The sequence below is a fragment of the Sturnira hondurensis genome, unplaced genomic scaffold (genome assembly GCF_014824575.4).
Source record: "Sturnira hondurensis isolate 20B ecotype Veracruz unplaced genomic scaffold, ASM1482457v3 Scaffold0004136, whole genome shotgun sequence".
In the NCBI taxonomy this organism is placed as follows: domain Eukaryota; kingdom Metazoa; phylum Chordata; class Mammalia; order Chiroptera; family Phyllostomidae; genus Sturnira; species Sturnira hondurensis.
Window position 1 is genome coordinate 49,278,730 of NW_028076767.1, and position 274,088 is coordinate 49,552,817.

At 37.9% G+C, this 274,088-nt stretch overlaps 1 protein-coding gene, 1 long non-coding RNA gene and 1 pseudogene across 6 annotated transcripts; 1 reads left to right on the top strand and 2 right to left on the bottom strand.

The window, feature by feature from the left end:
* Positions 1-29,663: 29,663 nt before the first annotated feature.
* LOC118985768 (uncharacterized) lies at positions 29,664-62,656 on the bottom strand. Its single transcript, XR_005066193.1, has 3 exons — positions 61,910-62,656; positions 31,739-31,872; positions 29,664-30,185 (listed from the first exon to the last, which is right to left on the bottom strand). It is a non-coding gene; the product is annotated as an uncharacterized LOC118985768 (long non-coding RNA).
* COBLL1 (cordon-bleu WH2 repeat protein like 1) lies at positions 60,562-220,437 on the top strand. 5 transcript variants are annotated; one of them, XM_037044569.1, is made up of 16 exons: positions 60,562-60,796; positions 61,472-61,589; positions 155,179-155,367; positions 170,348-170,549; positions 172,461-172,689; positions 173,668-173,706; positions 179,500-179,597; positions 179,708-179,944; positions 199,329-199,482; positions 199,897-199,962; positions 201,352-201,471; positions 204,818-205,052; positions 206,728-206,822; positions 209,239-210,809; positions 213,234-213,410; positions 219,166-220,437. In XM_037044569.1, the coding sequence occupies exons 1-16, from the start codon at positions 60,787-60,789 to the stop codon at positions 219,250-219,252; spliced, it is 3,627 nt and encodes a 1,208-aa protein (XP_036900464.1). In that variant the 5' UTR covers positions 60,562-60,786; the 3' UTR covers positions 219,253-220,437. The 5 variants fall into 5 exon arrangements, with proteins under 5 accessions (XP_036900464.1, XP_036900465.1, XP_036900462.1 ...); XM_037044567.1 differs by having other exon boundaries at positions 60,707-60,796; positions 209,242-210,809; XM_037044568.1 differs by lacking the exon at positions 60,562-60,796 and adding an exon at positions 60,938-61,048.
* Positions 220,438-225,306: 4,869 nt separating this feature from the next.
* Positions 225,307-225,693, bottom strand: LOC118985951 (barrier-to-autointegration factor-like; annotated as a pseudogene).
* Positions 225,694-274,088: the final 48,395 nt, after the last annotated feature.

The following is a 274,088-nucleotide window of genomic DNA, read 5'->3' on the forward strand; positions in this document are numbered from 1 at the left end:
ACATGCAGATAGTAATAGAAGAAAATACCTCAGGCAACACATCAGTTTGCAGTTTAAAATTTGAAAGGTTTTGGGAATTCTTATTTCCAAGGCACAGTATGTGCTATGTACTCATCACTTTTAAGTTTGTCTTCCTGGAGGATAACAGGCCAGTTCCAGAATAATGAATCCAGTCCAAGCTCTTTATAGTCAGGTCCCATAGTGTAACAACATGGGTCCTGAATTCTTTAGGTTCTGACAGAAAAAAATAGTAAATCATCCTCTAAGAAAAAAAAGAAAAATTATTTTATCTCCAAATGGCAGCCTTTGGGATAAAGGCTCACTTTTCTTAACCAGATTTGCATTTGGGTCCTAAGTCCTAAGTTATTTTTCTAAGTTGCACCTTTAAACTATTGTTCCTCTGTCTGTGAGATATAAACAGATAGGAAAGTAAGTACTATGACCTTGGGTTTTATGCATTCTAAGTCTCAAAACACTTCAAAATGAATTTCAATTTGTTTAAAAAGCTGTAAGAATCGACAAGGGCAGGTAATTAAAAATTTAGAAAGATAGGGCTTAGAAAACACTCAGGTTTAGTAGAAGGGGCAATTCTATTGCACAAACGTCATGGGAGGCACTTCCTATTCCAGAAAACAATCTAACCTTTCAAAGTAGACATTTTAAACAAGAAAATAGAAAATTAAAACTGTGAGCTTCATATTTTTATGCATCCATATGTTCATTGCAGTATTGTTCGTAGTGGCCAAGATGTGGAGACAACCGAAGTGTCCTTTGATATTGAACTGGGTAAACGAATCGTAGTACACATATGCTATGTCATACTATTCAGCCATAAGAAAAAATGAAACACAGCCATTTGAGAATTTTATGCTAAGTGAAATAAGTCAGATAGAAAATGTCCAAGAGCCATGTGATTGCACTCGTATGTGGGATATAAAACTGAAACTCATAGTCACAAACAGTATGATGGTTACCAGAGGGAAGGGGGTGGGGAATAGTAAAGAATAAAGGGAGCCAAATATCCGGTGACAAAGATGATTTAACTTTGTGTGGTAGGCATATTGTGGGAANAGCCATAAGAAAAAATGAAACACAGCCATTTGAGAATTTTATGCTAAGTGAAATAAGTCAGATAGAAAATGTCCAAGAGCCATGTGATTGCACTCGTATGTGGGATATAAAACTGAAACTCATAGTCACAAACAGTATGATGGTTACCAGAGGGAAGGGGGTGGGGGATAGTAAAGAATAAAGGGAGCCAAATATCTGGTGACAAAGATGATTTAACTTTGTGTGGTAGGCATATTGTGGGAAAACTTGGTCCTCCTCGCTGACGCAGTAAAGAATTAAGGACCAGCAAGTCTAGTCGTTGGCAAGCAGGGTTTATTAGTAGTATGTTCTCAGGAAGAGAAGGGGGGCCTTGCTGAGGTGCGTGTGAAAGCCACAGGCATAGGTGACGGCAAGGCGTCAGGTGCTTTGTCCTGAGGACTTACATAGTTTACAGGGTGGGGCGAGGGTGTTACGTATTGATCAGCAGGTATAGGTGGTGCTCGCTTTTCCCCAGGAAGATGTGACCACCTAAACATAGGCATGTGTGGGGGTCTGTTTTCCAGAGTTCTTATCTTTTCCCAGACTATGTTTGGTCCTATGTTGTAAAACAGATATGTGACCAGGGGTCAGTTAATCAAAGTTAGGACAGTTAACCAAAGTTATTTATGGGTTTTTTCTGCAGGCACCGTGGCCCACCTCCTCCTCCTAAACTTTTTAACTTCTATCTAACAGACACACAATGCAATATACAGATCATGTATCATACAAATGGACACTTGAAACCTGTATGATCCTATTAACCAATGTCACACCAGTCAATTAAACTGGATTAAAAATATATATGAGCTTCAAGTGGAAAGTTTCCTTGGAACAAATGATTCTATATATGTAACCTAAGTGCCAGCTGAGGGATTTCATCCCCTTGTGATCTGGTTAAACTTGATCATAAACCCCATTCCCATCAGGTGGTTACTCCATACTGCTGGCACATTCTCCTGGCTTACTTTCTCGTGCTTCTCCGGGCCGTCATAAACTAGTGTTCTTTGGCTCTGTACGGTAAAAGTCCATGATACTCCTGATGTACGCCGAATCCCTTCATCAGTTTCCATAAAAATCCACTCACATCATGCACTGTGTAAACTTTTTGTTGCATCTTTTGAAGATTTAGAGCAGTTACAAGGGAGGGTCAAATCCTACAACACAGTCTTCAACCAATCTTCAGGTTTCACCATCTAAGCTTCTCCTTTACTTCTCTCATTTTCCATCTTCGCCAGATTAACAAGCAGATATTCACCTCTGACTTCCTCGGGGAAGTCCCACCACCTCTAGGCTTTTAGAAGACCTCTCTCCCACTTTAACCCACACCCCGTCATTTTATTTTTCCAACACAAATGCCATTCTTTCCCTGAGAAGATTTCAGATGAGTGCTGTCAATACATTCACAATTTCTGCATTTGATTACATATACGTATTCTCTTATTTATATTCCGAATTGCATTTCTGATAAATTTGCTTTCCATAAAAAGAAAAGCCCAGAAGACTCCTGCCATGCATAAAATTAAAACTTGGGTTCACTTCTTCAAATAGGAGCTGTTCTACCCAAAAGGGGAACAGAAGGTTGGGCAGCTTCTACTGTGGTTTCTCAACACAGCGAACCCACAGAGCTTAGATCTGAGCTCCCACAAGTCCCTATTGCATGTCATTAGGCATTGTCAGGTTTCACCTCAACACCTGTCCTATTCTTCAAACAACAGCTGTGTAACTGCCTACTTCCTTTGCACTCTGGATAAATCTGGCCTTTCAGAATTAGATTAGATCAGACCCAGCTGTAGTGGGTGGATAATCATCTGCTTTATAAGTGAGTCTCCCTACTTATTTTTTTAGATATCCTCCATGGAATGATACCATGCCACCCGACACTGTTGACTGTTTTTTAGTATTTAAAACAGAGATACCCCTAACACTGGGGAATAAATTAGAGGATCCAGCTTAAAAAATAACAAGTATATCACTTAAGACAGGGGTCCCCAACCTCAGGGCCACAGACCATTACCCATCCAGGCCTGTTAGGAACCAGGTTGCACAGCAAGAGGCGAGCTTGTATGTAATGCTTTTGAATCATTCCCAAACCATCCCCCAACCCCAGGTCTGGGGAAAAATTGTCTCCTGTGAAAATGGGCCCTGGTGCCAGAAAAGATGGAGACCACTGACTTAAGAGGATGAGAATGCTACCCTCCCGACTCTTCTCAACTTTTCTAAATCCCAGCAGAACTTAAGATTTTGCTCAAATGCCTCTTCTTTTGTAAGGAGGCCTTCTCCGGTTGACCATAACTTTTCCTTTTCTGCAAGACTGTGGGTCCGACAATTAATAGAAGGAACAAACCAAATGTAAATAACAGCTTTCTAACAATTAGAGCTGACCAGTGTTGGGATGGGCTACTCTGGGACTCAGTGAGCCTTCTGTCCTTAAAACAACTTAGAGGCTGGGCCAACAAATACCCACAGTGAGGTAGGAAAAGTTCATATGCTGCATAAAAATTTAACTTGGTGATCTTTAAGATTTCCCTTAATGCTGAGCTTCTAGATACTGCCTTGGAAATATCTAAGGAAATAAAATACAGAGCAGTATGAAACACCTTCATTATTTATTTTTGCATATTTTTAAATTTTTTTCTAAATAAATATTCAACAGTGTAAGAGCAGTGATCATTTATCTCTTTTCAATGCTTAGACCACCTTGCACAAAATAAGTGTTCAAAAAAATGTATGGATTGAACCATGACAGCATGCTTTGAAGGGAAGTTAAGAGAGGGAAGGGAGGACTACTAGAGACTACAAAGCAGATACAGAGCAGCACCACTACGCATCTGATTTCTAAGGATTAGGTCACAGAGTAGGATGAGAGCTCACAGGGAATCAGGGATCCGCTAACAACTGCCTGCATTCTCCCGTGAAACATAATATAAACAGAGCCACTTCAACATGGAGTCAGAGCTGTCATCCCAGAAGAACTGCCTACAAATCTTACTCCTCAAACCTTTGGAATGTTTAAACTGGGAAAAATAACCTTTGGACTGGGTCAACATTGTATTCCAAACCTCTGTTTGCAAAGCCAACAGGAAAGCAGACGTTCTGACTAACAGACTGAAAATTAAAGACATTCTTTAGGGTTAGCACCACCATGGACAGCTGGAGAATAACTTAGCTTATTTGAACCTATAGAAATTCCTCTCTTCATTTAACATCAACAGAAATTCCTTCCTCCTATTCATGTGATTTCCTCCCTTCCCTTTCTCATAGAAACTCCTTACCTTTGCACCCCTAATATGAACACTATTTGGGTTTCTGCCTGAATCAGTGCTTTTCAAACAGCTCTTCTTTCGTTATCTCAAACAAAGGCTTTTTGCCTTTCACTTCAGCCTTCTATTTTTAGTTAACACTACCTTTGGGTGTGTGCAAGAATTATTGCTTGCACTGCTGACAAAAGGCAAGACCAGTTCCCATTCTCTTCCTTCTTGTTCCTTTTAATTGGAGAAAATTCCCTGAAAGCAGCACAGAATCCAATTACAGACAAGATGAAAACAAATGCATCAGACTCATATTTGAGTTCACAGACATGCAGCATCTATTGGTGATAATCTGGGAATTGGTTACATTGCCTTGACCCCCAAAGTATGATCTGTGGACCATCAGCAGTGGTGTCAGCTGGGAGCTTTTCAGAAATACAGAATCTCAGACCTCACCCCAAACCTACTGACCCAGAATCTGCATTATAACAGGAGCCCCAGGTTGTTTTGTTCAAGTTTGAGATGCACTATTGAATAAGGGGCCTTGTCTTTTGGGAGGAAGGCTTATCAGAATCAGCTAGGAAACTTTTAAATAAGAAACCACTTCCTGGAGAGTCTATTTGCCTGCACCAGGGCTTCTGTTACCAATGAGAACGTGTGATAACACATTTCTGGGGATTTGGGAGGGAAAACTATTGTAAATCATTGATTCATGGCTGTAACACTTAAGCCCATTTCTGTTTGTTGTGGGGTTTTTTCCCCCCAGAATGATCATGCATTCAAAAAATGATTTTTTCCAACATTGTCTAAAATTGAGACACACTAGCACACTTAGCTACACCTTTTCTAGATCATAGTGGCTGTGATCTATTTAACTGTGGTAGAAACTGTGCTGCAAATGAAGAAACTTTTAAGACATCTTGCTGATTTCTTGTTTAAACATAGAAAGTCCTAATGTGTACGTTGGAAAGTTATTAGCATGAGAATGTGCTTCAAATTTTCTATCATATCTGTCATCAAACAAATTCGGGTGGAGGGTGAAGAGGAGTATCACAGCAATAAATGTTTAAAGTCTGAACATAGTATCTATATTTGAATGCATCAAGAAGAAGACTTAATAGATAAATGTATGAAAGTTATGAAAACTTTTCTTAATGTTGCTTCTATACTAAGTGGATGATTGAACAAAATATCCTCTAATATAAGGCATGTTCTTCAATTAGACTGAACAACAGCTTAAAATATGTTTTAGTTTAATAAAGAGGAACATGTAGTTATGTTGTTAAGATTAAAAGACTAATGAAAGAAGTATGCTCTACTGAGAACCAAACAATAAAGTTAATTATAGAGTTTAATTTAAATTTTGTGACGGTCTAGTATTCACCAAAGGAAGAATATTGTTCATTCAAACTTCAAGAACTCTTAACAAGAAGGTGAGCCAGAAAAAGTCCTGTCTAGGGGAAGGCTGCTCGAATTTTCTTAGTCATTAGTGTGATCGGGCACGAGTCCAAAGCTACAAGGGTGAATCTCAACTTCATCCTCATTTCTGTAAGCAAGTGATTTAACTCTTCTGATCTCATTTCCTTCAACTGTAAAATGAAAAAATCATTATATGCTTGGTTACTGTGAGTGTTTTTCCTATGTGGTTGATAATTTGAACTATTATGCACTGTATTACATTTACTTACTTTCCCCATTAGGGTTTTTGCTTTTTTTCTCAGTGAATTAATAATAAATATCACCCTTTTATAAATAATAATGTGTGAACTAACTTAAAAAATACATTTGGTACTTACCTTTTGACTTTGTTAATGATTATTTTGCCTAAGTGAAGTTTTTCATTTTACATAGCCAAATATATTGTTTTTAAGATTTTCCAATAACTCTTTTAAGGTTATATTCTCATTTAACCAACTTAACCAGGAACTCAAAATCTTATTAGAAGGAAGATGGCTTGTCAATTCAAGTGATAATAGTTTATACAGATTATCTTCTAGCTCTGAATTAACTACAACTCACTCATGTCTTTTAAAGTATTTTTATTATAAAATTACAGAGTATACATAGTAAATCAAAGTGGAATGATGTAGCATAAAGGGAAAATGACAATCACCACACTGATAACATTTTGGTTTATTACTTTCTAGTCAATTTTATTTAGGAAAAAATGCTATTGTATGACATAATAAATATATATTTGGTCTTTGCCTCCAGTTCCTGACCCAGAATTCCTAAAAGCCTTGGAATTTTCTAAGTGATAAGGATCCTAGGAGCATTACTTGTTCTAATATTTAGTCTTCAATGAAAATTCTTGACACGAAGAGCCTCTAAGACCCCTGGCGTCTCTGGAGTGATTAAGAATGCCTTTTTGTATGCTAATCAGATGACTGGTGGCTAGAGTCACCCAGATAGTTTTAAGTTGGGAGTTAGTCATCAGACAGACCAAGGCAGAATTTGAAGGTTGAGCTTTATTCTCATCTTCAACCTCTGGAGAGAGCGAGAGAGCTGGAGATTGAGTTAATCGTGAGTGGCCAGTGATTTCATCAATTGCTCCCAAGTAACAGGGCCTCCATAAACACTTTAAACAACAGGGTTTGGAGAGCTTCTTGGCTGGTGAGCACATTAGGTGTAGGAGGGTAGCATGCAAAGAGAAGGCATGGAGTTCTGTGCCCCACCGCATAGTACCTTCCTCTGGGCTTCTCTTCCATTGGACTGTTTCTGAGTTGTATTCTCCATAATAAACCAGTAATAGTGTGTGAGCTGTTTTCCTAAGTTCTGTGAGCTGACCTGAAGAAGGGATTGTGATAACCCCTGGTATTAGCTGGTTAGTCGTAAATTCAGGGGGCTTGGACTTATAATTGGCATTGAAAGTGGGGACAATCTTGAGGGACCGAGCCCTTAGTTTGTGGGATCTAATGCTAACTCCAGATAGTGTCAGAATTGAGTTTTAGGACACCCAGAGAATTTAGTCAGTATTGGAAAACGCACACACACTTGGAGACTTAAGAAATGTCATGATATCGGGGAAGCAAGTTTTCTTGTAGCTGTGTGTAAAGTTGTGGTTGTTTGCATCGACACCTGCCTGTGGGGCCGTCCACTGGAACACACCACCGCACGTGCATTAACACACACAACTCATTGAGGACTTTAGTGTCATAGACTAAAACATTTGAAAAGGCTCAGATTCTCTAACTCAGTATGAGAAAACTTCAGAATACAAATTATATGGCATTGAGGTAATTTGCAAGTACACAGTTTCACATTTCTCAATAAACTTGGCACAAGGTGAAAGCCTTAATCAGTCTGTTCTTGGATGGCTTCACTTTTATTACCTTGGAGGCAGCTGACCACTCCTTCGGTCTTGACCCAGGGTCACTGTCCTTTCTTGCTGGGCCTACCATATCTCAGGCGTCCTCTGAACTTCACTTCTACATGTTGCCTAACCCCTAGAGAGCCAGGATCCTTTCCAGCCTGGGGCCTGTCGCATTCACATGGAAACTATTCCAGTGTGAGCTGAGAATTTCTGACCAAACTTCCTCTGGAGGCCGTGCAATGGCACAACTGACCTGAGCTAAGGCATGTTCCCATAATGAATACTTTTTAGGTTTCTCCCCATTATTTTACTTTTCTTCTCTCTTCTTCCTGTGCTTCAACTGTTTGAAGAAATTGTATTACCCCCTTCTTTTCACTCCTAATCACATACACCAAAGGATTCCCCCACCACCCTCAACTCCAAATCCCATCACAGTTTCTACCAATATGCCCAAACTGAAAATGCATCCTTGGACTCAGATATACGAACCCTTTTCAAAGACACAAAACATGAAGAATTGCAATTCCCAACTTAAATGTGGATTTGCGGCAGTTTTGTGACTAACATCCCTAAGGATCACCCAGATTCCTTTGTATCCTCCTTTCAGAGGACTGACCTTGAATTTGGGGATCCCCTTTTGTCTTTATTCTTTATACAGAGAAACAGAAATGTGTGAGAGGCACTGCATTCCTGGGAAAACCCATCAGCCCAGTACTGACTTGTGTGGGAGTTTGGCCTCAAAGTGAAACAAATCTGAGATATAATTTGTGTTCCTAGGTACCTAGTAGAATCCGTCTGAGGCTGAGAAGTCACCTGAAATTTCTCTGTTTGCTTGTTTTTTGTCCCTTTTCAGTCCTGCTTCCTGTACTCCCTCACCTGCTTCTCCCAGGAGCACATCCTTAATAAACCTCAAGTGTTTGTTATGTGAATCCTCATCTCCAGATCACCTTCTGAGGAATTTAGCCAACGAGTTCTTACCATACAATGCCAACATTAAATGGCCATCAATCCCCTGAATTCTGCAAATCTGATCATTCCAGATTTACCAGAATTTAGAAGGAGAAATTTGTACCTCCATTCTAGCCCCCCAAATTCTAGAGAGAAAATTCTCCCTTGCTAATTTTTTAGATTGTATTATTTTCTTGGGTGATAACTTCTTTTAAAACTCATCTTCAATGACATATTTTTAAAAATTAAACTTACTTGTGTGAGTTTTATTTTTAGTATCGATTTTCAAGAAAAAAGAAAGATAAAATGTGTACATACATTAACCTGAATATAATCTTTTGACCTGAATCTTTGCTCTTAAATGCTCTGGATTGTTTTTCTTGATACCACAAGGTTCAAAAATGTGATCAGTTCCAAAAGCCATTTCAAACAAATGGCTTTGGTTTAAGTGAAACTCTAACAGCTAACATGCTTCCTAGTTTATTATGTAATATTTACATTTAACTATTTATATAACATTTCATATTTTAATTTTTCACTTAATATTATGTTTGTAAAGCTTTTTATGTTAAAACATATTTTCAAGTATATAAAAATCATGTATTAACTAACATTTTATGAATTTTATTAAATATCAAATTTTATAAAATTTATCAATGGACACACATTTTTATGGATTTTATTAAATTTTATTTTTCTGAACTATGAATATAAACATTAGAAACATTTTTAAATCTATGTATAAAAAATCTGGAAAGAAATACACCAAAACATTATATTTGGGTTAGAATGTTTTTTCTCCTTGTGTGTATATGTATATATATATTTTTTTTAAGATTTTATTTATTTATTTCTAGAGAGAGGGGAAGAGAGGGAGAAGGAGAGGGAGAGAAACATCAATCATCTGCCTCTTACACACGCCTCAACTGGGGCCAAACCTGCAACCTAGGTAGGTGTCCCGACTGGGAATCGAACCAGTGAATTTTCACTTTGTGGGATGACGCCCAGACAACTGAGCCACACTGGACAGGCTCTCCTTGTCTATATTTTTGAAATTATTATAAAAATATTTTACTTTCATAATGACAAATTTTAAACACAATATGGACAATGAAATCAAAGAAAATAAAAATGTTTAAAAAGCAAACCTTCCAGTTCACTGTTAGTAGGATTGCAGACTGGTTCAACCACTATGAAAAACAGTATGGAATTTTCTAAGAAAACTAAAAATGAAACGTGCCTTTTGACCCAGCAATTCCACTGCTAGGATTGTATCCTAAGAACCCTGAAACACCAATCCAAAAGAACCTATGCACCCCGATGTTCATAGCAGCACAATTTACAATAGCCAAGAGTTGGAAGCAACCTAGGTGCCCGTCGGTAAATGAATGGATCCAAAAACTATGGTACATTTACACAATGAAATTCTATGCAGCAGAAAGAAAGAAGGAGCTCCTACCTTTTGCAACAACATGGATGGAACTGGAAAGCATTATGCTGAGTGAAATAAGCCAGGTGTTGAAGGACAAATACCATACGATCTCACCTTTAACAGGAAGCTAAACAACAAAACAAACAAGCAAGCAAAATATAACCAAAGACACTGAAATAGAGAACAGGCTGACAGGGACCAGAGGGAAGAGGGGAGGGAATATCAGGGGAAATAGGGGAGGGATTTAGAGGAACATATATAAAGGATACATGGACAACAACTGAGAAGGGTGGAAATGGGAGGGAGGGGGGAGCACAGGGAGTAGAATGGGATGGGAGTAATAGAAAACTGTACTTGAAAAATAATTAAATAAATTTTAAAAAATAGAAAAAAAAATAGAACAAAAGCAAACTAAGAGAACAGCTAGGTCAGGAGGGGAACCATAGAAATGAAGAACACATGGAGGGTTAGCAACAGGGGAGTGGGAGGAGGAGAAGGGAGGAGAAGGTACAGAGAATAAGTAGCATAGATGGTAGGTAGAAAATAGATGGGGGGAGGGCAAGAATAGTGTGGGAAATACAGAATCTAAAGAACTTGTGACACATGAACATAAACTAAAGGAGGGGAACAGTGGGGAGGGGTGTGCAGGGTGGTGGGGAATGAAAGGGATGTGCAGGGTGGAGGGGAACGAAGGGGGGGAATAGAGGGGACAATTGTAATGGAATAATAAATAAAATATATTAAAGAGAAAAAAGAAATCTTCTACACCAGTCAATAAAAAAAATTCTAGGCTATGGTTGCTTATATTGAAAATCACAAGCTATGTTTTTTCCACTTAGTTGATTGATTAATACTAGAGCACTTTCACATATACTAAATAAATAATACTTTATAGTAAAAAATATATAGTTTATATTTAGCTTTGTGTTCATTAACTGATTAAGAAATATATTTTACAGAAAGCATTGCTGGGATATGGGGAAGGTTTTTTGGAACTTATATTACATACAGAAATTCAGAATTAATATTCACATGTAAAAACCCCAGTCAAAAAAGAACTACCTATTTACATAAGCAGAGTGAACATTAAACAGGAGGAAGATATAAGAATTTAATATTTGTCTTCCCTAAATGCAAACACTGATATAGTAATGATTTATGTTTGAGATTTATACTTGTCATAATTTGGCTATCATTTTACATATTTAGTCACTGCTTTTAATATCACAGTTCTAAGGAAAACTTTTAGCGTAGAAAGTGTTTTATATACTGCTGAGTACATTTGACTTTAATTCCGGACTTCTTGTTCTTCAAAAGCAAGCATGACTTAATCCATTGGAAAGACTATAGAGACTTATGGAGTTAATTTAGGAAATATAACACTTCTACCAAGAAAAGTGTTGTGTTCTCATATCAACACTAGATAAATAATGACTTAGTGTTGATGTAAGAATTTTAGTCAGTTGTAGGAAAGGTTCCACAATTATTCTTCCCTTAAACTTGTTTCAAAGAAATTAAACATGTTATATGTCTTTTTTGAAATGCAAAAAAAGCATGAAAACATCTTAAATAGCAAAATATTACCAAATCTCATCTCTCAGTTTTCACTCAGTAATCATTGTCATAGCATTTCTTTTGTCCAGCTGTTCTCTCATCCGAAAGCAAAAGCTAGCAAACATGAGCATCATCTTTAGTAACAAATTAGACATCAGCTACAGCTTCATAGAAAAACAACAACAGCAACAAAAGGATGACTTAACATGAGACTGGCTACCAGAGAAAGCTGTTCTGGGTAGCCCGTCTCAGGGGTCTGAACGATGGAATAACTGTCAGTGTGTTGTAGACTCTTCTGGATTCAAGCTGAACTGTGACTTTGCTTGAAGGTTCTTCCAATCACATGAGCCCGTGATCATTCATGGAGGCAAGTCCTTTGTATCATCTACAAAATCAGACCCCTACAACTTTAGCTTTATAGAAAAAGTGAGACAAATTTACTTTCCAGGAAATGATTTAAGAAGGAAAAATATTTATGAGATACTAGACAGTGATATCTTGCGATGCAAAGTACAATAAAACAAATGAGTTTTTCTTCATCTAAAAGGAATTTTTATTGATTAAAATAAAATATATATAAATAAACATGTACATTAATGAGATATTTGAAGGGAGAGTTCACATTTTAATAGCATGTAATTAATGATGTCTTGCAAGAAGTCAAAGCAAGAAAAATCAGTGCGAATGACCTTTGAATTGGAAAAAGGCAGGCTGAAATGTCACCAGTAATTATTTTGGCTGCATAAAGTCTGAAGCAATGAAAAAGGTTTCAAAGTTCTTCCACAGAACCCATAGGACTCAATATAATTTTTAAATCCTTACCTGCGGATATGTTTTTATTGCTTTAGGAGAGAGAGGAAGGGAGGGAGGAAGAGAGAGAGAAACATAGATGTGAGAGAAACATTAACGGGTTGTCTCCTGTATGTTACCTCACCAGGCCTCAAACCTGAAACCTAGGCCTGTGCCCTGACCAGGAATTGAATTCACTATGTTTCAGTGTATGGGACAATACTCCAACAAACTGAGCCACCCATCCATGGCTCAATATAATTTCTAAGCAATGAAGTCTTGGGAAGAATTATAGCAATAACATTATTCTAGTTGTAGTCAGCATGCACATTCCACCTTTGCCTAATTTGTGAAACAATTAAAAAAACTTTTTCTTGAGTTATTCTCGTAATTTTGATCAGCTATATCTAGTCTATAAAAACATAAATTTTTTCTAAGATATTTTTTCATGTCTATTTTTTAACCAGCCAGTAAATATTTCTTATACAAGAGGGAACTCAAAAAAAGAGGAATTATCTTCTGAAATGCAGGCTCTTTAATACAGACTTCCCCCAGTAGATGAGTGCTCTAGGAACCCATCTGTATCAGTGTACCAGATGGCGTTGTTGGGAGAAGCTGCATTTGGCTTCAGTGAATTTTTTTTGAAGACTCTTTCAATGCGTTTGCCCATTTCATGATGGGTGATTTATAAGTCCACCTGCCCACACCCTGTTGGGAACTGCCCTGCCTGGTTTCAGAAGCTGTAACTCCCCCATGGAGTCACTAGACCTGTAACTCCCCTATGGCTTAGTGGACCATAAGCCACAAAGGAGACAAAGCTTATCTCCCAGCAGGGGTGCCACCTCTGCTCCTTTTACTTCACCCTGCCTGGCCCCCAGTGCTTGATGGGTTTGCTAATGAGGGTAAGATTCCTCAAGGGAGGGATGATCTAAGACAGGCACGATTATGGGGGGCCCCAGGGAAGGACTGGGGAGCTATAGAAAAAGGAAGTGATGGACCCTCGACCCTGTGCTTTGACACAGCCTGAGCCCTCATTCTGTCTGCCACAAGTCTCCTAATCTCTTGGCTGCCTTACTTCCCCAGCCTGACTTAAGCCTGAAACAATGCTGGAGGTGGGTGCAGCCCTGTCCTAAAAGGGCAGGTTCTCTGGGGTGATCAAGCCTAAGAAAGAATGCATAAAATCCTATAAAACCTACTTTACTAATACCCTCAATTTAAATAATAAGGGTCCAAGCCTGAAATGAGTTTGTTTCCCCAAAATTGTACGGCCCTTTAGCTATTGGACCCTGACTGAAAATAGGCCCTCAAAGTTCTTTGAATGTTTTTTTTGTTTGTTTTTTGGGGGGGGTTTGCTCAGGAAGATATTTATTTACTTATCTATTTTTTAAATTTATTTAATTATTTTTCAAGTACAGCTTTCTGTCTATTACTCCCATCCCACCGCACCCCCTGGGCTCCCCCTCTCCCTCCATTTCCACCCTTCTTAGCTGTTGTCCATGTATTCTNACCCTGCCTGGCCCCCAGTGCTTGATGGGTTTGCTAATGAGGGTAAGATTCCTCAAGGGAGGGATGATCTAAGACAGGCACGATTATGGGGGGCCCCAGGGAAGGACTGGGGAGCTATAGAAAAAGGAAGTGATGGACCCTCGACCCTGTGCTTTGACACAGCCTGAGCCCTCATTCTGTCTGCCACAAGTCTCCTAATCTCTTGGCTGCCTTACTTCCCCAGCCTGACTTAAGCCTGAAACAATGCTGGAGGTGGGTGCAGCCCTGTCCTAAAAGGGCAGGTTCTCTGGGGTGATCAAGCCTAAGAAAGAATGCATAAAATCCTATAAAACCTACTTTACTAATACCCTCAATTTAAATAATAAGTGTCCAAGCCTGAAATGAGTTTGTTTCCCCAAAGTTGTACGGCCCTTTAGCTATGGGACCCTGACTGAAAATAGGCCCTCAAAGTTCTTTGAATGTTTTTTTTTGTTTTTGGGGGGAGGGGTTTGCTCAGGAAGATATTTATTTACTTATCTATTTTTTTAATTTATTTAATTATTTTTCAAGTACAGTTTTCCGTCTATTACTCCCATTCCACCCCACCCCCTGGGCTCCCCCCTCCCTCCATTTCCACCCTTCTTAGCTGTTGTCCATGTATCCTTTATATATGTTCCTCTAAATCCCTCCCCTATTTCCCCTGAAATTCCCTCCCCTTTGAATGTTATCTATTGTTTAATCTTTTCTGCCTGACCATGACTGATGAGCTTTATTGCTATGCAAATTGACCCAATAAAAGCCTGTCAAGGCAAGGGTGGGAAGCTCTCCTCTTGAGAGAGTGGCCACGCCATCCCTTTTCCTCCACAGGACTCAGTAGTCCATGTGAATTTGTCTCGTATCTCATGCATAATGCTGCTGACACTGTGGGCCAGTGTCCATGTCAACACCCCATTAAGTGTCCAGCAGTTTTTGACCCAAAACAGCATGATCCCCATGCCCTACCCTCTCTATTCACCCATCTCACCCTAAGCAACTTTTTTTTTTGTTTCCATGGATGAATAAAGTGCTCAAAGGGAAATGTTTGGCTGATGTGGAAGATGTGAAACAAAAGACAGCAGAAGTACTAAAAGGCACCAAAGTCGACGAGCTCAAAAACTGTTTTGAGCAGTGGACAAAATGTCTAAATAAGAACACTGCATCAAATGGAAAGTACTTTGAAGGTGACCGAAGTTTAAACATGTAAGAATAAATACACAGTTTTTATAAATAAATTCTGTTTTGGCGGTCCCCCCTAATATTCACACACTGCTTAATCTTTCTTACTTCTAGAAATATGAATGCAATTAGATGGGCCAAAGACAGTGCCCAGCTTTTAGCCTATCCCTTATTTATTAACCACACATATGAACCGTCTAAGATATTTCACTAGTTAAGAGCAGCACTTATGTTAAAATCCTGTCGTGGACCATTGCCACGGAGATGAAATGTAAAGCACCCTGTGGACCATGCATTTCTCTCAGCGTGTTAAGACCCATTGTAGCATTCTCTTAGCTTCTGTTCTTTGTTCAAATACAAGCACCAAAGTTCTGACTTTTAGCTCATAAATGTCCTTTGCCAATTTCCTTTGCCCTACACCTCCCTCTAACTTAGAGATTCACCTCAGATGCCTCACTCAACTTTCATTTGAGGAGGGCCCTTTGTTGCCCTGGCTGCCCACCAAATTTGCCCAGGAGAAGCCAAAACAAACAGCACCATTGACAGACATTACAAAATGGCTGTCACTTTGCCAGGAGCTTCAGCAGGGGGTCTCTAAGGGTAAGTTGAGTCTAACATACGAGACTTTGTGGAGATCTCCACGGGAGGATTAATGCTCATAAACAGGAAGTGAGAATAATTTCAGGATGCCTTTTCTGACTCACTTATGAGTTTGCCATGGCCTTGAGTATAAAAGAAGTAAAGACAATGTTCCTTAAAGAGGAGACTGTTAGGTAAATAAATGGCCACCCAGTTATAGCAGGAAAGCAACAGTACTCCAAACGCACTGGGTTCTGCCTGTCCACTGAAAACCCATAGGACAATATTTTTCAGAAATGAAAGACTTTACTAATGGTGGAAAACCACTGGAGGGCTTTGAGAATTGAAGCTGAGTCATTAAAAGGTTATCTGACAGCTCTGCAGAATGCAGACTCTGAATGGAAGGGAGGGAGAGGAGTCCAGAGTCCATTCTATCAGTACAGGTGAAAGAAGATGGCAGCTTGGTTTAAGGTGCTGGCATGTGGGTGACGGACCTAAGAAAACAGTGTTTCCTTTTAGAAGAGTTTATCTGAAGACCTCATTGTAGCAGAGCTAATTATGAAGGCCACTTCTAATACCCCAAAATACAACTGTGTCATCTGTATGTAACTGTACGTAGTCGCTCACCTCCCTGTGTTTCAGCTTTGTCTTCCATAAAATGGGCTAACAGTTGTACTTACCTCATGACATTGTTCTGAGAATCCAAAGCATCAATACATGTAAAACTCTTAGACTTTTGCACATAGAAAGTGTAAGTACAGGTATTATTATTAACTTTCTATTTTCTTTGCTAGAGTGACAAATGGGAGGTCATAAATCATCTTTCAGAATTTACATTAACCATTACATTTCACATTATAATTCAAGAAGAAGGCAAAAAGACCATTTTGCTTTATTCCATTGGCAAATATTAGCTGATCTCTGATGAGCCAGTTCTACTTATGGGCTCTGGTTTTGCAGCACTATGAAGGTTTACTAGGGAGTAAACAAAATTCAGTTTAGTTCATGGTTAATTCCTGCTCTCAGAGTCAAAAAACAGGAGTCTTTGAAAGACACAAGCAAGATATTGTTATCCTAAGAGAGTTTTCCCTGCAGGGGGAAGTTAGCATGTTTCTTCCCTTGTCTCCTTGCATCCTAGGGAGTCTCTGACAGTACCTGTCTCTCCTGCAGGGCTCCAGCTCTTGCTAGATAGCACTGCCCACACTGGTCCTTGCCTCCAGCAACCACTTGCCCACCTCTCAACTTGGAGTTAACTACAACCTGTGTCCAGCTTCTGTTTTCTGGTCCCCATATGTTCATCTGTTATCCTTCCAGTATGAGTAGCCTTCAACTGGTGGGAAAACTCAAGAATTGAAATTTTTTTTTGCTTTAATTGATACATAATAGGCTTGGTAATGAATATATGCAGACAACTATTGTTCCAGGAGCTGGAATTTATAACCAGACCTACCCTGACTTCAGGAGACCCACAAGTCTCCTGGGGAGGGGACCCTGGATGTGGACTTGGAGACTCCCTAGCAGCTGCCAAGTGGTTTAACTTGGGAACTCCCCTTCTCCCACTCTCAGCACTACCGGTCACCTTTGCTTTGAATTGAATCACTGTGCTTTCTCTTTAAGGATTACAGTCCCAGGTTACAATTTAGATTGCTTGTCAGGAATTAAGTTGCCTTCTGGTTTTGTTTGTGAGATGTTACAGAGCTCTGTCTGGTAGAATTGGGCAGAGGGGAGAGCCCTTTGGTATGAATTTTGGCTGACTGATCAACCTATGCTTATAAACCTATGATTAAAATTAAATTAATTTGTTATGGTAATACTGCTTGGCTTATGTATGATCTGGACTCAAGAGAGCACCGGTGGCTAAACAGGTCTTTAAAATATTCTATTATACTGCAATTAGAGTTATTTTGTCAAAGATCAAGGAAATAGGACAAAACACCTTATGTATAAGCTTTTATGACTTTACATAATAAAGATTCAAGAGTAAAAGGAAATGGGTTAGGCAACCAGAGAAAGGGACTTTTCCTGTGTCAGATAGCAGAATCCCAGAAGAGAGGGACTAGGAAAGTCTAGCTGTTTTGGCTGCTGTAAGCCTGGTTAGGGTTTCCAGGGCCCTTCCAGCCTTGGAGGATCTCCCTTCTCGTGCGGCCAATGGAGCCAAAGCAGGTGAGCCTGAACAGGTCTCTCCATACTGAACCCCTAAGGGAACACAGTTCTGTGGAGAACTAGTCCCTACTGGGGCAGAGCAGTACTTGAAGATTTCCGGTGGGAGTAGGGCCAGAGGGCTATCCCGCTGGATATTATTGGCCTCGTGTTCCATTTTCCACATCAGATCAAACTGGAAAATCTCAAATCCTTCTCAAAGGATGATCCTACTAAAATAACTGGCTTATTTACATCAATTTTTGCCACCTACTATCCCAACTGGGCAAACATACAAGCCTTACTAAGTAGCTTGCTTACAAATTGTTGGTATTAAATGAGGTTAATGAGAGGCTTGGAGACTGCACCCAAGAATCCAGATGGGGCTCCTGACCCTACGAAGGCAATGGCTTTAACTGAGCCCAAAGGGGACTCTAGTGAGAACAGTTTTTCTCCTTTAGAACATTATGAAAGATGCATCCTTGAGGGACTGAAGAAAGAAGTCGTAAGCAGAAAAGCCTGAATACGGTACAAACAGTACAACAAAAGCCTGCAGAGGACATCTCCGGCTTTCTTGAAAGAATCTACCAGGCCTATAGAAAATAAACTAATTTGGATCCGCTAGCCCTTGAAAATATTCGAATGGTGATATGACCTTTATCTCTCAAAGTGCACCTGACATGAGAAAGAAAGTTCAGAAGTTAGAGAAAAGAATAGGCATGAATCCTTCCCAATTAGCATACATTGCCTTCAAAGTTTATAATAACAGAGAACAACAACAAAAGACCCAAACAGCCATTATTTTCTGGAAACAGGCTTCAGGGCAGTTCCATTGGCAGGCAAGAGGCTTCCAACCCCTACCTAAAATGCTTGCCACTGATCAATGTACATATTTCAAAGGAAAGGGGCACCGGAAAAATGAATGCCCAAAGTAAGGGAAAAGGAGGTGTCATAGCCGAAGAACTTGAGAATTATGCTGGGAAAAGGAAATAGTTCCACTGATGAGTGACAGGGCCCAGAAATTCTATCATTACGACAACCTATTAAAGTCTCGCCCCCAGGAACTTGGGGGAAAGCTAACAGCAGGAGGACTCATTGTATACTACTTGATTGACACCAGAGTGACATGTTCTGACGTCAGTGCACCTCTGAGTCCTCGTGGCAGGCTGTGACTGTAGCTGGAATTTCTGAAGGCCCTGAAAGCCAATTTTTCTTGAAGCCATTAGAATGTGCTCTGGGAGATATGTTTTTAGCTCATAAATTTTTCTATATTGTTGAGTGTCCAATTCTTCTTCTGGAAAGGGACCTGCTGTCTAAACTTTGTGTTCAGATCACTTTCCCTTCGTGTCTCTCCATAGCATGCTTGGCAGTTCCATACGGAAAGAAACCATGGGAGAAGAGAAAAGGGGACCCTGCGCAGAAGAACCTGAGAAACTGGTAAACCCCATTGTTTGGGTTGCTAGAAGGCCAGGGAGGGCTAAGCAAGCATCCTTTGTTAAAGTTAACCTCGAATCAGGGGTGGGGACTCCCAATAAAAGGCAATAGCCCTTGCAGAAAGAGACCCTAGAAAGAATATCGCCCAAAATTTAGAAGTTTCAGGAATATGTACTTTATCAGCTCTGCCATTCCCCATACAATACCCCTATATTGCCTGTCAAGAAACCCCACTCAAATAAGTCTCAATTAGTATAGGATATAAGGGCCATAAATGACATTGTACAAGACATTCACCCCACTGTTCCAAATCCTTATACTTTGGTAAACAACATACCCAGAGATAGCCTCTGTTATTCAGTATTGAACTTAAAGGATGATTTCTTTTGCATTCTGGTTGATCAAGGCTCTCAGCTGCTTCTGAAATTGCTTGCTTTTGGCCCTGGCTGCTGTGGATCAGTGAATTGAGCACCAGCCTGCGAACCAAAGAGTTGCCGGTTTGATCTTCAGTCGGGGCACATACCTGGGTTGCAGGCCAGGTCCCCGTTTGGGGGTGTGCTAGAGGCAACCAATTTGTGTTTCTCTCCCTCTCTATCTCCCTCCTTTCCCTTCTCTCTAAAAATAAATAAGTAAGTAAAATATTTTTTAAAAAGAAATTGCTTGCTTTTGAACGGCAGGACCTAGAATCTTGCAAAGACTCAGTATGGCTGGACAGTTGTACCACAAAGGTTCAAGAACTCCCCCACAATTGGGGGGGAACCCCTTAGCCAGGACTTAAAGAACATGAAACTATAAGGAAGAACTCTGTTACAATATGTAGAAGACCTCTTGATTATAGGGACATCATCCAATAACGTTTAACTTACACTATAGCTATCTTGGACCATCTGACATCTTGTGGCTATGAAGCATCAGCACAGAAGGCCCAGATTTGCCAACAATCAGTTAGGTTTCTTGGGTTCCTGCTTGATTCTAGCAAAGGGAGTTTTACTGGAAACAGAAAAGAAACCATAATTAAAGTGACAGCTCCTGATACCAGGAAACAGTTAAGAGGATACCTGGAAATGGCTGGCTATTGCTGCATTTAGATTCCAAACTTTGGACTCATTACTAAACCATTGCACGAACATCTGAAAGGGCCAGAATAGAGCCCTTTAGAATGGACAAAGGAGTGCACTCAGGCTTTCGAGTCCCTGAACGTGCACCTGGCTTCTGCACCAGCTTTGGAACTTCCAACCTACTGATTCCTTTTAATTATATGTTCATGAAAGGCAGGGTGTTGCCCTAGGAGTCCTCACCCAAATGCTTAGTGACATTCTGCAACCCATCTTGTACTTGTGAAATTAACTAGATCGCACTGTCCAGCGGTGGCCAGCCTGCTTGAGAGCTGTGGTAGCCACCTGTGAGCTTTTACAGGAAGCTGAAAGTTTTCCTTTGGGACATCCTATCACCAGGTATGCACCCCACCAAGTGTTGAGCCTGCAGAAACAAAAAGGAAATTTGTGGCTCACTGATGGAGGAATGGGCAGGTGGCGAGCAATTCTTCTTGACACTCCCTACATCTCCCTCAACACTGTAAGTTAAATCCTGCTTCCTTTCTCCTGGAGCCTGACTCAGCCATGCTAATGCAAGACTAAAATAATTGATGACGCTTATTTTAGCAGAATTGATTTACAGGACCATCTTCTAGAAGAGGCAGACTAGACTCTATACGCAGGTGGAAACAGTTATATGGAACAGAAAGGCTGAGTATGCAGTTGTGACACTTGAAGGAATAGTAGAGGCCAAGGCATTATTGCCTGGAACCTCTGCTCAGAAAGCTGAACGGATTGCATGGACAAGGGCCCTGGAATTGTCACATGTAAAGAGAGTAAATGTGTATACTGACTTGAGGTTCACTTTCCTAATCTTGCATGCACATGCATCCATTTGGAAGAAAAGAGGATTGTTATCCTCCAATAAAAAGGAGGTTGGACATGCAGCAAAAATTTTAAAATTATTAGAAGCCGTTAAGGTACCTTTACAGATGGCAGTTATGCACTGCCTGGGGTACCACAAAGAGGACACTGAAGTGGCCAGAGGAAACAGTCTGGCTGACTGAGCAGCAAAAGAGGCTGCTAAAGGAACATTTATGGTGCCTTTAGTACCTGTTCTGAACTTGTTACAATTTGACCCAGAATACATGACTGCAAACCTGGAGAAAACTGAAAGCTGGGATTTTGATGAAGAAGATTCTGATAATAGATGGAGAAAGTATAAGAAGAGCGATACTGCCCCCTGAGCATTTACCAGAGCCAGAATGAAGCATTTGCATGAGGCTACTTACTCTGGAAGGGACTCATTAACCACCCATACTGAACTGTGGTTCGAAGGTCCTGGAATTTCTAAAGCCATATGAAAAATAATCACTAGATGTGTTGTGTGCCAGAAGAACAACCCCAAACCAAGATCCACGTCAAAAGAAAGAACGAAAAGAATACCAAGGAAAGTGCCTGTTTGAGGACTGGCAAAAAGACTTTACCCAGATGCCGAGGGTCTGAAATATTTGTTAGTCTTTGTTGACAACTTTTCAGGTTGGGTAGAAGCCTATCCCACCAAAATGGAGAAATCATTGGAGGTAGCGAGAGCCTTACTGAAAGAAATAATTCTTTGCTTTGGCCTCCCTGGCTGTGATAATGGACCTGTTTTGCACAGAGAAAGTTAGTACATTTTTAGGAATCAAGTGAACGCTACACACAGCACGGAGACCTCAGATTTCTGGGAAGGTAGAAAAGATGAACCACACCTTAAAGAAAAATATAGCCAAGTTGTGTCAGAAAACTCATCTTCATTGGGATCAAGTTCTACCTGCTCAGAATAAGGGTGGTTCCATAAAGTGGGATTCAACTGAGTCCTTATTAAATTGCACAATATTTAAGTCAGAACTTAGCTATAATTAACAACCTTGCTTGTATTAGAATCCTCTCCCCCACAGTCTACGACATTCCTTTGAGACTGGAGATAAGGTTCCACCAAAGACTTGGAAAACAGGATTCCCAGAGAGCCAGCCAGAAGAAAAGTGGACTGGACCTTGGGACGTGCTTCTCGCTACCTTATCCACAGTGAAATCAGCAGGAATAAAACCTTGGATTCATCACATGTGAAGAGTAAAGAAAGCAATGGAAGAATAATGGACCACCAAACCACAAGAGGACCTGAAAGTCATGTTTGGAAAACAATGACATATTTTTTCATTACTTTTTGTTTAACTCCATGTTATGGAGAACTTATTCCTTCAAATGGAATAAAATATTTAGGTATATTTAGCAAAATTTATTTTAAACGTTTCTGACTTGTCTTGCAGGAAGAACCTATGTTGAACAAACTCTTTCATTTCATATCTTATAGATGATTATACTCCCCTGGAAGGCCTTCAAAATTATACCTTGTTTCACCATATCAATAATACCATAATCTACTCCGATATTTATGACTGGGGACCTGTGGCAACCCTAAAGGACAGAGGAGTGTTTTCCTTAAAAGTCACTAACGTAGCCCCAGCTGAAGAGTGTGCTACTTTGTCAACTGTGCTAAAAACTGTCTCATGCGTTCAGCAGATGTGGAGATGAATTGCAACACCCCCACTAATGTATCTTATACCTTTGGCCACATCACATTGCCTGCAGCGTGGTTTCTAATACGTGGAAGGACTGTTTATTTCTACGTTCTGGCGCACAGTTCCGGGGGGAATATGCTGTTCAGGAAGACTGATGGTACTATGACTCAGAAGACTTACATCACTCGGACTCCTTGGTAACTGTCACTTGTACCCAATCATAACAGTGATTGTACCTTTCGAGCCCTGCTGATTTTGCATCTGTGACTATATTTATAGTGCCAGTCATGGTAACCTCTTTGCATATACAAATAAGTAGATTAGCCAGAACTATGGTAAAAGCTTTGAGTGCCATCTCTCAAGCCACTAATGCCATCAGTCAAGAAGTAGGACAAGTTAGAGAAGTGGCATTAGGAAATCACACAGCTATAGACTACTTCCTCTTAAGACATAATCATGGATATGAAGAATTTAAAGGACTCTGATGTTTGAACCTGACACAATTCACAGCTCATAGAGCATAAAGTAAAGTAAGTAAATGAAGTAGCGTCCAAAATAAAACAAAGAGAGGGAATCTTTGGTATGGATTTGGCCTGGCTGCCTAGTATTTCTGGTCTTCAGGACAGCATTTGGTTTCCTTCCTTTTATCTTTTTCAGTATCATGGCTTGTTGTTGTATACAATGTGCCCCCTTATGTGAATCTGCAATTAAGGAAACGTTGGCACTTTCTAATGCTAAGATACATGCTCAACACCAAAATGATTACTTCCATCTGAAACTAATCTCACAGAAATAAGATAGTTTATGCTAACAGTGGAGAATGATAGGGGAACTCAAGAGCTGAAAAGCTTTTAGCTTTAAGTTACAGATAATAGTCTGGGTATGGTAATTAATGCATATGGAAAACTGTTGTTCCAGGAACTGCAAGGTGAAACCTACTCTTTTTGCCTGAGGACTGCAAGTGATTAAGATGGTGTCTGAGCCCTTGTGCTCCGGGGCAGGAACATCTGCCACTGTGACTCAGATTTAAAAAAATTGCTAGTCAGAAGATGAAGCAATGCTAGGACAATCTCTGTACTGCAGCTTTTATCTGGTTTACCTTTCCCCCTGAATTCCAAACCCCTTACCTACACTTTTTTCTCTTTATAAAAAAGGACAGCTTCATAGGAGACGTAAGATGGTCTTTCTGTGTTTTTTTTTGAACAGAATATTTTATTTTGAATCCATTAGGCCAAGACGGTTTTTTAGGGTACATCGCCCACCATCTTCTCAGATCATCACCCATCTGAATAAAGAGCCCATTAAGGTTCAATCCTTGTCTCTGCTCATTGGTTCTGGCAGTGACAGGCAGCACGAATGCTTTTCTGGTTTCACAACCACCTTGTTTAGCTTCTTTGTTTTTCATCACCTGGGTGATCAACTTTCTGTATTAATTCACTCTATTTGAAAGATTGACGACAGTTTCTGTTTTCCTGCCTAGAAGCTGAATGATAAAATACTCGTGCAGCTGATAAAATAGAACACTTCACATTTGCAAAGATCAGAGCCCACTATTTACTAAACTACATAAACATTTGAAGGCAAGACATTTTATCTACCATGAGCTTTCAAAATAATTTTAAATAATGGTTCAACTTTAAATAATGTTATAAAGATAATAGCTGCTTACTTCAGAAAAATAAACAGAGACGTGTGAAAAATAAAATCCTCTTTTTTGGTTACTATTGCTGTACCTCTGCTAAATTTTCCTTGTACTTCGCAGTAATATTTTGGGTGGGGGACAGGATTTCAGCTATTTAATGTAGTATAGATACCAAGTTAACATTAATTATATTATAGCACAGCTTAAGAGAGACAAGAAGAAAAGGAATGAGCATCTATGAATCAAGATTCATTTGACCCCTCTCATGCTAAAAGTGAAGGACCAGCAGAAAGCAGTGACAGTTACTAAGGAGGAACAAACAAGCTTTGTAGTCCAGGGCTTTCTGCAAGCATGAACCAAGAAAGCACAGAGGGAGAGAGACAAGGCCGTTGCTTCCAGAGGCAGAATGGATATACTCCTTTCATAATACCCCGAGGCATCCCCCTTCATAGTCACCTTAATTCCCAAGTACTTTCTCTTCAAAGACTCATCTCCTGGGCCTTCTCTTTTTACCCATGAACACAGAACACAGGTTGTATACCACATTTCAGAATACCAGGATGTACTCACATAACTTTAATGAAATGTTACAAATCAATTATATTCTTCATGGAAATTGATACCTTCCAAAGACCTCAAAAATGTAAATTAAATATTTAAGAATCACTCTATATGAAACAACGTCCCTCTAAAAATATAAAATATTCCAGAATTTTAAAGAATATAAAGAGTTTGCTGTATCTATCATTTAGCCAGCCAAGAAAGTATTCGTGCAAACCAACATTATAAATTCATCTCTACAAATCACCATTAAAATGTATTATTCAATTTCTCTTTATTACTTGCTCTCTTGTTAGTCAGTGTCTAGTCTATCATCTTAAATTATCAGGAAGTCATCAAATATCAAATGGTGACCTTGTTCTCAAGGGAAGAACTACCTTAAGTTTCCCAGAGGCTATGGACAGCCCATCTTCTGTGGTGGAGGCCAGAGAAGAGTGAAGTAAACCCACTGTTGCTAGGGCAGAGTTGGCAGCTTTCTCTGAATGGCTGAATTACAAGGCCAAATAGCTGTGCAGTTTCGTACCGTGTCAGTCTTGTAGGGTACATTTGAAGTGTCCTATTTTTGAAATATTTAAAATAATTATATATTTTACAGGTTTCTACTACAGGAGTTTAAAATCAGAATGTTATCAAAGGTTATCTCAGTTTGACAATAAAGCATCATAAAGCATTACAAGGTTATAAACAAACAGGCCAATAGATTATTGAGAAAATGTAAATATGGCATTGAGTGTTGGCCACATTTAAAAGAAAGTCCCTGGTTTAATTGTATTGCTCTTGTGCCTGAAAAGATACTTGATTTTTGAATGTTTTTCGTTTTAATTCCTAAATAATTTATCTTTGGTGACTGATCTCTTGAACCTTCTCTTCCTGTTCATGAGCAGAGAACACTGTTTGTACACTCAGTATGAGAATACCAGGACACTATATACATGACTTTTACTAAATATTGACAAAAATCAATTTTAATAAGCAATATTTTCTACTGGAAAGATCTTTCTCTTTTCACTGTTTTCTTTTTCCCTTCTCTTTCTCCTCTCCTTTTCCATTCTCCCTTTCATCACACTTTTCTTCCTTTCCATCCTCCTCTTCCTTTTTCATGTTTATTTAGCATAAACTTGGTCCCTAATAGTCCCTCAGGTTCCATCTCTATTTCTCATACCCATTTTTTCCTTCTCTACAAAATACATCAACAATTCTCTATACTGATTGTTATCTACTTAAACTACCTGAAATCAAGACTCCATTACCACAATTTAAAACTTTAATTATTCGTGGAAATTAGTGACAATATCCCAGTGTTATTAGACACTGACAAAATTAATAATAACAATGTTAGAGTATTATTAAGAAAATTCAACAGCTATTGGAAACAAATTACAATGAACTACATCCCAAATGTAACGTATTCATTATACATTTACTATGATAATATTGGTATTCACATAACAAACTATCTGAAGATGATCAAAATAACTGAAATCAAATGAAATTTGTATTATTTTGTGATAGACTAGTCTAAGCCACAGGCTCACTATGGGTCAAGTTTGGGTGTCCCTTCAAGAAAATTCATAATTTTGCTGTCAATCATAAAAAATCAGGAAATGAAGCCTAGGGAAAGGAGGCTTTATGATGGGGTGAAGAAAAAAAGACTTGGTCTTTCTCTGAGACAATGGTCTGTTTGAACTCTTAGCCTTGGAAAGCAATGGAAATTTGGGAGTGGAGGAGGGTGAACTCTCCTTACCACGTGGAGGCCAGGAAAGCAAAAACTGAAAGCCAATGGGTCTGGGCCTGGAATAATTGTAAATGTTCTGTGTATTCCTTCCATTGCATCATTCTCTACTCTTTTGTTCTTTGTTTTAAAATTTTAACCTGGTCTCAGTTGTGCATGGGTAATTAGAAAAAGATTTGTGCCGCAGCTTAAATGAAGGGGTAGTGAGAGCAGCATTCTCTCCCCTAGGTCTGGAATGGGCAAAGAGGCAGCCTCAACAGCTTCACAGGCAGCAGCTCAGGGGAGAATGAGGAGATTGAATAGAAGAACCAACTGGAGGAGCTTACTTTTCAGCATAATGAAGCAATAACTGGGAATCTTTCTGAAAGGGCTATGGGAGCAGGTTTCAGGCAGACTCAATGGCAACTCAAACTAGTGTGGTTTGGGTTACATTTATGTCCATAATAAATTAAAAGAGATTAAAAATAATTCATAGACAACTCATATAATAGAAATTTATACAGTAAAATTAATAAATGTAATACACCACATAAAATAAAAGACAAAAATCACATGATCATATCAATGCATTTGACAAAATAGCACCCATTTATGATAAAAATACTCAGGAAAGTGTGAATAGAGGGGGCATACCTCAACATAATAAAGGCCATATATGAGAACTCTATGGCCAATATCATACTCAATGGGCAAAAACTAGAAACTTTCCCCTTAAGATCAGGAACAGGACAAGAATGTGTGCTTTCACCACTTTTATTCAATATAGTATTAGAAGTTCTAGCCACAGCAATCAGACAAGAAAAAGAAATAACAGGCATCTAAATTGGAAATTAGGAAGTCAAATTGTCATTATTTACAGATGACATGATAGTGTGTACATAGAAAACCCTATAGGCTCCACCAAAAAACTACTTGATCTAATAAGTGAATTTGGCAAAATAGAAGGATAAAAAGTCAATATTCAGAAATTAAAGGCATTTTTGTATTCCAACAATGAAATCTGGAAACAGAAACTGGGAAAAATATCCCATGTACTATAGCAATAAGGAAAATAAAGTACCTAATAATAAACTTAACCAATGAGGTAAAAGATCTGTACTCAGAAAACTACACAACACTGAGGAAAGAAAGTAAGGAAGATACAAACAAATGCAAGCATATGCCATGGTCATGGATTGGAATAATCAACATCATTAAAATGTCCATACAACCCAAAGCAATTTATAGATTCAATGCAATCCCTATTAAAATACCAATGGCATATTTTACAGATTTATAACAAATATTTCAAGAATTTATATGGAACCAAAAACAACCTCAAATAATCACAGCAATTTTGAGAAAGAACAAAGTAGGAGGGATCATCATACTTGATATCAAACTATATTACAAAGCCATGGTAATCAAAACAGTCTGGTATTGGCATAAGAACAAACATATAGATCAATGGAACAGAATAAAGAATCCAGAAATAAACCCAAGTCTCTAGAGCCAGTTAATATTCTACAAAGTGGGTAGAAGCATAAAATGGAGTAGAAATAGCCTCTTCAACAAATGGTACTGAGAAATCTGGAATGGTACACACACACACACACAAAAAAAGAAACTAGACCACCAACTTATACCATACACCAGAATAAACTCAAAATGAACAAAAGACTTAACATAAACCATGATGCCATAAAAGCCCTAGAGGCGAACATAGGCAGAAAAATTTCAGATATTCCATGCATCAATATTTTCACCAATATATCCTCTAGAGCAAGGGAAATAAAGAAAAAATAAAGAAATACGACTACATCAAATTTAAAAGTTTCTGCTTCTTTAATTGCAGAAACTTTTTAAGCTATCTTTAACAGCTGAAGATTATGTCAGTAAGATGAAAAGGGTATAAACTGTATGGAAAAACATATTTGCCAATGATACCTCAAACATGGGTTTGATCTCCAAAATATATAAAGAAATCATATGACTCAATGCCAGGATGACAAGCAATCCAATTTAAAAAATGGTGAAAAATCCTGAACCTGCACTTCTCCAGATAGGACATACAGAGGGCCCAGAGATAGATGAAAGGATGCTCAGCATCACTAGTTATCAGAGAGATGCAAATTAAAACCACAATGAAATACCACCAACAAATATCAAACAAATATCAACAAATAATAAGTGCTTGTGAAGATGTGGAGAAAAGGAACCCTAGTGCACTGTTGGTGGGAATGCAGACTGGTGCAGCCAGTGGAAAACAGTATGGAATTTCCTCAAAAAAACAAAAATGAAACTACCTTTTGACCCAGCGATTCCACTGCTGAGATTGGTCCTGAAACACCAATGTAAAAGAACTTATGCACCCCAATGTTCAAAGCAGAGCTGTTTACAATAGCAAAGTTCTAGGAACAGCCTAAGTGCCCATCAGGAAAAGAGTAGGTAAAAAAATGTGGTACATTTATGCAATGGAATACTACACAGCAGAAGGAAGGAACTCCTACCCTCTGGGACAGCTTGGACAGAACTGGAGAGTATTATGCTAAGTGAAATGAGCCAGGCGGCAAAGGACAAATACCATATGATCTCACCCATAAGTGGAACCTAATAAACAAAAAAAAAAAATCAAATGAGCAAAAAAGAACCAGCAGCATGGAAACAAGGAACAAACTGACAGGGACCAGAGGGGAGGAGGAAGGAAATAAGGGAAGAAAGATGAAGAAAGGCCTAGTTAAAGAACAAGTATGAATGACCCATGGACTTGGACAACAGGGTGATGACTGACTGTGGGAGCTGGTGGAGGGAGGAGAAGGAAGCATGGGCAGGACAGGGGAGAGCAATGGGGGAAAATTGGAACAATAATAATACAATAACAATAAAAATTAAAAATTAAACACACACAAAAGAAAATTATACAGTGGATTTAATGGATTTTAATTCAACAAAGTATATAGTCATTCAGTATTTTTATGTATAGGGAAATTAAAAATTTATAGACTGTGTTCTTGAGGAATTTACAACCTACAATAAAAACATAAATAGGAAATCATAAGGGCCCTAAAAGTATCCCAGAATTTTATGGGAGTGCAGAAGAAAAAAATTTTCTTGGGTGGTGATTCAGGAAAGTTTAGTTTGCCTCTGGAAGTAGGCAGCGATGACAGAGCCAAAAGAAGAAGATCCAGGTCTAAAACTCACTTCCATTATGCACCAGTTAGGATTCTCGTCCAGCTCTGAGCAACAGAAAGCCCAGTGTGTGAGTTAACAAAATCACACTTTAGTCTCTTTAGAGACTAAAAAAAATCTCTGGCTGGGTGACAGTGCAGCAGCTCCCAGTACCGTCAATACCCGGCTCTTCCTCTTTCTGTTCTGCCTTCCTTCGTGCTCATCTCTCAACTTGACAGTCCCAAGGTGGCTCCTGCTTCACCAGCGATCTCAGCTATGCTTCCTAAAGAATAAGGAGGAAGAAAGAGATGTGGGAGATGCACATTAACATGTTATTAATAAACCCAGCAGACTGTCGCTTAAGTCTTTTTGGCTAAAACTATGTCAAAAGGCTCACTCCTTGCTATAAGGGAGGTTGGGATATGAAGTTTTTCATTTTCTTTTTGTTTTAACTAGTCACAGCACTAAATCCATTTGCTCAACCTTGACTCCATAATAATGGTCTGTTAAAGGGGAAAAATGGCTGAAAGAATATTAGGTTGTTAAATACCAGAATGTGCTACACATCACTTATCAGCTGTGCAGTGTAGTGTACATATCACTGACATTCCAAAATGTCATTTTCTTCACCTGTGAGATAGTTATACTCATATCTTCCTAGTAGGTGTTTCAGTAGTGATTAGAGATTATGTGTTTCTATTTAGGATGTTCAGTATGGTCCTGACACGTTATGAGCACATGGTAAAGTGGAACTGCTGTTACTGTTTGTTTGGCTGGTTGGTTATTTGGTTGGTTAATTAGGAATTGAAGAAGGAGTCAGATTACAATAGGTAAATATTAGAAGAAGAAAAAATTAGATAAAGGAAGCAGGATTGCAAAAGACATGGAAATAGAAAATACATGTAAGAAAATTTATAGTATATTTAGGAAATTCTGTATAGTTTAGAAAGACTGGCATCCATGTGAAAAAGAAAAAGTGGGTGGTAAAGCTAAAAAAGTTAGGTTGAAATAAGTTAGGTTGGAGGTGGGTGGTAAGATGAGTGTTGGTGGTGGGGGTGCAGGGAGGTGTAAGACCTAGGTGGACGAGTGTGAATGCCCTGGCAGAGAGTGGAACCACTGAAGTTTTCAATGTGGAATTAAGTCTGAGCTGTGCTTTACAATAACCACTTTGGCAGCAGTGAGCAAAATATACATACTTAAAAGCTGGAGAGAAACCAAAGCAAGGGGAAGCATAGGGAGACTAATTTATATTTAAGCAAAAAATAATAAAAAATAGAAATAAGATAGTAGTAACAAGATAGGGAAAAAGGCGACAGATTCCGGAGTCATTTTTTGAAGTATTAATTACAGAAGTTGGCAACCAGTAGACTATCAAAGGTCAAGGGAAGACGGTGCCAAGGTAGTGAGCTAAACTTTGAGTTTTGCACAGAAAAGAGAAAGGAGAGAATAGAAAGGGCAGTTGAAGGTTGGGGAGAGCATGGAAAAATACTGAAACCAGAAATACTTATTCACGTAAAATAAGATGTATAAAGAATGGTTACATTCTATGGGGCTGTTTAATCCGTAAAAGGAATTTCGTCAGGCAAATTAACGAATCTAACAGCTGGCTGCCTAATCCTAGTCAGGTGTTACTCGGGCTAGGCTGGGGTGGGGGGTGGGGACACCCTTGCACACTAACTGTATTAGCATAGAAATAGTCCAAAAGTATGCAAATGAGTTTCTGAAGGAAATTCCCACTCCTTAGTTTTTCTCTCTCAGTAGGATGCAAAATTATTACTTTGGAAATATGTGGGCACAGTTCGCCCTTCCTAGAGGCAGAGGGATGAGTTAACTCACTCTCTTTGGTATCTTTTGCAATGTTAGGCCACGTGATTATGGGTTCTGGGCTCAGTTTCAGCAGTTAACGGTCACAAAGGAAACCCAATGCCAAAGCAGACAAGAATCGCTGCTGGAATCAAGGCACTTTGTCGCTTTGAGAAGAAAGAGTAAGGAATATAAGCAGTCTATTCACAGAATTGTTGCTTATCATTTTTATCAGCAGACATTTTAAACTGGCAGGAAACACCTTTGAAAGATGATAATACCAAGCAATTTAGAAGAGAGTGCTTTCATCTCCATTTCTGAGATTCTTTGTCATTTAGATGCTAGCATAGTATATGGCATCAAATTATCTAAATACATTTCTAAGGTGACACGAAGGAATCATTTGATTTTAGAAGCACATCTTGAAAGAATTGTTCTGAAAATGATTTTAGTGAAATCTTTTATACAGATACATTTTTTCAGTGATTATTAGTATTATTTCAAGTAAAATATTTCAATAGAATATTAGTTCATTTTAAGCTTCAGAACCCCTTTTTAAAAATGTCATATGTGCCCTGGCTGGAGTAGCTCAGTAGATTGAGCGTGGGCTGCAAACCAGAGGGTCGCCGATTTGATTCCCAGTCAGGGCACGTGCCTGGGTTGCAGGCCAGGTCCCCAGTGGGAACCACGTGAGAGGCAACCACACATTGATGTTTTTCTCCCTCCTTTCCTCTCTCTAGAGATAAATCAATAATTTTTTTAAAAAAAAGAAAATGTCATATATGTTTCCTTCCAGTATTTTGGTTTACCTTAGAGATAATCATTTCTCCCTTAATGAATTCACAGGAACTTACTATAGTATTTAATTTGGTACCTGCTCTGCCTCAAGCATTTAATTAGCACAGATGTAAAAAGCCACAATTTTATTATGCTAAATTATCTCACTTCATTAAAACTAAATGGTTTCAGGAGTCAAAGTGATTATAAATAAATTCACATTAGAGGGCTGAATCATTGGAAATTAAGTTTTTCTCACCTTTTTGAATTTTATTACATGTGAAGTTACAGACCTCTTACGGTACTTAACCTGGAAGTAGTACAAATGCTAGTCTGGGTGCATAATAATATTCATGAATCATCTTCTAATAGCAAAAGACTATTTGTGACACATTCTTGAGTTGGCAGCTGTCTGGAATAAAACTAACCAGTCCTCTTGACTCCTCGGTATGTGTGGAAGTACTCTATTAGTCTAAGAATCTCACTCTGAGGTTCCCAGATGCTAAAGTAACAATGTTTCAAATGTATATAGGACAGTTCTTATAGAGTTTCTTGACATAAATACCAGTAAGGAAATAGGAGATATCTGTTATAATGTTTTTCTACATTTTCATAACTACATATATTATAGACTTAAAAAATGAATGTTAAATCACGGTCATCCAGTTAGATATTAATTTTTTAACACAAAGTCTAGTGTTCCATTCACTAGATCATTTTCCTTATTACCTTAAAATTTTGCTCAGCATGTATCATAAGTTTACATTTTGTAAAACACAAGTTAGTGCTAGTCTCAGAATCTCAAACTATCATGCAGTACAAGAAGTTTGCTTAAGAAACCCACTTGCTCAGCACACAGCACCAAGTTAAAAGAATTCAGAGAACTCGGATTAGGTTGCTTTTAGTAATTCTCATTATGACCTACTAAATTAAATTAAAAATTAAAATGCAGCTGAAATAACTCTGTAACAGGTGCTTTTATGGCTAATAAAAATGTCTCAATCTCTGACATTCATCTCTGGAACATTTACTTACATTTACTCTATTTGTTAAACACTAATGAGACATTTGTAAGGCTAAAATTTTGTTTGAATACTTTTTAAGAAAAGCACGGCGTCAAGCTCAGAGCAATGTAGGACATAGATGGGATTCCAATTAGTGCAAGTCCAGTTAGCACCAATTACAGTTAATGTTGTTGATTCTCAGCTAGGTGCCAGAGCCTGAGCAAGGGCCCTTCATGGTCATTAAGACATTCAGTTCTCCGTCAAACACAGCGGGGAAGCCATGGCAATACCCACCCAACAAGTGGTGAGATTTCAGAATTCTGAGACCTCCTTTGGTGTTTCGTCCACAAACTGAAGCGTAGCAAAATAAGTTGATGTTGTCTGTGCCTTGCATTGAAGCCCGAGGTTAAGCTAGTATATGATGAATTTTAACATTGATAATAAATTGGCTAATACATTTATAAATCAGGCTGATATTATTTGCAAACACATTAACTTATATTTGAATAAAATAAAACCTCAGCTGGGTTGGGGCAATGGAACAGATTGTGGAATGCTCTTTCTATATTGTTTAAATATGTATTAGAATGAATATTATTTGTAAGTAAAAACAGTTAAAATATAAAAAAATGGTGGCAAATTTTGGTTTGATTTTTTTAAACTCTGGCAATGTCCACTTATTTTAATTTGACACTGGGTTTCCATAATATATGTGGTGGGAATCAATAATAGTAATAATAATAATGGCAGCAAACATGTATATCGTACTAACTACATGCCATCTATCCCTTCTGTATATATTAACTCATTTAGTCCTCATAACAACTTTTTGAGCTAGAGATTATAATTATGCCCATTTTAGAGATGAGCAAACTGCAGCATAAAAAGTTAAAGAACCTATCAAATTTACACAGCTAGCAATTAACACACCACCTAACCAGCAAGCCTTCTACATATAAGCCTTTAACCCCTACTCCCCATTGCTATACATATTTGAACTGTCCTGTGGTCTAGTTCAATGGCCTCTGGGGTAATATATTATTTCGATTGTTGCACTTTGGTATTGAAGTACCAAAGTCCTAATCCTTATCTAATTTAGTATTTGGAACAGCAAGTATATTCAATTCAGTTCAACACATATTAATGGAAAGTTTGTCATACCAAATACCTTGCTGGATGTTTAGGATATATTATCTACTTTTGCTACAGAACAAAAACTGTAGTTCAGCTGCCTGCTACCACAAAAAGCCAAACTTATGAGGCAGGTGTTGGTGCAAAAAAGAAAGAGGTTTATTCAGGTGATCCACAGGCTGGGAGAACGGCGGAGTCCTGTCTCAAAGACCATCTCAACCCTCCGGCTCAAGCCCACAATTGTTATAGATAGGGAGGGGAGGACCTTTTTCCTAATCCAATTATATTTCTAGCTTTTGGAACACTGGGAGCCCAATTCATTCGTCTTTCTAGCTTTTGGTGCACTCTCTGGCCTTATGCCTTTATCTTTTCAGTTTTCCTTGTGTGCTTAAGCCCTATCCATTCATTATCTCTAGTTTGGGGGTTGGGGAGAGCTCACTGTACAACCTCCCCCATGCCACCATCTTGGCCAATGGGCAGAGACTCCCCTGGCCTCCACTGACTTTTGGGCAGCTGAAGTAACAGAAAAAAGGAAATTATTCACCTGAATTCTCCATAGAGCAGAGCCTGCCTGTGACCAGGGCTTAATTAAGTATAAATTGTTAATTTAGGAATATGATCTCAGTGGATAGGAGTTAGGAACGGGGGAATGAAAGGAGAGTGGTGGAAGAATTAATTAATGGATGCAATAAGTTGGTCGCCGTCCTGGTGGACTAGGTATTCTATCCTGTGGGATATTTTCAAAAAGCATCCAGGAATATCTTTCTTTCCTGAGGGAAGAAAATGCTCCTCTCCCATTGGCCAAAGGTAGCCCTGACGGATTAACTCCTCCACTTTCTGGTTGCACTACGTTTGTGTCCAGCAGGTTCCCAAAGGCAATCTGCAATACCAGAGAAGTGCCAAGGCAGGAATTTAAGGTGTGGGTTTCTACGGGGCCCGCGCTGTCAGTTTGCAACCGAGTGAAGCTGGTCAAAGCTCTCAGGGAGCCGGTGACCGTTGACAGCGCTTGAATCACAGGTGAGGCCGGCAGCATTAAACGTTGCTCCCAAGATCTGATCAATGCAACAAAGAACAAACATAAGTAAGTCACATATTGAAGAAAATGATCATTGTGTTGGTAAAAAAAAAGAAAATAAAGCAGTTTAAGGTGGTTGCATGTGGGGAGGGTAGAAGAGTAGGCTGAAGTTTAACTACGTTGGGCGGGGTGGCCCTCATTAAGATGGAAATATTTGAGCAATGACTTAAAGAGGTGAAAGAACAAGCCATGCAGATAACTGAAACTTAAAAATAACCCGAATACTATCAATTATTAAAGACTATGGCATAATCTCCTTTTATAATATTTTCACTTCAACATCTGTGGTTGGGGGAATTTTAAGTGTTCATTAAGATCTATAAACTAGATTTTAGGGTTGGTTTTCAGGCATTCTATTAACTTACTTTGATTTATTCTGTTTTTGTTTATTCCCTGTCAAATAAGGCAGTCTTTGCTAGGCTTAGGTAAGACATGAAGACTATATGGCAATAATGCACTAACTGTATGTTTCCAACCTGGACCTCACCATTAGACTCCAAACCTGCAGATCTAATTGCTGGTTTAACATCTCCACTTGGGTGTCTAATAGCTTACCATGCCCTGATACCTCTCCTCCCTGAAACATGCTCACTTTAATTTTCAGTTCAGTACAGCTCCATCTTTCAAGCAGTCAGTACCAAAATCTTGGTGCCTTCTTTGATTTTTTTTCTCTCTCTTAGTTTGTTATCAAATAATGATGTCTAACTTCAAAATACCTCCAGAACTTAGCCCCTTTCTCACAGCCAGAGGCTGGGTTTAAGCCTCCATTATCTCTCATCTTTATTACTATAATACCTTCCAATGTTCTTATTCCCCCCTTTATCTCCTCCTACAGACTGTTAAAACCGACTTCAATTTATGTCATTCCTCTACTAAAAGCCTGCAATGGCTTTCTGACCCACCCAGAGTGAAAACCAAAGTCCACCTCACCTGTGAAGCCCTGCAGGTTCTGACACCTTATTACCTATCTGACTTCATCTCCTACACTTGCCTTTCCCGTTCTAAGCAGATCCACTTTCCTGGGTATAGGTTACCATGAAACCAGCCTCACACAAATACTGAGAGGAGAGTTTTATCAGCATTGGGGCAGTGGAGGGAAGTGGTTAAACTGGTGGTTATAACGAGGAAACCAAAGTACTCCTATAGCAAAGAATTTTGAGGCAGACACCCACACCAGGGAGCAAGTGGGCGATATACCCGGAACCAATGGGGAATCTGCAGTGCCCTCTAGGATCAACATAGGATATAGTTAAAGGAAAACCATTAGGTCCTAGCTTATTCAAGATAAACAAACCATAATTTCCTAGCTGTAGACTTCATCGATAAATACCAACCAGCAAGACACTCATGGACTGGACCAGACTGACCACAAGTTCGAGGTTAACAACTGTTGCAAATGTAAGAGCCAGACCAGCGCAAAGACCATCATGAGGTACTCCACCACCTCCAGGGAGGATCCTAAACATTCCCCTTTTTAAATGAGGCAGGCACAGGACAAATAACTCTGATGAATAGCTAATCTTTGAATTGACTAAATGTTTATCTAATCAAAATTTTTTTTAGATTTTATTTATTTATGTATCTTTTTAGAGGGGAAGGAGAGAGGGAGAGAAACATCAATGTATGGTTGCCTTTCGTGCATCCTCTGCTGGGAGTTGGCCTACAGGGAACCAGCCTGCAATCCAGGCATGTGCCCTGACTGGGAATCGAACCGGGATCCTCTGGTTCGCAGGCCTGTGCTCAATCTACTGAGCTACACCAGCCAGGGCCTCAAAATTTTTTTTTTAACTAGAAAGAAACTATACTAGAAGAGAAGATATACCTTGACTTGGCAAATTGAAGTTTTAATCTCTACTTCAAGTTCCCCCACTGAGTGAACTGAGTGCTCAGGAAAAATGTTATGTTATAAATAAACAAATAAGCCACACATTCTTTGCATATCTGTACAATGATAAATTTTCTACCTTATGACCATAACAGATACATCACCTTTTACCTCCCTAACAGTTCTGAATTAAAATACTATGATCCATCCAAAACCAACCTGTGACTAGACAGGCACGGGCTCAGAGCGGACTGCCTCAGGCTGGCCTGTAGTGTGTGGGCTCTTGACTTCGTGTAAGAAAAATTTCATAACACGAGTCCAGATGATTTGGAGGCTTATTAAGCCTGGAAGAGTAAAACAAAGGAAGGACTTAGGGTAGAAGAAGTAACAGGAGAGAGTTTAGGCAGTGCTCTGCTTCGGCTTCCTAGGAAAGAGTGAGCCAAGGTGGGGCTGCTTTTAGCTCACTGGGAAGTCGGAGAAAAGGTGATCCTGGAGACAAGATCAGGGGTAAACCAGTCTAGCTGCCACTGCCCACCGCTCCCCTGGCTGCAAATCTCCTGGGACCTTGAGAATTTAGGGGGAAATAAAAAGTTCATGCCCAACAAGGGGCATGGGCGTGACCACACTGAGTCTTTGTTCTGTGGGCTTTTTCTCTTTTTTTTCTGTGGGTAAGAATCTTTGAGGAGGGTTTCAGCAGAATATTCATCATTTTCCTGGCACACTTTTAATATGCTGATGTGGAAAATGAGCTCACAGGAGGGTTTTGGGAATATTCTTTGGTGTGCTATACTGCTTTATCTTGAGTCTGTCTGGCTTTTAATGGGGTGTGTGTTATTTGTTCCTGCCTTCATCTGTGTTTGGTTTTAGCTGACACAAATGACATTAATTAGGTTTCTATTCTCTAGCTCCCAGAGAAGGGAGATTTAAGCTATGTATTCTTTGGTTAGGGAGGAGAGGCATGAACCATTCTCTCTCAAGTGTCCTTGGTTAGGGGACAGAAGTTCTTGCAATTCACCAGCTGATTAAGTTGCTCAAACTGTTTGGCCTTGTTTAATTTTCTTGTCTTGGTTTCCCCATTCCAGTTGCCTAGTAATTTTTCTAATTTCTTTTTACCCTGTCTCACAACCCAACCTGCTTAATTCTTCATGTGTTAGTTCTCACTGATCATTTTAGGGACAGGATAAAATTTTAGCACTGTCCAGGGTATCAGAGTCTAGACTTCTGAGAGAAGATATATAGACAAAAAAAAATGTGCTTTTATAATGATGGAAATGTTGGCTCCAATAAAATCAGCAGTGTGTTAAGTATAAAATAATGTGTAAAGCCCTGGCTGGTGTAGCTCAGTGGATAGAGCACAGGCCTTTGAACCAGAGGATCGTAGTTTGATTCCCAGTCAGGGCACATGCCTGGGTTGCAGGCCAGTTCCCAGCAGGGGATGCACAAAAGGCAACCATACATTGATGTTTCTCTCCCTCTCTCCTTCCCCTCTAAAGATAAATAAATAAATAAAATCTTTAAAAAATAATGTGTAGAAAAAAGATATACACATAATTCAGTTCATTTTCTCCCATGGTTTCCTCGAAATTCAGCACATAAGCCCTGGTCAGTTAGCTCAGTTGGTGAGATCACTATCCCCATACACCAAGGTTGCAGGTTTGATCCCTGGTCAGGGCACATACAAGAACCAATGAATGCATAAATAAGTGTTCTATCTCTCCCTTCTTCTCCCACTCTAAGAAAAACAAAAGAAAAGAAAAAAATTCAGGACATACTTTCTTCTCTGTTAATTACGCAGTCAACCAATATCCAAAGCAGAAACTGACACGCTTAAGTGTTTTAAAAAAAACACCAACCAGATATATGGTTGTGTGCCTTCAGGTAAAAAGAATAAATCAAAATATCCCTTAAAAATGTAATGTTTCTAAGTGAAAATATTTTCTTTTAAAGTAATATAAAATATGCCGTTTTTATTCAATAGCAGTTTCTTCCATTACCTCAATGTTTATTTGGGCAAGACTAGTTCAATGTCATCTATAACTGGATCTCTGTTCTTGCATTGATCGTGTAATAAAGTATTTTAACCTGTCATTTTCTTAAGCTAATTGCTATTTTTAAAATAAAAATAAAGAGTTACATCCTGTTGTTGTTTTTGTTTGTTAGTAACTGATTGAGAATGGTTTCCTGGGTAAGCAATTAAGCTAATGCCATAGTAATTAGTTAAATTATAGATTGGTGCCTAAGACTCACTGGAGAAAATTGATGGTCCTGAAGACTTACTGACAAACCAAGAAGAACCATGAAGAACCATTTTCTCCAGCTACTAAAATCACAGATTAAGACAGGCAAGAAGAATTGAAATATAATTTGACAAAACAAAACTTGATCTAGGTATTTAAGTCATTTAAGGTACTGTAACCAGTTTTAATGCATACATCAAAATCAAAAAATTTAATAAGAAATCCAAAGGTAAAGTGATACACACACACACACACACATACATAATTGTTTCCCCCATATACTATTTACTAAAAAATAATTAGCTCATTTCCACATAGAAAAATGTTTTTTAAAAAGTTGTTTTCACTGCTAATAGTGCTATCTACTTATTGTTCCTATTGACATATTCTACACTTAATTATTGATAATTTTCTCACTCATCTCTAGTACCAGCCTTCACTTACCCAGTTATAGTTGCTCCTGAATAGTAGCATGTCATACTCAAAAAGCATACTCCCTTGGATTTCTTTAGTATAAAAATAATTAGAAGTGAATGCAGATATCAGAGTTAGCAATGAATTTACATATTGGAAAATGCCTTTGCAAATTTAGGACAAGTAAAGAAATAATAGATTACCAAGAAGTAAATTCGGTATTTTAATGTTCAAACTAACTAATAATCTAAATTAATGAGTAGATTTAAAGAAATATAATACATTATTATCATTTATCATTACCAAAGTTTCCAAGACCAAGAGCAAGGTAATTATCAAATTAGAATGCTTCTTTTAAGCTTTTAAAAGGTGGTGGTTTAGGAAGAAAAGTTAAACAATATATTGGAGTAAGATTCCAAAGTTAAAAATGATTAATTACAGCCCTGGTTGGTGTACCTCAATGGATTGAGCATGGGTCTGTGAAGCAAAGGGTTGCTGGTTTGGTTCCTAGTCGGGGCACATGCCTGGGTTGCAGGCCAGGTCCCAAGTAGGGGACACATGAGAGGCAACCACACATTTCTCTCTCACTCTTTCTCCTTCCCTTCCCCTCTCTCTAAAAAAAATTAATAAAATATTTTTTAAAATTATGAAAAGTTAGTGAAGCGTAAAGTTGATTTAATTATATTTTGATAATGTATCATTTTTAGAAGTTGAAAATATAACTGTAACACACACACACACACACATATATATATATATACATATATATATATATATAATAGACATGGGTCAATAATTTCTTTTGCTCATTACTTGAAGGAAACATGCACTGAATCTGATTCCAGAGTAGAAATACCAAAAATTGCTAATGTAGATCTGAAAAACATGTTCTTTTCCATGGGAATAAAATGTTTTCCAATTCACTTAAACTCACAAATATACAAACAATACCAAACAAATAAACTCAAAAATTATTATTGGAAACAAAGGAAGACTGAGTGTAGCATACACCATATTTCCCAGACCATAAGACACACCTGGGTTTTAGAGGAGGAAAATAGAAGGCAAAAACTTTTGAAGCAAAAAATGTGGTAAAATATTTAATAACATAAATAACTTAATATTTCACCCACATAAATGTAAACAGAACTCAACAGCAGCATTAACAACCATTATTCCTCCCAAATTTGTGCCCTCCCCTGCCCTGGCCCCAAATGCATCTGATAGTCCGAAAATTACAGTTTGTCAACAACCATCTAAGCCTCCTGCTGAGGTCAGCTAACCTAGAGCCAAATGGTACAGAACCAGGCCAGAAAATTAACTTTGTGAAAATTTTATAAAGAATCTCTGATTGCATTTTCAAGAGCCTCTATAATTTCAGATATATTTTTAATTGCTCTTATTGACTGTTTTATTCTGAGATTAAGAAACCCAACTCCCAAAATTCATCTCAACAAAGTTCACCTGTAAGATCTATAAATTTGAGCAAATTCTTCTCTCCTCGAGATACCTGAGATATAATGAGCTATTTGGCTTACCAAGGAGTGACATTATTTACAGCCTGTGAGCTCTAGAAGGCACGCACATCAGACCAATTTTCTGGGACTGTTTTGTTTTATGGGCCTTTGGTTTCACCTATGAAGTACAACCTTTGTACCTCACGATCAATTTATCCAATTTTGCCCTCATGAAAAGGAGGACCAATTATTATTGAACGGGTACAATTAATTAGATTGCCATAAGAAAGCTAAAAGGTTCAGGCACATATTCGTTCTTGAATTCTGAAGCTTCAGGGAGAATGAGTTACCATTTAAAGAATGATTCATTTCAATTGACAAAAGCATAGTATACTAAACGGAGGGCTAGGGAGAGCTCAGGAAAAGAGAAAAAAGGTTTTTTTCCACCCTCAATCAGAAAAGAGAACACTAAAAATACCGACAATTAGATTTCCCTTCTATTTCAATCTTAAATATCATCAGGTCAGCTGTCCCCAACAAAACTCAAACAGTATTGAAAATCCCGACTTGTTTCAGCACCATCTAACAGCTGTCCACATGGCGACACTGTAAGACCCATATCTTATACCTGTAAGTGTATATGTTGAAATGTCAATAATGAAGACTACATGGTTCAGCCTATATGTGTTTTCTATTGCTGCATAATAGTTTCAGCAGGGCAGTGAGCAGTAAATTATCACTCAGACTGTGCTGATGAAATTACATAAATCCACTTCCAGTCTTGCCCTCTTTATTTTTATGACAGCTGTCTCAGAATTTACTGTGATGTTAGAGATGATGAAACAGTGAACCACGCAAGGCAGGAACTGCAGCCTCACAAAAGGATAAGTAGCGCTGGACTTGTTCATTGTCTTTCCCCAGTAACGTAGATTCGAAATCATTGTAAAAATAAATAAGTAAATACATGCATACATATAGACATACACACATACCATTTTGCCAACAAGCTTTTTATCAGCTTTGTACAATATAAATGGTAAAAGAGAAAATTTGATATGGTATATTGACATGACATATTCACTGTATCGAGATTGGCAAACATTTCTGTAAAAACCAGAGAGTGAACATTTTAGGCTTCAGGAGTCATACCATTTCCACAGTAGCAGCTGCTCGATTCTGCTGTCTCATAAACACAGCCATAGACACTATGGAAATAAGTGAGTGTATTTGTTCCAAAACCTCTTTTAGTATTGGCTCTAAAACCTTAATTTCATATAACTTTCACATAATATTATTTTTCTTTTGCTATTTTTCAACCATTAGAAAGTGTAAAAACCTTTCTTAGCTTCCACCTTATCAACCTTCCACCATTCCATATGTTAGGCAAACTCTAAGAAGGCTTTCAAGCTTACATCTCAGAGCTGTGGGGGCGGGGGGTGGTCTCTTAAAACTCTGCAGCCACAGAACCCAGCCTATTTTTAGGGTTGATAAGAATAAGCAATAGAAAGTCTGTCATTTCCATTTCTTGAGTTCTTTTCTTATAAGAAAAAGTCAGTAATGTTAGTAACTGTCATTATATTTGTTTGTCCCTAATTTCCAAATGTTGTTAGCACTTCCTGTGGGCAAGTCACTATGATAGATATTTTGTACACCTGACATCAAGGTTTGTATATCAAAAAGGAATAAGGGAAATACAAACAGAGACAGGGAAAGACACACTAAACTGAGAGACTACGCAGCTAACAGGAAGGAAAGAGTGTGTCTGGGGAAAGGGAAGTGGATTTTAAGAAAGGCTACCGGAAAGGGTAAAATTTGACCTGGGCTTATAGGATGGGTACAATATCAACACTGAATATTGAAAAAGGATATTCTAGGTATAATTTAGCTACTGAATTTGCATAAAAACCTCTGCACACATGTCCAAGTCCTCTCTTAACCAATGATGCTTATGCACTAATAATCTGTGAAATCAAATAGTAGGAAGCACAAAGAGAAATACTTTAGGTACCCTAAAAGCCCTGAAAAGCCTTCACATATTCACAAAAATTACCAGTATTTACTAATTATTAAACTCAGAAAAATCCATCCACCTCCTATTTAATTCAATTCAGTGTCTAAAACAATGAATTTCATTTTGTGTCTCTTTGCATAAATATTTCCACTATGTTTTGATCTATACTGTGAATTTAGTACATAAATGGAACTAGCTAAATGGGAATGTTTGGACCAAACAATAACATTAAACTAGGTGGCATGTAAGTAGCTAAGTTTTTAATTTGTTTATTGTTTTATGAAAGAAGGAAAGAAAGACAAATAAACAAAGACAAGAAAGCAGTCGCTAGCTTTAGAAGAAGTTTAAAATAAAAGGGGAAAAGGAATGATTCATACACTTGTTGAAAAATGGTATTTTGGTTTTGTGGTTTGGTTTTTGGTAAGAAGCAGGCAGCTGCTGGAGTGTTTCTTAACAACAACAAAAATTCAACAGTCAAAGAGATCAAGAAAAGCCACCCTTGCTTTCTCAGCCAAAGTCCTCTCAGTTCATAGCCAGTCAGACCTTGTCAAGTTGAAAGGGGACAGTTTCAAAAAGGAGGGTTAGGCTCTGACTGGTGTGGCTTAGTTGGTTGGGCATTGCACTGCAGACCCAAATGTCACCGGTAGGATTCCCAATTAGGACACATGCCTGCGTTGTGGCCCCGGTCCTTGGTTGGGGCTCAGGTGGGCACGTGCAAGAGGCAACTGATTCATGTTTCTCTCCCTTTCTCTTTCCATTTCCCCCTCTCTAACAATATATAAATAAAGCCTTAAAAAAAGGAAGTGAGGATGGAAATAGAGCCACAGAATCAAAAGATTGAGTACTGACTTCCTTGTTCTGTTTTCTCTCTGCAGACTGAAGCAAGCAGTGGTTGCTCACCCCTTTCTCTGCCTTGTCCAGAACAAGCACATTCTGCTGGATGCCTCTGTTTGCTTAACGGAAGGATATCTGAATCATTCTAATCCTCAAGCGGTCTGGCCTGCGAATGACGTGGCAGGGGCTAGGGCTGGGGAGGTGGGGGTGAGAAGTAATCTTGTTGCTCCTTGTATCACTTTTAAATGACTCAGTCTTTTTTTTTTTAAAGTTCAGTGTTTTAGGTTTTTACCTCTACATTCTGGCCTCTGGGCATGTAGGGGCTTAGGTGAACTCAGGGAGGAAAGGGATAATCGTGCAGAGATGCACACAGTGCTGTTCATGGATCCTCTGGGCCAGGCTGATGATGCCTGTACTTGTCAGCACGGTGATGCTACAGGATGTCTATTGTATTTGAGGCATCCTCATACACTTGTGCTCTTTGCCCTGACTCTAGGCTGTCTATGTTAGCCCTTGGGTTCTCTCAATGCCTTCAAAGAGCTTCGGGCCAAGAAAGACTATAATAAGGAAGAAGCATTGTGTTGAGCTCACTTATCCCATCAATCCCTTACCCAAGGCAATGCCACTGCTCCTCATTGGTATATCACCAAGCTGGCTCCTCCCAGAGATCTCAGAATACAAGCCAGGAGCTTTAGGGTTCTCAGGCTATCTTAAACTTATCTGGGTGTTTCTAGTACACTTCCCTTTCTGGAATGTCCATCTTTGCAGAAGGGAGATGAGAACCCACAAATCTGATCATCTCCTTCTACCTCTATCAGTTACCAGGCTCCCTTAGGCCAGAAAAGCCAAGTTTTCTACTTCCTCTCTGGAAAGCCATCCAGTTTAGTAATAGCTTCTTTCTTCTAGGAACACTTGGTGTATTAGCTTAGCCTTGGAAGAAACCCTACAATCTGGGCCTACCAGGAATGTGCTTAAAACAGAAGCTGCTGCGTCACCAGGATCTGGAATGACTAAGCATGAAGATACAGTGGTGCATTGTGCCAAACGTAGTATTTCTATTATAGATGTCTAAATGTTTCCAGCATTTGGGGACACAGTTCTTTTTTAAAACAGGGAGAAAATATTTGTGAGGGACACCATATAATTGATTCTTTCTTTTCCTCTTAAAACATGAATGAAGTTATAGATTGTGTGCGAATAGGAACTATTTAGTAAATATGTATTGATATGCCACAAAGAGTCAAATTACATGTAACGGAAAATAATATTCAAAGTTAATCACTTACTCATCAAACACTGAATGCGTATGAATTCTAAGAAAATTTACATTTCTTTAATTTTCATGACATAAATAAAATCTCTGCCAAATATCTCCAGCCCACTTGGAGGGACACCCATCACCAACCAATCGTTGGGTTCCTCTTGTGCCATATCTCATTAGTTAGAGCAGAACACCCGGACTTAAGCAGCTCAAGAAATTAGGAAAGGGCCCGACCTTGGTTTGTTTTGGTCCATGGTGTTTCTGTAACTTCTTTCTGCTCAGCTCCTTCTGCTGCCGAAGACGGTAGTTCCCCAGGGTGAGCCAGGCGACAGACTCACAGGTTCTCTGCAGGCACTGCGTGAAGTGCTCTGGATAGAGGGGCGTTAAAAGCAATTAGAACGGCCTCTCTTCTGGAGCGTTCATGTGAGCCAGGAAGTGGTACATCGAAGAAGCACAGAAGTATAAAACAGAATAGTCTCAGAACTTTATTATCCTACTATGCCAAACATGCAGGGATAATTTCCAAGGCAACATTAATACATTCTCCATAGAGCACACAGTGATCCTTCCAGTGGAGTTAAGTTGCTATCAAAAAATCCTTGCTGACCTCCTGCCTTATTGGGAATGAAAATGCTAAAATGTGTTTCCTGACCACTGTAATAACTAAAATTTATTTCCTGACCCCAGGTGGAGAGGTGAGGAACATGTTTTCCTAATTCTTTGGTTTTGGTGAGGCATACCCTACTACTACAATAGTAAATGCTTGTTAAATATTAGCTTTAATTATTTGTTCACCTTGCATTACATACAAGGTGATGTGAACCAAATAGCAATAGACTTAAGGACTGAAAGCTTAAAGTGTTTCTGAGAATTGAAAGGAGTCAGCATAAGTTGATAAGAGATTGGAAGGAGAAATGAAGACATGGATTTCAAATGCTGGATATCTATGCTATTCAAAAGACAATGATTTATTGGTAATAGAAAAAATGTGAAAACAGTGATGAACTCAGATTTCAACTTGTGAACTGTCATAATTAAAATATCTAATATATCAAATAATTTAAATTATTATAGATGGAGGTATAAAATTGGTAAAACCATTAAAAACAGAAGCTAGTTGAATTCATGGAAGTAGATAAGTTTATTCAAAAGGCATGTAACAAAATCCAAAATATGGACCTAGTATTAAGATTGAGCCCATAGATGAGAAAAATAAACTTGGCAAAGATATTTTCACTCATTTAGCAGCAATGCTTTAACTGTCGGCCAAACAATGGTGAAAGTGCTTAAAATAAAATAGGATAAATATTAATAAAATTTATGTCTTTCGTCTTAAAAATGCTCATCAGCAGAACAGATACATTTATTTTCACCTTCTCTCTTATAAGAAATGTTCCTAGGTTCTTCATGATCTTACTGAGGTAGGTGGGGAGAAGATGCTGTTACTTTGTTCTGGAAGGCTATGCCTTTCAGATATTTAAATGGGGTTGTTCAATAAAGGGAAGGGCGTGTACACTGAGTTGAAGTAGATGAGTAGCCCACACCCGTAGCCCACACCCGTTGTTACCTAGACTGAGAAGAAGGGCTGGGATTTTTTTTTCAGGTGGCAGGAGCCTAGGAGTCACTCATGAATATGATGAAATAATACGTAAAGGTTTTCCGGAGGAAGCCCTTGGGAACTGATAGTGCATCAGACTTGCTAACAGTGGGAAGAACCTGTGGGCCTATCTCCTGGATCACACTGAGGAAACACTTCCCTCAGGACAAATCAAAGAAGCCTGAGCAGAAAGGAGTTACAGGAACATCACTGAGCAAGGGAAGCCAGGGATGGGCTCTTCTCTAACTTTCTTGGGTTGCTTAAATTCATACATTGTGCTTCAACCAATGGGTGGAGGCATGGGGGTAACCCAACATTTGGGTGGTAATGGATTTCCCTCCAGGTGGGCTGGGGTGGGTTGGCAGAGATTTAATTCAGTTCATAAAAAATATTTGAAATGTAAACATTACTTAGATTTATGTAGACTACACAAAGCAAATTAAGATATAATCTCAGTCTTCAGACAAGTATGGTGTCTGGAAAAGTATGATGTAATCAATGTCATGCACAGGCTACAAAAGGAGAAGAATGCCATTGCTTAAGAAAAACACAGTGAAAAATATCAAACAAAAATAGTGGCTGTTAACATTTTGATATATTTGAGTTTTAAAGAGGAGTCTTCTCTTTCTGGCCTACTCATCCTTGTCTTCTTGACCTCAGTAGTAGTGGGAGCCAAGAAGACATAAAATTGTATTTTAACTGTACTTGATCTTCATCATTTAGAAATATGTGGTACCTCAGAGTACAAACAGGAAGAGAACCCACCTGTTCCCAGTCAGGACATGTTATTTAAGGGGATAAAAAGTTCAGGTTTAAAGATAAGATTCTAGCTCTGCCTGGTGTGGCGCAGTGGACTGAGTGCTGGACTGTGAACTGAAAGGTGGCCAGTTCGATTCCCAGCCAGGGCACCTGCCTGAGCTGTGGGCCAGGTCCCCAGCTGTGGGCATGCGGGAGAAAACAAGATGTATCTTTTGCACACTGATGTTTCCCTCTCTTTCTTCCGCCCTTCCCCTCTCTCTAAAAACAAACAAACAAACAAACAAACAAATAAATTTATTAAAAAATAAAATAAAAATAAGACTCTGAAGTCTGACCAACATTTTATTTGTAACTTGCACACTGAAGATACATAAATCTTTTAGATTTCACTTATGAGTGCAAGCCCTAATTAAGGGAGAAATATAAGAGAAAAAGTCTGGGGGTGGGGGGAAAGAACTCAACAAAGATTCCTGTGTAGGCTCTGGCCAGGTATCTCAGTTAGAGTGTTGTTCCGATATGCCAAGGTTGAGGGTTCTATCCCTGATCAGGGTACATACAAGAATCAACCCATGAATTCATGAATGAGTAGATTAACAAACAGGTGTTTCTCTTTCTCCCTTCCTCCTACCCCAAATAATAAAATTTAAAACATAAAAAGACTCTTATGGAATGCCATGAAAAGAAAATATGCAAATGTTATCTTTGCATTGAGAAATTTCATAAGTTACACAGAACACATTTTGACTCCTTTCTAGTCTAAAGGGGATTAAATAGCCATCTCCCATAGCTGAAGGAAATTGGAATGCAACTGATAGAGGGACACTAACAAGAAGAAAGTTGAGAAGGAGTGGATTCTTAGGAATACAGAATCTCTACCTCTTTTGTGTCCTAGTACAGGAAGATTTCTACCCTGTCAAGGGCCAGGTCTGGGGTCATAGAGAACGGGCAGAGCACTCCAGGGGACATCATACTTATGCCAGAGTGATTAACTCCTATTGCTATCAGGCCTATTTTATATGTATTTTTACATAAATATGCAATATTTAACTTTAAAAAAAACCTGAGATGCATGATGAACTTTTAAGACATCTGATCTGAAAGACAGTTCCCCAGTACCACTGGCTATTTTTGTTTCGGTGAATTGTTGATGATTTCATCTTTCTATGCAACTGCACAATTACCGCCCACTAGTCTTAAGAGAGAAATTATTTAAACTGTAAGTCACCTCCTCATGCTGTTTGTTGTTCTTGTTGTTATAAGATAGAAAAAAAAATTGAGCTTAAACAAGGGTAAAGCATCTAAAAAGTTGTAGGTATGTTTATGTCATTTATATTCTCTGTGTAATTATATGTGGGTATAAGCTAGGTACCTGCTTTTGTCTAAATATAATTTCCAGTTCTATTTTTGCATGAAGTTAATAACTAAACATGGATAATTGTTACAGGGTAGTCTTTGGTTGTATGAGAGTCATTTATGGAGTAAGCATTTTTTTGTAACCAGTAGACAAACAAAAGGCTAGTTGTCTTGGTTACACATGACATATATCAGAATTGGCCTGTTTTACTTGTGTAGCTTTTCACATTCTGAATCACAATTACTCGTAATTATGTTAAGTACCAGTAGTCAGAAATGACAGGTACAAATAGCGGTTTAACTATGACTCATTTTCACATGTACCTTGCATAAGCAAGACACTTTAAAGAAACTTTATAGTTAAAAACACCTACTTGAATTTATGATTAACTTGACTTTATTTTTAATTTAATAATGAATTTTGGAGTTAGTTTTACATAGTTATTTACTACATGAATAAGTAACTTTAAAACAATATTTGCACAAATTTGTTTTCTCAAGTAAATACCTCATGTGCTGCAGTACTACACCAAGAAAACCTATCACAATCTCTCTCAAAAAAGGAAAGCTCTTGTCTCATTTCTTTTTTAAAAATATTTTATTTATTTATCTGCAGAGAGAGGGGAAGGGAAGGAGAGAGGGAGAGAAACATCAATGTGTGGTTGCCTCTTATGTGTCCCCCACTGGGAACTGGCCTACAACCCAGGCATGTGCTCAAACTGGGAATCGAACCGCAACCCTTTGCTTCACAGGCCCACGCTCAATCCACTGAGCTACACCAGCCAGAGCCTCATTTCTGTATAAAATACTTGTATAAGTGTAGTCACTTATGTACTTTTTGTTGAATGAATGTTACTTTTTTAATGAAAAGAATGATTACACATTTCCTCATTGAGAAAAATAAAAATTAGAAAGCAATATTTAAATATAGCTACAAAACAAAGTAACACAATTTCCTATATTTGGAAAGATCCAATATTGAGATTTGTGGATGGAATTTAGAATTCTTGAAAATAGAAACCAAGAAAACCTCTAAAAAAGTTTTACAAGATACTTGAAAAGAACTAGTCCTCTCTCCAATAAAGATCAGTGATTTTGGTAATAAATCAATACAAATAGAGACCTCTGTGAAATTGTTTTGAATAATCTTAAAACTTAACCCACAATAAAGGGGTGGGGCATATCCTGTTAAAAAAAAAAGATAACTATAGAACTCATCTGAGGTACTGAGCCCGGAATTACACAATAAAAATTCAATTACATGTTTCATAGGAAGTTGGAAAAGAATAAATCTCATTTGTTTCTATTTTGGCTGACCAAAGCTTCCTTTATTTAAATATTTTATATAAAAGCAATGATGGATATTTGATAAAAATATATTTGAACAGGAGTAAAACATAAATGAGAAAGAGAATGAAGGATCTGTCCTTTGTTCGTCAGTCATGGGCCTTGGCCTTCTTTCCTTCGATATGAAATATGAATCAATATTACTATGTATATAGAAAATCAACAGCATTTTCTTTTTTTTTTAAAAGATTTTATTTATTTATTTATTTATCTTTAGAGGGGAAGGAGAGAGGGAGAGAAACATCAATGTATGGTTGCCTTTCGTGCGTCCCCTGCTGGGAGTTGGCCTGCAGGGAACTGGCCTGCAACCCAGGCATGTGCCCTGACTGGGAATCGAACCACGATCCTCTGGTTCGCAGGCCCGCGTTCAATCCACTGAGCTACATCAGCCAGGGCGCATTTTCTAATAAGAGCCTATGATAGTGCTGTACTACCCACCTTACATTTGTGAAAGAGATACCACTGGCTAATTTTTATCACACTACAATATTCTGAAGTGCTTTTTACAGTGGAGATTATGAGTTTCCTAGTCATTCAAACAATGGTATTATCTTACAATATTAACCATACTCCTTTTTAAATATTAAATAATGTCTACAAAGTGCTTTATGTAGTGCCAAGAATGTAGTAAATCTAACTCACCGTATGTTATTTAATTGCTGTTGTGAAAATGAATAAAGGAAACCTCATTTAAAATGAAGTCAGGAATCTGTGAAGGAGGAGCTCTCATGTACTATACATACAGCACCTTGCAGACTCCAACAGATAAAAACTGTAGCAAGTGAAAGGAAGATTGTCTCCTTACCTAGCAACAGATCCAACCAATGAGAAGCCCCGACTCAGCCACAAGGAAGCCACTATACTCTGAATTCCCAGTTTCTTCCAAAAGACGCTTTGTTTATAACAGCCCATCCCAACTTGCCCGTTTTATGAATAAAAGAAAGCTCCTTTCTTTTGTTCTCTAGCCTTGCCTACAGTTTTGCTATAGCTTGCTTGTCTTAAATTACAATTCTCTTCTGTTACTGGATAAAGTCATTTTGCTAGTAAACACTGGTTATTTCATTTTTTAAGGGTGACGCTATTATTTTCTTGGCTTCTTTGCAGAAGATAGATGACTGGAAATTGTTTGAAGAAATTCAAAGGACTGCTTAAAAAGTGACTGCAAAAAAGCCAAGTTGGAAGATTCAAATAATTTTTTTTAGTCTTGTCCTCCCCAGCGTCGGATGACACTATCTACTACAATTCATTATGCATTGTATTCTTCATGGTTACATCAGAACTGTTTCTAGATGTAGCTCTTTGAAGCACCCCGTGTTTCTCCCCCCGCTGAGTTCTCTGAGTGTAGCCCTAATCTTCAAGCACAGAGCTGGCCAAGGAGGATGAGTCTGAGTTGTTTAAGAGAGTCACAGCTTGCGAAATTATTTGAACTTAAATGGAAATGTCATAACCAAAAATTCTCCATTATGTTTTCAGATTTTTCCAATATGATAAGGTGTTGTGAAAACGGGCTTGCTCTTTTTCCTAAATGTTTTCCCCATAGGAATCATAAATATATAAACTTGAGTCAGATACTGATACATACAGGCTACTGCTTGTATTAACCTCAAGTTCATTTCAATTTCAAAAGAGAAAACCTTTGCAGAGTCTACATGGCAAGTTTTTAATATCCCATGGTAAAGCATACATGACTTTGTGCCTTCTGAGGATCATTTAGTTTGCTTAGGCAGCAGTCAGCGGTGATCCAGAGATGAGAGGCAAATGGATGCTAGCATTGGAAGAGACATTGAGATGAAGAAAAACCCTGATTGTGAAATTCAAAAACATTGCAGAGCACATCAACTTTTATGTTAAGGCACTTTAAAGAATGCTTTTTTCCCCCATTTCAACAAAGTCATACATAGCCATAAAATGTCATTAGAAATGATATTATTCTGAACTTTATCATACCCCTTCTAACCATTAGTGCACACAGGTGTAAAAAAAAAAAACAACATTATTTCACTCTATCTCACTATNCAAAAACATTGCAGAGCACATCAACTTTTATGTTAAGGCACTTTAAAGAATGCTTTTTTCCCCCATTTCAACAAAGTCATACATAGCCATAAAATGTCATTAGAAATGATATTATTCTGAACTTTATCATACCCCTTCTAACCATTAGTGCACACAGGTGTAAAAAAAAAAAAAACATTATTTCACTCTATCTCACTATCTCCAAAAGCCTGCTTTGGGAAGCTAGCCATACCTCTTTGCCCTCTGTTGAGTATATGTGTAATTGTCGTGGCTGTCTTCTGAATATTCACTGTTACAGATTTTAAAAATTATCACTTATAAAATAAACTTGGCCTTTCATACGATATACACATCCCACCCTTGCCTTTAAAGTTCTCTCTCATTTTTGACATCATTTCATTCTTTGGTTATCTAACAACAAAAGCCTTCTAACAAGTGCCCAGTCCCTTTACATCGGGTCCATCTTGTCTCTCAAATTGAGAGCTCACTTCTATCTCTACGCATTAGGCTAAGCTGCTTCCACAGTTAGGGGTGCTTTTGGATCTGCCTTTATCTCAACTCAGAACTTCTAGAACTCTTGCTTTCTGAGCCACCGCTCACCTTTCCGGATATATCTGTGTCCTGCTGTAGTTTCATGTGTGTGTCTCACGGTGCCTAGGAAAGAAACAAAGTTGCTAGAAGGCAGGAACCTTGTTTTATCTTTTTTTTTTCACTTTGTCAATTCAATAACTGTCTAATGGGGCTTATGCATACTAAAATCTGTGTTAAGCAATGGGAATATTGACATCCTTAAGTAGGTGTATCTACAGTTAGGAATCTCACAGTTATTTGGTATAATCCCTCAATTACTATATCAGCAGAGACAAATGAGGGGTGATAAAAGATTTTTTTAAAAAATTATGGCTTATCTCTGAAGTTCTCATATTTTAAGTTGTACTTTATGGTTAGGCTGAAGGGGCAAAGTGGGAGATGATTGGAAGACTAAGAATCAATATTTTTAACATGAACACCAAGTGACTACGCTGCTGATTCAGCTATGAAATTCTCAGCCATTGATAAAGAGCAAATTCTGGAAATGTCACAGAATTATTAAATTCCATAACTGTGAGCCTGTCTAGATACTTCTTTAACCTCCGCTTTAAGCAAGATTTTATTAGCATAATTAGTGGCCAATCACAGATTAAACACTTTGGTTTATATTTAAATATTCTCTCTGCTGCTCTGTTCAGGAATGGCATCTTACTTCTCCGAGAGTCCAAATGGAGATTTGAACAGTGACCTTTCAGAGCTTTTGTCAAGATTGTGTTTGAATCTTGACAGAATTATCGGTCAAGGTGCTTTTCATTAAAGCAGGCATTCACTAAATACCAAATTGTATATTTTATTTAGGTCTGGATAATAATTTTATGAATGTATTTTATCAAGTGTCTAAATAGTCAATATAAATAAATAATACTTATACATAAATAGGAAATGTATAGTACTAAATATAAAAAGGCAGTATGATAATACTAAAACATATAAATACAATGAAATGCTAAATAAAACAAAATGTATAATACTAATGACATAAAAAGTTACCAGATCCTGTAAATGTCCTCATTCATCGTCCAGCTGCTAATGTTTTTGCAGCTTCTGCATCTACATTTAGTAACCGACCCTCCGCAAGAGCACTAGTCACTTAATGCCATCACCTATGAGCTTTTACACAGTAAAGATAGCTTTAGTCAATTTGAGTTAAAATAATTATAGAAAAATACTGTCCCTCTAAATGTGCCATTCAGTTCTGAAGACAAATATGACAAACGTAAGCAACATTTTGATACATTGGTAGTCTTTAAAACAACAATCTACCCGGTTATTCTTTCTTAAAGGATTTCAAAGTATATAGTTGGTTTTGAATCTATTTTAAGAATTAAGTGTTTAAGTTATTTGCATATTATACTTTTCCTATAAAATAGTACTTTTGGGTAATGCCATTCTGATATAATTGATTGAGAGAAATTTGAAAAATAGTTCAATACATTTTTACTCTGTTTTTATAGTCATTAACTATTAATTATAATAACCTTAATCCAATATTAAAATAGCTGAAAATAATGCTATATTCTTTAAGTAATTTAAAAATAATGCTTGATTGAGGTAAGCTAACATAGTGTGTTCTTTACTAAGAATGTGGAGACTGCCCTGACTGGTGTGGCTCAGTGGGTGATATGCAGGGAAGTGAAAAGTTTCTGGTTTGATTCTGGTCGGGGCACATGCCTCGGTGTCTTCTGGCAAGCCATAAAGAGAGAGTCTCTTACTGATGTTGTAGTAATAGCATGTTTGATATTCGTTATATATTTATTTTTAAGGGGGCAAAGAGCTCTACATATGTTTAAGATGTAATTAATTCTTGAAATAGGCTGGTAAGTCCAAGTGAAGGCATCATGATTCTTATTTTAAAGATAAATAAAGTGCAGCTCAAATTTATTATCAGATTACCCCAAGGACACACAAACTAGTGGAAGAATAGTGCTGAAGTCTCCACATTTATTTATTTACTTGTTTCTCTAGCCATTTATTTATTTATTTACTGGAGAAGGGAGGAAGAAAGAGAGGGAGAAAAACACCAACGTGAGAGAGAAACAACAAACAGTTGCCTCTCATAAACTCCCTGAGTGGGGGCGGAATCCATGACCTAGGCATTAGCCCTGACTGGGTTTTGAACTGGCAACGTTCTGCTTTGCAGGACACCGACCGCCCCGCCAACTGAATACAGTGGCCAGGGCTTATTGTAGCTTTCTTAGAGACTAGACAAATAAGATATTATTACCAACTTTATGTTGATAATTTTGAACGTTTACATAAAATAAATTAGAAATGGAGTAGCCTCAGAGCTTAGGTGACCTCACTAGGTAAGGCCAATCCAAGGGCCCTGCCTCAGTTTCCAGGAAGCCCCCTAAGGGACCCCCCATCTCCCACTCTGCAACTGAGATTGGTTAATATGCTAACACTTCAGTGTTAAAGTGTTGAATTTATTTAAGTAACAAAGAAAAATGAAGAAAGGTAGCTGTAGTGCTGAAAACATGAAGTTAGTGACAGCAGTCTGCAACATCAAGTTTAGATCAAGTTAAAGCTACAAGGTGATTCCAAAGGACTCTAATTCTTATTTTTTTTCTTAGCTAAGATTTAAAAATGACTTTAATTATTCATTGAAAATATTTGGAAAATATGCCTTGAGGAATAGCTGCTATTAAGTTCTGGCTAACACTGATGACCTACTCATGTTCCAGCAAAAATAAAAAAGAGAGAAGCTGATTTTTTAAGATTTTATTTATTTATTGTTAGAGAGAAGGGAAGGGAGTGAGAAAGGGAGGGAGAGAAACATCGATGTGTGGTTGCCTCTCGCACATCCCCTACTGGGGCCCTGACCTGCAACCCAGGCAAGTGCAGTGGTGGGAATCAAACTGGTGACCTTTTGGTTCACAGGCCAGCGCTCAGTCCTCTGAGCCACATCAGCCAGGGCAAGAAGCTAATTTTTAAATGTGGGTACTTTTCAAATACTGAGAGAATAAAGTAATTCAGAGATTGGTAACTAGAGTCAATAAATTCAAAGTTTTCATTTTACATGGTTAGACAGTTTTCAGTTTTTTATGAAATTATGATTATGAAACATGGCTATTTTGTTTTTCTAAAACACGCTACTATAGAACTTAATTTCTCATAGGAGTAATCTGTAAACTCTTAATTGTTCAGGTTCTATTTCTATACCAGCATATAGTTAGCAGCACGCCCTTTAAAAAGAATTGTGATACCTCCATGTGTGGGGTTGCCAGATAAAATACAGGATGCCCAGCTGAATTTGAATTTCATATAGACAACAAATAATATTTAGCACAATTAAATCTGCATGCACATAAGTCAAAGAAGTATTCATTGTTTATCTGAAATTCAAATTTGAGTGGGTATGCTGTATTTTTATTTATGAAACCTGACAATCCTATTCATACTTCTCAGTTTTCTAGTAAGGTAATGAATGGTTTCTGCAAACAACCTCCCACTGTTTTTCAGAATTAACATCATGTGATATGTATTTGTTACAGTAAGAATTTTTTATATATTGTACAATCAAGCCTTGCAACTTAGAATATCACACTAATTTCTCACTAGCTTACTGATGAAGAAACTAAAAATAAATTACAAAATCACAATTTTTTCCTCAACTTTTCCTTCAAATATGGGATTATGAATTCCCATAAATAAAACCATGGTAATTGTAAAATGGCTAACTTCATTGAATTGGCTTGACTTTGAAATTTAAAGACTTGTTAATGTTGAAATAACTAGGTAATTTATTGTTTCTTGCTAGATTCCCGTAACAAATTTCAGTTGAAACACAGAACCCACATATGGAAGAATTGGATTCCAAAACTACCATTAGAATGCTCCACCAACTTGTTAAATTCTTCAACTTCCTCTAACAATGTTTTTTTAAAAAGTGAGATATTTGAGGAAGAATTGGAAGGAAACTCTTGGGTGTTAAAATAGTGTTAGCAATAGATAAGCTTGTTCTATAGCATTGACAGATTGCAAATTTTATAACCTGCTTAAGAATCATGCCTGAAACTATGAGGAAATGCTTAATCCAAATCAAAATATGGAAAGAGGAAAATAGCCTTATGCTTGCAAAATGCAAAACCATGCTTCAGTAATATTACAAATAAAAGGTCACTGATTGTTGCAAACAGTTCCTACGCAGTCAGGGAATTCAGCAGTTAAAGCTGTTATGGTCACGCTAGAGTCCTCCTTATACACAGGGGATACATTCCATGACCTCGAGTGGATGCCTGAAACCAAAGATAGAACCAAACTATACACAGGGGTCTGTCCTGAAAGTATCCAGCCACAGATTATTTTAAAAAGGCATTTATTGAAGAAGATACAAGAAACATTGTTCATAGGACAATGATACCTCAGTCCCCTTCACAGTACGCATTTTGGCACCTCATGCAGTTCTCCTAATCACCATCAGCTACCACATCATATTTTCCTGAATTTCATTGATAGTATGAAATCTCTTCCCTCTCAAAGAGATTTTAGTTTTGGGAAAAGCCAGAAATTGCAGGGGGCCAAATCTGAGCTGTAGGGGTGCTGAATCACCTGGGTGATTTGATGTTTCACCAAAAAACTCTGCAAGAGATGTGATTCATGAGTCGGCAAATGTCATGACAAAGCTGCCAGTCATCAGTTGCCCACAGTTGTGGCCTGCTGAATCCTTTGAATGGTTTCCATGGAGGAATGTTCAAGCTGAACACAAAATTGAATGCAGATTCATTGCTTTACTTGCTCAGTCATTTCGAATGCCATGGCCACATAACACACATGCTCACTCAACAGTGTCTACCACCCCCACTGATCAATACAGTGAAGCTGTCATTGTTCATGCATGTGCATTCCAGTCCACTCTTCTTGGCTGCCAGGTGACATCAATGTCATGGAAACCATTCTCTTATATTAGCAATGGTGGGCTTTTTCTGGACAGACCTCATATAATGTTTTGTCCAATATGTACAAGCCTTCTCATTTAAAGAAAGCACTTAACGGCTTTCCTTTGGCATATCAGAATTTCCAGCATCATTGTTCTTTTATAGAACTTTTACTTGATATTTTACTTGCATGGTTTGTGGACACTATTAAATAAAATAAGGGTTACTTGAACACAAGCACTGCCACACTGTGACAATCTGATAACCCTTGATGGCTACTATGTGGCTAATGGGTGGGAAGTACATCCAGCCTGAAAATGCTGACAAAGGGATGATTCATGTCAGGGGTGGGTTGAAGCTGGATTCCCAAAATTTCATCATGCTACTCATAATGGTGTTTAATTTAAAACTTATGAATTGTTTATTTCAGAAATGTTTTCATTTAATATTTTCTGGCTGCAATTGGCCATGGGTAAGGAGACCTACAGAAGCAAAACCACAGAGAAGGATGGGGACTACTGTGCACCTAAGGTAGGTTAAGTTATGCTGAGCAACGAGCTACTCCAATATTTCAGTGGCTTAATCCAACACAAGTTTATTTCTTGCTTATGCAGATTCTGTTTTAGGGCAGCTGTGCAGGGTAATAACTTAGCATTCCGGGATTCTTCAGTCCTACACCACTTTCTTCTTAATAGGCATTTCCATGATTGTAACAGCAAAGGAAGAGAACATAGAGTCATGTACTGGGCCATTATAAGTAGTTCCACCAGGAAATGAAACATTTCATGTCTGTTCACATTTATCTACAAAAACAAGTTATGTCACTTTACCTAATTTCAGGGGAGTGGAGAAGGTAATCCTACCCTATGCCTAAAACCAGAAGAATAGGAAAATTGATGAGCACAGAAAAAGCCTTCGGTAGTATGAAATGTTATGAAAGTGTATTGTGCTTCGGATTATACTAATGGAGTCACTAATATTACTAGCATGTCATAAATTAAAGCTGAAACTAATTAAAGTTTGATGTTGATCTTGTGATTCAAAGTTACAGACTTTTAAGTAGTTTCATTGTTACTCAATATTTGCATTACTGTCTGTGCAAGCAACTAGTAATTGAGAGTCATAACTGGTTCATACAATTGTTTAACTTGTTTAAAGACGAAAAGCCAGACACATTTAAGTGAATTGATTTGATTAGTATTAGGTAAAATATTAAAACACAACTTTTTTCATATGGTTGTAATATCGTAATCCAAATAAGTCACATTTTTTCCTATGTAAAGATACACTGAAAGGAATATATTACACATGGGAAGAAATAATTACTAATGACTGCAATAATGGACAAATAGTATAGTGCTAGGTATTTAATATGATACTTAGTTTCAGCATTTTTGGGTTGCTATGATGTGAATAACTAAAGGAGCATTTTAAATTAAATATTAATTTTTACCACCTATCAAATGCTATCATATCAGTGGGATGAAGTGGTTAACACAGATTTTTCGATGCTAAAACCACATTACAGGTCTCCTACAGAATACTGTTTCACCTAACATGTTTACAACAACTTGTGGAGACTTTTTTATTTTTAAACTGAGGTTTAAAGTTAATTTCTCAATTAATTTCACGCTATTTTTAAAGCAAGCTTTTGTACCCATCAAAATTGGCTTGTACCTTACAACAATTGACACATGATAATAGAGATATGCAAATATACCTGTTTGTCAGGTGTGAACAATCATCTACAGAGCATGCACGTGGGAACTAAAACTTACAAACAAGCATGCAGCTGTGTTTATGTGATCCCTTATTCCTCACTTCCAAGAGGTAAATAGGATCTATCATTCGATTCTTAATTTATAGATTTTTCTTAGACAAATTGTACCTTCCTCATGTCACAGCTGTTACTAGCGAAAAGAAAGTGAGAAAGAAGCCTCTGACGAGAGGGCAAGCTTAAACCTGCCACCGATTACACAGATCACAGTGTCACAGGCACACTTTTTAACAGAATAGCAATCTTAGAGGTCAGGTTGGGGGAAAAAAAAAACAAAACCAAAAACTCCACCCTGGAAATGGAAGATCAGAACTTAGGGAGAGCAAGCTGTAGGTCCCATTTTGCGAGTTTGTCTCCGAATTGACGCAGCAGCCGGGTCCCCACGTAGGGTCTTCGCAGGGTCCTAGAAAGGCAGGTACCCTGACTTCCTCCCTACCTGTCCCGCTAGGGCATGCGGGGCAGTCCAAGGCGATGCCCTAGCGGTGGGAATAGGAACACTCTGGCTGAAAGCTTCCTTTCCGTTCGACTTCCTCAGCCGGACCCCAAAGACCCAAAGACCCAAAAGCCCAGGGAGAAGGAAATTCCAACTCCGTCCCGGTCCGCCTACCCCCCCGCCCCGTTTCTCTCTCCACCTCGCTGCCTCTGCCTCTCTCGCTCCGATGCCACCGAGCCTTGTTGCCACTTCTGGGTGGCCGTCCGGCGGAGGAGGTTGCGAGCTCCCGTGCTCTGGGCAGGGAAATGGGGCAGGGTGAGTGAGCCGGTTTGGGGAGAGGCCCCGCAGCGACCTGCGAGCGCCCGGCACCCCGCCCGCGGAGCTGGGGGTGGCGCTGCCTCGGCCCGGCCCGCTCTGGGCTGAGCCTCCGAGAGGCTGCGGCTTTCTCCTCCCTTCAAGTTCTGGCTTGAGAGCCGAACTGAGAGCTCTCGGCCCGGGGGCGGAAAGAGTGGGGCAGAAAGCCGCGGGAGAGAACAGGCGAGCCCCTGTCTCCTTCTGAAAAAGAAAGTAGGAGCCCTGGGTGGGAAAAGAGAAACCAACCCTCTGAACTTTTATTCAAGTTTTTCCTGGGCGTTTTGTTTGTGCGCCCGGGGGTGCGCTGCAGGCTGCAGGCGTGGCGGCCGAGCCTGTGCGCCTAGTCCCTAGCCCCGCTCCTCCTCCTTGCAGCCTGGGCAGCGCCTCTCCCTCCCGTAGAGGCGCCAAATGGCTACCTAGTGAACCCCACGGGGCGGAGGCTGCAGCGCCTGCGACTGCCGCAGCAGTTCCCGGCGCCCGCGGGCTGGGAGCGGGCCCGCAGGTGGAAGCGCACTCCGGAGGCGGGCCGCTCCGGGGTTTGGGTGGCTCGGGCGGTCTCCTGACGCGCGGCCAGCCCTGCTCAGACCGCGGGAAGGCGCGCGTCCCGCCCTGACCGCCTGGCCTCTCCCACTCCAGCAGTGACGCGCCGCCTGGGAGCTGGAGCCCGCGCAGCGATCCACAGGGTGATGGACGGCCGAGCTCCGAGCACGCAGGACACCCAGGCGATGCAGACACCGCCCGCCGCTCTAGCTGGGTAAGTCGAGAGTGCCGCGCTGCCGCTCATGGGGGAGGATCCTGGCAGCGGGGTCTCTGCGGGTTCACCTGGCCGGCAACTCGCTGCTCTGCCAGGGGCCTTAGCTGGCTAACCCACACGCGGCCAAGGAGGCTGCTTCCTCCGGCCTCCTTGGAGGCCGCCCAGGGTTGGGGATCTGGTAGTTTTTCATTGCTTTCCTACTGGGGCTGCTCTGAGTTGCCGACGAGCAGCTGAATGCCAGGAATTGGGTGAAGAGTGCGGGAGCAAAAAGTGTAACAAAGGGCCCCTTGTTGGGGCTCTGGGAGAGCGGCGGACAATACCTGTAAGTGAGCTCCTGGGAAGGGGGAAAGTTTCCTTGGACGCGAGCAGAGGCTCAGGCAGGTGAGCAATGTCAAGGTGACTCAGGAAGGGGCTTTCTTCGAGCGGTTGGAGGACGAAGGGAGGGTGTACCAGCTGTCAGCCCGCCTGACAGTTTCAGGACCGGGCGGGGTGCGAGCCTCTGATTGGGGGTGTGTGTGTGTCTGTGACCAATTGCTGGTGCCAAAGACTAGCGCGAAGTCAGACTGCAAACAACCATACTTTCCTTTGTATCCACGTGTTTGAGGAGAGATTGGAGGTGAAGGGGCTGTCACATGGTGAGTTAATATTAAATGAAGCATGTCTTCCTGCCAGATATGCTAATACCACCTTGCTAAGCGTTTGGATAAACAGTATTGAGAACAGGTAGTTCTGCAAGAGCTGGGGAGAACCTGAAAATATCCCTCCTCTTGGTAAACAGTGAAGGCTTAACAGGAGTGCTCGTTGAGTTTCTGAGTGGGAAACCCCTTTGATACAGTATAACTTTTTCCTACCTTGTTCCCCCGCCTTGGTTCTTTTCTGATGATCTGAGCTCAGAAATGCCCTAAGGGGAATAGAAACATTCCAGAAAAGAAGCCTTAAGGAAAAATAGACTTTGTAACCTATGAAGGAGAGTTGTACAATTTTCCTGATTGAGGAGTAGGGAAGTCATTTTTCCCTGGACCATGACAGGCCTTTACTTAGAAGCAAGTCACAGCATGTTTATTCATCAGAGACCATGCGAACATTGGCAGTTGTCTAGAGGAAACATGGAAAAGTCTCAAAGCAACATGACTAATAGAAAATATATTTAGAATAATACGTAGTATATGAATTAATTCTTTCATTTTGTTTCAAATAGCTTCTCCCCTTTGCAAGGAGCTGTGCTACTGTTGACTTCGATTCCTATTCTTTCCCCGGTTTTTTTTGTTGTTTAGGTATTATCATATATGCTTCCATGGAGCGTCATATTAGGATGCATAAGTAAAGAAATGCATGAGTAGAACAATGTTAATCACGATAGCACGAGCCGCTTAAGGGAGCTGCAGGGTGACGTAAATTGAAGATTAGAGAGTTTTCAGGAATACTGGGATATATTAAGGTATCACAAAATAAGATAGGATCAAATGGGTGGATTTGAAAATGGATTAGGTTAAAGTACTTTAAAAAAGAACCTAGCATATGCACATACATGAAATATACTTATGGGTATTTAGAAATCAGTTAATACTTTTTAGTAAAACATGTGAGATCAGAGGAAGGAATGGTAAGAGTTTGCTAGTGAGAAGGTGACTGTAGGTAAGATACTTCAGAATTTACTTTTGATAATTTAGAGGTTTAATAAGTTCTTTATTAAATGAACTTACAAAACTTTTATCTAATTTCTCAATTGTGAAGAAAATTCTTTTAAGGAACTTTGCCCTCCTCTCTCCAAATTTAAGGAGTGACATCTGGAATAATGCTTCAATATCATATCTAAGCATCCCACTGTATCATTTTACCGACATTATTTTATTTAGAGAAGTTATCAGTAGATGAAAGTGTAAACAAAAAATTACTTCTGGCCCAGGCTGGTGTAGCTCAGTGGATTGAGCGTGGGCCTGCAAACCACAGGATCATGATTCGATTCCCAGTCAGGGCACATGCCTGGGTTGCAGGCCAGTTCCTAGCAGGGGACTCACGAGAGGCAACCATACATTGATATTTCTCTCCTTCCCTTCCCTTCTAAAGATAAATAAATAAAATCTTAAAAAAAATTACTTCTGTACTTTATCTGTCTTCTTTCACTTATCTATTTTGTCTCTAGGCATATCCCAAGTGCCTATTACATAATATTTTTTGAATATTTGGTATTCAGTATTGCCTTTGTAATTTTTCTAAAAAAAACAAGACATTTAAAAGGTTTCAATTGTGAAAAATTTTATCCTAGGAGTAGGTATTTAGGAGGTGGCAGGGAGCAAACTCAGTCAATACGTTATAATAAATTGTTAGGTTTGGGAAGTAAATTCCTTATTATAAAACTACTTAAGTTATGACTCATTACTCTAATAGTTTATGAGGCCTAGTTTAACCCTTAATCTTGTATATTACTGTTCTATAGGACTTCTCTATAATTTTCCAGGTCTTGCATTGTTATAACAGGTCATTTTAAAGAAATTTAGTGCAACTCCATATTTTATAAACGACAGTCTGATGTTGAGAGAGACTGACTTTGCTGAAGTTCGATAGCAAATTAGTGGCAAAACCTGAAGGAAAATTTGGGACTAGTTGCATTAATTGTTTTTAATCTTTTTCTAACCACTATATGATACATTTAAATTTTAAATAACCATCTTGGTTACCTTAGCTTTAGAGCTACTTGTGCTTGTATTTATTACTAGCCCATACAGATATACTTTAAAAAAAAGACTCTTTGAAATTTAAATGTCAACAGTGTAGTTGACCTTGCTTTGAGGAACCTTAATGTTTTGAATCTGAAACAATTTTCAGGAATGGTGGTGGGGGGGGCGGGCAGGGAAGCCTACTACTTTAAACTTTCGTGACTTTGGACCTAGGACTTAATTGAAGATGGTGTAAAAATGGATAATTTAGCAGGGGCTTTCTTAAGCTTTTATGTGGATATATTATAGGTTCTGAAATTCACTGACTATATAAAACTGAGTTCCTGGTTACTAACATTTATTTACTACTTAGAATTTGAATGTGTTAGCTAAAGTTTCAACACGAGCATTACCTGGGGATCTTAATACTAGTCCCCATGCTCTCACAACATTACATAGCCTGATTTTACCTGGTCTTGGACAAGAGCATGGAGTTTTTGTTATTTTATATTTTATTTTTAATTATATTTTATTGATTTTGCTATTACAATTTATCTCAATCCGTCCCCTCCTTTTCTCCCTCCACTCCCCAATCCCCTCACCTAAGTCCATGTTCATGGTCACACATACACGTTCCTTGGCTACTCTATTCCTAATGCTGTACTTTATATCCCCATGAACATTGTGTCACTACCAGTTTGTACTTCTCAATCCTTGTACCCCTTTTCCCCATTCCCCAATCCCCCTCCCATCTGGCAACCTTCAAAGTGCTCTCTGTATCTATGATTCAGTTTCTGTTATTCTTCTTTGTTTTATTTTTTAGATTCAATTGTTTATAGATATGTATTTGTTGCCATTTGATTGCTCATATTTTAGATGTCCCTAAAGAAGACCCTTTAACATTTCGTAACACTGGTTTGATGGTGATGTACTCCTTTAGCTTGTTCTTTATTTGTCCTTTGATTCTAAATGATACCATTGTTGAGTAGAGCAATCTTGGGTGCAGGTCCTTGCTTCACATCACTTAGAATGTTTTTTTTGCCAATTGCTTCTAGCTCCAAAGTTTCTTTTGAGAAATCCGCTGACAGTTTCATGGGGGCTCCATGGTAGGTCACTAACTACTTTTTCCTTACTGCTTTTAAGATTCTTTGCCTTTAAACTTTGGCATTTTAGTTTTGACATGTCTTGGCATAAGCCTCTTTGGGTTCATCTTATTTGGGACTCTCTGTGCTTCCTGGACTTGCATGCCTATTTCCTTCACCAAATTAGGAAAGTTTTCTTTCATTATTTTTTCAGATAGATGTCCAATTTCTTGCTCTATTCTCCTTCTGGCACCCCTATGATGCCAATGTTGGTATGCTTGAAGTTGTCCCGGAGGCTCCTTACTCTGTCCTCATTTTTATGGATTCTTTTTTCTTCTTGCTGTTATGATTCATTGCTTTTGCTTCCTTATATTCCAAATCACTGATTTGATTATTGGCTTCATCCACTCTACAGTTGATTCCCTGGAAGTTGGTCTTTATTTCAATTAGTGAATCATTTGTTTCTGACTGGGTCTTTTTTTATGCTTTTGAGATCCTCACTAAGTTCCTTGAGCATACTTATAACCAGTGTCTTGAACCCTGCATCTGATAGATTGCCTGTCTCCATTTTGTTAGTTTTCGTTTTCTGGAGATTTGTGTTCTTTCATCTTTGTCTCCTCATTTTGGCAGACATATTAGGTAGAGCTGCTGTGCTTCCCAGGCTTGGTGGAGTGGCCTAATATAGTAGGTGCTCTGAAGGGTCCAGTGGCACAGCCTCCCCTATGACCCAAGCTGGTACTTGAGGTGTGCCCAATGTGTGGGCTCTGTACACCCTCCTCTTGTAGTTGGGCCTTGATTGCTGTTGGCACATCCAAGGTCAGCTACCACCTGTGTTCTGTCTAAGGTCCCACAGCATAAGCTACAAAGCATTCTGCAGATGGCTGCTACTTGTGCTGGGCTTGGAGGTGGCCAGGCAAAGCCAGACTGTGAAGCGAGGCTGGTTGGTGCTAGATCGTGCCAGGCCTGGGGCAACTTAGCAAGAAGTATGGGGCTTGCTGAAGCCAGATGCTGCTTGTTTGAGAGAATTTAGGAAAATCTGAAGCATGGGCCAAGACAACCCATTTGTATGGAGAATCCACCAGAAACAGCTTGGGTGGACCTGAAAGTTGAGTGGGTTGGGGCGCAGGGAGTCACCAGGGTGGAGCAAACAGTGTGAGCCAAGTTGATGGAGTCTCAGATATGGCACCTGTCTGCTCGCTCTGTGGGAGGAGAGCTCAGGAAGGGAACAGTGACAGCAATTCTATCCGGGAGAAAGCTGCCCCCCAAATCTTGCCCTGATGCCAGACAACTCAGTTCCTCCGAGTGTGTTTCTAGTGCCATTCAACCTGCTGGAGCTCAGAGGGAGTGAGTCTGAATGAGTGTGTGTGGGCTCTTTCAGAGGAACTCCCTGGGATTCCAGCAGTTTCTGTCTGCTACAGCCTCAATCCCTGCTAGTTTTTACAGCCAAAAGTTATGGCAACTTCACGTTCTGGCACTGGAACCCTGGGCTGGAGTGCCTGTTGTGGGGCTAGAAACCTTCACTCCTAATATATTCCTGCTGATTTTTATCTGCCACCCTTGCGTCTGGGACCAGACCATTTACATCTCCACCCCTCCCACCAGTCTTGATGTAGTTTCCTCTTTAATTCCGTAATTGTAGAACTTACACGTAGCTCAGTTTTTGATGGTTCTGAATGATGGTTGTTCTATGGTTTTGTTGTCATTTTGATGTGGTTGTGGGAGGCGAACTGTGTTTGCGGATGCTGTCATCTTGGGCATGGAGTTTTAAAATGCAGCTCAGGTGATTCTTATATGCAACCACATCTGAGGACCTTTGATTGAGTAGATCTCAACAGGTGAGATGGAGATGAAGCCATAAAGAGAATGGAGGGTGATGTTAATTATTTTACAGGAACTCAATACCCTAAACTTTCAGCTTTATTTTGCTTTTTTAAAGATCCATTTAGGTGCTTTACAGTATTAGTATTTTGTTAAAAAAACAAAACAAAACTATTAATCCTTTCTGAGGAAGTATATTAACTGTTACAACTGTGGAAACTGAGGCTCAAAGAGCTTAACACAGCAAGGCTACACAACTCTAAGGGATGAAAGATGCAAGAGTAAGGAAACAGCATCTGGTCCCCAAACCTGTGCTCCTCCTCACTAGGCCCATTGTCACCAGTACATTGCTGTCATAAGTTTTACTCAGTGGCTAAAGAATATTTTTGTTTAAAGTGGTTTTATAAATGCCTTCTCCTGATTTAAAAAAAATCATTTAAAAATTATTTTTTAAAAACTCCTACAAATTCGAATGCATAAGAAACTCAATGCTTAGCATTGAAAAGGAACTTAAATACGTAGCTTATGTTTTCAGAACCATGTTTAACATCTTCATGTTTTGAATGATATAATTTAACTCAGTAAACTGACAGTCTTTTGTCACATGACAATCTGTATTTATTTTTGCTATTAGGCATCTATTAAGGTTATTTACTAAATAAGAAAAGTGAAATTGTTTAAGATGATGCTAGACTTTTTCTTCAAAGTCTAATTTCCTTTGAATTTGTTAGAGGGTAATTGAATAACATTATGGCCTTACTGTATTATTGAAATGCCAAGTTTATTTATATAATAATAAATGCCAAGCTTCAGGTTACTGAAACAACTGCTTTCATTTAATTAATTAGTTATAACTTGTGAGCCCTTATTTTACATAAAACATGTTTTTCTAGGTACTGGGAGATTGACTTCTAATATTAACAGCTTTACTAAAATTATCTGTAACTATGCAGGAAAAAATAAAGGAACATGATGTTTGTGTAGAAGTGGTACTGTTTTTAAAAAATAAAAATGAAACTTTTAATTTACTACAAGAAACTGCATAGATCACAGTCTGGTCAGTGAGTGCAATCAATTCAAAGATTATTTACAACTAGCCTCTTCATAAAAAAATTTAAAAATCGTACAGTCTTATAATTTGTACATGAAAAAAGCAAATTCGACAGCAATCCTAAAAATTCACATGGCATTACTAACAGATTATAAAGCTAAAAGAAACTTTATCAAAGTGTCATTAATTATATATCATAAATTTCAATGGACATGACTGAAAAATTTTATTATTTTAAAATATATTTTATTGATTATGCTATTACAGTTGTCCCATTTTTCTCCCCTTTATTCCCTTCCACCCTGCACTCCCCTCCCACCAGTAATCCTCCCCCGCCACTTAGTTCATGTCCATGGGTCATACATATAAGTTCTTGGCTTTTACGTAGAAAAGGTACTTTTATGCTAACTTGAAAACATTATATTTAGAACTTAAAATGCAATAGCATAACTCACTGATCAGCAAACTATGGCTCAGCAAATTGTCTCGGAATGGGCCCTCTACATGCATTTGTTTTTCTTTTCTCCAGATTTTTTTATTTTGATAAGATGTACGTGATCTAAAATTTACCACTTAACCAGTTTAAGTTACAGTGGTGTTCCTTAACCCAAACTCCCGTTCCCCTCTCTTCCCAGCCCTGGCAGTCACCATTCCCCTTTCTTGGTCTGTGATTTGGACGACTCCAGATGCTTCCTATAGATGCAATCAAACATTCTTTGTCTTTTTGTGACTGGCTTATTTCACGCAGCATAATATGCTGAAGACTCATCCATATTGCATCATATCAACATCTCCTTCCTTTTTAAGGCTGAATAATAATATTCCACTGTATGCATATATAACATTGTTGCTTATCCATTCATCTGTCCTTGGGCACTGGGGTTGCTTCCATATTTTGGCGATTATAAATAATGCTGCTAGGAAAATGGGTGTATGAAGACCTCTTTGAAAACTTGCTTTTACTTTTGGGGAGTATAGAGCCAGAAATGGAGTTGCTGGATCCTGTGGTCATCCCATTTTTAGTTTTTTGAGGCCACCATACTGTTTTCCATAGTAGCTGAAACATTTTACAGCCCCGACAACAGTGCACAAGGTTTCTAATTTTTCTACATCCTCTCCAACCCTCATCATTTTCTGTCTTTTCATAGTGGCCGTTCTAATGAGTGTGGTATGTCAGTGAAGTTTTGATTTGCATTTCCCAAATGATAGTGACATTGAGCATCATGTCATGCTTTAGTCTATTCATAGATTTTGTGAGTAATGTTTGTTTAAGTCCTTTGCTTATTTTTTAATTGATTGTTTGGTTTTGGGTTTTTTTTGGTTGCTGATTTTAGGGTTTTTTAAAAAATATTTTATTTCTTTATTTTTAGAGAGAGGGGAAGGAAGGGAGAAAGAGAGGGAGAAAAACATCAGTGTGTGAGAGAGACATTGGTGGGTTGCTTTATCCACACCCCTAACCGGGGCCTAGCTGTCACAACCCAAGCGCGTGCCCTGACCAGGAATCAAACCTGCGACCTTTTACTTTGGGTGAGACTCAACCAACTGAGCCAGGCTGGTCAAGGTGAGTGTTAGAAGTTGTTACATATTCTGGATATTAATTTCTAATCCTCTACCTGTTTTTGCAGAGAGTTCTATTGGCTTTGAGACATATCTACTTATTTGCAATATTGTATACGACTGCTTTCATGTTATATTTGAGTAGTCCAGACACAGAATACATGGCCTGCAAAGCTAAAAAATTTGTATGCTGCCCATATACAGAAAAAAGTTTGTTGACACCCCAGCCTAACTAATAAAATTGGCAAATGAAATAGTGATTATTTAATTTAAAGTTTATTTCCTGGGGAGTCCTCTAAGTATTAGACTTAAAAATAAATTGGAACAAAATTATTTATATTCTGTTTGTATAAAACAATATATATCTTACAGCAAAAGGTTTTGCAGAATTGTGGTTGCTAATTGCTACTTTTTTTTTTCCTCAAGTGAAGCCTTAACCTTGGCCCCTTGGTAAGCATTGTGGAATTTTAACATTTATAAGATGTTGGAATATGTGTTATAGAGAAGATCTGAACTTCTGTGCTGGAGAAACTATCTCAAAAAATGACTGATAGGTAGCTAGGATATTTAGAAACAGATGTGCCTAGGAGATGGACTAGAGGTAGAAGGAGTTTCTATTTAGGTTTCTGAGTCTGTACTTATTTTATGAATTAAGTCAAGTGGTATTTATAATATTCAGCAGTCATTTTTATTGTTAAAGATACTTCATATCTCTAAGCTTTTAGTGTTCTAACATTAGTATGATAGTTGTTTTATGACTTTTTTAATGACTTTACTTTGCTAAATTTTTTCCCATCTGTTATAGTAAAAACAAACTAGGAGTATGGGAGAAAGAAGTTTCCCATGACTATTTATAAAGGGCCAAAGTGTCTTTAGCTTTGCATAGGAACTTCACAGCTGAGGAATGAATTCTTTGGAAAAGGCTCTCAAAGACTGACTAATTTTAGAAAATGCTAGACTAAACTTGGGTTATATTATTAATATAGTTTAAGTTCACAGTACTGTTCAAAGATTGAAGTAAGTTAAAACTATTTATTGACTTTAGATCTGGAATTGAATTGTGCAGTAGTTTGACAAATAAAGGATTTAATTGGGATGGTCATGGGTCACTATTAAGACAGGAAAGAATGTGAAGGCAAGAAAAATAATTTGAGTTCAACTCAAAAATCTGAAAACTTATTACTGTTTATAACTTTTACACTTGATCTTGGCCAAAAGTAATTACTATTTGTAACTTCTAACACATTTTAAATAGTTACAAATATTTACAACGATCAGAATTTCCAAGTTTCCTTGGCAGTAAATGAAGGTATTTGAGTTTCCAACATGTGTGATGGGTCATATCATGATTACATCTGTGTTTTTTCATGGTATGTAGCTCAGGGATATAACTCAGAGTCAGGCCTTCAGGAATTTAGTGGAAGAGTGTACCACACTGCAAAACTGGGTCACTTTCTTAACTGCCTATTCTCTAGAAAAAAAGATGTGGCCTTGTTAAGGCTTTGAGGTTTTTGGTTGTGAGATAAGAGTGGATGTGGTAGGTGAGCAGACAGAGTCCCTTAGTTGAATTTTCTCTAATTATTCTTGTTCCACTCAATGGGACCCCCTGTCCCATTGATATTAGAGCATTAGAAATAATACACATAATTGGTTTAAAAAAGTGGGAAGTTTGTGTTCATAGAACAGAAAATTTCTTTTATAAAAGCCTCATAGAAAATTACTTTGGGCAAAATTAAGAGCAAAAATGCCAAAATTTGTGGGATTTGATGTTTGAAAATGAAGTGATTTGGAGGCAAACCTCTGAAATGGAATTAAAAAGAACCTGAGTTTTGGTAGTTTGTGTCCAAAATGTGGTTGTGCCTATAAATTAATGATTCTGACTTCTTGTCTGGTATTTGTTAAAATTAAATATACCATTTCAATCTAACACCTATCCCTCTTAAACAATTCCAAAAAATGTAAGAAGAGGGTAGACTCCCAACCTGTTATGAGACCAGCATTATCCTAATTCCAAAACCAGATAAAGACACTATAAAGAAAGAAAATTATAAGCCAGTATCCCTGATGCATATAGATGCTAAAATCCCCAAGGAAATATTAGCAAAGCAGATCCAGCAACATATTAAAAAGCTCATACACCATGATCAAGTGGGATTTATTCTAGTGATGAAAGGCTGGTACAATATCTGCAAATGAATAAATATGATATAACATAAAACCACGTGATGCTATCAGTAGATGCAGAAAAAGCATTTAGTTAAATCTATCACCCATTTATGACGAAAACTCTGACGAAAGTGGGAACAGAGGGAACATACCTCAACATAATAAAAGCCATATATGACAAAACAACTGCCAGCATCGTACTCGATGGGTAAGAACTACCAGCATTCCCCTTCAGATTGGGAACAAGACAGGGATATCCTCTTTCACTTCTCTTATTCAACAGAGTACTGAAGTCCTAGCCACAGCAATCAGACAAGAAGAAGAAATAAAAGACAGTCAAATTGTAAAAGAAAGAGTAAAACTGTTGTCATTTGCAGATGCCTTTATATTGTATATAGAGAATCCTAAAAATTCCACACACACATAAAAAAAAAACTACTAGAAGTGATAAATGAGTTCAGTAAAGTAGCAGGATACAAAAGAAATATTCAGAAATCAGTGGCATTTGCTTAAACCAGTAATGAACTATCAGAAAGGGAAACTAAGAAAACACTCCCATTTAAAATTGCATAAAAAATTAAATAAAATACCTAGGACTAAGTTTAACCAAGATTGTAAAAAGCCTATACTCAGAAAATTTTAAGACACTGAAGAAAGAAATTAAAGAAGATACAAATAAGTAGAAGCATATATTATGTTCATGGGTAGGAAGAATCAATAGTGTTAAAATGTCTATACTACCCAAAGAAGGCTATAGACTCACCACAATTCCCATCAAGATACGAATAGTGTATTTCACAGAAATAGAACACATATTCCAAAAATCTATATGGGATCACAGAAGACCCTGAACGGCCACAGCAATCTTGAGATGGAAGAACAAAGTTGGAGGAATCATGCTACCTGACATCAAACTACACTGCAAGACCATAGAAATCAAAACAACATTGTGCTGGCATAAACACAGACATATAGATCAATAAAATGGGATTGAGAGACTAGAAATAACCTTATGCCTTTATAGTCAATTAATATTGACAAAGGAGGCAAGAACATACAATGGTTCAGATAGTCTACTCAAGAAATACTGTTGGAAAGCTGGACAGATATGTGCAAAAATGCTATTACTACACCACCAACAAGGATCAACTCAAAGTGGATTAAAGACTTAAATGGTAGACTCTAAACCATAACAATCCTAGGAGAAAGCATAGGCAGTAAAATCTTGCACATTTATTGTAGCAAAGGAAACAAAATAAAAAAAATAAACAAATGAGACTACATCAAACTAAAAAGTGTTTGCACAGAAAAGGAAACCTCGACAAAATGAAAAGACAATCCACTGAATGCAAGAACATATTCACCAATGATACATCTGATAAGGGGTTGATATCCAAAATTTATAAAGAACTTAACACCCCCAAAATCCAGTTTAAAATTGGGCAAAAGAATTGAATGGGCACTTCTCCAAAGAGACGTAAGATGGCCAACAGACTTGTGAAAAGATGCTCAACAAGACTAATCATCACAGTGAGGTATCATCTCACACCTGTCAGAATGGCTATCATCAATAAATCAACAAACAACAAATGCTGATGAGGATGTGGAGAAAAGGGAACCCTCATGCCTTGTTGGTGGGAATGCAGCCTCTGTGGAAAGCAGTATGGCATTACCTCAAAAAATTAAAAATGAACTGCCTTAAGACCCAGCGATTCCACTTCAGGGAATATATCTGAAGAAACCTGAAACAGTTGTTTGGAAGAATATATGCACCTCTAATTCATTGCAGCATTGTTTATAATAGCCAAGATTTATAATCAGCCCAAGTGCCCATCAGTAGATGAGTAGATAAAGAAGCTATATGACATTTACACAATGCAATACTACTTGGCCATTTAAAAGAAGGAAATCTGACCTTTTGCAACAGCATAGGTATACCTCGAGAGCATTAGGCTAAGTGAAGTAAGCCAATCAGAGAAAGCCAAGTACCATATGATTTCAATGATATGTGGAATCTAATGAACAAAATCATGTAAAAACAAAATAGAAGCAGACTCATAGAGAACAGACTGACAGCTATCAGAGGGAAGGTGGGTCGGGGACTGGGTGAAAAAGGTGAAGGGATTCAGCAAAAAAAACCACAAAAAAACCAAGCAAAACTCGTAGACACAGACAACAGATTGATGATTCACAGGGAAATGCAGGTGGAGAGAGGTAGCAAAGGGAATGGGGGCATACATGGTGATGGAAGGAGATGACTTGGGGTGGGGAACACAGAATATAGTACACAGATGATGTGTTATAGAACCGTACACCTGAGATATATATGGTTCTATTAACCTATGTCACCCTAATGATTTATTTTATTTTATTGTTGTTCAATTGCAGTTGTCTGCATTTTCTCCCCACCCCTGCCCCCCACCACAGCTAAACCCCCCTCCCCTGCTTCTGCCCTCTCCCCCTTGGTTTTGTCCATGTGTCCTTTACAGTAGTTCCTGAAAACCCTTCTCTCCACTGTCCTCTCCTCCCTCCCCTCTGGCTATTGTTAGATTGTTTTAATTTCAATGTCTCTGGTTATATTTTGTTTGCTTTTTTCTTTCATTGATTATGTTCCAGTTAGAGATGGGATCATATGGTATTTGCCCCTCACCGCCTGGCTTATTTCACTTAGCATAATGCTCTCCAGATCCATCCATGCTGTTGCAAAGGGTATAAGCTCTTCCTTTCTCTCTGCTGTGTAGAATTCCATTGTGTAAATATACCAGTTTTTTTGATCCACTCATTTGCTGGTGGGCACCTAGGCTGCTTCCAGCACTTGGCGATTATAAATTGTGCTGCTGTGCACAATAAATTTAATAAAAGTAAATAAATTTAAAAAATCAATATACCATTTCTCTTTCTTGCCTAACATTACAGCTTCTATATTATACCAAGATGTGTTTGTAAGGAAGGTAGAATTAAGGTAGTCAGACCTAGGCGGGTCATTTCTTGCTAGTCCTTGAGAAATTCATCTCTCTAACCTGCACACATGCTATTTACTTCTGGAGAATGGAAGTAAGGAAGTATTAGTCAATTCCAAGGGGAGTTGTGTCACAGGACCACAGTTTTAACAGCTGCTACAGTCATGCATCAGCTTAGATATGCTGGAAAAACAGGAAATCGAGTCGCTAAATCTGAAAGCGTCTACTACCCTGCCATTTGCAGGTCTGATGGATGTGCCCTAGTTTCTCATCCAATTAAGTCAATGGCAGTCAAAATAACTATAAGAGCCATCGAATATATTTTTCCCTTTGTGCTATAGTGGATGCAAGGTATGCACACAATGGGAGTGTCAGAGAGAGAAGAAAACCTTTGTTTCTCTTTTCTTTTATATCTGATAGGCAATTAGTATCACTTTAATAGAAAGAGGAAAGAGAGAGTTACTGTCTTAAAGGATGCATCTGTATTTTATGGTCTGAAACAGTGACCATCACTCTCAGGCATTTATGATTCCATTATTCGTTGGCAGTAAGACTCCTACACAGTGTCGAAGGGTCATTTAATTTTCACAGGAGTACTGTACCAGATGATGGGAGTGGATTCTTCCCATCTTTTGTTCCTAACTACTATACCTATTGAAAGAGAAGCTAGATGCTTCAACTTAAAAAGTTGGGTATGTAATACCCATTCACTCCCTTTTATTGAACCCTTAGTGGCCTGCTTATGTTTGTACTCTACTACTTCATGGAAAAATTTAATTTCATAAGTTGTGAAAGTGAGAATTTTCCTGGCATTTTTCTTTTTTTAGGTAGCCAAGTAGATGCATGCTGAGCTAAATGGAAACAGAGAGATAATTAAATTTTTACTTGCGGATGTGGATGAAGAAAGGAACAAGAAAATGGGCAAAATATATTCAGTGATGGAAAGTCAAAAACAGAGCAGTCTCTGATGGGGGCAAAGGCAGTGGTGCCAAGTGCTGGACTGGGCTGGCGTAAACCAGCAGTTTGAGCTTTGAAGGTTTTCGTCTCCTATGGTCATTGGGTGGCTCTGGCACCTTTAGTTTGTGAAACACTTCTGTGATCTTAGGTTATAAGAAACCATTTTCTGCCAAAGGCCACATATATATAACCTCTTCAAAAGTACCATATTGCTTTTTGGGGAAGAGATTTCATTCAAGATTAAATTGAAAATTAATGCTAAAGACAATCTTTACAGTGGGGTTTTTAGGTCACATCACTGACTCAGTGTTTTTAAACAGATGATACATTCAGGTGGCACAAGATTCAAAAGAGAAAAATGACAACATAGAGTTACACCCTCAGCCCCTCGGTTTCTGTCACCCCGGTTTTCTCCATAGTGGCGATCGGCATTACCAGTTCTAACGAATTCTAATAGGATACTTGATACCTGTGCTGTCCAACGGTGCAATAACATAACGTGAACCACAACTGCAATTTAAAATTTCGTAGGTCCCACATTAAAAAATTCAGTCTAAATGGTGCAATTGTTAACCTGATTCGAGTTCTACAAAACAAGTTGTCTTTAATAGAAAATATTTCACACTGAGTCGTATTTGAAATTTAAATCAATTACCTGAAATTTAAATTTAAATTGTTAGTCACACTAGCCATATCTCTGTGCTGAAGAACCCTTAGATGGCTGTTGACTACCCTATTGGACGGGGCATCTCTTTAAACTCAGGAGTAAATGACTACATGGGTATTGTTTCTTTCTCTTTTATATATACACAGTTATTGCTCCTTTGTGCTTTGCATCTTCACTTAATATAACGATAAATTATTCCGTTTCATTGCTTAAAGGGCTCTATGTTTCCCCAAACTGTGTATTATGTCTTTGTAGGGATGAACCATGATTTACATAAGCAGTGCCCAGTTGATGGATACTTGGATTTACTTTTCCCTCCTCCCCACATGCTATTACTAAGGGGTCATTTTAGCATCCTTTATGCAGTTTACAGTCTAATGTGCTAACAGTCTTTCCAGTGTGTTTGATTAAAGTAACTAGGTGGGGAAGCCCGAAAAAGCTGAGGCCATATTCTTGACTACTTTTGTGTATACTGTGGGTTTAATTTAATTTACTGCACATACTTTGACATGTACTGATCAGTTATTAGATAGATATTATTTGAATTTGTGTAAACTTGAGCTAGCAGTCAGTGTTGGGGATAGAGACCAGCAAAATACTTGTCCACTAGAGTGGTCGAAGCTCACTTATGCATAGTATCGAACTGAATATCATATGTTGCTGTGTATAATGCCCATTTTTCTGCCCAAAATTTTGAGGGAAAAGTACATGCATTACACGCGAGTATAATGATTACACACCATGGGCATAGTAATCCTGTGCACAATGCGCACAAAAACGTGGTATGCATTGTACACTGGAGCGCACGATATACAGCAAACCACGACGTTTAACATGTATTTTTGCAGCCATTACTCCATGAATTGTCACGTTATCATCAAATGCATCATTAAAAGAGTTGTGGTAGATTTCTCAGCACTCTATTTATAAAATTGTATTTTTGATTTGAGATTGTCTTTTAGAATTATTCCCTGCCGTGTTGTTTATAAAAGAAATATGCATTTCATTAGTAGTGTAAGTGTAAATTCTGTGTAGTGTCATTTCCATCTCAAACTTAATATTTCTCCATCATGGGCAGGGTTTTTAACAGGACAGAAGTGCTATCTATATTCTTTATTCCTGTTTTTTAGTAATGATAGCAGAGTAGCATATAATTTATAGACAAAGTTATAGGTTTTCAGAATTAAGCAATTATTTACTTGTGCATAAAAATTCTCATTTTTGTCAGCACCCTGAAGTCTAAATTTTTAAAGAGACTTGCATTTTGATTCCTCTGTTGGTATAAGAAATTAGCCTTTTGATGTGAACATAATGGCTGAAGAGTAAGACCAAATAATAAAGTGTATTTTCTTCCAGTTTGTGAAAGAAGAGACTGAGTATTTAGAGATAATGTTAACAGAAGAGATTAAATTGTCTTGTAGATACCTACGAAAGAATAATCAGCCTGCGTGCTTCTTCTCCCCAGTTTTTGTGGGAGTTACACTTCAAAATGGGGACAAAACTGAAAAGTAGAAAACAAGTTTGTCCATCTTTTTTTCTAAGAATGTTTTTTGGCAACACGTTGGGATTTTACGTTGTCCTAAAATAAGATGAAATTCTAAGCTAGAATTCATCAGGAACAAAGAAAGATTAATGTATGGGCAGATGATACGGCATTCCAGAAAGCGTTTTAAGTGAGTCCAGCGCCTTTCATTGAACTCGGCTGTCTACCTTAGGTGAACTGGTACACTTGGCTCTTGGGCATTTAGCTGCGTTGGTTTTGGTTTCAAATAAAACTGGTTTAGTCAGAGTCCGAATAGCACTCAACAGGCAGCTGAGTTCTATTGCAGAATGGCTTTGGAGACAAAAGATGGAACTGAATCTCCCCTTTATCATTCTCTGACTTAGTCACTCTCTTTCTCCTCATTGATCCCCAGTTTCCTCTGTGATTGGAGATGGGGATTATACTGAATGAAGGTGTAGAAGTAACACCAGCATGCACCAGGCATTCAGCTTATGTTTGTTAAATTTTAAATATTGTCTGCTTCGTTAGAAAACAGCCTTTTGTAAGGCTGGCATCATTATTATACTGATTGGAAAACAAAGGGTGAGGGGACACACCCTGTTCTCATTTCTTCCCTGGGAAGTGGAGGATGGGGTTGGTTTTCTTCATCAGTCCATTGTGGAGGTCCCGGGGCCAGATCCAGGGAAGCTGTTCTCGGAACACCGGATACAGAATGGGTACTAATCTGAATGGAAATCACACTTCTTTTAGAGGAGAAGAAATGCCCACTCTGAGATTAGGAATGTGATTGTAATGTTGATTGTTTCCTCACTTCACCATCGTGGGAATTGCCTTATCTTTTCATATTTCACTCTTCTTCTGTGTCTTATGAGAGTCACTCTCACTGTATTTTTTTTCTTTTGTTAGGATGGATATTTATTGATTGAACATGTTCAGTTGTAGCATCATACATAAGCACATCACTATTCAAAAGAGGCAGTGAAATTTGAGACATTTTTCATTATAGGCTATTGTATATTAAAGAGAACTACTTTTAAACATACAGGTTAAAATCAGATCTACCTCCTATAAATTAGATGTTGAGGCATTGTATGTTACCATGATGGCTGTAGAATTAAGTGGCAGTTTAGAACCTAATTTTGTTATTGATAAGAGGAAGAGGAATCTGGAGCTCCCAACTCCTTCAGCCTCAAGTACAGGGCAAGCGAGGGGCAGCGTTTGCCCCAGGTTGTGTAAGGCTGCATGTAACCTTTGTCTGGTGGCAGCGTGATGGACTAGTCTGAAAATTAACCCTACGCGCCGTTGGCTAAATGCCTTTATTAGAGCAAATATAGGTACATGGTTTTTAAAAAAATTATGTTTACTTGGATTCAATTTTTTTTTGTAATATAGGAATACTTTCCATATTTTTGCAGGTATGTTGTGATGTCACAATGGAAAAACGAATTCAAAATATTTTAACATAATTAACGTATACTTTTTCTTAATAGTATAATGAAACATTCCAAAAAGAACAAAACACCTGTGCACAGACACTGCACTTGGAAATTTTTTTTGAACATTAAGGTGTTCTTGGTAAATTTATCTTTAAATGATGTATTTTACAAGATAGTGTGTAAAATGATATGGAGTCTTAATTGCTTCATAGGTTGAATGAATATTTGTAAATTCATTAAAATATCCACTAATTAACAGGATCTAGGTCACAGTAATTGAAGAACAGTGGGTGGTCTCTTGTATGGCTGGTCGTACAAGCAGTGAGCATTCCTTGAACACTCGCTGTTCACCAGGTGCTGCAGTAAATGTGTGACAGGCACCACTGCGTGTACTAGTTAACAACCACTCTGCAATGTAGATGTGGTTGTTATCCAGATTGTTAAGAAAGGGAAGCTGAGGCTTAGCCTGTAACTTGAGCAGGGTCACATGCCCAGGTGGGGGACAGCTCTGAGAATGGGACCTGGATGTCCTTTGAAATCCCTTTGCTTTGACCACTTTGCATTCCGCTCACCTTTCCCCCACTCTCCCAGAACCGCCAGGTGTGGCAAAGCCGGTATAACAATAAATAGTCTGACTATGAGTGACATTAAATAGGACTGAACAAGTTTTTGCTGTTTTTATTTAATTTTTTCCTGGTTGCAAAATTGATGTGTTTATCACAAAATATTTGAAAGCCATAGGAATTATAAGGAGAAATAATCATTGTCTCCGTTACCTGGGATGACAACTGTTGTCCTGATTGGCAAAGTGTGCTCTGCTAGAGCACAACTGTAAAGATATCTCTGGCAAAGATACAGTTAACATGTTTTGTATAAAAACAGCTTCCATCATCACATAATTTAGGGCAACATCTGGGTTAAATAACTCCTCTTAATGTCTTGTCAGAGATTTTAATATGCTAATATGCATAATGGACTTCCAAAATGAACCTGGAAAGTAGTATTTTCCAAATTTATGTATCAGAACACTTATTTATGTCTAAAACCAATATTCTTTCAGACATAGTTTAGGTAATGCCATGGATAGAATGTATCCTTTTAGATGTTTACATAAGTAAGCATTTAGATTTTTAACTGCATGTACTATTTTTATATTCCTTGTCTTCAGGATTGCATTATAGATTATTTCAGTCATTTAGGGCTCATTTGAAAATGCTTTTTGAAATAGTTGTGTAATAAATCATATGTGTATTTGGTGTGTTTTTGTATTTTTTTTAACTTTTCCTTTGGTTATTGATCGTTTGGACTGTCTCCAATTAAATCTGTGATAGAGTATGAGTTTTAGGTTTGGGTGCAGGTGATTCCAGAACTGAGAGACTTGCAAAGTCTTCAGCAGTGAGGAAACCAGCCCAGGGTTTGTTACAGCTAGAAACCGTGGAAGCCATCACAGTTTCAGAGAGATCTGTGGGGGATAGCTCTGTGACATCGTCAGGAAGAAACAGCCCCAAAAGGACTTTCTTAGGGTCAGCTATTAGAATGAGCTGAGAACTTAGGTGTCCATGAGTGTAATTATCTACTGTTTGGAGGTACTTATTTCCTCAAATGCAGCCTGTGTGGTTCCCAGGCCGGGCTTGGTCTCCTCCCAGAAATACTGGGAAAGCCTGGGTCCAAGGGGAGTTCTGGTTATTAAGCTTTGCCGTGGTCAAGGCGAATAAGAGGGCTGAGAGCTTCAGGCTCTGTTGGTGGGTAGAGAAGCGGGGCTTGTGGGCAGGTATGGATTTGAGAAAGAGGAGTTTTAAACTTGGATTAATTGGAGAGGAGTAAATTTGAAGTTACTTAATTGATAACCCTTTGTAACACCAAAGAACAAGAAACCTTCCTGAAAGAATCAATGGTTCATTGATTTTTTTCTTTCTGCAGATACTTACTGAGAGCTAACTATTTGTCAGGTACTGGGCTGGACACTGGCAACTAATTGTATTGAAAATACTACTATACAGTACGTGGAAATTATATTCATGGAATAAAATCACTTTGACTGGAATGAAAACATGACTCAATCTTATTAAAAAAACATATCTTTGAACAAAGGCAGTGTAAACAATACTCTCTTTGTTTTAAAATAAGGACAGTGCAAATCTCTGAAATGCCAATTAATATGCAGTTTCAAATCCTCTCTTTTTGTCTTGGTTAGCATTGTCTGGTTTCTCAGGTGTCTCTATGAACCTTCTCAGAATGTTTATGTAAATATAGAACTTGTAAATGTGTATGTGCTCTCCCTAGCCCCATCAAACTTTTCCCTGAGATTTGTTCTCATTGGACTACGGGAAGTTGTTAGCATTGGCTCTTCTTAGCCAGAACCGAGTATCAAAACTGCCTTTCTCATCCTGGGGTTATTTATGGCAAGACTGGAGGACGCTGCCCTCAGTGGGGCAGTGGATTGCAAGGCCTGGTGAGTTGCCAAAGGGAAAATTCCTCAAGGGAATATCCAGCAGCCCCGGAGCCTTGAGGCTCAGAGCTGTGGCAGCAAGAGGTGGTTGGCGGGGGCCTCTTCCAGCGGTGCCTGCGGCTCCCAGGGCTCCCAGGGCTCCCAGGGCTCCCAGGGCTCCCAGGGCTCCCAGGATCCCCAGCTCGGCAGCCACAGAGGCAGAACTGCCAGTTTGACATCAGGCAACAGTGGTGGTTATTCTTCATCTCACCAGACTCCAGCAGTCACTTCTATTGCCTTAAACTTGTGACTGTCTATGGGAGCTGACAATCAAGAAGCACTGGAAATAGTCTAAGGGACATCGGCCTGTCATTTCAGGGAGACTTAGTGTTGAATTTTGGCTCAGCCATTAAACAGAAAATTTTAAATAAATTATTCAACCTCTTTGCATCTTTTTTTTCCCTTTCCTTCCCCCTTCCCCCCAACCCCCAAAATAAAGATACCTTTCTCATAGGCTTATGACTGGAATTAATTGGAAATATTTGTATCTAAACCATGATAAAGTAGTAAAGCTCACTGACTGTGACAAGATTGATTTAAGCTGCCTTCTGTTTGTATTTAGTATATTAGTAGTTGATATTTGGTTAAGGATCATTGTTTCCCAAATCTTAATAATGCTATTTTGTAGCTCATTAGTTCATAGAATGTGATTCATTGTGAACAGGTTTTTCTGGCCCTTTACAATCATTAGAAAAGGCTCTACCTGGTAAGATGTGGAGATAATGAGCACACAATGTGTATATTGTCAACCTTTATTCCTTTTTCCTCTAAGAAAGAAAATAACCAGCTAACCAAACACGTTCTTTCACTGACTTTATTGTTGGCAGTGTTTCTAATGAAAAGACCTTATCTTTGAGACTACAAGACAGTCCCCCCAATATATAAGAAAACTAGATTTTTATTTTGTGCCTTTCCTGTCCGTGGCTCTGGGTACGTCCCATTTTCAGGAAATCACAGTAGCAGAATGCAGATTGGGAACCTCTGTCTGTGTGGTCTCACACTTTCCACATCTGTCAACTTTAAATAACCCCTTTACATTAAGAGTGATGTGTAAGGTGAGAACCACTTACAAATCATTTGTTGGTAATACGTGTCTTGAAGTTCGGTTGAGTAGATTATGCCCGTCCTTTCTAAAGGCTGGATGGGGCTAGGTCTCTCGTGTAGGGAACATGAGGGGACATCGGCTTGAAGGTGTTCTTTCTTTCTTTTTTCTTTTGAAATGATCCATTCCTTTATTTTAGTGTTTTTTCTTTTTTTAAAATTTAATCCTTGTTCAAGTACAGTTTTCTGTCCTATACTCCCAGCCCTGCCCCCCACAGTGCTCCCCACCTCCCTACCACCTCCACCCCCCACCCTAGTTATTGTCCATGTGTCCTTTATACTTGTTCATGGGAGTCCTTCCCCTTTTCCCCTGTGACTCTCTCCCCTCTCCCCTCTGGCCCCTGGAAGGTGTTCTTTCTCATCGAGCATGTCGGTGCCACTGCTTGTTGTGCCAGCATCTAGCTGAAACTAGCTGCTACTTGAATGGTATGAACACATCACAAACTACGACTTTGTGATTTCAGAGAAGGAAGCAATTTTAAAGGATTGTCAAGCATCATTGAATTTCCTGACAGTCCTTGTATGTTTTATAAGAATGGCATCATCTTGCTCTTTGCATCAAACTGTTCTGAATATCAGTTTATGGATTTGAAAAACATAAAGGAGAAAACAAGCTTTTCCTCCCCCCTCCTCCAACCCCTTCTGAAATAACTGAACAAAAACCTTTGAAAATCTGCGATCTTTTAAAGACAAAGATGCACTTTAAATGACAGTCAGTGAAAACCTGGCCTCTGGATAACACACAGTAGAAAACATATAAAGTTTCTAAATTATTTCCTTCTCTAGTTGATATTCAGTTTGTGTTTGACACTTTGGAGCATTTCCTGGCATTGCTGAGCCTTCGTTGCATTTTTAGCTTTCAGTTTGATCAGAAAAATTGTCTACTTTGTCAAACCTGGATGGCTTTCGGTCAATAAGGGAAAATGATGATGATGATTTTAAATTTGTATCTTAGATCATTAATGGTGCTTGAGAAACTCTTAAAGTGATTAGTTTTCATTCTCTTTTCTCTTAAAAATTCACTTCATATGCTTATTCATCTTTCTCTTACTGATTTTGTAAAATACTCCTAATATGTACTTTGCCCTTAATATGGAAAACCTGTGTTTTTATGTCTTCTATTCTAAATACTTGCCCAGTTTTGTCATTTTTAGCATTTATTTTAATATTTTGGAGACAATTTCATGTGTTTTCTTTTGTGTTGCTTAGAAATGGGTGTTCATTTTAAATCTTTAAAATATCTTCTTATTTTAAATTTATGATAGATTAAGTATTTGCTAGAAACCAGCTGAAGTTTTTCTTTTATAGTATGAAAGAAGGTCTAAATTTAAAAACCATAATTGTCTCATGTTATCTGTTGAACAATTAATTTTTCCCACTGCTTTGGAATATCACCTTTAGTACAGAATACAATGATTTTTATTCATATGTTTGTTAGTGGACTTTCCATTCAGCTCCAGTGATTGTTCTGCTTTTCTATCAATCCAAAATTTTCACGTGCAGTGTCGCTGTCGTATGTTTTATCCACCTGTTGGAGTCATAATAGTCCGCANTTATGATAGATTAAGTATTTGCTAGAAACCAGCTGAAGTTTTTCTTTTATAGTATGAAAGAAGGTCTAAATTTAAAAACCATAATTGTCTCATGTTATCTGTTGAACAATTAATTCTTCCCACTGCTTTGGAATATCACCTTTAGTACAGAATACAATGATTTTTATTCATATGTTTGTTCGTGGACTTTCCATTCAGTTCCAGTGATTGTTCTGCTTTTCTATCAATCCAAAATTTTCACGTGCAGTGTCGCTGTCGTATGTTTTATCCACCTGTTGGAGTCATAATAGTCCGCATTTTATTGTTGTTTATTTGTTTGCTTTAAGAAAATCTCCCGGCTGTTTTAAGTCATTTGTGCATTGTTTTTCCACGTTGAATTTAGAATTGGGAGTGAGAATTGATTCCTTGGGTTCAGTGTCCACGTAAATATTTAGGGAGCTGGTATGGAGAATACGTTGAATTTTCTCATTCAGGAACTTGTCCCCAGTGCTATTCTCCTCCCCTGATGTCTCACGTCTCTGTCACAAAACAACCAGATCTTACCATCAGGAGAGTATGCCTTCATAGGTGTCAAGAGAAAATTATCTTGAGGGCTACTGCATTACCGGATGTCTTCAATGGAGTAACTTTCGCATTAGGGTATAATGCAGTGATTTTCAAAGTGTGGTCTTTTAGCAGCAGTGTCAGTGTCAACTGGGGTTTTGATAGAAATGCAGATTCTCAGACCCACTCCAGACCTGTGTAATCATAAAATCTGTTTTAATGAGCTCTCCAGGTGATTTTGATATGTGGGAAATGCTGAGAACCACGGGGGTAGTCGTTGGAGGCAGCTTCGGAGTCATACAGCGTAAGATCCCACTTTAGCCCTTTATTCCAGTGTAATTTTGATTGAGTTACTTATGTTAGTCCAGACATGCTTAGCTGTGGTGTGGGCTGTTGTGAGAATTATCTGTATCATCAGCAAAGGTGTAGATGCTGAGTAGCTGTTCTGTTTTGGATTGCTTTCTAATAAGCCAGGGCTGAAGCGGTAGTACACAGCGTGAGTGCTGGATACGTCAGGGCAGGGGGGTCAAACTCGTTTTCACCGGGGGCCACATCACCCTTACGGTTGCCTTCAAAGGGCCGAATGTAACTTTCAGACTGTGTGAATGGAACTGCTCCTTAACTAGGGCCAAGGAGCTCGGCGCTGCCACCGGATAGAAACAAGGTGCCGGGCCGACGGCACTTGTCTGTAGTGCTCACCTTGTATTTTATTTTCTGTTATTTAAAATGTTTTTCAATTACAGTTTATATTCAACATTATTGTGTATTAGTTTCAGATGTATAGCAGAGTGGTTAGAAACTCACATACTTACAGAGCATTTGCCCGGACATATCAGGTACCCACTTGACACCATATATAGTCATTACAGTATTATTGACTGTGTTCTCAGTGCTGTAATTTATACCTCTGTGACTACTGCTCTGTACTTCTTAATCTCTTCACCTTTTCACCCAGCTCCTGCCCTCTGGCAACGGTCTGTTCTCTGTACCTATGAGCCTGTTTTGACTTTGTTTGCTTATTTTGTTCTTTAGATTACATACATAAGTGAAATTATATGGTATTTTTCTTTCTCTATCTGACTTATTTCACTTAGCGTAATACCTTCTAGGTCAATCCATGCTGTCATAAAAGGTAAGATTTTGTTCCTTTTTATGGCTGTGTAGTAATCCATTGTGTGTGTGTGTATGTGTGTGTATATACACACACATACACACATACATACACCAAAGCTTTTTCATCCACTCATATATTGATGGGCACTTAGGTTGCTTCTGCCCTGAGTTCCATCTTAACGATGTGTGTAAGGATTCAGTTTGTACAGTTCCATTGTCATATTGAATGAAGTAAAAATTTCTGTCATATTTCTCTAGTTTAAAGAAATCTATCATAGCAAATTTCTAAGAAACTGAGAGAATAAAAACTGGAATATTCAAGTGAAGTAAGGATTAACATCTTCATTCTAATGGTAAGGGTTAATATGATATAAAACTAAATAAACACATAAAACCTTTTCAGTTACTGGAAAACTGGAAAACTGTTAACTCACTCAACATATTGACAAGTGACTTTGTGTGGGACCTGGGCTAAGTAATGGGCATAACATAATGACTAAGATGTAGATACGGCTCTGGAGCACTTCACAGTTGGGTGGTAGAAATAGTCAAGTGGTGTGACATCATCGATGGCAAGCCCAGGGATAAAGGCAGAAGTGGGTGGCTGGGAGGGCCCCAAGGCCTCCTGGAAGAGAGAACTTTGAGGTGATCTGCAAGGACAAGTGTCCTGCCCCAGGAATGGAATGTAGAAAATGCTATAAAAACTAGGTCAGTGATTAGTTCTGCTTTGAAGGCATCAGATATCTTAAGGTGAAGGGGACTTGAAGGATGAATGGCAGTTGCTAAACCAGAAAAGGAAGACAGACTGTAAACGGAGGCATAAACACGCCAGAGTGCCCTGAATACTGGAGAGCGTGGAGTGGTTCAGTGCGAGTGTAACATTTGGGCTGGGTAGGGGCAGGTGAAGCTACAGGTGAAGCTGGGCCCAACTGTGTGAGTTTTCCAAAAATTACGGTTGGCTGAAAGATTTTTAAAAATATATTTTGTCTTGATTTTGGATGGATATATTTTATGCCAGTTGGTGGCAGGTCTTTAGGTCTTTATCTCTATTATTTTTTTGTAGTGATGTCATTACACTAATATTAGATAAGGAGTTTAGGTTAGGAGTTCAGGAAAACATTCTTGTTATAAGTTTATGTTCAGATAACACAGTTTTAGTCTTGTTTAGCCTTTCTCAATATTTAAGACTTTCAACCTTTGGGTTCAAAAGTTGGTTAATCCCAACAGAGTCTCTTCCACCAGTGGGTGTGGCCTGGAATTATTCTGGATAATCTGGCTATTTGAAGCTCTCTTGTTAAGTGTCTCTCATTAAATACCCAGGTCTTCCCCACCCAGCCCATGGATTTTTCTTGTGCCTCACTGGAGTCCTGCCCTCAACTTTGGGTGATGTGGCTGGGCCCTGACCCCCTCCCTGGCTAGCTAGTCCTTCCCTCCTGAGGCCAGGATCTCTGTGGCCTCGGTAACCAGCTGTGAGCCTGCTATGGATCAGAGAGACCCACTGGGAACCCTGATCACATCCCCAACCTGAGGTCTTGGCAATTTTGTTTGATAATTTGATATCACTTGATGATATCCCTCTTATAGCATAGGTGCCCCTTCTAACCAATGTTAAATCTATACTTAGCAACTTTGGGGGTTATTTTGACTTGTCACACAGGCTGGTCAGCCAGTCTTGTAGCAGCCCCATTCAGTCCACTATTGACTTTTACCCTGAGAGGAATATTTGTATATTATAAGGATTGTAACTTGTTAAATCCCATGGGATCTGACAATATAATGTCTTTTAAAATTTTTCCATTTCTAGTTTAGGCCTAGGCTGTTTTAATAGCCCCTTCTTGACCCTGTGTTTCATTTTTTTAGTTTTAATACACTGCAGGGATATTTCCAAACCATGAGTCAATTCCTATCAAGCTCGCCTGCTGTCCCCCAAAAGTCTTTGCTGCCTATGTCATAAAGGGCAGACTCTAAACGGCACTGGGAATGCATGGATGCCTGTTCCCAACTTTCTTCTCTAGCCTCATCTCCCACCATCTCTTTCTACATACTTTTTTTTTCTCAGTCCTGGCAGACAGACTGTGGCATCTCCTGACTACTAGAGAATTTCAGCCTCCTTGCTTTTGACCAGTGTTTCTTCAGTGTGGAATTCTACTGACCCAACTCACTGCCCAGAGGAATCCACACATATTTCAAGGCTCAGTTCCAAATTCCACTTTCTCCTTGAACCTTTTCTAAATCCTTGAGCCAGATATATTTCTTTCTTTTTGCTCTCATGGTACTTTGCCTCTAACTCTGAGGAAGCATGCATTTACTGTTGGTCTTCTATTTTTGTTTTTGTTTTTAATAAGCTTGTTACCTCACTAAGTTGCTAGCTTCTTAAGAGCGAGATTTATTCATCACTCTATCCACAGGAGCCCTTGCTGACGTAATTTGTCCAACGGGTTTTCAATATTTACTTTGTCCATATTAGGATTTTGATGGTCTAAAAACTTTACTTTTTTCAGAGAGGTGCAGAGGAGGAATTTGTGTTTTCCAAATAGTTGCCTATATTCTTCTAGCTCTTTCTTTCTCTTTTTTTCTTCATGCACACGTGAGAGGCGTCTGGGTGAATCCTGGTGAAGGCTGAGGCTGTGTGGAAAGGAACGCTTTGGGAGTGGGAACACTCGCCACAGACCTATAACTACTTAGGCTGGTTAGTAAGGCTTTGTTTGAAAATTACTTGAAAATAGATCATAATTCTTATCATTTCTTTATATTATTAATGGCAAATCCTGTGACTGTCCATTCTCATATACTTTCTCACCTAATCCTCTCAAGAACCCCCTGGGGTCCATGTTTTACTCCTTTTTATACAGGAGGAAACAGTGAGGCTCATGCATTTTTTTTCTTTCTTCCTTTTTTTTAAAACTGAGATTAAGAGATAGAACCAAGTTTTCAGGTCAGGTCTGCCTGAGTCCAAAGCCCACATTCTTCTCCATGGTGTTTTCTGCTTTGCGTGAGCATGTGGAAAGTATGCAGTTTTGACCCCACCTTCCTGCCACAGAGAGGGAATCAAGTTCATCTTCAGAATCAGCTCACAACAGAGAAAGTGAAATCAGTATGTGCCCTTCTGCAAACTAGTGGTTGTCGGCTTGTAGACGCTGAAGATGTCAACAAGGTAAGTTCACCTGTCAAATTTTATTATAAATCAGAGGAAGAAGTAAAAATGTAAATACTGGTTTAAAGACATGTGTGGCATGTGTAGTCAGTCAGTGGATGGACACACAGTTAATTGATTCTGCCTCTTCCTCTCTGTTGTGTGGTTAGAGGGCCGGTTGGAGGGTAGTCGGAGATTTCAGGGACAGTGAGGGTTTAGACAGGGTTTGAGACGTGCAGGTGATTTACTGTCAAGTGAAGGAAAGCTGTGAACTGAGATAAATTTTGTGTGCCTGTCTGCCTAGGTTTTCTTTACATAATATATGGAAGTTCTAAGATTTTTTTTCTTCTTTCTCTTTAACCAAATAAGACTTCCTGTGAAGGATCTTTTGTGCTCTGAGAACTTTTGGTTTGAGGCATCTTTATGGGAAAAACAAAGATAGCAGAAGGGATACCTTCTTTTACATCAAGATAAATTATTAGATGTCATGTAATCTGTGAGCATTTGTGGAGCATTAACTATATTCCAGAATCTCTGTTAGTACAGAGGGTGAAACGGACCAGTGACCCCTTCAGAGACCTTTTAATATTACATATGACGACAGGGTAATAATACAAATCTGGCCAACATTTATTAAGATCTTATTAGACTCTAGGTTTTAAGCTAAGTGTGTTAAACATATTAGAGCATTTTGTCTTTATAACAACCTTGTGTGAGAATTACTTCTTGTCCTTATTTATCAGATAGAAAAAAAATAACCTCACAAAACCGGAGACAATGAAACAACTTCTCCAACATCATACCTTTCTACTGTGACCCATCCATTTAAAATATACATGACTTCAGCTCTGGCTGGTGTAAGTTCAGTGGATTGAGTGCGGGCCTGTGAACCAAACAACCGTGATTCTATTCCCAGTCAGGGCACATGCCTGGGTTGTGGGCCAGTTCCTAGCAGGGGAAGAGGTAACCATACATTGGTATTTCTCTCTCTCTCCTTTCCTTCCCCTCAAAAGATAAGTAAATAAAATCTTTAATAAATAAATAAATAAAATATATATGACTTCAGTATATATCATGTGAAAGACTTTCTTTAGAGATTAGTTTTCTAAAACTTTAAAAAATAACAATTTGTCTTCCTGTTCTGACTTTGCCACACAGACTTGGGTCTGAATCAAAATGCTCCAATTGTTTATTGGCTAACCTTGGACAAGTTACTTAACCTCTGGGAGTCTCTGTGTTCTTCCTCATAGAATGGGGATTAAGGCACATTTTGTATGGGTGTGTAAAGTGCACTCTAGTGGGACCTTATAATCTTAGTGCCCTTTCCTCTTCCTCTTTCACCTTTTCCATAAAATAGCTCACAACAATCACGTGATCATATAAAAAAGCCAGCACGGGATTTGTCAGTTCCACCACTGTCAGTTCTCTTGTAAAAAACATAAGGAGTTCCAGTAGCCCCCCCAAGTTCAGTTGTGACATTGCTGAGTAAACGTTGGCCTTGAAATTGGAAGTTCCTTTTTGTTTGCTACTTTATTGCCCACTTCTTATTTTAAGAGGGATGGAAATGCTTTTATTTAATAATTAGCTCATGATTTTTTACAACTCATTGATGCCTGAAAGGGCTGCCAGCTCTGTAGTCCGGCAGAGAGAAACAACACTGTGGATGTTCCATTTGGGTGATGAGAGTCAGTTACATAACAGGAACAATACTGTTCCACCTCGTTAGTGGAACTGAACAACCAAGATTGTACATAAGATATTTCCTCACTGATAAGCTCAAGTGCCCAGTTTGACTTTATAATTTCGTAACATTTGGTTACCTCCTTGAGGTCTTTTGAAGGTGCATGGTTGTTTGTCCAGTTTTTGAAGAAGTGCATGCCCACAGCATCTTTATTGTTAATCAGATGATGTTATATGACAGTGGAATTTTTTTAGGATAGGACTGCGTTTAGCTCTGCTGAAAACCTAAATTTATAGCAGCAACTGACTACAGTGAATGTGTAGTTAATGTTAAATGTTAATTTAAATGTTAAATTAACTGTATTAATTTAACATTTCCTTGTTCATCAGTCCATTTGATCATCATTATTAGAAGTATGGAATCATAATTAGGAGCATACATTACTTTCTAAAATGTAATTCTGTAAAAGTTGTCTAAAAGTCAATTTTTTTATTTGAAAATTAATTTTTGGTCTTAACATTTACTGAAAGAAGTTGCTAGCTAAAGGAATCAGTGGAGAAATCCGGTGAGGTGAATAATCAAGCTGTCATTTATTTGAGTTTACATAAATGAACTTTGTTTGGTACATTTGCCATATTTGCCATTATGCCATATTTATGGGGAAAACACAAAAAGACTGACTCTACCTTGGTATACAGTGCACCTGCATGATAATACTTTAGTAATGACTTTCTTTTTATAAGTTTCATTCTACATTAGAATAAATCAGGACCCTGCTTTTTAATGTAAAAATCAACTAACAATTATCAAGTGCTTAGTCTGAGCCCAGCATTGCACTGGGAGATTAACATGTATTTTAGTTTTGTAACAACTCAAGAGACGGGCACTGAGATACTTGTTTTAAGCCAGAGACATCCAGGCAGAGAGAGGGGTTTGGAAGGCTGGGCAGCAGCAGGGCGGACCTGTTCCCATTTTCTTGACCATTTGTCTACCATTGCCGCTACAGTACTATCGAAGGTTTGTTCACCTTTTCGTGAAGATTCTTTAGGTTTAGGTGAAACTTATATTTTATTCTAGAATATAAATATGTAATTAATAGACATAAACTAAGTAGTTTATAAAACTTGAGAAAGAGGGATGAAGTATACTTTACCATCTCTACGTAGATGACAAATGCTAGCACATAGTAGGCCAGTTAACTTTTTTTTTAAATGAAATTACTTAAGCCTTGGCTGGCATAGCTCAGTGGATTGAGCACTGGCCCATGAACCAAAGGGTCACCAGTTCTATTCCCAGTCAGGACACATGCCTGGGTTGTGGGCCAGGGACCCAGTAGGGGGTGCGTGAGAGGCAACCACACATTGATGTTTCCCTCTTTCTCTTTCTCCCTCCCTTCCTCTCTCTCCAAAGATAAGTAAATAAAATCTGTTTTTTTTTAAGGTGAGATTTTTAAAAAAATGGAATTAATTAAGGTGTGTTTTGGAAGAATAGGGATATGAAGAAAGTCATATATATAATGATTTAAATTTTGTCTGTAAAATATGCATTCACGATTAAAAGGCATTCAAGTGTTCTACACTTGACTAATTTAATTTCTTATGTAATGCAAGTGTCAAAAATTAAAATTTTTTATGCTATTTGTAATGCTGGATGTTGGTGAAAGTAAGCCCCAAAAGGTCCCTATCTAGTTGAGATGTCTGACAAAAATGCTACCATAGAAGGTGACAAATTTAAAGTGAATCCGGAGGTCAATTTGAAGAATATAAATGAAACTTTTTTTCCCCTGAACTTTTGCAGACTGTTGTTCGGGTTCTCAATTTATTCTTATTTTTGCCTTGTTGATAGAAACCTGGATGTACTTTTTGGGTGTGCTGTTTTTAAAACTTATCTTGCTGATTGTGTCCTAAATGTCATTCAGATAGGAATTTTTAAAATGTTACTTTGATTCTGGAAGTCAGAATACCTTTTTAAAATCAGTAGTCATAGAGCCAAGAACTGAGAGAAACTGGTACGTTTCTTGCAGTTGGTTATGGAAAGTCTAACCCAGTGTAGAACACTGGTCCCACATGGTGTATTGTGGCTTCTGACAGATTCCGTCTTTAGAGACATCGTATATCCTTGAATCTAAGATGCTATCAAATGTTAGATTCTCCATTATTTTATGAACCATTAAAAGAAAAGAAGCTGATAATTAAATTGGTACACTGTTCTTAACATTTTTCAAAAATTAAGACATAATTTATATATGGTTAAATTTACCTAGTTTAATATTTAGTTCTGCAAGTTTTGACAAACATACACAACCACCTTGGAAATTGAAATATAGAACAATTCCATACATAATGTTTTAACCCTTATATTACATTTAATGAAATTGAAAGAGACTTTAATTTGAAACATTTTCATCATTCTTGTGCAATCACAGAACGGAATATATAGAGAAAATAATTAAAAAATTTTTTACTATTCCAAGTTTCATTTTCCTTTCAAACTAGACGCTGTCAGAGATTGTTATTTCATTCAGTCTTGTCCTCTGAGATCAGGAGTGTGGGAAATGATACTGCATTTCTGGGAATATGCTCTACTATTGCTCCAGGGATTTTCTTCCAAGTTTTCTATGTTTATTACACAACTTTTAGCCTCCATGTTCTTATTTGGCTAACTCTGTGCTTTGTTTTTCCTCATTTGAGTAACATGCCACTAAAAGCTAAGCAGATTCTGTTAAAAGTAAGTAGACACTTTCTGACAAATTGGTGCTTGCAGCCTTAATGGTAGTCTCACTGGATACATGTAGCCATTGATCTTATTGGCTGTCTGTTGCTTTGAAATATCTTCATCTTCTTGTTACTGAAAGGGCGAGAGCCAAGCAAGCACCATTGCCCCCTCTCTGACCCTTCCCCCACATACAGTGCCACAACGCAGCGAAGTGGGTTGCCCTGCTCTGGCAAATCCCTGCGGCTCTGCCCCTTAAAATGCAACAGGCACACCAAGACAAAGAAATATGGCCCAAATGAAAAAATAGTTCAAACTCCAGAAAAAGAACTAAGTGATGAGGAGATAGCCAACCTATAAGGTGCAGAGTTCAAAACACTGGTAATTAGTATGCTCACAGAAATTACTGAGTACGGTTGCAAAAGAAAGGAAGAAGTGAAGACTATACAAAGTGAAATAAAGAAAAATATACAGGAAACCAAAAGTGAAGGGAAGGAAACCAGGACTCAAATCGACAATTTGGAACAGAAAGAAGAGATAAGAATTAAAAAGAGGAGAGGCTTAGGAACCTCTGGGACAACTTTAAATGTTCCAACATCTAAGTCATAAGGTTCCAGAAGGAGCAGAGGAAGAGCAACATACCCAGTTTAAACAAATAATGGAAACTTAATAATGGAAACCAAATAATTGGAAACTTATTTGAACAAATAATGTAGAAAAACTTCCCCAGTCTGGCAAAGGAACTAGACAGGCAAGTCAAGGAAGCTCAGAGAATCCCAAAGAAATTGGACCCAAGAAGACACACACCAAGGCACATCATAATGACATTACCCAAGATTAAAGAGAAGGAGAGAATCCTAAAAGAAGTAAGAGAAAAGGAGACAGTCACCTACAAAGGAGTTCCCATCAGACTGTCAGCTGATTTCTCAAAAGAGACCTTGCAGACAAGAAGGGGCTGGAAAGGAGTATTCAAAGTCATGAAAGGCAAGGACCTACATCCAAGATTACTGTGTCCAGCAAAGCTATCATTTAGAATGGAAGGACAGACAAAGTGCTTCCCAGATAAGATCAGGTTAAAGGAGTTCATCATCACCAAGCCCTTATTATATGAAATGTTAAAGGAACTTAGAAAAAGAGGATCAAAATTAGAGGTTTAGAGGATGAACACTAAAATGACAACCAACTCACAACTGTGAACAACTGAACCTAAACAAAAACAAACTAAGCAAACAACTAGAACGGGAACAGAATCACAGAAATGGAGATCACATGGAGGGTTATTAGGGGGAGTAAGAGTGGGGAGAATGGGGGAAAAGGTACAGGGAATGAAAAGCATAATTGGTAGGTAGAGGGGGAGGTTAAGAATAGTGTGGGAAATGGGGAGACCAAAGAACTTATACGACAACTCATGGACGTGAACTGAGGTGGGGGGAATTACAGGAGGGTGGGGGGTGCAGGGTGGGGGAGGATAAAGGGGAGAAAAAAATGGGAAAACTGTAATAGCATAATCATTAAAACCTACTTAGAAAAAAAAGAAATATCCTCATCTTCTCCATGAGATTTGGCTGTTTCTTCGCCTCCAGTGGTTTTGCTTGTTTGGCAGTAGTGGCGTGTGCAGCAGTNACGACAACTCATGGACGTGAACTGAGGTGGGGGGAATTACAGGAGGGTGGGGGGTGCAGGGTGGGGGAGGATAAAGGGGAGAAAAAAATGGGAAAACTGTAATAGCATAATCAATAAAACCTACTTAGAAAAAAAAGAAATATCCTCATCTTCTCCATGAGATTTGGCCGTTTCTTCGCCTCCAGTGGTTTTGCTTGTTTGGCAGTAGTGGCGTGTGCAGCAGTGCCGGAGTGCAGCATGGACACCTGGGACCACAGGTGGCCACGGTGACCTCATGACTGTCGCCTGGCTGGCAGCAACTGGAAGATGCTATTGAGAGTAGGACACACTGGTTTCACACTTGTAAAAAAGTGTGCATTAGAATTGGTAAAATATGGTATGATGTTCTCCACTGCACATTTTTTGAGCAAATAGATTGAAGTACATGTGATTAGTTTACGGACTTAAAAATCTTTGGGAGCAAAGCTAGGGCCAGACACTGGCTTTTTGTCTGTATATTTGAAGTTCTTTTTAAGTACTTTTTGAGAGATGTTTTGATTTAATAGGAGATTGGCGTGGTAGCAAAAGTATTGGCCTGGTGCTCAGACAAGTATAGATTCTGGTTCTGTGCTTACACACTTGTAACTCTGGACGTTACTTATATTCCCTGCACCTCATTTTTCTCACCTGAGAAATGGGATGATAATGATACCTATTTCAGAAAGTATGAAAGTACTTGAACTTTTATATGGCATATGCTTCATTGTATAATTAATATTAAATTATTTTCTAATAAATTGCAATTTAAAAAATAAAGCTTATTTTAAAAAGTAGGTTCTTGACAAATATTTCATTTTGATTTGTGACATATAGCACATACTTATAATTTTAGAACATACCTCTCACTCCTCCAATCTAATGTTCAAATCTCTTCCTAAGGAAAAAATCTTGAGTATATCTCAAATTCTAGAAGGAAAAATATTCTACAGGCAAGTGTCCTGAGATATGTTTCTTTTCATTAAAAGTATAGGTAATGAAAATCTTAAGATTGTAAAATGAACCCTGGCTGGTGTAGCTCAGTAGATTGAGCGTGGGCCATAGGGGTTGCTGGTTCGATTCCCAGTCAAGGCACACGCCTGGGTTGTGGGCCAGGTCCCCAGTTGGGGGTATGTGAGGGGAAACCGCACATTAAAATTTCTGTCTCTTTCTCCTTCCCTTTCCTTCTCTCTAAAAAAATAAATAAAATCTTTTTTAAAAGAGTATAAAATGGCAAAGAATCAGGTGAAGATCAATAAAAGTAAATAAATTATTTTTTCTTACCCAGCTATATTTTTCTTTTTCATACACACAAAATATATCTATAGCAATATGAATTTCATATTTTACTTTTTTAAACATCTAAAATTAAAATAAGATAGATTACTTAATGAGCTATTTGGTACTTATTTTACAGGTGACTTTTTTGTTAACATTGTTTACTAGAGAGTCTAATTTTATATAACTAGAATTGTATGAAGCTTTAAAAACAAAATTCTAGTTATATAATGTGAATGTTATGTATGTATATTTGTTGTCTGAAATTTTCAGTTGAAGTGTATATAAATGTACTTCCATTTAAAAGAGTATACATTGTGATCAGAGCAACTCACCACGAAAAACGCTTACTTTGGATGTAATGAAAATGACTGTAATTGGGTTTATTTTTTAGATACTTGACAAAATGATATTTGTGTATGATGGTGAAGTTCAGTTGTATAATAGTATAAGAATATGCTGTGTCCTCTTTTGTTACAGGTTCATTAATACATTTCTGTGTAAAATTGATAATAAATGACAAATCTCTAAGTGAAAGAATTTCAAGCTTGTTTTGTCACTAATTACGTTCTTGAGAGCTAAAAAATCTGAAATTTACTAATTGATAAAAAATTGTTCCTTAGAGATTAAATGTCATCTTGTCATTGTTGTCTTTGGGTTTTGTAATACTCTGAAACTTGACCATTAATTTTTGAAAGACCATTTCTTTAATTTTGAGCTTTTGCGCTTAGTGTAGGGAATTTATTCTGTAGAATTTTAGACCACAAAATGCTTTTTATATTCATTTTCCATTCCGATCTTACAGATGAAGAGTAGGGACTCCAGCATGACCTTCTCAGAAACAAGGATTTTGCTGGGTAGGAAAAGTCCATTATACAATGTAGAAATAACTCATCATCAGATTTGTTATTTAATAGTACATACTTATTTTCTTTGTACTTGGTTTTTATTCCCAAAATGGCTTGTATGAATGAAACTAAACATACTTACCAGAATATTAAAATGCATAAGATGCATATATCTTTCAGCTTTGTGACTTCTATAGAAATGTGGGAATGGATTGCTGAAGGCTAATTGTTTTCTTAAAATTCATCAAGTATAAATTTTATTTATATCCTATTGAAATGGTAGAATTTATCCTCCAAGTCAACAAAATACTGTTTTACAAGAATGGAAATAATTGAGCTCTTTAATGTACTGGTATTTTTAGAGGATGGCATAGTCTGATGATTATAGAATTATGAGTGTGGTCTAATGCTGTTTCCTAAATTACATTGAGACTATTTAATGAATGTTGTAGAAAGTACCACATTGTTTAGCTATAAAAAGAAACATTGTTCTTACTTTTTAAGACTGTGAGTGAGACAACAAACCAGTTATTTCTGGTTGAAACAATTTCACTGTACTTAGTGATGGTCTGTTTCAAATGCAGTGATATTGAAAACACTACGAAATACTGTGTATTTTGTGCTCTATATTTAACCCAAATTTTCAAATTTTAAAAAATCCCAGTGCTGTAGTATTTTTATTATAAAAGATTGTTAAAGTACTTAAGTATTTACTAATCTTTACTAGTTGAAGTTACACTGTATCTTAGAAAACTAAACTGAAGACCAGAAAGTTAAGTACATAACATAAAGTCAGAGAAGCTAAAGCAGATGTCACAAAGTCAGGCATTTTTCTCTGAAGGGCAGGAACATATTCCTTACTCTGACCATATCAGATTTCACTTACACTTAGTCATACCAGGCAATAGCGAAGTGGACAGTTACAGTCCTAATATAAGCTTTTTGTCAGCCATATTCTAAAAAAAACAGCTTTAATAAGAATTGACACCTAAAAAGTAGTTATCAGACTGTGAAATAAAGTATTACATTCACTTACTAATAATATATTATTAGTAAGTAGAACATAAAACATTTGTTTCATTTTGTCATACTTTTCAATTTCACTTGTAAAAAGTGAAGACCTGTGAATAGATGGTGCAGGAAGTTTTTTCTTTTTCACTGATAGAGAGTTCTGTGATCAAATAAGTTTGGAGATTGCTGATCTGTTTCACTCCACCTGGTTTTCCTGCCTCTGGTCTAGCTTTCCTCCCATCAACTCTCCCTATCAGCCAGGGAAAGCAACTCTTAAATGCAACTCCGATTCTGTCACTTTCTTGCTTAAAACACTTCCTTTCTATTTTTTTTTTCCTTTGATGCCAAGGGCTGACTTCCTCCCTGTAAGACAGCTGGGAGGGACCCTGCATCCTCTCCAGCTTTCATTCCTCCCATCCCTGACTCTGCTGTACCTGTGCCTGGAGGACTTCCATCTCTTTCTTCATAAGGCCATCTTTTCATTATATGGGTACGTTGCACTGTTATTTTTTCCAAAAGACCTTTCTATCTCTAACCCAGGTGGGGGTGTCCTTATGTAGTCTACCGTCCCGTCACTTGGCCTAGACTTCTGCTGTTTGCTTGTTTCTGTTGTGACAAACTTAAGCAAATGTCTCTAGGACTTACTGCTGTGACTGTCCGAGTGTGTGCACTGAAAACTAATGATTAGATAAATTGATTAAAACCGTGTTTTAGAAGGAAAATGATATGGGAAAAGGGCCCTATACAATGTTAATTGATAAAAGATATATAATTAGAAGTCTGTATATCCCAAAATATATTAGATGAAGGAATATAAATAGTGACAGTTTTGTTTGCCAAACTTTGTATTTAAATTTATGATTGCATTAGCGCTTTTTAGAGACAATAACATATATTGACTAATAAGTACTAATAATACATATATTGAAAGGCAGAGAAATGTGCAATATGCTAACTTACTTAATGTCAAGTAGTTCAAATAAATGTCACTTTCTAACTTCTTCCAAAAGAAGAAGTTAGCCCTGGCTGGTGTAGCTCAGTGGATTGAGCGCGGGCCTGCGAACCAGACGATCGCCGTTCGATTCCCAGTCAGGGCACATGCTTGGGTTGCAGGCCAGTTCCCGGCAGGGACCAGTTCCCAGCAGGGGATGCACCAAAAGCAACCATACATTGATAAAAAAAAAAAAGAAAAAAAAAGAAGTTAGTGACAAACTTGGTCATTATTCTATGACCAAGTTTATAATCTATGATAAGATCACTAAGGCATTAGATAGTAAAAAATATTTTTCATGTATTAAAGGAAATATTTGTCATAAAAATTGAATTAAAACTCTCTATTGTAACTTTTACCTCTTGGTTGAAGTGGCAAACTCTGTTCTTCAGTAAAGAAAGGACCATTTAGCACTGTTATATGCCTGATTATTTGATTGTGGACTTTAGTCATGTCTTCCCTCACTCATTCCTTTCTGCTTGCCTCCCTCTTTCCTTTCCCCTCCTTCTTCCCACTCCCACTTTAAGTTTGACTGTGATTTAAAAATGTTATTCCCAACTCATTGGTAGTAAATCTAATTGAATGTTTCTCAGATAATTGTTAAGCTTTTAAAAAGTTATGTATCAAATTGCTGGAATTTGAAAGAATAAAATCTGTTGGAATTAAAATAAACTTATCTCAGAATTCTACTTTAATTTGTTGCAAATTTCTTAGGGCCTGTATCCCTCAACATGATTCATGTTCTGACTTCCTCCATCACACCGTCCAATGAGCCTTACTGGGAAAGTAAGTCAACACCGTCTGGGGAATGATGCAATGGAAGCTGGGTACACAGCCTCCCCCTGACTGCAGTCACCCCCGGCCCTTGCTTTTTCCTGCTGTACTGGGCCAAGTGAACTCAGTTTTTCCACATTAGGAGCATCCTCTGCCACAAATTTCATTGCTGGCAGGTGCATGCATGTGTTTGCGTGTATGAATCATTATACCTGGCCTTTAATACAGAGGTGCATATTTGATCTGTGAGCCTTACGTTGGAGTATTCCTGTTTAACACTACTGTATGATACCTTATGTATTTATGATGAGTGCTTCCCAGGTGCCAGGTACTCTGCCAAATGCTGTGAAGTCTACAAGAATACAAGTCTTTTATGTTGTTTTGCAGATCTTTAGCTTTAATTTCCCCAGAAATACACTTTTTGTTTTGTTATTAGCATGTATTAATGAATGTTAATCTTCTGTGTAGACCATTGAGATTTGACTGTAAATGACAAATATGAAAGATGATAAATATTTTACATCTTTCTGTGTAGCAGATTTGTTATTTAGTTGCTAAACTATGTTTTTCTAGGTACTCAGCTAAAATAAACTTTCATATTTACTTCACATGTAGGTATAAGGAATCAGGAAAATACGTTATTACTTTCTTTTTTCTTTCTTTTGAATGCTTAAGAAACAAAACATATTACTCAGATGACTAGCTGTGTCTCTGGGACTTTGGACTGTAACCCCACCTCAGGTCAGCCTTTGGTGCTCATCATTCTGCGAGGAGGAGGTAGCGTGTTCGCAGAGAAGGGAAATACGTGTGTTGTGTAGTGTGCAGTTGTCTTCTGTCACGGATATTTTCACTTTAAAGCAGAATGGAGGCGGGAGCAAACGCACTGTCACTGTCTGGATACCAGTAAGGGCATTCTATTAAAAATGTTGATCAACGTATGTAAAATGGGCTTTTTGGGGTATGTAGTTCCAGCAGTTTTGCCCCCTGCACAGGTTATGCAAACTGTACCATAATCAGGATATAGAACAGTTACCTTCATCCCTCCAAAAAATTCCCTTTTGCTATTTCATGGTAGTTCCTTCCTCCCTCATCACCTCATCACCTCATCACCTCATCTTGTGACTACTGATCTATTTTCTGTCACTATAGTTTGGCTCTTTAAAAATGTCATGAAAATGGAATCATTCTCCTGAGACCGCCTTCTTTCACGTAGCATAATGCCCTTGAGATTCGGCCGACTTTGATACGTACTAGTAGTTCCTTTTTGTTGATTAGTGTGGTCCATGGTGTGGATGTACTATAGTTTGTTCACTCGTTGAATGCTATTTGGCTTGTTTCCTGTTTTGAGTGGTTATGAATAGAACATTCGCATACAGGTTTTTGTGTAAACATGAAGCTTTCATTTCTCTTGTGTGTAGGAAAGTGATTGGTGAATCATATAAGTATATGTTTAATGTTATACAAAGTTTTCAAATAATTTTCCAGAGTGGCTATACCATTTTCCATCCCACCAGTGCCTGGAAGTTTTATTTGCTCTTCCTTCTCACCTCCACTTAGTGTTGTCCATGTTTATTTTAGCCATTCTAATATGCATCTAGTGGTACCTCATTTTGTTTTTAATCTACATTTTTCTTGTGTTGCCAGACGTTAAGGAGCTTCTCATGTAATTTGCTGTGTGTAGGTCCTGTCTAGTGAACTGTCCAAGTCCTATGCTGATATTTAAATTGGGTTGTTTGTTTTCTTGTTGAATATTCATAGTTATTTATATATTCTGTATATAAGGGCTTTATCTAATGTAATTTGCTGGTATTTTCTCCCAGAATGTAGGTTATCCTTTTGTTCTCATAACTATGTTTTATAGAGGAGAAGTTTTTAATTTTAATAAGCTCTAAATTATAATTTTCTATGGATTATTCTTTGGTATCTTATCAAAGATGTTATTACCTAACCCTAGATCATGAAGATATTACCCTATGGGTTTAAAAAAAAGGTTTCAAGCTTTTCATCTGTATTTAGTTCTGTTATTAATTTTGAGATAATTTTTGTTAAAGGCATAAAGTTTAGGTCTAGGTTTCTCATTTTTTTCCAGCATACAGATGCTCAATTATTCCAGCATCGTTTGTTGAAAAGACTATCATTTCTCTGTTCATTTTGAAAACTTTGTTATTTGTTAAAAAATATGTTTTTTTTATGTCTGTGCAGCTATATTTCTGGACTCTCTGTGTTCCATTGATCTAAATATCTATCCATCGGTCAATGCCGCACTATCTTCATTACTGTCGCTTTATAGTAAGTCTTGAAATCAAAGAGCAGTTCTCCAGCTTGTTCTCGTTCAAAGTTGTTCTCATTCCTTTGCCTTATTATATATTTTAGAATCAGCTTGTCAATATCTACAAAATCCCACTGGGTTTTGACTGGAATTTTGTTAAGTGTATAGATCAATTTGAGAATTGACCTCTTTACTGTGTTAAGTCCTTTAATCCATGAACGTTGTGTAAGCCTCTCTGTTTAGTTCGATCTACTTTCATTTCTTTTCTCAGTGTCATGTAGGTTCCAGAATACAAATCCTACATACACTTTGTATTTTTAGTTCATTTTTGTGTTATTTTGAAACTGTTCATTACTATATATAACAATACTCTTGGTCTTTGCAAAAGGAAATATAAAAAAGCCTTTTCTTCTTTTTTCTGTGGACTTAGAGACTCCTTCCTGCTCCTTGACCCTGAGCTGTGGGGCTTCTCCTCCTTACGCTCTGCTCTCTCTTACACCCATTGTCTGCTTCCAAGTTTTGGGCTGCCTTTGGTTCTGGCTGTATCCTGGAGGGGAACATGGCATTTTGAATTCTGGTCTGCTCCAATCCACCTACTCCAATTTAATTTGAGTCCTCAAATTGTTGCTTCATGCATTCCGAGTTTTATAGCTGTTGTCTATTGGAGAGACAGAGTAGAGTGTGCTTGCTTCATCTTTCCTAAAACTGGACCCAATACCAGTGTGTTTGCAGTGACGACAGTTAACTCTTAAATCACATCTCAAGTTCTGTTTGCTATTAGCAGGCAAGCCACCTATGTGTTGAGATCTCATAGCATTTTTCCCTGGTCTGCTGCCAGGAAAATTATATTGAAACTCTTTTCCCAACTCTAAGTACCACGCTCTTATTTACAATCTTCAAGCATTTATTAGGGGAAAATGTAACATTTTGGACCTTGAATTATTGTAATTGAATATTTGATGTCTGAAAAACATATTTGTGACAGTTTTCCTTAAAGAAAAATTATGATTGTATCTGAAATTATGTTTGAATGAAGACTGCTTTTGCTGGCAGTCTTGACAAACTAGAGAGGCTTGAAGGATCCATGTTTTAAAAACAAATGTTTATGTAAAATAAATTGTGTGAAATTTAATGTTATGTACTTAAAAATTTTATATAAATGATGAGAGGTGGAGGCAGGTATTTAAAACAAATAATAAACTTTCTTAATTTGGATAGGAGTCTCAGATTTTATCTTTTATTCACTACTTTAAAAACTGCTGATTTATCCAGTCAGAAATCCTACAGTGAGCTTCTTCTTTTTTTCCCGCTGCGTAGAATTCCATTGTGTATATGTACCATAGTTTTTTTATCCAGTCATCTATGGATGGGTTCCTACCCTTTGCAACATCATGGATGGAACTGGAAAGCATTATGCTGAGTGAAATAAGCCAGGCAGTGAAAGACAAATACCATATGATATCACCTTTAACAGGAACCTAAAGAACAAAACAAATAAGCAAGCAAAATATAACCAAAGACACTGAAATTGAGAACAGGCTGACAGTGACCAGAGGGGAGAGGGGAGGGAATTTCAGGGGAAAAGAGGGAGGATTTATGGAACTAGTATAAAGGACACATGGACAACAACTAAGGGGGGTGGAAATGGGAGGGAGGTGGGGAGCATGGGGGTGGGCTAGGATGGGAGTAAAAGACAGAAAATTTTACTTAGACAATAATTAAATACATTTAAAAAAAAGAAAAGAAATCCTACAATGAGAGCATTAACATTTCTTTTTGTGTTGAAATTAGGGTAAATATAGTTTCTTTTAAATTTATTAGTTACTTTTGCATTTAAACTTTGTTTAAGGTGTGCCAAGCATAAGCCAGTAAGTTAGTTAGCATAACTAACCACAGATTTCTGACTTCATTTCCAGTAATAACTGTTCTTTTATGTATAAATTTTAATTAATTCTGCAATCCAGCATAATAAGATAGAGGTATAGTTATATAGTTTTTAGTTTTATTCTGTTTTCCCCTGAAACTGAATATATTTAGTAGCATTTATAACTGTTGTAACATGTTCTTGCATAAGGAAAAAGTAAACGAAGTAGTTCTGGGCTAGGGGGAAAAGTTCTCACCTGCTTCAAGAGTGTTCTAGGTTCCCTCTTGTTTTCCTTGGAAGGAAAATGTGCCATAGTCTGAAAAACATATGTAATCAGATCTTCTTGAAAAGACTAGTCGAGAAAACATCTCAGTTATGCCGCGTTTTGATGAAGGCTAGAAGTCTGAAGGGAGGAATGGGTTCATGGTCATGGTGGAAGCAAAGACTTCGGGATCTGCAAGATCTGGGTTTGAATCTACGTTTTGTCTCTAAAATGGTGAATATGTTGCTTACTGACTGCGTTTCTTCTCTTAGATATAAGTAATTTACCTACTTAATTTATAGACCTGTTAACTGAATTCTAAGAACATCTGTAAAGGAACCCCAAACTGTGCCTGCCATGTAGTTGTATACTCTACATGTGCCCGTATTGTACAATTGTTACAGCAGAACAGTACGTTTTTTAGGATTTCTGAGCTCTGTGAAAGATGACTTGCTAATGTTCAACTATGATAGACAGCAAGGACACGGATTAGCTAGCCTAACAGGGTACCCAGTGTTTGGCCGGAGCACCCTGGTTTGCGGTTCGCTTACATTCCTTGAGGCTGAGACAGACAGTAACAGGTTTAGAGAAAGGTTGGGGCGGGACAGTAGCCTTGCATCTGTAGGTTATCAGGCTGTTTGTTTATTACCATGTTTGTTTTTATTTCCAATTACATTTTACATTCCCTATTCTTTGGCATTAGTTTCAGGTGTACAGCATAGTGGTTAGATAATCATGTACTTCACCAAGTGTTCGAGCTTTTCTTCCTTTAACTGTTTTGTGAATAGAGAAATGCCATCGTACAAACACAGATGTCCTTGTGTCATCTGTAGCACATGATAGATTGATCACACACCTACGGAGGATTAAATTAGACATTTTGGTCTTTGAGGTGAGTTTTGAAGGTATCATACTGCATGTGCCTAAGAAAACTGACCATCTTATTTGGTATCTCTAGTTGTATGCAGGGTCCAGTGAGGGGATAGAAACCACACTGTTAATTAAATGGGAAATATAGTGTAAGAAATTATTAACTATGATAAAAGAGTAACTGTAATATATAAGGAAACAATAAATACATGGCTCTGTATTGCTGAGGGACAGTCACCAAGGAAGGGCAAGCTGACTAAGGGCTCAGACCTGCATGGAGAAGGTGTGGCTCAGCCCCTGAAGCAGGAAGCTTGCTGGTTTGGACAGACTGGAGCTGGTCCGGGGTTGCTGAGCAAAGAGTCCACCTTCTGCAGTGCAGGTGGGGAGCAGACGTGGATGTGCAGTAGGAGTCTGGATGCTGAAAAGTGGCAGGAGTTCTTCCAAATGAATGTGATGTCAGGGATGGGAAGGGTGGGATGGTAAATGGCTGGAGGGTCGCAGAAGCAGCCGCTGCTTGGAGTGTGACCTTCTGCGTCACAGGTGATTGTGTGTGGGCTGAGACAGGCCCTGCTGAGAGGGTATACACATCAGCATAGGCGAGAGGTCTTCAGAGCCTTCAGTCTGTGTGGGAACTCTGGTTTCTATGTTAAGAGGACTTTGGAAAGGTTATTTCTGGGAGGAGGCGGCAAGATCATAGGGGGATGGTGTTCTGTACGCATGTTTTCACCACCATCCACCCACGCCCCAGCGCAGGTCTGGCATTCCAGGAAGCCCCTTCATGGCAGTGTCCCTCTGGTTCCCTCTGTAGAAGAGCTTAACATCGTGTGTACTTTAAAGAGGAGCTGCACAAGGGAATCCCATTGTTTATTACAAGGCCAGCCTTGAAGGGTCCATTGGGAACTGAGATGCAGTACATTGATGATTCACACAGCACCTTTCATTTTTGAAAAGGGATGTTATGCCAGTTTATTAAATCTATAAACTATGCAGAATGGAAGCTTGATACTCATTTTGCCATGTGTACAACTTCCTGTCTTCTGAAAGAATGATTGATTTGTAAAACAAACAAGAACTTTAAATCATACCAGCGGTACACAGAAGACCCGTTGCACTTTGATCACAGCATCTTTCCTATCTGCTGGAGGCTCTTTAGGTTTGCAGCAGCGGATCTCAAGGTATTTTATGGTCATTTGGGGGCAGTGGGCGTTTGGAGTTGTTGTTTACAAGGGGAAGCTGCAGGTCCCCTCTTTCCCTCTCTATTACCCTTTATCACCACCGCGCCCCTTCCCATCTTCCTTGTTGCCTGGCAGATTTCAGCCTGCAGGGACCCAACATAGCTTAGTTTAGGAATGGCTGCACATGAAAGGGCTTTCAGTTATGGATTGACATTTTACTTGTATCTGGTATCAATAAGAGTCCTAAAAGTAAATGCCTTATTTTACTTCCAGCCTTGTGAGTAGCATTGACTGTTTGAAAGCTTTTATGTGAAATAATGTCAGTTAACTTTTTTCTATTAGTCGATTTTATTACTTTATCACTTCCCCTTCTTTTTGGAAGAAAGACCAGCAACTTCCATCTGTCATCAGACACCATAAATTTTTTAAAGAAACTTAAAAAAAAGATTTTATTTATTTATTTTTAGAGAGAGGGGAAGGGAGGGAGAAAGAGAGAGAGAAACCTCAATGTGTGGTTGTCTCTCATGCGGCCCCCACTGGAGACCTGGCCTGCAACCCAGGCGTGTGCCTTGACTGGGAATCAAATTGGCGAGCCTTTGGTTCTCAGCCTGCACTCAATCCACTGAGCCACACCAGTCAGGGCACCATGAAATTTTATAAGAAGTTGGTGGCCTGTACAGAAACCTAGCCTATATTTAAGTTTCTTATTAATCATAATTTTATATTAATATTACTTTGTCATACCCACTGTAAAATGTTGCAAGACATTAATGTTAAAAAATAGAGCAATATTTTCTTATCTAGACATTATCCTATTTATGCTTCAATGTGTAGAATTCTAGATTTGTTTATTTCCACATACATTTGTTTTTACCAAAATGAAATGCTCTTTTAGCCATATTGGTTTATTACCTGCTTTTTCTGCTGACACTCTTCACCCTTCCATGTCAATACATTTTTATTTTGTGTAATACCCAGTTCATTCTCTCATTGGCTCAATTGCCTCCAAAACACTTACAGGTATTAAACTAGTTTATCCTAATTACGATATAACCTGGGACTTTGCTGTACATCGGGTTATGACCTGTAAACTTCTTCCTCCAGTGACAATGACTTTTTGAAGAGACAGAGCCAACTGCCCTATAAAATAATAGACTTCCTAGAGGTTTTTATTGCTTGTTCTGGTGTTGTTCACTTGTTCTTAAAATTATTAGTAGTAATTCCATGGGGGAAAAGTGCCATTTAATTAATTTTTTAAACCTTGAGGAAATTATCTGTTTAAGGTATCGTGTTCCCATTGAAGTTTCTTTTCTATGTGTTTCCTTCGTGTGTGTGTGTGTGTGTGTGTGTGTGTGCTCATTATCATACTCATATAGGATAACACTCCTCTTCTGTTGAAGAATTTTCAGTTTCTTTTTAGCTGTGCGAGTGTTTCAAAATTCTGTATTGCTTTAAAATTTTTTAAAGGCCTTCTGTTTAGAATGTTATAAAGGAGTAACTTTGAAAGAAACATCTAGGGTACTTTCCCTTTCAAAATAAACATATTTGATTACTCGATATGTGGAAGCAACTTTTCCCTAGAGATGAAGATGAGAAGAGTCCTAGAAGGAAGTGGGGTGAGAGAAGACTGGTAACTGTGATAAGTATTTCTCACAATTCACTTTTGTTTGTGTTGGCTTTTGCAGTTGGCATTGATTTAGAAGGCTTAAAAATTCATATTCATTGCTTTTCTTAACAATACTAGGTCTTAAACACTAGGACTTGTTGGGTGGGGAGAAGATTTGTGAGTTTGACAATGTCTTTTGCTCCTTTTTTTTTTGATAGTTTGTGTTGACTTAAGAAAATACAGAGCAGCTTAGGGTAGGGGCTGGGGGTGTCTGTATCTTTCACCATCAGCCTTTGTGTGGGGGCTGAAATCGCCTCATGGTTCCTGAGAAGTTCAAGTGCTCATGCCTTATGCATACTAAGCCCCAGTTAGTCCTGTTCTTTCTCCTTCCTTCTGCTGTCACTGCATTTATTTTTAGAAGCGTGCACCTGACTGAACAGTGGAATTTGCTAAATGATATGAACTTTGCTGGGTCATTATTATACTTAGTAAAGAGTCATTGAAATGTCAGAACTTTAAATATGGCATTGTGTAATTATTCATAATATTTGGCATTTTCTCTCACTTGATTTTGTTCCCCCTATTTGCTCTCACCCCAACCCCTCCCCCGAATCACCTGAAATGAACTTTTATTTGTATACTTTGAAACTTCTTACCAGGACCACCCCCAGGTATAAGATGACTCTCGAATTCAAAGACATTCTTTTTACTCTTCCTAGGTAGCATTTAGACAAGTTCAGTGTTCTTTGATCTTACATCTGTGGAATGATTTACGGTATGCATAACTTAAGCCTTACAATAACCCTGTAAGAATGGGTAGTCCTATCACCAGGATACAGAGGAGAAGGCTGTGGCTCAGCTTCCACCCTTTCAGTTTTGAGGTTTGGGTTTTTCCTTCCGAAGAGATTGCCTAAAAGGCAGGCGATTTTTTTTCTTTTTCTTAACACAGAGGGCTCTGCTGTTTTTTCCCTCAGGTTCATTCTTCCTCTTGTAAGTATGAGTGCCCTTGTGCTTGTAAGACAGCCATACTATTTGTGGACAGGGGTCCTAATTATGTTTAATTAAGTAACTCACTCAAAGACTGTTTTAATCATCTGGCAAAACTTTTCACAATGTGAAAAGACACACGACACACACAAACACAAATCCTAAATCTATAATCGAAAATTGCTTTTCTAATGAATGTCCCCAGTGATTTTCATATTTCATGCTTGGTTTTGAATTGTTGAATGGTTCCTCATAAAAATATCTTTCTTACTCTTTTACATACTAGAATGATTTTTTTTTGTATTTTATTTCTGGTTTCGTGAAGACCCATTAATGTTGGAAAGGCATTTCACGTAGAACTTAATATGGAAACTATAAAAACAAAAGCCTCTCAAAGTATGTTTCCAAGTCACTGTGATTTTAGTCATAAGAATCTATGCAAGAACATACTATATTTTTCAGACTATAAGACGCCCCCCCCCCCAATTTGGGACAAATAATGGTTGTTAATGCTGCTGTTGAGTTCTGTTTACATTTACATTGGTATAATATTATGTTATTTATGTTATTAAATATTTTACCACAGTTTTTGCTTCAATTTTTTTTCTATTTTTCTCTTCTAAAACCTAGGTGCATCTTATGGTCTGAAAAATACTGTAGATACCTTCTACTATAATACCATCTCATCTCATTTATTTTTCCTTTAGTATTTTCCATAAAAATAAAATGTACATCAAAATTATATGTGAAAGTATTATACTTAAAATTAAATTTGTTAACTAAACTATAAAACATTTGTAAAAGGGTCAGTTGTGGTATTACTGGAAATCTCAGATGGTATGATGTCCCCTTTTTTAAATTTATTTTTTAAAGAAAAGACTGAAACTTTCTTTAAAAGTCTTTGTAACTCACTGTCATATAGCAGAGTATGGTCCAGCTGGAAAAAAAAAATGTTCCATGTATTTCTACAATGTAAATAGTGTGTAAATCACTGCAGAAGGAATAAATTGTGTTTCAGAGGTCTGAATCATACTGAGGGGGTGGGTTTGGCCCATAAGGGTAAATTTAAGAGTTTCTGCCTGTTTCAATGAAATTATTATTGCAGTATTGAATATTGGAAGTAAGAAGCAGAAGTTTTTCCCAGGCTAAGTAGTGACCCTGACTAGAAATTTAGTGGAGTTTCATAGTAAGAATGTTTATGTGTGGAAACTGTAGGGTGTATCCTGCAATGAAATGTCTGCTCCAACTAGAAATTCCAGGGTGTAGTAGGACTAGAAAGGAATTAACTCTGGGGTGAAGCAGCAGAGGTCACTTAGTCTGCCTACATTTTTTTTTTAAGATTTTATTTATTTATTTTTAGAAAAAGAGGAAGGGAGGGAGAAAGAGAGATACATTGATCAGTTGCCTCTCTCACAACCCCTACCAGGGACCTGGCTTGTAACCCAGGCATTGCCCTGACTGGGAATCGAACTGGCAACCTTTCGGTTCGCAGGCCAGTACTCAGTCCACCCAGCCACACGAGCCAGAGCCTAAATTTTTATTTTTAGGGCAGTATTTTCTGATGGGCAAGATCTCCACAGAATGTATATGCTCAGACAGGTTCTCTCTATATACAAAGCATTAGTAAAAAATTGATGTTTCAAAAATTTAAATATTTCTAGAAATATTATAGAGCCAAAAACTTTGAAGTGACTTGAGTGGGATTTTTTTTCACTATGATATCTAATGGTTATTAGGGCACTTTACTTACGTAATTTTAATAAAAACACTATGTGATTGATACTGCTCAATTTGAAAGTTGATGAAATTGAGGCTTACAGAGGTTAAATAATTTGCCTAAGGTCATATAGTGAGTAATGGAATTAGAATTTGACCGTAGGCCTTTTGAGCGTAGGTTAAATGTTTTTTAAATCTTGATCCTATTGTGAAAAGCTAACCATTTCCAAATCTGAGGTAACCAAGATCCTAATGCTATTCTTTCAGGAACCAATGGGAATTGGTTTTGGAAGTATATTTACTGCTTACTTAAAATATCATCTCTGAGTGTCTATCAAAGGAGTATTTGGATTAAGAATAATTGAGCACATATCTGAGCTTTTCTGATACTTTAATATAAATGCATATGCCCAGTTTTTAATTGCAGAACATAAAAGTAAAATTAGCTGTTTTGAACAGAAGAAAATCTAGTATAGGGAATGATGATTATGAAAGTGTTGGCAGTCTGGAGCGTCAGGGCCTTGGCCAGACCTTCAAGGGCACAGTGCCCCTTCTGTGGCCTACGTGACGCACAGCTGCCTCTGCTGTCATCAGGAAGGTGGGGCACAGCTGTGATCCAGGAATCACGAAGACATCTCCTCAGTTGGTGGCTCTGCTGCTACCCTGTGAATGTTGGATTCATTCTAAGAGAAAAATGATTGTCCCATGCTTTGTGAAAACCCGTGAAATCAGTGGCTGGACAATGGAGTGCTGCTGTAATAAAACCCAGTCATGACACTGCTTAGCTCACTTGTTCCTTCCTAATCTTAGGCCCGCTTATCTGCATAGCAGACCCCTAGTTGAAAGGAAATCTGCAATAAGAAGTATTTAGGGCTTGGCCTCTGCTATACAGGAAGGCGCACAACAAGGAAGTTGATATGGAGATCGAGCATCGGTCCACTGTATCCACTTTACCAGACTGAACTAACAGGCAAAACAGAGACAGACTCATAGATGGAGAGCAGATGACAGCTTAGTGGGAGAGGGTGGGAAGGGGGTGGGGTGGTAGTGGGTGGAGGGATTGAGCAAAAAGGAAAAAGGAATCATGGACGTGGATAATAGTGTGGTGATTGCTGGGGGGAGGGTAGTATAAGGGAACTAAATGGTAATGGGAAAAATATAATAAAGATTATATATTTTTTAAAAGAAGGAAAAAATCAGAGCAATGGATGAGACCTTACTTTGTTTCCATGGCCACATTTCCTGACCTTCCTCACCCCTAGCCCTCATTAAAATCCCACCTTTGGCCTTTCTGGTCGCATATCCTGTGGAAGATTCATTAGATTTTTTTTCCCCAGTGTTTTGACTAGGTAGATTTATGGGTGATAAGATTTTTTTAAATCTATGCTACTAGAGGCTTTCTCTGTGAATAAATACTTTACAAATACATACTTGAGTAATATATGTAGTTACACTTTTTAAATTTTGAAAAATTGGATATTAGAACAAGTAAGGCAAAGATACTAGAGCTAAACGCTAGTTCTTAATCCCAGAATACCAGAAAAAAGTACTTAGCAGATATAAGTCTAGGAGAGTGTCCCAAATCTATTGTATCTCTAGGAGTATATTCTGCAAAATATTTTTTAAAAGTATTTTAAAAGGGAATCAAGTATATGTGCACATACAAATTTTTACATATGTATTTATATGCTTTTTTTCTGAGTGGTAAATAATTAAGTTATGGATTTTACCGGATATATCTGATGGAAGTGGCTTTTAGATAGGACATTATAAGGCAATAGTTCAAGTTAGCAGAAGTGTGGAGAGGAAGTAATTTTTAAGGTAGAGTTTTGTGTTTTGGCGTTGTTTTGGGGTCAGTTGCCTAAAATTGTCGAAAGTGTGATTGGTTTCTAGGGAGAAGTAGAGTGTCCCTCAAAGCACGTTTCCTCACTGACAGGTCGACGCTGTGTCACGTCAACCATGTTTTGTTTTCTGAAGTTGATTGTGCAGGCTTCTCGGTTTCTTTCTTTGCTTATCTTCTTAAAAGCTTTTACATTTAGTGAGCAAATATAAGATACCAGTTTATAAGTTAAGGGAAAAAACTGAGTAAGCAGGCTCTTTGTTCATGTTTAATTACAGATCGTATTTTATGTTTTTGTCTTGACATTTATATTTTTGTCTCCTTAATCTGTATCTTCTCAATGCATTTACACATAAGGAGAAAAAAACAACTGGTAAGCTTAAAAAAAAAAAAGCAACTTGCTGTTTTGGAAGTATTCACTGTTACATTATCGGCCCTATGTGTAAAACATCCATCATCTCAAGGGCAGGAAAGTAAGTAGTAATCTTTGCTGAGAAATTATCCAGTTGCACTCAATTATTACTTCTTTTTGAAAATGTTCTATAAAAGGAGTAATTGCAGAGAGAATATCTGCAATTACAATCTAGATTTTAAGAAATAGGCTTGCTGATTATAGGTTTCCAGGTAGATACTTAAAGAGTAATTGAATCAATCTCGTAATTTCATCTATTTTGAAATCTGAATAGAAATAGTACAGTACTAAAAGAATCAATGAATTAGCTCTACATTCAGCTGAATCTCTGTGACAAACACAACTTCAACTTCACACCTCATTCTATTGCTTCTTCTTGTTATTTTTGTTCTTCAAGAATATCACATTTCCTCATTGTTACTCCTGACTACAGAAGTAACACTAATATTGGCTTTTCCCTATGCCCCATTTTGCTTCATCTTATTCTATATTTTTTGTGAGAGGATATGAACAATCAAGACCTTGGAGACTGATACCATCTGGCCAAATACTCACCCTGACCTCTACAGAGGCCTATTCCCTACCAGGTTTTTCTCAGTCCTCTCTAACCTGTCACCGTGATCTCTGCCCATTAAGATGAGGTATTTGACTCATCCAGTCTATCTTAATGTTTCAATTACTTGTTTAAAAAGAAACATACCAAAAAACCCTCTATTGTGCCCCTGTGAACTGTCTCTGTGTTACTGAAATTAGCACACCTCCAATGACACATGCAGAAATGCTATTCACTCTGCAAATCTTGCCTTTCTCCCTTTCCTATTAAACCTGTTTTGCTCTTTATAGCTCTTGAATATTTTTTAATTTTTCTAGTTATCTGGCTTCTCATGACTTCTCTGTTTTGTCAAACCTCAGGGTCAATCATTTTAACTCTTTTAATAGCTGGCTCAATTTTAAGCTTTCTCATGTCCATGTATAAACTTTTGCTCAACGTCTTCCTACCATAAAACAAAATCATCCTAAAGTATGGCATCTCCCATTTCAGTTCTCCAGCTGTTGGATGCTACTGGAGGGGAAAAGTGGGCCTAGATAACCTCCATGGCAGCTTTTAACATCACCTTTTTCTAGATTTAAAACAAAAAGAAAGTGCAGGGTTGTGTTTGAACCCAGGCTTTCTGATACATGACAGCAAAATGGATGCAGAAATTCTAAATGTCACATCTGCAAACCAATCTTTCTTGGGGAAGAAAGTCTCTCTCCCTTGATTGTCAAAGAGGCTCTTGGACTTCACTCTGGACCAGCTTTAGGCCAGTCTCCTCAGCAATTCCTATGGCCAAAGTAATGCCGGCCTCTGAGTGGTTTGAACTTGAGTTACTACCAATCACAGTAGTAATGTTGTGAGATTTTGCTGCTTGTTTTAGGTCATTTAGGGCCCACTCCTGTAGCTAGCTCATGGGAATTGATCCCATCTAGTCTCTAGGACTGCTAAACTGTACGAGAAGTATGAGATGAATGGTGGGAAGTAACTGACATGAGTCTGTTACAGTGGCTGATATTTTTATTCAATATAAAGGTCTCACATTTTCAAATTCTGATTATTTCAGGTTTGCTTACAAAAATTTAGAAAACTAAATCATGAAAGAATATAGTCCATAATTAATAATGGAATAATTTTGAAGGGTGTATTTTCTTTAGAAGCCTCATGTGGGAGTAGAAGAGGCATTATTATAGTCATTCCACGTTGGTTGTTTTATGAGCCATATAAGCTGGAAGATTAAGGATGAAAAGTAACAGATTGTAGGTGAAAGTATAGCTCAGGCGGTTCACCAAGTAGTCTGTGGTGGGCGGCGCATGAACGAGGCTAGGATATTTATGTGAGGAGTCGGCAGCACCGAGAGAGGGGGAATGTTACAATCAGAGGATGCGGTATTAAAGTTTTATCTTTCTGATGTGGTGATGTTTCAGGCAATGACAAGGTACTCTGGTGATGGAGGACAGCTTAAGAGACCATGAACTAAGTAGGATGAGCCACCAATACTGACATTGAAATTTGTAGCGATAAGGAAGAGTAAGTTTACTAATAGCCAGATGTCAAATTCTTCAGTGTTTATAGAAAGTGAATTGGGGCTCACCTAGATGGTGAGACCTGTGGAGGAAAGGACATGGTTGTTAATGAACTAGGGTAATAAGGTAGTTTGGATGCAGAAAGAATTCAGGAAGATGCTGACATTGCTCCCTTTCCTGATGTGCAGAGGCAAAGGGAGAATGAACAGACTCCAGTGGAGAAGTTTATGATGGAGATGGAGTAAGTGAGGAAAACACAATTACAGCGTTGGGCAGAGTAGGTTTACAGTTGTCAGTATGTGAAACACAGAGTTTATTTTTTTATTATTGTATTCTTTTCCATATGAACACCCGTAAACCTACCTTTCCCCCACCCTGTTCATTAGCTTCTTGGGAATTGGAGAAGAGTTCCACAAGCGAGTAGAAAAAATATGAGTAGGGGGTTGGTGAGAAAGAACGTGGGCAAGTGACACTGAAGCTACTCAGGGCAGTGCTTATGGTCTGTGGACCAGAGGGGGATGGAGCTGCAGAACACTGTTCATTCAGGCTCCTCTGGTGGAATCTGAGACTTCTTAAGAAGTTTTATCACTGGTTATTCCTCCTAAATGACTCATTAAACTAAACTGCTTGCTATTCTCCAAGCCCCGTATGTGCCTGCCTCTGCTTATACGTATGTACATCTAGTATATGCATCTAGTTTCCCAGAAACGCTTCCCTGAGCCCATCTCAACGTCTAATATCCATGTCCCATTAGACCATGTTGACCTTCACCTCCTCCAGGATGTTTTTCTTTATACTAGGACCAGGTACTTACTCTCTGTTTTATTTGGCATGAATTTTGGGATACTTTGTGCCCATGTTATTTCGTGTGTGTTTATAGGAGGACAGAATATTTTAGTAGGTTTCCTGTACTGTCTAGCACGGTGCTTTGTCCTCTGAATGTGTACAATACCGTGTTGAATGGGGCAGGCAGAGGTACTCCAAATGTACTGTAGGAAACGTTCCATGTGTTTCCATGTGCCTGGCTCCTTTAGTCATGCACAGGGTCAACTTTGTTAACTAGAATTATTTTTATACTCAGAAAAATTATGTATTGAACTTAAGACACTATATTCATCTAAAATTAGATTTGTTGTCATTTTTCAATGTCAGAGCTTTATTTCAGTCTCTTTATCACCTTCACCTGTCTATTTTATACCTGTCTGATATAAAAATTCCCACCCCCTTCTTTTTTTAGGAATCCAATGTCAAGGTTTTCTCTCTTTTAAAAAAATTTTTTTTAATCAAAGAAGGAGTCAGCTATGCCCATGTGTGAGATTCCTGTTTTCTTCCTGGAGTATAAGCTTTAGGTGTTATTTTTCCTTTCTTGGGCTCAAACACCATTTAAATCCCCCAGCAAATAGAAAGCATAGTTAAATATTGCCCGGGATTACATAAAAAGTTTATTTTTGCTGCCATACCAACTACCAGCAGTTACATTATCTCTCACTTTTGGAGCTTCTAGCTCATGTGAAAACGTTTGGTGTAACTTTCTGTATGAACCCATGCTTGAAGTGGTGGCCCTTTCTCTGTTTCCTCATGAAGAGCTTTGTCTGTTGTTTTATTTTTCTTAAAAATGAAACACAACAAACAAAAAAACTTCACTCTTTATATCGTTGACTACTTTAATTTATTTGTAGCATTTTCTAAAAGTATTTTTGTGAGTGTCCAAACACCCTTGTATATCTATTCTTTATAGTCATCCTTTTAAAAAAGTCATTTACTGACTCTTTTGGTACCAAGGGAATTGCAAAATGAAAATGACAAGTTTCTTGGCATAAAGAAGCCTACCATGTTGGGATGGAAATAGATAAATGCATAAAAGTATTATATAGAGAGCTTTTGCAGTCTGATCACCTGTGAGTGGCCCCTAAGTGTTTAGTAAACATAAGACAAGGGACTAGAATGTTCCAGTAGGAGGAATAGGGAGAAATTAGGGATGTCTTTTTTTGAGGAGTTAACATTAGAACTGGCCTTTGGACAAGCCGAGCTTTGGACTTGGATGTGCTCACATTACTGAGGAATTAACGGAACCTGCTGTGCAAAATAGTTTTGTATGTGGATTGAACACTTTTTTTTAAGGTTTTATTTATTTGTTTTTTAGACAGAGGGGAAGGGAAGGAGAAAGAGAGGGAGAGAAGCATCAGTGTGTGGTTGCCTTCTGCACACCCCCAACGGGGAAGCTGGCTCCCAAACCAGCCATGTGCCCTGCCTGGGAATCAAATTGGCGACCTTTCTCTTTGCAGGCTCGTTCTCAATCCACTGAGCCACGCCAGACAGGGCTGAATACCTTCTATACACATTAGCAGTGTGGGAGGAACTTGGGGGACTAAAAAAATATCCTTTAAAGGAAAGAACTTAAAATTTAGTTATAGATACAAAATGCAGGCACAAAAAAAATGAACAATAAGACAATCTAAGACCATAAGCATGTGTTTATCCAGTGATTTCTGCATGCTGTACCTATAATAGCTCTCCCTTCTTTGAGGATCTTAAAGTCTTTGAGAATATAAAGTGTGCATAAATGAAAACAGCATTTTAGTCAGTCCATAAAATTACTATGGATGAAGTTAGAAATAAGTGCTGTGAACACTATGAAATGAGAGAAATCACCACGAGTTGAGGAAAGAAAGGAAGGTAGAAAGTAATAGTGGTCTACTTGGATCTGCTTCCTTCTGAACTCCGGTCCTGCTGCCTCCTCCTCATATCTAGCTTAGCACTTGCATAGAAGGGTGACAGCATCTACTCCCATCAGTACTATGTGCTGGTTTTAACTTCATTCTTACCTCTGCTTAAAATATTAAGATGCCTCATGCCGTTAACTCTGACTCTCAGATGTGTTTGGAATGTCTGGAATGAAGGAGATTTTTAATGTTTGGTTTTGGCCATCCCAGCCCTATGTCCCTGACACTGCTGACTGACGGAATGGCCTCTGTAAGGGCTGCAGTCCCCGACCCGGGGTCCATGTATTCCCCCTTTCTGAAAGACCTTTGGGAGTTAGGTATTTACTGTTAGATTATTGCTGTGAAAGTCCAAAATACGCGGTCATCATAATCACATACTAAAGGTTTAACCTTCCTATTAAGGAAGAAATGTTAGAAAGTTAGACAATATACTGAACTATTAATGACATTTTAAACACAACCATTTTGTTTTAAATGTGTCTTTCTTTTGGAAAGTTAAAATTTCTTAGGTGATAAAACTGTACTTGCAATGGATTTTTTTTAATCCTCACCATAATGTTCCCAAAGCATTATTTTAACTAAAAATTAAATATGAGGCTAACATTTCTACAAATTGTTGATAATAATTTTATTTTTAGTGACATTTAAAAAAATTAATTCTCTCTCCATAAGTATTCATGTGCTTTTTTTTTACATTGACCATTATTGTGTTATCTCTGCCATATGGATATCAGGCTCCTAAAAAATAAAAGTCGTTTTGAATAAAATTGTCTAATGAATCAATACAAAGAATATAAATATTTTCTGTACATGGTATTCATTGTGATCTAAGTATATGGTGTTGAATCTTATTTTTGTGCCTTTAATTTTAAAGTGGTGAAAATCACTTCACTAATTAAAATGCAACATTGTGAAATTCAGAATATTACAGAGGGAACACTACTCACTGCTGGTGAGTTTCTGGATGGGCGTGTGTGTATTTAAAATTCCCGAGATGAAGGAAACGCCCCAGGGAAAATAAGCACATCACAAGCAAGGTATTCTTAAAGGGTGTGTGTTCTAGAGTTTGACTAAGTGGAAGAGCAAATTATTGGCTGAGAATTATATTTACTCCTCGCCCAGAGACCTCACAAGGCGGAAACATGTCTTCATGAAAACACAGCATCTTCACTGTGTCTGTTGCTTGCTTTGCCGTTTGGATTTCCACCGTGCCCAGCAGAGACACTGGCGGCACCACCCAGGGCAAACATCCTTTGGTTCTAAAAGGCACAAAGCCGAAAATGCACAAGCGTGGAGCACTTGCTAAAGACAAAGGAGTGTTGTGATTCCTGCCCATGCTTTGTGGTGATAATGTCTAAGTCTTTATACCGTGGAAGCCAACTAATATTTAGCTTTTCAATTAAGGTTTAAGTATTCATTATTTTTCTAAGAGGACGCCACACTAGAAAAAGACCTCATGAAAAATCTCAAAACTTTTCCATTGTGACTCGCTCAGAAGCCTGAGAAATATGTGTGTATTTTTAAATTTAAATTGACTAATAACTTTACCTTTTTAAACTGATTTATCTTTTTTTAAAAGGGAGATTACATAAAATTAATTCCACTTTCAAAATCCGTTACCACAAAGGCCTGCTTATGTTCTCCTTTAGGGCATTAGGACATCAAACCAGTTTCGCTCTTTGCTGGCAGCAGGCATTGTGCTGAGGACTTTTTTCTCTATTAACTTATTACATTTCACAGTAAACTCTCTCGTGTCTGTTATCACTACCTCGTTTTAGAGAGGCGGATCTGAGATGGAGCGAGGGTAAGGACCTTGCCCTAGGTCAGCCAGCCAGCCAGTCAATGCCTGAGAATCCGTCCAGGTAGTCGGCCTGTCTTTCGAGACTGCCTCACATTTAGCAAAAGTAATGCTTTGCTTGGACTGTGGGATAGGGGAGTAATGCTGTAATCATTTCTCTAAACTGCAGAGGTAGTCGTATCATATTTTGTCTTTTAAAATATAACGAGTGCATGAAGCAGACTTTATTCTTAGGCCTATGTGCAACATGAGAACATTCCCAGAAATGGAGGCCTAACCCGTTTCCTCCTTACAGTCTCCTCCACTCCCATCAATTTCATATCCACACTAGTGGAGCTCTGTCTAGCTCTCTGTCCTCCGACACTGAATTAGTGGTGGCTGGTGAGTGAACCCTAGCCTTCGTGGTCTCTGCCGTAGGGTCTGAAGGTCTTCGGGGGTGGAGGGCCTCACCGGGGACCCTCCTGCTGGGACAGACAGCCCTGCCTGGGCCTGAGTGCCTGTGGGAGGCTGGGAGGATCCTGCCACAGAGAGATTGGAGGTATCTCTTCTGAGAACTTGGATTCTGAGAAGGGGCAGGGTTTGGGGAGCCAGAAAAACAAAATAAATAAAAGAAAAATAACAGTGCTAAATGCTTTGAAGAGAATTAAAATGGGGTAATGTGATGATAACTCGCTTGATGCTTGAGACAGGATCCCTGAAAGTCTTTTTTTTTCATGTCTAATTTTTATTCTGAAATGTAAAGCTCTTCTCAATTAAACTACAGTTGACATAAAATATTTGTATTAGTTTTGGGTGTGGAACATGGTGAGATGCTTAATGCTTGTATACCTTATAAAGTGCTCACCACGAAAAGTCCACTATCCATCTGTCACTATGGGAAGTTATTGTGATATCACTCTTCTTTATGTTGTACTTTACATCCCTTTGCCTTATTTACAAGTTTCTACTTCCTAATCCCCTTAGCCTTTTTGCCCATACCCCCACCACCTAACCCTCTGGCAGTTATCAGTTTCTCTATATCTGTGGGTCAGTTTGTCCTGTTTGTTCTTTCAGTTTTTGAGATTTCACCCCTAAGTGAAATGATACAGTATACTGTCTTTCTCTGACTTAATTTCACTTAGCATAATACCCTCTAGGTCAATCCGTGTTGTTGCAAACGGCAAGATGCGTCTCTTTTCTGGCTGTGCAACACCCTGGTGCGTTGTGTGTGTGTGCATACACACATCCGCTTCTTTATCCATTCGTCTGGTGATGAATGCCAGGGTTGCTTCAATAACTTGGCTGCTGTAAATAATGCTGCAGTAAACAGAGAGGTACACAGAGCTTCTGAATTGTTCCAGTTTGGGGGGCTTATCTGAAGAAAACAATTGCTGGGTCCTTTTTTGTCTCTTGTTTATAGCCTTTGTTTTAGTCTTTTGATATAAGTATTTCTATCTCAGCTTCTCTGTTTTTTAAAATTTCCATTTACGTGAAATATCTTTTCCATTTATTTATTTCCAGTCTCTGTGTGACTTTCAATCGGGAGTCTCATGTAGGCAGCATATGTAGAAATCCCTGAAAGTCTATGAGAAGGTAACATTTAAACTGAGATCGAAGAATTCCAGGTGTGGGGATGAGCAAAGACAAAGTCCTTAAGACTGGGAGGGCTTACAGATAATAGGCCTACAAGAAGTCAGTGCTGCGATAGCACATTGGGCTAATGAAAGGGGGATGAGCCACAGGGCTGAGGTGCTCAGGTTTTATTCGCCAGGATGCTTTTGAAATTCATTCCTGGAGCCATAGGAAGCTTTCGGAGGATTTGAAAAGGGGAACGAGTTGGTAGAGTTAATATTTGAAAATAATCACCGTGGAAGTTTTTGGAAGAGATTGGGTTGCGGCTAGGGAGCCCAGGCAGGGAGATTGAACTGTGGTGTATGTGAGAGGGGATGGTGGGTTGGTCTGGGATGGGTGTAGTAGAGATGAAGTTTGTGGATTCAGTGTCTATTTTGGACTGAATGTGGGCAGTAAGGGAAAGAGAAATCCAGGCTAATTTTAAGATTTTTGGCTTTGGAGGGCTGTTTTTTGAGCTGGGGAAGACTAAGGGAGGAGAGGTAAAGATCTCACTTTTGGCATTGTCAAGTTTGAGATGCCTAATAGCCAAAAAGGAGATGAAAAAAAATGGACACTAATACTCCAGGTTGAGTGACCATGTATTGGGTTAGCCAAAAAGTTCATCTGGTTTTAAGTAAAAATAGAAGACGCATTTTTCACTTTTACCCATACCTTTATTGAACAACACATTCACTGTTTAGTTCCACAGTCTTCTGCCACCTCTCATTTCAGGCAACTTCATAATTTCGTCTTCCCAAAATGTTTTATCTTTTTGAGCAAAGAACTGTTCCAGGTGCATTTGTAGTCTTCCAGGGAATTAAATTTTTTTCTATGAAGAGAGTTTTGTAGAGACCGAAGTAAATGGAAATCTTAAGGTACAATGTCTTGTGATTATGGTAGATGAATCCGAACCTCCCAGCCAAGTTGTAACAGTTTTTGCCTGGTGATCAAAGACACCTGTGGTCTTGTATTATCCTGATAGAAGATTATGTGTTTTATGTTGACTAATTCTGGACACTTTTCACTGAATGCTGCTTTCAGTTGGTGTAATTGGGAGCAACAGTACTTGTTTAAATTAATCATTTGGTTTTCAGGAAGGAGCTCATAATAGAGGATTCCCTCCAATTCTACCAAATACACATCAACTTCTCTGGATGAAGACAGGCCTTTGGTGTACCTGGTGGTGCTTCATTTTGCTTGCCTCATGATCTCTTCCATTCTACATTATTATAAAGTATTCCCTTTTCATCGCCTGTCAAATTCGCTGTATTTTAAAAAAGATTTTATTTATTTATTTTTTTGGAGGGGAAATGAGGGAGAAAGAGAGAGAGAGAGAAACATTGATGTGCAAGAGATACATTGATTCGTTGCCTCTCCCACACCCCCAACTGGGGATCTGGCCTGCAACCCAGGCATGTGTCCTGACTGGGAATCAAACCAGTGACCTTTTTGTTCCCAGGCCAGCACTCAGTCCACTGAGCCACACCAGCCAGGGCACAATTTGCCTTAAAAATGGAACAGCCACACAAAAACTCACCAGTTTTGATTTTTCTTCTTAATGCATGCTGATATGACAGCTGTTACAGCACAATCTAAGAAAGTTGTTTCAAACAAAGTTAAAGACAACCAAACGCTGCTTGAGCCACCTTATGGTCGGGGGCAGGGGGGACCAAAAAACGAATGACCTTTTTGGCCAACCCAATAATTGATTATGCAACCTGGGACACCTTTGAGTGTAAAAAGAGAGTGTGCTAGGGTTTGGATTTTACATACTACAGCGGGGGAACAGAGGCAAATGGGGACTGTTGGCAAACTGGAATGTGTTGCATGTAGGAGTCTGTTTCCAAGAAAAGATTTCAAAATTGGCAATATCAGATGCCTAGAGTACTGCTAAGAAATGAAGTGAGAACCCAGGCTGGTGTGGCTTAGTGGATTGAGCGCCGGCCTGCCAACCAAAAGGTCACTGGTTCAATTCTTGGCCAAACCCCCAGGGCTCCCTGGGCCCCCTGATGGGGGTGTGAGAGAGGCAGCTAGTCAATGTATCTCTCACACATTGGTGTTCCTGTACCTCTCTTTCTCGCTCCCTTCCCTACTCTCTAAAAATAAATAAATAAAATAAAAAAATGATGTGAGATAACAAAAAGGTCTGTTTTTCAATATCCAAGGAACATGAGGGTCACTGATGATCACAAAAATATAGGACAGTCTCAGTAGGGTTAGGGGTTGGCACCCAGTTGGGAGTGGGCTTGTGCGCAGTTAAATGTAAGGAGCATGAGGTAAGGAAGTTCAGGTGGAAATTAGAGACACTTGTAAAGAGAAGTCTTGGAGCATTTGCAGGGAATCCGCCTGTTTCCTTTTGCTTTTCACAAAATTAAATGCCTGATCTTTCTTTCTGAATTTTATTTCCATAGAAATATACTTCGCTTTCTTCAAATTATCACCCTCAAATATTTTTAAGATTTTTTGTATTATAAAGATTTTTTAACAGTAACATCTAATGATGAAATCATCTAGTGATACATTGCTTAAATCTTTTAAAAATAATTTGCTTATGTTGAGAATCTACAAGCATTTATAACTTTATGAAGGAGATAAGAACACTGAATTCTCTAATATTTTAATTTCTTGATAAGGAACTACATTTCAAAATCATATTCTCTTCAGAAAAAGGACCAGTGAAAGTGTTACATGATCATTCCCGGAATGATTTTGTAAGACCGGGGAACTCCTTCTTTTACGTAGTTGCTAGAGGTAAGAAGTGCCTGGTACTTCCACACGTGGTGAGCAGTACGGTTAGTAACAGAACGGGACCGTTGGCTTAGCATCTCTAAGACTAAATAGCCAATGGAATGGTACCATTTTAGAGAGATTCTCTGCAGTAATTGTAAGTATAAATGATTTTACAAACTTAAATTTAACCTTTTCTAATTCTCTTTTTAAAGTAGTCTAATATTTTCTTATAAACTATTATTACTCTAAACATTTTAATACATTTGAGGACTCTTTCAGTCAGAATTTTTACAGAAAAAGCTGAGGAACATACCATTTTGTGAATTGATGTTTTGGTGAAAATTATATAATTTATTTTCCTTGACACATTAAATCTGTGTGCAATGATGTAATTTATGCTTGTGAGAGAAAAAATTTTAAATAATACTTAATCTATTAAACTCTATGCATATCTAAAATTAATTACTGCTGTTTATTCTGGTTTGATGTGCTTTAAGATGTGGAGAAGTTTCTTTTAGATAATCATGAGCATTTTAATAAAAAATCTAATCATTACACTTATTGAGGGCTTTCACTGTTACTAGGTATACTAATCCTTATCTTGTTTAATATAAGAGCCCTGTAGCCCTGGCTGGTGTAGCTCAGTGGATTGAGCGTGGGCCTGCGAACCAGAGGATCGCGGTTCGATTCCCAGTCAGGGCACATGCCTGGGTTGCAGGCTGGTTCCCTGCAGGCCAACTCCCAGCAGGGGACGCACGAAAGGCAACCATACATTGATGTTTCTCTCCTTCCCCTCTAAAGATAAATAAATAAATAAAATCTTTAAAAAATATATATAAGAGCCCTGTAAAGCAGACTTTGGATATTTTATTCACTCAATATCAGAAATAAGTAAACAGAGATTCAGAGGTGTTAAATTACTTGACAGAGAAATTCAAATTAGACTTAAGCATTTTTACCCCTAGGTTGGTGCTCTTTCCCCTGTGCCATTCTGGCACAGACCCCCTCTATGTTAACACCCCTTTAGGCTGTGAGTGAAAATAGCATTTAGCCAGATTTACCTGAACTTAAAAATCAGAACAACAGCAAAAACAGCTCTTAACACATTACTTTAGAGAAGACCCATGCTGTTGCATTGACCCTGTCAGCATGAATCATGGATAGAAGGTTGCCAGTGGAAACTCCGGTTTGGCTGGTACTTGATTACATACAACTTTGCTTACCTAACTAACCGGAGAACGTAACCTGACTCATCATTTTGCTTATAGTACTGTATGTCTTTTGAAAAATGTGTGTGCTGCAGTGTAGACCACACTAACCTTATCTGGTACCTAGAGGCCTGGTATTATGTAATCTTGAATGACATGTGAAAATGAGTCTGTTAGTGTATGCTAACATACAGTGGGGGTACATGGGGTAGAGTGTCTGTGGATAATCAAAATGTCCCCTTTAATTGAAACACATGAGAGGTTTGGGGACATAAATGATAAAGTGAAGAAAAAAATGTGAGCTCAATTGTCTTATGGTGGAAAGTATTTTTCTTTAGCTTTATTGATATGTCATTGACATATAACATTTTTTTAAGTTTAAGGTATAAAACATTTGATTTGCTACACTTCTTTATTACAAAATGACCACTACCATAGTTTTAGCTAACACATGTATCACATCACATAATTACCATTTTTTAATAGTGAACCCATTTAAGTATTTCCCTCTTTCCCAAGGCCAAATAATGTTCCATTGTGTGTGTGTGTGTGTATGTGTGTGTGTATGTACATATATGACCCATAGATATTCTATAGTCTTATACTAATATTAATTTGAATACTAATACAATACTAATAGGAATAGTATTCCGATATAACACATCTCTGTCATTCATTCATTATTCGTTGATTCATTGTTGGACACTTAGGTTCTTTCCATATCATGGAAACTGTGAATAATGCTGCAGTGAACATGTAGATATCTCTTTGATAGCCTCTTTTTATTTCCTTTGGATATATCATTGGAATTGGGATGCTAGATCCTATGGTAGTTCTATTTTTAATTTTTTGAGGAAACTCCATTCTGTTTTCCGTAGTTGATGTATATCAGTTTACCTTCCCACCAATAGTTCATGCAAATATTTCTTTATAACATTGTTGCTTAATATTTAAAGAAGTCTTTTTAGAAGTAATAAAATTATAAAAACCTTAGAGAGTGGAGAAGTAGTAACTGTACCTAGGAAAGATTCTAAATTTTCAAATTATAAATCAGCTTACTATTATAAAATATACCTAAAACTTGGAAAAGAATGAGTTCAATAAAATCAGAGTTGTTAACTTTTTTTTTTAAAGAAGGGCAATGTTTCTGAATGCCTTGCAGAGATCTGACTTGCATAATTTAAATTTCATTTTTCTAGAAAAATAAATCCGTGAGATGTGTTTCAAATTTCACTCACAAACAAACATTGTGACATTGAAGTTACACATAAATTATAACAGCAGAAAATGCAGTTTTACCATATTTTATTTTATTAATCAAAAAGATGTATCAGGTTATTATTTGTCTCTGGTTAATTGTTGCTAAGCACACAGTGAGGATTAAAAACTAAACAAATCCATTTATGCATGTAGGTCATGGGGTCAGGTGGTCGAGACTATAAATAGGCAGATTTAATGATGTCATTAATAAGAAAGAGGACGATGTACCTCTGGAGTGTTGTGTGTATTCTCACTAAGCACATGTTCTTCAGAAAGCAAATTACTGAACCAGATGGAATAAGGAAAAAATGACAGTGAGTAATAGAATTATTTAACACAAACTCATTATACACTCAAGAGTAGAATTATATTCCATTTTCATGTTTGGAATGATTATGCATTAATCTTTAGAATTAAACGTATGTGTACGAGTGTGTTTTTTACAGAATCTTGGAGTTGCATAGCTATGACTTTAAAAGGAGGGTTTGGAGGCCCTTCTATCGCTCTTTAACATTGTCACAGGAAACATAACTATTCATGCAAAGACAGATGTAGTGGTTAGGTCATAAACCATATATATGGAGATGTACAACTAGAAACTCATTCTAAACCCAACTGTCTCAACCTTCCCACATGCTGTGGCCAGTACTGTCTCGAACCCCTCCTCTTTTTTTTAAACTTCAGTCTCTTGTCCGTTATGTCAGAGAACTCTTAATTTGTGCGGAAAATCCACTGACGATTCTAATCAGTGATTGTTTGGGTAACTTGTTTGCTAAAGGTTTTTACCTTTTGTATAAATGTCCCTAAGTTGTTGCTTTTTTTTTTTCTAAAAAGAGAGTCTCTAGAAAATAATGAAAAACTTGTTTACACAACAAAAATAAATGGGTGCACTGTTAAATTGAAGACTGGTTACATTTGGGGTTTTTGAAAATTGCTCTGTATGGAAGGAATCACATAAAGGTGATTTTTGAATTTTCACAGTGACTTAGAAAAGGTTAGGTTGTTGGTCACAGTTGTCATTTCTTGAAATGAACTTGTATCTTATCAAATTTATGAAACTAAGCAATAGTCCATGAAAGAGAAATGGTTAAAATAAAGGAATAGTTTTTGCTTTTTTGAGAAAAAGTATAAATAACACTCTTTATCTTTGCTAGTTTTTATTTGTTTACCTTTTTAGTTTTCCTGAAGTAGTGGAAGGACATTAAGACATTAAAGTGAGAATAACGCGAGTGCTGTTTATGACAAAAGTAGAACGTGGGGACGAGCGGAGAATGTAACGATCTTTCTGAGAGACCATTACAGTAAATATGTCCGATTGGTTTTCATTTTAGGATCAGAAAGTGAATGTGCCTGTTATTATTTTAGCTCCTTTCTCTTGGCAGTCATAACAGGACCACACCTATTATACCAGAAGTCTTGTGCTAAAAAAGTTGTTTTAATGGCTTTGATATTCTAAGAGCTATTTTTGAAGAAAATCTTTGCTAAGACTTTGTGCTGTATTGACGGCAGGTACTTGGCATGTTGTGTGTGCCTTTGTTTCCAGGTCCACCTATTTCCTCAGGGAGAGTTTGCATAAGTGAGTCTACTGTAAATGTCTTTGTCATTTCCTTCTGGAGTTTCTTGGGAGGAAGAATTGCAAGGGCTTTTACAGTATTTGTATACTAAATTAGCTACCTTTCTATGGAACTGGAAAAAAAAGATAGTTGGGAGGGCTAGGAATAATACTTGAGGTTACCTAAACCAGGCAGCTGACACGTAATTTAGAATGTGGGTGATTTTCTTTGTTTGAAAAGACTAACAGTAGTTTAATAGATCATGAAAGCATGATCCTGATGAATTAGTCTTTAACAAACATGCCTAATGCTTTTCCTTTTTTGTGTGTGGTGAGTCCGTGTTTTATCTGTTGTTTCAGGGAAAATAATAGCGAATTGTATCAATCTGTTTCTCCAACTGAATTTTAAGATCTTGGTTTGTTGTTTCATCAGTGCTGGAAATTCACTGTGGGGAAAGGAAACGAACTTGGAAATGAACTACCCTGGGTTTAAAACCTAGATCTGTAGTTTACTCCCCGTGACTGAGGACAAGTTAATTATCCTCCCAGGAATATGTTCCCTACCCTGTGAAATACACCTAGCAGCAGCTCACAAGTTGTTTAAGAAATAACTGTAAGGCATACATAGCTTCCTGCCCATTGTAGCTTTTAATAAATTATGCTACTGTTGTTATGGGTGCTTTACCAGTGTTCATTGATTGATCAAACTAAACATACAGGAAGAACAGTATACATGTGGCACACTGTCTTTTATGTGTAGTCGAATGAAATCGTATGATAATAAGTATTAATTTCTTGAATGCAGAAACTGTTGTATTTGTTGCTCTACCCAAAGCCAGTGTAGATGTTTTAAGTGCTTGTTGTGTGGGAGTGTGTGGGGGGAAACTCCTGTTTCTTCCCCTCCTGCTGCAGTTCTCTCTCCCACATAGCATCACCTTGAACTCTACAGTCACTCTACTAAGTGAACTCATTTTATTTAATCAATCATTTGACCTTTTTCACAAACAGAAATATAAAATGTATTCTTATTTGCTGATCATTGGGGGAGAATATATGTAAAATATATTCTTTTGGGAGAGTTGTCAAACTAACAATGTGAGCAAATATTATTAAAAGATAAATGATCCAGCTACATTGAGGAGGAAGAGAAAACTGTTTTAATGGGCTATGGATGCTAGGAAACTTAATGGTTGGTTATTTTTTTATACATTGCTTGAAGACAACCAAATTTTTAAATGACTGAAAGATAATTTAGTACTTGTGCTGGCTCTTGTTTTCTGAGAATCAGCATCAAATGGTAAAAAGAAACTGTCATTTCACACCAAATTTATCTAATGCCCTATGCCAGAGTGCTTTTAAGAAATAGAAAGTATTTTTGTTTTTACTTGAGAAAACATCTCAGCACCTCTCTCTGAGAGAAAATCTGTTTATTAATGACACTTTATTAAGTATCATTTTGATGCCAAAAAATGTTCTAGATCCTTCAGGATACACACTGAACCAGAGTTAAAGTGCTTGGACTCAGTGAGCTTCCATTCACTAATCAAAACTAGTCACTAGTCTGAATTGTGAACATTTACTATAGGTCATTTGAACATTTTGTTGCTGTATAAAAATATATTGTGAATAAACAGGAATGTCTTTGCTCGTATGCCACCGTGTGTTTGCAGTAAATGAACCCCTGTAAATAGTTGAGGAAACAGGAAGGCCTACTCTTTCACAGGGATCTTTATCTCTTTGTTGATAAATATTATTTGGTTTTAAATTTTATTGTGATTTTTCAGTTCTGGTGGCACAAATAAGATTCTCTGATAGATTTTAAAAAGTTTTTATTAAATTATTTTATGTATACTATGAGAGTGATAATAGTCATAAAAGCATGTAATTACTAGAAATGGGACAGTGCCGGATTGCTTCTTCTCCAGATAAAAGGGATTATTTCTATAGAAAAAAAATGATTGATTTTGGAGAACTCTCCGTATGTATTTATATCTTAGTACTACTTAGATTATTATTCTACTGAGATAATTATTAGTGTCATTCTGACATGTGATCTGATTCACACTGTGGTTTAGTTATTGTTTTGCTATTAAAATAATGCTACAAGAATAATCTTGTCTATAAGTCATTAATAGTTTTAGCTGATGTTTTGGGTGTAGCTTTCTAGTGGTAGCATCACTACTAGGGTAAAAGCGTATTTTGTTAGTTATTGGCAAATTTTTCTGCATCGGGAAAATTCCTCCTTTACAGCCTCCCGCCAGCAATGCAGGAGGAGAGCACCTGTTTCCCCTTTCTCACCAGTAGAGAGTGTTGTCAAACTCTGATGGTTTTTTTCCAAACCTGGTAGGTAGAAAGTGCATTCCTTTGTAATACTGAGGTTTTAAAATTGTAATTACTTTGCCATCAGACGTGTGACCTTTTATGCCAGTGATGAGGAAGCTGTTCCTGTAAAGGGTATGATAGTAAATATTTTAGACTTTATGGGCCCTATAGTCTCACTTAGCTCTGCTGTTGCCTCATGAAAGTGTCCGTGGATAATATGTGAACAAGCGAGTGTGCCAGCATTCCAACCGAACTTCCGTTTTCAGATGAGTAACGGCTGAATTTGGCCTGCAGAGCACGGATAGCCGAGCCCTACATTAATCATTTCTGTAAATGTGGACAGTTTAAAGCAGTCATCTGCTTTTACCAACCTAGCTGGCTTGTTCTCATATAGTAAATAGATAGTGAATTTAGCGTATTAATTAAACATTGAGACTCTGTATGTGTCCGATTGAACAAAAGTCTGCTGTCTCCTAATGTGATACCCTTTCCCTAGTTCTCTACTGCCCCTTCTGGTTCGTTCAGGACACTGTATATTGGCTTGTGTTACATCCAGGATAGAGGAGATGGTACTACAGGCTAACCTTACATTGAAAGTACTTGTTCTTCTTCAAACATGAATGTTCATTGGGCTTTTATTTTGCCCCAAAACGCTCAATTTTTGCCAGCCTGGTAGGTGGCATTGTCGCCTGTGGCCCAGGAGCATGGCCGGGTTAGGTAGCCCTACAAGGAAAGGGTAAGCCTAGGACCAAGGAGTCCCTTGAAGCTATCTTAAACAGCTGAGCTATTTGGGCACCATCAGAAGATGGCTAAGGTTTCACCCCAAAGAACAGAACTGAGAGCAAGTGATGTAGCATTTAGAGCTTGTAGCAATTGTTTAAGATGGATTGGCAACCTTTCAGAAATGGTGTTCTGAGATTTGATTTATTCTGCTGCATTCCTACATTTCTTGTAGTGGAAAGATGGATGGGAGACAGTGGGAACTGTGAGTCATTCCTCTCTCTCTGAGGGGAGGTGAAAAAGGCATCGTAGGCACTGTGGCAGAGACACCCAGTGCAGATTTGAAAGCCGTGGGTCTGGGGTTTACAGTGTGCTGCTCTACCCTTTCCTGTAAACAGCCTCTCAGGGGGAATAATTGAAGGAAGTCTTGGTAGACCTCTTGGGCTTTTTAGCTCTTATTGTGTTGTGTATGGAGTCATGTCTAGATTGATCTTTTAAATGTTTTTCTTTTCCTAACAAAGCAATCTTTAAATCAAAAGCCTCCATGAAAGTGTGTGTGTGTGATTTGCTAACACTAATTATTTTGCATTGTAGCACAGAAAAAGACCTTTCATATACATTTTAAAATGTGACCCTTATTTCTCATTGAGAATATGTTTTCCCTCTAAGCCTTCGTTTTAATAGTATAAGATTTTTCTTACATCGGTATTTTTACTGCTGTGTTAATATATTATTTATGTTACGAATAATAGTATTTGCATGTTTAAAGAATTCAAAAATTGATTTTATTTGCATATCTTTCACTGTGTCTATAAATCAGAGCCTCTTTATTCAGTTATGTGGTCTGGGAATGAGGTTTTGTGTAAGTAGGACTTCTTTAGTAATTAGCCATTAAATAGAACAATGCATATTAATGGAAATCATCATGATTTCTTTCTAATACCTTTGCCTTTATTTTAGTCTAGTAGTTCTCAAATTGTCATGTGATCACCAATATATAACATCTGGACCCCACGGGAAGATTGTATTTAAATAGGTCCAATACAGGGGCACCTAGGCAAATCTGCATCAGAAACAAGTTCCATAGGGAATTCTAATACCCATCAGACCAGTCAGAGAAAGACAAATACCATGTTATCTCACTTATTGGTGAGAAACAGAGGCATGGAACATGGCACAGACTGACCGTTGTCGGAGGGGAGGGAGTTAGGGGGACTAAATGTCATTAGTTTTGACCTTTTCAGACATTATCAGGTTTTACATGCATTCTTTATTATTGTTACTATTTATCTATTTAGATTTAGACTTCCATGAAAGTTTACTACGTGTGCAGAGTTGTGTGACAGCACCATGGTCAGAATAGAAAACAGTTGCATCACCACAAAGGAACTCCCTGTGTTACCCCCTACTAGTCACACCCGCCTTCGACCCTGGCAACCAGTGATCTGTTTTCCTCGACTGCAAGTTTGTCACTTTGGGTTTCTTACGTAAATAGAACCATATAGTGTGTAATCCTTTCGGACTGGCTTTGTCTTCCCTCAGCATAATGCCCTGCAGATCATCCAAGCTGATGAGTGTATTGAGACTTCATCGCTTTTTATTTCTGAGTAATACTGCACTGTGGGGATGCCCCGCAGCTTGTTCATTCTTCCACTGGAGCACATTTGGGTTGTTTCACGTGGGGTCTTTATGAAGAGTACACGTATGCATCAGTTTTGTGTGAACTACACATTTCTCTCACGTAACTACCCATGAATAGATTGCTGGGTCATATGGTATGTGAATGTTTAACTTTATGATCCACTGCCAAACTGTTTCCCACAGTGGCTGTACCATTTTCCATTCTCATTACACCGTCCACACATGCTACCCAGTTTCTCCACATGCTTGTTTGCATTTCATATTATCAGTAGTTTTTGATGTGGGTATGTAGTGGCTTCTCATCATAGCCTTAATTTGCATTTCCCTAATGGGTGATGATTCTGAACATTGTTTCATGTGCCTATTCTCCATTCTTGTATCCCCTTCAGTAAAGATTCAAATCTTTTACCCATTTAATAACTGGTTTCTTTTTTTTTTTTCCTTGCAGCTTAGAGGGCTCTCTGTATATTCTGGATTTAAGTATTTGTTGGATATGTGACTTGAAAATAATTTCTCCCAGTTTGTGGCTTGTCTTTTCATCCTCTTAGCAAGGTCTTTTCACTGAGCAAAAGTTTTAAGTTTTTGATAAAGTCCAGTGTTTCAATATTTTAAAAAAATCTTTTATAGATTATGTCTCTGGGATCATATCTAAGAATCTATTGCCTGATAAATCTTGGCCTCAAAGATTTCCACCTGTTTTGATCTAAACATTTCATAAATTTATGTTTTACATTTAGGTCAACTTTAGGCTTTAATATTTCCAAACTCGAAGACACTCTTTCCAAGTAGTTCTTTTAGGCCAATATTTGACAGGATCTATAGCTAGGAAAATTAGTTTAGAAAGTTAATTTCAAGGACTTTATCAGTATGCAGTGAATGTTATGCTTAAATATCATGTACTCCAACATACACCACTTCCCAACATAGATTTAAAATTTTAACAGGGTCTAGTGACTAAATGCTGTTTAATATTTTCCGAAGTACATATTTGAGAGTAGATCATTAAGATTATGGCTTAAAAGCAACTTTTACCTTCATTTTATGGTGTGCTTTCTTTGCTGCATATATTTCAATAATTATAATACATTTAATGATTTTTAGTTTTTAACTTAGTATGCTTTTTAAATTTTTTAAGATTAAAAAAAGATTTTATTTATTTATTTATTTTTAGAGAGATGGGGAAAAAAGAGGGAGAGAAACAATGTGCAAGAAAAACTTTGATTGGTTGCCTCTCACACATCCCCAATAGGGAATCTAGCCTGCAGCCCAGGCATGTGCCCTGACTGGGAATCCAACCAACAACCTTTCAGTTCGCAGACCAGTGCTCAGTCCACTAAGTCACACCAGCCCACTAAGCCACACCAGCCAGGGCATTTAACCTAGTATGCTTTTTTTTTTTTTTTAAAGATTTTATTTATTTGTCTTTTAGAGAGGGAAGGAGAGAAGGAGAGAAATATCAATGTATGGTTGCCTCTCGTGAGTCCCCTGCCGGGAACTGGCCTGCAACCCAGGCATGTGGCCTGACTGGGAATCGAACCGCAATTGTGTGGTTTGCAGGCCCACACTCAATCCACTGAGCTATACCAGCCAGGCCCTAGTATGCTTTTTTAAAAAAGGAAGAAGCCCTGGCTGCTGTAGCTCGGTGGATTGAGCGCAGGCCTGGGAAGCAAACAACCACCGCAGTTAGGGCACATGCCTGGGTTGCAGGCCAGTTCCCAGGAGGGGACGCACGAGAGGCAACTATACATTGTTATTTCTCTCCCTCTCTCCTTCTTTTCCCCCTCTAACGATAAATAAATAAAATCTTTTTAAAAAATTAAAAAATAAATAAAGGAAGAACATTTTAATTAAGAACATTTTTTAAAGACTTGATTTTTAATAGCAATTTCAGGTTCACAGCAAAATTAAGCAGAAGGTTCAGAGATTTGCCATTAATACCGAGTCCCCACGCATGCACAGCCTCCACCGTTACCAATATCCCCCCCCCCCCCCCCCCAGAGTGGTACATTTGTCACAACTGACGAACCTGCACTGGCACATCATAGTCACCAAAAGTTTATAGTTTGTAGTACGGATCACTCATTTTGTTGTATATTCTATAGATTTGGGTAAGTGTGTAAGGACATGTATTGATCATTATAGAACCAGATGGAGTATTTTCACTGCTCTAAAAGTCCTCTGTGCCCCACCTGTTCTTCCCTCCCCCCACCACCTCAAGTTCTGGCAACCGCCGACTTTTGATGGTCTCTGAAGTTTTGCCCTTTTCCAGGACATTACATATTTGGACTAATACAGGGTTGGGCAAAAGTAGGTTTACAGATATGCAAACAGGAACTAATTAAATAATAAATAAGAATATACGAATAAACTCTGTTTTATGTACTCATAACTCTAAACCTACTTTTGCCCCACCCTGTATAATATATGGCCTTTTCAAACTGGTTTTTCGAACTTGGTAACATGCATTTAAGTTTTCTCTTTTTGTTTTTTATGGCTTGATAGCTCACTTCTTTTTAGCACTGGAAAGTGTTTCATTGTCTGCATGTACACCTTGGTTACAACTAAGATCTTTAAAATTATATTTAGGTGTGAAATTTTCTTTCTTTACATCCATTATTTTATTGTTTTAGAGAACGTAACAAGATTAAATAATCCATGTAGAATTTTTGTCTTAAATTTAATTTAATTAGCAACCCTTTCCTTTGAATTTTTATAAGCATTTAACCTCTTGAAAAAGTGGAGATATACGTTTATAGTCAGGCTTATACTTAATTTTTATGTCTCAAAGGAAGAAGCAGCTCAGGAAGTTTTGCAACTTTTTTTCTCCGTGTTTTTGTTAATCATTTTTCAAATTTTAAATTGTAGTGTCTTTCAATTTTCATTACCTTTCCAGACTAACTTTCATAAACTGCCCTGACTGTCCCACGTACATTGCCTGCAAGGCAACAAATACGAAGTGAGAGGGAGTGTTCAGCAGATGGTACTGAGCCCAGTTGCCCCTGACATTTAGTGCTTCCTGGGGGAAGGCTGTGCACAGAGTGAATGGAGCAAGTGAGCACGGGGGTATGGTTTTCAAGTTTCAGTTTGTTTTTGAGAGAATTTGGTAATTTCTTTAAATGTATGAATTTATTAAGGTACTAAAGTGTCCCCACGAGAATAATAATAGTTAGATGATGACCTGTGTCAAATACGTTCACGGCTCTTGATGGGTAGAGGAGCATTCCATTAATTTAGATATTTTTGTAGTGTCCTTTTTGGGTGTCTTTGAAATCGTTTGGTTGGACTCACCTCATTTTGAAGTTACTGGTATCTGAGAACCTGTTACAGCAGATATTTCTTTAATCATCTACCCAGTTTCTTTCTGTAGCGCTGAGCACACAGTGGGTGCCCAATAATGTTGTTGACTGTCTTGTGACTCACTGTTTATTTTGCTTTCAAGTCTGTTTTCTCAACTTTGTCACTTGTTTTGTTTTTTAAGTCTCTTCCTTTGATATTCCCATTTTTTACTGGAAGCTTTCTTTATCTTTCCTTTTGTTGATATTTGACTTTCTTAACTGTGCATAAAATAAACATTGCCTATAAGACAAGCTAAAATTATAGTGACATTTATGGGGCAGATATGAGAAATTTAGTACTGAATTTAAAATTTGCAGATATATTTTTCTACTCTGTATTTAAAAATTTTTTTAAACTATATAACCTTTATTATATTTTTCCCATTACCATTTAGTCCCCATTAAACCCTCCTCCCCCTGTAATCACCACTAATTGTACACTAAAGTATACATTTAAAAATAAATTCACATTTATGTCTTTCTATGTATAAAATATAACTCAGTGAAAACATCAAGGAAAATTTATGTTTTTCTTGCCTTCATAAGGGATTTTCTTCTTTGATAAGAGGAAGCTAAAAATATAATGGGAGTTTGGATTGGGAAATATTATACTGAACTTTTGGACTACTTCTAAGATTTGACTTAACTAGCAACCTCCAGGCAGTGTTTCAGAGTTTACAAAGTTCTAATGAAGGTGTATCATTAACTTGAATTTAATACCTAATATGCAACTGGTACTATGCTAGCCCAGTGGTTTTCAGATTTGTCTGCACTTCAGAATCACTTGGGGAAGATTTAAAATAGCCCCACAAGCCAATTAAATCAGAATTTTAGGGGGTTGGACCCAGGCCTCAGCATTTCCTAAAACTCCTCAGGTGAGTTCACTGTGTAGCCAGGTTTGAGAACCACTGGGCCAGACAATGAACGTACTTTACCCATTTTACCTTCTCAGTAACCACGTGAGACAGCATATATTATCTCATTGTGCAATGGAAGAAATCTTTCCTGAGATTAACAAATAAATGCAGACTCAGATGCAAACTAAGATCTCTGGCTTCTTCCCAATCTTGAACTCTATGAGTAACCTTAGTGATTAACATGTGTGTAGATATTTTCCATTTTGATTGCAAATACATACTTTTTTTTGTCACCTTGTGCCTTTCTGGAATAACTTAATGTTGTCATTGGAAGATAATGCTCTCTGTATCTAATCATTTAGAAATTTTTGTTTTCTCCCTGCCACCTTCCACAGTTATCCACAAGAAAAAGGTCAAAGCCAAATTATGCACTTATTATCTAAGGCACTCTGTGTGCATGTGTGCATTTAAGTAAGATTTTGGCTTAGAAATGCTTGGATGGAAATAGCTTGAATACAAACTAGTAGCCTATCAACTTTCATAAAATGTTATACATTGTGTTGTTGTATCTTCTATTGGAATAGATATTTGGTTAAAAGACATAAGGTAGCACATTATTACTTTCTGGGTATTTGACAACTAAATCACAGCAAAAGCTTCATTTACTCACGCTAACCTACCCTGGAATATCTAGTTTTTCAAAAAAATTCTGTTATGCCCTGGACCTCACTCTACATAATGTTAAGTTCCTAAAAGTAGTATAAAGGAAAGATTTGAGAGTGATACAAAAAAAATGAATAAGCTTAATGAAAACTGTAGTTGAATTCATTCTTTAAGAAATAATTGAACATATTGTGAAAAAGGTAATGTATTAAACAAAAGTACAAAAAGTTATACACATGCTATCTGCCTTAAAAAAACTGTTCTGCCAGCTAAGGGGATATACATTGGAAACTATGCCATAAGACACAAGGAAGCCTGGGGCACTTTATTTCTTGCATTGCATTAGTTACTTAGCTACTTCTTTATTCTTTCTACCAAAGTATAAGTGCTAGAGGGAAAAGTCTGTGTCTTGTCTTTGCATTTACCCCAAAATACATACTATTTTGAGTGGGATAGATCCTCATAGTTATTTACCGAACAAAAGGAACTGTACAAGTGTCCTACTCATTATAAATGTGAACAAGACACTGAACAGTTTTAAAGTGGAAGGACTTCTATGCATCAAACAAGAAATGTTCTTGAAAGAAAAGACATCCAAACAGAGGACCTTCCCTGGGCTGTTGTAAGAGGATATCTCCTATGTGCGTGTAACGGCGTGTGCAGAAGGAGTTTCAGAGCAGAGCTCCAGTGTCAGTTACCTGGAGCTGAAACGGAGGCACAGGGTTTATGTAGAACCCAGCTTCTCTCGCTGGCTGGTTAAGAGGCTGCAATCAAGATGTCGGCTGGGCCTCATGTCTCTAGTGGGGTGGGATCTGTGTCCAAGCGCACTCTTACGACTATTGGCACCCTTAAGTCTTCGATGGTTATTGGCTAGCCATAGGGCAGTCCATAGAGTGGCAGCTGGCTTCCCTTAGAGTAAGTGAGTGGCATCCAAAACTGCTGCCACAGTCTTTTTATAAACCAGCCTCAGAACTGACATCCCATTATCTTTGTCGTATTTTGTGCACCGAACATCAGTCACTAACTCCAGGTCACACTCAGAGGGAGGGGATGCACAAGAAGTGAGGGGCACTGGGGGCTATCTTAGAGGCTGCCTATCACAGAAATATATTTTATTTAACCCAACATATTAAAACATTATTTAAAATGTAATTAATGTCTAAAAATTGCTTCATATACATTTAATATTTTCTACAAAATCTATAAAAATGGAAGGTATGTTTTATACTTACAGTACATCTCAATTCAGATGCTGTATTTTCATTAGAAATACTTGATCTATATTTCGATGCCATAAAATTCATAGTTGAAAAACAAATCCACATACCCGAGTTGTTACAAGTATGTGTGGTTTACATGCCCTCGAGTTGGCTCTGACCCTTGGTGAACCTGAGAATGAGTCCTGTCCATGCTGTCCTGTCTCAACAGCCCTGCTTGGTTCCTGTGGTCTCGTGCATATGGCTTCTTTTATGGAAGCCAAGCTACAACTATAGTTACATGTTTTTTAATAAACGAATTGACTATCAGTTTAAAATATAAAGTACTTTTTCCTTCGTGGAGCCTGTAGAGGCCTGCTGGGAACAGGCCTTCTATAACGACAAATAGGTCCAGAAGGCTGTGGTTCAAGGCGATTTTGCTGGTTTTAAGCGGGGTTTCCAGAACCAGAGGAAGCACACGGCTGAAATAGAAGGTGTTTATGCTTGAGGTGAAACAGAATTCTATGTAGGCAAGCAATGTGCTTGTATGTACAAAGGAAAGAACAACACAGGACTCCTGGTGGCACTCTGAGCAAAACCAGAGTAACCTGTGCTCCTGGAAACAGTGACACGGTTCCTGCTAAATTCCGAAGCAACCTTCCTGCTAAGGACACAGAATCCGTGTAATGCCGTAGCCATCAAAGATTTAAACTTACTGAAATGTAAGTAAATAAAATGGATTTTTTTCTCTTGAAAAAAATATAAAGTAAAATAAAAAATATATAGTTCCTCAATTACATTAATCATGTTGCAAGTGCTCTGTAGCCACATGGCTACCATACTGGACAGCAAAGTTCTAGAAGTTTGCCTGCAAAAGGAAGGAGTGAAATAAAACAGTACTTGGAAGGAGCATAGAGTGGAAATTAAGATCATAGAAATCTGTGCATTTCGTGTGTCTATCCTGGAGAGAAGGGAATAAATCTAAGATGTTGGAAACACAGGGCAAAATTAATGTGGCTTTGGATTATTGGTCACATTTGAGTGGAGGTACAGTTGGGACAAAAACCTGGAGTGATGAATGAGTTGTGGTGGAGACCTTCTGTTCCAGGTGTTCAAATGCAAACACACGGAGTGTGGGAGAATGAAACCAGAAGCTTTTAAAAATTTTCTTTTGGGTTGCCACTCTATTCATCACTTTTTCCTAGCATGTATGCCAAGAGAGAGCACGGCCGTTGGAAATGGAGCCCTTTCCCGTGCCCCTCAGAGGAGACCCTTTCCTGACCAGACTGTTCTCAGCACAGGAAGAGCTCCCTGTGAATGGAAGTGCTCTCCACGCCATTCTTTCAACCAAACGTCATTTGTAAACTAGCTCAGCCCCTGGGCCCCTCTCCAGTCCTAAAGTGTTTTATCTGAGGCCTCCATTTTCAGTCTCTACATGAAATTCTTATGCAGAGTCTCTGTATGTCAGAGGTGGAAGGGGCCTGGGATCATCTAGTCCAATGCGGGTATTTTGCAAAGGAGGAGACAGAGGACCAGAGAAATTAAGGGATTCATTTACAAGGCAACACTAGTGGCCACTGAGGACACCGTTATGCTTTTTTTCATTTTCAATATAGTGTGTCCCAGACTCCACCGGGGGAAGTAGCAGCTTCTGTCAGTGCGAGTGGGGCATTTGCACATTTGGCGCCTGCATTCCTATTTTAAATCCGATGAGGAATTATTTAGATGGCTCTTGTTAAGGTTCTGGGAAAGGTTTGGTACCATGTTCTGTGTGCTTTGGGAAAAATTTCTTAACCCTTGTAAGCCCCAGTTAAGTGGCAATGATGGCTGCCTCATGAGATTCAATGTGGGGAAAAAGCACCTGTGCGGTGCTTAGCAGATGTTCAGTAACTGCTCGTTTTTTTCTCCTCTATTGTCAGTTGGCTTGGCACATTCATTTTTTGTTGTTGTTAGTTAATTTTGTATGGATGTTTCAGCTCCCAAAGGGATGACACGGTGTAGTAGTGAAGAGGCTTTAGCATCGACGGTTTAGATTTAGGTCTGCACTCCATCACTTATAGCTGATTTCCTTAACCTCTCTGCGCATTGGTGTCTTCATGTGGAAAACGGAGACGGTGGCACTTGCTTGACACCATGCTGTAAGGATGAGGTAGTACGTGTTAAGTGCTTAGGACAGTTACCAACACATTGTCAGCATTCAGGGTGTTAGCTGTTGTTTGCTGATAATGTCATAGTAAAATAGGATAAAAGCTCATTTGTGTGCATGTGTGTCCTCATTGGAACTCACTTTGGAGACACAAAGGCACTAGCATATAATAAGTGATAACTTTGATGTGAAGAGTACCTACTGTCTCTTTATTGGGTACGTTATGTCAAATGTACCTGAAAGACGAGTTCTGCTTTTGAAAGTGAAAATGTAACACAGAATTAGGTTATTTGTTCCTCCTATGAATCATGATCCTCGGGGGCATGGGGAGCGACGGCCAGGATATCTGACTTCTGACCACAGATTGGTTACATGGCCTCGAGGAAGTTGCTGAACATCTGGGCAAAATGAAGGAGGTTCCTTTCCGCTCTACAGGTCAGCCTGTCCCAATTTAATCTCTAGTCCCATTCCCCCCCCGCAAATAGGGAGAAGATTTAGAATATTTCTAAGGAATGAGTATTTTACTTATGTGGGTCTCTTTGGACTTCACATTCTTCTGAGTGGTCACAAAATAGTTTATTTTACAAAAGTGTTTGATATTCATAGAGCCCGCCAAGCTCTATGAATGCATGGAACTGATATGACCCTCCCTTTCTTCCTCCCTCAGTTAAATCAACTAGCACTTACAGAGCACCCTAACGTGCCTGTTAAATCCTAGGTACTAGCAGAGAATGAGGCAGGCCAGGTCCCCCTTTTATGGAATCTTCATTCCAGACAGAACAGGGTTATCTGAAGGGTGTGCCGAGATGGTTGGCACTTCTTTTGAGTGGTTAGAGGGTACCTCTATGAGGAGGGAATATTTGATCTGAACTCTAAATGAGCTCAAAGAACAGACAATGTGGAGATCTGTTGTTAAACGCATTCTGGGCAAAGGGAACAGCTGTGCACGGTCCTCAGCTGTGAAGAGACCAGGTCTATTTGAAGAAAGAATGTCAGTGTGAATTATGCGAGGAGTTGGGATAATAATAAGAGGGGAGGTGCAGAGGTCGGCAGATGCTAGCGGTCCCTCAGACTTTAGCGTGCGTCAGAACCACATGGGGGGCTATGAAATGTCGGTCGTAGGGTTCTCCCCCGGGGTTTTAATTGTGTAGGGCCCTAGAAGTTGCATGTTTAACAGTTTCCAAGCTGCTGCTCTGAAATCACAATTTGAGAACATCAGGCTAACTTATTTGTAAGTCAAGAAAAGTAATTTGGGTTTTCTTTTCATTTTTTCTGTCAATTTTTATTATATTTTCCCATGACCATTTATCCCCTTTATACCTCTGTCCTCAATAGTTGCCACCCTGTTGTCCACGTCCGTGAGTCCTTTCTCCTTTTTGCTCGATCCCTTCACCCTCTAACCCCTCCCCTTAGCTATCTTGCTCTCTATCTATGAGTCTGTCTCTATTTTGCTTGTTACGTATTTTGCCGAGTATAATGTGCTCCTCCATTTTGTGCTCATTATACATGGGATTATAATACCCGTTATTATACCCATTGTATGTAATCATTATACCCATGTATTTATGCACATCCTTATTTTCCCTCAAACATTTGGGCACAAAGTGCACATTACACATGGCAAAATATGGGTATAGTTTGTTCATTAGATTCCATGTATGAGTGAAATCATATGGTATTTGTCTTTCTCTGACTGGCTTATTTCACTTAGCATATTATTCTCCAGGTCCATCCATACGGTTGTAAAGGGTAAAATTTTCTTCTTTTTTGTGGCCAAGTAGTATTCCACTATGTAAATATCCCATAGTTGTTTTATCCACTCACTACTGATGGACACTTGGGCTGCTTCCATATCTTGACCTTTCTAAATAATGCTGCAATGAACCTAGGGTGCTTATGTTTTTTCACAAGTGTTTTGTGTTTCTTCATCTGTACTCCCAGAAGTGGGATCACTGGGTCAAAAGGCAGTTCCATTTTTAATTTTTTGAGAAATCTCCATACTCCTTTACACAGTGGCTAGCCCAGTCTGCATTCCCACCAGCAGTGCAGAAGTATTCGCCTTTCTCCACATCCTCACCAGCACTTGTTGTTTGTTGATTTATTGATGATAGCCATTCTGACTGGTGTGATATCTCATTGTGGTTTTAATTTGCATTTCTCTGATGATTAGTGATGTTGAGCATCTTTTCATTTCTATTGGAAAAGCGTCTATTCAGGTCCTTTGCCCATTTTTTAATTGTATTGTTCGTTTTTTTGGTGTTGAGTTTTATAAGTTCTTTATACATTCTTTATTGGATGTATCGGCAAATATGGTCTTCTATTCAGTGTGTTGTCTTTTTATTTTGTTGATGATTTCCTTTGCTGTGGAAAAACTTTTTTGTGTGATATAGTCCCATTTGTTTATTTTGTCTTTTGTTTCTTTTGCCTGAGAAAATATATCAGGTAAAATATTGCTATGAGCATTATCCGAGATTTTACCGCTTATATTTTCTTCCAGGATTTTTATGGTTTTGGATCTAATATATGTCTTTAATCCATTTTGAATTTATTGCTGCATGTGGTGTAAGAAGGTGGTCTAGTTTCATCTCTTTTCATGTGTCTGTTCCATTTTTCCAAGACCATTTATTGAATAAGCTGTCTTTAGCACATTGTATGTGCTTGCTTCCTCTGTCAAATATTTATTGACTATAAAGGAATGGGTTTATTTCTGGGCTTTCTCTTCTGTCCCATTGACCTATGTTTCTGTATCTATGCCAGTACCATGCTGTTGTGATTAATGTGGTCTTATAGTTTAATGTTAGGTAGCATGATTCCCCCAACTTCATTCTTCTTTCTCAGGATCGCTATTGTTCTGTGGGGCCTTTTGTGGCTCCATATAAATGTTTAAAATATTTGTTCTAGTTCTGTGAAATATATCATTTGAATCTGGATAGGAATTGCATTGAACCTATAGATTGCTTTGGGTAGCGTGAACATTTAAATGATGTTAATTCTTCCTGTCAATGAACACGGTATAAGCTTCCACTTATTTGTATCTTCTTCAGTTTCTTTCTTCAGTGTCTTAAAATTTCCTGAGTGCAGGCAGGCCTTTTATATCCTTAGATTTATTCCTAGGTATTTTGTCCTTTTTGAAACAATTGTGAATGGGATTGTTTTCTTAATTTCCCTTTCTGTTAGTTCATTATAGGCACATAAAAATAGAACTGATTTCCGGATGTAAATTTTGTGTTCTGCTACTTTATTGAATAGATTTATTAGTTCTAATAGTTTCTTGGTAGAATCATGAAGGTTCTCTGTGTACAGTATCAGCAAATAAAGACAGTTTCACTTCTTCCTTTCCAATTTGGATGCCTTTTATTTCTAGTTCCTGTCTGATCGCTGTGGCTAGGATGTCCAGTACTCTGTTAAATAAGAGTGGTGAACATGGACATCCCTGTATTGGTCACTGTCTTAAGGGAAACACTTGTAGTTTTTGCCTGTTGAGTATAATGCTGACAGTGAAATTGTCATACATGGCCTTTATTATGTTTAGGTATGTTCCCTCTATTCCCACTTTGCTGAGAGTTTTGATTATAAACAAGCATTGAATTTCATTAAATGCTTTTTCTGCATCTATTGATAGGATTGCATGGTTTCTATCCTTTGTTTTGTTTATGGTGTATCACATTTATTGAGTTGTGAATGTAGTACTAACCTTGCATTCTCAGAATAAATCCCACTTTGTCATGGTGTATAATCTTTTTGATGTACCATTGTATTCGGTCTGCTAACATTTTGTTGAGAACTTTAGCATCTATGTTCATTGGGGATATTAACCTATAATTTTCTTTCTTTGCAATGTCTTTATCTAGTTTTAGAATTAGGATAATGCTGGCCTTGTCAAATGAGTTTGAGAGTCTTCCCTCCTCTTGAATTTTTTGAAATAGTTTGAGAAGAGGTATTAGTTTTTCCCAGAATGTTTGGTAAAATTTACCTGATAAAGCCATCTGGTTTAGGGCTTTTGTTTCTTGGGAGTTTTTTGATTCCTGTTTCAATCTCACAAGGGGTAATCTGTCCATTCAGATTCTCTGATTCCTCCTGATTTAGTTTTGGAAGATTGTATGTCTCTAGCACTTTATCCATTTCCAGGTTGTCCAATTTGTTGGCATGTAGTTCATAATATTTTCTTACATCCTTTTGTATTTCTTTGGTGGCAATTTTTATTTCTCCTCTTTCATTTCGGATTTTATTTATTTGGGCCCTCTCTCCTTTTCTCCTGTTGAGTCTGGTTAAAGGTTTGTCAATCTCGATCTTTTCAAAGAACCAGCTTGTGGATTCATTGATTTTTTTTTTGTATCATTTTTTAGGCTCTATTTCATTTTTTTCCGCTTTGAACTTTATTATTTCCTGCCTTCTACTCATTTGGGGGTTTGTTTGTTGTTCTGTTTCAAGTTCCTTTAAGTGTAAAGCTAGGTTACTTATTTGAGCTTTTTCTTGTTTCTTGAGATAGGCCTGTAATGCTGATTTTCCCTCCTAGGACCACTTTTCCAGTGTCCCACAGGTTTTGGATTGTTGTCTTTTCATGGTCATTTGTTTCAAGGTATCTCTTGATTTCTTTCTTAATCTCATTGTTGACTCAACCATTGTTTAACAACATGTTATTTAGCTTCCATGTCTTTGTGTATTTGTTTTTCAATTTTCTTCTTGTGATTCATTTCTAGTTTCATAGCATTTTAGTCAGAGAAGGTGGGTGATATTATTTCAGTGTTCTTAAATTTGTTGAGACTTGTTTTGTGTCCTAACATGTGGTCAATCCTAGAAAATATTCCATGTGAACTTGAAAAGTATGTATTTTCTGCTGCTTTGGGGTGAAATGCTCCAAAGACCTCTATTAAATTCATTTGACCTAGAGTGTTATTTGGTTACCTGTCTCCTTGTTGATTTTCTGTCTGGAAGATCTATCCACTGAAGTCAATGGGGCCTCAAATTCCTTTACTATGCCTGGATAGTCAGACCTCAGTACTTGTCAGCTTCAGAACTTATCAGGCCTTGTACTCATCATATTTTGATGAGAAAAAAATATTTAAGCACTTGGCACTTGCTTGGGACTCACACTTGCTAGAATTTGTATGAGTCGCAGCACTACTCACAAGAGAAAATCCTTCATCACTCATCGCTTGCTTGCTACACATTGGTTTTAGCACATGTCACAGGTTCTGGAATGAATTAACAAAGAGTACTGAGGTACCACTGTATTTCTGCTGATCTCTCCCTTTATGTCCATCTGATTTGCTTTACATACTTAGGTGCTCCTATTTGGGTGCATAAATATTTTCTAGGGTTATTGTTCCCTTTATCATTATGTAGTGTCCTTGTTTGTCTCTTACTATACCCTTTATTTTATTTTTAAAATCATTTTTAAAGATGTTATTTATTAATTTTTAGAGAGAGGGGAAGGGAGGGAAAAAGAGAGAGAAACATTGATGTGTGAGAGAAACATCAATTGGCTGCCTCCTGCCCAACCCCTGCTAGGGATGAAGATAGCAACCCAGGCATGTGCCCTGAAGCCAATGACCCTTTGATTTGCAGGCTGGTGCTCAATCCACAAAGCCATATTAGCCAGGACTCTATAGCCTTGATGTTAAAGTTACTTTGTTGGATATAATGTTGGTATCCCAGCTTTTTCCCCCATTTTGTTTGCATGAAATATCTTTTTCCATCTCTACCTTTATTCTGGGTGTATCTTTTGATCTGTGGTGGATCTTTTGGAGGCAGCATGTATATAGGTCTTATTTCTTACACATTCAGCTACCCTATGTCCTTTGGTTGGTGCATTTAAGCCATTTACATGTAAGATGATTCTTGGTAAATATATATTTAATGCCATTTCATTTTTTAATGATTTTCTGCTGTCTCTCCTCTTCCTCCCCCTCCTCCTCCTCCTTTTCCTTCTCTCTCTTCTTCTTCTTCAAGCCAGCCCTTTAACATTTGTTGCAGTGCTGGTTTGGTGTTTACAAACTCACTTAGCTTTTTCTTGTCTGGAAAACTCTATTTCTCTTTCAATTTTAAGTGATAGCCTTGCTGGGTAATGTCATCATGGTTGTAGATTCTTCTTTTTCATCACCTTGAATATTTCCTGCCACTCCCTTCTGGCCTGAAATGTTTCTTTTGAGAAATCAGATAACAGTCTACTTAGAGCTCCCTTGTAGGTAACTGCTGTTCTCTTGTAGCTTTTAGGATTCTGTCTTTGCCTTTAGGCTTTGCCATTTTAATTATGGTGTGTCTTGGTAGGTCTTGATAGGCCTCTTTGGGTCTATCTTGTTTGGGACTCTCTGTGCTTCCTGGACTTGTGTGTCTTTTTCCTTCACCAGATTAGGAAAGTTTTGGGTCATTATTTCTTCAAATAGGTTCCCTATCCCTTGCTTAATCTTTTCTGCTTATGGTATTCCTATAACATGAATGTTGTTACATTTTATGTTGTCTCAAAGGTTTCTTAAGCCCTTTTCTTTTTTCTTTTAAATTCCTTTTTTGTTGTTGTTGTTGCTCTGCTTAGATGTTTTTTGTACTTTGTCTTCTAAATTGCTGATTTGATCCTCTGATTCATCTAACCAACTGTTCATTCCTTCCAGGGTATTATTTTTTTCATATGTTGCACTCTTTATTTCTGACTGGTCCTTTTTTATGGTTTATATGTCTTTTTTCATGGTGTTGAGTATACTTGTAATCATTACTCTAAACTTTATGTCTGATAAATTACTGGCTTCCATTTCATTTAGTTCTTCTGGACTATTCTCTTGCTCTTTCATTTGGGGCCTGTGTCTTTGTCATCCATTTTGGCTGCTTCTTTGTACTTGTTTCTGTGTATTAGGTAGATGTGCAAAGATTCTGGTGCGGACATATGTCGGACGCTGCGTGACTGCCCCTGAGCAACCTACTTGTGTCTTTCAGCTATGCAGCTTGTGGCTCCCTCTCGTGGGCCTGGGTTTGTGCAGAAAGAACCAGGCTATGCACTAAGTCCAGGTTTTACCAGCTCTGGGCCCAGGAGAGGGTCAGCTAACACCTCAGAGTTCCCAGAGCACCCAGAGATCTGCCTTTGCTATTAGACTTCATCACTGAGATAGCCTCCTGCTGTATTCTTCAGCAGCCCAGTTTTAGCTCCACAGGTTGGGGACAGGGATTTGTGTGGGTAGCTTATTGCTTTATCTCAGGCTCATGCCACTTGGAGGGTAGTGCTGTGCCCCAGAAAGATGGCTTCTGCAGTGTAGAGAATGACTCAGCATAGGGATCCTGGTTGTTATTCCTTCAGCTCACTTCCCAGAGCCACCAACCCCAGACTCTTCTTAAGCATCTCTGTTCCACTCTGCCCTCCATTTGTGGGAGCCCAGGGTAAGTGGCTGCAAATGAAATTTTGTGCTTGGCCCTTTAAGAGGCTCTCTGTGTCTCAAGCCATCTCTCCCTGGCTGACAGAACCCCTGCTGCTTTTCACAGGGGGTGTTATTTGGGTTCCTTTCCTGGTTCTAGTGCTCTAGGCTGGGGAGCCCAGCTTGGGGTTTAGACCTCACAGTCCTCAGGGGAAACCTCCCACCCGACTGCTGAAATATCCCTCTGGAACTTCCACTGCCGCCTGTGGGAGCCCAGCCAGTCTTCTCATGTTTCCACACTTCCTACCAGTCTCATGGTGATGTGGCTCTTTCTGTAAGTCTTGGGTTATAAGGCTTCTCTCCAGGTAGTCTTCAGTTGGTTATTCAGGATGGGTTTTCTTTAATTGAGTTGTAATTCCAGATTGGTCCTTAAGAGGATGTTAGTGCTTCCACTTACTCCTTCACCATCTTGGGTCTGTGGGGTTTATTTTGAATGCACTGGGAGCCCAGCGAAGGATCAGAGATGTGATGTGATCTGGTTTGCATGTTTGAAAGATCACTCTGACTGCTACAAGGAGGACCAGTCAGGAAGCTGTTGGAACAGTCTAAGCTGGGGATGATGTCTTAATTGCCAGGACGATAGCAGAGGAGCTGGTGAAATGTACACTGAATGGAAATATGTATTAGAGTTAAGAGTTCACAGGGCTTTTTGTGACCAAGATTAGACAGATAATTGTCAATTAGATTTGAACACACATAGGTGATTGGATACCTGGATAAGAGAAATATTTTTCAAGAGTCATATAAGGGGGGCAGGGGGGAATGAGGACACATCTGTAAGAATGTTAATAAGAAAAACAAACAAATAAACCAAACAGAAAGAGTCATATAGTGACTTGGGTCTCTCCTCTTCATTATTGCTTTTCTTTTAAAGTCACTGGATATGTTCACCCTAGTTTAACTTTTAGGCTCATCAAAAAATGACACCTTCTCTGGGTCTTAATTGTGTTGCCTCAGGCAACATAAAACAATGTTATGTCCACCATTAGAGTACATTTTTGTTTAATAAATTTTGTTCTTGTTTTATTAAACTCAGAGAGAGAGAGAGAAACCCTAAGAAATTATTTTGAGAAATTGGTCTTTGCAGTTGAAATGCACAGGTTAGGGGCCATCAGAACATGGCCGGTTATTTTGCAGAACTGCCTTATCAGCAGTTATCACAAGGCGTCTTCTATTGGACAGTCCTCTGTCTAGACTGAGAAAAGGTGGCTGTTAAATTTCTTTTGGTCATTAAAATGTAATGCTTAAAATACCCATTGTTTTAAGATATATAATTCCATCCTTATACTTTGTCTTTAATATTGAAGCTGTAATTTTGTGTAGTACTTCTCTGAGTGAATTTCCAAGAATACTGTCTAAATATAGCAAATATATGCAGTCCCATTGCACTATAGTAGCTTATTAAAGATGGAAGTTTACCTCATATACAATTTGAAGCTTTATTTCAAACTAAGTAGAGATAATTGGAGTATATTTCTGTTACTTTATTCCCCCTTTTTCTGTATTTTAAGAGGCTAATATTGACAGGGATGGAGTAATGATTAACATGGACAAGTAATTTTGAAGTGCTTTGTAAACCAAATGATAAAAAAAAAACAATCAGTAGTAGCAGCAGGATGCCAATTGAATTCTGCATTAAAATTAGGTTTTGATATTTTAAATGTATTATTGTGTAATGTGAAATTATCTTAATTTTCATTATGAAAATGCAATGTGATGTTGAGATCATTTTAATGGATAAAGCATTGATTTACTGACGTTATAATGTGCTGTGGCTGGTTATTTTTAAGGCTTGATTAATGAATTTTCGTTCTGACGTAGAGAAGTTTTCAGTTTCAAATATCTTTCAGTACAACCTCCTCTGCACCCACCCTTGTGTGAAATTTGCTGTTGTTTACTGTTAAAGGCAGCTGCCCCTAAGGAGTAGCAGCTGAGAGTCGGACTAGGCCACTGGCCACGAAGAGTTTATGTGAAAACCCCTTGGGTGAGGGAACTGGCTTTTGTTTAAAGGGGTGCAGGGACTTCGATGGCCGTTTCTGAGATTTTAAAATATTAATGAAAACTAGTAAACCATAGCTGTTATTGCATGTTGATGTATTACTTTTTTTTTTTTTTTTTGGCCGAACCAGGATTTCTGGCACATTAGGTTGCTTATCACCTCTTATAAAATATCTTATAGTGAAAGATATATTTTCACTATGTCTTTGAATTTGGGTGACATTTAGTTTAATTTTGTTATTGTTCCAAAGAATCTCAACCAAAAAAATTAAGGAGATTGGGAGAGATATGCGTAGTAAGAACTTTGGGAGAAATGTGAGTAGGTCAAAGGTATGTTTAAATCTTTGCTGGTAAATAAAATGTCAAATTAATATAGTCTTAAAGCTATTTTGGATTCAGGTCAAATCCAGGCCTCTACCTGTTTTTTTTTTCACTAGTCTATACTATGTAGTCAGCAAACTTTAACTAGAGAGACACGTTCCTAACTTTCATACAAATTGATCACAACTGAGAACCAGCATATAATGGATCCTACAGAGTTCTACTTGTCTAAATTCTACTTTTCCTTCAACAACTGAGTCACATTTCATCTCTTTGAAGTGCACACCGATACCTGCGTCCACACCCCACAGAGCTCGTTTCCGCTTGTTCTCATTGCTCTGAATGTTCAAGATTGCCCATTCTTTGCTCTGTATTCATTATTTAATTACCTACACATTACATCTTCCCTGTGGGCTTTCTAGTTCATTGTGGAAGAATCTCAGCCCAGTTCACATATGCTTTCCAGCTTTCAGGACCGAAAGTAACAAATACTTTATTATTTAAAGCAATACTAGGGAACATTAAGATGTTCTTAATAGAAGTTCTATGTAAATAATATTTCAACGAGTGCTTTGTTCTTTTTTTTTTTTTAAGTAGGCTTATCTTTAGTAATTGGAGATGGGTTTTCATCACAGACTCAAAGAACCTTAGGAAATAAGATAGTCCCACAGACTGAGAACATTAAAATGGTGAGACAGAGGAGCTCACTGCAGTATGCAGTAGACAGGAAGGACATCCAAGAAATTGTGACTCGATCTCTTGAAGATGAGGAGGGCATTCAAACAGAGACCAGGATGAGCAGCACTGGGAGATGGGAAGGCGCCCTGAATGGTGGAGGCAGGCTGTAGGAAGGTCATGGTGGGAGCAGGAGGTACCTGTCAGGGCGTCCTTCACTGCCACTCCTTCGAAAGCCAAGTGCACTGTGGCAAAGTTGTTCCTGATGCTTTACTTCCCTGCCTGTGGCAGTTGGGCTTCTACTCTTGCCTTATGAACTCTTTTGAAGCAAAAATGTAGTGATCCATTTCTAATAAATCTGGTGTAAATTTTTTATTGCCTGTCTTTAAAAAATAAAATACTGTCAATCAATTTTAAAAATTCAACATGGGTAATCCTGAAATAAAAATTCATTTTCTTCCTTGGTGATAAGCACTAAATTCCTTCTCACTTATATACCTAAGTACATCATCTTTTGTGGGAAATATTCACTGAATTCTTTCACTCAGTAAACGTGAGTGCCTGCAATGTAGCAGGCCTCATTACAGAGATTCTATACATTTGTAAATGTGTCACATGATAGTGGAGATAAGTCCCTATTCTCATGGAATTAATTACTCTAATGGAAGGAGCTATGATAAATGAGGGTGTTAGTTGCTGATAAGCCCTAGGGCAAAAAGTAAAGCAGATAAATAGAGGTGTTACCTTAAGGTCAGAAGGAGACCCTATAGACAGTCCTGAATCAGGAATGCTGTAGGTGTTTCCAAGGAACAAGAGAGTCCTAAGTAAGGTTGGAGTGTCAGGAGCCTAGGGAGACAGTGGGAGAGAGAAGACTGGAGAGGCCAGAGTCAAGGACATATTGGACTCTGGATGTTATTTCTGGTGAGGTTTGAAGACCTTGGAGGGTGGTAGAAGAAAAGCAGTGATCTGACTTAAACTTAAAAAGGATCAGGCCAGTTGCTAGGCTGAGACATTGAAGATAATATTATGTGACAACTCGGGGAGCAGGGAGACCAGTTAGCAGCTTGAACAGAGGTGTTTGGTGAACAAGGCCGATGGTGGACTCTGGATGTCTTTATGACACAGTTCAGAGCTGTCAGAATTTATGATGGATTGCATTGTATGTGTAAGAAAGAGGCGATTTTTGGCCCAAGCAACTGAAAGAATTGTGATTTACTGAGATGGGAAGACTTGGAGAGGAAAAGATTTGGTCTGGAGAAGCTGGGGAGAGGAACTGGAAGTTAAATTGAGTTAGTCATCCAAGTCCAGCTGTCAGGTCACTGTTGGATTTACAAGTCTGAAGTCGAAGAGAAAGATCGAAGCTGAATAGTTGGTGTTTCAGATTTTCTTCATGTAGATTTTGTAAAATGCTTGTTGTATTTATTGCAACAACTTAAAACATTTCATTTTGTTGCTATTGTAAAAGAAGCTAGTTTTGTTTTTATTATACTTTGACTTGCTTTTGCTTGTGTTTACATAGGTTATTGACTTTAGCATGTTAACTTTGTACCAAGCCTCCTTACTGAATTCTCTTATTTATAAAATCATTTTAGTTGATTCAATGATACCGCCTCTCCTTTGACTTCTCTAGACTTTTACCAAACTGTTCAGTTCTAAGAAGTACCACTTTTTCTCGTGGCTCCATTTGCTTTCTGCTTTCCTCTGCCTGAAATATCAATTATTTCTTATCTTTTCCTGTGAGTTTCTATTCATTCCCCCAAACCCAACTCATGATCACATCTGTAAAACATTTCTGGATTGCTGAGAAAGTTTCTCTTCATATGAGCTTTAGCTGTACTATCTGCATACGTGTATTAGAGCAATCATTAAACTTTTTGGATAGTTGTGTATATATCTATCAGTCCTTTGGGGGCACAGACCCTTTAGGGGTGGGGTCTGGGTCAGATTGTCTTTACATTCCCAGGGCTTAGCTGCATCTGCCACATGATCTTCTGTTGCAGGATGAATGTTTATTGAATACAATGAGCAGTCAATTTCTGCAGATTAAAAATGTTTTGAGCCCTGGCTGGTGTAGCTCAGTGGATTGAGCGTGAGCCTGCGAACCAGACGATCGCCATGGGGCACATGCCTGGGTTGTGGGCCAGTTCCCGGCGGGGAACTCACGAGAGGCAACTATACATTGATATTTCTCTCCTTCTCTCCTTCCTTTCATCTCTAAAGATAAATAAACAAAATAAAATAAATGTTTTGAAATTGGTTAAAGTTTTTTCATATAGGTTTTATGAACTTGTTTTATTTATTGTAACACTTTTAAATATTTATCTTTGTCGCTATTGTAAGAGAAACCTTTTCTAAATTTAAATATGCAGGGCCCGGTACTAATAACACCCCCTTTTTATTACAAAATCGTAAGCATGTAATTCTGTGACGTAACAACATCACATTTTAGCACACCATAGGACATTTTAGGCAAAATGTTCAAATTCAAACTATAAAGTATTTCCCTCCATACCATTACCATGTCAGCCACACTCAAGCAGGTGTTCCTTCTGTCACACTCTGTGTCTCTACCATTATCCTCCCCAAAATTAAAGGCCTGTTATTTTAGAAAATTAATATAAAAATAGGAACATTGCTATTGTTTTTTTCATGATGCCGAGTGCATAAAGGTGATTGGATTTGTGAGACCTTAAATTTCAAAACTACTGATAAGCCGGATGTTAAATATTTAATTATAAAGAAGCCATTTTACTAATTTGATTTTTATTTTTGCCTAGAAAATGGGGAGAGGGAGGAATTAAATTTTATATTTTTCTGACTTGAAAGCATTAGTGTGTGTTCTTGCAAAAGCAGTCAGCCTTTATAAAGGTAACATTTTCAAAACCTCTAACTTGTAGTACTAATATGTCATCACTTGTAGTTCTTTTATATTTCTTTTTATATTGCATTTTTTCAACCCATCAAATCAATGAAGTGGCCCATGTGCATTTTTCCATGATGTCCGCTACCTATTTCTGTTATAAATATATTGAGGGGTTGTTGTCCTAGTAAGTGACACTGAAATGTATTTGCTTGAAAAATTATTTGTAACATTTTTCATTGAAACGGAAATGTATCAAATAACCAATTATAGTTTATTGTTCATTGCTAAGTGCAGTGGGAAATATAATATTCTTCTTTCTTGTAAGGAGTTATAAATGTAGGCAGAAAGATGAAACTTTTACCCCCTCCAAAAAAATGTTACGTTTATGGAATCTGTTGTATGTTTTATATACAAAGAAACTGTGTAAGGGGTGGCAGGGAGAGGGGTACTTTCACCTGGACTTTGAAGGGTAGGTCGGGTTGACATGGATAGAGAGGAAGAAGACGCTAGAATGGAAACAAATAGAATGAAAGGCACAGAGGTGAGAGCTGTTATGAATTATGGAAATGAATACTTTTCTCCATAACTTATCTCATCAAAGAACATATTATACTTTTGCTTGGCTATAGTGATCACACATTAATTGAACTCAGTGGAGGCAAATATCAGATCTCTTTGCTATCATATTTCTTTTATTACCAAGTAATGAGGGCATATTGTTGAAAACAAACAAAAACTGTGCTGATAAAAAAAGGCAAAAAGAATCCGTTGATTTCATTGTTCATTTTTTGTCTTTTGTTTTTATTTTAGAAGAAAACTGAAAGCCAAGGCACCGCTTCCTCCAGCTGAGACCAAACACCTTGATGCCTCTTCAGTGGATGGTCCTGTAGAATCCTCTGCTGTCATCATGGAGCAGAAAGAAAGCATGATAGATAAAGACATCGAGCTCTCAGTGGTTCTACCTGGGGATATTATCAAATCCACAACTGTTCATGGAAGGTATGGTGGAGCGAATGAAGTACCATGACTTTCTTTCTGCCGTCAAAGAAACCCTCTGTTGTATATTTTCCCATTTATTTTCTTCAACAGAATACTTTATTCAGCACTCAGTTTGGTTATCAATTAAAAAATAAATGTTAAAAGTTATTAAAAGTTTTCTAACAATGTTTGAATATCAATACTATGGATTCCACAATCCCAGACAAATAACTTTTAAAATTTAGAACTATTTTATATCTGTTAGTTATTTAATAAGTTTTTAACAAACAATCTTTCCCAGAGGGACAGTCATCACTTATGCTGATATTGTAAGTCAAACTCAGAAAAGTAGGCCTATAAGAAAACCCCTTCCCTTCCTCCCCAAATCACTCTTTTTCTTTTAAGCTATTTCCCTGAATTTGTGTACTGACTGCTCTTAAAATGTAATGCACTCTTATTTATCAAAACAGATAAATTTATCTGTGAAACAAGCAGGACTTTTTACACCACTAAATGATTTAATTAATTTACTAAAAATGTGGATAAGTTTACTAGACATATAAAATTAAACTTTAAGCCAGCAAAAAGTGAAGTTGTGATTTAGGAGACTGATATTTTTAATACCAATGTAAAAATGGGAAACATGGAATAAAACCAAATGTAATTTTCCACTTCATTTTCAAGTGGAAACTTACATGAGTTTTGTGCTTGGTTTCCTTCCACGTTTTCACCTTCAACTACTCGTTTGTTATCAGAAATCCTGCTTTAGAAACTTAAGCTGTTTTGACCTTTGTATAGTGTGTGTGTGTGTGTGTGTGTGTGTATAAGCCAAAGAATAAATAACATGTTGGGTTATGCATTCTTACAATGTGGTTTTATCTAGGAGAACTTATTAAATATAAACTTAATCTTAAAATTTATAAAAATTATGTGTAACTTTACAAATTATTGATAGTACATGAATAGAAAAGTTCAGCATTTAGCAAACAGTACTTAGTGTTGTGTATTAACTTCTCATTAAATGTACATTGCATTTTGCCATTTATTTTTTTATTAAAAATAGTTTTGGAAATCACACATTGAACCATGTTTAGGAGGCTGAGAAAGCTGTGACTGTCCTGGGTGAGTTTTTACCTCAGATACAGGCAATCACCTGGGTGGTGTCTCTTCTGGGTGAGGAAGGAATCTTGTAAGTTAGAGACAAAGGCCATTATCCTGAATCCTTGAAATAATACCATTACCCTGGTTTTAAGATAATGACAATGGATATGGCTGGGTGTTGTAGAGGCACTTCCTCCTTTTTTTCCCTCCAGTTCAAAGTACATTTAAAACAATTGTCCACATGTTTCTTAATTCTTCACTGATGCTGACAGGTAGCAATAGTTTCATTATCAGTACTCCAAAATTTCTTCCTGGATGCACCATTCATGAGTTGATATCGCCCTCTTCTCTGCCAACAGCCTCCTGCATTCTCTAGATGTTTTTTTTTTTAACTTCAGCGACCTCAGTATTAGAATCATGGTTTTCTTCTCTATCCTCTCTACCATCGTAATGATTGCAGAGTTTTTCGTGTTACCCCAAGCTAACTTCTCTTCTGTTTCTTGAACTCTGGGAACCTACATCAGTGTTCTACTTCTCCTGTCCCATTACTGGGATTCAGGTGTCCCTCTTTGAATACAACATATCTAGCTTATCCACTTTGTCCTTCTTAGTTGGATTTGTTCTTCCTTCTCCTTATTAGGTCTAATTTATGACTGCTTTCAGGTTGCTGCATTTTCCCCTTCTTTAACTTGGACTCTGCATTAATCATTCCCAGAGCGTTTGTACTTACAAGGACCCTAGATTTTCCTCACCCTCTTCACCTTCCAGCATGTTTGCCTCCCGGGGCCCTAAACCTGAATAACCCCCATCAATCAGCTCTTTGTTTCTGGGCTGCCAGATCTTGTTGAATTGCCTCAGTTTTCTTATCTAAAAATGTTTTATAACCGAATTGTTGTTAGGATTAAATGAAATACTATCAGTGCCTGGCACACGCCAGCATCTTTCACTTTCTATTGAGAACTTCTTTCTTTAACCCTGAGTTCTCTGTATTTACACTCCACCCTCAGGTTAAGCTAAAACACCACTCTGTTGGTGGCACTATCTTTGATTATAAAAACAAAAAACAAACAAAAACAACAAACAAACAAACAACAACAAAAAAACCCCCACAGAGATAGCAATTCAGTACTGAATTAAGAAAGTCCAACTACCAAGCCTGGATCCTGGGACACCTTGTTTTCTCCTCCAAAATTAAGTAGGCTTTTCTCTTTTAATATCTTGAACTTCAGCCTCATGACTTTTTTGTTCTACCAATACCCTACTTTTTCCACCTCCACATTTATGAAACTTTTCCATGTGGAATACCCTACCACCCACATTTCTCCAGTTAGTTTATATAGCTCAACTGGCACTTTTATATAAAGGCTTCCTGATCTCCCTGGAATGAACTGTTGCCTATGACTTCCACACCTTTTTTGACACTTTACAGTATTGATGGTTATCATATATTGCTCTACCCTATAATTTATATGTATGTCCTGTCTTCTTGAATAAACTGTGAGACCCATGTGGCATCATTACCTTTCTGCACAGCGCATAGCACATATTTGTGCAATGCAATCGCCATTTAATAAATTCACTCTAAATGAATATTGTTTCCCTAATCCTTTATACGGAGGCAGAGGTAGCCACTTAAATGACGTGCTTTGAAGAAATATTTAGATGGGTTCTAGTTGCTTTCTGAGGGTATTCTAAACAAAGATATTTTCTCCGGGTAGAGAGCAAGGCAAAGATGACCCCCGATGGGAATGCCCCCAAATTCTGATTGGTTTTTAAACTTTGTTTAGGGTTAAAATTTTCTTCTGAGAGTAGAATTTGTTTCATATCAGTGTTTTATAAAAATATTCTTAGTTTTGAATTACAGTTGATGTACAATGTTCTGTTTCTTTCAGGCGCGCAGCCTGGTACTTAGACATTCATGTGCCATCCTGGTGCAGGGGCTGTGCTGCGAAGCAAGCACCACATCAGCGCTTTTATGAAGCGGTTTGATTTAGGGACTTTGCTCCCAGTGGTTCCATAATTCAGGAACGACTCAACGTGCAAACATGATGGCTAATTTTTTAATGTTTATGATTAAAAATGGTTGTGTAGTTTCGAATATCTTAGAAGTTTTATTCTGGATTTCTTAGGAGTGATTCTAGATATTTTAGAGTGCAGTTTGGGATATCTTAAGATTGTGATTTGGTGTATCTTTCATGTTGCAACTACTCCTGGCCCATTAAAAAAAAAAACCCTCAGTGATCCTGGCTGGTGTAGCTCAGTGGATTGAGCACAGGCCTGCGAACCAAATCGTGGTTCAATTCCCAGTCTGGGCGCATGCCTGGGTTGCAGGTCAGTTCCCAGCAGGGGACGCACGAGAAGCAACCATACCTTGATAGTTCTCTCCTTCTCTCTTTTCCTTCCCCTCTAAAGATAAACAAATAAATCTTTTTTTTAAAGTTTTTAAAAAACCCTTTCATTAAACAACCACCAAATGTTCAAGTAGATAAATATATCCTATTTCTAAAAAAATGTTAGCTATCAAATATGCAGCCCCATGGCATAGATTGTAATTTAAATTTCTGCATGGCTTTTTTATGATAAACAGAAGATTTAATAGTATGATATGAGAGTCATGAGGGAAGGGGACTAGGGAAGAGTGATTTTATTTTATTTATTTTTTATGTTTATTTTTAGAGAAAGAGGAAGGGAGGGAGAAAGAGAGGAAGAGAACCATTGATAAGAGACAGAAACATCAATCAGCTACCTCTCACAGCCCCCAACCATATTCGGACCTGGCCCACAGGAGAGCATGTGCCCTGACTGGGAATTGAACTGGCCACCTTTCGGTTGCAGAACAACACTCAACCCACTGAGCACACCAGTCAGGGTGGGAAGAGTGATTTTCAATAAGAATTCCCTATGTCACTGTGAAGGGTCTCGAATATAATTTTTGAAACCATCCTTTCTAAATTTAAATACTCCTTGTATGTTATATTTATTTTGATACTACTATTTCTATGCATTTCCTTTGAAGAATTACATCAATATTAGACTAAAATAAATATTTAGATTTATATTATTTATTTAATATTTTAAAAAATTTTTCAAAATGTATTCCTGGGGAAAATTTTTAGAACGTTCCCATGTCATCTTGTGTAACTCATGCAGAGGTATGCTCAGAATGTTCCATTTGTGAGAATGTGAATGCCCAGCATTATCTTCAGAAGAATGCTCTTATTTGTACATTGATTTTTTTTTTTAGCCAAAGAACTTATGCAGATTAGGGAACACAGTAAGGTTGGAAGTGGTGACAGACTTTATGCTCAGGGGAAAACTAAAATCTTGTGATCTTGAATGAGGTTGGTAGTCTTCTGCTGGCTCTCTAATCTTTCAGTATCAGGGCTCAGCGATGCTGCCGCTTTAATGACCAAAGCCACCCCAGGCCTGCAGTGTTGCCTCTGCGACCCTGTGAGGGTCGCTGCAGCACCCGCCTAAAAACTCTGGCGCATTTCTGTATGTCTGGAGCTCAGGGAAGATTGAATTGAAGGAAGGAGGAATTAAAATATTTTATTTATGCAAACAGCATACTGTAGTATAGGTATGCAGTGCCTATGTATACGTGTGTGTGTATTTATAGATAGATATAGATATATGCACATCTGTGTGTGTGTGTTTGTGTGTGTGTGTGTGTGTGTTGCTGGTAGAAGGCCTTTTCCACCAGATGGAACAGCTCTGGGCATTACTGACTGTGAACCTGAAAGGGTACGTTGTTAGGGACAAGCTGTCCAGGGGCTTCCCCCCATTTCCACCTCAGAAAATGCTGCTATGCAATAGCATAGGGGCTGGTGTCTACCAGTACTTGGGAAAAGTGAATTGTTAATGAGAAATTTTATAAGCTACACAGTTATAAACACTACAGAGTGAAGGAATATGTGGGTGCATTTTTATATCACTTTGGATCCTTATAGTCAGGTGTCTGCTCAGTGTGTGATTATTCCTCATTGAATAATTATGTGTTCCTTTTCCTCTTTTTTCCCCCTCCGGGACAATTTTAAATAAGTTTTAATTTGGGAAACTTGGTAGAAGATTGACATTAACCTCCTCTGCTGACCTGTAGGAGAGCACTCGTGGCCACCGTAGCACTCTCTCTCCTACAAGAGGGAGGAGCAGAATCCACACCATGTACTGCAGGAGGAGGTTTCCGTCTTTTGCTCTCATACAAGAGGAATTTGTTTTACTCTGGGCAAATCCGAGGTGCTGCGGATGAAAACACAAATAAAGAAAGCAGAGAAATGGAAGTTAGAAATTCCAGGCCCTGTGGTTGACTCCATATTTTGCTCTGTGACTTCAAGCAAGACTCCTTAACTCTCTGGCCTTTGCCTGTAAAATCACCCAGAGACATGTTTCACATGATTTGTGGCCTGATTAGCCTGTCCAGTGGCACCAATTTACAGCAGAGTTGAGCCAAATAATTCCAAGATTTTGACCTGCTCTTGTGGGGCAGATAAAGAGCTCAGGCACGTTTTACACGGAGTATAGTGCCACCTATTGGAGAAAAGTAGGCTATGAAAAATGGCAAGAGAAGACTAGAACAATGTGGGTCATGTTTGTTTAACAGCTCGTGAACTCATTACTAACAAAATGGATAAACATCAGTAACAATAGAGAACATTCAAAAAGTCCCAATACTATCATTGGTAAGTCTAATTAGGTTGTCAGTAGGCATTTATAAGGGACAAATAGAATCAATTGAACTCAACTGTTTTGAGAATTTATTGCAAGAGTGTAAAATATTTTATTAGATACAGGGGCAGATTTAAAGATTTATGATAAGGAATAATCTTATCTATAGACTTCAATCCCTTATCAGATGCTCGAAATCCACATATTCATGACAAATACATATCATCATACTTCCTCTTTTTCCTATGACAGCCCTATTTGTGCCTATTATCCCAGAGTAATTATTAATAGCGCCTCCTTTCACTCTCAGGTGTCCCACGTTGAATGATTAATTACATAGCCACCCTATTGGCAAGTGACTTTGTTGGAACACCTTCAGGGTTTAGGAATTCACTGAGGCAGATGTTTGCACATCTTGCTAATCTGCAAGTTCTTTGGGGAACCATGACCTGCATTTTTGATACCCAACGGGATCTTTACAACACAGAAGTGGAAGTCTTGTCTTAAGTAGCAGGTACCAAAACTAGGAGGAGATTACCCCTCACGTGAGTTACAAATGCAGAAAGCATCACCAGTAGATTTGGGGGCTGATTTAGTGATGTCATCAATCTATGAAGTAAAATTGTGGCAGATAGCAGATAGCCTTTTGCAAACCATCTACCTGTCCCTTCCTACATCCTGACTTGTGGTACCGTAAGGCTAAATTGTAGCTGGAGGAGTGTAGTTTTAGGAATCAGGACATTCTAATTTTGACTGCTCCCTAATTCTGTGCATGCTTTCATCATCTGGTCATGCAACATCCCTAACCTCAATTTTTTTCATTCATAAAGTGAAAGTAGCTTTTGTGGTGGTTGTGGACTCAAAGAGATAATAGACATGAAATTAATACAAGCACTTGTTATTTATTTCTAAAAGGAAGTGGAGAATCTCAGGGATTTCTCCATTTCAAAGAAGATTTTTTAAAGAGTCTTTAAAAAAATCTATCTCCCAGAAATTATTACTTAGAAAATGTAAATAATATTAATGCAAAGAAGACTTTGTAAAATAATACAATAAATCAAAATTCAAAGTGATATGATGGTATAGAGAAGAGCCTGTCTCTTAGCTGAATGAGGAAGTAAGTGATGGCCAAGTTCAGCCAGTCCTTTTCAACTTTAAGTATTTTGGCTCATGTCTCAGGTGGATTGCTGGCATGTGCCTCCACCTTAGCAAACAGAAAACAAGTATCCTTCCTGTGGTGATCCCATGATCAAATCTGTTAGCCAGCTTTTGCTAGGTTCCTCAGCTCCAGATAATTATTCACAAATCAAAATTATTGGTTTTCGTATAAGTAATGGCAGTAAATACCATATTTTGCCACTTATAATGCACACTTTTTTGCCCAAATTTTTTAGGGAAAAATAAGGGTGCACATTATACATGGTAATACTAATTCCAGATCTATATAAATGCTTTTAATTCTTTTACTTATGCTTATGCATTAAAAGTATAATTCTAGAAAGCAATAATGATATCTATATGTAAGAAATACCCTGGAATATAATTGGTTTTATATATAAATAAAACATTGAATTAAAAAATTAAAATGCACGATTTTTTTTCTGGAAAGTTTGGGCCCAAAACATGTATGTGCAGTATACACAGGAGCGGGTTATACATGGCAAAATAAGGTGATTCCCACTCCAAATCACGGAGGTCAGGGTCATCTCTTCTGTGCTTTTAGTGCCAAATGCTGAAAGTTTCAGTTAAATACTTTAAGTATTCAAACTGGTCTCAGGCTGTTTTGAAAAGGATCTTAGCCCAACTTAATGCTTGCATTGCACCTCTGTAAAGATGTCAGGGCTTGCCCCACCTGGGTGGCTCAATGAATTAGAGCGTTGTCCTGTTCAGCCAAGATTGAGGGTTTCGTCCCCAGTCAGGGCACAGGTGAGAAGCAGCTGATGAATGCATTGGTGAGTGGAACAATGGACTGGTGCTTCTCTCCATTCTTTCCTCTCTAAAGTCAATAAATGAAAAAAAAAGAAAAGATGTCGTGGCTTTAGACAAAAGGCTACTATTCAAGTGCATTAACTTAAATGAACACAGATTTCACAACTGGATGGTTTTTTTTTAAGTATGTGAACTTCCTTTTAACAACTTTGCCTTTTTGTGTGCCGAATACTGTGTGTACAGAGGTCTCAGTTATACATCGTCTGCTGTGTGTTTAAACTCTTGCATAGTTAAGCAGAGTGACCTAGAAGTAACCACTGGTTCCTCTAAATTCCTCATTCAGTGACATTGACCTCACTGTATTTTAGGCCCTGGGAATAAAGATTGCTAAAAGGTGGTCTTCCTAGAGAGAAAGGTATAAATGGAACCCATATAACATCTGAGGTCACTCTGCTCTTTAAGATCGAGATAAAAATGTGCCTGAATCCCTATCCTACTTTGTGTGGAATGTTCAGTCCCCTTTATAATATTATTGTAAATTCCCAAGGGTTCCCCTGGCTCCAACTTTATATACTCTTTTTGGATTCTTATTTTTAGTCTTTAAGTTTTGAGATTCTCTTTCTTTTCTTGACGTAGTGTCTCCTCCTAAAGCTACCACGACTTTGGTGGTGGGTTGTGGGTCACCAGGTTAGTAAGCATATCAAATGGCCAGTAACTTAAATGAATCATTTCAGTCTTGGCTGTGTCCTTTCAGCAACCTGCGGCTTTGTAGTCCCCGCCTCCTCCCACTGGCTAGTGCCTCCTTCTGTCCCTTGCTGGGTTGTGCTCTTTCCTTCCTGTGTTGGCTTTACTCTTATCAGCTCCTTACAAAATATATCTGGAATCTGAGTAGGTTTAAGTCGCCACCATTTCCTACCTAAATTTTTGCAACAGTTTTGCAGCGTTTCCCTCCAGCTGTTCTGACTACAATGATCTGAATAGAATCCCTTTCAAATGTGAATTAGATCACTCCTCAGACCTCTGCAGTAGTTTTCTGTCTGAAATTCCAAGTCTTCACTGCAGCTGAGGGGTTTCCGTTTTTCCTTAAACTTAGAGAGCACACTCCTTCCTCAGGGCCTTTGCCTTTGTCAGCTCTGCCTGGAATGCTTCCCCAGATACCTCATCCCATCAGGTCTGCATTCTAATGTTATTTTACTATTTAGGATGTTTTCTACTCTTCCTTATTTTACTTTTCATCAGAGCAGTTATCATTATTTGATATGATATATATTTGTCTTGTTCCTTTATCCTTTTCTGTCTAGATCATCATTTAAAAAAACTATGGTGTGTATCAGACATGCAGGAGACCTTGTCAAAGCAGATATTGCTACGATGCCCTCCCAGATTTCCTGACTCGGTGACTAGGCTTGGACTTGACAGTTTGCATGTGTGACAAGGTTCCCAGTGACACTGATGCCACTGGTCCACGAATCACACTTTGAGAACCAGTGCACTAGAACTACTAGGTCCAATACAAGGGCCAATACATGTGGCTATTCGAATTGAAATTAAATAAAAGTGAAATGAAATGAAAATTTAGTTTGTTAGTCCACTAGCTCAATGTATTTCAACTGCTCAATGGTATCCATGCAAGCCTGTCCAAACCCACAGAGAATTTGATGAGAGTTTATTTGAGCCAAACCGAGGACATGCTTTGAAGCAAGATCTCAAAAATTCTCTAGAAAATGGCAGTTTGGCAGCCCTTTTTATGCATTTGGGATCAAGGGAGGGAAAGTAGGAAAGGTGACATGAGATCCATTGCTGGCAGATTGAGGAGGGGCCAATCTCTCACGGAATGAAAAGGAAAACTGAGGGAACATTTACAGTAAACAGGAATGGTATTCCAGCAACAAGATCACGGGCTCCCTGGAGGGTGGTCAGAGGGGTCTGGAAAGGAGGATTATTCTGATACTGCAGAGATTTGTTAATGGAGATGCACAAGGACAATGGACAGGACTTGCTTAAGGTAAAGATAAAACTTTTATGAAGGAAGTTATAGACCTGGCGTGTGACTGCCTCCCTAGACCCGCCCAGCTAGTAATTCAAGGTCAGATCACACTGTGAGGTTACTTTCAGTCGCTGAGCATGTCAGATTTACTTTATAGCTCCTTTCTCATTCATAATAGCCCCATGTGGTGAGAGGCCACTGTGTTGAACAGCACACGTATAGAAAGTTTTCGTCACTGCGGAAAGTTCCATTGGGCAGCAGTGCTCTGGGACATACACTACATGAGGATGGATTTCTTTTCTCTCCCACCTTCAACCCCCTGGAGTTGAATGCTCATGTTTATATATCTGGTCTACTTGGAGCTGCTTTAGTGTAAGGAATAAAGTAGATAATACATCACTTTTTTTTTAGCATTTAAAATATATGTTAATGAGAATACTTTCTCACCATCTTTAAATAAAAAGGATTTGCACTTTTTCATCTGAACCTGCTCTGTCATTAGGTTTTAACTGCTTCCTGGCCTTTGAGGCGTGGATGTACCACTAACTCCCCCATATCTTGAGGTACCTGTGAGCCTTGTCCTTCTCTGTTGGAAGTCCTGGTGGCGACCTCAGGGGCCTGATTCTTACCAAATGTTTAACCACTTCCAGTTTTGCATTCACCTGTGAACTTGAGGAGTATGCTCTCTTTCTAACCCAAGCATCTTTACTACATTTTTGCATAATATGAGCATCTTTTTGTACTTTTTATTCTGGTAAGCAGTCTTTGAGGATGCTGTGGATCCCTACCCCATTTTTTCAAGATATGCAGGTGAAGGCTGAAACACTGTATCTAGAACTCTTGACTTGGTGAATTTGTACAGATTCTGTACAAATGTGACTCCGCACCTTTTGTCACAGATTGTAGTCTGCCTGGGGACTCTGAGCAACTGAGCTCAAATTCCTGGCCTGGAGTGTGGGGATTGTTCCCCATAGGGCTGGACAGGGAGCGGAGCAAAGGAAAGACCAATACCTAACTTTTTTCCATCAGATGGCTAGTTAGTTTTTCCAATACCAGTTGTTGAAAATTTAATTCTTCTCCCAGAAATTTGAAATACCATTATTGTATGTAGTATTAAATTCCCTTCTGTATTTGTGTCTGTTACCAAACTTTCTGATCTATTGCATTTATCTTTCTGGGTTGAAGAATATTTTCAAGGCAAAACTGACTTCTGGAATTACTGCGTAGAGATTTGAATTTAGAATTGTAGAATGAGAGAATAAAGTCAAAGAAGTTCTGTGACTATTAGTTGACTTTTGAAGAAATATTTTTATTAGAAAATATCTAGGTAGTGGTGAGTTCAAAGGCCATGATATAGCTATAGTAAGTATGAAATCTTTTTTGCCATGAAATCTGGTATAGTGTGAGATGATTTGTTGATGTAAGACGTATCCAAACCTGTGGAGGATTTTTATAGAAGTTTATTTAAGCCCAAACTGGTGATAGCTGCTGGAAGCAAGATTTCAAATGCTTTGGAGAACTGACAGTTTTACAGTTTCCTTTATGTGTATGAAATTAAGGAGGGAACCAAAGGAATATTACAGGAAGGTTGGAGAAAGTGAGTCGGGGTTAAGTTACAGGATAATTAGGATTATGTGCTCCCCTGAGGGTAGTTAGGCTTATTTCAAAGGTGTGTTAACCTAGATGCATAGAAGCAATGGACAGGACTTGCTTAAAGCAAAGATAAACCCTTTACTGAAAAGTGATATGCCCCGGGCATGACTACGAACCAGGACCTGCCCATAGGAATCTGTCAGATCCCCCTGTGAGGTCACGTTTCCTGGTTCACCTTTTTTATCCACAGATTATAGATGATCAGATCAACGGAGGGAATAGGCCACTTTTATAATATTCTTGGCCCATTATCCACCCCATCTATTAAATTAGAAAATTAATGTATCACATAGAAAAGACAGTTTCTCAAAGCATATCAGAAGGGTTAAATAAAAGTATATAAAGAGTGCTAAATTGCTTTTCCCTTAAAAATGGAAAATATATTTTTTCTTTAAATGTTTACATGTTTGTACATCAAAGGATTAAAATGATGGCACAAAAATAGGGATTAACAGAACAGAAACAAAACAGAACTTCACACCAATAACTACTTTTGCTAACTTTTATTGTGTATTTCTAAAGAACTGAACGTTTGAGTTTTTAGATTCTAAGGAACTCTACATTTAAGAAAAGTGTTTGAAATGGAAGCTTTAGTATTTTTATTTGTATTACTTGGCATTTATGTATATACAGAGAAATATAATCTGAATATACCACCATTTACTCATGGACAATAGTGGACAGAGCTCCATTTGGCTGGCAGTGAAAGTTTTCTCTTCTTCCAGCGTAGCTATATTTATAACTGCATTTACCTAGATGTTGCCTAATCCTTCTTAACCTTATTTAGTCTCAGAAAAAGAAGGTACCATTTCCAAGTGTAGAATTGTTGTGTAACATCAAAGTGCTTGCATACGGTACCATGTTGCCAAAATACTGACTTCAATGATGCCATTATGGTTGTCTCCTTTTAGGTGAGATTTAGTATGTACTATCCAAAACCCAAGTGTGGGCAATTATAAACAAATTTCTGTTTGAGCATAATAGGTCAAGAGGACATAAAACTTCCACATATTTTTGTGAAATCATCTAATAAGACATAGGAAATGTATTTTGAGGACTGAAAATTTACTCCAGAAGGCTTTTTTTTTTTTTTTACTGAGGAACATTGAGTCTTTTATTTATTTTCCTTGATGTGTGCATAATGGGGTGCCACTTGTACGTGGGGGAGGAGAAGCGAGGTGAGTATTCCCTTTTGAAGCATTCTTCTTGATCCTGTGGACACTGAAGTGGCCTAAGAGTGGCCAGCCACAACCACAAAAGGTGAGGTAGGGAGCTGACATGGGCGATGGTGTGAGTCTTTCTGATGTACGTGGTTTTGATTTCAGCACTACCCAGCGTCAGGCCACGACCCTTCCTCAGCAGGAGACCGCCTCTCTGGAGACCTAGGGACTCCATTTAGGAGAATAGGGATTAGGCACACGGGAAAACAGAGGGACTGAATTAAAATCAACACACTGAATGGTGAAATTCCTAGGCTCATTTCCCTGTCTGAAAGACAGTAGCCAGGTATATATCTCTAGCCAAGAGATTGGGAATTTTTTTTAACCTACATTTGTATTTCTTAGTGGAATCATTAGTGGCCACTTATTTATCCTCAAGTGAAACTCATCAACCTATACTCAATCCATGAAAATAGGGTGTGTGTGTGTGGGGAACTCCACCCACAGGGTCCCCTGGCTACCACTGATGAGAATAAATCTACCAAGACATGATCTGCTTGGGGAGGAAAAGTGGCAGATCTCTCAGAGGAGAAGGGCCAAGAGCCTTTTCCTCAATGGGCTTTTATTAGGTTTGTTTTGCACAGGGATATAGGTAAAGCGCATTAATCATTCTGAGGCAATAAGGATCAAACAATAGATAACAAAGAACTCCGAGGGTCAGGGTCAGATAGCTAAAAAGGCATAAAACTTTGGGGAACAAACTCACTTTTTGCTTGGACCCTTATTTAATTGAGAGCATTCTAAACAAAGGTTTCATAAGATTTTACTTATTCTTTCTTAGGTCTGATCGCCCTAGGGAGCCCGCCCTTTCCAGCACAGGGCGGTACCCACCTCCAGCGTTGTTTTAGGCTTAAGGCATTGTCTCAGGCTTAAGTCAGGCAGGGGTAGTAAGGAAGCCATGAGATTAGGAGACTTCTTGCAGACAGAATGGGGACTCGGGCTATGTCAAAACTGAGGGGCGAGGGTCTGTCACCCCCTTTCTCCATAGCCCCCCAAGTCCTTCCCGGGAACCTCCACATGATCATGCCTGTCCTAAGTTGTTCCCCCCTTGGGGAATCTTACCCACCATTGGCTAATTGATCAAGCACTGGAGGCCCATTATGGAAAAAGAAGCAGAGGCGTGCCCCTGCCAGGGAGATAAGCTTTGTCTCCTTAGTGTCTTATGGTCCAAAGGTCACTCAGCCTTAGCATTGGGGGGGTTACAGCTTCTGAAACCAGGCAGAGTGGTTCCCAACAATAGGGCTTTTACACTGTGTTTTAGTGCCTCAGTCTTAAATCCAAACTACCAGCTCAGGATCATCCATCATTTTAGGAAAGCACATCACACAAAAGATTTTTTAGAAGATTTCCTTAAGGGCTGGCAATTAAGAAAGACTCAGAGACCACATTGTTCTGTTGCTAGTGTGAGTGAAAATACAAGTCTGGGCGAATAATTGATTTTGTGGAAAGGGGAGCAAACAATTGAGAATGTTTCTGTATATCAACTTGAGTGTGCAATTTCCCGTAGAAATAGATTCTGTATTACCATTAGCATTTAAAATTTAATCATTTTTGAAATTATCTCATACATTTTCTTGATTACTTTTTTATGGTTTAGCACCAGAGCTCATCAGCTTTTTGTCAAGGGCCAGGTAGTAAATATAATTAGGCTTTCTGGGCCACAGTCTCAGTCATGTCCTATTCAAATCCCATTGTGACACAGCCCTAATAGCAGCCTTAGCTATTATGTAAACAAATGAGCATGACTATATTCTAATAAAACTTTATTTAAAAAAAAAACAGGCAGTGGGTCTACTTTGACCTGCAGATTATAGTTTGCTCACACTCGGTCTAGTGCATCTAGTAGAGAATTAGATCTGTGAGGGCAGGCATGCCACATACTTGTGCTGTGCCTAAAGCCTTGAAAATATTAAATGTGTTTGAATGAATTAAAAAATTTGAACCACACTTTTCTTTAGGATTCATGTGCTTACCCATGTAGATATTTACTATGCTTTTCAAAGCAGAAATGGTAGGCGCTCTTCTTAATGCTTTATTCTTATGGGAACTTTGGAATATAATCAATTTGTAACTAAAGACTGCTAGTATTCCAAATACTATTGTGAAGGAGCATCGGCTAAACTACGTGACTGCTCCTGGATAAGTCATGGACTTGTCCCTCTCCTGAGATTTATAACATGAAGACAATTGGGCAGATAAAATATAGCTGATTATCACACCAGCACTAGGGTCCAAGTTCTTTTGAACACTACTGAGGACATGTGAAGAAGTATAATTTTGTCGGCTAAAATATAAGTAGTTCAATTTTAAGCTGCTTTCACACATACTAATTTGTTGCCCTGTTTTATTATATATACTGAAAACAAGAGGCCCCAAGAAAAATGCTTGAAACAATGACTTTGACAGTTGATGAAACTGTGCAATCAGCCTTGCTCTTGTGTTACAGTAAACCTATGATGGACTTGTTGATATTCCTCTGTGCCCGGTATCACTTGAACCCGTCAAGTCACACAATCGATCTGCTGTCAGCCGAAAAGAACCCCATTAAATTTAAGCCAAACACACCAATAGGAATGTTGGAGGTGGAGAAAGTAATTTTAAAGCCAAAAATGTTGGATAAGAAAAAACCTACACCTATAATACCAGAGGTAAGAATTTCATTGTTAGAATTTGATATCTTATAGCTAAAATACTGAGTTGATTTTTCAGTCATTGTTTGTAGCTCTTTATAAATAAAATATAAACTGCCTTTCCTGGTCAAATTTGAGGTGAATGTGGCTGTCGTGTTTCCCTAGACCACTTTGTTTAGGGTTCCATTGGTTATTGATCCCTGGGCTAAGTAGTGTTTGGGGAATACTTTAGATTTTTGCTTCTCTGAAGTGATCCATGGTATATGACAGTATTAGAATCTGACGATTATGAATGATCTGTAATTTAAGCTATTCTTTTAGAAAATATTTGGTACATAAAGGGAGGTTTTTGAAACTTTTATTAAAAATTCATTTGGGTCTCTCTCTCCCTCTCCCTCCATCTCCCCCACTCTCTCCGTCCCCCTTCCCCTCCCTCTCCCCTTCCTTCTTCCCCCTCCCCCTTCCCTCCCTCTCTCCCTCCCTCTTCCCCCTCTCTCCCCCCTCTTTTCCTCTCCCCCCTCCCTCTCCCCTCCCTCCGACACCACTTTCATTTAGGCATGTCTCTGCGCTTTCTTTCTCCTAAGCTCCAAGGGCCCTTCTTTTGCCTCTATAACTTGTTTCCTGAGTCCACGTGAGTCCACGCATCCCAGCTGCCTCAATTCTTCTACGGCTCACTATTTCTACCTCTGTGACTTTATAAGTAAAGTTAAAAAAATTATTTAAGAATTTATTAAAATAGTTTTTTAGCTTTATTTACTTGGTAAGTGGTGGTTGTAACTTACTGACATCTACATTATTGTTCATTTGAGCTACATGATGGCTCACTTTTCTGAAATGTATGTATTTTAAGCAAAAAATTTTAACAATATTCTAATATCATCAATTCTCTATATAATTGGTTTCATTTTATAAGCAATAGAGGTACAAGCAATAGAGGTTTCAAGAAATACTCTTCCACTAGGAGCAACATCAACCATTTTTAACTTCAGAAAATATATAGAGGTTTATATATTAATAGTCCATTGACAAATGACTTGTACATATATTCTCACATTTTCTTCATATTCTTAAAAAGCTGTTAATAAAGAAGTTAATATTTTTGTAACTCTAAAACATATTTGCTTTCTTAAAAATGTGATTGAGTATTAAATATTAATTCGGGTAGTGGGCTATATACCTAGATATGTGGGCTGTTTAGATGCAGTATTTATGCTATAGTGTGGGCTCACGCGTGGTGTTTGTTTTGTGAGTTCATGTTAAGCTTTCAGGAGCTGCAATCTGTAGACTTAGCATGGTCACATGTTTCAAAGTTCTGATTATATCCAGCACTTAATTCAGTTATATTAAATGATCAGATGCTTAAAAATCTCAATAATATTGAATCCATAGCATTAAGTATGTAAATAAGGAACATTTTAATATTTTTACTATTATGTTAAAATTAGTTAAAATAGTAATAATATAGTGACAACAATAGGTAGTCATAATAGCTCATTTTTTAATCATTAACTATGTGCCAGCCGCTATGATAAGCTCTTAATATGTACTATCTCATTTAATTTATTTCAAATGAAGAGAAGTTGAAAGCTTTTAGTGTTTTAGCCAAAATTCCCCTTTTTATTGAGACAACTAAAAACTATTAAAAGATAAATATCCCTCAAATAAAGGATGGAATAAAACATGCATAATTCTATATTATGAATATTAGTTAATTTTAAAGTAAATATTTTCAGGAACAAAACAACAATATCCATGATTCTTTTTGGATTTAAACTTACTTAATACTTGAAGGGTTGTGAAATTAATCTAGATTATTCAATAAGCAAACTGTAAGAATCTAATTTGGATTTAGGAAGTAACATTATTCAAAAAGAATTAAGGTGATTTCGGCAGATTACAGTATAACTACTGCATTAACCTGTGTTTCAGAAAACCGTGAGAGTAGTGATCAATTTTAAGAAAACGCAGAAGACAATAGTGAGAGTTAACCCACATGCATCGCTTCAAGAACTTGCCCCCATTATATGCAGCAAATGTGAGTTCGATCCAGTACATACACGGTTGTTGAAGGATTATCAGTCCCAGGAGCCCCTCGACTTGACCAAATCTCTTAATGACCTGGGACTTAGAGAATTGTATGCCATGGATGTCAGCAAAGGTAAGACTTGTTGTTTTCTTCATTTGACAGGATGTGTGTATACAAGGTAGGCAAAAGTAGGTTCACAGTTGTGGGTACATGAAACACAGTTTATTCTTGTATTATTGTTCATTAATTATTGCATTATTTTTCATGCAGGCAACTAACTATAAACCTACTTTTGCTATACTCTGTATGGATATATGTGTGTGTGTGTGTGTATTATGTTTATGTGTAGTTTTTCTCAAGTTCATAATGGTAATTAAATGGATCCTAAGTGGATCCTATAAATAGAAGTCAATACATGGTATTAGAAATAAGAAGAGAACACAAAATATAATTTTATTTCAGTTATTGAAATTGAAATCAAAACTTGTCTTTTTAAGCTGCATCACATTTTACAAATTTCCATCTACCTATGAATATATTTTTGGTGGAATTTAACTTAATTCTTTGAGAATTAAGTGGCTTCGAGATTTAAGCAGAAAATAAAAAATCTACATGTAAATGTATTATTGTTCTAATCAAGTGTGAATTACTGTAGACTCACTATGATTTTGTCTGAGTCCTAACTAGCATTCAAGTTTGGAAGTTTCTTGCTAAATTTTTTTCTAAGGTCAGCACCCAAAACCAACAGGCTTATAAAATGAATCAGTTTAATTTCAAAAGTTTTCTAAATAGAAATACTTTTCAGTATTAATCTATATAAAACTTTAGTATATTAAAATTGGGAGATCTTAGATAATGTTGGTTTGCATGATGTGTAACAGAGAGAGAAATGCAAGCCCATTTTTTTATATGAATCTGTTTTATTAGGAGAAATAAAAAGTTTAGTAAAGGAGACAATGACATCTTCTATGAATAGAACACTGCAAACTTTATCCTGAGATTGAGGCTTTGTGTAAACCCATAGTCAACTATTTCAACTCAGCAATGTTATATACTTGAACAGACATCACCTTTAAGTCAATTTACCCTCTTTTACCCCCTCCTCTGTAGCCACTTCTGTTACTGCCTTCAGTAAATCATCTGTACAAGGTAAGACATACGAATCAGCAGAAACAAATTATAACATAGAATCTCTATTTCTATTGGGGAAATTAAAAATAAGCTTTTAATTTTGCCTTCTTAATATTACTAATGTATATAAAATTTTAACTTAGATAATCTTTGTGTTTTATTTCCTGAAAAATCATTTATAAGGCCCTCCATGATTTCTGAATTTCAATACAATAATTACATTTCAATAATTGTTTTAAAATTAATACTAACCTAAGATGTGAAAAATATATTCTTGAAAAAATGATTTTGCTAGGATCTTTCTTGGGTACAAATACTAATAGTTTGATGGTATCATGGAAAGATCTTAGATTATTTTCATTGAATTATTATTTATCATAATCAGGGTATTTATATCATAGGAAATTTTTACAACCATTATGTTGGTTGTGAATATTTTTTGATAACTTGGAAAATAGCTTATACTAAAATGAGCTTTTAACGCATCTAAATGTGTTTAATACAGTTGTAAAAAACTTTTATGTAAAATTTCTAAAAGTAAATACATAAAACACTTTTATAGTGGTTATCTTTGGGTATCAGGGCATTGGGTTACTTTCTATCCTTTTTTATGTTGCAGGATTTTATAACAGGAATATTACTTTCATAGTAAAAACTTTATTAAACATAGCCAATAATAATAAAGTCTGAAAGCCTTCTCTCATTTAAAAGGGTTAGGGTGAGAGGGTTGATTACTTTAATAATTACCACCCTACTGAAAAAACACCATAAACTGGTCACATTGTTTGTTATTGGAGTCTTCTCTCTTTCCCACTTTCAATTTTTCCAGAGTACAGTGGGCCTCCCAGTTCCAAGAATTAACCCACGTAGGTAATAGCATGATTAGTTCTTATTAGGGCCTATCATGAATATGAGCCTAACCGAAGGAGCTGAAATTTCTTACTTAAAGTATATACTGATTAATCAGAAGGCAGGCATTTTAATTAACAGGGCATGAGATATCAAGCTAAGTTAGCAAATAGGTAGGGCCAATAGCTTTATCTCTCTGGATCTAAACTTCTACTTCCATCATAATAAAGAGATTAGAAAAAGTTATCTTTGTTGGTTTTTCCAGCTACAATATTCTGTTTTGTACTTGACTTTTGCTCCTAACTTTGCCATTCTTCACATGCATAACCCGAAGTGACTTCTCTATTTTTGTTGACCTCATTTTGAAGGTGTCGAATGCATTGATTTCTAACACCTCTTCCAGCCAAAAATATATGTGGTTTATTCACAGGATTAAATACTATGAACATAACCATAAGACCATAAGATAGAAAAATTAAGAAAACTCTTATTATAGTATCAGAATCTACAAGGTCAGTCTATTTGCTCTCTCCTAATTTTATTTGGTGTTATCAGGGGACTTAGAACTTTGCATGCCAATACTTAAATAGCCTCTCTACTGGAAAAAAAGGAAATTGTGGTATTTGAGTTGCTTTCTAAGTAAGCCGAAGCCCTTGTTTGTCTTAGTGTTTAACTCAAATATTCAGTGATCTCTGACATAAAGCAGGTGAAGACTTAGGGGTTAACTGGTGTAGGGGGTGAATGGGCACCTGGAAATTACTTTACCAAAAGTCACTATGTGAAATAATCTGGTTATAATTATTGGACTGTGCCAGCATGTGAATTTTCCATCCACTATTCCAACTAAATTTAATTCTATGTCTCTTTATGATTAGTGGAGGATTCTCTTTTAAAATGAAATAGTAGCATTTGTTTTTTAAAAAGTAAGAACTATAAATCATCCTTAAATGGATACCAGTCTCAGTTATACCATTACATGTCCATATATCTTGGTGGAAGTTATTCTAACCCTCCAGTCACCAAGGTCCTCAGATATATAATGGGACGATACAACACACTTCCATTTCTTTACATGCTCAAACCTAGAAAAAGGACTCAGAATGATAATATATGATATCTCCCTAACAGATTAGGCATGTAAAAAATTGTTAACCCTAATATGTTATTCACATTGATGATTATTAGTGGCTTATTGTACCAAGTGCATACTACTTATTTAAGCTTTGAAGCATCAGATTTAAAGTTTTATTTTGTGAAATATCATTCTTCTTTAATATTTTATTAAGGCATATTGCATTATTAAGGCATATTAAGGCATATTTAGTTATTGGCATTAATTAGCTTTGCTTTCTGTGATAGCCCTACTTTGTCATAATTTTATTTTTTACACATTCTTTTTAAGCAAAAATACTGTACATTTACCCCTTAGGTAATAAGTATGAATTTAAGATATAAATTTATTTCAGACTATCCATGTACCTCTAACTGCTGCTTTAGCTATATCCCACCAGTTTTTATTTGTAGTACTTTGTTTCTTATGTCACAGAAATTATGTGATTTACCATAAAACCCATATGTTTCTTAGTAGAGATGTTTTTAAAAATTTACAGGTCTCTACGCCCTATTTCTCTATTTTTAAAAATTATTGATTTATTGAGTAAACTAGGTCATTTTTCATGTAGTGTTTCCCACATTCAGAGCGTTGCAGATTGCATCCTGCGATGCCTCTTAGCATGTTTCTCTACCATGTTCCTATAAATTGATTGTTAAATCTAGAATCTTGATCAGATTTGGTGAGATGTTTTTGGCAAGAATATTTTACAGGTGGTATTGTGTACTTCTATTAGCAGACATGTAATGATAAGTAATCTTTTTTGGTGTTACTCATCAATAATTATTGCCTGTATTTTAGTCAGTTAGGAGTTGAAAAGTGGTCACCAGTCTATTGCGAACGTTCCTTAATTAGTTGAGATTTTTCTAAAGAAATCAAATTTCCCCATGTCTGCTCTTTGTCTATCCGGGTGGAATTCATTCAGAAAAGGCAGGAAAGTGTGTTTCTTCCCCTTTATTAGTTTTTAAAATAATGATTCCTTAGCATCACACAAAGATGAGCAGTAAGGATCACCACTTTTTTAGTATTTCAATGAATGCATGGAATTAAACATATAATGTGTTTTACTTTATTGAGTTTTTCTTAAGATACCCAAATTGTCTGGACTTTTGCCAGTAGAAACCATGTGAAATTGGTTCTTGTAAAACCAGTGCAGTAGATTTTGCTTGCTTTCTCTCTGGGAAGACTAGCTGTTTCAGGTTTAACCTATACATTCTTTGATAGTGATAAAAAACAGCCATTTAAAAAAAAAATTTTGTTCCAGAAAATATATATTTTTTATTTTTTCAACCAACCATTAAAATGTAAAAACAATTCTTAGCTCATGGGTTGTACCAAAAAAGTAGTAGGCTGGACTAGGTCCATGGGCCACAATCAGCTGAATCCTGGTCTAATGTAAATAAATTCCACATTATGTAAATGATAACATTTACCCACTTAAAGTGTACAGTGGTTTCTACTATGTTCACAGAGTTGTGCAAACATCACCGCGATCTTATTAAACACCCTAAAAAGAAATCCTGTTCAGTCACTACCTATTCCTTTCCACCCTATACCTCAGCCCTAGGCAACAACTTATCTGCTTGCTATCCTTATAACGTTGCCTGTTCTGCACATTTTATATGAGCAGAATCGTACCAGATATGCCCTTTGTGTCTGGCTTCTTTCATTGAGCATAATGTTTCAAGGTTCATCCATGTTACATATATCAGTATTTCATTCCTGGTGGCTGACAAATAATATTCTGTTGTTGGGTATACATTTTATTCCTCAGCTGACGAATATATGGTTGTTTCCACTTTTGGCTATTATGAATAATGCTGCTATAAAAATTCATCTGCAAGTTTTTGTATGGACATGGTTTTTATTTCTCTTGGATATACACATAGGAGTGGAACTGTTAGGTCATATGGTAACTCTATGTTTAACTATCTAAGGAACTGTTTTCCCAAGAGGCTGTACAAATTTACATTCCTATTAGCAGTGTTAGGAGGGTTCCAGTTTCTCCACATCCTTGCCAACACCTCTTATTGCCTGCCGTTTTGCTGAGAGGCATCCTAGAGGCTATAAAGAAGATAACTTAGAGGTTATCTTATTGTAGTTTTGACGTTGAGCATCTTTTCATGTGCTTATTACCCATTTGTGTATCTTCTCTGGAGAAATGTCTATTCAAATCTTTGCTCACTTTTAAATTCAATTGCCTTTTTGTTGTTTATTCTTAAGTAAGTAGTATAAGTAATTTTAGTAAATAATTTAGTGAGTGATATAGAGTAATAAATAATTACTTTAGTTAGCAGTACATAAAGAAATATAGGAATTCTTTATGTATTCTGGATAAGGGTCCCTTAACAGATATGTGATTTGCAAATATATGGTTCCATTCTGGGCATTGCCATTTCACTTGATGGTGTCCTTGGAAGCACAAAAGTTTTTAATTTTGATGAAATCCAGTTTATCTTTTTGTTTGTTTGTTTGTTTGTTTTTCGGTTGCTTGTGATTTTGGTGTTGTACTGGAGAAAGCGTTGCTTAAGTCAAGGTTCAATGATCTTTTTAAAACTTCAATGTCATCAGTTTACTTCTTTCTTCAAACATCTCCAAAAGCCACTTATGACATTTAGAATAAATTCTTTAAGCAGTTTATGTATGTATGTATGTATGCATTTATTTATTTATTTTAGCAGCCCCAGCCATCCCCACCTCCCACCCTCGATCCTACCCCACTTTGGCTTTGTCCGTGTGTCCTTTATACAGGTTCCTTGATGACCCTCCCCCCTTCTCCCCTCATTATCTCTTCCCATCTACCCTTTGGTTACTGTCAGTTTATTCTTAATTTCAGTGTCTCTGGTAATCTTTTGCGTACCTTTTTGTTTTGTTGATTAGGTTCCTCTTATAGGTGAGATCATATAGCATTTGTCTTTCACCACCTGGCTGAGAATCAGCCATTCTTAAGCAAACATAGTTCCTTTCATTAAGAAATGGTTAGAAAGATAATCTGGGCCAGGGTGACTCAGCAGTGCTGGGTTTGTCACTGTTTGGAAGCCTCTTAGGTTGACATTAGGAGATACTTTTGGAAAATGAAGTATTACATATGCAACCTTGCCATTCTGATTAAAGTGCAATTTCTCAATTTTGGGAATAATGATATTTGGGGTCAGGTAATTCTTGTTGTTGAGGGGCTGTCCTGGACCTTGTAGTATGTTTAGCAGTAACACTGGCCTCTGCCCAGCAGATACCAAGATCACATTCTTCCCATTCCACTCCCGGGTATGACAACCAAAATTGTCCCTAACATTGTCCGATGTCCTCTGGGGTGTGGGTGAGGGGAGATCATCCCCAGTGGAGACCCACTGTATTATTCAATGATATTTATGAATTATATAGTAGAGTACTAAGTAACTACAATGAATCATTTGGGGGAGAGAAAATATTTTTTGATGGTTTACCTCTGACACAAAAATATATTCAAAATAAACAAAGGGACAAACTGAATGTAGCAATTTGGTATCTCATTTAATTTGAAGATTTTTACTTTCAATATTATTGGTAATTATGGGACACAGACTTCAAGTCACAAAGAACTGAGTTGGTCATAACTCTATAATTTCTTGATTATTGGCCCCACTTAAGTATCTTAATTTCTCTAGGCTTCAATTTTCTTTATTGTGAAATAGGAGCAATACTACTAAATTTACTTGTTGCTTTGAAAAGTAAATAAGATATAAGCTGTGTAGCAGAGTGCGTGGTTCATAGTAGATCATAATTAGTAGCTTTTGTAACTGGATAAAATTTTCCAAAGGAAAGAAATTGAGAGAAACTTGGAGCTGAGTGGGTGCTTTTTTTTTCTCTCTTAGAGTCCTACCAAATATCACAAAGTTTAGACATTATGAAGGAGAAAGAAAACAAAGGGTTTTTTGGCTTTTTTCAGCGCAGTAAAAAAAGGCGAGATCAAGTAAGTATGTCTTTATTTATCATTTTATAAGAGCGTTGCAATCTGGTTTTAATCGCACGTGCTGTTTATCTTGAATTTACATATAGATTTTGCCTTTTCGTCTTTATTAGACAGCCAGTGCCCCAGCAACCCCTCTGGTGGGTGCTAACCGCCCGACTTTTACAAGGTCCAACACCATTTCCAAAACATACATTTCCAACACCCTGCCGTCGGATGCGCCGAAGAAGAGGCGGGCTCCATTGCCTCCGATGCCAGCCTCTCAGAGTGTCCCTCAGAACCTCACTCACTTCCAGGAGAGGCCCGCTTCTTGTGTAGTGAAATCCGTGAGTGTGGATGAAACAGATAAGGTGCGTAATTTAATTTTGTTTTGTTGTAGCATAGGGTATGGGACCTTATCTAACTCGTCTTTTTCCACGTAGGCTACTTAATAAGGTTAGTAACAGTTACTAAGACATAGAAAGGTGAATACATAGTTAACTTATAAGATTGATACTGGGAGGAGACTTGCTATGTCTGTGCAGTTCTCTGATGCAGTGAAGAATAAATACATCCATTTTAAGGAGCTTTGACATTCAAGCAAATAAATCATCCATAAACCTTAAAGCCTCTGGTTGGGTCTGTGAAGGCCCAACCAGAGGCTCTTGTTTGTGTATATTAGGGATGGAAATACTTCGTTTTGAGTAACAGGCTTTTTGTTTTATTTTTAACAGCAGCAAAGTCCTTGTATCCCCTTAATGTGTTTCTAACTAGATATACTTGTGTATTTTTTACTTTGCTTGGAGAGTCCCAGCAGGGGGGCATTGTTCCAAACACTGTTCTAGGTGTACCTTTTCCTCAAACTTTCTTATTATTGCTCCTCTTTAATCCCAAATTTCCTGGATTATGCTGTTATGTGGAAATCCATTTCCAAAACTACTTATCATGCCCATTAAATCTCTACTTTCCTCACTTTACTCATGTAAACTATAAATGAACTTTTAAGTAAATGTGATTGAACACAAGGCCATATACTTTGTTGCTTTTAACTAGATAAATTATTTAAGTAACTTTAAGAGTGTATTTTATTTTGTGGAATTTGAAATGCTGAGATGTTTTCTAATAAGTAGGTGAGGGGTTTGATTTCTCCCTCAGGAGCTTAGTAATCTCAATGCTCAGGTAATTTTACTTTTCCTAACAAACTAATGAATATGTCTGTGCTTCCTTAAGTTAAAAAAATGATAACTGTAGATGTTAATTTTAATTTATCATATGTATCTTTAGAATATAAATAGCTACTATGATAGTAACAAACAAAAGATGCTTAAACTCAGTAGTTACTTGGAAAATCATCTAGTAACTTACTTTATTTCTATTAAGATTCTTTGACCTAATGGTTGTGATATAAAATCTCATCTTACAAATCAGGATAATTATTTTTTCCAATGATAAAACCAAATGAAAACTTGCTAACAAGTTTCCCAGGGTGACTGCTTGGTGGTTGGCTGAAATGTTCATAGAGATGATTCAGTCTTAAAATATGTGTGGGAGTGGGTTTGTCAGTCAAGAAAAACCCCATTCAAAGACGTAAGATGTGGTATGCCTGAGGATGAGCAAGAGATAGATTGAAACTGAGTGAGATAAGCAGAGGACAACTCAGGGTCGCCAAAGACTTCATTTTGTGGCTTCAGAGTAAGTCATTTAAAATGTTGCATTTTCAGGATGGTTTTCCATTTTTAATCACCAGAAAACTATAATCATAGGAGTATAATTTGTAATATTCTTGAGTAACTACCAAAGTCTGTCTTCTTCTTCATAGAGAAATAACTCTTAGCCACTAGTCACTAATCTTTATTCCAGCTGTGCTCATCCAGTCTATTTCAGTAAACTTTCTTCATGGTTGTATCCCAAAGAGGTCTCCGCTGTCTTCCTAACAGTCTGCTTGCTAAAATTCTAGGTCACGCCACCAGTGACCTCACCAAAAGCTGTTTCTTTGATTCACACTCTTTGCTCTGTGGCCAGCTGATGCCCCCATGTTAAGCAATCCTTATTTTTGTTTTTAGTATATTGCCTTTGGCAAACTAGACATCTTTATACAATTTTCTAATTAATTTTTTCTTTTGATGTGGCCATCTGGATAGTTCTTTGATGTGTTGTTTAGCAGGACCCAGGATTATTTGTTTTTCTTTAGAGAGGCTGAAGGACCATTTTTTATTTATTCGTTGTAAAAGTTCTTAACGATTAAGCTGCCGTTCTGTTTGTGAGTGTGTCCGCATGCACGGGTATGTATGCTCATGTGAATTCACGACTTCCTGGGCATCTCAGCACTTGTTTCTTTAACTTCTTGGCTGTTGTATTAGATGTAATAGATGAGCCCTTCGTCTTGATTTTTCTTTCTTCTTTGGTTCTGATTCTGTTTTGATAGCTCAGAGCATGCTCTTTCTCTCTCTCCCTTCTCCCCCCCCCCCTTTCTCTTTCTCTTTCTCCTTGAAATTACTACCTTTACTAATTTTCTAAATTTGGAGTACCTGAATCCATGATGTTAGCCTATATTTACTCTTTTTTTTTTAAGATTTTATTTATTTATTTAAATTCAGAGGGGAAGGAGAGAGGGAGAGAAACATCAATGTATGGTTGCCTTTCGGGGTGTCCCCTGCTGGGAGTTGGCCTGCAGGGAACTGGCCTGCAACCCAGGCATGTGCCCTGGCTGGGAATCGAACCGTGATCCTCTGGTTCGCAGGCTTGTGCTCAATCCACTGAGCTACACCAGCCAGGGCTATATTTACTCTTTTAGAGAAAACATCTGTTGAGTTATTAACTGAAATGGTTTGAAAGGTTTCCTCCCTACCCCAATAAAAAAGGTATGTCCTAGTCCTAACTCCCAGGACCCTGTGAGTGTGACCTTACTTAGAAATAGTTTTTGCAGATGTAATGAAGTATCTAGAGATGAGGTCATCCTGGATTTAGGTTGGGCCTGAATCTAATGACGAGTGTCCTAATAAGAAGAAGGGACACAGGCACAGAGACAGCAAGGAGGTGATGTGACAATGGAGGCAGAGACTGGCATTTTGCTGTCTCAAACCGAGGAAAACAGGAGCCAGCAGAAGCTGCGAGAGGCATGGAAGGATCCTCCCCTAATGCTTTCAGAGGGTCATGGCCCTGCCAACACCTTGATTTCAGACTTGTGGCTTCCAGGTCTTTGAAGGAATACACTTTTGTTGCTTTAAGCAACCTAGTTACAGTACTTTGTTACGGCAGCCCTAAGAAACTAATACCTTAAATTTGTAATTTCAATCCCAGTATACTTCTAGTTGTAGTTTAAACTCATGGTTGCTTATTGACTCATCACTACCTCAAAATCAACATATTTGAAATCAAATTCAGTGTTTTTCTCCTGTATTGGAAAGCTCAAGATCATTTTTGTTTATTTCTTTTTCTTTTCACATCCAGTTAGCGAGAAGTCCTTCAATCTCCCTTCATGTCTCCTTGCCCCTTTCATTCTCTCTCCTGAAGTCATATTGGCTCCCCGTATCTTGCCTTCATAATAAAGAGAATGTGGCAAGCTGGTACATTTGTATTCTATAGTTAGCACTTCCCAGTTCAGAGACTTTGGATAGCTGACTGTTTACCTGTTACTTTCTGGGCATTCAGAGTACTCTGCAGTCTGATTGTAATTTTGAGGGGAGGGACCTTCCTTCCTTCCTTCCTTCCTTCCTTCCTTCCTTCCTTCCTTCCTTGTCAGCTTTATTGAGGTATAATTGACAAATAAAACGAAGATATTTAAAATGTACATCATGATGATTTGAAATATGTATACATTTTAAAGGAATTTCCAGAAACTAGTTAATTAACACATCCATTACCTCACCTCTCTCTCTCCCTCCCTCCCTCCTTCTCTCTCTCCCTCCTCTCTCTCTTTCTCTCTCTTTCTCTCTCTTTCTCTCTCTCTTCTCTCTCTCTCCTCTCTTTCTCTCTCTCCTCTCTCTTCTCTCTCTCTCTCTCTCTCTTCTCTCTCTCTCTCTCTCCTCTCTTTCTCTCTTCTCTCTCTCTTTCTCCCTCACACGCCCAACTTCTGAAGTTCTATTCTTTTGGCAAATTTCGGTTGTGTAGCAGTGTTATCAGCTATAGTCACCATGTTTTACATCCTCAGACCTTATTCATCTTACAGCTGAGTTTGTCCCATTTTACCACCCTTTCCCTATTTCCTTCATCCCACTGGCAAGCTTCACTATTTCTGTTTCTTCACCAAACTCTGTTATGGTTTGACTTTTTTAGATTCCATGTATAAGTGGTACCATGCAGCATTTGTCTCTCTCTTGCCTGGCTTATTTCATTTTGTATTGTCCTCAAGCTCTATCCATGTTGTCATAAATGGTAGGATTTTCTTCTTTCTCATGGCTAAATAATATTCCATTGTGTATGTATTTATATACACACACATTCACCTACATGCACGTGTGTGTGTGTGATCACACCTTCTTTGTGCATTCATACATGGACACTTAGGTTGCTTTCCATGTATTAGTGATCGTCGGTAATGCTGTAGTAACCATGGAAGTGCAGGTATCTCTTCAATACCCCTTTTTCTTTTTTTTTGGACACATACCCAGAGTGAGATTGCTGGATCATATTGTAGTTCTGTTTTTAATTATTTGAGTAAACTCCATACTGTTTCCTACAGTGGCTGCACTGATTTATGTTTCCCCAACACTCACAAGGGTTTCCTTTGTTTACTCACATCCTTACTGGCACTTGTCTCTTCTTTAAAAACAAAATCATTTAAATTTTTTTCAGTTACAGTTGACATACAGTATTCTATTAGCTTCAAGTGTACAACATAGTGATTGGACATTTATATAACTTATGAAATGATCACCCCAGTAAGTCGGGTACGTGCCCGGCACATACATGGTTATGACTGTAGTATTGACCAGACTCCCTGTACTGTACCTTAGTTGACGTGACTTAACCGGTTCCTTGTGATTTTGATTTACATTTCCCTAGTGATTCATGGTGTTGAACATCTTTTCATGTATCTGGTGGCTGTTTTGTATATCTTCTTTGGAAAAATTTCAGCTCCATTCTTCTGCCCACTTTTAATCCCATTGTGTGTTTGTTTTGCTGTTGAATTATATGAGCACTTCCTGTATTTTGGGTATTAACCCTTTATCAAACATGTGGTTCGCAAACATATTCTCCCTTTCTGTAGGTTGCCTCTTCATTTTGTTGATGGTTTCTGTTGCTGTGCAGAAGCACAGTTTTATTTTTAAACTTTAATTTCTCATCATTTTCAGTGTGCTTTTAACTCTAACTGGAGGATTTGACTTGTCAGTCATGCAAAATCCTGCTTCCTATCCTTTCTGAATAGAGTAACCCCAAGCTGTATCTCCTTATTCCTAAATTATACCTGTTCTTTTACCTACTTCATGGAGAATTTTCTGAAGATTCCATCACAGAGTGGTATTACTTTCTCTGAATGTCTCTCTTCTGCCTTTTCAGGGTATTAATATATGAATGTATGGAGTTATCATATTTATGTGATATGTATTTCTAGAGATAAAAGTGAAAATTCTTCTTTCCTACCTTGCCCCTAACCAAATTCCTCTGCATAAAGGCAGCCATCACTAACAGTGCCTCATGTATCTTTCCAGACGTGAGTTACGTACATTCAAGCCAGTAGTCACTCTGCATGATTTTTAGGTGGTTGGTGGTCCTGTGTATGCCACATGAACTCTTACAACTCACATTTTGGTACCAAATGGAGTGTTTTAGATACTTATCAGTACATGAAGGGCTTCCCCTTTTCAAGGCTGCATAACATTTCATTGATGTGTTATATATACTAACATAATATGGGGTGAGTACCCTAACAAAAACGTTAGGCTTTTGTTATTGTTTAAAGTTTTTTAGCTTTGTTAATTTTCTTTCTTTCCTCTCCCCACTAGAAGGCAGGAATTGTGCCTGTCTGAAAATTTTGTGACAAAGAGAATTTGTACAGAAACTTCCGCCACAGCTTTCACACAGCTGGGTATAGTATATACTTGTGAGAACATCTGCACTCACGGTCTCACTAAATTTCAGTATTGCACATGTACACATGGTAATTTTTCAGAAGTACTTGCATAACCTAAAAATTGCTTATATTTTCTTTATAGTAATTGGCCCAGGTAATTCTTGTCAATGTTTTTCATAAACTTTAATAGGAAAGCCACAATTTTGGTAAGATTGTATTGAAAGAATGAAGACCAATAACTAAAGTATGAGGAGGACCCCAAAACCCAGGATTTATTTATAAAAATTTGTGTATTTATTTTTCCATGTTTAAACGTCAGTCACCTTCAAAGTACTCTCCATTGGATGCAATACACCTATTGGGGTGTTTTTTCCACTGCTCAGAACAGTTTGTGACCTTGTCAATATTAGTGCCTTTTCATGCTTCTGCCATTGTTTGTTTCACCTCTTCTACACTGGCAAAACATTTCCCTTGGAGGACTTTTTTTCATTTGGGGAAACAAAAAAGAGTCTCTCAAGGTGAGATCAGATGAATAAGTAGGGTGGGGCATGGGGATCATGCTGCTTTTGGCCAAAACTGCTGAACACTCAGTGTGGTGTGGGCAGGTGCACTTGTAAATCACCCATCAAGAAATGGGCAAATGTGTTGAGTCTTCAAAAAAATTTCACTGGAGCTAAACACACCTCTCCCAACAAGGCCAGCACTGATACACATGGGTTCCTAGAAAACTCATCGAGCAGGGGAAGCCTGTACTACAAGGGGCCCACCCTCTAGAAGATAACTCCATTTTTTTTGTTTCTTCCCACCCTGTATATTACATAATGTATATAAATAAAATCAACCCTTGAATTGAAGTTTTTTTTATATAGCCAAATTCAAATGTTCAGGAAATTTAGGAAAACTCTAAGTTTATGGCTGAGTTTTGCTTATTTTACTACTTGCTCGTTTTAAATTTAAAATCAAAGGTAATCATTATCACTATAGACGTTTATATCTACAGGGTCCGGCACAAATAACACCCCTTTTTTATTACCTAAAAATCTTTTATTACATAATCATAAGCATGCAGTTCTGTAACATGCAATATCACACTCAAGCACACCATGCGACATTTCAGGGGAAATGTTCAAATGGCTGTCCGTGTGAGACATTCACCAATCCTACCAGCCACATTCGAGCAAGCACTACTGCTGCCAGACCCTGTTTTTTAACAACTTAGTTTTGTTTTGTTTTTTCCAGAAAGTTATCTTTAATGTCTATGCTAAATAAATAACATGTACACACAAGACAAAACCACCATTGGCTTTTAGAAAAATCCAAAGTACAAGAATCCAAGGAAAATGTGGAGGTGGATCAACTCTGTCAAAGTCTAGAATCGAGCATCTGCATATAAGAAACCACCTTGATTAATTTTTTTCAAGCTTAGCTATTCCTCATTTTTAAATTTTACATGGGACAAAAGAGATACAAATGTATTTGTGCAAATTAACTTTAAAAAATACTGTATGTTTAACAACTTCATTGTTAATTTTCAATTTTAAAAAGACTATTTTTAATGATTGGATATTTTAGCAGGCTAGGAAAACATAACTGGAAAAAAATGACAAAATCATTTCCAAGTCCATAGAGAATATTGGCCACATGCTTATGCTGCAATTTTTATTGTTTAGGAGGTAAACCACAAGGGTGCGCTGTTTAACAGAACTACAGCATTTTGCTTTTTCTAGTATTTTTTCCCCTAAGCATCCTTTAATAAAAAAAGAAAATATTGAAAATAGTTACAGTGTATTAGAAATAGAAAATGCTTCTCTTTTGTGAGTGAAGTGCCCCAAAATAGAGCTAGAGAGATAAATAACTAATGCATGACAAAGTGACTGTTAACTAACATGGTTTGTTCATTTTGAGATCTATTTCATGTTAGTGTTCTTTAAGCAGTCATTGGTATTATATCTGCCGTAGACAGGCGTATGAGTAAGTCAGTTTGCCTTAGGCTTAGAAAAGATCCTGTCAACATCTGTCTTATACTTTTAGATGTATGTATTTAATAATTTGCTTCATTCTTCTAAGGTATCTCTCAATACTGGCAAATTAAGGTATTTGGATAGTGATTTTCAGCTCAAAATGAAAATAAATAAACTGAAACGATTCCCATGAAAGGCTGCTGATTTCCTGAGCTAAATGTGGCACCTGATTGCATAGTTTCCAAAGAAGGTTCAATGAAGCTCCAAGTTAGTAAAATAATTTATCCTAACCCTTGTTTTGAAGAATTACTGCATCTAAAATTATTTTAATCACCTAAAGAATATATTTTAATGACTACATGGTTCACTCTCATTGCTGCAGTGTCTTTTTCCTGCCCCTAAATTTCTCTGTATTCTCTTTCACATGATTTCGAGCCTCAGGTCATTTTCCTTACAAAGGTGAATGTACTGACCTCTGTGGAAGTGTGCATTTGGAGAAGAGAACTATCCAGTCAGAAATTTCCTGGCAGTTTTTCTTCACACTTTTTGGGCATTACATGAATATAATTCTCCCTGAAGATTTGAAATGCCGTTTGTGCAATAACATATGTGCTAGTTGGCTCATGCTATTTTCTACATGAATCATATCATATGCATTATTATTGTATGTATATTATCATTGCATATAGTTATTTTTTATTAGATTGTATGTATATAGTTATTTATATCAGACTGTCATTTATTTCACACATGACAGAGGTCAGATACAAGGACATGGACTAGAATTGAAAATGACTTCGAATTCTGGCATTGAAACTAAGTTCAGAAATCCAGTTTCTGCACTGTGTCTGCTAACCAAGTGTCTGTGAAAAGCACATTTAATACAATCAGTGTCCAAAGCATGTCCTGGTATTATTGACAAATTAGCCTTTTAACACTATTTTACATTTGAAGAACAGGAAGAAAGTTAGACAGAAGTTGTGTGAATCATGACTCATAGAAATCACAGAACCTTTGAGCAGATTCTTCGTTTTGCACATTTAATATGGCTTCGCTGCTTGGAGTTGTGTGTGTATATAACAGAGCAGCTTCTCTTAGGCTCCCGGCATGGGGCCTGGTTTTCTTAGGGTATTTGCTTCTGGCTGGAAACACAGTCAGGAATTATCTAGACTCAGCTTTTCATTTGGTCTCCTTTTGCATTCTACAGCAGACAAATGCATATTGAGAAATTGAAATACTTTGCCATCCAGTATTATGCAAGTGAAATTTAATACTTGCAGTGTTACTTTTTTGACAGCTGATCTAATTGTTCTTAAAATATTTGACATTATTCACCTTTCACTCAATTTTTTTTCCAGTTTTAGAACATTATTTTTATTTATTTTTTATTGTTGTTCAGGTATAGTTGTCTCCATTTTTCCCCCACCTCTCCCCACTACCCCAGCCATCCCCACCTCCCACCCTTGGTCCTTCCCCTCTTTGGCTTTGTCCATGTGTCCTTTATACATGTTCCTTAACCACCCTATTTTATCTTTTAATATTTACTATGATTTATAAGAAGATGGTAGATGGTCATATGTTTATGAAATGTGCTAGTTTATATTTGATCTTAGTTTCATTTAATGAATTTTAATCCTAGTTTTACACAGTCATTAAAGTGGTCGTAATAGAGCGTGTATTCTTAATCTTTAAGAAATACACCTCTTTTTAGTTTTTCTCCACATAACATTTGATTTCCCCTCCACTTTCCACTTATGTTTATTGTATAGAAAGTGTACCACATATATAATTCTACAATTGCCTAGGAACAGCGGTTGCCATGACATTTTCAGTTTGATGTACGGGATGCAGCCGTCTGTACTTCCAAAAATATGACTTGTTTCATTCACTAGAGAAACCCACCAACACTATACAGTGTATGATCTGCTTTCTCTTCTGAGACTTTCTCAGATATAGGATCAGCTTTGTCATGTAGCTTTCATTGGATTTTCAAAGGTTCCTAATCACAACAGTGAACATAACGATTAGTGCCTATGTAGCACTGACTAATGTTTCACAGAAGGTTCTAAACACATTACTCATTTAATGCTCACAAAAATCCTCCCAAGCCATTACTTTTTGGGTTTCTGTCAGCTTTTTCTTTAACCTGCATGTAAGGGACTATGTTCATTATAAAGCTGTCGAATTTTAAAGAACAGTACTATTAAAGGGACAATAGGTTAACTTTGAAATTAGTGTGGGTTTCTCATCCTTGTACTTTTGTATACATAATTTGTGCCCCTCTGCTGTGCATACTGACAGAATAGCATTGCAAATAATCAGCATTAGGGTCTTTCTTTACAAGTTCTCGTAGTATTATCTTAATTTCATCTTTCTACCACTGTGACATTTGGAATCTCATGGGGGAGACATGCCTTTCTCTTTCTCTTTCCTGCCTTTCAACATATATTCACAGAGGCCAAAGCAGAGAGAAAACAGACCTGATTTGGGGGCCACAGTGATAAAAACTGTGGGGTCATTAGGATAATACCTGCTATGCAGACTTGACTTCCTTTCTGGGATGAGCCAAGGTGGTCCTAGGTTGTTCCTGTGATCGCTCCTTTACTGTAGTAGAAGCCCTAAGCTCGGTTAACCTGTAGATGTTTAGCATCTTCCTCCCTGCCCCTGGGCACCTCTCTGTCTCATCTCTGTGACCACAGAAAACCATGCTTACTTACCCCCATCCTCTGTCCTTGTAACTTGATCCTGACCCTGCTTTCTCCTGACTTATCTTGTCTTTATGGAGTTAGGCTCTCATCTTTGGGCATTTAAAAAATGGTGTAAGTAAGGGATTACCACTGATCTGACTAGGTCATACGCTATTTCAAAGTATTGTAGGGTTGGTGAAAGGAAAGCACAGATTGCTTTAGGAAAAGAAATGTAAAAATCTTTCAAGGGTATAACAGGCTAGACAGATTTGTTTGTTTGTTCATCTTTGGTTTGGTTTTGCTGTTTCGTGATGTGAATAGAGAAAGCTGGAAAGGAAGTCTGTTGTGGCAGGAGAATCTTAGATTCTCCTAATAGGTCTGTTAAATTCTTTCTTAAATCATCACCCAAGGATATGTTTATTGATTTCAGAGGAGGGGGTGAGGGGAGAGAGAGAGAGAGAGAGACATTAATGTAAGAGGGAAACATCTATTTGTTGCCTCTCACATGCATCCCAACCGGGGGTCAAACCCGCAGCCTAGGTATGTGCCCTGACCAGGGATTGAACACTGAACCTTTTGGTTTACAGGATAATGCTCCACCCAACTGAGCTACCCAGCCAGGTAGTCTATTAAATTCTTGTTTGTCATAGTCACTTTTTACTTTGCCCTCTTCATCTTCTACCTGGAACTATTTTATAGCTTGGGTTTCTCCTGTAGAGTAAGGTTTTGTAACTAGATTTTCAAAAGTCTCTTTCAACTCCAGTATTATAAAATTATTTTATTCTTCTGTTATCTTTTAAAATTGACCTTTAAGAAACGAAAGTACTTTGTCTCACAGACTTTTGGTGTTGACCAGGTAGTCCTGGTATTACTCTTCTGAAGAGTAGTTTTTAAACCCTAAATTACAATAGCAAAGTGAAACATTGGCCGTCTTCTGTCTGCTACAACTCATGCCTGTAACACAGAAGTCAGCACAAGTGCTTAGGCCCTCACTAAAAAGAGGGAGAAGACACAAAGTTTGAGAAAGATATACTCAGGTGAATGAGTTTGTTAATCAGAGGATAAAGATGTTACCGTTGGCTGATGATGAGTGTAAAACTAGATGATTTTGAGAGAATCCTAGCAGCAAGCGCAGTCACTCAGAATCCCCCGAAGCAATTTAATTTCAGTTAGTAACCCCAAAAGGCACAAATCACAAGTGGTGGTGGTGGTTAGGCACCCACAAGTGAATTCAGCTCTAATCTCCTTACTGCCTTTCATAGGCTTTCTTTTGGCAGATTGGTAGGAACAATGGCATAAAAATGGCATAACACATGAATGCTTACATTGTGTGTATTTAGAATGCTGGGCCCTGGCCTCCTTTGTGTAATTATAGTCACATGATACCTGAAAGGTCACCCCTGTTTGCCCACTCACTTTCATATGATATGATTTTTTTAAATCTAAGTTGACATGTGCAGGCTGAGACTTTCAGTGCCACCCATAAAATCTCTTAAAATAGAGGATAAGAAAAGAGAATACATAAATTCTAGTTTGGGGTGGAGCTGGAAGGAAGTACTACACAAAGGGGAAAAGGGTATAGAATGAGGAGATTCAGGGTAGCAAAATAAATTGCCTGGCCCCACCAAAAGACAGCATTTTATTTTAAAAAATAATTATAAAAAAAGGAAATCAGCATGCATACTTTTATCCAATACAAGGCAAAATACCCATGTGTGCATGTGTGTATAAATAGGTATAAAACATATGGAAAAGGGTGGACACCAAAATGCCTATGAGGTCACCTGTATTTGTTATTTATAGTGATTTTTTTCTTTTTCCTCATCAGCATGTGCATTGTTTGTCTCTCATATAATATTGTGCTAATTTTACAATCAAATGAGTAATAAAAATGATTTTATTGTGACAAAAAGCTTGCTTTCACAGTTGTACCTATTTTGTAAATTTAAAACAATACCTCAGACTTCTGTACTACATATATTATAATAATTGCATGTTTTGAAGTATAAGAACATTGATTTGTTGCCTAAGTTGTAATATTGTTAGAAAGAATTCTCCCATCGAGGGAGCTCAGCTTGACCTTGCGTTCTGCAGCATTCAGTCTCAGGCAGAGGCCACAGTGAACTAGGGTGTAGCTGGTATTAATTTTAAGGTATTTAGTACTATTTCATAGTGTGTATTGAAAATGGCCAAGTTGGAGAAGGATAATATGAGTCTGCCCCTTCAGAAGAACAAGATATATATGAATTTTAAGATAATTTTAAGGGATTGTTTTGGTTATTTCCTTTAACTCCACACATTCCCACATGTGCAAATCATATTGTAAACAGAAATAAAAAAACAAAAGCTTCTAATAGAAACATTCAACAATGTTATTAAAGTTGGGACACTGTATGATTATTATTTTATTCAGTTCTTTCGTATTTTTCTCCTTGTATTCTTTCATCTAACTCATGTCCAGAATATATTGACCCATATCTTACAATTCAACAGGGATTAATAAGTGATATAATAACTACAGATGTAGTACTCAGTAAATCTGTTGAATGCCAATCAATTCTATTTTTTTCAGCTAAATTTACTCCCGTTTTGAAACCCTGAATTCTAATCTGGGTGTGCATTCTTAGGGAATAGCTATGTAGCATGGTTTTCATGACCATGTTACTTTTTACCTCACCACTTTTGCTAGTGTATTCTTTTTCTCTGTGCAGTTATTTTTCTTTTTACAGACCATAAAATTCACTGGTATGCATTCCTGTTCGAGATGCAGTTTTTGCTAGTGGCAAGCAGATTCAGTGACTTTAACCAAAGTACATAATTGAATATCTTTAATTATTAACCCAAGTGTTTTCCACCTAGTCAGCAGACACCTCTTTGTTTTCTTGGTTTGTAAACCCTTTGGCTTAAAAATAATTTAATCACAACTCTTTTTAAAAATTTCAGTCATAATCTGACCAAAGAAAATGTCTCTTGGTGGGAAAAGCTAAAGACAGTTCCAAGCAGTTCTTTCATTTTAGTTGTACACATTAAATTTATGAAATATTTCAAATTATATACTATAATACGCATCCATGTGCTCATCACTAAAATTTAACCAACTGGTGGTAAATATTTAGGTTTTATCAAATTTCTTTTAAAGTATTACCTTGGCTGGTGTGGCTCAGTGGTTGAGTGCTGGCCTGTGAACCAAAGGGTTGCCTGTTCAATTCCCAGTCAGGGCACATGCCTGGGTTGCAGGCCAAGTCCCCAGTAGGGGGCGTGCAAGGGACAACCACGCACTGATGTGTCTCTCCCTCTCTTTCTCCCTCCCTTCACCTCTCTCTAAACATAAATGTAAAATCTTTTTTAAAAACGTAAGTTGTGACAAAGCTGCCTGAGGTGACTTAAAGGTGGAAGTTGTACACGTGAATTACACAAAATGCTTATGTAGTGAACTAATCCCAAGTTCCTGACTGTTGGATGCTGTGAGATCTTAAGGTTTATTGTAACTGAGACTGACTCTAACAGGACCCCCGCCTTCGTTGTCAAGGAAGAAAAAAGTACAGTTTTAGAATGAACACCTCCTTTACCCATACTTTTTGCTCTATATTTTATCTACAGATCACTTCCACATACTTCAAAATAGGCAAAGTATGTGCAATAATATTAGCTAGTATTTATGGGTCATGTACTGTATACTGGGCACTGTGCTAAGTTTTGACACATTTCACCGAAAACTCCCTGCCCTTGTTGAGGTAGGCACTCTTACATTTTTCTGAACGTTTCAGAGACAATGAATGCCGTGGCCCCTGCTTTGAGCTCTGACATTGTCTCCAAAACTCATCCCGTAATCATGACACTGGGCTGCCTTCTAACTTGCAAATCCTCTGGAAGCCTCTTGCCAGGTAGACAAACTCACACTCAAATTTACTGGGCAGCTCGATCCTGACTAATACAAAAGTAGAACTGTTGGGAGACTCTTGGGAGCATATCCTGGAGCATACAAACACACACACAAATAGGGTGTAAGAATGCTGCTCTTCAGGCACTGGTGGCCTTTTTGGCTTGCTCTTTCTCTCTTTCCCTTTCTCTTAACAGTTTGTACAGGAAATCATGATGTGTCTATGGAAATGACTGTGATAGTTTAGCCAGCAGTAGTTCTTCTTGTGTTGGGAGCCTCTCCAGTATTGTGTGTATGTATTCTACTCATCATATCCCTCAGTACACACAAGTTTTCTTGGCTACAGTATATTTAGAAACTTTTAGATCTTCTAATTTAGATTCCCTTTCTTTTTTCTGCAGGCTTTTACCCAAGAAAGGGATGTTTGCAGTAGATAGAGAACATTTCTTGGTCAAGGTGCAGGGATTCCTCCATTTTGGTCTTAATAGTGCTGTTTTAAGTTACCACAAAATAACTCCCAAGTTTATTTTTATTACCTTAACTTTCCTTGGCTGCTGCTTAGCTGATTGAAATTATTTTCTAATAGTCTCTTCAAACAAACAAACAAAAAATGCTTGCCTCTCTGTCTTAAGGCACAGTAAAAACTATATATTAAGCTCTTTCCTTGAATGCTAATACTAATATCACTTCCACCTGAGGACAAAACTGACATTCCTCTCATTAATTAACCTGTTGCTCATTATCTTAAATCACCATCCTTATTCCTAGAAAACTGCCTTTAGCCCATCTTATATCAATTGTTAAATTTATGTTTTTGTCATAAGCTTAATTCATTTTTGTAAAAAATATTTTGTTCTGTTTCGGTTATCCCCATTTTCCCCCCTTTCACCCTCCTTCGCCCAACTCCCCCGCTCCCACTGCCAGCCCAGCCCTGTTGTCCATGTCCGTGGGTCATTCATGCATGTTTCTTGACTTGTCCCTTCCCCTTCTTTCCACTCTTAGCCCCTCCCCCCTCCTCTCTGGGCACTGTCGGTCTGTTCCTTGTTTCCATGCCTCTGGTTCTATTTGCTCATTTGTTTTGTTCATTGGGTATTTGCCTCTCACTGTTAGCTTACCAAGTTTTAACCATTAAATAGCTTGGAATCTAGTTACAACAGGTCACATAGTCTCCCTGGCATCCCTCCAATGATCGTGTTCTCTTCCCCTAATGTCTTTGTTCATAGTCTCCTCGATTCATTTGCAGCTCTAGAAATACACACCCATTTACTTTCCTGATACACACACAACACAGTAAGGGGGATAAACCATACAGAATACAGTTATAAAACATGTGCTCCACCAAAATGTTCAGAGCTTTACCCTTCTATAAATACATTATCTTGTCAACTGTCTTCATAGATGCTATTGCAGTTTTTTTGAGTTTGTGAACCGGAAATCTGTTTTTTTTAATGTTAAATTCTTTACCCAAAGATATATAAATATCCTGTACAAAAAGTTAGCTTGTCCTAAAACCTCTAGGGTGATAAATGAAATGTATGAGTCTATTTTTCTTCTGTCTTTTAGTTGTGGATAGGTTCATATACATTCGTGAATCTTTGTATGCAAATGTATTTTTTATTTCTAGGCTGTCTGCTTTATTACGTTATAACCAAAATTTAAGACCTCTAATTCCCAAACAGGCACTATAGTCTGAAAAATTCATGTTGTCACTGTTTTTATCAAGTAATAAAAAGACCAATAATGACAGTGATTGGGAATCTGACCTAAAGGGGGCAACAGGTTTTTTATCATAGACCTTAAAAGCAATCAGTCAAAACATGGAAAAGAAGTTTCCAAGGTAGAGCTGGGAGGAAAATCAGATTCTGCCATTGTTCATGCATCCATCGTGTGCTTACCGATCACTTGCTGTGCTCTTACCAATAAACTCCTGTGATAGGAACGTGGCATGATAGTAAGTACATTCATCAGAGAGAAAATGACACCTACTGTTTTTGATGTTTAGCTGATATTTTAAAAAGCAAAGTGCCACATTGTCTTAGGAGTATTTTTGGCCTTTTTTCTAATAACTGCTAAATTTGTTACTTTTATAAATAGCAAGTGAAAGTTTCAGAACACAAGGACATTTTAGTGAGAAGGCTTTTCTTTAAACTTTTTATTCTACTCAAAATGATAGTTAAATACTTTCCATTCGTCACTACATTTCTTCCTCAGCAAATGGATTGCCAAGGGTTCTTCTCCTAATTATTTTAAAACTCCAGCCCTGTCTGGTGTGGCTCAGTGTATTGAGCGCCGGCCTGCAAACCAAAGGATCAGTGGTTTGATTCCCAGGTAGTGCACGTGCCTGGGTTGTGGACCAGGTCCTCAATAGGGGGTGCTCCAGAGGCAACCGCACATTGACATTTCTCTCCCTCCCTACTCCATGCTAAAAATAAATAAATAATAAATAAATGATACTCCAAGAAGCAATTGAGGGTCTACCTGATGCCAGTGCAGGTGGAGATAACGCTCAGATTTAATCGGAATTAGCTTTAGTGACTGAATCAAAATTTGGGTTTGGGTGGCTGGCTTTAACTCCTCTTGCTTTATTATGGAAAGGTCAGAGGAGTTCTGGAGGAAGGACCAGAGTAAGAAGGAGAGAGGAGGTTGCTGGTAACAGCTATTTACGAACTGGTGTAAAAGGAGTTTAATGGTTAGACTTCAAGTAAGGTTGGTCCGCAGCCCCCTTGTGATACCTCCTTTGTTAAGAGAGTTAACCTTACTAAAAGTTACGTTCCATCAGTTGCCTGCCACTGGAACTAACTCTGCTTCTCTTCCTGTGAGATGACCTAACACAGTTGGCAATAACAACTAACTCACATTTTTCTCTTTGGGGTCAAGCTTCCTTTTTCCTCTGGCAGAAACATTACAAAATTACACAATAGAAAAATTTGCTACATTTTTCTTGGTGTGTAGCAAGGCACAAAGGCGGAAAGAATCCTATGAACTAATTTGCTTCCCTTAGGTATACTTGCATTGCCTCATAAATACTGGAATGACCCAAGCTTTAGATATTCTTCTAGTCCAAGTTTATCAAGTCCTTTTATTTACAAATGAAAAAAACAGTATTTAATTCATTATGTCATTCATTTAACAAGTATTTATTGACAAACTTCTATGAGCTAGAATTGCTTTAGAGATAATGGCAGTGAGCAAAATAGGGAAAAAAATACCAGCCCTTATAGTCAGTCCTGGTGGAAGTAAACAATAAACAAGGTAAATATGTCAAGTTAATGGAATATTAGAGAACTATTAAATGCTGATCATAAAGATCAGACTGGGAAGAGGAGGAAGCATTGGGGGTCAAGGAGGAACTCATTGAAAAGGTGGAACTGAGCAATGGTCTGAAGAAAATGAGTAAGAAGACATTACGTTATTAGGAGAGCATTCCAGGCACAGACAAGAGCAAATGCAACCATCCTGAGGCAGGAACTCTCCTGGCACTTGTGAGGAGCGACATGAATGAGGCTGGAGTCGAGGGAGACACTCCATGCTAGGAGAAGGTGGTCAGAGAAAGGGGCCAGGCTGTCATCGCCTTGGAAGTCATTATGAGGACTTTGTTCTCTGCCAATTGGAAAACTATTAGCAGGTTTTGAACAAAGTGACCTGATCTGATTTACGTTTTAAGAGGATCCTTTTGCTGCCATGTTCGGAAAGAATTCTAAGGAAGCAATGTGGAAGCAGAGTCCGATTTATAACTTCTTGATGGCAATTTGGACTGCCTAGTAGCCGTCAGTAAAGATGAGCCAATAGGATGTTCTTAATGTGAAGTTTGAGAGAGAGGAAATGAGGGTCACTCCAGAGTCATTGTCCTGAACAAATGGAAGAACGCTCTTTATTAAAACAGAAAACTATGAGGACAGGATCAGTTTGGACAGAAGAGGGGAGAGAAGGGGTTATCAGGATCTCAGTTTGAAACCTGCCACGTTTGAAATAGTCTTAGATGTCAAGTGGAGCTCCGAGAGAGGCTGAGGCCGGGGGCCTAAGTTAGGAATTCCTCAGCATGTGTAAACCAAGGGAACAGAGTTTTCCGAGAGAGTGAGCATCGATACTAAAGAGAATATGCATGTCCAAGAACTGAGATGAAAAGCAACTGATGAAAACAAAGTTCAGATCTGTAAGAATAAGGAATGTGGTAACTTGGAAATACAAGAAAGAGGATTCTAGGAGAGTAGTCAACCCCGTTTGATGCCGCTACTAGATCAGATAAATTAGGTCTAAGAAGTAACCGCCGATTTAGTTCTAGTGGAGGCCACTGGTGACTTTGATAGTAATAGTTGTAATGAATCAAAGGTTGGGGTAATCTGATCAGAAGGGGTCAAGCAGGAGCTGAAAAATTGAAGACAAAAACAGTGAATAACTATTTGAAGCAGGTTTGTTGTAAAGAGAAAGAGCGAGGCGACACGTGTGTGGGCCAGCCAGTTGAGGCAGAATTGTCATAGCGTCTGCTGACCGTCACATGCTATGAGCGTGAGCATTAGCTCTGCATAGGCTCAGGAACCTTAAATTACCTTGCCTGGGATAGACATATTGATTTATGAAATGTTTGTCATTGATACATCCGTGCCAAAGAGAGAAACATTAATCAAACCACCTTTTCTTTCTTTCTTTTTTAATTTTTACAGAAGAGAAAGGAGGGAGAGAGGGAAAAAACATCGGTGTGTGAGAGATACATCAGTTGATTGCTCTCGCACGCCCCCAACTGGGGACCTGGCCTGCAACCCAGGCATGTGCTCTGACTGGGAATCAAAGCAGCAACCTTTCAGTTCACAGGCCACCTCTCAATCCATTCAGCTACACCAGCCAGGGCAGACCAGTTTTCTTAACGTACAAGTATTCTCTTTTTTGCCTCTTATGTCCAATATTTTCTCCAGATTTTCTTTGAAAGTTAGTTTTTAATTGGCTTAAGACTCCTCTACATTACAATTATTTGTTTGCCTGTCAGACTCCCATCCTGACCTAAGTTTCTTCAGAAGGACCACACTTTATTTCTCTTTACATACCCATCTAATACCTCGGCCCCTGGCACAGGGCAGACACTCCACAAATGCTTTTTTAAATGAATAACTTATATGTTCCATATTACCATATGATGCATTGGAGGTAAAGTCAGTATCTTCCTAGAGTTTGCTATTAGTTTCTAAACAGATTTTTGTTTGGTCATTTTGTTTTCCCTAGAATTCCTGCGGATCAGACGTAGTGAGAACGGGCTCTCTGAAGTTCGGTAGCACAGCCGTTGGGAATTCATCCTTGAAAAGGACAAAGCGCAAGGCACCTTCTCCACCCTGCAAAGTACCTCTACATCAAAGTGATGAAAATAGTCATGTGACTGGTAATGCTGTTTTTCTCACTGACATTACATTTTGGTTTCATGTAGACAGTAGAAATGATAGAGGTTATAAATTCTGTCTTTTTATTAACAATGATACTTAGACTTTTAGTGAATTAGTTTTGATAACACTTAGTCGCTAGTTATTTTACTTAAGTACCTTTTAAAGATCTGCAACATGACAAAATAAAATGAAAAAATTGTACGGCTCCATTATCCCAATGAGTATGTGTGGTAATTTGTACATCTATTAAGAAAGATCCAGCCATTCCAGGATTGACAACACGTAGGAATGCAAATCTAAGTGGATTAGTAAAATGGCCATCTCCTTCTGAGTTGTAATAAGTGAAGCTACTGAGGAATTGCTTCCTTTACGAATGTGGCTTGTTTCTCAGCTGTGTTGCTGCTGTGTTCTAGCCCTGCAGGCCATCCATGCAGACAGCATTTCAGAGGCAAGCTCTCCGGAGGGGCTGTCCAGCCCAGGTATGTGCGATACCTTTCCTCTGTACCATGCCCTTAGGAAGAAGGTCTGTCTTGAAAGCTGAGGAGCAACACTAGTTAAAATGCTGCATGTGAAAGAGATTTGAGTGCTTTGCCTCCATGTCCCAGATTTTGCATTATTCAATGACGACATTTCCCCTGGGCTTAGAGTATGAAATGGGCGCAACTCAAAATTTTAGTTCCGGTACCTTCAGTCTTTTCCCTAGTAGGTCTCCAGTGTTTTTCCTGTGCAATGTCGGGTTATCAGTTGTTAATCTCCTTCCCGAGAGTAGTGACACATTTTGGTATGTTCAGAAGGAAACTTGTATGAAGGTGTAAAGCACCATTCTTCATGCAACTGTCCTAGGTATGAATTTAACATACAAAGTGTTCTAATGTAATGGTGAACATTTGTTATTGTGAAATATTTTCTATTATATGTTCTCATTTTGGATTTTTTCTCAATAAGTGAAATTCCAATAAAAATAAAATAATTCAATTGAATACTTTTTCCTAATATTTTTTTTAAATTTATTTATTTATTTATCTTTAGAGGGGAAGGAGAGAGGGAGAGAGACATCAATGTATGGTTGCCTTTCGCACATCCCCTGCTGGGAGTTGGCCTGCAGGGAACTGGCCTGCAACCCAGGAATGTGCCCTGACTGGGAATCAAACCGCGATCCTCTGGTTCGCAGGCCTGTGCTCAATCCACTGAGCTACACCAGCCAGGGCCTTTTTCCTAATATTTTCAATAATAGCTACTTATTGAGAATGAGTATGATAAAATTTCATAATCGTTACACTTAAAGTTAGATATAAGTGAATATAACAGACTAATAATGTCTAATCCAAAATAGAATATTGTTAGACCAAGTACTTTAGAATGATGATAATTTGAAAGGTATAAAAATTGCTTAATATAACCTTACCTAATTTTTACAATTCATATTCAAAAATATAGGAAGAACTCAGAAACACCCGAATGCTCCTGAATGTTTTATATTTAAGTACTATTTAGGAATTCGGATTTTTGGCACATCTTACACAGAAATTCTCCTTTCCTCTGTAATTAAAAATGTTATAATTAAGTAACTAGTAATGATTTTTCTTAACTCCTACCGAAAATGATAGGATGCCATATATTTCAAAAAGAAAATTTATGAAATCACATCAAACTATATAAGTGAAATGAGAAAGTTCTGGAGTATTAGAAAAAAGGTGTAACTTCAAACTTTGATATCTATCTCTCTTTCTTTTCCTTTTACCTCTTCTTGTTTAATGTGTGAATAATTGTGAGCAAACAAATCTGATTCCTTCCAAAATACCACGGTCTCTGTTTGCCTGAACTCTGTTGTCTAAGTGCCATTTCCCCAGATTCTCCTTCTTTGGCAGAAGCCTCATTTGGCCCCGGGCTCCACGGCCACGAAGAATGTGCTGTTCCCACACTGGCAGATGAAGTCTGTCTCTCGGAGAGCCCTGGAACACCCGAGGCGGCTGTGGCATCTCTGACATGTAGGTGATCAGGCCTTTCTTGAGATGTAATACAATCAAAGGTTCTGAAGAATTTCAGTCTCTCTTCTGTTTGGCTTTCTGGGGTTTTTTTGGCAAACTATTTGAACTTATTATTTCCAGTGTCTAACTATACAGCTATAAAAAATATATATGTGTTTCCTTCTTGATGTTCTTTTTTCTTACTGAAGTACAGCTTATTTTATATAGCATTGATTTTGATTGGGCTTTTTATTTTTAAATTGTTGGAATTATTTTTTACTACATGGCAAAACTTTATAGTTGGGTAATAATTGAATGTTATCACATAGATTTTGCTCAATTTTACAGTGAGTCAGAAAGAGTCTTTATCACCTCAAACTAGTTATTTAGAATTAGTGTGTTATCACACACTGCTTATAGGGATGTAAAACTGTGTGGCCATTTTGGGAAACAGTTTGGCAAGTTCTTTTTTTAAATAAAATTTAAGCATTTGTTTTCTATATGACACAGCAATTTTATCTTTTGTTTTGATTTTGTTATCTTTTTTAAATTTATTTTAATTGTTGTTCAATTACAGTTTTCTGTCTTTTACTCCCATCCCAGCCCACCCACCCACGCACTCAGCCCTTCCCCACCCTCCCTCCCATTTCTACCCTTCCTAGTTTTTGTCCATGTGTCTTTTATACTTGTTCCTGTGAATCCTTCCCCTTCCCCCTATCCCTCTCCCCTCTGGACACTGTCAGCCTGTTCTCTATTTCAATGTCTTTGGTTATATTTTGTTTGTTTGATTATTTTGTTGTTTAGGTTCCTGTTAAAGGTGAGATCATGTGGTATTTGTCTTTCACCACCTGGCTTATTTCACTTAGCGTAATGCTTTTCAGTTCCATCTATGCTGTCGCAAAGGGTAGAAGCTCCTTTTTTCTTTCTGCTGCATAGAATTCTATTGTGTAAATGTACCATAGTTTTTTTTTATCCATTCATTTACTGATGGGCACCTAGGTTGCTTCCAGCACTTGACTATTGTCAATTTTACTGCTATGAACATTGGGGTGCATAGGTTCTTTTGGGTTGGTGTTTCAGGGTTCTTAGGGACTGACAAAAAATGTTCAAAATATATAAAGCTAAGTAAGTGTAAAAGAAATTTTAATATCTATACTTTCAAATTGTGTTTTTGTAATTTTTAACATTTATATTGTGGAAGTTGTTAAATCTTAAATTTGAACACTGTTCTTTCAAAGTGAATGTCTTTCTTTATCACTTTTGAAGCTGAAATGCAATAGTCATGATGAAAGTTTGGTGAAAATTATTCCTTGTTCATAGGCCTGACTCCAGTTTTTTAATTTTAGCCCTAGAATGTAGCCATCGTATGTGTGTTAACCCAATGCAAAACAAACATAGGTTTAATATTTTTAAAAGCTTGGGAAATTTATACTAGTCACACAACAACTCTGAAAGCTCTCTTGGATTACAATTTTTAAAAGGAATCACAGCCTTTTTTATGCTATTTAATAACAGGAATACTTTTCAGGCTAGTGAAAAATATATATTTAAGCAAACCTATAAATGAATCTTGTAACTACCAAGTTATAAAATCCCAGAAAAAGAATTTGAAAATATTTTTGAAACATGGAACTCATTCTTCATACTTTAGTTAATTGAGACCAGTTTCTCAGCGAGGGCATTGTTTTAATAAAAAGTTGTGCATTGTTGACACACTTGTGATGTGCAAAAAAACAAAATGGGGTAACAGTCAGTAATTTGGTAAATATTAACCTCAGTTAATCTAATAATTTCCAAAATAGCTTCATATATACTGAGGACCCATTTATAAAACATCATTTGCATCTAAACTAAAATGGCTATTAATTTTCTCAATATAAAGTTTTCAAATTATGTTAATCTACTCTTACTACATAGATGTAACATTCCATTATAGACATAATATTATGGACACAATGGCATCATAATGATTATTGCCAAAATACATTTAACATTCTACTTAAGTTTTTAAAATATTTTTTTCTATTGAATAATCAATTTTTACATTTATATTTAAAATACCATTAAAATTCTCCATATTTGTTAATGAAAGAGTAAAAATAGTGCAATATTCTATTTTCCTGAAGATAAAGATAAGGAAATGCATTTTAAGTACTTTAAGTATTCTTCAAACATGCTAAAATTTTTATTAAATTTTGTCTGTTTATTGAAATTTAGGGTGATGTGCTGATCACTATAATTCAGTGCTATATCATCTTTTCCCCTCTATTGTGCTTAAAAATCAAACTTTGTTCAGCTGTTTTTGTATAAATGGAGGTGTTGAATTATATCGAAATGAACAAAGACCCAGAACCTCATGTTTCAGTTTAAATTAACATCCGCAATGAGTGTGGACCTAGCTGCTTAGGATGGTTCCTTTTTTCACCCTGTTGGCCATTTGTCTTTGGTACTAAGGAATAATGGTAAACACAGGTTTACACGATGAAATATTCACCACAGCCATAGGAAAGCAACACACACGTGTGCATGCACATGACATTGACACAGGACAATCTTCAAGGCATAGTAAGCAGAGAAAAATAATTTGGTAAAAACATCATGTGTAATATGCTACCATTTATATTAAACTAACAAAAAAGAGGCATGTGAGTATGTATATCTGTACATATATGCTTATTATACTTTCTGATAATATATAGGAAAAAAGTTTTAAATAATATTAGTTCAGAATCAAACTGAGTGGGAATAAAAATGAATTTTTATTCTATAAAACGTATTCTTTTTTTTTTAAATTAAGCATCTAAATCAGTGGCTTTTAATCCTGGTTGTGTATAGAATCACTTGAGAAATGCTGCAATTGCTTGGTCCCACCCACCCTTCAGAGATTCTCATTTAACGAGTACGGAGTACAATATGGGCATAAGTGTCTTTGAAGGGGCTCAGATAATTCCCAATCGTAGTTAGTACTGATAACTACTGAGTGAATTTGCAAGTGCACTGATGGACAATATAAAAATAGCATTCTTTTTATTTACATTTAGCTCCTTTAATGAATGTAAAAGTCCTTAAAATTGAAAGATATATCCTTAAATATATAGCTTTGGATTTAAATAATGCTTTTTTTTCCTACCATGAGGAAAAACCTAGAGTGATAGCAAATTATTTTTAGCATTGTATGTGTCTGAGATAGTCTGATTATATGTTAACATAATTATTCACCATTAGAAATGTATTTCACTATTAGTTTTGAATCAGAATTTAAAAGAGTCCAGCTAATTATTATTTAAAAAAATTTCTTCTTTGCCAGGATTGTATAGCATGATTGAGGCAAATTAATATGTAGGATTATATCTTCATTTCTTTGTAGCTGGAATAAGCTCTGATTATAGTCTTGAAGAGATAGATGAAAAAGCAGAACTGAGTGAAGTGCCTACAAATGAGGTTGAAAATGTTTCTGGAAAGGCACAAGATATTCCTTTTGAATCTATGGATATAATAAATACACTGAGAAATGATCCTGACTCAGCCCTTGGCAGTGATACTGGAGAGTCCTCACAAAACTCCAAAGAAGAAAAACAAGAAACTAGAAACGCAGATGGACAGTAAGTAGTCTGTGTGCCAGGAGTTTGGGTGGTGGCTTGTTTAATTAATATTAGTCTTCTGAAATATAGATCTGATATTTTAGACACAAAGAGAATTGTTGCTCTAGTTTAGACTCTATCCCTTTTACTATCATTATAAAAATATATAATAAAGGTCCTGGCCGGTGTGGCTCAGTTGGGTGGAGCATCATTCTGTGCACCAAAGGGCTGCGGGTTCGATTCCCAATCAGGGCATATACCTAGGTAGTGAGTTTTCTCTCCAGTGGGAGGAGCGTATATGGGAGGCAACTAATCGATGTCTCTCTCTCACAGTTGATTTCTCTCTCTCTCTTCTCCCCTTTCCTCTCTCACTAAAAGAGCAATGGAAAAATGTCCTCAGGTGAAGATTTAAATAAAATGTCTAATAAAGTATCTATTTACGTGTAATTGTCATTAAATAAATTCAAATCAACACTTCTGGTATCTCTGTCAGATAAACCAAAACATATAGTTAATCTGTATGACTTAAATATAAAGGTTTTTATTTATTTGTATTGTATGTATCTTGCCTATTACCAATTTGACCTAAATGAAATATTTAATTTTCAGTTTCACCAAATGTCCCTCAAGGATTTTCACTGACTGATATATTAAATGATTCTACATATTGGAGTATGATATTTAATTACTAATATTATTTTTACTAATTTGTATTCTTACAAACTTGATGATACAGAGAATACACTTTCCACTTGACACTAGGAATTGAAAACTATAGCATAGTATACCTGTATTATATTAGAAATGCCACCCCATGAATAAAGATGAAATTAACTAGGCAAAATAAACCATCTTCATCAGAGTTTTGTTACAATTTTCCTGGGATCGTCTCCAGTAAAATGCAGTGAGGTCAGTCCACATCCTGGCTGAGCAGAAGCTGGCCATGCCTTATCATGCCAGATGAAAAAAGTCAGTCAGAGGAAAGCAAATGCCTTGTGATTTCACTTATATGTGGACTCTAAAGAGCAGAATAAATGAACAAACAGAACAGAACCGGACTCGGTACAGAGAACAGACTGATGGCTGCCGGGGGCGGGGAGCAGTTAGGGGGCTGGATGAAGAAGCGAAGGGATTGAGAGTGCAGACTGCAAGTCACAGAGCAGTTCACAGGGATGTGAAGTACAGAGCAGGGCTATGGTCACTAATGTTGCAGTCACTTTGTACGGTGCTGGGGCGGTGCTGGAAATACTGAGGAGGACACTTTGGAAAGTATATGATTCTCTGACCAGTATGCTATACACCTGAAACTAATACAGAACAGTATTAAATATGAAATGTAACTGAAAAATAAAATAAAGCAGTTGATCACGACAGATGCAAGATTAAAATGTTTCATTTATATCCCTTTTCTTTAAAAGACAAATAATAACAAAAAGACTGTTTTTGGACAGGTGTCCATTTTATCGAGCCTTTTGCATCTTTCTTTGTAATAGGACCCCATACTAAAGGTAATGCTTCATAGCAGCGTTTCCCCTCAGTTGCATTTTTTTCTTTGCCATTAAATTTTCAGTGTTTGGCAGAGAAAGATAATTATTTCAGTCCATCTGTCTTTGGAAATTATTGCCTGTTTTCTTTGTGTGTGTGTGTGTGTGTGTGAATTGTATCAATATATAACATAAAATATCATATTTTGCAGAGGACCACTCTTGATGGCGTATAAGGCAAGCAATGAAGACAGGGCAGTTGGCAGTGTAAGAACCTTGAAGTCATTAGGACCAGACCAAAAGAATGGTGAGTTCTATAAACACTGATAGCCAATACTCTCATAGCACTTGGTAAGTGCCAAGGGCCATTCTTAACACTTACAAGATTAAATGTATTAACTCATTTAATCTTGTATATTAACTCATTTATGGGTATTATTTGTCTTTAGTCCCATTTATATGTGATTGAGCCAAAGATATTATGTAACTTAGCTAACACATCACAATAAGTGATGGCTCTCAGATTTGAGAGTGAAAAAAATGTGACAGAAATTTGGATATCTAAGCCAATAAATTAGAGTTTGTTATAGGGGATTTAATTTACAAAATATTGTTACATTAAAATACTTTCTTTTGGAAAATATTTCTATTGTGTAACTGGTGTATGCCTATATTCAGTGGAAAATGAGACATATAGAGAAGGAAATACATTTAGGTTCATTTCCTGGTACCAGGGACCATTTCTTACACACTCTGTGGTCATAGCAGCATGGAGAGTATTGCTCCTCATACAGATGCTGACAACACTTACGAACCAAGTAAATAAAGCACAGACAGAAACGTGCCTCTTCCATGATCCCTAATCGCTTGTCCTTCATTCTATTAATCACAGAAGTTAATAATTGGTTGTCAGTGAGAAAAGTCACTTATCTAGACAAGGCATATTCTTATAGTCAGTTGCATTTAATTTGGGGAGAATAAAAATTAAAATTTATATATTTACTCTGGGAACCTTGCAGCATACTATAACTACCATGACCAAATACTTGTACAATTAGACAGGCTTTGAAACCATGAAGGTACTTTTAAAAATTGCCTGTGTGCAGATTTCCCTGGCAACATGACTATTTTTTATGCATATCTTTCTTTTCTCCTTGTCTTCTTTCCTAACAGGGAACCAACTTTAAATATCTCATGACATTTTAGGCAGTGAAATTAATGTGTGTCCTATACATGAAAGTGAGCAATGACAGCACTGTAGAGAAATACTTGACACCATTTCCCGATTTGACTCCCAAGGTCCACATTTCACTTGGGCAAACTACTGTACTGAAAGAGCGGGCCCCTGAGGGTTTTGAAGAGGAAGGCCCGGTGGCCATTCAGGGGAAATGATTCTTCTGGGCATGTGACGGCAGGAGGACAGTCCGTAAATCAGTCACCTGGCTTAGTCCTGGACACATGGTTCGCACGCATAAGCCCGTGTTTCCTTTCAGGTCCTCATGCCAGTGCTTTGCCGCCATGTTTTTGTCTGGCGACGGTTGCTCTGTTATCCGAGACACGGGCAAATGATTTCTGTTTTCAAGAAGTCTAAGTTAGGATTAGGAGGAAAAGTGTACCAGGGAGAGGAAGGTCGCTTTCTCTGCTTCAACTCTGACATGATAATAATAGGGTATCTTTTCCCAAAGAGAAAAGTCAAAAACCACGTGATTATTTTTATGTACTTGAAAGCAGCAATAAAACACAATCCTCTTTAGTGAGGACATAGTTAACCAGGTAATCAATTTAGATTCTGTTTAGACTTCATCTCTTAAAGGTAATGCTTCTGTCGTCTGCCTTATTTAAAACTGGTAATATTTGCTGGGATTGCTTCCTCTTTGATGTTATGTGTAAAATAGAAATGCACTCGTGGATATAGAAAAGACAAAGAGAATCAAAATGGGGGAAAAAGTATAATAAAAATATATTTTGAAATTGTCAGTTTCTTTTGTCATTCTTAACAGTGCTGAAATGTGAAATCTTTACTTAGGAGAAACATAGCTGTTCTTCTGTGGAGGGCTTGCTCTGAGCAGTACCCTACCCTCCCAAGTGTGTTACATAAGTGATATGTAAAGTACATCGTTGACCCTTGAACAACATGGATTTGAACTCCATGGGTCCACTTATATACATTTTTTCAACAGATACTATAGAAGTATTTTCCCTTCCTTATGATTTTCTTAATAACATTTTCCTTTTCTCTAGCTTACTTTATTGTAAGAATACAGTATGTAATACATCTGTCATACAAAATGTATTAATTGTTTGTGTTGCAGTAAACTATTACTAAAGTTTGGGGAGAGTGAAAAGTTATATCTGATTTTCAGTTGTGGAGAGGGGTCAGCATCCATACCTTCTGTGTCCTTCAGGGGTCAACTGTAATACATATTTTCACCATTTTACATCAGAGCAAACTGGGGCTGAAAGGGTTAAGTAGTGAGTTGTGGTCACGGAGATTGTAATCGGTCAGGCCGGTTACAGATGGATTCCAGAATTTGGTCTCCATGACACTAAAGCCCATGCTGTTTCTTTTCTAAATCCCAATGCCTACTTTGGTATAATTAGTGAACCGAGAACTTTCCTGTGGAATTCAAACTAACAGACTTCACTTTGGGGAAGGCAAGCATTGAAAAGTGAGGTTTTTCTACTTGTTTCCAAATGCTTGATTATTATTATTTTTCTTTCAGTAGATCAAAATGAAATACTTGTCACTTCAATGAACACAGAAGATAATAAGAAAAATGAAGGGAGGAGAACAGAAATCAATGTAGGTGGTGTTGCCAAAAATAACAGTGCGGACATGGGAGTCGACAGACTATCAAACTATCAGGCACATCAGACTGAGCCTGCCGGGAGTTACAAGGAAAATCATCTCGCTGCTTCATCAGCACCAGGCCCAAAACTAAATCAACCCGGGGCAGAAAAGACAAAAATGCAAGATGCCGCAATTCAGACAACTCCTTCCTGTAACAGTTTTGATGGGAGCGACCATCATCATTTGTCTGACTTCAAAGCTGATGAAGGTGTGCAGACTGCAGGTAACAACGAGTCAACTCAACATTCCTCTTTAAGTCCACAAAGTTCTGTAGATACCTCTAGAGAATTCAAGAATCAGGGCCCTGTAACTATGTATACAGAAGATCAACTCACCATAAAAGATTCCATGTATGCACATGGCAATGATCCTCTTTTGCCTCCTGTAGATGGGGTTAATAAAAATTCAACTGCTTCTTATATAAAGAATTATCCACTTTATAGACAAGACTACAATCCCAAGCCAAAACCTTCGAATGAAATTACAAGAGACTATATACCCAAAGTTGGAATGACAACTTATAAAATCGTGCCTCCCAAGTCCCTGGAAATATTAAAAGATGGGGAATCAGAAACCTTAGGGTATGAAGATGGTCACGATACACATCCTTTAGGAAAAAAGCACATTCCTAAAGAGAATGTGAAAGAAACTGCCATCCAAACAGAAGATGTTATTTCTGAAAGCCCGAAGGAGCCCCAGATAGATCTTCAACCCAAGTCTATGCTGAGATCAGAGAGCCAGCTGCACAGGGTGGAGAGCCTGCCCCAGAGCACCACGGCAAACCCTCTGAAGCCTACCCCCCGGGCGACAAGAGACACTGGTACAGCTCCTTTTGTGCCAAACTTGGAAGATATAAACAATATTTTGGAGTCAAAGCTTAAATCTCGTGTTTCAAATCCCCAGACCAAACCAAGTTCTTTTTTCTTGCAAATGCAAAAAAGAGTTTCAGGTTACTATGTGACATCCGCGGCTGCCAAGAGTGTCCACAGTGCCCCTAATTCTACTCCAAAGGAACCAACGAAGAAAGAGGTGGAAAGGGATGTCGTACACCCTCCAGAGCAAACTCCTTCTCCTTTTAGTAAAACAACGCACCCTCCTCCACAACCCCACATTAGAAACACTGAGGATGGCATCAGCCATCAGAAGCCCCCTCAGCCTTCTCCTCCTCCTGTAGCTCCAAAACCCGTCTCTCTTCCCGCAAGTCAGGTAGCAGCACTGAACCTGAAGACTCTGAAAACTTTTGGTGCTCCACGACCTTATGCCAGCTCTGCTCCTTCGCCGTTCGCCCTTGCTGTAGTGAAGCGGTCACAGTCTTTCAGCAAAGTGCGTACAGAATCGTGCAATGAGGGCGCGTCTGCCCCACCTCCGAGTGACACAGGGGAAGGGAAGATTCCTTCTGTAAATAAATTTGTTGATGTCCCACAACAAAGTGTCAGTGATAAGGTAAATGTTACCTTTTTAAAAATACGATGTTTTATACAGCATGGTTTAAATGGGGGTTAACAAGCATGTTGATATGTGTGTTATTTAAGTCTTACTTCATATTCTAATATCAAACTACCTACCATAGAAAAAATATGGTACATAGAATCTGATTATTTATTCTCAGAATGATTATAATTCATCAATCTGATTGGGTATTACTATAAGGTCACCATATAATTATATCATCAGCAAATATTTTAATTTAAATTTTCCTTGCTCATACCTTTTGTATATTGTGCTAGTCTTTAGTTCTGACTATATATTTTCCTGTGTTTTGCTTATCTCAATTTGTCAATAACTTTTCTGGATGTTCTGATTTACTTTATTTTTTTCTCCAGCCCTATATAATTGCAAAATAGTTTTAATTATATAGAAGTATAAACAGTATCAAAGCCTACATAAAATAACCAAGTGTCTCTCAGCTATGCATTTTCTGTCACATACACTTCACCTTGGCTTATTAAACATTTTTATATGTAAGCAATTTAAATTAAAACCACAGTTTAAATATGTAATTTTCATAATTTCCCATTCATTAATTCAGTGTCAGCTTTTCCATTTATGTGTGTGTTGACCAAAATATCATTTAACCACTATATAACCTTAATAATTTACAAAAATGGGGTATTTGTTGACTTTGTATTTCCTCAACTGTGACAATTTTCCAGGTTCAAATAATCAAAGGACAGGATTGGATTCATAGTGTGAATTCAGATAATCCCCAGGCAATTTAAAAAAAAACACTTTGTGTCCTTTCACTCTGACAGTGTTGAAAGAATACTTCCACATTTGGGCGACAGTTCCAGAAGTGTTTTATGTAACTTTTTCAAACACTCCTGGAGTAACAGAACATTAACCATATTGCCAAGTAAAGATTTTTTCATAATTGAAATGCAGTATTTATCTTGAAGAAGATTTCTTCATGTGTCTCTCATTTATGTTTATTACTTCAATATAATGTCAGAAAGATATATGATAGGAGATGAATTCTTTACTTGGAAAAAAGCCTGTGTTTTTTTTCTTAGCATGAAATACCATTCCTAAACAGTGGAAGCTTGATTTAGGTAATACCATTTGAGAACTGCTGCCTGAGCATTGTTTAGCTCATCATTTGTAAAGATATTATTTGGCAGTTTGAAAAGGCCATATTTAAAATTGTTTGATGAGTTGCCAGTTAGATTAGATACTAAATATTTATTCCTAAGGAGTTTAATTAAATTTTTAGTTCTTAACTTGGAAATTCCTAATATTTATTTTTTAGTCTCATGGGAAAAATAAAGGAAACTTTGCCACCATTTAGTCCCTTGGACTTCTAGAAACACAAAATAAGACATTGCAGGTTGTCTAATCATTAATATTTCATGATTAGATGACATGTTAGGTTCATCTAAAATGAATTTGCCAATATTTGTCTATTTTTTACCATCAAAACATAATTTCACAATCTAATATCTTTACACTGTAAAAATGGGTTATTTTTTAGTCTGTGAAATGGTTTTTTAATTCATTTGGCTCTGTTAGTCAACTTCATTGGAGAAATCGGCTTTATTTGACTGTCTCAAAGACAGTAAAATTACTCCCATCTTCGCAAAAGAAAAGAAAGGTGCCACTTTTCTTCCTTAGCCCCTTCCTATTTAAGAGAAGGGAAATTAATACTCCCTTCCAACAGAGCTCTGTCTGATGCGGACCCCAGCTCATGGGGTCCGCCACATTGTGGATGAGAAACAAGGCATTCACACAGACTACCAAGTCCTGTGGAGGAAAAGGGACAACATGGCTTTTCTCTCAAAGGGAGAAAAAGCCATAGCTTCCACCATGACAGGCCTTTATCTCTTTTCTGGGCACATTACATGATGGTCCTCATTTACTATGCACAGGTTCACTGTAGGTGGTTACCTTTTACAGAAAACAAAGGAGCCAATGCCACTAATCACATCACAGAAGAAGGATATTTGCAAAGGAAAAGAGAAAAGTGGTTGAACCAGTTACACTCACCCTTGGAAGGTTTAGCATGGATTGTAGGAAGTTACTTTGCAGTAAATGTTTTCTGCCTCAATTCAGGGTGAGGGAGTTTTAACAAAAGCAAGTCTCAAAGCGGCGTAGGTACATTGCAGGCCTGGTTCCCCATGGGAGAACCTGTCCGTGGGCGCGGGTCCTGTGCATCAGACCTTGCTTTCCACTGGGAGCTGGGCCCATGACATCTAGAATGGTCTCCTACATGGCAGCCAAAGTAATTCAGTGGGGGAGGAAATAGAGCTATGTCTAAAAAACCAATATGGCAAGTGCTGATTCTTGAAGAACTACTGATGAAGAAAAAATATTGGAAAATGGTCCATTCTTCACTTGGTATTCATATAAAATATTTTGCATTTATTATTTTAGGAAAATAACTCTGCACATAATGAACAGAATTCCAAAATACCGTCTCCCACAAACTGCCCATCACTCACCCTTAAGAGGCAAAGTTCTTTAACTTTCCAAAGCTCTGACCCAGAAGAGATCCGACAGAGTTTGTTGACTGCAATCCGTTCGGGAGAGGCGGCTGCCAAACTGAAAAGGGTAAATTTTCTTTATCAACTTACAGCAGGGGACAGCGGGTTTATTTTGACATTGTCAAACTAATAGGGGGAATTGTTTTCTGGCATTTAAACTTGAATGGAATAGATGTCAGAAGTTACTCCTTTATGTCAGGGGTCATTTTTGAAGTAGATAATCTGAGTCCAGAGTTTTACACATACTTGAAAATATGTCAGGTTTGTTTTCCATAACATGGTCCAGGTGCAGAATGTGTCTTTTGCTCGTTATTATAAAACTGCAGATAGAAAGCACCTGGACTCTTATTTTCTGTTTATTGTTGATGCTATTACAGATGTCCCCATTCCTGCCTCCCTTTGCCTGCAAATCCCATCCCCCACCCCCTTTTCCCTTTGGCTGTCACCACACCGTAGTCTGTGTCTGTGAACTCATGGATGCATATATGCCCTTTGGCAAATCCCTTAAGAAATTGTTACCCCAACAAGAAGGATTCTTTTAGAAATAAAATGCCTCCATATTCCACAGAAGCTGCACTAGTGATAGTAATCTGCAAGTTTTCAGTCATGGTTGCTAAGGTAATCAAGTTACCACCACATATGGGATAAGATGTGGGATATGGTATAAGATGGGGGTAGGGGTTGGGGGAGACAGTTTTACAGGTTAAACCAAAAAGTGTAGGGAAAACCTAGAGAATTTAGATGAGACCTGATGTAGAAGTTCAAGTCCTAATAATGCCTTGCCAGCCACAGTTGTTTGGCTCCTCTGTACTGAGTTGTAAGGGAGCTTCCAGAGAGGAGGTGGGCTTCCCCCACAGGTAGCAGACAGTCGTCACAGAGAATTATCTGTACATGGGTGTCCTCCCTCCGTCGTCCTCATGCCCTGAAAGAGGAACGGTGAAGCCTAAAGCCTGCATCATCACTTGGATTTGAGGCTGTGGTCCCTCTAAATGGCTTTCTTGCTCTGCCCTTAGTCATCTTGGTTGCAAGTTCCTCAACACCGCAAACCAGCAAAGTACTCATTATTCCACTGACTTCCTAGGCATTTCATTTTCTGAATTCCTTTTGTAATCATTTTAAAAGCTGTTTAGAGAAGAGTAAGAGATTTGTTGAGTAAAACACTGAGCTCGACATAAGTTAAATCTGTGAAGCAACAGGAATGCTGCAGAGATGGAAAGGAAGGGAAGGTGTTTCGGGCTTGTCTCATAGGTGACCTTGCCTGCCCTGGCCAGTTTCCTCAGCGGGTTTCAGCGGAGCTGTGAGTGATGGCCTTACTGAGCAAGGCTTGGCACTCCCGCCTGGGTGCCCAGGGAGACAAGGCAAAATGCTGTCTGCTGTCAGGAGTGGAGGAGACATGAAGGAATATGGTTGCATTATATAGATTATTTGTAGCCTGAATATAGGTGCCAGATGGCAAAAAAGTTGGTAGAGCTTTGCATGTTAAAATTGGTACTTCATGGGTCATGACATTTATATTTTTGCGGGGAAATATGTCCCTATTAAATTGCACATTCTAATTTATAAAAATATTTTTTATCTTTAATGTAATCTTGTAAATTAAGGGTATATTTCATATATATCACTTTCCAACCTAAAGCTTTCTCAACTCAATAAAATTGAGAAGCATTTTTAAGCACGTAAGTATCATACCTTGTACTAGATACTAGGGAGACAAAATTGAGTAAAATGAAGCTTCTGCCTTCTGGGTGTTCGCTGCCTGGGCCTGAGAAACAGAGATGCATCAGGCCCATAGGGGAACCAAGTGACTACATAGGAAATAACTGCAGTATCTCTACTAAGCTGGGGGATATACAGTCATTTTCAATGAACTAACTGTAGAAAACAGTGCATTAAGTTGGAAATGCCTTTTAGGCCAACAGAATCGTGCAGGCAAGCAGCCGTGTGCTTGACGTGTTGTGGGCTCTCACTTGGCAGTCTGTCTCTTCACATGCAAAACTCTCACTGCTTCTGGAATGAGCTGGATGGGAATCAACATAGAGAACAGGTCCAGAATGATGATTTGAGAATTGGGTCCTGTTTATGACTCATTACTTTAGGTTTTATTGAGACTAAATTTTACCTCTCTCAGTAGGAGGTTATTGATAGCTCTGAGTCTATAGAGTGCCAACTCCTAAATTTTAATGAAAAGTTCTTACATGATCCATTTGATTCTACTAAGAACAGACACAGAGTCTAGCAAAGTTCACTATCCACACTTCATGATCAGCTTTTATTGCATGACCACTTCTACTTATCCATGCTAAAAATGTGTGCACCAGGATTCACATATAAGAATATTCATGGAATATTGTTTGTAAAAACTTCCAAGAAATGTAACCTTAATATCCAAAAATAGTAGAATAAATAGTGTACTCAAAGAATGGACTATCATACAGCAATAAATTAGACAAAATACAGCTAAATGCAACAGTATAGATACATATAAAATATACACATGTAGCCAAGTTTGACAGCATGCGAAGCTAAATTATGTTCATCGGTGGTACATGGTAGGTGGCAAGTATTTTTAAAAGCAAGGAAGTAATTATCAAAATCCAGATCGTGGTACTTCCAGAGGGGAAGGCAAGAGCTTGCTAGGGTCTTATTGGAGCAAGACAGGCACACAATTTAAGAGGGAATCAAAAAACTAAATAGTTAAAATAAACATTATCTGAAAGCAATATTTTTAAATGTCCAAATTAATACAAACTCCACGATGAGTAAACGTTAAAAAGTTGAAGACCGGATCTGCAGGGAGGCGGAGGCAGAGACTCTCTCTCCTGACCAGGGTGGTGAGTTACATGCGTGGTCGTGCTTGTTTTCACTGGCTGTTTAGTGCATTCTTCTCTAAATGTGTTGTATTTCAGACAATTGCCAAAGGTGGTACAAATGAGAACAAAAAGGATCTAATTTCTTGTAATATTTGCTGAAGTCCCTTAAGTCTGTCCCATACCAAATATTTCTCCTGGTTTCTTTTACATTCTAACATTTTTTTTAGTAGAACAACAGTTACAGTGCCAAAAAAATCTCTAGTGATTTTGACAGTAGGTTTAGATTGTTCATCAGAAACTTGGCTCAAGGTTTGCCCGTAATTTGGCACCCAGATGTTCAGTTTAAGCCCAGGTACCAACCCACCTATGGCTCCAGTTCACACCAGGCAATTAACCTTCATTATAGTAGTTGGTTCACATTAGAAAAATTCTCTAGTGGATTGCTCTAGTGTAAATGGAGTCATGACCATGCTGTGTTTTTTCATGTTTTTAAGTTTTTCACATACCTTACTCCCACTCAGCCCCCAAGCAGTCACAGAAATTTGTCTTCAAATGAAGCATTGATAATTCTAACTCTGTATTTTATAAAATGCATTTGATATTAAGATTTGAATCAGCAAATTCTTTCAGAGAATGAAACAGACTAACTCATTATTGTTGACACAGAACTTCCTTGTTCATGATGGTGCTTGAGTTACTCCAGGTTGTTACACTGTTACAAGTAGAACATCGGTTTGTAAAAATAAAGTCTGAAAATAAACTGACAAATGATATTTAGTACTTGATATGAAGTATTTCATTAGAATGTAAAACTTATCTTTGGCTAGATAGGAATCTGGAGGGAAGAAAAGAACTGAGTAAGTCAACCAAAATCGTGGCTCATTTTATTTATTTTATTGGTTTGCTTTTTATTCATATTTCCTTCATTGGAATTTAAACTGTTAGGGGTTTCAGGTTGGCAGCTCTCTCCATACATTTTTAAAGTAAAAATAAATGACAGTTTCATATTTAACTTGTTTGTGGGGATAAGAAAGCTATGTGAATATTCCTAAAAATTCTTTAAACTTCAAGGCTAGACAGTCACCTAGTACTTGCTCATATCAGTAAATTCTTAAAGGTTACTTTTTAAAAATATCTTTAGAAGTGTCATATAGTCATTGCTCACAAATAAAGCAACATCTTTCTACTTTATAAATGTTTGTAAAAAGTTACGGTATTCCATTCAAGAAATATTCATTGTTCTACCCTGTGCCAGGCACTAAAACAAACATGAGTATAGAGTGACATTAAAATGGAAAAGCTCTCTGACCCCACAGAATTAATAGAACAGTATTCCAATGGTGTCTTCACATGTTTGACAGCCCAGTAAATGATTTTAAAATAACAAACTAAATATAGCCTCCGTCAAAGTAACTGCTCTAGATAGATTACAGTGTAATCTTCCAGACCACTTTTGTAGTATGTAAACATTTCATTTTTCCTAAAAATAGAATCTTCTGTAAAACATTCATAAATATATCTCTTCGAAGCTCTCCATCTTAATTACACACACACACACGCATGCATGCATGCTGTTCTTTTAAGACTACATAGTATTTGTGAATGTAAATAAATGTACTTGCTCCTTATTGGTGGACATTTAACTGGATTCTAGCTTTTCATTATCAATGGTGCAACAATGAACACTGTTTACCTGTAGACATTTGGAGCCACCAGTATGTTTTTCAAATGCTTAAAACAAATTTCCTGTCTTTTACTTTACAAAGAATTATGAGAATTGCAATTCTGGCAAAAATTACAGGAGTAACTTTTACACAGAGACTTTTTGGACCAAGGCTACTAATGAAAAGTCATGATCTGTGTGTTGTTTGTCAGCTATAATTGGAAAGAAATCACACGTGACTACTAACAGGGCACAGATGAGTTTTTCTTCCCCTTGTGGCAACATTTCTTCTTAGCTATTTTATTTCAGGTGGATAGTGTCGATCATTCACCACCATCCTGAATTCATAAGCAAGTCAAGAAACTTAACTAGTTTAGATGACCAATCTTTGTTTAGTAAAAGGCAACAAATGAAGTACAAGGAACCCAAATCCCAACTAAATCTGCCCATCTTATTTTCCTTTTCACTAATTTACTCTGTTGCTGGGCAGAATCTGAGGCCTTTTGTACGTTAGTTCTCTTGTTAGATGATGATGTTTGGTTATGAATTAAACTTCTCAAATTATAACCTAGATATAAACTATGTTTCTTAAATGTAAAAATATCTTTGAAATACTGTCATATTTCATGTAATTAAAAATATTCTACCTATTTACTATATAAAATCCAGATTATTTTTTTACTTTTTTCTTAATAATCTTTGAATTTCAAGCTATTTAGGAAATTATTGTTATAGTGCTTTTCATTCACTTACACTTTATAAATAGAAGACTGCCACAAATTTTGGAACTTATGAGTTTATTTACTAAAAAAAAAACATGTTTTGGCATAACAGTCATAAATTTGACTTTTTTAGCCCTTTATATGAAAGTATTTTAAAAACCAAAGCTCTTATTTTCTTCCTTATAAATGAGGGGTACCTGTGAGGGGCACTTCAAGTTAATATACACCATCAATAGGAAAACTGTAAAACTCATTGCTTTGTGGAATTTATTTGTCTACATTCTCCAAGGCAGTTTTGAGGAGCCAGAATTAATCTAGCTAAAAACGCTCTTTAACAGCTTGGCCTGCAGTCTGTTTGTACTCTTGTCCTTGGACTTGATTGGGCAATTTTGTAAAGACTAAGATGTGTTAATGGGTTATTTAACATGTTTGTTGTGAAAATAACAACTCTCTTTTCATTTCATGGTGGAATGAACATTTATTCTTAGTTATTTGTAATTTATTACATAAGAAATACTAAATGTGAACATTTACAATTAAGCAGATGTTAAATATAATAATTGTTGAAAATTGAAAGTTAGCTATCCCATTTTAAACTGACATGTAAAGTGTGTTTCTTTCTCTCAGGTGACTGTTCCATCGACGACAATATCCATGAATGGAAGGTCAAGACTCAGTCATTCCATGTCCCTCGATGCCCAGGACGGCCACTAAGTGTTGCCCTGCCACTCCACGCTTCCCCTCCTCACTCGTAGAACAACTTCATACCGTGGAGAACGCTGGCAAATGTATATTCAGATGTACACTAATATATTATCTATTACAGTGTAAGAAGTTGTATTGTGGCTTTTGATGCCAAAAGAAGAATTACCAGAGTTTATAATTTATAATAATATTTTTGACCTTTTATGCCTTAAGAGCTGAATATGCTACTTTAGAACTTTAAGACAGGTGTTATGACTCATTTTTTTCAAATGAGAAATATTCTTTTTTTTTTATTCCACTTACTGATTGACACATTCTCTGCAATGTGACTTAGACAAAAGGATAAATTAAATCATAGATGTATTTGTATGGCACATGAATACCTAGGCAGATTTAGATGTGACTCTGGCTGCCTCAGTGTCACAGTTTAATTGCAAATGTTTATAAGTTATATGAAAGCCTGTTGTGTGCTGAAAGTGTGATTTAGAAAACCAATGATGTCGAATAAGTATATTTAGTTCAACAGTTCATTTCAGTGATGAATCATTTAGTGCACAGGTCTTGTGCATTTTTTGTGTAATTACAAAATCAGTGTCAAATTTATGGGAAACATATTTTAATATTTTATTAATATGGAACACTTTTTTTTAATCTTTAGAACTTAAATTGCACAAGGTAAATTTTAAATATTTTCTGTATATAATTATGATATTATTGTCACAGAGATATTACACATTTTAAGTGCCAGAAGCCTTAAAAATCTTTCTGTGAAAATGTTGATATATTGTGACAATCATTTCACATTTAATATGTAGAGAGGAATAGGGTTAGCTTATGTCCATATTGGAAAATTGTAAAGACCACTTGTAGGTACCAGAAATCTTCATTTTAATTAAAGGAAAATGATAAAGTCATTATGTAGTTCAGATGCTAATATTCTAAATAATAATATATACTTACATTAAAGCTAAAACTGTTAAGCAAAACAGTGCCTAATTTGTTATTTCTAAGTGTTCTGGAGTCTAGGTTGTTAATATTCTGTTCCTACTTTAAGAATTTAATTGCTCACTTGTTCTAAAAGCTTTGTCAAACAAGCTGATGTTCATTGTTTTTACTAAAGCTACTGAGATGTTTGCCTCTTTGGAAAATGTGTTGATTTTTTCTCTGCTTAATAAAAGCAAGGTATATATTTGGGATGCTTTTTTTAATGCAGCTTGTGTCAACCAGCTTATTTGTATATTTCACCTGATGAACACATGTCTGTTAACCCGTAAAGCAACAAATAAAGTAATTACTACCATTCATTAGGGTCCCTAGTCCACAAGTGAACCTGAGCATCTAAAATGCACGATCAGCCCTGGCTGGCGTAGCTCTGTGGATTGAGCATAGGCCTGCGAACCAGAGGATCGCGGTTCGATTCCCAGTCAAGGCACATGCCTGGGTTGCAGGCCAGTTCCCTGCAGGCCAACTCCCATCAGGGGACGCACGAAAGGCAACCATACATTGATGTTTCTCTCCCTCTTTCCTTCCCTTCCTCTTAAAGATAAATAAATAAAATATTTTAAAAATAAATAAATAAATAAATAAAATGCACGATCACAGCATGGAAGAGGCTCCTCATCCTTCCTAATACCTGGGAGGTGCAGGTTAAGTGTTCAATGCTGCTATTTCTTTGAATCAAACTTGGAGAGACCTTCACATAGAAAAATTTAAGTTATATCATTATAAACCAGTATGAGAAGGAGTTACTTTCTGACAAATTGTGTTTATATATTTGATTTTTCACCTGGGAAAGAAAAAATTTGGATCCCTACCTGAAACGGTAAACAAATACATGCGAGTCGGATTACAAGCAACTTTTAAAAGTAATATTAAACTTAGAAGAATATTATTTAAATAAGATAAAGACATACAGTCATAAAAGATATGGTTAGTTTAAATATATGAAAATTTAAGCATTTACATTAAGTTCTATGAAAGTAAAAAATAAGCTATAATATGTTTTTAATATGTAAGGGATAGTTTATAAAAATGTATAAATATAAAACTGATTAGAAAAATTGCCTGGTAGAAATATGAACACCCTGAAAAGGAACAGCAGTATTTTTTACAAGAGAATATCCAAAAGACCAAAAACATAGAAATAATATTCTTCACTAATAATCAAGGAAATACAAGTTTAAACACAAGGGTTCCATGTCATACCCATCCAATTAGCAAAATCCTAAGTTTCAAAATACAAGTGTTGTCAAGGACAATGAAGTAGGGGGAACACTTTCCTGTCAGTGGGAAAATACGCTGGCATGACTATTGAATTTGCAGCATCTGGTAAAATTAAAGATCTCCTACCATGTTACCTTCTGGGAGTAAACGTGTATGTGCGTGAGGAGGCACATACCAACATGTTCATGGCAGCCTTGTGTGTGCCGGTGGAAAGGAGTCCTCACCAGCACTCAGCATTGGTAGTGAATGCACGCGATGGAATCCCATACATCAATTATAAGGAACGAACTAGAATTATATCCGTTAGCACAGATACATTTCAAAACTAAGAAAAGCCAGTTGTGGAAAAAATGGGTGTTTTAAGATAGCAGTTTATATAAACTATGAAATATGTCCAATGATACTATATATTATGATTTCGTATATTTTATATATTTATACGACATAAAATACATAGATTTGCTGGTGCAAGCCAAGAAATGAATATTGGATTGGAGAGATTTACAGGAAACATCAATGTGATTGTAGTATTTATAAACTTTGAAAACAAATATTTGTTTTGTGCTATATTTTAGCATATTTGAAATAGTTCATAATTAACGTGTTTTAAAAAGATTACATAGGATTTAGGTGAATATGGATGTGGCCATTAATGCACACACATTCTGAAAAAGTTGCCTTATGTACACGATTTCAGGAGAAAAATTTGCTACCCTCTCCACTCTTTTGGGAAAGAAATCTGAGACAAGTAGTTTTTACCAGTCATCTCAAGCAAGAGCAAAGTTAAGACAAAGGAATGATCAAGAACCAACTTGTAATTTTCATATTAAGCTTTTGGTATCTAGGCATTTTGCTTTTTCCTTTTTTTCCTCATCAGGTTATTTTTAATAATATTTTAAAATTATCCAGATTCTATGTAAATTATAGGGTATGAGACGCAGTACCCTCTTTTCTGTCTCCAGCACCCTACTCTCCACAGGTAACCACTGTTAATGTTTTACCAGATACCTCTATATTTCGATACATACACAAATGTAGGTTTGTTTTGGCCATCTGTGTTTTTGTTATTACCATTACTGTTGTTTTTAACATAAAAGGTTACACTGTACTATGGTTTAACAAGTTGCCATTCGCAGGAGCAGCAGTATCCTAGAAAAACCTCTCTTTGGGCGCGTGCAGACCCACCCTGTGGTGTTTTGGGTGGCTGTTCTGTCGTTTGTTTCTGGTTGAGGTGCACAGCCCCTGCTGGAGTCAGGACAGTCGGGCTCAAATCACAGGTCTGCCACTCACAGGTCTTGGGATCTTGGGCAAATTACCTATTTTGTCTGTACCTCATCCGCCTCTGAAAAATTGAATGAATAACATATCTACCTCATGGGTGGTGGTTGTAAGGATTAAATGAATTTTAAAAGAGTTTGGCAAACAATTCATTTTTAAAAGCTGTCTATTTTTAATACTACTGGCACAACTCCCCATGCTTCTAAAGAGTGACTTTCCCTCATGTTTTAAGGCCATATTTGCCTTGGCCACCAGAGATGACAACAGAATCCACATGCTGCCACCAGATCCAAGTCTTTGAACAAGACCAGTCTCTTCCTGGAGGCTTTAAAGTTGCTCGTATAGTCAACCCGTGAACAGTGCAGGGTCAGAGATGCTGCCCCCTTCCACCACACATGCACAGTCAAATATTCACGGATATCCTTTTTCTTTTTTTAATTATATTTTATTGATTATGCTATTACAGTTGTCCCGATTTTATTCCCTTTCTCCCCTTCCACCAAGCACCCCCCACTCCCTCAGGCAATCCCCCCACCATTGTTCATGTCCTTGGGTCATTCACATAAGTTCTTAGGCTACTCCATTTCCTATACTGTACTTTACATTCCCATGGCTATTCTGTAACTACCTATTTGCACTTTTAATACCGCCACTTCACCCCTTCTCCTACACCCCCTCTTATCTGGCAACCATCAAAACACTCTCTGTATCCATGATTCTGTGTTTGTTTTTCCTGTTTTCTTAGTTTTTTTATCTGATTGTTGACAGGTATGTATTTATTGCTATTTTATTATTCATAGTTTTGATCTTTTCTTAAATAAGTCCCTGTAACATTTCATATAATAATGGTTTGGCGATGATGAACTCCTTAAGATTTTCTCATCTAGGAAGCTCTTTATCTACCCTTTGATTCTAAATGATATCTTTGCTGGGTAGAGCTATCTTGGCTATAGGTCCTTGCTTTTCATGACTTTGAATATTTCTTGCCAGTCCCCTCTCGCCTGCAAAATTTCTTTTGAGATATCAGCCGATAGTTTATGGAAACTCCTCCATAGTTCTGCTTTGTAGAACTGCTTTTCTCCTACTGCTCTTAAGATTCTTTATCTTTAACCTTTAGCATTTTAATTATGATGTGTCTTGGAGTGGCCTCTTTGCACCCATCTTGGTTGGGACTCTCTGTGCTTCCTGGACTTGCATTCACCAAATTAGGGAAATTTTTTTTCATTATTTTTTCAAATAAATCTGCAATTTCTTATAATTTCTCTTCTCCTTCTGGCACCCCTATGATGCAAGTGTTGGAATGCTTGAAGTTGTCCCGGAGGTGGCTTATACTGTCCTTGTTTTTTTTAATTCTTTTTTGTTGTTCTGATTGGTTGTTTTTTTCTTCCTTATGTCCTGAATCATTCATTGATTTGATTCTTTTGTTTAGAGAAATCTCCATTTCTCCATTTCTCAAACCTCCATTTTGTTTAGCTCTTCTTCTGGAGTTTTAATCTGTTCTTCATTTGGGCCATGTTTCTTTATCTCCTCATTCTGGCAGTCTCCCTGTGTTTGTTTCTATGTATTAGGTAGAACTGCTTTGACTCCATGTCTTGGTAGTGTGGCCTAATGCATATAGTAGGTGTTCTGTAGGGTCCAATGGCATAGCCTTCCCATCACCCAAGCTGAGTACTTGAAGTGCACCCTTTGTATGGACTGAGTATACCCTCCTCATATAGTTGAGCCTTGGTTGATGTTGGTAGATCAGTGGGAAGGACTTACCCAGGCCTGTCAGCATGCCAAGATTGGCTGTGACCACTGAACATGAACCTCCACCATCTCGAGGTTCATGCTCAGTTCAGCCATGCAGGGGCATGGTGTTGGTGCTACAGTGTAGTTTGTAGCTGTCCACTGGGTGCATACAGGTCCTGGTTTCCCAGGTGATGCAGGCCATCTGTGTTTTTTCTGGGAATACCCTGCCTGAGCCATATAGCAATCTAAAATGGCTGCCACTTGTGTTGAGCTTGGACATTCCCATGCAAAGGCAAGCTGTGAATCTAGGCTGGCTGCTGCTGGTGGTGTGCCTAGGGCCACTTAGGAAGAGGTTAAGGGGGCTGGGGGCTCACTGAGGCCAGCTGTTGCTTGTTTGACAGGATTTAGGAAGTTCTGAAGCTTGGACCAAGACCAGCCATTCATCTGGAAAAGCTACTATTTTTTTTTAAGGCCACTGACTTTATTGTTTCAAAAAACTTTGTATGGACAGTGACTGTTCTGCCAAAAGAGAAGCCAAATAGAATAAAACAGACCAGAAGTGAGGGTGGGGGTGAGGGAAGGGTCCAGGAATCCACTCAGAAAAGCCTGAAACTAGGAGTGGAAGGAGAAGGGAGATGCGTGCAAGAGCAAGAATTCCAAAAGAGTTGAAATGGTAAGGGGAGAGAACTCCCACAAAGACCCTAGAGGACATCAGAGGTTAGTAGACAGCAACTGGTTCCTTTGTAGAGGACAAGGGAGGAGCCTCCCCTCAGCCGCAAATTCTGGAGACTCAAGGCTGGGGGCGGGGGTTGGGGGCTCCCCCAGAGAGCATCACAAGAAGGTGTTGCACCACTCTTGAAGGCACCCGCAGCAGTCCCAGGACTGCTTGGCATTGGCACCACATGTGTCCTTTAGCCATTCCCAGAAGAGGTATTCATCTTTCTTCAGCACCAGAAACTGGCCAAGGACCACATAGGCCTTGTCAAAGCCCCTTTCCCCCAGCTTCTTGCCCAGGACTTCACCAATTCCAGCCAGGATCACCACTGGCTTTTACCCCCTGGGCTCTGCCACAAATTCTCTGTGCTTTTGGGAGGCTGTCATCTTGATCAGAATTAACCGACAGCTCCAGCTCCTGTAATGGCCCCTCCCACTTCCTGGCTGCTCCTGCTAATACCTGGAAAAGCTACTATTAACAGCTGTAAGTTGGATGAGACAGAGGCTCAGATGATCCCCTGGGTGGATCAGTGTTAGCCAGGTTGATGGAGTCTCAGATATGGCACCTGCCTACTGGCTCTGTGGCTGTGCCCACCTTTCTGTCTGGGAGAAAGCTGACCCCCAGCTCTCACCTTGATGACAGACATTCCATTTCCTCTCTTCATGCCACTGGTGCCTTTCAATCTGCTATCCTGGTGCTGGAGCTCAGAAGGAACGAATCTGTGTGGGTTCTTTAAGAGGAATTGCTAGGGACTCCATAAGTTTCTTCTACTGACTCAATCCCTGCTGGTTTTTGCAGCCAGAAGTTGTGGGGACTTGTCTTCTTGGCACTGGAACTCTGGGCTGGAGGGCTTGGTGTGGGGCTTGGATTCCTCGCTCTCAAGAGATTCCCTCCTGAATTTTTATCCACCACATGTGGGTGTGAGACCAGCCCATTCCACATCTCCACCCTTCCTACCAGTCTGGATAGATGTGGTTTCTTTAATTACACAGTTGGACTTTGATTCAACTCAATATCTGCTGATTGTGAGTGTGGCGGTTCTCTAATTTCATTGTAGTTTTGATGTGGATGTGCAAGGAGATGAGCCATGCACACCACCATGGAAGTGAGTGATCTAGGTTTGTCCTACATCTTTGGACTCCCCTACAACTTCACTCCTAGCGTCCTAGTGTTGGCTAAAAGCCTCACTGATAACACATAGTTCACATGTTGTATGTACTATATTCTTACAAAAAAGTAAGTTAAAGAAAATTATTATAAAAATCATAGGAAAAGAAAATATATTTATAGTACTGTATATATTTATTGAAAAAATTCTGGGTATCAGTGAGCTCACATAGTTTAATCTCATGTTCAAGGGTCAATTGTACTTAAAACTGAAAGAGTTCTAATTGATATAATGATTTGCCTAGTGCTGGTTCATTTTCTACCTACCACCAGTAAACACAAATACAAAAAGAGTTAACAATCAAACTCATCCTTTTTTCACTCAATGGCCTTTGATAAATGACTTGAAATAAAGGATGACTTGCAATTATACAACAAAGGATTTTTGTTTCTAAGATTGTTTTTGATGTACACATAGCTCATATTTATTTGGTGCTTTAGAGTTTACACAGAATCTTTATCTGATCCACATATAGAACCAAAAACTACACAGAGAGATTGCTATTTACAAAGGTCACACAACCAGATAAATGGCAGAAGCCCAACTCTGATTTCCAGTCTGCTCTTCCCAACAGCCCAATTTTACAAATGCTGAAGAAGATGGCGCTGGATTTCAAGATGCACCAAAATAGTAAACCACTTATTCTGGATCTTCAGTTGGTTTTCTTTTTCTTTTAAATGTTACTGCTTTCCTGCAAGTTTTCATCCTTAACACATCAGACTCCTCATATGGATAGATATATGTTGTTTACGGCAAGAAAAAATGCCACCATGTGCTCCCTCAAAAGAACTTTTCTGACAGGTATTTTGAGAAGAATCGTGAAACATCCCAGTAATTGTGTAGAACTGTTGGCATTTCTGCTTCACAAACTGAAGAAATTCATCTGGAAGTCTTGCAAATAAGTCATCTGGAGAAGAAAAAGTGCTACAATTTCAAAGAAATGTATAATTTTCAAACAAGCAGCTTTTTAATTTTGCAATTTATTCTTTTATTTCTACCCACTTGCTAGATTATAATGATAGCCCAAATTCTTTGCCTGATTGCATTCACACCTTTTTCCATGTGACTTGCAATTCTTCCAATAAAGGGAACCCATTTCTTCACCCATAAAAGCAGGTTTTATGACTAATAGAATGAGATGAAAATGATACCAGGCCAGTTCTTAGACTAGGCCTCACAGGTCTACGTGTGTTTGCTTGCTTTCCCTGTCCCTGAGATGTTGTGAGAAAGATGTCTCTGGGCCAGCTGAATGAATGGTTCTTAGAAGAGGATGAGAGGTGTGTGGAGCAGAGCTCCCAACTGAGGCCAGCCTAGTGCATTCAACACTCAGACCCTCAGACATGAGGGAGGTCAGCCAAGATCAGCAAGCCCACAAAACCACCCGCTAGATGACTCAATGTGTGAGCAACAACTGCGGACCCCCTAGCTATGCCACTGAGGTTTCATGGCTGGTTGTTATATACTTTTGGTGTGACAATAGATGTGACATACCCTCAAACCTGTATACAAGTTACTCTACTCTAATTACAAATTCATTCGATGTGTTCAGATTCACATACGCTGTTTTCCACAGAGTCCCACAATTTGTTAAATCCAACACAAATCTTCATCAGACACTGTCTAGCTCCCAACTAGCCTAAAACAATTCTAACTTAATAATTCCTTTATTATTTGTGATGCAGAAATACTTTTTCTTTTTTTATTCTCTCCTCTCATCAGTTATTTATTGGGGTGATGCTTGAGACTACATAACAGTTTAAACCTAGAAAGACAAAATTTCATTCATCCTGGGATGGATGAAAAAAAATGGATCCAGGCCATCAAGGGAAATCATAGGATGAGTGGTACAGCAAAGGTGAGAGAAAGGAGCCCTGGAGACTGCTCCGTACCCCAGTCCATCCAAACAGCCCAGACAGAGAATGGATCTACTATGATAAACATTAAAATTTATCAACAGTCTTAAAAAACAGTAGCTTTATACTGTTTTTTATAAAGTTGACATGGAGAAAGATTTATTAACTAGGACATAAATGTGATCATAAAGCAAGTAATATTGTAAGTCAACTAAACTCTATTGAAATAAAGAAATGAAAAGTTTTAGTCATTAAATGAGATAATGAAGTGATTGAAAATGCAATCTAGTCCATAGAAGTGATTACTTGCAACACATTTATAAACAAATTTATATAGAGAAGTTGTCAATAAGAAGTTTGGCAGAAAACCCAGTAAAAAATACAAACACAAAGTTAGAGAGGCACTTTGTTAAAAAGTAAATACTTATCACCCTAGACATATAGAAAGATGTTCAAATTCCTTAATAACTGGAGAAATATACATTAAAACCAGGGTAAGATGTCACAACTTATCTACAGAATATCTAAAACATGTGGATGGAAATGCTGTGGTAAGGATGCAGTAGAGCCCTAGAAATCCAGTTGGGAGCATGCAAGTTCAGACACAAAAAAGCTCCACAGCCCCCTCAGAACTTGTCTGTTTGGACTCGTCTGTTTCATGGACTACCAGATAAAACATAGGATGCCCAGTTAAATTTGAGTTTCGGACAAGCAATGAATTACTTTTTAGTATAAGTATGTCCCATGTGGCATTTGGACATATTTATACTAAAAAATTAGTCATTTTTCTGAAATTCAAATTTAACTGGACATCCTGTCTTTTCATTTTTCCTTTCTAAATCTGGCTATTCTACTATCTCATTGAAAATTGGGGAGGAATAAATTGAAGGAAAAAGAAGCACCTACAATGTGTGAGAAAAAAGCGGGTCCAGGCCCAGCTACGTCAGGAGACCAAGTGGCATTATGGGAAACAGTAACTTGACCTTTGGTTTTTTTCATGGTTCATCGTCAGAAAAACCTTCATGTATTGAATGAGGAGAGGTTCATTGGAGAATTCACAGTGAAGAAACCCTTTGGATGACTTCTGCTGCTGGGTTGTAGCTACTGCAAGTCATTGGGAAATAATATACTTAAGAAATTCCACTGAAGGCCATACTAGCCTTCACATTATTATTATGATAACTATGACAATTGTTAAATTTGGGTAACAAGTATATGGGTTATAAGTGTATATGGTTTTTAAATCTTTTGCATGTTTGAAATTATTCATAATAAAGTGGGGAATCAATTATTGAGATGTTCCTACCACAGCAACCAGCTGCACTATACACATGTGGAGAGTAAGAGACTCATTAATTTGGGATAATTTGTTTCCTTTCCACCAATTAAGAATTTTGTACAAGACAAGGGAGATGATGTCATACACGTATTAATTTGCAAAGGCAACTTGCTGTTAGCAAAGTTTATTAAAAGGTTTTATGATTCAGTCTTAACTAAAAATTATACACTCCAAAATCTGATTGAACATGTATTATTTGTAAAAAAGAGGGTGGAGAGAAGTAAGGAAAATAAAATTTAAGTCTGACCTTTGCACCATTTACTCTGCTAGGAGACATTTGAGGTAGATTCTATCATCCTATTTCACAAATGAGGCTCTGAGCAGCTAAGGAACTCACTCATAGTGCTGCTGAGGCTGAAGACAGATATTGAGTTCCATGGCCCTCATTTCTGCCTGCTGTACTCTGCTTCCTCTTTCCAGTCTTAAATTTATACTTTAACAATCACTCTTCAAAAAGGTGAGGGGGGAGTTGTTTTACTTTTAATTTTTGCAGTGATTATCTCTTATAGAGCCCACCCCTAGCTTTTGTAAACCTGATCTCAATTGCCCAAACTTGGAAAAAATCAAAATGACTGATCAATATTTCTCTGACACCAGTTATTCTGCCATTTTGAAATATAAAGGATGGATATTAATTTCTACCAGATGTGGTGACACATCCCCACTAAATATAAATGGGTGCCTCAAAGAACTATGCTAGGAACTTGAGAAGAGAATGGCCCCTGCCCTCAAGTAGGTGACAATACACATCATGCCTTTCCCCTGACACATCACATCATCGCCACCATTTTTGAAGTGCCCTAAATTAGTAAGCGTTTGGGGCTCTTTTTATCTGTTCCTCCAGTTAAGATGTATATTCCTACACCAAAATCACACTGTCTTCCTTACTATATAGCTTTATAATAAACCTCTATGTATTGAAGTTATTCCTTTCCCCTCTTCTTTCAAAATGCTTTGGCTATTCTGGGATCCATACTCTTCTAGATTAATTTTAGAATAACTTTGTTAAGTTCCACAACACATGTGTGAGGATTTAACCCACAAGCTAATGTTTCTGGCTAATAAACTTGAAGAATAGCTTGGCTTTGTGAGTAATCATGGAAATGCACATCAAGACCACAAGGAGATACTATCTGAACCTACTGACAAAAATTCAGGTTAATAATGCTAAGTTTTAGAGAGCATATGGACCAAAAGAATGTCTTATACACTGCTGGTGGGAGTATAGTTGGTACAAACACTTCGGAAAACAGAACAGAATTATAGAACATTTAACATTTGCATATATCCTTTTACGTCTCTAGATACAGTCTCCAGCCTTCACCCTGCTTTGTGTTCTTGGAAGCTTACCTTTCTCGATTTCATCAGTCGTCTCCCTTGCATTCTGGTTAGGTTCAGCCAAGGAGAAAGGTGCTGGCAAAACACCGGAGAGAGTGGTTAAGATTAAAATCAGGGTCTTTAGTGAGATCAGCTCCCTCTCTGTCGGGCTGCTGACTGAGTTTTACTGAAGGCTGGACCCCTGTTGGGTAATTCCCCCCTACAGCTGCAGCGGCCCTCTTCAGGTGCCAGTAATTGCTCCCTCCTCCTCAGGGATAGGATTGTGATGGCTCCTTCTTACCCTTGCTAGCCTTAGTGTGCCGCATTATCCTGTAATCGTTCCTTTATGAAGCCTTCCTCAATTACACAATTTGACCTTGTTCCTGACAAGACCTTTACTGGCACAACCTAAAATTCAACAATTTCACTCCTAGGCACATACCCAGGAGAAACCAAAGCAGGAATGCTTTCCAGGACATATGTTCAAGACTGCGTGCGACACGCTTTGCACACTTCAGTAATAGCAAAGGAAAGGAAGGACGGAAGAAGCCAAAAGCCAATTGTGATATATTTGTCCAACATAATATTATACAAAAGTGAATATTAATTATAATCACATGCAACAATACAGATGAATCTTAGTGATCAAATGTTGAGGAAAATATCTTGATGCAAGCCATAGAAGGCAAAGTCTAGCAAAATAAGCTTTTCATCAAATTAAAGATCTACTATTTATACATACATTTATGTGCTTAACTTCTTAAAAATAAAGCATGATAACACCCAATTTAGGACAGTGGTTACCTCTGAGACCAGAGAAAAAGCATAGGATTAGGGGAGGCAAAGAGCATGTGAATAGATTATTGATAATATTTTACTGTTCTATGTTATATGTTGAATTCTGGGGTCAAAATTAATAAATTGGCTAAGTAAAAACAAATGTATAATTGCTTCTTGTTAAATATAAAATGTAGGTTTAGAAGGTCTGGAATTGTAGGCTAAGAATTTGAACTCTAAATCATCTGAATTTTTAAAATTAATCTGCCCAAAGTGACCAAAAGCTAAAAATCCTCTGCCAACTCCAAGAGTGACCTGATGGAGTTCTGGCCTCAGAATCCTGACACCAGAGGAGACGTGGAAGGACACAAGAGCAGGGTTAAGCATTGATAGTATTCTTGGTGAAAACACAAAAAGCAAAAACAAGAGAGGACTAAAATATGAGGCCAAAAGTTAATAATCCGAGACAGGTTTTCCATAACAGAACTTTTGAAAGTATCCCTTTAAATACAGTCTTTTGAGGGTATATGAAGAATTTTGAACCATTTGACGCTATCTCCATAGTGGCTAAATTTATGCTAAATAACACTGAATGTCTTCCTTTCTTGGGCTCTTCCCAGTCCTTACTACATGCTGGGAATGAAACACAAAAGCAAAGTTGTGACATTCCAATCTTGGTTAGGTTTTAGCTACATCTGTTAGATCGGTTATATCCATCTAGCTGATAGAAACTGTCCAAATCTGGAGGGCTTCTTTGTGTATTTTTTTGTTTGTTTTTATAGTGGGAGGAGTACCATTAAAAAATATAAAGTGACATCCAGCTAAAAAGGTTAAAGAACTCCTAATCTAAATTGTACTGTAAATTGTCACTGCTTGAATGCAAATCATTCTCACATTTAGAATACACTTTCATAACCAGTGTTTCTCTGAAATATTTAAATGGTATCCTATTTCCTGCATTTAATAAAAACAAATCTTATTAGTGAATTCAGTCCTGTGGGTTGAGTTGTTAGTCCTAGTACCCTATCTATACAATTATTTTTCAGGTTTATTTTCTATTTTTATCTTGTCCTTCAAGTGCCCTATGGCTCAGGGTTGCCTATTTTTAGTGCACTCAAGTACCACTCATCAGAAATGCCTCAGCATTTCACTGAGCAACCACGGCCGTCCTGGGCTGCACCGCCCTGCACAGCACATGGCTTCGTGCTCTGTTATGTGCTTTCAATTTACATGGTCAGCTTGAAGTTTACTGTTTACCTGCCATAAAGAATATTCATGCTATTGCAAGAACAAAAAACAACAATAAAATATTTTGATCGCCTTTGTATTTTAACAGAGACGTCAAAAACCTTACCTAAAAATGGGATAAGACATTTAAAGCAAATGCTAAAGATAAAGTAAATCATTTTAATAACCCTGGGACTTTTGGTAGACTTTGTCCAGTCTTGATTTTTGGGAATCCTAATATGAAAATTGTTTTTGTTTTATTTTTTAAGAAAAAAAAATCAGGCAAATAAATTTGACTCCTTGAAGCTTTTTTGACAGCTTTCTTTTCTTTTTTAAAATCCTTGCCTGGATGAGTTGTTTGTGGGGCAAGCTGGCATTCACTTAAATATGAATTTAAAATCTGATTCAAAAATCTCTGATATTTGACTGGCGGTCAAACTGTCAAGGGTGTTTACAGACATCTAGTGAATATTTTTTAGATTATCCAAACCCACTCATCTTTAGGAGGCTGAGAAGCAGGATCAGAAGAAGAAGGAACTGGTGCTGTAATGAAGAGGTGGTGTGGACAACGGTGGCCTGGCTGTGGGATGCCATCTCCTCCTCCCGGCCAGCAGCCTGTCCGTGCCATCTGTTGCGTCACGTGAGGGGTAGCTGGGCTCCTCGTCAATCAACACTGGCTGTCGGTCTTTTCGTTTCTTCCCAGAGTGCTTGTTTTATCAGGACAAAGTTCTCTGGAGTGTCACACAGGTTTTTGCCTTATGCAATGTAGCACAATGAAATTAGGATTTCTTTCTTGAAACTTGAAGTGGTCATAAAGAACTGAGAAGGAAAATGGGCCTCTGCCCAATACAATGTTCCTGAGGTGAAATTCCACTTAGGTCTCCCTTGAAAGGGTATGATTTTCCCTAGAAATGCCAAAGAGTTTGAGACTCGGTCACCAAGGTGTAGAACGGTGACTCGAAGGATGGTTTTACTTGGTTGCAACAGCAGCAGAAAATGACAGGTGAACATGTAGAGAGATATTACATCCATGTTATATTATTTACACTATACCTCCCTTAGCACTTAACATAATTGCAGTTTTAAAGTTATTTATCCAGTCACTTATTTAATAACTATTTCCCCCACTAACCTTTACTTTTCATGAGGACAGAATCATATCTTGTTTATCCTCCATCCATAGTCTTAATACATAATAATAGCGCCATCTAACATCTATTTTGTCCTACCCTATGTTTTTCTGAATGCTTTATTAATGGTTATCACTTGATCTATAACAATAATAGATATTGTTATTTCCTCCATATTACCAAGGAGGAAACTAAATTACCAAAGATTTCGTGTCTAATAAATAAAAATACGTAGTCAATAGGAAACCGGAAGAGAAAGCCAGGCACTCTGCCTTCAGCTGCCTGTCGGACTAGGCACGCAGTATAAATGTTTGTTGAAAGAGTAAATGAGCAACAAAGTGAATTACATTTTTTAACTTGGCTAAGTGAGAAATAGATCATTTGAATTTTTCTTCTAGTCTCCCCTTAGAAAATATCAATCCCCCCCCCCCCGTGACTGTAAGGAAACAGTGGTAGTCAACAGTATGGTAGCATAGTAATGACATGACAGGGTTCAAGCTTCAATCTGGATACAATTATTGCAGAATTTCCTCACTTTATATTAGGAAGCACAGAACTCTTCCATAGTACTTGTAAAAGTGGCTTATAAATTTAGAATCTCTTATAAATGAATTCATTTATTGGTAACATTTAACTGAGGAGAGATTGTATTGCTTTTGCTAGAAGCGGTTTCCCTCAGGAGTACACAAGTTCTGGAGCAAGGCCGGGTTCCAGGGCTGGATGTGCCACCAGCTCACCAGGAGGTGTTAGCCGAGTCACTTAATGTCTCAGAGCCTCAATTTCTTTACTAGTGATGCTAAGTAAATGACCCGAGTGTCTTCAAAAAACACACACAGAGTCCAGCAAAGATAACGCCCCCTTTTTATTACAAAATCATAAGCATGTATTCTATAACATAACAGTATCTCACATTCAAGCACACCATATGACATTTTAGGTGAGATGTGCAAATTCAAACTATAAATTATTACACCCATATTATCACCCTACCCACCACACTCAAGCAGGCCTTACTCCTGTTGGACTGTGTATGCTAATGAATCATCACACTAATACTGTGAATTTAATAACATGTTTTAAAGTAGCCATTAAAGGCAAAAAAAAACCAAACAAAAAAACATAAAAACAAATCCTGTCCTTTCTGGAAATCTAGACTCCATCGAAGAGATGCTGTTTCTTTATGGAGAAGTAGAATGAGACACGGTGAAGTGACTTGTGTAAATGATCTCATTTGGGAGGCTCCGAGGGGAAAGAGCTTGTCATTGCCAAGTAAGTCACATTTAAATTCCCTCAAACCTTGAGAAATAATGTGGGGGAAAGTGCAAAAATAGCACAGTCATTCCTCTGGACCAAGTCGACTTCTGGGCCTCCTGGAGTGCCACAGCTGCGTATTCATCTATATGCAAAGAGAAATAATAAGAGTCATGTACATTTGGTGCACAGCACTTTTCTATATACCGGTGTGCTCATCTATCAATATATTTTATGCTGAGCCTTTCTGTGAGGAAAGGTCCACCCTGCACACTGGCTTGTGCACAGCTATAGGCACATATTGAAGATGATTTCCCCCTGCAATATGGAAAATTGCAAGAGCGCACGGCCCCTCTAAACCAGCAAGAATGAAACTAGAGGCAGCTGTATCTGATTGAAACTGTGGAGAGAAATGAGATTGACAGAGTTGCAGGGCTAGGAGGTTAATGAGTCCATAGTCCTGCCTCCAGGCAGAACTGTCCTGAACCATTCCAGGCAAATGACAGCTCAGCCTCTTGGGGGAAGAAAAACCCTTATAATGTGCTTCAGTAACATATTCCATTGTCTAAATGTCCTCATCCTCATAAAGTTCTGAAAGCAATGTAAGTCCACACTCCTCTCTGCTTAATCTCCTTGTTGACAGATATATAAAATAATAAATTGACAGACACGTCAAAGATGATGAGAGCCTTAGAGATGGGCCACGGAATTGACTATTACCACCCTTCCAGAGACCCCAGAAAAAAGAATAATTAGCAAGTCTGGGGACCGTGGTTCTGGTTATGGTAATATTATGGGTCTATATACTTGTTTTTATAAATAAGATCTACTGTTTATCATGAGTCACCAAATGAAATTTTGCCTTGTACTTCATAGCAAGACTATGTGTTTAGCAAACACCATCTTAACCTGAAACGTCTCTTTGATTGAAGAGTAGTTCCTTACATAAAAGAGCAAAGGAAGTACAGAACTGATGTGCAAAAAGGCCCATGCTGCTTTATTTCCTAGTTCTTTTCTGTTACAGTATTTGGATTCATGGATACTTTCTTACATATAATACTTCTAATAATAAATTACGGCCCCTTTTTTACTTTCACTGAAAACTGGTATCAACTTCTAAAAACAATGAATGTGTTGGCAGTGTTACAGAGAGAAAAGAGTAGCAGATTTTGTAGATCAGGTTCAGATTTCTTGTCTACTACTTACCAACTGCATGGTCTCTAGTCAGCTGCTTGATCCCCGAGCTTTGTCTTCACCTGCAAGGTGGGACTAGTAACACCTATTTCACACTGGTCTTGGGGGATAAATAGGGTAGTAGTGGTAGAAGTACCTAGGGCCTAGCAGACACTAGAATAAATGTTAGTTGATCATCTGATCTGTCTCCCACTGCCTTTCTTTGTTTTTTCTCCACTCCTTGTAAGTTCTGAGAATCAAGACAGGGACACACCAGCTCCCTCTGAGTATGTCAGGCTGTTTCTGCTTCTGTTAGGCCTCTTTTCTCTGTTGCTGACCCCCATGCAAACTCATGGGGGATATCCCTTAGAAATACAGGGTAAGGGCAGGGAGGCTTTCTAATGCCAAGTGAAACCTCATGTTGGATTCTAATGAGTTTTAAAAAACTCTGCAATGTTACATTTGTACAAAGACAGAATTTAGATTCTAAAACACTATCTTCATTTTTAGAAAGCTGTAACAGAACTGCTTTGTGCAAAGGATAAAAAGACTGATTCAAAGATAGACTACTTTTAAGTTCACAGGAATGAGCAATAAGGTAACTTATGTATTATGATGTAGAAATGCTAATATATACATGATTAGAAATAGATTTAGATAAATTCTTATTATCAAATAATTATGTTCATATTACAAAAAAAACAGATAAACTGAGGAACTTTTTAAAAAACATTACTCTTAATTTTATGATCCAGAAACAACCACTGATAATATTTGGGTACATTTTCTCTGTATCTTTTTCTGCACATATTCTGACAAGCAAGAATGCTTCCAAGCTCAAGTTCTGTCACTTGCTAGTCGGTCTTGGGCAAGTTATTTAGTTTCTCTAAGCATCTGTCACTGCAGCTGAAAACCAGTATAAACTTTGTAGAGTTATTGTGATGATTAACAACAAGGCCTATAAAGCACTCAATATTGCAAATGGTACATAATAAGCATTCAGTCATGCCAGCAATTGTAATTATTATCTTTGTTATATTTTTAAATGAAAACATGATCATTCAAGGAGAAGGTCACTAGCCAGCTATTGTGACTTGGCTTTGGAGTCTGCTGTGCTGAAGGGTTTCGCACAGAGCAACATAGTGGACAGTTTATGGAATGCATTACTGTGTGGTTCCAGACATCATGATACCACGACTCATTCAGTCCTTACAATAGTCCTTAGGCAGGTGCTATTATTCTTATTACCCCTACTCTGCACATGAGTTAACTGAGTCAAAGTCAGGTTAAGTAACAGAGTCTCACAGCTAAGTGGCAAAACTGGCATTTCCATGCAATCAGTCTGATTCCAGAGTCCATTTTTGTAAACAGATATAGAGGAGTTCAATATTGAGGAGGTATTTTTATAAATATTACAGCTTAAGTCAAACATTCTACAAAGCTCATGCTTTGCAATTAATTAGAAAGGAACAGATAGATAAATACCAAGAAAAGAATTAAATGTCTGTCCACTTCTTTTAGATAGACTGTGTTGCAATGTTCCCAACTGGCCCATTATGCCCGTCCAGCAAAGTTACAGTAAGGGCCCAACATTCTGTCCATTTCTTCTGAACTTTGTAGGTGGCTAGAAATGGTTAGACAGTATGCAGTGTTCTTGGAAAAATAGATTTGTGTTACCCTTGGGAACAGACTGTGTTGCAAAAAATTCTTTGGCATAAAATAAGGCTGAGTATACACAGTTGTCTCTCAGATGGTGTGGGTTTGGAAACATAAGTGGACAAGCCAAACCCTTTAAGTCTTCCTTTTCCTTTGAATTGAATTCCAAAATGTGTTTTTTATGTCACTGTGTAGCATTTGAGTTTGTTCTTATTTATTCCTGCATAATATTTTATTGAGTGGATATAACAATGGCTATTGAGTGAAAACAAGATTTCTCAATCATTCCAAAATAAGTTAAAAGTTCTACATTCTCCCATTGTATCTACTCCTCTCTTCTGAATAGTGAGGAAAAAAAGAAAAGAAAAAGCATCCTAAAGCACAGGTGTGTATAATGATAAAGCAAAATTGCCCTTAACTTTTGGGTAAAACTGTATGTCCAGATATGGCTGATGAAAGCATAAATTGGTATATTCCTTTCAGAAAACAATTTGGCAACACTTATAAAGCATACTCTAAATGTTCAAATCATTTGGCACATTTCCCCCTATTCTTGAGAATTTATTCTAAAGCAATAATTAAAAAGAAAAAAACTCCACAAATATAAAGAGAATTCAAATATAGTGGTAATTATAAATAAAGTCTAAGGAGCAAACTGATTGTTCAACAATAGAGAAATAGATAAGCAAACATCCATGGAATATTTTGTTCCCCAAATAATTACAAACATGAGCTACATAATAACATAGAAAAACAAAAAGTTTAAAAGCAGAGCACTAAACGATTTGTATACTTAATTATACAGTATGATGTGAATAAACTGGAAGCACTGAATAATAGAAGAATCAATGTTAAAATAGGAATGTCTATCTATGTAATTTTTCTTTTTAAATGTCTTCAAATGTTGCTTGAGATATGCAAAAGAATTAACAAATGAAATAACTAAATGGGTGAAGAAGTTTCTTTGTCATTTGAAAAGCAAGTAAATCTTCCTCTTCCCACCCTGGAGGGAGTGAAATCAACCAAGCAAACACATCCCACACTAAATAAACTCCTTGACATTCGCCTGCAGGTAGAGCTGGTGGGCACAGGGCTCACATGTGAAATAGACACTCTAGTAGGAAGAAATTGAACGAAGTTTTGAAGCAGGGTCTTCAATTTGCAGTAAGATTTCACTTCAAAAAAGAGTAGAGCCATTCTCCTTCTCTCTCTTGCTCTCTCTCTCTCTTTCTCACCCCCTCCCACCCTCCTTCCTTCTTCCGAAACTATAGCAGAGACATAATGCTCCTTTCATCTTAACAAATTACTTTCCCTGATCATTAACATAGATTTAAGGGTCCTTTCTATTCATTTTCCCCTTTATCTTTCATCTTAATAGTTTACCTTTCATTTCTATTTGTTATCCATAGTTGATTCTTTAATGTACTTTATTCTCATACTGTTTTGTGTTTCTTTTAAAGATACCCTGGTTGACTGACTATAATTTTATTTTACAGTTATATCCATTTACCCCCACTGTTCTGCCACACCCTGCCTACTCCCACCTCCCATCCTCAATACTCCCCACCTTTGATTTTGTCCATGGGTCCTTTATACATGTTCCTTGACTTGATCTTTCTCCTTCTCTTCCCCAGTATCCCCTTCCTCCCTCCCTTCTGGTTACTGTCAGTTTGTTCTTTTTTCAATGGTCTCTGATTATATTTTGCTTGCTTGTTTGTTTTGTTTATTAGGTTCCACTTACAGGTGAGATATTACGATATTTGCCTTTCACTGCCAGGCTTATTTCACTCAGCATGATACTTTCCAGATCTATCCATGCTGTCACATAGGGTAGGAGCTCCTTCTTTCTTTCTGCTGCATAGAATTCCATTGTGTAGATGTACCATGGTTTTTGGATCCACTCATTTACCGATGGGCACTTAGGTTGCTTCCACCACTTGGCTATTGCAAATTGTGTTGCTATGGACATTGGGGTGCATAGGTTCTTTTGAATTGATGTTTCAGGATTCTTAGAAAATAATCCCAATAGTGGAATTGCTGGATTAAAAGGCAGTTCCATTTTTACATTTTTGAAAAAATTCCATACTGTCTCCCACAGTGGCTGTACCAGTCTGCATTCCTACCAACAATGTACTAGGGTTCCCTTTTCTCCACAACCTCACAGCACTGGTTTGTTGATTTGGTTATGTTGGCCATTCTGGCTGGTGTGGAGCGGTATCACATTATGGCTTTAATTTGCATCTCTCTGATGGGTACTGATGCTGAGCATCCTTTCATATGCCTTTGAACCCTCTGTATGTCCTTTTTGGAGAAGTGTCTATTCAGGTCCTTTGCCCATTTTTTAATTGTATTGTCTTCCTGGTATTGAGTCATATGAGTTCTTTATATATTTTGGAGATCAAACCCTTGTCCAAGGTATTATATATTTTGGACAAGGGTTTGTCCAAAATATAAAATATATTGTATATTTTCCCATACAATTAGTTCCCTTTTCATTTTGATGTTTTCTTTAGCCATGAAGAAGGTTTTAATTTTGATGAAGTTCCATTTGTTTATTCTTTCCTTTATGTCCCTTGCTCTAGGGGACACATTGAAGAAAATATTGCTGCCTGAAATAGCTGAGATTTCCCTGCCTATGTTCTCCTCTAGGACTTTTATGGTGTCACAACTTATATTTAATTATTTTATCCATCTTGAGTTTATTCTGGTGTATGGTGGTTAAGTTTCATTTTTTTTTTGCATGTAGCTGTCCAGATCTCCCAATACCATTTGTTGAAGAGGCTATTTTTACTCCATTTTATGCTTCTGACCCCTTTGTTGAATACTAATTGACCATAAAGAAACGGGTTTATTACTGGGCTTTTTATTCCATTGGTCTATGTGTTTATTCTTATGCCACTCCAGGCTGGTTTTTTAAAAATATTTTATTTATTTATCTTTAGAGGGGAAGGGAAGGAGAGAAGGAGAGAAGTATCAATGTATGGTTGCCTCTCGTGAGTCCCCTGCTGGGAACTGGCCTGCAACCCAGGCATGTGCCCTGACTGGGAATCGAACCGCGATCGTGTGGTTTGCAGGCCCGCGCTCAATTCACTGAGCTATGCTAGCCAGGGCCAGGCTGTTTTGATTATAGTGGCCTTGTAATATAGTTTGATATCAGGTATTGTGATCCCTCATACTTTGTTCTTCTTTCTCAAAATTGCTGTGTCTATTCGGGTCATTTATGGTTCCATATAAATGTTTAGAATGTTTGTGCTATATCTGTGAAATATGCCATTGGTATTTTAATAGGGATTGCAATATCCCTATTTTCATAAGTGACAGGTAGATGCAATTCTGAGGCCTAATTTTAACCATTATAGGCAAACACTTGAGCAGTGTCAACATGGAATAATATTCAGATACTTAGCCTTCATTTAGCATAACTCATTGAGAACCTAGTATGTGTTAGGCAAAATGTGGGGCCCTGGGGTACAACTGGAAGCAAAACATTACTGCCTCTGTACTCTTTACCTGCCAAATGGGAAACTGATAGTTTATCTTTAAGGTCCATTTAAAATCTAAAGTCTCTAATTAATCTGATTGTTTTTATTTCAAGCATCATAAGAGATTACACACTTTAGTAAAAGAAAAAAATTTTTTTAAGATTAGACAGTGAGCGGCTCAATATTTAAAGTTTACTGTGCTAAACATTAACTGGTGAATGTTTGAATTCTCTTTAAATATGCCTATAAATATGTGTAATTTTATTTCTAAAACTCTGTGTACTACATCAAGAAATTTAAATGTGTTGGTTGCCCTATGCCCTCAGATAATTGAACAAAGGCAATGAGACATGATGAACACAACAGAACAGGAGTTAGAGATTTTTACGTATAGAATAAATCCATTCCCTCAAAAATTCTTTGCAGACCCTGAATATTTCTACTACTATGACAGTGAGATGAAAAGATGGTCCCATAATACTATATACTGACTCTTCAGAAAATCCAATATAAAAATTCTAAATGTATAACAGAAGTAGGTGTATTAGTTTCATGCTACACCACCAGTCATTTTATGTTTTCTTTAAAAGGAACCATTTATGATGTCTCCACTGCAACACTTATAATATGATTCCATGCGCAAAACTCTCATTTCTGTGTAGTTTCTTAGTAACATAACTACTGTGGAAAGCATGGTCTACCTGCAATGTTCCTGTACTGTACTAAGCAAGGCTGAGTAGCCTCAAGGTCATTCAGACTCGTTTTTGGCTTCTGTGTGAAGACAGTCTCAAGCTATTTAAGGACTATCAGGCTGCTAGAGAGCTTGGAGCCAAATTTATGGCTCTTCACTAGGAAGTCTATATTTCTTAGATGTTAACCTAATGCCTGGCTCCATTTAACTTTTCCATTCTTATTTTTCCTCTACCTTGTTTTAAAACACTTATTAATTTAAATTTAAAAAATATTTCTATATGAAAACAAAACTCACAGTAACATTCCCTAAATTGTTCTTGGTGCATATCTGGAAACAAATACATACATACAAATGTTTAGTATTAAACAATTTGTGTGATTATTAGGAAACCAAATACATACATACAATTGTTTAGTATTAAACAATTTGTGTGATTATTAGGAAACCAAAAGCATCAGCATTCTGAAATAGCTATTTCCTTTATTAGGTTTATGCTAAAAAAAATGAATAACCATAAAAAGTACCACTTTTTAATAAACAACAACTCATATGTTGATAAACACAAAGAGCTAGCATGGGGAACTGACCTATTTATTTCTTTTATTTTTTTAACTTTATTTTGTGTCATTTTTAAAATTTTAATTATTGTTCAAGTACAGTTTTGTCTCTTTTACTCCCATCCCATCCCAGCCCACCCCTCCAGCCCTCCTCACTCCCTCCCATTTCCACCCCCACCCCCAGTTTGTCCTTTACACTAGTTCCTGTAAACCCTTCCCCCTTTCCCCTGAAATTCTCTCCCCTCTCCCCTCTGGAAACTGACCTATTTAAATATGTGGTTTTACTTGAAATAATCCTATAGTACCTATTTATAAATTAAATTCTAAAGAGTATATGAGTCTACATAGACTAAGACATTTAAAAACTCTATCCCAATCCTTAAAATGGTACATTAAAGTGGATTTACAGCATGACCTCATGTAAATATCTATGATACCTACATTCATACACAGTGAAAGGAGAGTAATCAGTGAAACTTCTGTGATTTCCACATGAATCAACTGCAGTACATTGCTTAATGTAACACACAATTACATCATGTTTAATTTATGTGGAAATATTTGGATATGCTTTACATGTCTGTAGTAAATCATTTGGGAACCTTAATTGAACAATTTTATGTGATAAATTTCTTTGTAAACACTGAAATAATATTTTTACATAACTACAAATTTATTTTTAAAAAGTCCAACAACACCAAATTATTATATTATTTTCTTCGTATGATCCAAAGCTTGTATTCTTCTGGAATTTATTTTTCTATCCTGTAGCCAATAAGTCTAACTTTTATAACATACTTATTTCCACCCCAAAGCTGGCTAGTATTTTTTAAAACTCAAAATATTTATGTTGTTTTAACATTTTACATATCACGGTGGGCTACAGTTTCTCTGATAATGAAAAGTGCTTAGAATTAAAATGTGACGGTCTTGCGTGGGCTGGTGTGGCTCAGTTGCTTGGAGCATCATTGGGTAAACTGAAGGGTCTTGGGTTTGATTCCCATTACGGGCACATACCTAGCTTGTGGGTTTGAACCCCAAGTCGGGGTGCCTATGAGAAGACAATTAATCAGTATTTCTTACAACAATTCTCTCTCTCTCTAAAGGGAATGAAAAATTGTCCTCCGGTGAAAAAAACTGGCAGTCCTTTCCACAACAGAAGCTACTTAACATAGTAAAGAAGTAGTGCTCTATTTCCAGACCCAATTAAATCATTATCAAGAATATTTAGTTTAATGTCACAGTGGAGACTAGTTAAAATTTCATGCTTACAGTTAGTACAGGAAAGAGTTTATATGAAGCTGAGAAATAAGTATTTCAAATCATAAAGTACCTTCTAAAAATCAGTAACTTTCTACATAATCTTAACAATTATAAGCCCATTTATTTGAAATATAATACTTCTTTCTAGAGCTACAAATTCTTTAAGTAATGTAATTTAATTAAAATAGATGCAAACTTATATTATTCCAATAGGTATAAACTTAAATCAGACTATTTCACTTTCCAGAAAAATGAGTCGACTACAAATTAGGAAACTTTTTCAGTCAGAGTTTTCATCTGCAAAGAAAACAAATGAACAGCAACGACGGCAGAGCAACACAATTTAGCAAAAAGGGGATGTGGGTGCTACCGGGCTTGCTCCTCAGCTCAGGCCTTAACTGGATTTCACGACCACCCTCCTCCATTACACTTTCCGCTGCCTTCAGCCAGAACCTCAGTGGGCCAGGAATCTTTACCCTTTACAGTGGGGGTCCTGAGTGTCTGGTGGCCTTTCTAAACCCAGGTTGCAGTATACTGACATTTTCTTCCTACAGAAATGGCGCAGTAACCTTATTTTCCTTTAAGGGGAACCAGCAAACATGACACAACAGTAGCAATTGCTTTTATCTTTTTGCTTTTTTTTTTTTTTTGCCTGTTTATACAGGCCACGAGGAACATAAGTTGATCAGGTGCAGACTTAGCTGGAATTTCTCACGTTACAGTACTGTTCTATCAGAATCCAAAGTCAAAAACAAACAAACGAAAACGAAAACAGGTAGTATAACCCTGAGAATCTCACCTCAGTTTTGAACTCTCGGATTCCAGACTTGTACATTCTGGCCAAACAGAAACACAACTCCATTTGGTAGTCATTTGTTCTGAGTGGAAACCACCTCCTGCAGGATAACACCTCAAATCCCAGCTTGTTGACCTTGGTAGAGCTCACCTGAGTCTTCAGTGACTGGTGCATTCTGCGTAATGGGATATGCAATAACGCCAGTGAATCCTTTGAACATTAGCCTGCTGACTTGCATTTTTTTTTTTTAAGAAGATGAGTTTCTTTAACTGAATCTATTTTGCATGGGATACCATGGCCTTGCATAAGACAATCAATTGATCTATAGATAGTGTAATGACAAAGAAAAATGACCAGAGACAGCAAAAAACAAATCCAGAATAAATATCTGCTGCAATAAAAAAAATAGCTGCTGCCACTCCCCATCCCCCAGAAAATGGCAGGTGTCATGTGCAGACACATTAACACCAAATAGTTCTTTGGTTCCTCTAGGTATAATGATTCTCTGGAGTTCATGACCCGTCACTGATAACAGAAAATGTAACATTCATCAGAGCTGTAGCCAGATGGCCATTGATCAGAACTGAATGTTTGTGAAACCATAGGTAACCTTCATTCCCTCCATGATAAATTTCGGTTTCACAAATCCACTGGCATTGCTGAAAAAGGAGGTCGACAGGATCTACTGAATGGGGCACCTTATCCATAGTGAGGCTTCGTGGCAAACATAAAACTTCCTGAGAAAAATACTCACATTTTGAGCTAATTTTGAGAGGTCATATCCCCAACATAACTTTTCCACAATCCTCCAAATCCTCCTCTTTCCAGCTGCCTGGCCATCAACTGAATTGGTGTAGGTTCCTGTTCTGGTTATCTGTGCTGCTTAAAAAAAATACAAACAAAAAAATCAGTCTGCAACAAAGCAGCTTAAAGGAATTATTTTACTATGATCATGGACTCTGCAGGTAAAATATTCAGGTGGAACACAGTGAGGGTGGCTTCTGTCTGTTCCACAGTGTCTGCTGCCTCAGCTAAGAAGCCTTGAAGATTGGGGATGACCCAATGGCTGCAGGCTGGTGCCATCTGAAGGTTCATTGACGGACATAATCTTGTACCAGGACTAGGCTGCCTCAGTGACTGGGACTGTTGTTGACTGGAGCACGACCACATAGCAGGACGACCGTAAGGTAAGAGGATTTTATACCAGGTGACCACAGGAGATCATTTAATCAGCTGTTTCACTTTTGCCTATTAGAATGAGTCAGATCTAAATTCTATTCCCAAAATTACTAAGTAGGATTTTAAGTTCTTTATTCTCAACTAAGCCAGATGAAAGTCCTGAATTCTATCAGTTTCAATGTGATTCTGTGCTGTAATTCTCAACTGGTATTAACTTCTGTTTATATCAGGGTCTTTGTTGTGCCTCAGAAACAGACTCTGGTTCCAGCAAACAGAGAAGGACTACACTGGAAGAACGTGGGTTGGCTCAGGGAGTGCACAGAAGGGCCAACGAACCAAGCCCAGGAAAGGACGGGAATTAGACACCGGGGGCAGAGAAACTAGCTAAGTTCCTATCTCACGATTAGTTCGGGTAGGACGCTGTCGCCAGCAGTGCCTCTACTGGGCCCTTGCTATTGCTGCAGCTAGCTTGAAGGCCTACCACCATTGTCACTTGGCCCCACTACTCTGTGGCCTCCGTAACTACCTCTGTTTGTGTCACTTCCTACAAATGCAACATTTCTGCATAGAGCTTCCTGCTGGTTAAACTTAAGTGACGTGCCAGCATCTTAGCTCTTTGGGTGAGAAGAAAGGATAAATGGTCCTTCCAGTTCCCTAGAAGGAAGTGGGACTTTGCCTCACCACATTTACACAAAAGAATTCCTACCAGATAGAAAGGAAGCTTAGATTATGCACAGATAAAAATAGAGTAAATACCCATTGAACATGATTAACCGGATTATTTAATGATTAAAATGAATGAGTGGGTGAATTGACAGTATAATCTAATTAGTTCAAGTAGCTACTTTAATAAAAAGAGCAGCCCAAAATTTAGCCTTGGGTTTGTACTGGCACTAGGCAAATCATTTAACCTCTCTAGCTGTCTTTTCTCATATATCAAATGAGGGTCTGAACTCTGATCTCTAAGTTTTATTATAACTATCTTCTAAAAATTGTGTAATTTGCAGAGGCCCATCCACATGGTGGTGCTATATGCCTGGGACTCGGCAGTACCCACTGTACTAGTTTTAAAACATTAAAGAAACTTGGTAAACCAAGTAATTTTTTAAGTTATAACAGATTGCTTTTATGTTTATATATAAACATATGCCCAAAGAATACTGAACAAAGTTGATTAAATTTAATGATTATGCGTCTAATTTTCCATTGTGTGTGCAGAATTCAGGAAAAATAAAATTTTTTGGCATAGTCTCCTTTTTTCTGAACGGCAGCACAGCTTGATTGTCTGGAGCTAGCCTGTGTCTGGTGACGAGGAAACTCAGGAGCCAAAAGAGTATGGGTTCTCGGTACGGAAACCTTCATGAGAGACTTGGGGGCTTTCCATTTACTTCACCTCACCTGAGTCCTTCTCTCAGTGACCTGAAAGCCACCTCTGAGGATGATCCAACCATTTAGATAACGCGGAATTTCTTCTCTCTCCTTTGGGAAAGAGCACTCGTATTCTTTGGAATATGAGTGGAAGGAAAGATGATGGCCCTCCAGAGCCGTCTGGCTTCCCCTTTCAGTGTCTCTACTGGGGAGTTTTTCAAGCTTACAGGGAATTCCCCCAAATCCATCTTTTGGCAGCCAACACTGAATCAAGACTAAATCTTCAGAAACTCCATTTGTAGTGGTTCCCACAGTCTGCCTATGTGAATGGCATGGAACTTTCCAAATGGAGCAATGTCGTGTGAATTCAGAAAGTCATGTTTGTCTTTTGGATGAAAAGATAATTTGCCAGAATTGTTTACAGTTTGCTATGTAGTTTGGTATAGAATGAATTCAAATTTCCAAACAGGATTACGACAGAGAAACCAGCCAATTGGGAAGGGCGTTCCAAAGCGGCTGCTCATCTAGCAACACGAAATTCCCACACTTGAGGATCATGGGTTTTATTTACCCCACCTGACTCATGCCTGTGTTCAAGGGAAATTCCCAGGGAGGTCCTGCATGCGACCCCTGGGCGTACTAGTCTCCTCAGGCCAACACCAGATCAAAACAGGACCTCATTCAGAGAGGCTGACAGTCAGACTGGCTCCCCAGTCTTGCTGTGGGCCTGACTCCATGGTTACTGGGATTTTCCCACAGCCAGAATGTGCATTCGCACATTGCTTTGTGACCAGCTGCACTAAATCCCCATGTTATGGCAGCCGGTGGTTGTATTTCATCACACGGGCTGAACGGAAGATTACTGGTTAGTGGAAGATTTAATGCAGACATATGGTGGGTAGTTTTCATGAGTGACAGAGTGTTGTATGAAACATTTTAGTTGTCTCATAATGACCAAGATTACAAAAAGAAAAAAAGAAAAAGGAAGGAAATCACAACTGAAGAGACCAGTACTAATGATATTGTTCACACTGTGTTAAAATTCTGGCATAAAATGATTGTAACAACTAATATTTATGTTAGTTAACTTCATGACATGAGCAACTTCATGACATTGCATCTATTTTCTGGAGAGAGAAACTGAGGTGCAAAAAACCAAAAAATATGAAAAAGAGAATTAGTAATATTGCCTAAGGACACCCTGTCAGATAGAGATGAATCTAGGGTTTCAACTTGGGTCTTTTCCACCCATAGCCCATGTGCTTAGCTACGCCACTGCTCGTGACAGGTACAGGCTGAATATAATAGAGACTAAACAAAATAAATACCTTAAACTCATAAATGATAGAACACACAGCTCTTTCTTGGAATACTAGTTTTTAAACCTCTTCTTAATTCTTATATAATTTTATTACTTTATCTTATTATTGTCCCAAATTCAGTTTAGAGAAAGATGCTCTTCCTGAATTTAATAAAACCTTTTGGTTAATATACACATGGCCTGCCTTGTATTAACTTAATATACATGTGTTTACCTATGACTTACACACTGTGCAATTATCTTAATTTCTGAGTTTTATAAATATGCAAACAAAAACAAAAGCTTTGGGGTTTTTTAAGGTTAAGTGAGGTTACAGAGTACATTGATAATTTATGTAAATACAATAGTTTTACTGAAGGCACTGTTCCAGTGGCCTTACACAGTGGAGTGAAGGTCAATATAGTATGAAAACTTGCTCCAAAAATACGTGTCATTACTAAGGGTCCCATTTATTAGTGAATGGACATACTTATGTGCTATAAAGGTGACAGTCATTTTATATAGACCCTTTTATTCATTTGTCACACTCTCTCTTCCTTTTTAGGATTTTTGAGGATTATTATTTTCCATTGCATGTCCAAACCAACTTCATGCTCTCTCTTAAAGAGAACTATCCAGAGAAGTGTAGAGGAATCAATAAACAAGCAGTGAAATATTTTAGATAAGTTTTCTATATTGCTCAACGGTCACATAAGCCACAAAAATCACTGTTTCTGTCTAGACTGCGAATTAAACAACGTGAAAATCTGTGTAGGAAATGGGTCGTTTTCTTCACTTTCATATTACTTTGGGAATGAATACTTACAAAATGCGTTGGTCCAAAGGTCTTTCTCAAATAGACGGAACTTATTTTAGTCATAGAGGCAGAGGTTGGCCTTTGCCAACCTGTGTAGAGGCCCAGATAGGAAGCATTTCAGGTTTTCCTGCCATACGTTCACTCGCAACTGCTCAGCTCTGCTGGGTAGCACGCAGGCGCCGAAGATGGCGCTGAAATGACGGTGTGGCTCTGCTCCAGCAGGGCTGTTATGGACGCCGAGTTTTGAATTTTGTTTGATTTTTATATGTCAGGGAATATTATTCTTCTTTTGATTTTTTTCAACTATTTAAAAGTTGAAAACTATTTTTTTTCAACTCTTTTTTTCAACTTTCTTAGCTTGTGGGCCTGTGGCTATAGTTTGTTAAGCCCTGCAATTGATTGTGAAATCAGAATAAGTTAAAGATAACAAAAATCCACAATGAAATGATTTTTAAAGTGTTGATGATAAAGATATAAAGACAGTGGCATCTTAATCATTGCAATTTACCTCTACTTTTTCTGTTTGCTGGGAATTTTCATCTTAAAGTCATGATTAAAAATCAATCAATCAATCAATTACTTGTAATTTACTCTTCTTTTTTTGTTACTCCTTCTGAACTTACAACGTTTTTCAAATCCACTGTCTTTTTTACCATCAACCATTTTACCATTGATTCTGTACTTTTCAAAATTTGCTTTGGTTTGTTATATTCTTATTATTTATATCAGGGAGATAAATGGTAACAAAGAATATGATAGGCTCTTCTTTATCCTTGGCCTGATGAAAGACATTTCACATTTTAAGTTTTTATCAATTCAATATGTGTTCTTCTGCCTTTTTGTAATATCAGATTTTCTTTCCACACCCTTCCCTTTACTGATACATTATCTTTAAAATTCGGCTATTTACTATCATAATTTGGGCTATCTAATAATAATTTAATCTAAAATGTAAATTAGTAGCTGTTTATCACATTGACCTTGGTGGAACGGGTCGGAATATGGAAGGTTGGAACCAAAAATACTCATAGGCAACACTCTAAGTTGGTGAAGGTCTGAAATGGAAACCCAGAAGGACGATTGTTTTCAAAGTGAAGCCCTAAAGGTATAACTGTTGGAAGAGAGTTCAACACTTGGCCCTATGTCCAAAGGAAAAGGACAGGCACATTGCAAGGGTAACTGACACAAATTCTCAAAGCTCAAAGATAGCTTGTTAGAGATAGAGAATGCTAATTACTTGATATTTTAATAGAGATTTAAGAGTAAGATTCAAAATTAATATGCTGTTGGAAAGATGTTCGTTTTCTCAAAACATTATCAATGTTGCAAAAAAATCACAACAGAAGAGGAGAGACCACTAAATATGAAGAGGTTAATGAGCAGATAGATTGTTTTCGCAGTTGGTCCCAGGGAGCTAGAGAGGCCAGTGTTCAAAGCCATGGCAATGGCAGCCATCGCAGGGTGAAAAGCCCAAGTGCAGAAACTGACACGGAAATTAGGATCATCAGAGACAGGGCAGGGAGAGCGGTCAAGGAAGAGAGACTCAACTGGGAATCTGAGTTATCAAGGATAGACTGAAACTCGCAGGGAAACCACCTGAATTTTGAGTTCCTGACAGCATTTGAAGAACAGTCACAGATGAGGTTCTTCTGCGAGGGAATTCAAATTGGCTGGAAATAAAAGAAAGAGAGAAAGAGCTGTACTATAAGGAATATAAGATAAGAATGAAGTGACACTACCATCAGGTTACATATTATTGTTTTATGAAGTGAAACCTAGGTCTTTTAATTTATTTATGTCACTATTCATATTAATTTGAGTCATCAGAGATTAGTTGATATTACCTCTAGTCATTTTAATGAAAAATATGGTCATGGCAAAGGCACATTTGATTGTATACGTTTTAAATCTGGTATTCATGCTGTTTGAAGAAACCTATCTAGTCACACCCTCAGCCTTACACCTCATCAACCCAGCACTAAATCCCATCTTAGCACCTGAACATCTCTCTCTTCTCATTTAATATTTTCTCCCAACACCTCGTTTAGTTCGGGTCTTCAGCTTATTTCACTTGGACTACCGAAGTGTCTTGTCAAATACCTTCTTCACACTTGAGCCAGAATGATCTTTACAAAACAAAAGTTACATCATGCCTTTCCTAACTGACTTTAGGAGCCCAGCTCCATACCACTTAGCTGTGTGTGCAACTTTAGCAAAGTAATTTTGATCTGTGTGCCTCAGTTCATTATCTGTAAAATCCAGAGTAATAACTGTCCTTATAATTTATACCAGTTGTGAAAGCTAAGTGAGATAATTTCAGAACAGTGTGGAGCCCATAGTAAGCACTAGAAATGTATTACAGATTACTCTAATTACTTAGAATGACACCCCAGTTCCTCTGTGGGGCATTCAGCACCCTTCATGGTCTTGCCCTTGTCTTCCTGTCTGGCATTATCCCTTATCACTCTACACACCATTCCCTCCCTGGCACCAGCAACGCTGCGCTCTGGCCATACTGAACCACTTGCAGCTATTTCGAACCTTCCATCCTTTCTCTCGAATTAGGGCCTTTGCACACGCAGCTGTTCTTCCATCTGGAAAGTCCCACCCCACATAATTTGCCTGACTAAATTCTATTCTTCTGAGAGCCTTAGCTTCATAGTAATCTTCTTTGCAAAGGCTTTTCTGGTTTCCCAGGCTTGGATCAGGTACTCTTCCTGCCTAGATGCCCTGTAGCACCTGTGTTTACACCTGCCTTCATAAAACTTCACTGTAACTGCTTGCTTCTTTGGCTGTCTCCCCGATTTGTCCATAAGATTCTCAGATGCAGAATTTTCTGAGAACAGAGCCAATGACAGTGCCTAGCACATAGTGTACATGTAATAAATATTTAATATTTATTGCCTTCATAACTGAATAGGTTATTTATAGCATAATATAGTTGTTATTTCAAAAGTAAAACAAAGCAAAGCAAAACATATTGGTCAATTATATAAACACCCTATTTATTTCCTTCCCCAAATATTCAAGAATATTTGGACATACATCAATAAATGTGCATTTGGAGTATGTCTTATTCAAAATGGAAATTTATAACCATTATAGGTCATTATAGTTTTTAAATGAACTATAAAAATGCACTTAATATCACAAGCTACAAATTATTGTGCCAATAGAAAATATAGAATTGGCAGATTGGCTAATTATATTTCTTTTGATAATTATTTCTTACCTTTTTTGTTTTTCAGTTAGGGCCTCTTCTTTAACTTTGAAATAAACATGTTCAGTGAGTTTGGCTCGCTAGACTGCAACCAGGAGCGACCGATCGAAGCACACTGGGAAATGCAAATGTATCATGTTCATCGTGACAGATGCTCTTTGAAACTCGAACTGTGAGAACAGAAGTCCAATTAATGTGTTTCTCATTTCTTCTTCTGACAGAGAGTGGCCACATGACACAGTGGAAAGAACTTCAACTAAGTGTCAAGAGAAAAACTCATGTTCTAGAATCCTCTCGGACACTTAAAATAGCCTCGTGAGTGCATATGCGTCATCCAACATCTCTGAGGTTTAGAAATGGAAAATAAAGACCTTTTGTCAGTGGCACAGCATGGGGGGCAGAAAGGTTGTCCAGGGAGTCCTGGTTTTGCCATTACTACATGGGTGACCACTGAGCCATCTGTTCCCATTTTCTCTTTCACACAGTTACATACCGTTAAGTACTCAGCACACACTGACACTGTGTTAAGGTGTTCAAAGTGAAATACATGACTCTCATCTACAGGAGGTCAGAGTTCATGTAAAACAGATATCTGAACCTCTGATAACATCATATCTAGCCACATATCTGAAACTTTTACGTGTGTGGGCATCAACTGCGGATCTCCTTAAAATGTAGATTGTGATTCCGTACATCTGGGGTATCGTCTGAGATTCTGCGTGTCTCACAAGCTCCTAGGCCGTGGAGATTGTGGACCGATGGACCACAGTTTGAGGAGGAAGCACATTGAGATATAAATGGAGAGAGCCAGGGAGCACAGAAGGAAAGAAACTAACCAGGAAGGCTCCACAGAGAAAGTGGGATGGCATTGAGGATGAGTATTGGGAGGGGAAAAGGGAGGAATTAAATTCATTTGAGTAGAGAGAATATTTTATATAGGATGCAGAAGTGTGAGGGGTCATGGTGTGGGTATGGAAAAAAATATAGCAAATTGGGGAAGGCATGTGCCAAGGAGATCAGTTTCCAGGAAGTTCAATTCAGTAGTCCATATGAGAGACAATGAAGGCCTAAACGACCTTAGTGAATTCATCTGACTATTCACAGCTCAGTTGTATAAAAGGTATGTGGTGGAGAAGGCCTAATGAAGGCAGGGATAGTGAGGATGGAAAAGGGAAACAGATTTCTCTCCAGTTAGTAGGTTTACAGTTGTGAGTACGCAAAATAGTTTATTCTTGCATTATTATGTATTAATTGTTGTATTATTTTCCATATAAGCAACTTATAAGAGACCTACTTTTCTCTTATCGTGCATTTATGGATTGAAAAATGACAGAACCAAATCTCTGACTGAGTGTCGTTGAGGGTAAAGGAGGAGGCATACAGGGGTGTTTATAGTTCAGGTGACTGGAAAATAAGGTTGTTTTTTAAGTCGGGGGATCCAGTGGGGCAAGCAGGCTTGAATTTGACGGGGGAAGTAAAAAGTGAAGTTGAAATTTTTGTGTGTGGGGGGTTTGGTTTTTGGTGTTCTTCTTAAAGATTTTATTCATTTATTTTTAGAGAGAGGAGAAGGGAAGAAGAAAGAGGAGAAAATATCAATGTGTGGTTGCCTTTTGCATGTACTCTATTGGAGACCTGGCCCACAACCCAGGCATGTGCCCTGATTGGGAATTGAACTGGTAACCCTTTGGTTGCAGACTGTGCTCAATCCACTGAGCTACACCAACCAGGGCTGAAGTGTTTTGAACATGTAAATTTAATGACTGAAGGACAGACATTTGTGTCCATCCAGGTATAAAGATCTATTGTTTCCTCCATTGTAAAATCCATTGTCCTTGAATGCTGTATCAAGTCACCCCTTTCTATTTAGTAACAAATAAGACAGCAACTTTGAGAACAAATTCACATTTTACTTTTATTTCATGAGTTCCTTCAGGGATTTTCTTTCCTCACTTATAAATTCACTTTGTGTACTCTTTAAAAGTTGACTCCTATGCCTTTTAATGGCATTAATTTTTTTCGAAATACAGTACCATTTTATTTTGCCCATGAAAGGGTCATATAATACATTCCATTTTCTGCGTTGCTTCCTCTTAATTATAGCCAGCATCATTTCAGCTGCTTTTGTTGAAAAGTGATTATTGACCTTATATTCTCCTTTGACGCCCCTTTTCATTTCTCATGGCTACATCTGATCATATCCCAGACTTTATATAAGTCATTCTGAAAGAGTTTGCCATGAATAAATTCCTTTTGTTAGTAAATAGCACTGTTAATCTTAAAGAAAGACTATACAATAAGCTACATTTAGTAAAACTTTATCTGTAGAGCTGATTTGTGTTTATAATGGGAGTTAGAAAATGATCAGTCATTGGGGTCAGAGAGGTGAATGAAGTGCACTACGGAGTTTAAGAAGTCAGGCTTTCGATGCTCTCATAATCATAATTAATGGTCACTACTGAAGATGAAACTCGGCTTTGGTTTCAACTGAAGTTGAAACTTGGCCACGGAGACATTAGTGATCAGTGGGGAGTGTGGCAAACTGGAGAGCACAGATCTCATAGAAAGGGGAAGACAGCCATTAGTTCCAGGGGTTGATGGCATGTGGGAAGGCAGATCTTTTTGTTACCATTGGTAACAAGCCAATGAAAAGGGAAAAGGGGGAAAGGGAACTAGATGTTGAGCTTAATAAAAATGGGGAACATATGCCTGTTTGATTCACCAGGAAGCTACAGCTTTTCATACTCCAGGGGACCACAGCACTGTGCTCCACCAAGGGGATTAACACTCCTTCCCTTCCCCTCACTGGTACAGCATTATTGGGGGGGGGGGAGGTGCTGGACCCTAGAAGCCTGTCAGTCTAACTAGGAGGTATAAAGCTATCAAAGGCCATGAAAATTTGGGAAATAGATTGGTTCTTTTAAAAAAGCATCTGGTCTATCCCAAACCCAAGCTCCTGGTTATAGCTCCAAGGCAACAAAGAAGCTCTTGCTCTCTGGCTTTTGACCCACACTCTCATTGCACACACCTGTTCTCTCCCCATAACCATAAAGCCTTAGCAGCCATGTGGCCATGGCCTCTGGGAGGGAGCCTGGATACTGAAGCACAGCAATGGACCAGAGATAGAAGCACACGCCAAGCCAGCCAGATAGTGCATCCATCCTGGGTAGTGGCCTTCATCCTGGACCTACTGAAGACTGGACTTTTTCCATGGGGAGACAGACAAGATGGGACACTGGGAAGTCAAGAAGGAAACTTCCTTAATTGAACATCATCAATAAACCACACCACAGAGTCATATCCTCCCATGTGGCTCTCAGGAAATTTTCTCCATTATCCCCACTTCCACCAACAGCAATCTCAGATCTTTTGATTTTTCAAGAGAAGTAGGAATCTGGATTTTTATTTGAAGTCCATTGATCTTATAAGTATTAGCTCAAATATTTCAAAAATATTATTCATAGTTGTTATGGTTAAACTGTGCTCTTTAAAAATATGTGTTGAAGTCCTAATCTCCAGTACCTGTGGAAGTGACCTTATTTCAATTCAAAATAGAGTCTTTGGAGATGTAACCAAGTTAAGATGAAGTCAATAGGGTCGACCCTAATACAGTGTGACCGGTGTTATTATAAGAAGAGAAGAGAGGAAAACATGGGGAAAAGGCCAGGTGAAGGAGGCAGAAATTGTAATGATTCATTTACTAACCATGAGACAGAAAGGATTGCTAATCATCACCAGAAGCTAGAAAGAGAGGCATAGGTTAGATTCTCCCTCACGGCCCTCAGAAGAAATCTTATTGAGTTATAGCTTCCACAACTGTGAGACAGTATGCTTGTGATGTTTTAAGCCACACAGTTTGTAGTAATTTGTCATGGCAACCCTAGGAAAACGAATAAACTAGTTTTCTTTGCAGTTCCTCAGAACTGCAATATCAAGCTACATGAAGCACATGGGCCCGATGTCTGACCATGGCAGACCTTACCAGTGCCTACTAGAATCTGGTTCTTCTACCTTCCTGGATCCTTAGAAGAGTCTGTTTCCAAGACTCCTTGCAGTTAGTTGCAGCCACATGACTAGTTCTGGACAATGTGTCAAAGCACATAAAAGCCAGTAAGTGATTTTGCATGCTCTCTCTCTCTCTGATGCAAAGGCCAAGGGTCCTGGGTGTTCTGGACGGTGGAGCTGCAGATAGTGAAGCTTCTGTCAGCTGCCGTCTCTGAGCAACTCTTAAAATAGGATCCCTGCCAATCTGTGATGGAACTAAATCTTTGTTTTGCTAAACTACTGGAATTTGAGCCTAATTTTGTATACCATTTATCTTAGTTTACCCTAACTAATGCACTGGTCCATTATACATGCTCCACAAATTTTCTCCTTCCCTTTGACAATAATTTGGGTCACAGGGTGACAGAAATTAACTTTAAGTTAAAAATTAAAATGTAGGGTGAATATGACACCCACATAGAATATATTTCACTGCGGATCCTGAGGCAAACCAAGAACAGCTGAGGACAGTCAAGAAAGTAACTGCGTCCTAAGACTAGCTGAAATGAAAAATCCATTTGCTGTCAGAAGAGTCACTTCTCATTAAAGAGTCTTTTTCTCATCCCTCCAAGCCAAATTATTTAAATTTAAAAATAGCAGAACTGCCTTATGAAAAAACATATAAATGCTAAAAATCCCAGCTTGAGGTTTCGGCCACTATTCCTAACACACCTTCAGAAGGCTTTGACTGCCATTACTACAAACAGAGGACTTCCAGGAAGGAATTACCCAACAAAAAGAAGTCTTTTATTTTCTCCAGACAGGGGGAAAAGATGAGAGTAAATATAATTCCAAGTTTTCCATTCAAACACATCTAAATGCTTCTGCCTAGCAGTCTACATTGTGATGATACGTTCTCATTTGCTAACCGACCACACTGCCCACTTTTTTTCCAAGTTAGACTCCATTTCAATCTCAAAGTCCACAAATAAGCCATAGTCATGCTTACTTTACGTCTTTGATCCATTCGCCTGAAATGCCCTCTTTTTTACTTGGGGAAAGGCTTTATTTAAGTCTCTTCTTGTATTTTGTCCTCTAAGATTCAAAGTAGGTTTTTTTCACTTGTTGATTTTATTTATTGTACCTTCGCTTTAAAAAAACCCTGAGATATAACTGACTTATAAACATTATATTAGTTTGAGGTGCATAGCATAATAATTCAATACATGTATACATTGAGCAATGATCACCACCATAAGTCTAGTTAACATCTATCAATGCTGTTCTATGCCTGGTAATTTTGTCTCTTATCTAGACTCTGAATTCTCCAAGAACAGGAATGAAGTTTTACACTTCAACCCCACGTTGCGAAAGCTCTGGCACAGTAGTAAGCACACCATCGGCAGTAAATAAATCTTCATGGTTGGTTGGCCTGTGAGTGTGTGGGGGGGGAGGGTGCTGCAGTTTGATCAGGGAGAACGGAAAATTGAGTTGGTTCCAGGAGAAGGACTCGTGACTGAAGTAAAAAAGCAGTGTACGGGGAAGGGGACTTGAACTCATCTTATGCATTTTTTTTCAGCCGAGTATTACAAATTAGTATCCATTTTGCAGTAAGCTTACCACCACTGTCCCACTGGGAATGAAAATAGGCAGTGGGGTGCTTCGAACACTTTCCTGCTTGGAAATGGCTCCAGGTGGCTGGAGAAATAGGTCCTAATAACAATACTGTCTACACTTTAAAAATCGGGCATTGCATTCTCTGCAATTGCCTCCACTTTTGAGAAGCAGGTAAATGATCCCTGGGTGTATTGTATGTATTATGTCATTTCACTCAAACTGCCAGAGAAATTGTAGATGCAGCACAAAGATGTTTATTTAACAACACAGTTTCAGGTAATTATATGATGATACATACTCACATGAAGTGTCTTATCACCAATAAATGCAAACATTTAAGATGTTTGGGTAGGTTTCTCTCAGCTGCCTCATTGTTATACAATACTATACTATATCCTGTTATGATTGGAGTTTTCAGATACATTGTGTTAAAGGAGGCATTGAGTTAGATTAGACATTCCTAAAAATCAAAGGTCACATGGTAGACAGGGCCATAAACTGAGCTGCTTGAGTGGAAGTATAGAAGGGAGGGACTTATGTAGTTGTTAAATTTAGCTCATTTTATTCATTCAGTAAGTATTTCTTGAATGCCATGCACTGTTCTAGGCACTGAGGAATTATAGGTGAATAAGACAAACATACCTTCTATCACCATGGAGCTCATTTGGGGTAACAGACAATGAATAAATGAATAAAGCAGGGCTCCAAACTCATTTTCACTGGGGGGCCACATCAGCCTTGTGGTTGCCTTCAAAGGGCCAAAATAATTTTAGAACTGTGTAACTGTAACTACTCCCTAACTGTTAAAGAGTTGAACTTACATTACATTCGACCCTTTGACGGCTATCGAGAAGCTGATGTGGCCCCTGGTGAAAATGAGTTCGACACCCCTGGTAGAAAAGATCAGGACAGATTCTGAGTGTTCAATGCTATGAAGAAAATAAGGGAGGGCGCTGTGACAGAATAGTGGGGTGTCTAAGAAGGACTGTTTGGGAGGTGACACTAAGCGGAGGCCTGAACGACACAAGGGCGTGGGCAGGTTTGCTGCAGGAAAGGGAATCTCAGCAAAGCCCGGGTGCTGGAGGGAGCTGAGCCCATCTGTGTCCGAGGGGTGGGGAGAAGGCCAGTGTGGCAAGGGGGCGACATGGTGGGACACAGGTGGGAGAGCAGGGAGGCGAGGCCGCAGCCTGTGGTAGGAATTTGCATAACAATTTAATCTAAGATTGGACTCCTCCTTACCTTATTTTTAAATTCTAGGAGTATTTCACATATTCTGTTTGTCCACCTGTTCCTAGGTGGTACCTTCAGGTTCATGTTATCTCCTTTCTCTTGTCTTGGTTGCTATTCTGAGGAATCTAGCACTTTACAAACAGGAAGACAGTATCTTCAAAGAACTGTAGGAAGAAAACACATTGTAGTGCCTTAGTCCTACCACATAAGATATATCTGGTCTTCACATGCGGTTAATTTTATAACAAATAGTGCGCAGTTATGAAATTGAAATCTAAATGAGTCTTATTTCATCTCTTCTGGTGTTTGTGCCAGGGCCAACTTATAAATATGGCCACATACCTAGGGCCCCACCATACTTTTAGGGCTCATAAAAATGTTTTAATTTATCTTAAAATCAGAAAAGAATTAACTTTTAGGTTAGAGAAAACAAGCAATATTAACATATTCATTAGAGCCCATGAGAGTCAAGCATCCCTCCTGGTGCTTATATGATAACAGACACTGTGGTAGTGTTTATTCTCCAATGCTATTATTATCAATATGGACAAACTTACATCTCCTGTCAAAGTGTAGCAACCTCACATAACAATGGAAATAGCCCCAAAGATTCATTTTCAAAATTCTCTGTATTAATGAGTTCTTCTCAAAAGTGGTTAGTGAATTATTCATTTTTAAATCACTCGTGGGATGAATTGAAAATATCTGTAAGTTATCATTCTATTGAGACCCACCTATCAACGCACAGCAAAGTTCAGGAAGTTTGGAGCACTTATTTAATTTGTTAAACAAATATGTATACTTCACCTTTGATTTCAACAACTACTTCAAGTACTTCAATGAAATAACAGGTGAACTTATTTGCAGGACAAAACAATTTGCTGGTCATTGTCTTCCTCATTAGAAAGTATTTAGCCCTGGCTGGTGTGGCTCAATGGATTGAGTGCCAGCCTGTGAACCAAAGGGTCACTGGTTCAATTCCCAGTCAGGGCATATGCCTGCGTTGCAGACCAGGTCCCCAGTTAAGGGTGTGAGAGAGGCAACCACACATTGATGTTTCTCTCCCTCTCTTTCTCCCTCTCTCTAAAAATATATAAATAAAATCTTTTTTAAAAAGTATTTAAAGGTTATAATATTTAATAATACATTTTCAAACTCATTTAATGGAATAAGGAAATCGCAATACATGGCAATGCTGAAAGGGAACCCAGGGGTGATGGAGTGATTCTCAAAGAGCTTTGGCTGTCACCACGTGTCCCCAGTATCCCCTGCGCACTGTGTGACCCCTGCCCCCTGATGCATAGGGAGGGTCAGTGTAAATACCCTTATCAAAGGTTAGCATGGCTTAGTTTCTTTCCTCTTTAGGCATGAAACAATTACATATAAAAGGCCTGATATTTTTATCTTGCCCATATAATGGAATATTTGACTTAGGAGTTCATTCTGTTAAACTGCCATTAGGTGTCTGTCATTTTTATCTTTTTTTTTTTACTTTTTTATTCTAAAAATGAGAATTGCCTTCTCTGCAGCATACTTACTTTGACGTTGTCTCCTTTCCTTTTTTGGCAATCAAAATGTTATTTAAAATAACAATAATAAACATAGGGATTACAGACACGTTTTTAAAATGATTTTATTTATTTTTAGCCAGAGGGGAAAGGAGGAAGAAAGAGATGGAGAGAAACACAGTGTGTGAAGGACACAGCCATTTGTTGACTCTCTCACACCCGCAAACAGGCACCTGGCCTGTAACCCAGGCATGTACCCTGCTTGGGTACCAAACTGGCGACCTGCCGGTCTGCAGGCCGCTGCTCAATCTGCTGAGCCACACCAGCCAGGGCCGGACCCTTTCTAAATAGTCTGTGTATTTATTCAGATTCTTTTCACGGTTTCTTCTACCAGTTGAAATTAATAGTAGAGATTATGATTGAGGTTTGTTCCAAAGCCTGTTTATTATTCAAAAAGAACAAGCCTAGATTAGTAAAAAAAATTCAAAAAGCTATGAAATATGCATATTCTTATTAAGACTGAGCGAATAAGTTTTGATCTTGAGCAATTTTTATTTTTTTTACTTCTTGTTGGCTTTCTATAAAAGTATTGCATAGTAAAACAGTAGAAATATGCTGTGTGCTTATGCACCAAAAATATTTGAACACAACAGCATTTCTTGTCACTTAAACATTACGAAAGAATGGGGAAGCAAATCTTACTTTCGACAAATTGGGACTTTTAAAAAGTAAAATGACATTATCTAATTTACTAAATATTGGAAACCAGGGGGCAAAGAGAGATTAGTATTTCATAAACCAACATTGGAAAAACAAGAGCACATTAATAGCTGAGGTAGTCATTCAATTAATTTACTATTTTCAATTCAAAGTCTATTATAACATCGATTGCTAGTAATTCAATTCTAGCAATTACGTTCAAAGCATGGCTTAGAATACTCTGAGTATTTAAGAATTTATTAGGACTACACCATCTATTAGTATTGCCAATTGCTTTTTTTCAAAAAGAGGGTGGGGGAGGCCTGGGAAAATAAACCAGTGTTGATGTAGCATTGTAAAATACGTTTGTAAAGTAAATGGCCACAAAAATTTGCTTCAGCTCATCAAATTTGCCTTGGCCTAATCCATATTTACCAGCTTACTTTCTCCTAGCTATTTTCATCATCTTCTATCATTAAACTAAGACAGCAGTTCTTAATCTTAAAACTAGCAGAAATAACCCCCTGTGGGAAGTAATAACTACCTACCTCTTTGACCGTACCTTCTCTGTCTACTTTGAGGCTTCTTCTTTTTCCTTCTGTCCCCTAAATGTTTCTGCCTGAGGTTTGTTCAAGTCTTGACTCTTTACTTTTCATTCTCTTGCCTCCAATGATCTCATTTACTCTATAATTTCAATTATTGGCTCCCTGAAGAAAGACGCCAAATTTGTGACTCTAGCTGAGACTTTTCAAGCTACAGGTTTACATTCCCACTTCCTGCTGGTCATCTACATGTGGATGTATTACAAGTAATGCAAACTTAATGTCTGCAAAACCAAAAGCACAATCTTTTTCCATAATCAATTTAACTTCTCTGTTTTTGTTAATTCAACATTCCCCTACCTATGTTGCCTTGAGAGAGGTCTTTGAATCTTCTTCCTCCTCTCTTATGGATCCATCCTTACTACCATCACATGCACTATTATCATCCATAATGTCTTAACCAGTCTTTTCTCCAGCTGAGGAACATGTCAGTTGGAAGCATCATTCTAAAGCATAACTTTAATCATGTTTCTTATCTTCTTTAAGGATCTTTGCATCTGATTACGTATGGAAGAATGTTCAGTCTTCACCCTGCTGTTCACGAATTTAATGATGTCATACTTGTCTAGATTCATTGCTCATTATCCTATCACTTATAGTTTACATACAAAGTTAAACTTTATTACTATTTCCTCAGTACAACATGCATGCATCATCTTGTCCCTCCACCTTTGATATTGTGCATCCTGCCTCTAGCTGGAAGTACTGCACAACCTTCAAAACCTAATTAAATATTTTCTAAGAAGCTTTATCAGACAGCTCAAGCTTAGCTGTCATCTCTATTTATTCCTAAGGGCACAATGAGGTAATGGAAAGGGCGTGGGTTTTGAAATTCTCTACATCTAGGTTCCAAAATCATTCTTCATATCTACACAATGGGAATGATGCAGCTTACCAAGAAGTGCAGAAGAAATTTTGTATGGTGATGGACATCATCAGGAGAGAGGCCAGTTGAATGGCTACCAAGAAGCTGAGAAGTTAGAGGGCCAAGCACTTGAAACTGATTAACAAGATAAACACAGTCCTTGCCTTCGTGAAGCTAACAGCATTGGAGTCTAAATTCCCCTCAGCCCAGAACCTAGTCCTTTACTTTGCAGAATCAGAAACAACCTGGAATTGATTGGATCAATGGATATGATCTTGCTAACCACAAACACCCTTAACCCTGAGGCCAGAAAAACAGTGATTTATTTATAATGAAAATATAACTGTCAAACAGACCCCTCAACAATTGTCTAATCAGATAGCTGTATGGAATCAGAAATAAAATGGAAAAGATTCAGATATTTGGTGGACTTGGACTCTGATAGCCAGATGGATCAATTTCTAAAACAGGAAGGTAGACTTTCTTTCTTAATGTGTATGTGTACAATGTGATAGCACCTGGAATATCATTATTTAAGAGAGAACCCAGAATGATACCCCTCTCCCATTTTTCTCAATTTCTGAAAGAATTTGCAGAAGAGGTTCTCAAATATTCCTATGCATCTTAAAGGCAGGAATGAAAATGATTGCCAAAAATCTCTGCACCAGGTGCTGACTCATGGCGAGCCTGAGGATAATGATAAGAGAAAAGACTAGAACTCTGAACTAAATTTTGAGCAGGTCTTATGAATCCTCATTTGCTAAAGATAAATCACTGGATATGAAAGAATAGACTCAACTGAGTATCTGCCATTAACAAAATACCAGCTCAGGGTCAAAGACTAAATTTTAGTACCAAGTAAAAAGAAATGTCCTTGTTTTCACACCTATTTTTAAATTGTGGATTGTAGTCCCACACAATTATGTGTTTACTAATATATTATCTAAATTTCTTGAGGACTGTGGCAAGGCCTGGTTTCACTTTCTATTAGAATACCATGCTCAATAGACAGTACTTCTGCACCAATACTTAAGAAAGGAGTGAAGAACCACCTTTAAATACAGGGCATGCATCTTGCCTAGACATTGTCTGTACTTGAGTAAACCCCCTTGTAAGACAGACACTTGGTAATTGGAAGAGGACATGTGAAGCAGGCCTCAGAAGGCATGAGACTTAAGTAGTACTCAGTTGGCACCAGGAGGGAGGTTGAAATGTTATCTCTAGCTTCTTCCTATCCCTCCCACAACTGTCTCCCCTTTCCAAACCAATTTAAGGAGTGGAACTGACTTGCGGTTTTTATTACAACTGCAAGACGGCTTCAGTGATAACTGTTAGGAAACTTTGGAGAAAAAATAAGTTTCTTACAGGCCCTGGAGTGTACCAGGCAGACCAGGGGGCACACCACCAGGTAAGTTGAGGACAGAATGTGAGAGTGTTTGCGCACGAACACTCTCCCATGCAGGCAGACCTGCACACAGGAGCAAGCAGGAACCTCTGGCTCTGCTTTTACTGGGTTGAGGCTGGGGGCCTAAAGTTCCTCAGGCTCTCTCTTAATTAGTGAATTTAAAATATAAAAGAGTGGTAATTTAAAGCGAGGAAAGAGAAAAAACAAGTGGCCCAAATGGTTACTTATGAAATCACCCAAGATCTAAAGCAAAGGAGCCACAGTGGAGGAGGTGACCTGGCTCTTCATTCGAGTCCTGTGGCTGGCAAGGTGTTTGCTAAAGATAGACTTTCTTGAAGTAGACACCTCTGTGAAGTGGAGGCCTGGACAATTAAAAGTTAGGTTGGGCACTTGTTTTACAAAAGAAAAAGGTGCTGTTGGGCTCACACTATAATTACTTAGTGTTTGTGGCAATGCTGGTATAAATAAACAAACCTACTTTCACCATGTTGGTCATGTAAAAGTATAGCATGTACAATTACAGTAGTAAGCTATACCAGCTAGGTTTGTGTATGTGCACTCTGTGATGTTTGCACAGCAAAGAAATTGGCTGGTAATAGCTTTTTCAGAAGTATCCCCAAGGTTAAGCAGCATGTGACTGTGTTGTTATATATCCATCACTAGTTCATTTCAAATATTTATGAGGTGGCTTGCAAATATACTGCGAGTAACAATAAAAACAACAACAACCCAAGTACACAGAAGGATGTCAAAGTCAACGCTGAGAATAAGAAAAGCAAAATAAACTAAAGCCAAGGGTAGCAATCATGCGTGGAGTGCAAGCTCTGGGATCCATATACTTGCTATAAATTGCCTCCAATAGTGATGCTGAGCTTTCTTGCACAAGTACTTGAACTTTGCAGATATATTCTGATTTCCTTAGAAAGTCCAGGTTCCTTAGAAGGTGAGCAAAAGGAGCATCTTTAGGGGAAACATAGGGTGTATAAACATTTCTTTAGGTTCACTGTCAGATTTCCTTAGGCCTAAACACATAGTGTATTGCTGGTTTTAAAACTGTTACCTAAAGAATATTCCTTCAAAGAATTTTCATTTCTATATCTTGCAACTCTCCCAATCCTTATGCTTTTTAAAATATCTTGGTGATCACTTAAGACATTCATTCCAAGGCTAGTCATTGCTGTTTAAATAAAAGATACTCAATTTGTTTAATGTTTCAACAAAATTCATAAGGGAAGTATATCCAGTCACTGAAAGTAATCAAAGTTAAAATATAAAATAGCTGTATTTTACACTTTCATATACAAAGTTGGTGGCAGAATCTCTGTGACCCAACTGGAGCTGAACAGTCTAAGACAGGGCACATTTTTTATCTAATGCAGCAAGGCACGCATGGTGTGCTGACAGGTACTCACTAAAAGTCATGCTTCCAAGACTGGAGAAGAACAGCATGCACTGGGAGTCCTGTTGTGGTTTCCATTTTCACTGAAATGAAACGATATTGTACTGAATGTAGCTTGTAAAAGTGTCAGGCTGATCGTTTTGGAGCTGAAAATTCCTTCCTGCAAATCAACGGCCACACAGGCAGAAATAGCACAAATTTGCTGACATGTTTAGTGTTGGACTTAATTGGGATACTATAGGAATTTATAAGCACACCAAAATTTTTATATGAATGAGGTTGAACATCTCAAGGCTGTGGTAGGAGACAAATCAACAAATGTATAAGAAGTGCAGGTAACTTTGCATGTCAATTCAATTTTTGCTCCTAGAAATTTCAGTTTTAATTGAGAACAAAGGTTATTTCAAATAGCCATTCATGGCAAAGAACCAGTTAATAGAAGATAATGGGATTCCCCAATAGATTGTGGTTCTGTAAAATAGGTCTTATACTACCTAATCACAGCACCACCCTCCTATTTAAGAACTGAAATTGTTACTATTATACTACTGTGCTTTATATTACTTCAGGTCTGGACTTCTTCTAAAATCCACTGGGGAAAAAATGTATGGCTCCTGGATCAGATGAAAGATGCTTAAGCCTTTCCCACAGTCGTAAATTGCTTTTTACTAGCACAGCTGTCTAACAGAAGAGGGTTACAGAAGTCCTGGAATAAAATATAAAATAGGTTAAGACTTGATGAAGGGACATTATCAAATAAAGCATTTGTCAACTCTAGAGGATAGTAGAAAAGCTGAGCAAATTTTGATCCTCTGTGAGGGCTATGATAATAGGGCACTATTAAGGTGGAGAAAGGGTTAGTGTTAACACCCCTTGATCTGGGATGGGTCAGCAAAAGGATGTGCTAGAGTAGTAACGGCAAATAAGAAATAGGTAACTCTTTAGAACATCTAGAGCTTAGCTTTGCATAATCTCTGTATTATTTTGAAAATTTATTTTGCAAATCAGTCTCATAAGCAATGAAAATATATAACCAAGTGCTCCAAGAAACAATAAGATGAATGAAATATAGCAGAAGAAGCAAACAATAGAGACACACAGGGGCTTCAAAAATTGGCACCATCAGGCAGATATAAATAACAACTATTATTTTCAAGAAGGTAAGAGAAAAGATTGAGAATTTTACCAGGTATTTAGAAACTTAAAATAAGAAAGCCAAAATTATGTATCAATGAATGGGTTTATTCATATCTTAGACTCAGCTATAATAAAGATATATCAAGAAAAAATACCTAGAATAATGCATGAAGAAATTAAAAAGTTGGTAATACATAAGAAGAGAGTGATAAGGTCTAAGATACATATAATTAGAATCCCAGAAAGGGAGAAAAGAGAGAAAGGAGAGTAGGCACTATTTAAAGAAACACTGGCTGAAAACATTTCCAAACTGACAAAAAATATTATGTCACCGAATCAAGAGCACTTGCACACTGCAAGAGGAATAAAAACAATAATAAAACCCTCACCTAGATATATCACAGTAAAATTACTGAAAGACAAGAAAAAAAAGTAAATCTTAAGGGGGCTAGACAAGAGTCAAATTACATTCAAAATACATGACAATTATATTGAGTTGATTTCTCAATATAAATAATTAAGCCAAACTAATGGAAAAATATATTCAAAGCGTTGAAAGTATTGCCAACCAAGAGTTCTACAGCCAACAAAATATCCTTTAAATATGAGACTGAGCAGAAAAGAACATTTAACAAAATCTTACCATTCATTTTATTTTATTTATTTTTTAAAGTATATATATTTTATTGATTATAGCATTACAGTTGTTCTATTCCCCCCCTTCATTCCCCTCCACCCTGCACACCCCCTTCCCCACCATTCTCCCCCCTTAGTTTATAACCACATGTCTCAAGTTCTTTAGATTCTATATTTCTCCTACTATTCTTGCCCTCCCCCCATCTATTTTCTACCTACCATCTATGCTATTTTCTGTGCCTTCTCCCCCCTTCTCCTCCTCCCACCCCCCTGTTGCTAACCTCCCATGTGTTCTTCATTTCTATGGTTCCACTCCTGATCTAGCTGTCCTCTTGCTTTGCTTTTGTTTTAGGTGTGGTTGTTAATACCTGTGAGTTTGCTGTCCTTTCACTGTTAATATTTTTCATCTTCTTTTTTATATATAAGTCCCTTTAGCATTTCATATAATAAGGGCTTGGTGATGATGAACTCCTTGAACTTGACCTTATCTGAGAAGCACTTTATCTGTCCTTCCATTCTAAATGAAAACTTTGCTGGACAAAGCAATCTTGGCTGTAGGTCTTTGGATTTCATGACTTGGAATACTTCTTTCCAGCCCCTTCTTGCCTGGAAGGTCTCTTGAGAAATCTGTTGACAGTCTGATGGGTGGTACTCTTTTGTAGGTGACTGCCCCCTTATCTCTTGCTGCTTCTAGGATTCTCTCCTTCATTTTAATCTTGGCTAATGTAATTATGATGTGCCTTGGTGCGTTCCTTCTTGGGTCCAACTTCTTTGGCACTCTCTGAGCTTCCTGGATTTCCTGGAAGTCTATTTTCTTTGCCAGACTGGGGAAGTTCTCCTTTATTATTTGTTCAAATAAGTTTTCCACTCGTGGCTGTTTCTTTCCCCCTTCTGGTACCCCTATAATTCAGATGTTGGAATGTTTAAAGATGTCCTGGAGGTTCCTAAGCGTCTCCTCATTTTTTTGAATTCTCATTTCTTCATTCCTTTCTGGTTGGATGTTTCATTCTTCCTTCTGGTCCATTCCATTGATTTGAGTCCCATTTTCTTTTCCATCACTATTGGTTTCCTGTGCATTTCCCTTCATTTCAATTAGTTTAGCCTTCATATGTTCCTCTAATTTGTGACTACAATCAACCAGTTCTGTGAGCATCCTGATGACCAGTGTTTTGAACTGTGCATCTGAGAGGCTGGCTATTTCCTGGTCACTTAGAGTTATTGGCTCTGGGGCTGTGAGTTCTTCTTGAGCCATCTTTTGGACTGTTCGTGCCTGTTACGTACGTATCAGGCTCGGAGCCCTAGGTGTTCACCAGAGCAGGGCAACTCAGTTGCTGGGTTGTGACAATGTATGTGGGGGCGGGGTCAAAGAGGAGCAATGGCGGTCTCGTCTGCTGCCTCCCACTGCTGAGGCTGCAGCTGCCACCGTCACTGTGGCCCGCGAGTTTCGTCCTACTGCACACAAATGTGCCACCACTGTCAGCCCTCTGCCACTGGGTTCAACTGCCGGGGCCTGTGCAGTCCGTCTCACTGTCCTCAAATGTGCGACCAAGTTCTGGGTCCGGGCTGCCTGTGTGCCTGGGTCAGAGGATCTGTCCTGCCCGACCCTGCTCTGCTGCTGGCTCCCCCACTCTTACCAGTCCCGGTTGAACGGTTCGTTGTTGTCAGACTTCCGTATAATTCAATTTTCTGTTCTTTGGCTGTGTCCTTGTTCTTCAAACCTTTGTTGTATTCAAACTTGGTTGTGGGAGAAGGCACAGTGTTTCCACCTATGCCTCCATCTTGGCAGAAGTCTTATCATTCATTTTAATAAAAACACTAGTAAAATAGGAATAGAAGTTAATTTTTTCAACATGATAAAAGGCCCAATACTGTCCATGAGTCTTTTTTCCTTTTTGCTCAGTCTCTCCACCCCCTAACTCCCACCCTCCCCCCACTACTGGCTGTCATCTGCTCTCCATCTATGGGTTCCCATTTTCATTGTTAGTTCAGTTTGGTCATTAGAGTCCACATTTGAGTGAAATCATACAGTATTTGTCTTTCTCTGACTAGCTTATTTCACTTAACACAATATTTTCCAGGTCTATCCATACTGTCACAAAGGGTAACATTTTCTTCTTTTTTATGACTGAATAGTATTCCATGGTGTAAATGACCCATTGTTGTTTTATCCACTCATGTACTGATGGACACTTGGGCTGCTTCATATCTTGGTGATTGTAAATAATGCTGCAATGAACATAAAGATGCTTATGTTCTTTCAAATTAGTGCTTTGGGCTCCTTCGGATATATTCCCAGAAGTGGGATAGCTGGGTTGAAAGGCAGATTCATGATCTTGTAAATAGAAATCCAGTAAATACAACCCCAAAACTATTAGAACTAATAAATATGTTTTGCAAGGTTGTAGAATACAAGATCAAAATATAAAAATTGATAGCCCTGCTGGTGTAGCTCAGTGGATTGAGCGCAGGCCTGCGACTCAGACGATCGCGGTTCGATTCTCAGTCAGGGCACATGCCTGGGTTGCAGGCCAGTTCCCTGCAGGCCAGTTCCCAGCAGGGGACGCACGAAAGGCAACCAAACATTGTTGTTTCTCTCCCTCTCTCCTTCCCTTCCCCTCTAAAGATAAATAAATAAAATCTTTAAAAAAAAAATAAATATATAAAAATTGATTTTATTTTTATCAACTAGGAATGAAGAATCTAAAAATTAAGAAAACAATTCCATTTATATTACCATCAAAAATAAGGTACTTAGTAATAAATTTAAGAAAAATAGTATCACATTTATAATCTGAAAACTATAAAACATTGTTGAAAGAAACTAAAGAAGACTTAAATGAATGAAAAAATATCCCATGGATTAGAAGACAATATTTTTAAGTAAACAATACTCCCCAAATTGATCAACAGATTCAATACAATCTCTATTAAAATATCACTTTCTTTGCAGAAACTGACATGCTGATTTTAAAATTCAAGAGGATATTCAAACAACGCAGATATTTTAAACAATCTCAGAAGAGAAGAACAAAGTTAGAGTACTACCAGTTCTCAATTTCAAAACTTACTACAAATCTACAATGATAAAAATAGCATAGTACTTGCATAAGAAAAAATTTCAGATGAAATAGCATTGAAAGTCAAGAAACAAACTTTCATATTTATGGCCAATTGATTTTATACATGGATGCCAAAACAATTCAATGAAAAAGAAATAGTCTTTTAAATAAATGATGCTAGGATAACTTGATATACACATGTGAAATAATAAACTTGGACTCCAACCCCACATTATATATAAAAATGTATCATAAACTTAAATGTAAGGGCTAAATGTCTAATGTTCTTAGAATATATGGGAGTATTATACTTTTGTGCTCTTGCCTTAGCTGCATCACCAAAAGCATAGGTGTTGAAAGAAAAAATAAAGTTATCAAAATTAAAAACTCTGTGATTCAAAGATATCATTAAAAAAGTAAAAAGACAACCCACATTCTAAGTCATAAATCTTATAACAGATTGTATCTACAATATGTAAAGAAACTCTACTGGTCAATAATAAAAAGGCAACTGGCCCCACTAGAAATGGGGAATGGATCTGAACAGACACATCTCCAAAGATATACAAATGGCCCACAGGCATATGAAAATATGTGCAACATCTCTCGCCATCTGGAAAATGCAAATCAAAACCATACGATTTTAAGGAACCCTCTGGAATGCCTATACTCAAAAGACAGATAATAAGCATTAATCAAAATGTTCAGAAATTAGAACTTTTATACATTGCTGGTAGGAAAGTAAAGTTGCACAGACACTAGAAAAATATTCTGGTAGTTCCTCAAATGATTAAACGGAGTTACCATATGGCTCTGCAATTTCAATGAGGAATGAAGACATATGTCAGCATAAAAACTTGTACACAAATGTACATTGTGGCACTGTTCACAATGGCCAAAAAGTGGAAAAACCCAAATGTCCATCAACTGATAAGTGAATAAATAAAAAGTATAAACATACAATAAAACATTATTTCTCAATAAAAAAGGAATTAGGTAAATTAGGTACTAATATATGCTACAACATGTGTGAACCTTAAAAACAAGTGAATGTATACAGTCTTAAAGGAAAATACATGGTATGATTCCTATTATATGGAATGTCCAGAATAAGTATATCTATAGAGACAGAAAGTAGATTTGTGGTTACCTAGAGCTGCATGAGTTGGATTAAAATAAAGACTGATTGCTAAAGGGTATGGTTTCTGTTTAGGGTGATGATAATATTTTAAAACTGATTTTAATGTTGGTTGCACAAATGTATGTATTTTATAAAAAGCTATTGAACTGTACTTTTCAAATGGTGAATTGCATGGCAAGTGGATATCTTAACATTGTTATTATACATTGAAAAGTGAAGTTGAAATAAAGACATTTTCAGGCAAATAAAAGATAATTGCCAGCAGACTCAGTAGAAAAAATATAATTGTAGTTTAAAATTTGATGACTTCAGAAAGAATGATGACCAATAAAGAGGTAAATATATTAATAAAACCAAATGAGTATTGATTGTGTGAAACAATATTAATGATAACTTATTGAGATATAATACACATGTCACAGGCAGAGATTTACATGTGCAATAGTTGCATAGAAGTTGAAAGGAGGGTAAATAGGGAAACAGTGTTCTAAGATCCTTACATTATTTGGAAAGATGATAAAGTAAATATATTTTAATATTAAGGATATATGTTGTGACTTCTAATCAAGATAGAGGTGTAGGTAAACATGGTTATCCTTCTCACACAATGACATCAAAAATTATAGCTAGACTACAAAATAAATATCACCCAAAATCATCAGAAAATTGAGCTATATGGAAATCTGACAATTAAGGAATTAAAGAAGTCACCTTCATTCAGACATGCAGGAGGGGTGGAGATGTGGAAATGCACAGAGATGCAAAGAGGCACAGAGATTTGAAACAGGAAGTCCCACACCCATGTGTGGTAGACAAAAATCAGGAGGTATACCTCAGGAGTGAGGGAGCCCAGTACTAGACCACCCAGCCCAGGGTTCCAGTGCCAGGAAGACAAGTCCTCAGGACTTTTGGCTGTAAAAACCAGTGGGGGGTTGGGCTGCAGAAGAAAATGTGAGATTCTCAGGAGTCTCCTCTCAAAGGCTCCACAAAGGACTAGGATTTATACAGACTCACGCCCTGTGGGCTTCAGCATCAGGGTAATAGCTGGAGGGACACCAGTGGCATATGGGGAGAAATTGAAGTGTCTGGCATCAGGGTGAATGCCAGGAGAGAGCTTCTTCCCTGACAAAACTCCAGAGGCTAGGGAGTGGCACTGTCTCCTCTCTGAGCCCTCCTCCACACTGAGCCACAAGGCAGCAACTCAGGGTGTCCCACCCTGGTGATTACCTAAGGCTCTACCCCATCCAATTTACCAGTGGTCTTTACTACAATCGGCCACACTATTAAGACGGAGTCAAAGCAGCTCTACCTAATACACAGAAACAAACACAGGGACGCTGCCAAAATGAGAAGACAAAGAAATATGGCCCAAATGAAAAAACAAAACAAAACTCTAGAAAAAGAAGTAAACACAATGGAGATAAGCAATCTATCAGATGCAGAGTTCAAAACACTGGTTATTAGGATGCTCAAGGAACTCATTGGGTATTGCAACAACACCAAACAGATCCAGACAGAAATGAAGGTTATACTAAGTGAAATAAAAAAATAAATTTACAGGGAACCAATAGTGGAGTGGATGAAGCCAAGAATCAAATCAATGATTTGGAACATAGGGAAGGAAAAAAACATTCAATCAGAACAGCAAGAAGAAAAAGAATTAAAAAATGAGGATAGATTACAGAGCCTCTGGGACAACTTTAAATGTTCCAATATTGACTCATATGGGTGCCAGAGAATAAGAGAAAGAGCAAGAAATTAAAAACCTACTTGAAAAAATAATGAAAGAACACTTCCTTAATTTGGTGAAGGAAATATACATACAAGTCCTGGAAACACAGAGAGTCCCAAATAAGATGGACACAAAGAAGACCACACCAAGACACATCATAATTAAATGGTCAAGGTTAAAGATAGAGAATCTTAAAAGCAGCAAGAGGACGGGCTCCTGCCCACCACTTCGGTTCTGTAGGTTTTCCATACAGAGCTGAGTCACATTTGCCAGGCCAAAACAAACCCATCCCCTACAATCAACAATTGAACCTAAAAAAC

Excerpts from the sequence above, each read along its gene's own strand:
- COBLL1 (XM_037044569.1), top strand. Across the intron at positions 172,690-173,667 it reads TGCCATGGATGTCAGCAAAG|CCACTTCTGTTACTGCCTTC; the intron begins GTAAGACTTGTT and ends CCTCCTCTGTAG. Across the intron at positions 179,945-199,328 it reads GTGTGGATGAAACAGATAAG|AATTCCTGCGGATCAGACGT; the intron begins GTGCGTAATTTA and ends TGTTTTCCCTAG.